The 257,235-nt window shown below is 41.6% G+C and overlaps 2 protein-coding genes across 11 annotated transcripts; both read left to right on the top strand.

The window, feature by feature from the left end:
- Positions 1 to 49,943: 49,943 nt before the first annotated feature.
- On the top strand, positions 49,944 to 112,632 carry RIMKLB (ribosomal modification protein rimK like family member B). 10 transcript variants are annotated; one of them, XM_087716574.1, is made up of 12 exons: positions 49,944 to 50,504; positions 51,127 to 51,556; positions 55,359 to 55,578; positions 75,105 to 75,335; positions 89,920 to 90,006; positions 97,077 to 97,280; positions 99,210 to 103,269; positions 103,654 to 104,245; positions 105,600 to 109,315; positions 110,259 to 110,410; positions 112,140 to 112,197; positions 112,451 to 112,632. In XM_087716574.1, exons 3-7 carry the CDS (start codon positions 55,404 to 55,406, stop codon positions 99,671 to 99,673), a joined length of 1,161 nt encoding a protein of 386 aa, XP_087572700.1. In that variant the 5' UTR covers positions 49,944 to 50,504; positions 51,127 to 51,556; positions 55,359 to 55,403; the 3' UTR covers positions 99,674 to 103,269; positions 103,654 to 104,245; positions 105,600 to 109,315; positions 110,259 to 110,410; positions 112,140 to 112,197; positions 112,451 to 112,632. The 10 variants fall into 10 exon arrangements, with proteins under 10 accessions (XP_087572700.1, XP_087572699.1, XP_087572703.1 ...); XM_087716573.1 differs by having other exon boundaries at positions 99,210 to 103,836; positions 104,180 to 104,245; XM_087716577.1 differs by having other exon boundaries at positions 99,210 to 104,245; positions 105,600 to 105,757; positions 109,219 to 109,315; positions 110,264 to 110,410.
- A 41,666-nt stretch (positions 112,633 to 154,298) lies between these two features.
- Positions 154,299 to 256,655, top strand: LOC106544568 (alpha-2-macroglobulin-like protein 1). Its single transcript, XM_087716570.1, has 37 exons — positions 154,299 to 154,453; positions 156,900 to 157,083; positions 159,188 to 159,232; positions 159,593 to 159,734; positions 161,008 to 161,060; positions 169,117 to 169,137; positions 171,354 to 171,519; positions 178,362 to 178,446; positions 180,162 to 180,285; positions 189,081 to 189,195; positions 192,085 to 192,194; positions 192,728 to 192,892; positions 193,209 to 193,433; positions 193,951 to 194,014; positions 201,651 to 201,796; positions 203,361 to 203,507; positions 204,109 to 204,279; positions 214,909 to 215,014; positions 215,666 to 215,798; positions 228,995 to 229,220; positions 229,573 to 229,699; positions 230,172 to 230,293; positions 231,145 to 231,196; positions 231,631 to 231,714; positions 232,136 to 232,312; positions 232,866 to 232,947; positions 233,272 to 233,428; positions 233,565 to 233,639; positions 233,979 to 234,141; positions 239,639 to 239,793; positions 242,326 to 242,541; positions 245,084 to 245,199; positions 246,308 to 246,398; positions 252,744 to 252,812; positions 253,015 to 253,117; positions 254,657 to 254,698; positions 256,580 to 256,655. The coding sequence occupies exons 1-37, from the start codon at positions 154,386 to 154,388 to the stop codon at positions 256,603 to 256,605; spliced, it is 4,353 nt and encodes a 1,450-aa protein (XP_087572696.1). The 5' UTR covers positions 154,299 to 154,385; the 3' UTR covers positions 256,606 to 256,655.
- Positions 256,656 to 257,235: the final 580 nt, after the last annotated feature.

Here is a 257,235-nt window from a genome sequence, read left to right as displayed (position 1 = left end):
AATATCTCACATAATTCTGAAACAGTTGATAATTTTAAGCAGGCACTTTGTTTGAAACTAGAAAAGAAGGCTTTGCTGGTCATATCAAGCCACTCTGTTTTTTTTTATTAGAGTCATCAGTTTGGTTGGTCATGGGAATGTGGATGACACAATATCTCTTGACTTTAATAAGGATCCCATAAGGTTATAGTAGAGAAGATAGAAAATGTGGGCTAGACAATGCAGCCATTGTGGTATTTCTTTTTAATAAATGTATCAAATCAATATGTATATTCTGCAATTCTATAGCTACTTTTATCAGCTAGATCTCCAGAATACAATTTGCAGCTTGCTTGGCCTCAGCTGCCATGGAAATGGGGAGGGATGTTTTGGCATTTGGGGTAGAGAAGTGTGTTGGTGTGAAGAGTTCCCATGAGAATTGGGAGAGAGGTTTGCTACCCATCAGCTGAGTGGTTTGGACTTTTCCAAGGCTAGCCATCCTGGGCCTTTGGAGGCATGTAACATCTATCGAAGAGTTTTTCCCACAGCATCATGTTAGATGTTAATTGGTCTTTATGGGCTGGACCCTGGGAGGAGGCATTTGAGGTGATTTTCAATGTGTAACTTTCATGATCTTGCCTTGCTTTTGCTACAATCAGTTCATTTTTAATAAATGTACCTCTTCTCTAAATCCTTGGAGTTGGGGGTTTTCTTTCTTAGGATTTGAAAGAGGGAGACCTAACATTAGGCAAGATCTGCTTTATCGGCCAACCCAGAGACCATAATCTACCATGTGGGCTGAGCACTTAGCGATAGGATGGGAGATCACCAGGAGAGCCCAGAAGAAGAGGGCATGGGGATAGTGAGAGGACAACAGGACTGCTGGTGGTCAAATGCTAAGGCAGGACTCCCCACAGACCCTCCCTCCTTCTCATTCCAATCTCCTCCTTTCCTTTCTTTCCTCTGTGCCTGGGAAGGAATGAGTGGAGGGAGAGAGGGTGGCAGTGCTGCTGGGGCTCTATGCGCTGATCTACAACAGCTTTGTTGCTTGCCTGGCTGCCCAAGAGCACTTCCCTTTCACCCTGCATGTTCACTTTGCCCTCTGGCCCCTCAGTACACAAGCACTTCCTTTAATTTTTTTATTCTTAATTTTTAACTTTTTTTATCTTGTCTCTGTAAGCCGTCCAGAGTCCTACGGGATTGGGCGGCATACAAATTTATTAAATTTCAATTCAATTTCAATTTCATTGGGGATGCCAGCCCCTGCGCACTCACCACCTTATGAGTGCATGCCCAGGGAGAGCACCCAGCCAGGTTTGGGTGGCCTGAGGGCAAGGTGATGGGGGCCAGCCCCTCACTGTCTCCAGGGTGGCCCTGTTGTTGGGGCTTCGTCTTGGACCTGGGCTTGCTGCCACTGTTAATTATGGAGGTGGGTTAGCCACTTGGGCTGCCATGGACTGGCTGGGGCTTTAATGAACTGGAGGTGGTTGAACATCCAGGTTACAGCCTCCACCAGTGGCTCATATCTGTGCATTGGCTCCACTCCCTGGATCTGCATATGGTCAAATCTCTCTCTCAGCTCTTCAACCACAGGCTGTGGGTGGCTGCCAGGTATCTACATTCCCTCTGCTTTTCCCACGCAGCTGTACTCTTTTCTTTCCATTGGGGCAGAAAGGGGCAGCCAGCACTCAAGAGGACATCAAGGGGAACTCTGCTTCAGTGGCTTTCAGAGTTCTCCTGCACCAGGCGTCCCCCTCCACTCAGTAGAGACCCTCAGCAGCCCGGGCTTCTTTCATACTTGTGGCCTTTCAGTCCTCAACATCGCTGTTAGCTGTGGCCAGCGGCGGTGCCTCTTGAGCAAGAGTTCCCCCTTCCATTTTGGGAGAAGGGGAGACCTTGAAAGCTTGAAGGACACATTTCTTCTTCTCTGTGGGTCTCTGTGACAGCTTTTTGTGCTTTGCCAGTGCAGGAATCCTTGGCTGGGAGATGGGAGCCAGTGCCAGGCATTCTGATACTCAATGGCCTTGTTAACCACAAAGAAAACATTTGATAGATGTCGTTGAGGTCCCCCTGGGCTGCTCTTCTGTTTGGCAGGGAACTGCTGCCTCAGGCTTCTTCTCTGGCATCTCTTTTGGGTGAAGCTTGATGCCCATGACCATCCGGTACCAGTCATGGATGTGGTCCAGGATGTCTTGGCAGATGCAGGCTTTGTGTAGCTCCTGGCCCATGTCCTCTTTGAAAAAGTGGACTAGGAGGCATTTAGGCCAGTACTGCAGTTTCCTGTCAAGCCTCTAAAACTCTCCAATGTGATGGTGGTAGACTGGTGCTGACTGGGGAGAGTCAGTTGCAGGCTGGATGGTGCCGACAGGAACTGTGGAGGAGTCACAGTCCAAGAAGATTGGTCTCCCAGGGGAGGAAACATCAAGGTTGATGGGCTCAGGACTGCTCTCCCATGCTCATGTTGGTGTGAGTACTCAACTCCACTCAGCTGGCTGAGTCTCTCCAGAAGAAATCTCATGGTTGGTCAGCTGGCCACGGTCTGATATCCCCAGTCTGCCGACTGGCTGAGGTCCAGGGGACCCATTGATCTCCACTCCAGAATGGTCATCCTTGACTCCCTTGTTAAGGTGATCAGGCAGTCTCCCCCTGGCTCCTGGAACATGGCCCAGTGTGTTGCTCCATCTGGTAGACTTCCTGGGTGGCCAGCCATTCAGTGCATACTTTGGGCTGTGTACCCACTTGGTGCATGATCTCTGCCACTTCCTCCACTCGTTGAACCTCCAAGGGATCAGCAGGCTTTCCAGGGCTCCTCTGCAAGCTCCGCAGGCTCCCACGGCCTTGCTAACTTTTTTATCCATCTTCCCTGAGTCTTCCTACTGCCCGGGTAGACTGGGTAAGCAGCCGGGGCTCAGGACCCCAGATATCAGCTACAATTGGAGCTTAGGATTTAGAAGAGTTGATTTAATGTCAGGGTTCCAAGTAATAATCCCATATCAAGCAAAACTCCAAGGCAGGTGAAATCCTCAAAGAATAGCTTTATTGGAAATATCACAATGGCACAGATCTGGTGAGAACTGACTCTGAAGGTTCCCATGGTTTTCACCTACACAGTTTTCATTAAAAGAGAAAGTTTACCCACCACCCAAGTCACATGATCCAATCAAGGCACTATCTGGTTGTCTGGTGATCTCATTTCTCCTTCCACAGTCCAGGTGTGAGAACATCCTTGGTTCCAAAGAGAAAGTATTTTATTTTGGCTACATAACCCCAACTATCTCTAATCCTCCCTCCCTACCCCTCAGCTCCAGTGTAGCAACACTGAAGCTCCAAAATGGCTTTGGTTAGGTGAGTTTCGGGGTTGACAGTCTTGTTTATTTCTAGGTGTTCATAAATGCATTGCTTGATTATCATTTTCAGGATCTTCCCAGGTATTGATGTCAGTGTGATTGATTTGCAGTTTTCTTTATTTTTTCATTTTTTTAAATTGAGGACCTAAGCAGTGGGGTGGAGGTGTACATGAAGAACACCCATTGTACATGAAGTACAGGGTGGAGCATAACCTTTTCCTAGGGGGTCACAGCAAGATCGACAGCAGTTTACAACTTCCGCGACACCTCATTTTAAAGCCCATAAAAAACTGAATTGAATGAGCTATTAAATGTTAAATTTGCTTTAAGAATGGCTGGAAAATTCGATTCGGAAATGCAAATGCGACTCAGCAATTGTTAAAGGAAAACAATGTCGAATTTTGGGGCAATGACATCTGGCCGGGAAATTCGCCAGATCTCAATCCGGCAGAGAACATTGGGGCCATAATTAAGGATTAAGGATGAAGTGGAAGCTCTGATGATTCAGGAGCAAGGTCAAAATCGATATTCGGTTGAAACTTTGAGAATGAATTTGGAAACTGTGTTGAAAAATCTGGAAAATCGAACGGAACTGTTTGAAGATTTGTTGTGTTCTTATCCACCTCGTTTGAATGATGTTCGAAGGGCTAATGGTGGTCATACTGACTATTAAATCGTGTCAATAAACTCAGTTTTTGATGGGCTTTCGAATGGTGTATGAATTATTTGTGTTGTTATTACAAGTGTTGCTGTGACCCCCTAGGAAAAGGTTATGCCCCGCCCTGTACAATGGGTGAAGGTGTACATGAAGCCCTTATAAACAGAAGAACATTGAAACGGACATCCCTTAAACTCCACTGAAGATGCTACATAGCCTGGTAACAAAATGTTCAGAAACTATTCAGAGAACAAATTTTCACCCTCACTTAATATCCAAGCTACAGATATTTGACACTATTGCAAGTATAAGCAATAGATCAAAAATATTCAAATATGCCATTTACTAAGTCAGCAGCTGAAAATCATTCAATATAGAAAATGTACAGTACAGAAACTGTCTGGATATGTCAACTTCTGGAATTGCATTAACTGCAGAGATTAAGCTGAGATGAATGCAACCATGAGATGGATTTGTAACTGACTAAAAAATTACACTCAATGTGTAATCCTACTGTCAAGATTGAACCACTTTGCTTCTTTCAAACCTTAATGCTTTTCAACTTGCCAGTGAACTGGGGGGAGGGGAAAGAAAAATGGAATGTCAAGAATGTATGCAGAGATCGTGAGAACATGGAAACCATCAAGGTCACCACTTCAGGTGCTTGAGAAAGAGATGGACTGTTCCCATTACAAAAAGACATCTCATAATTGGACAATGTGGTCACCAAGAGGTGGGGGAAGGGGAAGCTATTGTTTAACTGGGCAAGCATTTGTCCAGGAAACCCAGAGCTGGTTTTGTTTATTCAGTACCAATAAGGTGTATCCAATAAAGTTTTACTTTTGGGAAATCAGGTTCCTTGAGAGTATTTCCTTGTTTTGGGTTCCCTAGTTGGACAGTTGACATCTACAACTATATGGAGGAAAGTGAGCAGTGAGCAGAGATACCCTAAGATTCCATTTTAGACTCTGTACTCTTCAATATATTCATAAATTATTTAGATGAGGAAATAGAAGGGGAACTCATCAAATTTGAAGACTACACTAGACTGGCAAAATAGCCAATACCCCAGGAGATGGGCTCAAAATCCAGGTGGATCTTGACAGATTTTAACACTGGACCCTACCTAACAAAATGAAATTCAAGGTAGAGAAAAGTAAGGTTTTATATTTAAGGACTTCCAGCTGTATTTCTAGCATTATCGGATGCAAGGAGCACAAGCTCCACTGCCCCACTCTGAGCTCTTCCTGTCGGAAGGCTCTGGTAGGAACCATAGCCAACCTGTAGGGGTGGTGAAGTAAAGGGGGATGCCTTGCAGGTCGAGAAGAGCCGCATCTCTCCTCCCTAATTCGGGAAATCCCTCTCATCCAAAGACAAGGAGCAGCAAGACAAATTGTTGCCATGAAGCTGGGGACAGTCTGAATACCTAAGACAGTGCAGGAGCAGAGAAGGTGAATGGTGTGTGAACTGGGTGAGAGAATACTTTTTATTGAAATTTGATCCCAAGGAAATCTAAGGGGAAAATATATTTAGAACTATTTATCAAAGCAGCAAACAACCACTTTGAAAAAATATCAGAGAATTTAAGAAAAATAAATAAGTAAGTAAGTAAATAATTGACATTTGAACTCTCAAAGTTAAAATACATGGTATTGAGAAGGCATTTTAAAATGCTGGAATTATGGACCTAAAATCTTTTTTATTGATACTGTTCATTTATTGGATTTATAATTTAAAATAATTAAAATCAGACTTGCCAACAACATTGCAGAGAGATTGAAGCAGGTAGAAGCAGAGACCGCCATCTGCTGATGAGAGGAGAAATATGCAAGGGATTAACCATCTGAAAGACTGAAAAGACTTACTGGACTATATGTATCTACTCTAAGACCACTGGGGATTTGAATACTAAATAAGAACTTTAGTTAAAAGACTCCTAAATATTATTGAATGTATAAAAGTGACTTTAAGAGGCATGGAAGCATGAACAGATGTACTTTAAATGTTTAAATGATTATGATTGGTACTAAAAGTGTAGATTGAGACATTGAATAATGAAAGAATGAAGGATGAAATTTTAACATAGATGTGAATAAGGGAAATATGAATAATAAAACAGGTGAAAGATGGGAAATAGAAAATAAACGTCTTTGAATATTACAGTGATTGTGAAAAAAGTTAAAATATAGAAATGACAGAAATAATAGTGTATGTGTGTGTATGCATAGATAGATAGATAGATAGATAGATAGATAGATAGATGGATGGATGGATGGATGGATGGATGGATGGATGGATGGATGGATAGATGAAAGAACAAGAGGGAGGTTTAGAAACTGAAGGGCAGTAGTAAAAGGTATGTATAAACAATATGAAATAATGAAAATTAAATGTAATAACTATGAGTAATAATATTATGCCTATTTGTATTGAAATGTATGATAATCAGGTATCACACTATTCACTCATTGATATATATAAATAGTATAAAATAAAAAAATCTTGATGGGAAAAATACTTAGAAAGGAAAAATTAAATGTACAAGTACATATTAGGTGGACCTGGCTCAATAGCAATAATTGTGAGAGGGATCTTGCAGTCCTAGTAAACAATATGAGCCAGCAGTCTGTGGCAGTAGCCAGAAAAGCCAATGTAATCCTAGGTTGCATTAACAGAAAGATAGAATCAAGATCACGTGAAGTATTAGTACCGCTTTATAAAGCCTTGGCAAGACCACACTTAAAATGACTGCATCCTGTTTTGGTCACTATATTTTTAAAAAGATGTACAGACTCTGGAAAGAGTACAGAAAAGAGCAACAAAGATAATTAGGGAGCTAAAACGGGTAAGAATGGGTATGTCTAGTTTAGTGAAAAGAAGGACTAGGGATGACATGATAACAGTGTTGCAATGTTTGAGGAGTTACCATAAACAAGAGGAGGTCAATCATTTTCCAAAGTACCAGAGGATAAGACAAGGAATAATAGGTGGAAACTAATCAAGGAGAGAAGCTTAGAACTAAGGAGACATTTCTTGACAGTGAGAACAATAAATCAGTGATACAGCTCGCAGATGTTACAGATGTTGTGGGTGTTCCATCACAGGAGGCTTTTAAGATAAGACTGGACAGCCTCTTATCTGGAATGGTATATAGGGTCTCCTACTTGAGCATGGGGTTGGACTAGAAGAATGCCAATGTCTCTTCCAGCTGTGTTTATTCTGTTATAACTGTATCTTCAGTGTCTTGCAGACACAGAAACCAAGTGAGAACCCAACAGCTTCTTTTGTTGGTCTGGATTGCAATAGGCCATTTATCACTGCTGAGTTCTATTCAATAACACTGAGAAGACACAATGGTGGTGGTGGTGGTGGTGGTGAAGAAGTATTTTTTCACCAGCCCCCGTGTCACAGTGCCAAATGGAGCCAATGGACTGTGTTCAAACACATTGAAGAACTTGTATTCTAGCCTCACTGTACATCAGATCCGAAAAGTAGTTGCAACTTCATTTGGCCAAATTCTAATACTTTGCAAATTCAACAACTCTATGAAATAAATCCCCCCTTTAATTGTATTCAGCCGAGAAACAGTTGTTTCTCTTCAGCAACACACAATACAAGAATATTTTAGGAGGAAAGTGATGTTAGTTTAGTAACCAAAAATCAGGAGGAATCAGGTAGTACCATGGCATTACACTGCTCTGAGCTGCAACTCACTTCATCAGATGCAGTGTTCCTCTTCCATGGTTAGAACCAAAATATTCATCTTAACGCAGTCTCAAATTCCTAGAAATTCTCTGCTTACTCTTACAAAAATAAAGGTCATCTAACCCAGATTTGAAGAAGGGTGGGGTGAATCCCATCCTGCTTCTCAACAGCTATTAATGAAAGGTGCACACAGCCATTGATGTTACCACACTAACTTTGTGAGATTGTTTTTTTTTTAACCCCAGCAATTGAGGTAGATGGGTGTGTCCATTCTTTCATCGTTGTAGTTGCAAATTTCACAGGTTAAATGCATGTGACAAAAAGTACTTTCTTCTTATATGGCGGTAATCTCCCACCATTCCTCTGCAAGTGTCTTTTTCTGTACATCTTTTCTGAAATAAGATCCAAAACTATACGGAATTCTAGGTGGGATCACATCGTTATCTCAGTAACTCCAGTAATTAATGAACGAAAAGGGTATTTTTTTAAAAAGTAAAAAATAGATTTAGGTAGATGCGCTTTTTCCAACTCCACATCGGTTCTCCGCCTTTTAATTAGCCACAGCAGCACCTTCTGCTAGCAAGGCGGGGCTGATGAAGGCAGGAGAGACCTGCAGACGTTGAGTCATTTAGGAGCGGCAAGCGCTAATACGTCGTGCTGCTGCTGCTGCTGCTGCTATTACTACTGCAGCCGGTTCTAACCGGTTAATACCAGGAAAAAGGGAAGACTGCGCAAAACTGGAATGCCGTTGCTTGCGCTCTTCCAGTTGGCGCCGAATGGGGAAAAAATGAGCCCCACTACAACGTGCCCGCGCGTCGCGTCCCCTCGGGTTGAGCCGCTGCTCCGGTTCCTGCCGCCCATCAAGAGTCCCACGGAAAACGTTTATTAAAGCTGCTCCGCTGAGCGCCGAGGCTCTCGATATGGGATTTCTTTGCCGGAGAGCTGCGTTGCGTGCTTGGGTCAGCCTCCAGAACAGAAAGAATAGAGTGCGGGTGCGATTTTCACGCGCTTCGTCACCTTGGAAAGCAACAGCCTTGCTTTTCGAACCAATTGCAGCTTTCCCCAAAGGAGAGAGCGAAGAGGCGAATCTGCGTTCACTACAAGTATGAAGTAAATGAAGATAACTAGGCACTCCCTAATCTGGCAGCTCTTCAAGGTTTGCCTACGTTTGCCACGACTATTTTCTGCCTTTCCAGAATATCTGGAAAATAGAGGCTGCACCGTGATGAAACTTTTACACATTTCATTTTGTGTCTGTACATATCCAATCCAATCTGTTCACTACTGTCAGGCAAAATTGGCAGAAATACGTCTGTTATTGCCCAATGAGTCTCCATATCCTTTTATCTCTTCCTGAAGTGCTGTTTATATCAATGAAAGCAGACAAAAATAAACTAATGTGACACTTGGAATTCTGGGAGCTGTAGTCCAAATTGTACGTAAAATGCTACATTAGAGGGAAAGTTGTTTTAGAAACAGACTTGGGAATATCAAGCTCAGCTTCTGATCATCCAAATCAACATTCTGTTTATCATAGTATATTATTTTTCAATTAACTATTTCATAAATGTACATGGCCACTCAACTTTCATACAAATTATTCCCAGTGGCAGCACCAACACAATCAGACTAACAATTTGATCAGCTTCATCTCCATATGGGGTCCCCAGGCCCTCTGACAAAACCATGTCTTTAGGGTTTTTGGAAAAGCAAACAAGGTGAGGGGCAATCATAACTCGGGAAATGATGTTCCATAAGTAAAGGAAACTACCAAAGTCCTTTTTTGTGGTCCCACCAGATGTACATCCCTAAGAGGTATAATATTTTTTCGTTTAAAAAACAGATCTATTTTTGTAAATTGAAAATGTAATCTGATACATTCTTTAGACTGACTGCCCACAGCCAGGAGTTTGATCCTGACAAATTCAAGGTTGACTCAGTCTTCTATCCTTCCAAGGCCTATTGTGGAAAGCTCCACTTCTAGAAGAATAAAATATTTTGAGGGATATTAAAGCAGAATATTATATCTCCTTAAATGAGAAATGGAGAAACATGTTTTTAGACTCACTCTTAATAGCCCCCCCCCAGCAGATATTTTGTGCCCATTAAGAAAGTCTGGGCCAGCCTATCTACAAAACAAAAGACCTTCAGCTCCAGGGTGATGGGATTAAGAAGAACAGGACATGATCCTTCAGGACATAATAGGATTAACCACTACCATTTAGTAGAAGACATAGAACTCACTACATTGCACAATCTCCTAAAGGCATTTCAGATATTGTACAACCTCTCAGGAGCCTCTCTAAAAATTATAAAAATTCATGTACTCTTCAAACCAATTAGTCTGTTTTCAATCAGCCTCCATGTGCCCAGTGTCTTTCTCCCAGCTTGGATTGAACCAGATGGATTTTTCTTCCCACATAACAATTCTTATGTCACATCCCTCTCATGACTGTGTCACTTCAGAATTAATATGAGGAACTTCATATTTTAAAGTACTCCTAGTCCTAACCATACTGGTTAAATAGTGTAGGAAGTTAAAACCCACCCCTCTCCTAGAAAAATGAAATATCCTAGGAAATATTGAAATATTATATTTCCTTGGATCAGAAATGGAGAAACACGTTTTTAGGCAGGAAACAGATTTACTCTTAATAGTCCCCACTTTCCTTAATGGCCCATTAAAATGGCCAAGCCAATCTATTCTACATAATAAAGAGTTCTCCCCTTCATCTCCAGGGTGATGGGATTAAGGCATGATAGTATTAGCCTTCCACAGAAACTTACCACATGGCATCTGAAAACTCAAACTTGGCCCCATGGGAGTCTGACAATCAATTAGAATACATTTCTCACACAGGAACAGGAAACAGAGATGTGGGACCGAACAGAAAGTATAAAGCCAGGAATTGCCAGCCATTCTGTCTCTTTTCTTCTTCTTCACCCAACACTGAAGCATGAGTCAGAAGAGAGCTGACATTGTGATGGCATGATATGTGATCTTGGTGCTCCGAGATTGCAGTAAAATTTCTGCCACTGGATGGTCCATTTGGACCTAAACTGTCCTGCAGAGAAGGTGATTGAGAAGGGCACCTCCTGCTGATCTCAGGGACATCGCAAAGTCCCTGAAAGGTCCAGGAATAGCACTTTTTTCTGGTGACAGAAATGCAGCTAATGAAGCTGCTGAAATTGGGACAGCTCCGGAATGGGAAGAAAGCAGAAAGAGAAAGTGTGTCGAATTGGTGAGGAAATTTTATTATTAGAGGAAGAGACTACCCAAGAAAAAAAATTAAGTTAAGATTGAAGACAGAAGACTCTAGGCAGCGAGATTGATCTGCATTGAACTTAGTGTGTTATCCAGTTTCTAATCTTTTTTTCACGGATGGAACTTTTGCAGGGGCTCCCTTTTTTTTACCTGAATTAATTCTTTCTTCTTCTTTTTTCACTTTTGCTTATACCTATGGATTAAATTTCTCTTTATAATGATTGATTTAATTGATTTGATTGTTTTTTATCTCCATTTAAGGATTTTTTTCTTTCTTAAGCTTGGAATATAAAGAAGAGAATAAGAAGGATTATAAAGAACAGGAGGAAAAGCAGTTACACTGCCACTTAGAGGCTGGAGGCTGGATACATTGTTTTTTCTTCTTTCTCTTTGATCACTTGAGATTCAAGGTTCTTTCAGTTTGTTTACTGACAGTGATAGTAAGAAGAGCACAAGTTGTTTATACAGGTGCCTTTTGGAAGTTCTATCAATAGCTATTGGAGGGAAGACAACATTTTAACTTGAAATAATAAATGAACCTGTTTGAAGTTTACTAAAATAGCCTTCAACCCTATAGTGGCGGTATCTGCAAAATTGAAAGAATGGCCCAGCAGGAAAAAGAAGCTATAACATTGCAAAGGATTATGTTTGAAATTCAAAATTTATTAGTTGTGACAGAGAATTGAAAAGAGATTGGAGAATATGGAATACAAAACAGAAAAATCTGATGGAGGAACTGAGGATGTTTACCAAATGAAGAAAGTGGAGGACAGAGTTCAAAAGATGGAAGAAAAAAATAAGCAAAGAGATAAGAAACTGTGGATACTGACAGCAAAGTGAGCATGGTTGGTAATGGCAAGAGCTGAATATGGAAAGGGGAGATGGATGGATTGGAACTCTGCCCCAGACTTCAAAGCACAGAAGAAGAAAAGAGAGAAAAATTGATGGAGATAAGGAGAGAAATCTTGATAGAAGCACTAGTGATAACCAAAGATAAACTGATGGAAAGAGCAAATGTTGGATTTCAAGCTTTTGTGAGATACAAAAGAAACAGCATATTGCCAAGGGAGGTTTATACAAGATTTATTAAGATAATAACTAGAACATTAACACTACAAATGGCAAGAGGTATAAGACTGTACTATTGCTGAAGGGATATAGGTTGATGCAGTGAAAATGTATAATAAAAATTAAGCTAAATTTAGTTTACTAGTAGTATGTATAAAATGAAGCGACAATAGCTATAGTTAAATAATTATTAATAATGATAACAATACATATAGCTATATCAGTTTGATAATATGAAATTTTATATAAACAATATATGGAGATTATGAGAGAAGATTTAAAATTTTATCATATAATCCTATTCTAGATTTTGAATATTATATATAAAAGGATGTAAAAACAATTTTAATCAAATTAAGGTTGAGATATAATAATGAGTACATGAATATACATGAATTTAAAATATGCAATTTGATATGAAAAGCAGGTGGTGACTATGAAAGAGATGCATGGAAATACTGTAACCAACTGACACACTTTCTACAATTTGTAATGGAAGATGGATTCTTTATTTTTATTTTTATGTTTGTTTGTCCCTGTTCAAAAACAAAAAAAAATGTTTTTTAAAAAAGAAGAAGCATATGATCACCTTTTCTGTTCAGGACTCAAGCCATGTGGTCCTGTCCACCATTAAGCCATCTTTCCAAGCAGCCTCCATTTCTCCAGTGTCTTTTTTCCCACTTGGAACTGAACCCAGAAGAACATTTCTTCCAACAATAGTATAAAGCACCCTATACAACTGTAAAGACTTGCATATTTGTTATCACATAAACTTTTGTGATCAGTCCACTTTATCAAATTCCTAGAGTATTACTTTGAAAGACAAATACTGTGTATAACCACTTAGTTTCAACAATTTGCCCATATCAACAATTGAAAGAAAGGTTTAAACTAGATAAGAAATTATGGATTTGATTTTGTTAAAAATGAATTGGAAATCTGTGTGTGACAGCGATGAACATATTGCTAATATGAGATCCTTTAATAATAGAAAATAGAGCTCATTGGCTTATGTACAGCTCCCTGAAATAATTGTAATAATTGCTTTGCATGAAGAAAGAATGAAATGGGATTTTTGTATGTGAAATTAATTTACACAAGCAGTCTGATTGCAATGCAAATGTGAGTAAGTTGATGGTAAAAGTTGGTGTGAATGTACTCTGAAACAGAAAAAATAAGTTGCAAGGTTTTTAATGGTATGTGTGTGTATGTATGTATGTATGTATGTGTGTTACCATTTCCAAACCTGGAGTGTGAGATCCTCTTAATAATACAAAATGGAGCTCATTGGCTTGTGAAAAAGCTTCCTGAAATACCTATAATGATTGGTTGGCATGAGCAAGCATGAAGGTCTGATTGCACTATGAATGTGAATGTGTGTCCCTGATGCCCCAAGGGAGTGATAAGTAGAAGGGATCCAGAGACCTGTGATTGCCTTGTGTGTATCCCCCCTTCCTTCCCTTCTTCCTTCTGGGTGATTAAAGGAGGCTGAGTTTTTCTGCTCACTGTAACCACCTTTTTATCTCTTTTAAGAAATTTGGGGTAAATGGGTGCCCTGCTCCTGCACCTTTATCTTTCACTGTTGTGATCTTTTTCATCTGCATATAAAAGCTATGCAGTAACATTTCCTTTTCTGCTCTGTATACAATTTTGATTTTTTTTCTTCTGGAAATTTTTGAGGTTTAAAATGCTTAATTAAACCTATAAAAAGAAATGATTTTGAGATATTTTGCTTACATTTGTAAATGTTTTAACATACTTAATGAGAATTTGCTTCCATCGGAATGGAATCTGATATTTTGGAGTGTTGATTCAAAGTACCTCTTTTTTATTGCTAGTTTTATTTTTTTTGAAGCTGTTCTTCCTCCCTCCCTCTTTTATGCCTGAGTGCACATTGGATTTGGAGCTGAACCCAGAAGGACATTTCTTTCAACAGCAAAAAAATGGAAAGACACTTTGACTCCCACCATGAACGAATGGCTACAGAAGTTGATGGAGCTGTCGTTTAGTTATATGGACCTCTTGCATTGCAATTATATCTTAATGCAAATGTTTTAGTTTATTAAAGGTTGTTTTCCTTTTCTGGGGTAAGTTTAGACCACTTATTCAATGATAGAATCTTAATTTCTCCTGACATGATTCTATGTATATTTAGGTCGTGTGCTTCTTGTTGCCCTTATCTCTCTCACTTCTTTTGGTTCTTCCCCTTTTTTCTCTAAAACAACTTCTTTCTCCTTTCTTGTTTCCACTAGTTCCTTTTCTCTTCTTATCTGTGCCCTGAGTCCTTGCATCCTTGCTCCCAACTGTTCTCCTTCATCTTCCTCATCTTCCTGCCCAACAAGATTGTTGTAGAAATCTTCCGCTTGTTCCACCATGTCTATTCTGAATCTTCTATCTCTCCAAATTACCAGTTGCCATCTGAAGTTAATTTCGTATTTATTCAGCACAGATGTTAAAAATTGATAGGGCCTTCTTAGTTCTCTGATTCTTCTCGGTACCTGTTTTAGGACTGTTAGTTGTCGTTGATTGTGTATTATTGGATTGTCTCTTGTTCTATTCAGCACCTCGTTGTGTATTGATTTTTAAACGAACTTTACATGGACTTCCCTCAGGAGATTGTTCTTTTTTGCATAGTTTGTCTGGATTCTATATGTCTCATCGATCTCACTTGCCATCTCATCCTTTCCTATTCCCAAAGCCTTTGCCATAAGGTCTGCCCTCATGTCTGGTAAATCCTCACCTTTTTCTTCCTTTACATTCTGAAACCATAGAAAGTGGGCCGCTTTCTCCAATTCAGATGTTCTTCCCTAGCCTGCACATGACTGTTAGAGCCAAGAGATGTCATGGATTGAATAAACAACACTCTTGCTTAGCAACCAAAATGTTGGGCTCAATTGTGGTTGTAAGTCAAGGACTACATTTGTCTTCCTCTGCATGGTAGTCTTGTCCTAGTAAACTACTTCCCTTTTCTCCTCTCTGTTAGAGGCACCAAAATAATCCAGACAATGAGGACCGTTAACTCAAGTTCTTTGTCAGCCTAGAACTCAGCTCCTCCATTCCCCCCCTCATTCTCCAACCTTCCTTCTATTGCATTTATTCTTTTTTCGTGTTTATTGATCTGTTTCCGGAACTTCTCAAATTTATCATCCATCTTCTGCATCCTCTCCTTTAGTTCTCCAGTACCATTTCTTATTTCTCTAATATTCTTTTTTAGTTCTTTGTGATTTTTAACCATTGCCTCTTGCATAATCTGTAATATCATCTGAAGCTCTTTAGTTGAATTGGATCTTTCTCTCTGGAGCATATCCTCTAAAGATCTTTAGTTCGAAGGGCTGGCAGCCACTAGAGATGTCTGGGATGCTGGCTTGTCATTTTTTGGAAGAATTGGATCCCTAATTTAGTGTTTTTCCAGAAATCCCACTTTCTTCTCTCCCTCGTAATGTTCTCCAGTCTTTCTTTCTTTCTTTCTTTCTTTCTTTCTTTCTTTCTTTCTTTCTTTCTTTCTTTCTTTCTTTCTTTCTTCCTTCCTTCCTTCCTTCCTTCCTTCCTTCCTTCCTTCCTTCCTTCCTGTCTTCTTTCCTCTCCCTCTCCTCCCTTTCCCTCTCCTTTTCCTTCTTCCTCTACTCAATAATCAATTTTAAGGAGTATTAAGGGGTGGTATACTCTATATATCAATAGATTTGTATATTATATGAAAACAACTATCATAGAAAAGAAAGAGAATGAGAGAGACTTATCAATTTATCTATCATCTATCTATCTATCTATCTATCTATCTATCTATCTATCTATCTATCTATCTATCTATCCATCCATCCATCCATCCATCCATCCATCCATCCCGCCATTTCCACGAATCTACGCCAGAACCAGGCAGTGAATTGCACTCCCCTATCTGAAATTATACTTTTGGGGATGCCATGGAGCCTATAGACATGGGTAATAAATAGTTCGCCCAGCTTCCTAGCAGATGGAAGGCTGGTACATGCTACAAAATGAGCCTGCTTGGAGAACAGGTCTATTATCGTCCAAATGACCTTGTTCCCTTGGCTGTCCAGTAAATCCACGATGAAGTCCATGGCCAAATTGGATCTGCCACCTTCTGTAAAAGTCCAGGAGGTCATCCAGGCCGGGCCTTCATGGTAGTGCAAATAACACAACCCCTTATATATTCCTCTATGTCCCTCTTCATGTGGGACCACCTGAACTGGTGATTTACTAAATGCAGAGTCTTGAGGAACCCAAAATGTTCAGCCGAGCTAATGTCATGGCAGCGCTGCAGCACAGCCACCCGCACCATACTTGGTACATATAACTTTGACCCCTTCCAGGCAAAGCCATCTCACTGTGTTAATAAAGTTTGATTTTCTTAAAACCACTGGTCCATTGGGAGCGCTGCTTTGATTGCTCTGGAGAGGTCCTTCCCCTGGGCATACGGTTCCACCACAAAACCGCGAAGCCCTTATCCACGCCGACATAAGTGCGTAGGCAAATCCGCGGCGTCCGAAGCGCTAAGAAAAACACAACCCTACCGCTGCACCAACAGCGGAAGCCGACGCCGCCCGCCCTGCCTCCTCCTTCGGGGGAGGCGCCAGCAGTGGAGGAGGATGCGGCAGCGGCTGAGGCTCTCCCGAGGTCGGTGAAGCGGGCTTGCCTGGCGGAGGCAGGCCGCCCTCTTCTGTTCTCCCTTGTTGAGGAAGAAGAGGGCGGCCTGCCTCCGCCGGGCAAGCCCGCTTCGCCGGCCCCGGGAGAGCCTCAGCCGCCGCTGCTGCCGGTCCCCCTGGGGGGTTCCTGCTGCCCCCCGCAGCTGAGCTGGACCCTTCCTGCGGGCTGCTGCTGCTGGGCAGCCCACTTTGCCCCGTGCCTGCTGCCGCTGTCAGCTGGAGGAGGAGGGCTACCTTTGGAGGCAAAGAACGAAGCATGTAGAACGCCCTTCTGTCGCCGCGCTGTTGTCGCGGCAGTGATGACGCGTGGTGATGACGTCGCGGCTTTAGCAACGTGGTTTAATCACGGGGCCTGTTGAGTGGCTAACATCCTAGCCTGTGAGGTCAGGATGATAGTCTCCCTTTTATTATGATACGGTGATTTGTGGGAGAGGGCATCAGCTAAGAAGTTCTTGCTCCCTGGTATATATTTTAATTGGAAGTTGAATCGCTGAAAATACAAGGCCCATCTAACTTGTTTGGTAACAATCTTCACAGGGTCTGTAGGATCTCCAAATTCTTGTGGTCCATCCAGACCTCGAAGGGTATCCCTCCCCCTTCCAGTAAATGCTGCCACATTAACAGTGCCCACCGGACCACAAACTCCTCCTTCTCCCAAATGGGCCAGTTGCATTCAGGCCCTGTCAACTTCCTCGAGGTGTAGGCACACGGCTGTAGGACTCCTTCATTGTTCTTTTGTAAGAGGACTGCAGCCACTGCCACATCACTGGCATCTGCCTGAACCACAAATGGCTTAGTGGGCTCTGAATGTTTCAATACAGGCTCTTGTGCAAACAAGGACTTCGGAAGCTCAAATGCTTGCTGACACACTGTTGTCTACACAACTGGGCTTCCTGGTCAAGGGTTTGTCATGAGATGTTTGGTGTGTAAGAGGTCGGTAAGTGGAAGGGCCACTTGGGCAAAGGACGGGATGAAGTGGCGATAGAAATTGTCAAACCCTAAAAAACTCTGTAACTGCTTGTGGGTTTTAGGAGCCTGCCAGTCCAACACCACCTTTACCTTTGCGGGGTCCATCTCCACCCTTTAGGTGAAATACGGAACCCAAGGTAATCAAATTGCATCCTGTGGAATTCACATTTAGACAATTTAATGCATAAATGTGCATCCAGCAGCTTTTTAAGCACTTGACGTACAAGAGTTACATGATCCTCCATGGTTTTAGTGTATATAAGGATATCATCCAAATAGGCGAGTATCCCTTGATATAGATGCTCATGCAGCACCTCGTTAATTAGCTGCATGAACACTGCTGGGGCTCCTTGCAGTCCGAAGGGCATAACCCAGAACTGGTAACTGCCCAGAGGACAATTGAAGGCTGTTTTCCATTCGTCAGCAGCCCAAATGCATACCCTATAGTAGGCTTCCCTGAGATCTAATTTTGTGAATATACATCCCTCCGCTAACCTAGCCAGCGTGTCCTTCATTAAAGGAAGAGGGTATAGATGTTCCACACAGATGGCATAAAGGCCCTGGAAGTTGACACAGAAGCATAAGCTGCCATCCTTTTTCTCCCGGAATAGAACAGGAGCGGCTACCCTTGATCTAGCTGGCTGAATGAAGCCCCTTTTAAAGTTCTTTTCTATATATGCCCTCATCTCTGTTAGCTCCTGCGGGGTCATATAATACATCCAAGGCTTTGGCAGATTAGCTCCGGAGAGCAGTTCCACGGCACAGTCGAGGGGCGGGGGGGGGGGCGGGGGGCGGCGGCGCAAAGTATCACATTCCTGTTCACTGCATACATATTGTAAGTCTGCATATACCTGAGGGAATTGCTCCTCCCCAGCTGTATGTACCGATGGCACTGTAGCTCACAATCCCACTGGGCCCTGGGCCGTGGTTTGCACCTCAAGAGGATGGGGGTCAGGACTGAGGACTATTCTGAGATGCCTACTACCACCACCCCACCATATCATAGGTCCCCATTTGTCCAACCATGCCAGGCCTAGTACAATCTCCTCCGTAATGTTAGGAACCACTACAAACTGCAAGATCTCCTGATGGGACCCTATCTGCAATACCACCTGATCTGACCACATCTGACATGTGTGACTGGTTGGCCCCCCAATACCAACCTTGGCCCTCCAATACCAAACTGTCCATCTGTGTGAAATGGATCAGCCTAGCCAACTTCCTGAGGCCCACCCCCAGATTATCAGCAACTGTGGCATTCATTAAGCACCGAGTGCACCCTGAATCGATCAGGGCTGTACATTGTTGCTGCCTGGTTGCTTCCACCACTACTTGTATCACAAATGTTTGATAGGCTTGGTTATATTGGGTCGGAACCCTTCCCACAGTCACTTCCACCGGTATTGAGCATATCACCCGATTGGCTGGAGTTAACTGATATAGGAAATGGTTGACTTGCCCCGTGTGACTTCTCCTGGCTGCCCCTCATGCTCTTCCTGGCCACCCCCTTTTTTTCCTTGGTGTGCTCACGGATGCTGTAAGAACGGTCTCATGGCAGACTGCTGGTCTATGCCCTGGCCTTCTGCATCGAAAACATGTTATAGGTGGCCAGATGGGCATTGTCAGTCCAGCTGCCATCGGGAATGGGGTTGCCCCATGGGAACCGCTGTGGGTTGTGGGGTTTTGGGGGTAACTCTGATTTGATGCATCTGTTACTATCTTTGTCCTTGCCTACTCCTCTCCTGTCCTGGCTTATCCTCATGGAATTCTATAGCTAATTCCGTGGCAGCCTGGAACCATGCAGCCAATATAGGTGGCAACCCTCTGTAGACGCAGGCCCGGCGAAGTGTTCAGTCAAGACCGATCTTAAAGTAATGCACCACCAACCTCTTTGGCCACATCCTCACTTTGCTGACCAGACACCGGAACTCTCTGATGTATTCAGCTACTGGCTTCGCTTGTTGTCTTGTAGCCCACAATTCTGCTTCCGCCCACTGGATCCTGGTGGTATCTTCAAATCTCTCCCACAGTGCCATCAGAAACAGACCAATGCCCATGAGTTCCACAGCATGAGCCCAATACAGATCATCCACCCAGTCAGCAATCTCTCTGTCCATCACTGCCATCATGGCCATCACCATGACCCACTGCGACGTATACATATGGCCGTAACAATCCATGTGATTTAACACCTGGCCTAAGAAGAGGGCCAGTCATCCTGGGCTACCGTCAAATGTAGCCTGTATTGCCGGTGGGTCCCAGCATCCCATCATTCCGGGCCCATAACCAGCTGGAGACCCCCTCTGGGTAAGGAAAGGGTGAGGTGCATAGCTCTCTCACACCGCTCATCTCTCACAGGTGTCCTGGGCATCTTGGGGTAAACCTAGACCAGGCTGCTGATCTCCTACTCTTGTGGCCCCTTGGGCACCATACTGTTCTGGATTGGTTATACTGGACTGTCCAACGACTCCCCCTGCCTGTTGGGATCCATTTTCCAGGGACCCTCTCCAACCACTGCCATGTCCATTATCTCGGAAGCCCACTGCCCCAAACCTTTCCTGCAGCATCTGTAGAGTTGGGCTGTCCACCATGGTGGTGTAACTCCAATTGTCATCTGAGCTGCACCTTTCATGACATTGGACAAAATGGGTTCCAAAAGAGGAGAGCTGGGGAGCATGGGATGGTAAGCCTCTGTGGTCCTGAGCCGCTGGCAAGCCCAGACATCAATCTCCTGCATGGGCTTGGCCCACATCGGCCTCTAGAAGTTCTGCTATAGGCTTCCATGTCACCAAGTGGTCCTTAGACCTTACATCCAATGGTGCCTCTCCTGCTGGCCCTGACACAGCCTCCAGCACAGTTGTATCAGTTGCCATGGCAGACTCCTCCAAGCCCACAGCCCCCAACCCAAGGACTGTACCTTCAGTCTTGGTGTGAGCTCTGACAAACTGTCAGGTTTCGAAGGGTTAATGAAACCAGCCAAATACAGAAATGGTTTGTAAATGCAGTTTGTATTCTTCCTTCCGCACGAACTGACCAATAAAACACTAAGGCAATGAATAAATTGTCAGAGCTGCCACCCTTTGCTTCCCTCCACCTTTTATAGCTACATTGGTAATTAAGATAAGCCACACCCCGCACGTGCGCACACCCATCACCTTGTGACCCAGAGCAAAACCACCTGGCATTTAATCATGGATTATTAGCAGAAATTTCTTCAGTTTGTGTAGGTGGGACAGTGAGTCTTGGCAGCTGGCCCAGTCTTCTCCCCTGAATGGCAGCTCCAGGCCTCTGACGGGCCCTTCAGCTGAATGTGGCAGGACCGGAGTGCCTTACCTTCTCAGGCCAGGTAAGGAGTGGCTGGGAGGGGAAGGGCAATGGGCGGGGCCAGCCAATGGTGGGATCAACCAGTTCACCAACTGCCCAAAAGGTTAGCTACCAGATCAGCTGAACCAGTGTGAACCAGCTGAATTACACCACTGGGTTCACACAAATAGTTACATCATTAATACAATGAATCAAAACACAATGTCATGCTAAATTAAAAGTTTGGAAACAGATGATCTAAAGGAATATAACTTGAAGAACAATGGGGAATAGTCTTACCTCAAAATGGATATAATTATTTGGTGACAAAAGATAGAAGGTTTTTTTATGAGATAAGCCTGAGGCTTTATTAGGAAGATACAACACTAAACTTGGGATGGATTTTGCCACTGTTGGCCTGTGGAGGATGGCAAGATATTCCATTAAAATTAATATACTGTAGCAATTCCATATCTAGCTAATATGATTAATAGCACTGAAGACAAATTCCCTGTGTGTCTAATCATTCTTGGCGAATGAAGTATTATACTCTATCATTCTAGTGTATTATTGTTTACGTGTGTATTTTGAGGGAGAGAGGTATATATACACATGCAATGTTTAATAATTTATGAAATTGTACCTGAATATTTTTATATGTAGAACAACATTGAACTTGCCGGTTTTCCCCTCTCTCTTAAAAACTAATTTTTGTCTGTTGCCTTGGGCACATCATACGTTTATGTATTTATTGAAACAAATTTTTTTGCTTCTTAAATGTATTCTTCAACCATACATAGAACAGAAATAACAGTGGATCATTTTAACTGTGTGACTGAAACAATTAATTCTTAAGAAATTAAACCATATGTTATTAATACAAATTACTTATTCATAATTTTATTGTGTGATTAGAAAAGATTATCTGGAATCTAACATTATGAAATAGCAGATTTTATAATTTCAGCTAAAAAGCATCTTAGAGAGTCTCCTATTTTGTCAAATAAATCAAAGAATCATGGGGGTGGAGAGGGACCTTGAAAGTCTTCTAATCCAACCCACTGCTCAAGGAAGGAGACCTTATTCCATCATGGACAAATGGCTGTCTAATCTTTTCTTGAAGGCCTCAAGCAATGGAGCAGCCACAACCCAGGAGGTTGTTGTTATATTGATTAACTGTTCTTTTTGTCAGGAAAGTTTTCCTTAGTTCCAGGTTGGATCTGTCTTTAATCAGCTTCCACCCATTGCTTCTTGTCCTGACCTCAGGTGCTTTGGAGAATAAATTGAACCTCTTTCTTATGACTGCTCCTCAAGTACTGGAAGACAGCTATCATGTCACCCTTAATCTGTCTCTTTCTTAGGCTAGACATACCTAGTTCCCTTAACTGTATGATACACTGGTGTATAGTAATGAATGCACATTCCTTCTAAAAACCACACTTACAAAAAGGAGGGTGAGGATAAAATATGTATTATTATTTATGTATTGTATTCAAGCTTTGCCCCTTGTCTAAGTTACAATACCAGCAACATCAAAATATCCATTATCTTCTAGGAGCTTCTACCTACAGCAAGAGTGAACAACTCTTTTATGTGAAATTGTGGTAGTAGACAGGGAAAGATCACATTGATGATTTCCTGATAATTATCTGAAGGAAATTCTCAGAAAGTCAGGGAACTGACCAGGGATGGGTTTCAAAATTTGTTACTACTGGTTCTGTGGGCATGGCTTATTTGGTGGGCATGGCTTGTTGGCCATGTGATGATGGGAGTGGCTTGTTGGTCACGTGGCTGGGTGGGCATAGCTGGTTAGTCATGTGACTGGGAGGCATGGCCAACTTGACATCACTCATGATGTCTCCCTTCTTTCCCAAGGAGCGGGCTTTAACGGAGCGAAAACAAAAGCGACCAAATGCTCCCAGAGCAGCGACCAAATGCTCCCAGAGCAGCAGCTGCTTGGCTTGCCCTAACAAATCACCTTTTTTTTCTCCCCTCATTTTTTTAACTTTAGAGGTAGCATTTACAGGCAAAGTTGACATGCGCATGGAAAAGGCTTCTCTCCTGCAGTATGGCCTTGCCATATTATCCCTCCCCCACACCATGAGAGGAGAAGGAGGGGAGGAGGAGGGTCACTGGAGCCTTAGTACAGGAGCGAAGCAGCTCTGTACCTCTCTTCATGCCACATTTGCATGTAAGACAGCCTTAGCTTCCTGCCACCCAGCTTGCACCCTCCATGCTCGGTTGAGGAGCGGCAGGGGGGGGGGGACATGGCATGGCAATGGCTGGGGCCTTAATGTAGGAGAGAAGCCACACCCTTTTGAGTCCTGCTAAGACCCTCCTTAAGTGAGCATGGCTGGGCACTGCTGGCCTGTCCCCCTTTTCGATGTCCCCTCCTCCCGGATTCCATTCCCACCCTGCCAGCCCCTGTGTGTGAAGGCTGGCGTCAGTCCCAGCTGGGCCAGGCCAGTGTCTCTGGGCAGAGATCAGGCTGCAAGTTTCCCCAAGCGACTGAGGCATGCCCAGCACAATTAGGGCCAGAAGAAGTTCCACATAAGTGAGGTGCTGGAGAATCAGCCCTGGCTGCTTCTCCATCCCTGCTGTCACCCGTACCTTCTCAGGCCAGGTGAGGGAGGGGTGGGGTCAGTCTGTGATGGGACAGGGAGCTGCAGCAGCAGAAGCAGCATGAGGTGAGCATGGCTGGGGAGAAATGAGGGAGGGGAGGAGAAGGCCAAGCTTCTGCTAGGGAGACGGGAAAGTGAGCCAGGTCACCTCAGTGAGCACCACTTTTCCTCTCAGCTGCCTCTTGAGGTTGGCTGGGTTGGACCCGCAACTGCTCTCACCCACCCTGCTTCTCCTCCTACTCTTGGAGGAAAGAGGCAGTGATGCCAGCCTGGGGCTCACTTTCTTTACCGCTCGCCGTCACCATCCATGCCGGATGGAGCATTGGAAATCAGACCAGTCCCACCTGCCCACCCGCCCGCTCACTTGCCACTTTCCCTGCCAGCCGCCCAGTTGACCAGGCAGGGCCCGGGTTGCAGCTTGTGGGGAGGGGGGGGGGCTAGACTAGCATGAATGCTGCCTACCTGTGTATAGGAAGGAGGAAGTAGTTCTGTGGATCCACATGGGAGAAGGCGAGGCAGGGCAAGTGTAAGAGCGGGCCGGTTCAGGGGCATGGCCAGCCAGTGGAATAAACATGCACTGCCCCTTTGAATTAGCAAATTATAGAAACACATCAATTCATCTTAATTAATCTCACTGACCTTGAAATCATCTTTGTGATTTTTCCTTCCAATTATTTCTTTTTCTAAATTTCTTATTTTATTCATAATGTTAAAATACAAACTCCAAAAAAGCAAAAAAAATTCTAAAACACCAAAACTACACAAGACTTAAAAAAATAAAAAAAGATGTGCATAAAAAGAAAAAAAAGAACATACACATAAATTGTCCCTCAGTTGAATATTAATACATATATTTTAAGAATAATAGTTCTAGTGAAACAGGCCCACAGATTTTTTTTTACAATTTTTTATTTTATTTCAAAAGTTAAAATAAAAAATAAAAAGGAGAAACAAACCAACAATAATAAATGATGAATATAGGATTCACATTGACATTAAACATAAAAAGTTCACCCTGGGTGAATGCTGAAAAATATATAAAAATATCCTCTCTCTTTACATAATGGGTCTACAACTAATTATTAAATTTCCCCATCTAATATTTAATAGAAATGCTATATTACATAAAAAGATATCCCTAATATGGAAATCTATCAATTCAATTGACCCAACATCTGTTCACTAGCAAAACAGGACTTGTTGTTGTTGTTAGTTGCAAAGTCGTGTCTGACCCATCACAACCCCATGGACAACCTTCCTCCAGGCCTTCCTGTGCTCTACCATCCTCTGGAGTCCATTTCACCTTATGCCGACTGCTTCAGTGACTCCATCCAGCCACCTCATTCTCTGTCGTCCCCTTCTTCTTTTGTCCTCAATCTTTCCCAACATTAGACTCTTCTCCAGTGAGTCCATCCTTCTCATTAGGTGACCAAAGTATTTGAGTTTCCTCTTCAGGATCTGGCCTTCTAAAGAGCAGTCAGGGTTGATCTCCTCTAGGACTGACCAGTTTAATCACAGTCCAAGGGACTCGCGGGAGTCTTCTCCAGCACCATAGGTCAAAGGCCTCAGTTTTTTGGCGCTCAGCCTTACTTATGGTCCAACCTTCATAGCCATACATTGTAACTGGAAAAACCATAGCCTTGACTATACATACTTTTGTTGTTAGGGTGAGGTCTCTGCTTTTTAGTGTTCTGTCTAGATTTGCCATCGCTTTCCTCCCCAAGAGCAAGCATCTTTTAATTTCTTGGCGGCAGTCCCCATCTGCGGTGATCTTGGAGCCCAGGAAAATAAAAGCTGTCACTACCTCCATTTCTTCCCCGTCTATTTGCCAGGAATTGAGAGGGACAGATGCCACGATCTTAGTTTTCTTAATGCTGAATTTCAAGCCAACTTTTGCACTCTCCTTCTTCACTCACATCAAGAGTCTATTTAGTTCCTCTTAACTTTCTGACAATAGAGTGGTATCATCTGCATATCTGAGGTTGTTGATATTTCGCCCAGCAATCTTAATTCCAACTTTAGATTAATCTAGCCCCACCTTTCTCATGATGTGCTCTGCATATGTTAAATAGGCAGAATGACAGTATACAGTAGCCTTGCTGGACTCCTTTTCCAATTTTGAACCAATCAGTGGTTCTATGTCCAGTTCTCACTGTTACTGTCAGGTTCTGGACGGATAGTAAAGTCTTTGAACCCTGATGTTAGGCAGAACTTTGTTTATCCAAGCCGGCACAAACTGACCGCTGTGTTTCATATACAAACAGTAAATTGTTACAGCTACTGCTCTGTGCTCCCCACCACCTTATAAACCTTTATTTCAACTCCACCCTCATGACCCGTCATGCCAGTGTTCCCACCTCCCTAATCACGGCGTCCCATAACACGGAAGCCCATTGCACCCACCCCCTCAGCTACTTGATGCAAGCAGCACTTCCCGCATGAAGATGCTGGCGGGGAAGGCTGCCAAATCCAATCCTCCGCATTTCCTGGTGAGGCTTCTCGTAGCAGCCACATCAACAGTGTTTCCGGCATTCAGGCCACCTCCAAGCTGTCTGGTACCTGCCACGCCTCCCAACACATGCTGCCCGGGAAGAGGACTGTTCAGGCAGGCCACCAGCATCAGCGGGGACTCATCCTGGAAGGTAAAGGTAGTCCCACCGTGTTTTTCCATCGTAATAGCAGTCCCGAGCCACCGGAGCACACTGTGGTTGACAGTTGCTTCTTGACCCGCATATAGGTTTCTCAAGAAACCTATATGGTCTGATACTATATGGTCTGATACTCCCATCTCTTTAAGAACTTGCCACAATTTGTTGTGATCCACACAATCAAAGACTTTAGCATAGTCAATGAAGCAGAAGTAGATGTTTTTCTGGAACTCCCTAGCTTTCTCCATGATCCAGCATACGTTGGCAATTTGATCTCTAGTTCCTCTTCAAAATCTTGCCTGTATTTCTGGTAGTTCTTGATCGGCATACTGCTGGAGCCTAGCTTGCAGGATTTTTGAGCATAACTTTACTAGCATGTGAAATGAGTGCAATGGTGTGATAGTTTGAACATTCTTTGTTATTGCCTTTTTTTTGGGAATTGGAATATGAACTGACCTTTTCCAATCCTGTGGCCACTGCTGATTTTTCCAAATTTGCTGGCAAATTGGGTGCAGCACTTTTACGGCATCATCTTTTAACATTTTGAATAGCTCAGCTGGAGTACTGTTACCTCCACTAACTTTGGTATTGCTCAGATTCCCTGAGGCCCATTTGACTTCACATTCTAGGATGTCTGGCTCTAGGTCAGCCACTACCCCATCATGGTTGTCAGGGACATTAAGCTCATTCTTATATAGTTCTTCAGTGTAATTTTCCAACCTCTTCTTAATCTCTTTTGCCTTGGTTAGGTCCCTGCCATTTGGGCCCTTTATCATGACCATCTTTGCATGAAATGTTCCTTCCATATCTCCAATTTTCTTGGAAGAGATTTCTGGTCCTTCCTATTCTATTGTTTTCTTCTATTTCTTTGCACTGTTCATTTAAGAAGGCATTCTTATCTCTTCTAACTATTCTCTGGAATTCTGCATTCAACTGGGTGCATCTTTCTCTTTCTCCCTTGCCTTTCATTTCCCTTCCTTCCTCAGCTATTTGCAAAGTTTCCTCAGACAGCCATTTTGCTTTCTTGCATTTCTTTTTGTTTGGGATGGTTTTAGTTGCTACCTCTTGTACAATATTGCGAACCTCCGTCCATAGTTCTTCAGGCATTCTGTCTATCAGATCTAATTCCTTAAATCTATTTGTATATTCATCAGGGATATGATTTAGTTCATACCTGAGCAGCCTATTGCTTTTCCCTACTTTCTTCAATTTAAGCCTAAATTTTGCAACGAGAAGCTCATGATCTGAGCCACAGCCAGCTCCTGGTCTTGTTTTTACTGACTATAGAGCTTCTCCATCTTTGGCTGCAGAGCACATAGTCAATCTGATGTTGAATGGTTTGCCTTGGATTCGAAGTGAGATCATTCTGTCATTTTGGGGATTGTTTTTCCTACTCTTTTCTTGATTGTGAAAGCTACTCCGTTTCTTCTGAGGGATTCCTGCCAGCAGTAGTGTACCTGATGGTCATCTGAATTAAATTCACCCATTCCTGTCTATTTTAGTTCACCGATTCCTAAGACGTTGATGTTCAGTCTTGTCATCTCTTGTTTTACCACATCCAGCTTGGCTTGATTCATGGATCTTACATTCCAGGTTCCTATGGAGTATAGTTCTTTACAGCATCAGATTTTCCTTTTATCACCAGCTATGTCCACAGCTGAGCATCCTTTCGGCTTTACTCCCAGTCACTTCACTCTTTCTGGCGCTACTAGTACTAGCCCTCTGCTCTTCCCCTGTACCATATTGGATACCTTCCGACCTGAGGGGCTCATCTTCCAGCATCCTATCTTTTTGCCTTTTGGTACTGGCCATGGGGTTTTCATGGTAAAGATACTGGAGTGGGTTGCCATTTCCTTCTCCAGTGGATCACGTTTTGTCAGAGCTTTCTGCTATGACAAAAGAAGCCTACAGTTTATTACCTCCTACAACTTGGTTTACCCAACCAATTTAACCTGACATCTATCTACTATAAAAAAGGTATAGTTAGTAGGTAAAGCCAACAACAAAGTTAAACTTCAAAGCCCTCTGTTAACAATCTATTATAGTATTTCACTCGCAGAAAGTCTGCAACAGCTTCTAATCTACCATAAACCACCAGAATCATTGTCTCTTGTTTGTCCAGGATCAAATATCCTCAATTTATTCTTAATGATAAGGCTTTTCCTTAAAATTTTAACTGGGATCTTCCACAAGAATTGGATCTCATTCCCCAAAATCATAAATCTCTGGTAGATATCTCTACAGTATTTCTTGTTCAAAAGAAACAACAACAACCGCCTCTTACAGGTCAAAATGCAGTGTCTCTTCACAATTTATTTCCAGATAGATATAAGTCATTTCCCCAATCTCCATTCATTTTCTTAAGAAAGTCCAGGTTGTTTGTCATCAATTCTAATTCTATCATCTCTGTCTTTAAAATCCATGCCCCTTTCAAGCCTTCTTCAACAAGCCATTCCTGTTCAAATTTGGGGAACATACCACCAAAGATCAACTATTTATTGGCAAGAGAAAAAGATTGGTCCCCTATTTAGCATGCCATTTTCAGAGGACCTCATCCTAATTATTTCCAAAATAACCAGGAACCAGATAACAGAAAACAATGGCTTAATGGTACAGGCCAGATCACTGGAAATAATTGTTCCAATCTATTCTGTCTTTATCTGGCCTACCTGGCAAAATTCTGTAAAGGACATGAAAATATTACTGTAGAATGGGTTCAGACGACATTTGAAAAAGCAGGAAACTAAGGAGTAGTTAAAGAATAACTATAACCTACAGAAAAGACTAAGGAGAAGATATGGTATCAGCCTTCAGCTATATCATATAGCAAGTTGTCATATAAAGAAGGATGTAGATACATTCTCAGTTGTCCCAGATGACAAGTCAAGAATAGAGGCTTGTTCAGTCAAGGCAGATTCGAATTTGCTGCTTAAAGATGGCCACTCGATGCCGCATTGGTTCCAGCTGCATCGTTTTGCTTGATTGTCTTGTCAGCTCTTTTTGGTGCCTAGTTGCCTTCCAATCCCACCTTCGTCGCCAGTGTTAGATCGGGTGAATGGATGAGGCAGACTCCGGCATAGCAGCAAACAACAGCTCTTTATTAGAATGAACTATGTAAAATCCAGAGCCACTCTGTTTGACAGCAGCATCGCCATTCAGTATTTTCCTGCTGGATCACAGGATCTTGGTGGAAACTACCATACTGGCTGTTAATATGTAACAGAAAGAAAGAGAAAGGGAGAGGGGGGGGAGGGAGGGAGGGAGAGAAGAGGAAGGAAGGATCACAAACCCTGGCATTAGATGTGGCTTCAGAAGACACTTTAAAACAGCACAGCAAACTAGGGCTGGAAGGGATCTCGGAGGTATGGTTTGGTTTTATGGTTTTATTGACATTTGTAGGCCGCCCTTTTCCCTGAGGGGACTCAGGGCGGCTCACAGAAACCAAGGGAGGGGGAATACAGCATTAAGACGACAACATATAATAAAATCAACACCATACATTCAATATTCGGGCGGGGTAACGGTCCTTATCCCCAGGCCTGACGGGCGAGCCAGTTCTTCAAGGCTGTGCGGAAGGCTTGGACGGTGGAGAGGGTACGAATCTCCACGGGGAGCTCGTTCCAAAGGGTCGGGGCGACTGCTGAAAAGGCCCTCCTCCTTGTAGTTGCCAGCCGACACTGGCTGGCCGATGGAATGCGGAGGAGGCCCAGTCTATGCGATCTTATAGGTCGTAGGGAGGTAATCGGCAGAAGTAATCTAGTCCAAATCCCTGCTCCAGCAGGAAACCTTATATCATCCGGGATATTTTGGTGCCTCTAGCAGAGAGGAAAATTGCCAGAAAGCAGAAGGAGTTTACTAGGACAAGGCTTCCATGCAGAGAAAGGCAAAAATAATCCTTGACTTATGACCACAATTGAGCCCAAAATTTGGTTGCTAAGCAAGAACCTTGTTAAGTAAGTTTCACCACATTTTACTCAATCCCTGACATCTCCTGACTCTAACAGTCATGTAAAAACTAGAGGAAAACATCTGAAGGTGTGTGTAATGTTCTAATGTACAGAGGTTATAGTTAAAGGTGTGGTAGAAAGTGGACTCGGTGTGAATGATGAATGAATTATCTGATGGGTGTTGTCAGTCTTGGTTTCTTGACCAAGAAAACCAAAGTTTGTTGGCTTTTCATCCTTGCTGTTAAAAGGAAGTAAAAGAGTTCGTTAGCTGAGGACCAGTGATGGGAGCAATGCAAAAGCACACAAAACACAAAAGCACAAACACTAGTTTTAATACAAAAACAACACAAAAGCAACACAATGCAGAAGCAGCTGCACCTCACATAAAAGGGCCCCTGCCACAAGCAGGAAACTCACAGAGCCACAAAGAGCTCAAAAAACAACTTTCACATTTTACACAAAAACAGCACAACTAACTCACAATATTGTTGAACTCACAATGCAACATTGTTCAACTTACACACAATGCAAAAGCAGCTGTACAACACAGAAACTGCCCCCTGCAACAGACTTAACAGATTTAACAGATTAACAGAGTTGGAAGAGACCTTGCAGGTCATCTAGCCCAAGCAGAATTGCAAAAGCACACAAAACAGCCCCTACCACAAGCAGGAAACTCACAGAGTCACTAAGAGCTCAAAAACCAACTTTCACACTTAACAAAAACACAATGCCATTGTTCAACTCTCACACTGTTGCAGAAAATGACAGGGGTTAGACGTCTCAGGATTCAAGGAGAAGTTTATTGGCAGCCAGGTTCAGAAAACTAGTCAAAGGCTAGTATTGCAAGTTCTGAACAATCTTCATCATCAAAGCACGCATTCTTATACATTCTCAAAAGCATGCAACACAGAAACACTTACTGTATATACTCGAGTATAAGCCTAGTTTTTCAGCCCACTTTTTGGGCTGAAAAAAGCCGCCTCGGCTTATACTCGAGTCAGTGAAAAATTTGCCCGAAATGGAGGAGAAAAAGGGGCGGGGCCATGCCGCTGGGTGACACTCGTGAATGGCCCAGTGCCCCTGTGAGTTTCCCCTCCCTCTGTGTCAGTTTGCCGCACAGCGCGCACCGCACCATCCCCCCTCCTCACGTTCTAATGTAATGCAGGGCTGTCTTACGATTCCCCTTCCTCCCCCTCCTGCCACTCTGCAACGATGTCCCACCTCCTCCTTGTTATGGCAAGCAGCCACATAGCGATGTCCCACCTCCTCTGGTACAGTGATCCAATGATAGGAATCACTGTGCCGTGTGTCATAGGAGGCGGGACATCGCTCCCGCGGCTGCACGGGACATCATCATCACAGCGGGACATCAGCATCATGAGGTGAGTGAAGTATTTCATTGAATACACCGCTAGTTTACCGTTTTTCTTTGAAATAAATATTCAAAAACATTATTGGTATCTATTTTTATTTTTGAAATTTACCGGTAGCTGCTGCATTTCCCACCCTAGGCTTATACTCGAGTCAATAACTTTTCCAGTTTTTTGTGGTAAAATTAGGTGCCTCGGCTTATATTCGGGTCGGCCTATACTCGAGTATATACGGTAACTCATTTCTTATTGGTTATCTTAAGGAAAGAAGCCTTATAAGTAGATATTGTCTTACAATATTTGTAAGGGCCATAGGTACTGACTACATGTCTTTGTACAAACTTTGGCTGAACCCTGTGGTTATGGGCTTTTGACATAATGACTTTTACTGGAACCTTTACTGGACTTCTGTGGTTTAGGGCTTATGACATCTTCCTATTTTTGTACATGACTTACAAGCAGGCTTTTATCTCTTCCTTTTGCCACGTCTTACTCTTATATTTTAATTCACATTTTTATCCTGCTTTAACACAATGTAAAAGCACACAAAATGTCCCCTGCAACAACAAGCAGGAAAGTCACAATCACAGAGAACTCACAAAACTATCACAAGCACAAAATGTCACATACATACATTTGGTGTGATTTCGTGTGTTTGTGTAGTGAGTGTGAAACACTATAGAAACACACAAAACCTCAGAAAGCTGTACAAATCTAAAAATATAAAAGCAGCTAAAGCTTTATAAATTTTAAATGGCTATTATTTCCTTAAAAAATCCTAAAGGAAAACCCGCAAGTAATCTTTTTAAAAAGTAAAAAAAAACCACTTACTTACCCAATTGAAGGCATAAGGCAGGCAGGGAGGGAGATTCAGTTGCTAGCCGATGAGATGGATTGCAGGATGCAGCCGAGGGATTTCAGAAGCAGCAGGCGAACAGCAAGGCAGGCGTTCTGTGACCAGCAGTTCAGGATTTGGTCCAGAGCAAAGGTAAGCAAGCTGGAGGCTGGGGGGAAAGTTGGTGGTTAGCCAGAAAGCTTAGCCAGGCCAGGAAGGGACGAGAGCGAAGCCACAAGGGATTTTTTACCCCAGGTTCAGAAAACCATGGCTTATCGTCCCTACAATAGGTAAAGAAGGATTTCACCCCGATACACATGCTATACTATGTAATATGTGTATACACATATGACATACATATGCATAAGATTAAATAGTATATTTTGGATGTTCAGTAGTAGTAAATATAGTAGGGAAATTGTATCTTGTTGAGACCGTTGAAGCAAGGAGAGACCAGGCAATTTGACCTTAGGGACGTCAAGTTGGCCACGCCCACCCAGTCACACGACCACCAAGCCACACTCACCCAGTTACATGATTACCAAGCTACACCCACCAAGCAAGCCACGCTCCAGAGAACCGGTAGTAAAAAAAAGTTGAATCCCACCACTGCTGCTGTCCATTTAATTTCTTGCAATCCTTCATTCTAAATATGCACATCCCAAAAACTTTTATATTTAGATGTCTATTAATAATATGTTAATATTTAATTTAATATATTAATTTATATTCCCCATATGTGCTGCTTTCCAAACAGCTCTGCTGTGAAGGGAGGCAGAAAAGTTTGGCCAAGTCTTCTACTTCTCAGCCTCAAACATACACACAGCAAACACGCACACACCTGATGGTGCCAGGACCTTCTGCAAGATGATGATGTGTGGGCAAGTCCCTCCAGTGCAGCACACCATTCTCCTGGTCAGGTCTGGCCACGAGTAGTGCAAAGAACAGGACATGTAGTTTTTGGTGCAAAAAGCCTGCAGCCACCACCTCTTTTTTGGTGCGAGAAGCCTCCAGCTGCCACCTCTTGGCCAGCCGGAACTGAGCAGGCAGTGGCAACTGGAGGCTTCTCATGCTGAAATCTACCGGTGGTTGGAGGCTTCTCGAGAAAGGCAGCTGAGCCTCAGGGTGTCCCCTACCACCAAAGTGGTCCTTCAGAAGGTGAGCGAGGCAGAAGGTGAGTAGGCGGCATGCAGGAAGAAGTCCTGGGGAAGGCCAGAGCCAGGGACTGGCATGTGCCCTGACCTGAGGCAGAGGGTAAGTGGGCAGCATGCGAGCGGAGGCCCCAGGGAAGGCCAGAGTCAGGAACTGGCGCATCCCCTGACCTGAGGCAAAGGCCGAGTGAAAGGCATACGGGCAGAGGCCCCGGGGAAAGCCAGAGCCAGAGATTGGCATGTCCCCTGACCTGAGGCAAAGGTGAGCAGGCAGTGGAATGTGAGTGGAAGGATGGCGAGAGCCTGGTCAAAAAGGTGGCTTAGCTGCACTGTGTCCACCCTGAGGTGGTGGCCTAGGCTGGCCCAAGAGTTGGCACTCAACTGGGGCTTGTGGTGTCAGCAGGTAGGCTGGGCCAAGAGTTGACTCAACCATGGCTTGCAACAGCCTAGGCCAACACAGGAGTCGACTCAATCGGGGCTTGCTTACAGGCTCACTCACCCAGGGAGATCAGGGCCACAGTGGAAGGCAGGCAGCAATGGCAGGCGAGCGGGTGGAGATGAGGAGTGTTTGATCAAGGAGCGAAGGGGCAAGCAGGCAGGGAGGCAAGTTGGGTGGGGCAAGTGGGCAGGTGCGGGTGAATGGCAATCAGCAACTGGGCGGGCAGGGGCGGGGCCAGCTAGAGGTGGTATTTGCCAATTCTCTGAATTAGTTAACATTTCTGTTACCGGTTTGCCCGAACTGGTCTGAACTGGTTGAATACCACCTCTGACTATCTACCAACTATCTCCCAGGGGGAAAGTACTTGCCAGCAGATGCTCAATCCACACTGCTGCAATATAATAGTTCAAAGCTGGAGGTAATTGACAGTCATTTTCTCCAGGCAAATAGTGGCCACAGTCACCACTTGAGTGCAGCAAAAGTGAAAACCCAACTAACTGATGATCTGAAAAGCACCCTAAGAGCAGCCTTCTGGAGAGATAAATGCAGATGTAGATTTCTGCCGGTTCAGCCCAGAGGCTCGGCCCACCCACCCGGACACTTCTACACATGCACATGAACAAACCGGTAGTAAAATAAATGGAAACCCACCACTGGACAAATGGTACCAGATGAATAAGAATGAATGTGCACTGAAGAATGGTCTAGTTTGGGTGGGGGGCAAACTGTTTGTCCCAGAAAGTAATTGGTTGTTGGTTGAATTAAAAAATAGTTGGGCATTTTGGGTTTCTAAAAACCCTGCACCTAGTCAAGCGGCAATTCTAATAGCTGTCCCTCAAAAGGGACATAGAAAGCTATGTAGCCAGCTGTCCTACCTGTGCCTCTGCTAAATGGAGACAAGGGAAGACACCAGATCTCCTCCAATCCGTAGCAGAACCAAAAGGTCCATGAAAACAGATATCAATGGAACTGCGTGAAAGTTCAGGGAACACAGTAATTTGGGTAATAACTGACTTGTTTTCCAAACAGGTACATTTTGTTCACTGCCCAAAAAAATTCCCTCCGCTCACACTTTGGCTACATTATTTGTTCAGCATATTTATCCATTACATGGTGTTCCAGGGTGGATAATCTTAGATCGCAGAGTCCAATTCACTTCACTATTTTGACAAGAGTTCCTGAAACTTTTGAGGACCACTCATGGGTTCAGCTCTATCCCTCATCTGCTACTAATGGTGGCGATGAACATGACAATGGGATCTTGGAGCAGTACCTAAAACCAGTGGTGAAATTCGACTGGTTCAGACTGGTTCGGGGGAACTAGTCGGGATGATTTGAATTGGTTTACTGAACTGGTAAATGCCCTAGTTGGCCCATTTGCCACTCACCCCTTCTGGCCACTTGCTCGCCTGTTCCAGCTGTTTGCCCCACCCACTCACCCTACATATGTTGCCTTAGCAGCACCGGCAGGCAATAGGGTACGCCTGCACACAGGCCCCATCGCCTGCCAGTGCCATGAGTGGCTGGACCCGGGCAGGAGAACAGCAGCACCAGAGGGATGGCATCGCAGCAGAGCTGCTTCAAAAGCAACTGCTGGCCGCAGTCCTCAAGGTACGATCCTGGGAGGGAGGTGGAACCATAAAGGGACAGACTGCAGCTGGCAGCTGCCTTCTGAGCAGCTCCTCTGTGAAGGAAGGGAGAAAAATTCAGCTTCTCTCTGCCACAGAGTTCAATGTGGCTGCTTCTCTCCTCCTTCTCAGGGTCATACACACAGAGCAAACATGAGAAGGAGGCAAGAAGCAGCCAGGTTGAACGCTAGAAGACTTGGCCAGCCTAACTTTTCTGTCAGTTCTGTGGGCGTGGCTTGGTGGGTTGCTGTCAGTGACATAAAGTTGGCCACATCCACTCAGTCACATGACCCCCATCACCAAGCCACTCCCACCAAACCACCCCCCCAGAATGGGTATGGAAAAAATTGAATTTCACTATTGCCTCAGGTGCTATATTAATTACCAGCAGGACAGTTGGATGGATCTTCTCCCTTTCATGGAGATTGCTTATAATAATTCAGTACGCAGTAGTACCGAGTTCATTCCATTTAAAGTGGCCATGGGACAAGACTTTGTATCTATTCCTGAATTGCCTCAGGCCACCCAATTGATTGCATCACTCCAAGAATGGGTGACCCAATTACAAACCACCTGGGCAGTGGTGAGAAAGGATTTGGAGGAAACCAGAGAATTTTACAAATGGCAAGCTGATAAAAAGTTCAAGTTTAAACTGGGGGATAAGGTCTATCTGTCTACTAAATTCATCCAGTCAGACAACCATTCTAAAAATTGGGCCCAAAATATATTGGACCTTTCCCCATAAAAAAAATTATTAATCCAGTAACTTTGGAACTTGAACTATAAAAATACTCAAACATGTATACTCGATATTTCATTGTAGTCTATTAAATTGGAAACTACTTCTTCCCTGCAATCAAAGTTGCAACCACCTCCTGATCCTATCATGATTGACAGAGAACAACACTTGGAAGTCAGAGATATTTTGGACTGATGGCATAGAAATATTTTCCTCCCTCGGAGACTGAATAGGTTGATTCCAACATATTAAAGCTTCCAGACTGTACATTTGTGGAGAGCACCAAGAACCTCTCATATTTCTATCCGAATTGATGAGCTATCTTGGTTTGTATGATAATAGTGGCATGTTCACAAAAGGAGTTCTGGTCCTACTAATCCTACTAATTTTGGAAAAATAGTTCTTGATTTTTTAAAATATTTTAATATTTAAATTGGAATATTAGAAATATTCCAATTAAAAATACCTTGCACATGAGAGAAGAAAACAAAGTTCCTATCTAGTGAAACTCTGCTTCTGGCACTAAGATAACATTTTATTTGTCTCTGATATTTATTACATTCTATTTCTATTCCATTTCTATTCCCCTGATTTTGGTTCTTTTTAAAAATAATTGATTCACAGTCCAATTATCTGTTGGTTTTGTTTCTTGCTATTTTACTATGGATGTTATTTTTGTAACAATTAGTGTTTCCCCTTTTTCTTTGATTTATGCTATAGACTAGTTCCCTTTTTTCACAAACTGGATTTCCTAGTCCTTAAAGAATATTCCAATTCAATCAATAATGTCTTAACCCAGCCCACGAATGTCCTAGCCAAATAAATAGCATAAATACAATAGATAGTCCCCCCCACAAAAAACTTTCAATCCAACTGTATACAGGTGTGGTATCAATATGATTGATGGTGGTAGCTTCGTTGCCAGGTGTAGGGGAGAGTGGTTGCCAGTTTTAGTAAACTATAGTGGAATACTGGATGGATGCGCCTAAGAGTTTTTGGTAATTCAAGTTGAACTGTTACTGGGTTAATGATTTTTCTGACAGGGAAAAGGCCAGTGTATTTCAGACCTTAGAAGATTGTCTGTATTGCAGGTACTTGGTGAATAGATAGCCTTTATCACCAATTTTGAACTCTTTTGGTTTAAAGCATCTTTTGTCGTCTTGCTTTTTATATGATTTCTGCACTTTCTCAAGCACTATTGGCCAGGTGTTTTGAAGTTGCACAACCCATTCTATCAGGGTGGCATTTAATGGAGTGGTTTGGGACAATTCAGGAATAGATACAAAGTCCTGCCCTGTTACCAATTTAAAAGGAGTAAACCCTGTGCAGCTGTGCATGGCATTATTATACGCCATTTCGACAAAAGGAGGGAGATCTGTTCAATTGTTCTATTGGTACTTAATATAGCACCTTGGGTATTATTCTAGAACCTCAATTATATGTTCATACACAACCCCAATTGGTGTCCAGAGGAGTTAATTCCCTGGATGATCCCCAATAGTTTTAGAAACTCTTGCCAAAAACGTGAAGTGAACCGAACACTGCAATCTGATATGATTCTTTCCAGCGCCCCATAGAATCTGTATACTTGTTTCACAAACAGTCTAGCTAATGTAAAAGCCAAGGGAATTTTTTGACATGGCATGAAGTGTATTTGCTTAGAAAAAAGGTCGGTTATCACCCAAATTACTGTGTTTCCCCAAACTTTCTGATAACTACTATAAAATCCACTTAAATCTTGTTCTTTGGAGCTCTTTGGAGCTCTGGAACAAGATTGACTGGAGGAATCCTGGTGTTTTTTCCTGGTGCCCTTTTGCAGATACATAAAGGGGGCATCTGGCTACATAACATTTTATATCATTTTTGATCAATGGACAACAAAATTGGAGTTTTACAAGACATAGGGTTTTATGAAGCCAAAATGTCCCATTGTTTTTGAGTCATGGCTTTTTTGGAGGATCAGTTTGTTAACTTTCTGAGTTTAGCCTCTACCAATGCTAAGACATCATGTAATGTGCACTCGGTCTGGTAGGTTTGAAACCACTCATCTTTCTCTAATGCTGCCATGCTGAATAAGTCGTCCGCTACCTGGGACTTGATTTTCCTCTGAGCTCTAGTGATGACTGGGGCTGCCAGCTGCCAAGATGGGATAACTAGCCTGATGATTTCAGGATTGGAGCTATTATATTCTGGTAACCTTGAGAGAGTATCAGCTAAAAAATTATTTTCTCCTGGAATGTGGCACAACATAAAATTGAACCGATTAAAGTACTGAGCTCAGCAGACTTGCTTAGGAGGCAGCCTCCGGGGTTTTCAGGGCCTCCAAATTTTTGCGGTCTGTCCACACTTCAAATGGGGCTTTGTTCCCTTCTAGGAAGTGCTTCCAAGTCAGGAGCACCCAGCGCACTGCATACGCCTCTTTCACCCACACTGCCCACCTGTGCTCATTTTCAGTGAGCTTTTTTTAGAGGTGCAAACACATGATTGCAGGACCCCCTGTTCATTTTTTTCTGTAACAATATGGCTCCCATGGCTACATCACTAGCATCCACGTGAATAATAAAAAAGTTCATTTGGATTGGGGTGCTTTAACAAGCGCTTAATTTTTTTTAATGCTGCTTGGCACTCCATGGACCATTTTAGTTGTTGGCTAGGCTTGGGCTTCCCTTCCCCTTTGGTCTTTAAAAGATTAGTGTTGGGCAATGCTATCTGCACAAATGAGATGAATTGGTAGTAAAAGTTAGCAATCCCCAGGAAACTCTGAAGTTGCCTCCTCATGCGGGGAGGAGCTCATTCTAATACTACCCACACCTTTTCAGGGTCCATCTCTATTTCCTCATGGGAAATATAGTACTCCAAATAGTCAATTTTACTCTGGTGGAATCAGTGGTAGGTTTCAATTTTTTGGAACTTCTTCTGTAGGTGTGGCCTGCTTTGTGTGAGTGGCTTGCTGGCCATGTGACCGAGTGGGAGTGGCTTGCCGGCCATGTGACCAGGTGGGAGTAGCTTGGCAGTCATATGACTGGGTGGGAGTGGCCAAGATGATATTACTGAATTCTTTGCCCCAATGGATAATCTACAAAAAAGATATAAAAAAGGAAATTTTTTATTTTGTACACTTACTACTTAAATAAGATTAAAATAAGTACACAAAACAATAAAAGAGCTACTTACAGAAGGAAGATGACTGTCCTTGCCAGTCTTCAATATCACTGACTCCAATGAATGGCCTGCACAAAGAAGAGACACAGAAATGAACTCTTTCATTGCATGCACTGCATTAGAATGAAACCAGCACACAAAGCAATAAAACAGCTACTTGCATAGGAAAGATGACTGTCCTAGTGGTCATACTCTGTTGCCTCTCCATTCTGTTAAATAATACTAACTGCAGAAGGAATAAAACAATATTGGCCTAGATTGTGGTTGTAAGCTGAGGACTACACTACAGGTAACAGAAGGGACCTCTGTTTTCATCCAACAATGTACAATATTTTCAGGAAGGATGTCCCCCAAGAAACAGGAAAGACATAGTTTTTCATCTAAGAAGTTAGATCAAGAATGAATGTCATAGGTAAATTCACAGAGCAATACAGATTTCTTTTTCTGAAATTTATTCCTCAGTTAAAAAAACAGGAATATATGAATTAGGTTCAGTACTTAGGACAGACCAAGTAGCTATTCAAGAGTTAGTGGTGTCATGGTTAGAAGCAATGGTAAAGCAAGATATGGATTTAAAACCAGTAATATTTGGTTGGGCATTTCAAAAGGAATACAATACATATTTAATTTTACACATGTTAACAGCTGCTGGAATTGTGTTTGCACAACAGTGGAAAAACAAGGTGTTACATACTAGCTCCAACTATAGTGGCTTCCACCAAGGTCCTCTGTTCTGGCGGAACAGAGGTTTCATCTCATTGGTCGAAAGGTCTGACAGCTCCCTATAAAAGGGCTGCTGTCAGACTCAACCTTCGCTGGATTGTTCTCACTTGTTGCATTTAATAAAGAGATGTTGTTACCGTTAGCCTGTGTGTGCCTATCCATTACCTGATCTAACACTGGTGACGAGGATGGGATTGCAAGCCAATTGGCGAACCAAAAAGAGGATAGCAATCCAGCAAGTACAAGCAGCCATTTTTGAGCGGCAAACTCAAAATGCCCTCAGGACACAAAATGGCCATGCACACCCCACCGACTCCATATGACCCAGTCACCGAGCACTGGGATTCGTATATGCTACGGTTTGACTGTTTCCTCGAGGCCAACGACCTCATGGGCCTTTCTGAAGGCTGCAAGAAGAACATATTCCTCGAATACTGTGGACGGGAAGTGTTCGAAACTGCCAAAGACCTGTCAGAACCAACGCCACTACAATCAGTTGCTTGATCCGTGCTCCAGCAGATGCTGAGGACCCACTACGCTCCCATAAGATTTGTTTTATCAATTGCTAAATAACAGAAACAGACATTAAAAATGTAAAAGTATGAAAGAAAACACCAATTATGTAAGGAAAGGTCACTAAAATGTATAAGGAAATATTATTAGTACTTGATCATTATTAATGTGTAGATAACTCTGGGACATTACACACCCACACACCCAAACTATGACAGTGTCAGGAAAACACCAAAAAATAACAATTTCCACCCAAAAGACTGCAGACGTAACCAGTTTTTTCCTTAACCCTAAGGACAGGAAAGACAAAGCCACTGGAATAAAAACCATCAAGGCATTGTGGGAAATTATAAAGGATAGTGCCAGGAAGCTCATAGAACCAGCAACCACCTCACAATTACCTAAACAACCAGGTATCACACAGAAACACACAAAATCTGGCAAAGCTGCCTTGCACCAACCTGGCCTGCCCATAGAAAGGCAGCCACTTTGAGACACATAAACCATGCACCAACCTGCACACTTAAAATCAACATATTGCATCACAAATAAAACAATTGCAAAAAGGAGTTACATTTTTTGTAATAAACATATTCTATAAACAATAAATAAATAAAAATTCCCTAAACATAATTTTTTAAAAGATATTCTATAAATCATAAAAAAATCCTTAAAAACCATTTAAAAATATTCTATACACAATAAATTAAAATAAAACCATTAAAAATATTCTATACACAATAAATTAAAATAAACCATTTAAAAATATTCTATCCACAATACTTTTAAATGTATTGTGGAGAGAATATTTTTAAATCATTTTATTTAAAAGTATTGAGTATATAATATTTTTAAATGGTTTATTTTAATTTATTGTTGATATAATATTTTTTTAAATAGTCTAAGACAATTTTTAAAAAAAAATTCTACCAACAATAATTTAAAATAAAACCATTTTAAAGTATTCCACACACAATAATTTAAAATGACCTCCAGGAGGTCCCTGACTCTTGGTGTTTGTTTCACCAGTTTCTTAGCGGGCCCTGGAGTGGCCTTTTGGACTGGACATGTGGCTCAGAGAAAGAAAGACTAGATCAGAAGATTCCTACAAAAAATGTTACATTTCCCCCCTTTTCCTGGTCCTTCCCCCTTGACCAGTCCATCTCTGTCCAATGGCATGCCATTTAGATGTTTTGGGAACAGCTTGGATGTTTGACTCCACTTGGTGCAGTTTCACATTCTTTTCCTAAGCCAGGTGTCCTTGAAGACTGGCACATGCTGGTTCTCATGGTTCTGGTTTCTGTCAAGGCTGTCACCCCTCCTTCCCCCCATCTCTACTCTCTACATCCTATTGCCCTCTCCCCACCCCAGCATTTTATGACAGGGTGCCAGCAAAACATTGAAGCTGAAGATGGCCGATCTGACAGATAAATAGGTGACCATAATTTTTTTAGGAAACATCATTTCCTAAAATCATTTAAGCAAGTTTGTTAGTGCAAGCAAAAGGGAATTGTTCCATATTCTGCAATCTCAGAATAGTTATTTAGAAAAAAAATGTTTATACTTTTTTTTCCCAGTCTAACAATGGCTTTCAGCAAATAAAAAATGATGAGTTATAATGAGTGTATTAGGGTTATTTTAATTGTCAAATTTGAAATGGAATATTATGACTTCATAGGCACTGTTCCACAGATGTAAGTAAAATACAAACTGAATTCCTTAAAAAATAACCAAATCAAAGGAGTAGAAAATTATAATGGAATAAATATCAGCAATAATCTAAAGATCAGAGTTTATCCAGGTAAGAACTTTATTTTCTTCTCTTGCATGCAAGACGTTTTTTAAAATTGAGATTTATTTTCAGCACATTGGCTCCATGGGTCATGGGAAACAGAGTATCAGCAATCCCTCCTTTGGTTCTACTCCTTCCCTCTTTAAGCATCCCTTTCCTTCCCTTTGTCCTCTTCCCTAAAAAATAAAATACAAACCTTGACCAACAAGATAACCCTCAGCAGTCCTAGAAAAATAACGTCAAACAAATATATGTGGGGAGAGATTAATGGATATACCTATGGATTAATGGATATTTCTATGATTAATGGTAATCATAGAAAATGTATGAAGGTTTGAGATTCTGAAGCATCTAGGTTCTAGGTTCCTCCTTCTAATCCAGGGATCCTCATTTTTTTAAACAATCCCTCAGATTGTTTGGGGGCTGGACTATAGTTTGAAAGGCTGTTTCCAAGGATGCTTGTCTGCACATTGGTCTTGTGCCTGTTTCAGCCTTCTGGACACGGCTCCTTTAAGAGGCAAGATTTCCGAGGAACAAGGGGGGGGGGTTACCATAGAGACAATGAATTGATGCTCCTGAGAGCTTGTGCGAGAAAGTGAAGAATTGGGGGGAAGTGGAAGGATTCCCCTCCTCCCCGTGGAGCTGCATGCAGGGTATGTTGGTCAGTTTATGGGCAAAAGTGAGAGTGGCAAGGAATTAAGTTGGCAGCACAATCAAAGCTGGGCCCAATGTAGGGGAGACTGTGGGGTTAGTTTGGCCAGACAAATTTATTACACCCCCCCCCCTATCAAAGTGGATCCTGGGTGCTTCACTGCAATGGAGAAACGAGCAACGAAGCAGCCAGCACGAGGGAAGGAGGAGAAGCAGGGAGAAGAGGGAAAATGTCATCCTCCTTCCCTAGTGCCACCCGCTCTGTTGCCCGTTTCTCCATTGCAGCGCAGCACCGCAGAGCTTGCCCCACCCACCACCGCCCAGGTACCCTCACTTACTAAGCATTTCACTAAGCATTTCTTTGCCTACCTGATTTCCAGCTTCTATGTTGCATTTCTGGCCATCATGTGCAGGGAAACAAAAGTTTATGGGACTACAAAAAGTTCAATCAATCAGTTCCAACTTTGTGATATCTTTTTTTTCATGAGAAGTTGGAATTGATTGATTGAACTGTTGTTTTTAGTCCCACAAACTTTTGTTGCCCTGCACACGACAGCGAGAAATGTGATGGAGCTGTAAATCAGGGAGACAAAGAAATGCTTGGAGGAAGCAAGGGCATCTGGGTGGTGGTGGGTGGGACAAGCTCTTCTGCCCACAAAAATCTCTTCTTTGACAGCTGATGCCAAAAGGCAGAGAAAGAGCTGCCTGGAAGAAGCCAGTCGGCCTGGGAGTCAGGAATAGCCTTTCTCCCCCTCGCCACCCTTCCCCACTTGCCACCCCCAAATTGCATTGAGAAAGGGAGGCGGAGATAAGTGAGGGGCAGGAAGCCCTGCCATGCCCAGTGAGGGGGGGAGAAGAGATGGCAACAGGAGCCGTCTTGCTCCACGTGCCCCAATGAAAGGCAGTGGCAGTCCGGTCCTTCCCTGCCCTCTCTGGCACTGGAAGCCAAGTGTCAGTCATGTGCCCAATCACCCATTCATTTCTCTCTCTATGTGTCTCTGAGATCACCTGATATCACAGTCCATCACACAGGCCTGGTACCTGCAACGGGATGGTGGGCGGTGGCAGCAGCAGTGGCTGGGCGCGCTCAGTGAACTGCTCGATGAATTCGGGCCGGTGGACATAGTGTGTGTCCAGGCAGCAAACGCAGGCCAGGGAGGTGGCCTCAGTCAGCTGCAGGAACAGTGGTGGCTCTGGAGACACTTGCAGGGGAGGAGGATTTTGTATCTTGGAGCGAAGGGAAGGACGCGACAAGAGGTAGGAGGAAAGTGACTTTATTCAGCTCATAGTAAACTGCGATTCAACGTGGCGTGTTTCGCGCCCTACATTTATACCCCGGGTTTGAACGAGGAGCCAATGGGGCGTCGAGTAGCTCGACCAATCAGGGCGAGGATTGAACCGGTTCTTCCGCTACTTTTTCCGTGGGCCATCCCCTCAAAACCCATGAAGCAACCTGAGATAGGACGGGGTCAGCCTTTGTGCAGGCTGCGACGTCCGCGGCTGAGACAGGAAGGTTGGATTCGGCGATGGAGAGAACGGAGAGCGCGGGCACGTGGGCTGTGTCCGTCTCTGGCAGAGGGCAACGGCTCAGGGCGTCTGCGTGCCCTAGCTGCTTACCCGGACGGTATAACAGCGTATACGAATACGCTGTTAGGAACTCCGTCCAGCGCGTCATGCGGGGAGACAAAATGGGGGGGGTTGGCTTGTCGCCCGCCAGCAGCCCCAGGAGGGGCTTATGGTCCGTGACCAGGGTGAATTTCCTACCATAGAGATAGTCATGGAACCGCTTAATGCCGGATACTGCAGCCAGGGCCTCTTTATCGATTTGGCTGTAGTTCCGCTCCGTGGAGGAGAGTGTCCGGGAATAGAAGGCTATGGGGGCTTCTGAGCCGTTCGGAAGGACGTGGCTCAGGACCGCCCCTACGCCATAGGGGGAGGCGTCGCAAGTCAGAACTAGAGGCATCCTATCGCTGTACTGGATTAGGACTGCCGATGAAGTTAAAATATCCTTTATAGCCGCGAACGCGTGTGCTTCACGGCTGCCCCATTTCCAGGCCGCTGACCGGTCAAGTAGTCGGTGTAGCGGCTCAGCTAGTGACGCCTTGTGGGGGATAAAAGGGGCGTAGAAGTTTAAGAGCCCCAGGAATGCCTGTAATTCCGCCCTAGAGGTGGGTGCGGGCGCGTTTTTGATGGCGGCAACTTTGGACGGAGTGGGGTGGATGCCCTGGGCATCAATGAGGAACCCCAAGAATTCAACTCTGGGAACAGCAATTTCGCATTTGCTGCGCTTTAATTTCAGTCCTGCCTCCCTGAAACGTGTGAGGACCTCCCGCAGTGTTTTCAGGAGTTCCGAGTGACTGGGGGCTGCGACCAGGACGTCGTCGAAGTAGGGAACGACGCCTGGGAGCCCGTGGAGCAACCGCTCCATGAGGCTCTGGAAAATCCCAGGGGCAACCGAAACGCCGAATTGGAGACGGCGGCAACGGAAAGCCCCGCGGTGGGTGACGATGGTCTGGGCTGTAGCCGCATCGTCATCTACGGGAAGCTGCTGGTAGGCCTGTGCCATGTCTAGCTTAGCGAAAATGCGGCCCTGTCCTAATGAGTGGAGTAGGTGCTGCACTACGGGAACCGGATACGGGTTTGCCTGCAGGGCCAAATTGATGGTCGACTTGTAGTCGGCACATATTCTCACCGATCCGTCGGGTTTGACCGGGAGGACTATGGGGGTTTCCCAACGGGCGTGATCTACGGGCTCGAGTACCCCTTGCTCAATAAGCTTATCCAGTTCTGCGTCTACTTTTGCCCTTAATGCGAAAGGAACCCTGCGTGCCTTTAGTCTAACGGGAGTGACCTGGGGATCGAGGCAGAGGGAAATGGGGGTACCCTTGTAACAACCCAATTTCCCATCGAACACGTCTGAGAACTCGTCTAGGACGCTATCTACGGAGAGGGGAACTACCCTGTGTACCCCTTCTATGGTGAGGCCCAAGGCGGAGAACCATTCCAACCCCAGGAGAGCGGGCAGGTTGTTCCTAACGACTAAAACTGGGAGTTTCCCTTTAAAATTCCCGTATTCCACCCGGATGTGGTATATCCCAGCTGTGGGAATCCCATTCCCCTGGTAGTCTAGGAGGGAGACCCCGGCGGGGCGCAGCTTTCTCTGGGGAACCCCGGGGCAAAGGCGGGAGAACAAGGCCCAAGATAGGAGAGAACGGGATGAACCGGAGTCCACCTCCATTTGGCAAAGCTGACCTTCGAGCCGGACGGCGGTGCTTATTTTCCGGTGGCCCGCGGGAACGTGGGATGCCTGGTAGACCACGCAGTCAGCGCTGGAGGGCTGGTAGGTTGAGTAGCAGTCCTCAGTGCGCCTCGCGGAACGCGGTTGCTGGCGTCGTTGGGGCGCCGGGCGCTGGTTGCTGGGCTGCATGAACGACGGGGCTGGCAGGGGAGCCCGGCATACTCTGGCGAGGTGCCCTTCTCCTCGGCAGCGGCGGCAAACGGCAGAGCGGTACGGGCAGGCTGCGCGGCTGTGGCGGCCGCCACATCCGCGGCAAGGTGCGTTTGAGGCTGGCTGAACGGGCGCCGGCGGTTGCTGGGGTGGCCTCTGCTTCGGCTGCATCCTCATCTGGCCGACGATTTCCTCCTCCTCCTCCTCGTCTTCGGCAGGGGAGAGATCGTCGACGAGGTTCGTCTGGGTGGACGGCCCCGCGGCGGTTTGTGCGGGGGGGTTTAGCTGGAGGCGTTCCATGTCGGCCGTGGATTGTTCGGAGAGCTCGGCTGCTCGCGCTATCTCCACGGCTTGCATCAGGGTAATCTTGTGATTCCGGAGTAATCGGCCGCGTAAATGTGCGTCGCGGACCCCGCACACAAACTGTTCCGCCAGATTCTCCTCCAGGTCTGCGAAATCACACTGGGCGGCCACGGTGCGCAAAGCCTCCAGGAAATGGCTAATGGATTCGTTGGCCCTTTGCACTCGGCGGCGGAAAGCGAAACGGCGTGCAAACAGAGAGGGTGAGGGAGCGTAGTGGTTCCTCAGCCTGGACATCAGCTCGGCCCACCCAAGTTTGTAGGCTGGTCTCGGGGCGGCCAGGGCTCTCGCAGAGGCGAACATGGACGGCTCACAGCAGGACAGGAAGAAACTGCATTTCTCTTCGTCGGTCTGAGCCTGGTTTTTTGAGGCGATCAGGTAGCACTCGAATCGCTCCATGAACCCGTCCCATGATTCTCCGGTGGCTCCGCCAAATGGCGCGAAAGGAGGAAGCGATGACGCCATCGTGGTGTGGAGCCGGAGAAAGAGAGAGAAGGACGGAGAAAATTTCGCGTTCGCTGCCGGCGTTCTCAGTCTGAAGATAGCGTGCTAGCTGGTTCAGACGCGGTGGCAGCTGGCTGTTCTTCTCCGTGGTCGCGGGAATCGGTATCCCACCTTCGTCGCCAGTTTTGTATCTTGGAGCGAAGGGAAGGACGCGACAAGAGGTAGGAGGAAAGTGACTTTATTCAGCTCATAGTAAACTGCGATTCAACGTGGCGTGTTTCGCGCCCTACATTTATACCCCGGGTTTGAACGAGGAGCCAATGGGGCGTCGAGTAGCTCGACCAATCAGGGCGAGGATTGAACCGGCTCCGCCCGGGAACCAATCAGGAAGGAGTCCTTTGTTCGCGCGCTTGTATTTCCCGCGCTAGTATTCAACAGAGGAGGAAGAGGAGGAAGTGTGCTGGGCTGGGCCTGTGGAGGGAGGGCTGAGGCTGCACCCACTTCCTGGGTAGCTGTGCAGTGCCAACAGCAGATCATGGATCATGGCGACACCGCGTGGGGACCAGGCCTGAGCCCCTCTTTGCAGGAGCCTCAACTGGCCTCCTTCAGGCAGAGCCGGCTCCGACTGCTTGATAGGACCCCTGCGAAGCCCCCATCTGCCGAGGAGCCCGGCCAAGGCCTCATCCGCCATCTGCTGAGGCATATGGACTCCTGGTGACAGGATGGGGTCCTTCAGGCACTTAGCTTGGTGGTCTGTTTAGGAGCTTCAGCCACTCCCACTGAGCTGCCCTGGGGTTTTGCCTGCGCCAACATTGCTTGTTGGACAGGCCAGGGGGCAGTTAGAGGAGCGCGGGTCAGATAAATTGCTTCAGTGGGCCATATCTGGCCGGGGGCTGTAGTTTGAGGACCCCTATTCTAATCCATGGGAAAAGACTGAAAATAATACAGGTAGTCCTCAACTTACAACAGTTCGTTTAATGATTGTTCAAAGTTACAACAGAACTGAAAAAAATGACTTATCACACTTATGACCATTGCAGTGTCCTGGGGGGTCATGTGATCAAAATTCAGATGCTTGGCAACTAACTCATATTTATGATAGTTGCAGTGTCCTGGGGGGGTCATGTGATCATTTTTTGCGACCTTCTGACAAGCAAAGGCAAACCCATAACAAGTAATTTGGAAGTTCTGTCTCTATCCAGTATAGTGACATTACTGATGAAATATCAGCCACAAAGTAAGACAACTTTTCTAACTTTGAGGGCCATAACAAGATAAAGATTTCATCAAAATGATGAATGCATTAGGACATCATGAGGTAAAGTTTGTCCCCCCATATATGACATTACATTGTAAGCATAAAAAGTGTCTGTGTTGAGGGTCGCACAGACTATTAGATTAGATAGCCAGAGGCATCCCTGTTCACTCCTATTCCAATGATTCTGAGAAAGGTCATTAAGAGAAACAGTTTAATAAGATTTCTTCTTTCTTCCAGAGTCCTGCCTCCAACTGCTTGTTTTCTGCTAAAATTAGAAATGTTCAATAATAAGGTCCCTTTTCACAGCAAAGTTGCCCCTTCACACTCAAGGTGAAAACCATTCTGCTGGTTAAAAGTGGAACTAATCCAGCACTCATCCTACAAAATCAGTCAAGGCAGATACTATGACAGTATCAAAAGCTAGTGAGAGTTTACTAAGGTAATAATCAATCACCAGCTAAATTTAAGCAGCCTAACTGGCATCTTACGATGCCACTCTATGGTTGTCAGTAATGAGGGATTCCTCTTTAATTCTTTTAGTATTTAAATGACAGGATAAGGTGGGGAATTTATTAATTGGGATGTTATCTTAAGGGTGCATTAAGTGACTGTATGCAGCCTTCAGCTAGCTGTAAAAGGCTACAGGAAAAGAGGGACTTTCTATATTTTGGGTCACAAAACCCGACTCCCCTCTCCTACGCAGCCCATGCAGAGGATCCGTATCTGCAGTCAGGTTTCATCGAGCTTGCTGCTGAGCTGGCAAAGAGCGAACGCTCCCTTTCAACGAAGCTGGCTAACGAGATGGGTGCAATTCACACGGTCGGGCGTGGGCGAATACCATGATATTTCCACGTTAAGTCTGCAAAGTGGGTGGGGTCGACTGGGAAACGGCCACAAATTCTTAAGAGAATAAGCCCAGTGAAAACTGGCAGCAGAGAAGAAGAAAAGGACAACTTGACTGCCACACTAGCTCGACTCCCCTTGTGCCTCACGTACGCGCGCTCCCCTCCTCCCTTTAACGACTACAGCTGCTTCTGAGGAGACGGCACCCAACTGGGGCGGGGGAGGGGAAAGATCGCTGCGCTTTACCGCTCCCTGCGCAGGATTGGTTGGAGGAAGGGGAGGGGGCTTTCATCTAACGGGCGCGCGCGAAATGAGGCGTCCTCGAATACGCTGCGTGTGCCGACCGCGCCTCCTTCTTTTGCCGTGCGCGCGCTAGCGGCGTCTTCCGATCCCTCCCTCCGACCCTAGCAGGCTAGGCAAGCAGCTAGGCAAGCAGGGCGGGCAGCCGAGATCGGAGTTGGCGGTTTCTGGGGGGCTGCGAGCGCGATTCAGGCGACCGCGGGAGCCCTACGGGTGGGCAGAGGCGCTGCCTCTCTCCCCTTAGTCGTGGGGAGAAATTAATTTCGCTGGTTCATCTATAATACCAAGGTTGGGCACGTCAGCTCCCCCTTCCATCATCAGCCTCTTGCTGACGATCTTGGTGGGGGAGAGCGCGCGGGGCTGGAGAGGCCGATTTCGGCACCTCCCCTCTTTTTTCGTTTTTCCAATTTTGATCATTATCACATTGTCGGGAAATAATTCTGATACTACCGATCGAGATTTGAATAGTGCCACATTTGCCGGATTCATCGAGTCTTTAGTCTTTGCTGAAGCGTGTCCTCTTTCCCAGTCCTTTTATGTCTCCCCACATTTATTTTATTGACACCCTTTTATAATATTCGAGGGGAGGCGTTGGATTCCCCGCCTAATCTTCCTAAAATCCAGAGTCCTGTCCAGGAGGAGGAGGAGGAGACGACGGGAAGAGCAACCAGGTTAGTGATGACTTGTCGAAAGCCTTTCGACTAGAAATTGCCTCATCTTCTGTGTTCAGGAAGGGAAATGTGCATACGTATGTTATTTTAGAATTCTTTGTCTGAGTACTGATGCTTAAGTGTTAATGGTGACATGCAATCGTAGCTGTGTGAAAAATATTTCTTGCTAGTTTTATATTACAACAAAGCCTCTTCTGTTGTACTTATCTTTGGATAGAAGAAGATAGTCTGCTGCATAGAAAATAGTTTCTTGAACTGTACTGCTTTAAAATACGTTTGTAATGAAATAAGTATTCTGTAAAACCATGACTTTCCCCTTCAGACTTGCAGTTTTACTCATGTTTTACTCATGGTCAATTTGCCTTTTTTTTCTTTCAATTTTTTTTGTACTATAAGAGGGTTTTGAAGGTATGCTTTTGCTAAATGATTCAAAAGATTTTTATCTCATTAGAGTAATATCACATTTTCATGAGTAGTAAGTTTCATTTTGTTCAGTTTGAATGCTGCTTTAGGATCTTAATCAAACCTAATTTTAGATTATACATTTAAAATCACTCTTTTTTTCTTCAATAAGGCTTAAACGTTGAAAGCTAACCTGAATTCTCTTTTTCTTGTTTTCCAGATACTGGTGATGCCAGGTACAGTCTTTGTAAGGGCCCTGTTCTGAGGAAGATCCAAACAAGGCATTTATGTGCTTTGACTGCTTAGTCTTCTAAGCTTAATATTCTTTTCCCTTTGTTTATTCTCCTTTCCATGGATGTAATTTGAGGATTAAACCTCCCAACCAAATTACTTTAGTCATCAGAACAACGGTTAGGTGTGGACCATCAGAGTGTCAGGCAAAAACAATTCCCATGACACCTTTCTTTTTTTGGAGGTTCAATGACCAAATCATTCTTGAAGAGTCAAAAGGCATTGAAAGGACTTGATTATACTCCAAGGGGGTGGTAAAAGGGAGAGGAAAAAAAAGAAAGTTCCAGAAATACCTCTTCTCAGAAAGGAGAGCAGAAGAAACAATTCATAAGCATTGCTGTTTTCCCCACCTTTGTCTGGTAAGTTATACTCTGATTTTTCCCCCCACCCTACTCCTGTCTTAGGAAATAGTGCTAGATTAAGAGAGGGAAGGAAATGAAAAGGGGAGGAGTTTTGAGCATGGTCTTATACAATAATTTGGTATTCGGTTATGCAGTGTAGATGTTCAAATAGCTTGTATCCTGAATAGAACTCTCAACAAAAAGAAGAAACAAAGAATGCAGAGGAACTTCCTACAATCCTAAAGAAACTAAAAATGGAGTTGTTCTTTCTGATGTGTGGAATTATGGGAAATAATTTAAAGGGTAATTAGCTTCATAAGTAGCTGAAAGTAATTGGCTAGGTTTTCCCTTATGGACAAGTGAGAAAAAAAAGTTCAAAAAAAGATGTCACAGTTGGCTAAACAGTGCAGGAGAAATATTCCCCCTTCACCAGGATGTGGCGTCCTTTGCAAATAAAAGAAGTTAGAGGAGGCGTATAAGTAGATTGATGCAGTCAAAAAGCATGTTTGATCACCTGGTTTCTGTGGTTATTTCTCTAAAAGGAGTAGCAGTTGATGACTGGCTAATGTTTATGTTACCTTTTTTGTAATGATATTTAATTTAAAATTTACAACAGTGCATACATGTAAAAGGCAAATTAATGCAAAATCTGAATTAATATTTTTAGTTCAACTAGATTTTTATTTTGCAAATTCTAAATATTTCTTATATAAAACAGATAACATTTTCAATAAATATGTAAGTTTTATATAGTGTGCACCAAATCTGTATTGATTCTTTTCACCTATTGATTTTTAATGTTACATGTTTTAAATGTAGCTTTTTTAAATAAGTGTTTATAAACAACAGATTAGGATTTTCAACTACTATACCACAGATAATAGTTGGAATTCTCTAATATCTTTCTCCATACATGGTTCTCTCAGATTAAATAAAATATGTTCATCCTGTCATATGATAAAGGGATTATCTCACTTTTTCCCAGGACATAAATATTTCACTTGATTGAATTATTCCCAGAGAAACTAACTGCAAAGAAACATTACGTTTATATAGTGTTTGATTGTATCAATACCATGCTTGCTGTGGTGGGAAAAATAGGAAGAAGTATTAGATAGGTTGCTGCTTTGAGTTATTTATAAAAATAATAAGGGGAAAATAAAAATGAACAAATGCAATATAACTATATCTATCTTCCAGATAAAATAGCTTTAAAAATGTAACATTTAAACAGGTAGGTTTCTTTTAATGGATTAATCATATATTATATGATACTGTGCAAAAAGTACTGCTCATCTGAATTTTGAGGAACTTCATATTGGATCCATGTTCCAAATTATTATTGTACTATACACAGAATTTATACTATATATGCTTGATCACATCTTTATAATCTAAATTCTTGATTTAAGACCATCAGTCTGGATTTTAATTCCCACAACTAAATATAAGTAACACTGACAAATATAGGACAGAATTCTGTTCTGTCATGATGGATGATACATCAAGGACTATCTGTATAGGAATTAGCACAATATTAATATTTCAAAGTCATTGAGTAACAGGAGCCCATTCCTGCAGGCTGGGAAACATGGCAAAAGTAACATCAATTTTATTCTTATTTATATTTCATATTTTAAGATATTAAAATCTTTGTTTCGTGGATTGGCAATCTTTAAAGGGGCCCTATCATATAATTTAGTGCAATGTCAAGTGAACAATACTCACAAATGAAACATGTTTTGTTTTGCATTTTTAAAATTAAAAAATTGAAATCTTATTCTACACAAAACAGATTTTGTGAAATGTACGTGCCTAGATTGTGACTGTCATTAATTTTTAATTTGACAGGTAACACTTTTTCTGTATTTGTTTTTCATATAGTGCAGTAAGCATACTAGAGATGGTAACTCCAAACATACTTTGTATGTGTCCCTGAACCTCTTATTTATATTCTCCCACACTGAAAAATATCTCTGAAGTCATAATGCCAGATTTTAAAAATAAACAACTGAATGACTTTCCACCAACATTTGGTGAAAAATAAAAAAAAATGTATTCTTTTGGCAAGCTTAGCACATCTAGAAAAGTGAAACTGCTCAAAGCAACTAAGAAGACATTGCCAATCTAATTCTTAATGGCATTATTACCTTCCAAATGCACACTGCATCAGATTACTTAAAAATGATTTAAATAAAAATTGTAGTCCCTATTCACTCAAAGATTATCCACTTTTGTACAGTTCTCTTCCCCCCAAGAAGGTAGGGTAAATCTGAATCCCGGAATTTAGCCTGTTACCATAAACTTCAAAACAAATAAATTGATTTTAACAGTACAGATTCAAAGACGATATCACAAGGAAGTAAAAATAGCAGCCAGCAAAGTTGCGATATGAAGTATATAAGTAATTAGATCTAGCAACTGAGGTGGATTAGTTGCTAGATCAGAGATGTTTGTAAAAAAATTCAGGTGGCATAAATAGAATAGTTGCAGAACAAATGGGAGAGTGCTTTGTGTATGAGTAAACCAAGAAAAAAAATGAAAGCTTTGTCACTTGCCTTGATTTTTCTATCCTGCATGAGGAGTATGCAGATTCCATTACTTGTTTCCATAAATGCATAGTTGATGAAAATAAGAGCTGGATTGATAATTTTAGAATTATACCAAATATGTTTTGAATGTATGCAGTCACCCACCACTTTATACACACACATATTATTTTTAATAATATTTTATACATATTTAAAATATTGATAATAGTAGTAAAATCTAATGCAAATTTAAATTTAAAGAGGAAGGAAGAATAAAGTGAAGAAAAAGCAAAGTGGGAATATAATAAAGAAAAAAGAACATATATCCATACTATATATATGATTTCCAATATTCATTACAAGTATAAACAAATGTAGTGGCTTTCCACTTCTATCAAGGCTACAAAGAAATATATCTTCATCCCATATCCTATCCTTTATCCACAAAACATCAACTTTTCAGTCAAGTCATCACCAAAAGTCTAAAATCTGGGACGATTTTTAAAAGTGATTAGAAAATGAAGTTGTGAAGTTAGTTTCTTTAAAAACTCTGCCAGTGGTGCAATCAAGTATGCTGATCCCTTCATTTCCCAGCACTCAAGACACACAAAAAAACACTGGTCCTTGCATGAAGCAGCCATCTGGAACATATAGGTGCTGTCTCATCCTAATCCAGAGAAGTTCCAAGAAACCAGTCAACTCACCAGTGTTTTGGTCTTTTTTGTGGTCATTTCCACTTTTGCAGAGCTGTTTTCGGTTTGCCATTATCTCCCCTGGAAATCCTCTATCTCAAACATATGGCTTGGGGCACTAATAAGAAATAAATATATAAAAATATAGCAAAACACTAAATAATAAAGAAAGGAGCCAAGGTAAAACCACACAATCAGCATAATCAAGATATGTGCTGAACCATGTACCCTAGGCCCACAGATCTGTATTAATTCTACTCCAAAAGAAATTCTTTTGGATGGGCAGAGATGTCATTTTCAAATCTCAATGATTTTCCCGTAAGATTCAAGTACTTTTCTTGTTCCTTATTTTTTAAATTTTCTTAAACAGGTAATCCTGTTATCCTGATTTCTATAAAACTGTACCAAAAAATAAAAATACTAAAATATTAAATGGTTTCCATCATTTTAATTAAAATTATTTTTTCTTTGTTCCTTCTACTCAGCTCCAATTTGAGCAAGAAATTTAGCTTTTACCAAATTTTACAAGAAAATGAATTGTCATTTGGAATGGTTTATATGTACGTGTGTGCTAAGTTTCTTACTTATATTTTTTAGATATTCCTTTCAAAGGATACCTAAAGTCTGCAGACGTACTTCAAGATGTGTAGTTCTGTTATTCCCAGGCTCTGGTTTTTAACAGATCGACGTATCCGAGAAGATTATCCTCAGCAGGAAATTCTAAGGGCACTTAAAGCCAAATGTTGTGAAGAGGATCTAGACTTCCGAGCTTTGCTGATGGATGAAGTGGTCTTGACCATTGAGCAAGGAAATCTGGGTAAGAATGCTATATAGAAGATATGAATTGATGACTGTTAGTAGAGTATGGAGGAGAATATTTGTAGCTCAGGGTTGAAATGAAGGGTCCTTGGTGCTCTCTGAGCTTGCTTGTTTTCTTGCAGATGTTTCATTACCCAAACTAGGTAACATCATCAGTGCTATGGAAATGTCAGAAATGATTGTATTTGGTCAGCCTGGCATTGTCTCTTGTTCTTTTGGAAAATAAAGCAGATTAATAATTAAAATGGTAGCCACATCATAGCAGAATTCAAGGGGGATTATAATAGCCCCAAGGGGTGGGGTGTCAACCTACAGTGCTATGTAATGTAAATGTGTCACCAGCTCTGTCTTGGCATTGAACATTGTTCCGTATTACAAGGCATATTTCTCTTGTGCTGTACCATCAGTATATTTCAACTGCAGTGAAAAGCTTCCTACTACAGTCTTCCCTACTCTGAGCCCACCTGATTTTTGGACTAATTCCCAGTTTTGGAATGGCTGGGAGTAGCTCAATTAAATAAAATAATTATTTTTGAATTTCATTTTCCCCTCCCCATATGAAAGCTATGTCATCTTCAAAATGTTCATTCTGAAGAAAGTGAATTGATTTCTGAGTCAATGTCCCACAAGAAATTTGTAGAGAGGTAATATCTAAGTATACATATATTAATACCCATCAAAAAGTTATTAATGCTGATTTATTTCATTTATGTAATTTGTATCCATTATAATCAGCTGGTTGATAGATTTTACAAGAACATAATACAGCTAAAACACTCATGTTAAGAATAAAATAGTTTAAAATTATTATAAATATATAATGGATGCCCACAATAAAAGAAAATATTTTCAGAAAATATTCAAGCAGCAAAAATAATAGAACAATATTAATGGTGTACTTCAGTCTTCATTAGAAATAATACATGTAGTTTTCTAATGGTCATTAGCAAGTGTTTGAAATTAAAACGGTGCTGAATGAATTAATATCCTTGTTTGAAGTTACAGCTGTTGTTGCACTGTCATGGTCACATAATAAAAATTCAAGCACTTATGACTACAGGGGTGCTCCAATTCTCCACATGCCTGTCTTCCAGATCTAGGTAGTCCTGCACAGCAGCAGTAGGCAGCCCTCTATATCAGCCCTAGCCTGCTACTGCCACTCAAATGCCAGCACTGTATTCTCCAAGGTGTGTGTGCTTTGGTGAATGGCACAATTGCCCTCACTGCCCAATACTGAGGTTTTGCTTTGTTCTGCCCACCTTCATGTGTTTTTCTCCTGCTGTTAAGTGGCTTGCAATGACCTATCTGAGGCAGCTCTTGGAGCCTCTTCACTCATGACTTTGGAAACCCCCATAAGTCCTGCATGAACAGAGCCCATTCTTTGGAAACTTCTGGAAGCCCCATTTGACTTTGGAAGCCTCTGGAAACCCTGCATAACTTTAGAAGCCTCTGGAAGCCCCATATAAATAGGCTCTTTTCTTGACCTTTCGGAGGCTTCTGAACTCATGGATCTTCTGAAGTCATGTGCAAACAAGTTCTGTTCTTCAGGAGCTTCAGGAAATCCCACTTGACTTCAGAAGTCTCCAGAAGTCACACACAAATTTGGAAGCCTCTGGAAGTCCTGCACAGACAGGGGCTTCTGAAGAATTGGACAATAAGTCAACCCCCTATTCTGAAAAACAGGTATTGTGTCCAATCTTTTCTTGAAAATTTCCAGTGATGGAGCACCCACATCTTCAGGAAGCAAGCTGTTCCGTTGATTAATTTTCTCATTGTCAGGTAATTTTTCCTTAGTTCCAGGTTGGATCTCTCTTTAATGAGTTTTTTTCCATTGATTCTTCTGGGGCTTCTGGGGCTTTGGAGAAAAAAATTGATCCCCTCTTTTCTGACTGTTCCTCAAGCAAGGAGAGATCACTATCATGTTACCCCTAATCCTTCTCTTTGATTGGTTCCACATACATACTTTAGTCATTCATAGTATGGTTTAGCCTCCAGACCACTCATCATCTTTGTTGCTCTTCTTCATACTCTTTTTAGGATCCCAGGGTCTTTTTTTGTATTATGACAACCAGAGTTGAATGCAGTATTCCAAGTGTGGTCTTGCTAGTGCAGTATAAAGCGATACTATAACTTCTCCTGATTTTAATGCTGTTCCTCTATTAATGCAATCTAGGGCTGTATTGGCAGCTGCAGCACTCTGCTAACTCAGTACTTAAATGGTGGTCCACTAGAACACCTCGCAGTTAGTACTGTTGAGCCAGCTATTGCCTATTCTATACCTGTGCATTTGGTTTTTCTTGCCTAAGTGCAGGATCTTACTTTTCTCATCACTGAAATACATCTTGTTGAATAGGGCCCAATGCTGAAGTTTGTCAAGATCCTTCTGAACCACTGTTCCCTCTAAGGTGCGCGGCTGCGTGGCCGCGCACGTGGCAAGAAACCCCCGCGCAGCAGTTTCTAACTGCCGCGCAGAGATTTCTATCAAAGCAAACGTGGGGAAGTCCTTTGCAGGCGGCTAGAACTGGCCGCCTGCAAAGGACTTCCCCAGACTGGGAGAGATATTAAAAAAAAACAGCGGTCCTTCTAGCTCGCTTTGTTGCTTGGTTTGCTGCAGCCCTGGGGAGCCATGGAGAGGGTGAGTCAGAGGCAGCCCAGCACCTGGCGTCCCCCCCCCCTTGGCGGCACCGAGATGGCTCTCCTGGATGCCCGACCTGCTGGTATCTCCCCCCCCCCTCGCTTTCCGCCTTCCGGAAGCCCATCGCTTCGGGCGCTTCAGGCTCTTTTCTTTCCTCCCATCCCTTGCCCTGCTTTCTGCTCGAACAGAATATCTGCTGCTGCCTCCTCCTCCCCCAACAGCACTGCCGGATTTGCCGCCCAACGCTGCGGCTGAGGTGAAGCCGCCAAAGCTCCCGCCAGCACCCCTGCTTAGGTGAGGTGTTCCGAGTGGAGGGGGAGGCAGGTACCACTGCCGCTGCCATGGGCGGGGGCGCCAGCGGGAGCTTTGGCGGCTTCACCTCAGCTGCAGCGCCGGGCAGCAAATGTGGTGGTGCTGTTGGAGGAGGAGGAGGAGGCGGCAGCAGTTATTCTGGTGGGGGGGGGCTCGTCACAGCAGTGATAAGGCCATAGATCAGTCATTTTTAGATGCAGGACATTTTCATACAGTAATGTAGAAAAAGCAATGCTGTCTGCCAAAATGCTGTCACTTAATGAATATGTATAAACATATCAGTGAAAAGTGGGTGAATGAAAGGCAGTAAAAATAGGAAATGTTTGCTGAAAGCAATGCAAACAGAAATGCCTTCTTGTTAAATTCTTCGAATACAAATTTTAAAGATTGTCTTAAATTTCTTGCTGGTTTACAGGCATTATTTTTCTTCTTCCAAAAATTAAGTTAGCCTCAAGGAATTTCATTCCCAAGAAAATGAACACAGAAATGAATGTAAAAAGAAACTATTAAAAAAAACCCTGTTCATTAATTATATAAAGCACTATTTTACTTACACTATTTTCTCCAACTACCATTTCAAATTATTCACCCTTCGAAGTTCCTATGTTTCCCTCTCTCCGTGTGTGTGTGTGTGTGTGTGTGTGTATGTGTGTTTAAAATGCAGGAATAAAAATGCTCCTAACACACCACAACTTTAAAGGCTATTTTTTGTTTCAAATGCCAGACTTTCTGAGCCAACATTTTGGTTGCTAAGCAGGAGCGTTGTTAAGTGATACTGATATTATATAACACTTTTAATTAAACAGGTACCTTGAATAAACATAACTTTGAGTTTCAAATAATACTGATTTCGTTGTTGTCTTAGGTGACATCTGTGAAAAAATTCAGGTGCTCAGGCATGAAAATGTGCCGCTCAAACACTATACTTTTTTCACACTGAAAAAAATTAGAGGGAACATTGTTCTGAACCTTGAGTCTATCTTCCAAAGTATTAGCAATTCCCCTAACTTGGTGTCATCTGCAAATTTGATGACTCCCCCTTATATCTAGATCTTTTATGAAGAAGTTGAAGAGCACTAGACCAGGACAGAACTTTGAGGTATCCCATTGCATGCATCCCTCTATGTACATGCAGTTATGTTAATGGCTACACACTGCAATTAGTCAGCTAATTGTGAATTCATCTAGTAGTAGTACTGTCTGTCAAACATTGTTCCATCTTATGAAGAAGTAGGCCGTGGTCTATTTTATTAAATGCCTTAACTGTAGCCTAAGTATACTACAGGTAGTCGCCGATTTACAACAGTTCATTTAGTGACTGTTCAAAGTTACAAAAGCACTGAAAAAAGTGACTTATGACCAATTTTCACTCTTATGACCATTGCAGCCATATGATCATGTGATCAGACCCATGATCATGTAATTAAAAACTCAGGTGCTTGGGAACTGACTTGTATTTATGATGGTTGCAGTGCCTTGGGGTCATGCGATCACTTTGTGCAACCTTCTGACAAGCAAAGTCAATGGGGAAACCAGATTCAGTTAATAACCATGTTAACTATCTTAATAATGGCAGTGACTCACTTAACAACTGTGGCAAGAAATGTCATAAAATGGGACAAAACTCACTTAACAAATATCTCACTTTGCAGTAGAAATTTTGGGCTCAATTGTGGTTGTTGAAGACCATCTGTATAGCCACATCATTTTACTGATCCACTAATTTAGTCACTGAAAAAAGGCAACAAGGTTTGTCTGGCATGATCTATTTTTAAGAAACCCACATTGGTTCTGGAAATCTCTTTGTTTATTTCTAGATTCTTACAAAAGTGGCGTTTTATCATCTTTTCCAGGATTTTCCCAGGTATTAAAGTCAAACTGATTGGTCTGTAGTTTCCTGGTTCCACTTTTTTTCCTGTTTTGAAGATTAGAATCATATCAGCTCTTTCCCAATCTTCTAGTAATTGTGCCATGCTCTAGAATCCTTGAAAGATTTTGTTCAGTGGTTCCAGATTTAAAATAAAATTGGAAACAATTCTGAAAATGGATCTATTATGTTTTTTCCTCCACTTTACCAAAGTTATACTCCATTAATCCATTTTAGGCCCAGTATACTCTTTATCTTCATAAACGACTTAGATGAGGGAATAGAAGTGGAACTTACCAAATTTACAGATGATACTAAGCTGGCAGGAATAGCTAACACCCTAGAAGATAGGCTCAAGATCCAGATGGATCTTGACAGACTTGAACACTGGGCCATATCTAACAAAATGAAATTCAATGTAGAGAAGAGTAAAGTCTTACACTTGGGCAAGAAAAACCAAAAGTATACAGTAGACTTGGTGAAACCAGGCCTAATAGCTGTCACTGTGAGAGGGATCTTGGAGTCTTAGTGGACAACCAGCTAAATATGAGGCAGCAATGTGCAGCGGCTGTCAAAAAAGCCAATGCAATCCTAAACTGCATTAACAGAGGGATACAATCAAGATCAAGTGAGGTACTAATACCACTCTATAAAGCCTTAGTAAGACTACACCTAGAGTATTGCATCCAATTTTGGTCACCACACTAAAAAAGATGTTGAGACTCTAGAAAAAGCGCAGAGGAGAGCAACCAGGATGATTAGGGGACTGGAGATGAAAACATATGAAGAATGGTTACAGGAATTGGGCATGACTAGTGAAGAGAAGGACCAGGGGAGACATGATAACAGTGTTCCAATATTTGAGGGGCTGCCACAGAGAGGAAGGGGTCAAGCTATTTTCCAAGGCACCTGTAGGCCAGATAAGGAATAAGGGATGGAAACTGATCAAGGGGAGATTCAACCTAGACATAAGGATAGTTTTTCTGACAGTGAGAACAATCAATCAATGGAGCAGCTTGCTTTCGGAAGTTGTGGGAACTGAGGTTTTCAAGAAGATATTGGACTGCCATTTGTCAGAAATGGTGTACGGTCTCCTGCTTGGGCGTGGGGTTGGACTTGATGACTTACAACAGGGATCACCAACCTTTCGGACCTCAGAGACCACTAAATTCATAATTTTAAATCCTGCGGCCCACTAATCTGCCTAATGACTGGCTAGGTGGGCGTGGCTAGGTGGTCATGTGACTGGGTGGGCATGACCAACTTGATGTCACTCATGTTGAGGGGTGCCTTGACACCCTCTACTCGCACCTCCCCTCCCAGCCACTTCTCGCCTGGCCGCCCAGGCTCCTTAGAGCCCCAACAGGAAGCAGTTGTTGGAGCTAAGCAGCTACCATGAGAAAGAGTTGGCAAAACAACTGGCTCAGTTCAAATTCTGACCGAGAAAGAGGCTAAGCAGAAGCACCTCACTGAGGACTACGAGCATAGGCTTTCCAAGCAGAGGGAAGACCTGTGGGAGTGCAAGGCCAGATACCGGTGCCTGGAGGCTCAGCAGACTGAGATGGTCAGCCAATTCCAGGCCATGATGCAGTTCCACTGCAACAAGACCCTCCAGTTCTTTGTCACCAGCAGCACTTCCCTGCAGCCTTCGACCCTGCAGCCTTCGACCCACACCAGGAGGCTGAAGCAGACCCCAAATTGGAATTTCTGCCCCCCTCTGACCCACATAAAAAGTCCCCAAAGGGTGAGACACTCTGCAGCAACACAAATGTTCATTGCATCCGAACTCAGGGGCTATAGTTTGAGGACTTCTGATTTAGTGCAATGTAAAAAATGTAAATAATTTTTCTGTGGACCACCAACATTTTTTCGTGGGCTATGGGATTTCTTGGGCCACCAACATTTCTCATAGGTCCACGGACCACCAATTGGTGACCGCTGATTTACAAGGTCCCTTCCAGTTCTGCTAATCTAATCTAATCCCATTTCTGTTAATCTAATCTAATCCCATGAAAGAGATTCATTGTTTAAACAGTTTGACGGAACTGCGTGTCTCCGATTAATTATCAACTGTGTCAATTGCTTGTTTAAACTAAAGACAAAATGTGGGGGGGGGGGGCGTGCAGAATAGTATAAACAGACTTGTTCATATATCTGTACATGTTCTTTGTGTCTCAAATATGCTTATGACTCTAAAATCTTGCCAAAAGAAAAGTTTTTCATTCTATGTCAGCTAGTTGCACTCTGGATTGTTACTGAAAATAGGTAGATGTCAAAATAGTGAGACTTTTAAAAAATTCTGTCATATCTATTCAGGCACAAAGCTAAGAGATACTGCTAGAGATATGCTTGTTTCACAGGTATTTGGACTAGAAATGTGGCTTTCAGTTGCCATTTGTAAGCAAATGAATGGGGATAGTAAAATTATAGCTGTTGAAATAAATGTGTTTTTGTTCATTTCTTGTGGAATATCCCATGATAATGTATTTACATTAAGATGATTTTTCCATCAGTTAACAATTGTTTGTGTAACTTCATTTTTATGGCAAGTTTTTTATTTTATATTCCTTATACATATCAATGTGTGAACAGTGTGACACCTGGGTACCATACATTTAGCACAGATAAACATAATGTTGTTACTCATAGTTATTACAATTCTTTTTCCTTGTTTTATGTTGTTTAAACATATTTAATACACCACCATTCAATTTCTAAACCTCCCTCATTATTACATATATCTTGTTATATTAAAATATGTATATTGTGGTTCCGCTCTTATTTCTATATCTATTCTTTCTTATTTTTCCCATTGGTTCATTTAAACATAAGTAACGTTTCTTTTCACCATTATTTATTATCCCCTGTCTTATATTTAATATTTTAAAAATTACTCATTTTGCCACCGTGCTTTCAATATCCCAAATATCCAAAACTACTAATCAATCCAATTATTAACAGTATTCAATTGATCCTGGGATTATATCTCCAACTCCCCACAAATTCTAGTCCTTGAAGATTGAAATTCACAATATATTTTAACACAATATTAATAATACCTTTAAATTCCCTAATCCTGAACTTCTACCTTCGACCGTTAGCTTATTTTTAAATATAATAAATTCTGTTAGTATATATACTACTATTTCCCTATTTATATTTTCTACTTTCTATTTTACTATTGCATTTTATCGCTATCCATCATCTCTTACCTTGTTTCCCCGAAAATAAGGCAGGGTCTTATTTTCTTTTGACCCCCGAAATAAGTGCTTGGCCTTATTTTTGGGAAGGTCTTATTTTTGAGGTGCAGGAGGCGGTGAGCGTGGTCACCTCATGGCTGCTACTGTGTTGCAATATTTTTTTGGGGAGGACTTATTTTTGGGGGAGGGCTTATTTTAGCGCAAGTGCTCAAAAGTCCGATTGTGCTTATTATCCTGGGAGGTCTTATTTTCAGGGAAACAGGGTAGTCTTTTTGGAGTTCCATCATATGTTAACTTTTTAATCCCCTTTTTCTTTCTCTCTCTTGGAAATTTATAGTATTTTATAGTGTTTTTATATCCACTAAATTTTCTTTTCAAGTTGCCCTAACCCTTTAGCTCTTTCTGCATCTTTTGAACCCCCATCTCTAGTTCTTTTTTTGAAGAGATTTTCCTTTTTTTCTCTATTCTATTGTAAACTTTTAAAATATTATCAACTTGATTCCTATTTATCAGTCCTTTCTCTCCATTATCTTTATTTTCTTGCATCTTACTTTGATTTTTTCCTTCCACTGCTTCTTCTAATTTTCCATCTATTTCCTGAATATCTTGTTCATCTTCCTCCAATTGTTGCGGGCCTTCTACACTCATTTCTTTGGCCTTAGGCACTCCCCTTGTTTCCTTATTGTTCTTTATAGTTTCATGCATATTTTTAAGCATCAAAATTATTTCTTCATATCCCTCTATCATCCTCTGGTAATCCATTTTATTACAATTACTCAACATACCTCTATGATTCAAATGACTCAATATTTAAACACTTCTACAGAGCCAGTTATTACTAAAACGTAATCATTCTCATAGTTATGTCTCCCAGTCCCCATAGTTTATAATTTTTAAAATTCTTTGGTATTTTATAGCCTTTTAATTTTCCAATTATCTGTTTTCCCGATTGTCCAGATTTTAAAGTTTTGTTTAATTTTCCTTCTTTTCTCTTTTCTTCTATCCCTTTTCTTTTTTAACCTCGTGTGGTATTCTGTCAAATAATAATAGTACTCCAGATCAAATTAATCCACTCTGTTTTCTCCAATCTTTGGAGTCCTCAGTCCAATAATTGATTTTTAAGTGGGTAGCTCCAGAGTTTCAGAAGTGCTAGGTCGCTGCTATTAAAAATAGTTGTGAACCTATCTTTTCCTGGATATTCTTTTGGGTTTAAGATTGAAATAAAAAGAATTCTTGTCACCCAGTTTATGCCCCCATTTATAACAAAGTCTGCACCTGCATTGTGCTTAGATAGTCGTCCTCTCTCCCACCTTTATGGCAGCCATCTTAAACTGCCTCTTTTTCCCGATGTGGCATAAAGGGAAAAAGCTCTGGGGCTCAACAGGAGATTGCGATCTCTCCTGCGACCTCACAGAGCACCCCTCCTTAGCTTCACTGCCCCTACAAGGCAGCTTTGGCTCCTTCCGGAGCCCACAAACAGGGAGAAAACCTGCACAGGAACGGAGGTGGCCGTTCTCTGTGACTGGTCACTGGGAGGCTCCACTCATTTCCCTTATTTTGATGGCGTGCTAATGCACTTCTAGACAGGAAATTAGCATTTAATTCTATTCCCCTTCCTCTTTATGCACACATTTAGATGGTTTGAGACAATGCTTTTGTTTAGTTATTTTCTTCTAGGAAGATCTATCTTTAACCCTTTTTAATGTATTACCTTTTCTTCCTATTTTCATTTTACTATGATTATAAGGTGGAGACTATGATTCTATTGTGGACTTAAAATAAAGTTTCTTTCAAGGAGCTTGGTCATACATGTGCCAATTTTTCAGAGATTAGGAGATGCTTAAACAAACGTATGCTCACAAATCTGGTGCTTGATTATATTTTCCAGATTTTCCCAGATATTAATATCAAGCTGATTAGCCTGAAATTTCCTGGGCCCATTTTCCCTTTTTAATAGATTGGAACTATAAAAGCACTTTTCCAGTCTTCTGATAGTTTTCCTATGGTACAGGAGCTTTGAAATGTGTTCCATGGTTCCGAGATCACGTTTGCCAGCTCCCTTGGAACACTGGGATATAAACCATCTGATCCAGGTGATCTCTTACCAATTCCTTGCCTATTTTGACTTGCAATTCTGTCTCTCTCTGTGCTTGCTTTTAATATATTGGGCTATTTCTTCTTTTGCATAAAGACAAATGCAAAGAATGAATTAATTTAGGTTTTTTTTAGTTTATTGTCATTGCACCTTGTACAACGAAATTAAAGGCCATCTTCAGTATACATTATAACTATAAAAATAAAACACAAACACACATCCTTCACATTCTATACAACTGAATTGAAAACCTGATTAATATTACACTATACAGTAGAATTCAATATAGTTACTGCCCTGGGATAGAAACTGTTTTTTAGCCTGTTTGTCCTTGTTTTTATTATCCTGGACCATCTGCAAGATGGTTAAAAAAAAGGGTGCCCAGGATGAGTTGATCTTCAAGAATGCTTTGAACTTTCTTAAGGCAGCGGGATCTATAAAGCTCTTCCAAAGAGGGGAGAGGGCAACCAATGATCCACTGGGCAATTACGTTAACCCTCTGGAGTGCTGTCCTATCTGCCACTGTGCAATTGGCAAGCCATACACAGGTGCAGTGTTAAAATACTCTCTATGGTGCAGCAATAGAAAGTCACCAGCAGTTTTTCATTCAGTTGTTTCCTGAGAAGTCTCAGGTAGTATAATCTCTGCTGGGCCCTTTTGACCAGTGCTGCAATGTGTGTGCCCCTGGTCTGGTCCTCTTTTATGATAACACCCAGAAACTTAAAACTGGCCACTTGCTCCACTTGTTCTCCATTGATAAGCCAGGGCTGGGTGCCTGATCTGTTCCTTCTATAGTCCAGTATAAGCTCCTTTGTCTTATTGGTGTTAAGGTTCAAGTTATTGTCTCCACATCACGAAAGCAACCTATCTCCCTCACCTCGATAGGCATACTCAACCCCCCCACCCCTGGAGATGAGTCCCACCACTGCTGTATCATCTGCAAATTTAGTAATAGTATTACTAGTGTGTGTGGGAATGCAGTCATGCACATAAAGAGTGTAGAGTAAGGGACTCAATACGCAACTTTGTGGTGTACCAGTGTTAAGAATAAGGGCTGAAGAGATATGATTACCTAATCTGATCCTCTGAGAACGGCGAGACAAGAAATCCATAATCAAAGGTAAACTGATGTGCTATCTTCTTGCTGCCTATCACTTTCTTGCCATCTGCTTCTATTAGTGGACTTTCCTTGACTTTCTAATGTAAGGAACAACTTTACATATTGATTTATTTATTTTTTTTGTTATTTTTGGCATTTGTTGCAAGTCATAGTTCATTCTGGACCTTAGTTTTCTTGACTCCCTCTGCAGATTTGGGCTGGTATTCTGCTTTGGTTACCTGCTCCTCTTGGCATTGTTGCCAAATGAATTATTTTTTTGCCAAGGTGTATATTCCATATTTGGGATATTGCCATTGTCAGCTGATTTCAGGTATGCGAAAATCAATATTGGAAGAAACATTTGTTTTTATTTCAGTCTCATTCATGTTTTAAAAATATGTAACTTTTTAAATTAGAGCAAAAAGCAAATATCTTTCAAAATTGAACTTCTTTGAAGTGTCATTCTTCACTAGAAGAAAGATCAGAGCTTTCTTAAAAGATACATTAGTGCATTGTAATAACTAATAAATAGCTTGTCAGTGCATGAATCACTATGACCAGGATATATTTTTTCAAGAATTACCGTATCACAGCTGTACCATCCAGTATCATCATACAGAAGTCCAAAAGCAAGGGTGGTAGTATGGAGTCTTGAAAATCCTCATTGTGCAAGTATACATGTAATTTTTGTTTTTGTTTAACTATACTTCACTGAGTACATTAGAGATAACAGTCTTTGTAAGCGTAGTCCGTCATGTATAGCATAGCATCACAAATTCTAAAAACAGAATTGTAGAAAAAGAAAATAATGGTTTTACCTACCTATAATTTTTTCTTACACTTGGCTCCCAACCTCAGGGTGTTCCTGGGTGAAATGTACCAATTATTTTTAATAAGAATGGTGCTTTGGTGTAAAACAACAAAATTCCTCATCCACAATTTTAGACAAATATGTTTAGACAAATATAAAATTGGAGAAAACAAAAAGTGGAGATTGTAATAGTCTCCATAAAGCATCATGTAGAATCAATTAAAAATAACAATGCCAGCTATTTAAGATAATACAGTAATACAACTTACTTCTATGTTTATAACTATCCCAATTTCAAATTAAACTAACACTTTGAAGTCTAATTGAACTTTAACTATCCTAATAAATTTGTTGATATTTTAGAAAATCCCAAGGGAGAAGCATGGGAGACTTGTCCAAAAGTCAATAAGAATTGAAATACTAAACAGGGCAATAGATGATGGTTAGATATAGAATACTTATTAATATGGTAATTGCTTCATGAAGGATTAGAAAATAGAGTAGAAGGTAGAAATTGGGAAAATAGTATGATGGTATCCCTCTGTTAATGCAATTTAGGATTGCATTGGCTTTTTGGGGGGCTGCTGCAGCACACTATTAACTCATATTTAATACAATACAATAGCAGAGTTGGAAGGGATCTTGGAGGTCTTCTAGTCCAACCCCCTGCCTAGGCAGGAAACCCTATACCATTCTAGACAAATGGCTATCCAACATCTTCTTAAAGACTTCCAGTGTTGGGGCATCTACAACTTCTGGAGGCCAGCTGTTCCACTGATTAATTGTTCTAACTGTCAGGAAATTTCTCCTCAGTTCTAAGTTGCTTCTCTCCTTGATTAGTTTCCACCCATTGCTTCTTGTTCTACCTCAGGTGCCTTGGAAAATAGTTTGACTCCCTCTTCTTTGTGGCAACCCCTGAGATATTGGAACACTGCTATCATGTTTCCCCTAGTCCTTCTTTTCATTAAACTAGACATACCCAGTTCCTGCACCCGTTCTTCATATGTTTTAGTCTCCAGTCCCCTAATCATCTTTGTTGCTCTTCTCTGCACTCTTTCTAGAGTCTCCATATCTTTTCTACATCGTGGCAACCAAAACTGAATGCAGTATTCCAAGTGTGGCCTTACCAAGGCATTATAAAGTGGTATTAACACTTCACGTGATCTTGATTCTATCCCTCTGTTTATGTAGCCTAGAACTGTTGGCTTTTTTGGCAGCTGCTGCACACTGCTGGCTCATATTTAAATGGTTGTCCACTAGGACTCCCAAGATCCCTCTCACAGTTACTACTATTGAGCAAGGTACCACCTATACTGTACCTGTGCATTTCGTTTTTCTTGCCTAAATGTAGAACCTTACACTGAGACTCCACTGAGACTCCAAGATCCCTCTCACAGTTGCTGCTATGAAGCCTGGTTTCACCCAGTCTATATGTGCATTGTTGGTTTTTGGAAACCAATTGTTCATAGTAGTTCAGCTAACATAATATTAAAACATCTTAAAAAGCATTTCAGTCAAAATATAGGCTGTGGTCCAGAATCTTTCTTTCTACCCTCACAAGGTCCTTATATACATAACTGCCATACTTGCAATGCTGTGTTTGCATTTGTACATATGGTAGATAATTAGCCATATTGACAGTATGAAATTATCTGCATGCCATATGTACATATGTACATATCAGTATGTATAGGATAATAGCCTTCTAGTTGAGCTATAAAGATTCTTGTTTGATTTGGTGTGGCTTTATTAAGTTAAACTTTCCTTGAAATTAGTGCAACTCTATGCAATAAACATCTAAGCGCAACTCAGCAGCAATGCAGTAATGCTTGCTTTGCAGCTAATGAAGTATCTTGTAGCAAAATCTGCTCTTTACAGTTATGGTCTTTCTGTAACATTTTGAAAAAATCAGGATTAAAAGAAGGACGATGAATGAATTGGTTTGGTTTAAGCATCAATATGAAAAAAATGTCTAGATAGGCAGAGCAAAAAGAATTACAGTATAAGCTGTGTATAATTATAGCCTTTTATCTTTACTATAGAGTGAACTTTGAAATGTATGTTGGATATGTTGATAACTGGAGAAACTAGGAAGTATGCTTCTGGCTTAAGTGCTTGAAGAAATTTGTCAAATCTCATCACCCCCTTTGCTAAGACATGTTCAGTTGTTAGGATACCAAGGAAAGGGGCTTCCCAGAATTGCCCTGTTAGCAACAGGACTGCTGCAATATATTGACTATCATAAAATATCTTTTTAAAAAGACATTGTTAATCTTCTGCTTTTATTTTTCAAAGGAACATAAATCTTTACTTTTATAGAAAACAGGAGAAAAATGTGTAATTTAATTTTTTCAAATTTATAAAGCTCACCAAGGTGACACTAGACAGAAAACAGAATTTTTAAAACAGCAGTATAAATAATAAGTAACAAAATATTTAGGAAAAAATGTGGGATAAACAGCATCACCCCCAGATGGATTTGCATCTGGCTAACCATCTGCACTCAATGGGGCCAGATCAGAGGTAGGATTCTATCAGTTTGGCCCGGTTCGGGCAAACCGGTAGCTCCAAAAATCAGCTGAGAGCGAACCGGTTCGCTCCGACCTTCAGGTGGGTCCGCCCGCCCCTGGACTATACTCACCTATATTTCCTTGTTTTTTACCCCAGCTGATAAGGATAACAAAGTGGATTCCTTTGCCTCAGCTGTTTTCCTGTGAACTATGCATGCGCGCACAGCTCGCATCAGGCACTTTAGGTGTGCACAAAGCACACATTCAGCGAACTGGTTGCTAAACCGGTAAGATTGTACCCCTGGGCAGATCTACATGGACAGAAATATACCTCAAGGTTCTGGTTTGACCCAGTATTCTTCAAATCTTCATAAATGATCTAGATAAGGGGATAGAAGAGGAATTGTGATGGGCATCCACCACATGAATGTGTGCACATGTATACTTTCCGCCTGCGACCCTCCGCAACGCTCCAGCTGCTTGGCGGAGTATCGCGTATGCTCTGTACACTTTGTGCACGGAAGCCCTGAAAACCTCAAATACCGGTAAGGAGTGCCAGCAGGCGGGTGGGCCCTCCGGAACATCATACTGGAACAGTACCTGGTGCTCCCGGCAGGCACCGGTATACTTATACCGGGGTGTACTGGTCGTAACCCACCACTGGTGTGTATCTTTCCATGGCTCTTTGCATCACTCTTAGTTTTTGTATTAATTGTGAGATTAATATCCATGTTTTACTGGCATATGTTAACAGTTGGTAGCACACACTAATCGAAAACTTTTCAGGCATAGGGTGAGATTGTTCTGAAAAATTATGCTTAGCTTGCCAATTATATGTGATCCATTGTGCTGTAGCTACTCCTGATCCCTGCCTGTTCCTTTGCCTATACATCATTTAATGTTCTCAATATTCTTTTTGCTATTATCTTGGTGAAAGCCTTCTAGATGACTAAAAGTAGGCTTATTGGGTAATAGTTCTTTAGATCATCTTGGGCCCTTTCTTGTGTATAAAAATTGCTTTATCATGTTTCCATGCATTGGGTTTTTTTTTTCTCCGAGGCATCTCAAGTATAGTTTTGCTAGTATCTTGTGTAAACTGACCACCAGCTTTCAGCATTTCAACTGTAACAGTCATTTCCTGAAGCTTTGCCATTTTTTATTGGTTTTATTGCACTTGATACTTCCTTCACTAAGATATCTGGTATTTCCACTTTCAAGTCCAAAGGGAGCCTGATTTAACCTGGTAATTTTTAGCACCCTCTGCCTTTGGGCAGGTCTTCCCGCTGCCATGTGTAGTTGCCCTAGGGCAGGCTGTCAAACTTGCAGCCTGCAAGCTGGATGTGTCACGCACTGGTCACGCCCATGCCCGGTTTAGCGAAGGAGAAAAAGTCACGATATGTCACATGCCGCTGTGACAACACGAGTTTGACACCCCTGCCCTAAGGCTCCCGAGAATGTGGGTCATTTTTGAGGTTGTATTGGCATGTGGAAGGAATAGGCCATAATCTTCCACTCTGGTCCAATGCGGGTTGGCAGATGTGATTGGTGCTAGTCTGGGGAATCTATCATGGCCTGTTTGCCTTGGGAGGCCCTTCTGGACATGTCTGATAACATAACCCACAATTTCATTTACCCACACAAGCCCCTTTGCCTTATCAAGGACCCCATCATAGAAGGAGGTGTTCTCCTTTGTTACTTTGGGTGATGGATTACCCTTGTCTGCCACATTTCATTTTTATTTTATGCAAAAACAATATAGAATAACATGCTCTATATTATTTCAGCATAAAATAAAAACAAAAATTGGCAGCCAAGGGTAACCCATCACCAACAGTAACAAACTATGCAGGCTTCACTAACTTCTTGAATCCTCGTCTGGACGATAACCAAGACTTTGGCAAGGTCAGAGCCAATGTAAACTTGCGTGGTATGATGTTCCAAAAGGAGGATAGCATGTCAAAACATGTTTCTTGTGTCCCACTACACAATGTTCCCTCTAATTTTTTTTCAGTGTGTGCGGAAAAGTATAGTGTTCGAGCGGCACATTTTCATGCCTGAGCACCTGAATTTTTTTTAGCCATAATTGCCATCAGAGCAGATGTTGGGAGTGGGGCAGGGAGGAAAAGGGTCCCTCTCCCTCAGACCCCCAGGAAGGGAGTGAGGGAAGGGAGGGGGAGGGAAATGAAAGAAAATGGGAAACAAGGAAAGGAAAGGAAAAAGGAAAGGAAATAGAAAAGAAGGAAAGGAAAAAGGAAAGGAAATGGGAAAGAAGAAAGGAAAGGAAAAGAGAAAGGAAAGGAAAAAGAAAAGGAAATGGAAAAGAAGGAAAGGAAAAAGGAAAAGAAAGGAGAAAGGAAAGGAAAAGAGAAAGGAAATAGAAAAGAAGGAAAGGAAAAAGGAAAGGAAAAAGGAAAGGAAAAGGAAAAGAAGGAAAGGAAAGGAGAAATGAAAGGGGAAGAGAAAGGAAATGGAAAAGAAGGAAAAGGAAAGGAAAGGAGAAAGAAAAGAAATGGAAAAGAAGGAAAGGGAAAGGGAAAAGGAAAGGAGAAAGAAAAGGAAATTGAAAAGAAGGAAAGGCAAAGAGAAAGGAAAGGAAAAAGAAAGGAAGTTAGAAGGACAGAAAGGAAAAAGAAAGAGTGGAAAGGATTGGTACTGCTCAAAAATCAAGTCTCAAGATCCCGTGGACCCCTTTGGCTCAGGCAGTCCAATCCCACGCTGCTTCCCTCTCTCCCCAAAGCAAAGGGATCGCAGAAAAAAGGCTGAGCCCAGAACGGGGCTTCAGATGAGGCAATGCCTGAGAAACCCCGGATGTGCAGAGAAACGCAGGCTACAACCAGCGAATCCCATTTTCCCCAGGAACTAACAAAGCCCTAGAAGACCAATGGGAATTCTCCCTTCTTCTCATCTATCTCCGGGCAGAGTCTTCCTTGATTTCACCAATCACCAGATGGAGGAGAGATTTCGGTGCAGAGAGAGAAGGGAGGGAGGGGGGATATTTTTAGTCACATTTAAAGATATTAAAAAACACTGTGCTGTAGTTTGAAACTTGTTCGTGGTGTTTTTTGTTACCTGCGCGGCCGCGCATGCGCACAGCTTAGAGGTAACGCTGCCACTACATGATATTCTGTAATCAATGAAAATCTAGATCATGTCCTCCTATGAGATCTAATGGAGCAATGTTTTCTATTCTTCAGACTAGATCAGTGGCTCTCAATCTTTTCTTCACTGCCCCCCCCCCCCCAATAACTCAAATGTCAGGCCTCGAAACCATCTTTTGCGTTGGGCCTTCAGACCTGCCACATTTAATGCTGTGGGAATTTGGGAGGGGGGATCCAAATGGAGTGTGATAGATATAGTCAAAATGACATTCCTTTCTCAAAGTCAAGGACGTCTTGCCCTGCACCTGGAGTGGTGTGACTGGGAGGCATCTCCAGTTGGGACAGTGCCTGATTAGACCATGTCTAATCAGGCACTGTGAGTGCTGGGCAGGGAGTTGAACTTTCATTTGGGTGGGAAAAACCTGGAAACTTTCAGATTTGGGTTTTCCCAGTGTGCCAATATATCTCTAATAAAATGGAACTTTCAGGAAACTCAAGCCTCGGAGTCTTCTTTCATTTACTTGGAACCCTGACATCAAATTCTTCTCAAATTTGAAGATTTCCTATTCACCTTGTTGTTGTTTTTCCAAAAAAAGTTTTTGCACCACTACCATTAGTAGGATTTCCTACTTTATTTCACATACCCTCAGTTAGTCCATGGAAGTGCATGAAAGAAGAATGAAAGCTATAATACTCCCCTTTCTTCACCCTTTACTTTTTATAAGAAGGCTGGTGAATAAGAAGTTTTAAACTAAATTTTGTGCAAGACAAAAAAATGTTCTTTCTTGACCTTGCATAGAGCTTTGTAAAAACAAAAATAAGCAGTGGAATTGGAAAGACTATTGACACATAACCTTCACAGATTTAATTGTCTACATATTAAGGGGAATGTATAAAATATTACGCTAGTATTCAAACTTTAAAAAGGCAAAAAAAAAGGACTGGAGGGTATGACCACCTTAACCATAATACAGCAATTGAAGAATACAATAAAATTCAGTTGAGTGCTGAAGATGTTATATGGTTGAGTAATAAAAGCAAACTGTAAAGTTCAGAGAGCACCAAGGACTACACAACACAATTCAACAAAATACCATTTCTTAAAAAGGAAAAGAAGTAATAAAAAGTCAGGGGCTCATGTTCAGATACAATATTTACTACTGAATAACAGAAAATTCCCCAAATATCAGTATATAGATAGTTCAAAGTTCAAAATGTTCAAAATTGAAAATTGCCATTTCAAAGATACCAGACTCAGAAAAGAACACACTGTACTTGAAAATGTTGTTCTGAGCTTGGAAGAAAACAGAGCAGTTCTAAGTTATGTTTTTTTAAGAGTCCCAGTGTCGTATAACTGGCTTGTGTTTTAATTCATTCAAGACACAGAGAGAGAGGATATAGTGTGTGTGTGTGTATATATACTTTATATACTAAGTGCAGTAGATACTGTGGGGTCCCCAATCCCTGGTACCAGTATTAGTCCATGGCCTGTTAGGAACTGGGCTGCGCAAATGGCAGACGAGCAAGTGAAGCTTCAGCTGCATGCATGGGATCTAGGTTGTGTACAAAACCATACCACTCACCCCTGGTCTGTGAAAGACAATGTTTCTTCTGAAACTGGTGCCAGAAAGATTGGGACTGCTGATCTATACTGTAGTATACATAGTACATAATTTATAGTGTTTTTATTTATGCAGACCACCAGGACCTTTGGTGTTTGTGTGAAAATCATGTAAAACCTAATGCAATGGGGCATGATATAGTGTTACATCTATGTGTCATTTCCCAAAAGTTAAAGGGGCTGGATATACCATTCTAATATACTAAATATAGTGCTTTTTCTTTATTAACTATGATTTTAATCAAATTTGCATCTTTTTGTTACTCTTTTCTGCAGGTCTTCGGGTCAGTGGGGAACTCATCACTGCTTACCCGCAAGTAGTAGTGGTTCGTGTACCAACCCCATGGGTGCAGAGTGATAGTGATATTACAGTCCTTCGCCATCTGGAGAAGATGGGCTGCCGGCTAATGAACCGTCCACAAGCCATACTTAATTGTGTCAACAAGTTCTGGACATTCCAAGAATTGGCTGGTCACGGTGTGCCTCTTCCAGACACCTTTTCTTATGGTAAGCCAAGAAAAACTCTACAATTATTATCCACTTGTGAAATATTAACTGAAACTAATATTAAGTGCTTCATCAGATTTTGTGTTGACAGGAAATAATCCAACATACAGATCCCTAGTAATTTAGTTTTAGCACAAGCAGCTTCCTGCAACTGAGAGTTTGTCATGTGTTTGTGTGTATATGTACATCAGTGACGTGCGGTGAGGTTTATGGCTAGTGAGGCACTGACACAGGTGTTTCAATTTTTTTTAGACTTGTGGACTTCAACTCCCAGAATTTCATAGCCAGGCATGCTCAGTTCCGATTTAAAGCGACAGCATTTTTTCTCCTTTGTGAAATAAGTTTTACTTCATTCTTTTTCTTCTCCCTCTCCCTTCTTCCTCCCTCTCTCTCTCAATCCACTCTCTCTCAAACAGACACACGCACACAGAGAAGTTGGATCCCTCTCTCACTCACTCACTCACTCACTCACTCACTCTCAAACAAATACAAACACAGATGTTGGATTGGATATATTTTCCAATGGCTTGAAAGCAGCTCCTCTGCCATACACCCCCCCCCCCCAATTCCCCTGCTGCCTTCCGATCCGAGCCTTTGATTGCAGGTGGAGCCATGTTGCCTTTTCAAACTTGTAATCAGTGAAGCTGGGCTTATATACTTTTATCCAGCTGTGTGTGTGTGTGTGTGTGTTTGAAAAGGCAATGTGGCTCTGCATGCAATCAAACTTTTTGAATTCCTCTCCCCTCCCCACACACGCACCTTTTCCAGCTGTTTCAGAGAGGATTTCAACTCTGTTCTTGCCTGCCATCATGAAAAGAAAAAAAATGTAAAAGGAAAAAGGCATGAGCTTTGAGGTCAGACTGAGCTAGCTGCTTCCAGAGCCTCTAAAAAGCCTCTAAAAAACGCCCTCTACAGGAGGCAAGAGAATCACGTGCCTCATCTACATAAGGAATTTTTCGGCTTTTAACCCTTGCTTAGCTCTGCTCAAGTGATCATAAAGTCAGACTAAATGAGGCACCTCATTCTCCTGCCGCCCCCTGTAGAGGGCACTTTTTAGTGGCTTTTTTACACAGTTAAGCACTAAGCAGAGTCATCCACTGTGACTCTGGCAGCAACTACCTCAGCCTTTTTCCTTTTACATTTTTTTCTTTTCATGATGACAGTGGTGAGGCCCTGCCTCCCCTGACTGCACGTCCCTGGTGTACATATATTCCCTCTCCATTTAAATCCAAGGAATAGCATTAAATATGCATAGGGTTGGATTAGAAGACCTCCAAATTCCCTTCCAAATTTGTTATTCTATGCTCTGTTCATTTATATTGGCTAGCAATCTTTCATATACTGGTAAGATGTAGTTTTCTCTAGCCTCATGATAGCCATCACATGAGGAAGATATGCCTCTTTTTGTCCCCTCCCATTCCTACTTTGGCAATTTTCTGATTTCATCTGCTTCTATTTCTTGTCTTGACCCTAATTTCTTCTGGAACTAACAAAGCTTTAGCAGCCAGTGCTGCCTATAATCCATCTTGGTTCTCCAGTTACCACCTTCTTTTCTTCTTTTCTCCCTCCCCCCCCCAATTTTCTCCATCATCTAACATGTAGCCATGCCATCACAGTGTAACTAGAGCTTAGATTTTAAAGTTGAGTTTTAGACTTGTAAATTTATAACATGAAATTAATGGGTTATATGATGCTACTGAAGAATTTAAAAGGATTACCAATATTACAGGCTTTTGGCTCCCTCTTGTGGTAAAACAACACCACTGTATTATAAGCTGCAAAAAAAGAACTTAATCTCTGCCTCACACAACTAGTCCAATCAAAAGCAAATAAAATCGGAACTGTTTATTCCCCTCCTCATATCAATATCAAAACATGATTTAAACAGTCCTTTAAAAAAAATTCAGCAGAGTCAATTAAAGATATAAAGTCCTCTAAAATATTTAAATCCAAAAATTTCAAGAGTAGTTTCCACAGTGATTTCCAGCTTTTTTTATTTTGCCTCGGATACACCAACTCCTCCCCTCCTTGCCATCTTAAAGTTACAGAGCTTCAAAATGATGATAGTTCAACAAAAAGGAAAAAGCAGTCTGCAGTCAGAGGAAGCCTCTTTTGATAGGAAAAGTAAATATGCAAAAAGATAGTGTCTAAGAACTGGTGGCACACTTTATTGTCTGTTTTAAACAGCTGGTTCTTCCACAGTGAACTTGCTTCTTGGTTACACCGCCCCCAGCCAGAGAATCATTGGATTACTTCTTCTTGAAGAAGCACTCTGAGAGTGTCCAGCTATCCAGGGGTGCAGAAGGGTTGATTTCCAGAGCTTCCCCTTTCCCAGGGAAGTTTCTTCTGACTTAGAAAGCATTCCAAGTATAAAACTGAGATCTATAGCAGACCAAAAGATAAGCTACAAGGAAGGAGCCATGTTCTGCTGGAAATGCTTTTCCAGCCTTCTCATTCCTTCTCCTTTAGCCAGTCAGCTTAACCCATATCAACTTATTGTCTTCCTATTTTCCGTTGTTGCCCGTGAAAAAAGTGCTATCTCTTCTCCCATATAATTTCTCAGCCTTTTGACTAAGATCAAGTGTAATATCTCCAATTTTACGTTAACAGCTGAAAAAACTGTACATCTATAAACTCAAGTGACACAACAGTAGATAGCAATCTAGAAGTTTGTTCTTTAACACAGTAAGCATTTTTTCCCTAATGATGTGCTTGTGATACAGAATGATGGAATTGTTGAAGAGCAAATATTATATGTGTTATATATAACTGAGAGGGATTTAGTATGAGCCAGCAGTGGGTTGCAGCTGCAAAAAACGACCAAGGCTGCATCAACAGCGAGATAGCATCAAAATCATGAGAAATTTTATACTGCACTAGTGAGGCCACACTTGGAGTACTGCATCCAATTCTAGCCATAAGATACAAAAAAGATGTTAAAACCATAGAAAGAGTTCAGAAAAGAGCTAGAAAGCTAAATCATGAAATGAACGGTTAAGGGAACCGGATATGTCTAGCCCAGGGGTGTCAAACTCAAGGCCCAGGAGCCTGATCTGGCCCATGGGGTGCTTAGATGTGGCCTGCAGAGCTACCCTGGAAATAGTAAGACTTCCAATTTCACTGGAAGAGAGCTCAGGCCACAACAGGTGCCCCGACACGAGTGACATTGAGCTGGCCATGCCCACCCCATCCCGCCAAGTCCAAACACAACCCTGATGTGGCCCTCAGTGAAATTGATTTTGACACCTCTGGTCTAGCATAGCAAAGAGAAGGATTGGGGGGGGGGGAATACCTGTTTTCAAGTAATTGAATGATTGTCACAGAGGACTGTCAAAGTACCTGAGAGTAGGATCAGAAGCATGTGAAGCTCCTTAAAAAGAAATCCAATAAACTAAGCAGAAATTTCTTGGCAGTGAGAACATTTAAAGTTCTTGAGAGGTCCTCTGCTAGGACTCTGCCATTCTGTTGGGGGGGGGGAGGAGGCTATTGGGATTGCATTCTCTGCATGCTTTCGCTTTTACTGTAACCACATGGCATTTAGGGAGGTGGGGCTATCCTGAAGACAGATGGCCTTCCTTCCAGCAGGTTCTAGCCTGACACCATTACTGCATCCTGGGGATACACTGCCTTCAAGCTAACTCCTTGGAGTTCTCAAAACACTTAGACAGCATTGTATTGGCTGCCGGTGGACTTGAAAGAGGGGGAGGTTTGAATTGGGAAGAAACTGTTGGAACCTGAGGAGCATTGGGCTATATGGGAGAAGGAGGCTTATGCTGTAAGATGGACACTCCTTTCCTAGAAACACTTTTTAGAAGGGAGCAAACTCCCTTTCCAGGTATGGACTGATCATGAAAACCTGGAAGCGTTGAAAACTTCTCATAATCTTTCCCCTAAACAAGCATGTTGAGTGCAACACTTTCAGGATTTTCTAGCTGATGCCCCATCATGGATGCCATAATACAATTGCTCCAAAACACAAATATTCTAACCAGTGTTCCCATTGTGTCACTGGCATCCCAAGTAACCACCAGAGCACAGGAGAAAGAAAGGTACCAGCAGCGATGAGGCCTTTGCCCTAAAAAACAGCGCTAACAGATGATGAATGGTTCTGTAACCATGGTAATATCTGCTCCATTCAGGATGAACTGGCTTAAAGATAAAGGTATTAGTAAAGCTACCCCTCGTACACATGTGCTAGTCATTCCCAACTCTAGGGCGCAGTGTTCATCTCCGTTTCAAAGCTGAAGAGCCAGCACTGCCCGAAGACGTCTCTGTGGTCATGTGGTCGACATAACTAAACACCAAAGGCACACGGAATGCTGATATCTTCCCACCAAAGGTGGTCCCTATTTTTCTACTTGCATTTTTACACGCTTTTGAACTGCTAGGTTGACAGAAGCTGGGACAAGTAACGGGAACTCACTCCGTTACGTGGCACTAGGGATTCAAATCGCTGAGCTGCCGAACTTCTGATCGACAAACTCAGTGTTTTAGCCACTGAGCCCCTGCCACTGGCTTGGGTGGGAGCAAAACTGTATGTGCCAACTAGCCAAAGACTCCTGATTATGAAGACATGCCATGATTCGAAAGTGGCAGGACATTTTGAATTTGTAAAGACATTGCATCTGATAAAATGACAATTCTGGTGGCCCTCCTTTAAAAAAGATATTGAAAGCTCTGTGTCTGTCAGGGTTCCAAGTAACAGCCCATAGGAAATCAAAACTCCAAGGCAGGGTTCATCAATGTATAGATTTATTAGGCATGTCATACATACCTGGTGAAAACTCAAATCTGAAGTCCCCTGGGATTTCCCCACCCAGTTCAAAATCCAAAGATCTCTCTCCCCCGCACCCCTATCGCACTCAACCATCACATACCCCAATCAAGTCTCTCCATCCCAGATGCCTCCCATCTATGCCCTTCCAGGGGCTGGTGAGAGTGCCCTTGGTTCCCAGAAGAAAGAATGTTATTTTGGCTACATATTACCCCAGCTATCTCTACTCCCCCCTCCTTTTCCCACAGCTCCAGCCAGCCTTGCTGTGGCAACTCTGAAGATGTTCAAAGGTGGCTCCAGGGTTGATGGTGTCCAGTTGCCCTGTGTGTGCATCTGTTAAGCAGAGAAAGGGTAAAGCACAGGGACTGCTTCAGACTGTGGCGGAGCCGTCAGCACTCTGGAGAGAGATGACTATGGACTTTATCATATAACTCCCCAAAAGCATGGGGAATACAGTAATCTGGGTGGTGACAGACCTATTTTCAAAACAAGTGCACTTTGCCCCATGCCAAAGAATAGCCACGGTTCAGGGACTCACTAAGCTGTTTTTACATCACATCTACTGGCTACATGGAGCACCCCAATGTATCATATATTAGATAGAGGGGTTCAATTTACCTCTGAATTGAAAAAGGCTTTGGTGGGCCTTTTTGAATTGATTAGGCACTGATCAGGGACTTAGTTCTAGTCATCATCCGGAAATGAATAGGTGATGTGAACAAGTGAACAGTACCATAGGTCCTTCAACTATCAACAAGACAACTGGACAGACCTTTTACAGTTTGCAGAAGTGGCTTAAAACAAGTCTGTTTATAGTAGTACTAATTTAACCCTTTTCCGAATTGCATCCAGTGAGGACTTCAAGCCTATGCCCGAGTTACTTACCAAGGATCCAGTGATCTCCTCACTGAAAGACTGGATAGCCAGTTACAAACAGTTGTACGTAAAGCACTTACTGCTGCTAGAGAGGCTTATAAATGTCAAATGGACAAGAAAAGAATTGAGCCAAAGAAGTTTAACATGGGGGATCAAAGTTACCTGTCCACACACTATCTACAGTCATTGCAACCTTCTAAGAAGTTGGGATCCAGGTTTGTTGGATCTTTCCTGATTAAATGCATCACTAACCCTGTTACAATAGAGTTAGACCTGCCCAAGCCACTTCTTAAAGTCCACCCCATCTTTCATTGTAGTTTGTTAAAACCTGAAGTGTCGGGAGCAGAGCTAGCCAGAATGGATGACAAACATTGAATTTCTGCCTCTTCCGGGCCATCACAGAGAATGGATTTTTAAAATATAACACCCGGAGAGGAGGAGCCAAAATCACGATGGAATGGACGAGCGGTCTTGATGTTCTGAGACTGCCGCCTATACTTTTGCTGCTGGGTGGTCCAATCGGACCTAAACCGTCCCGAAGAGATGGTGAACAGGAAGACTACGTCTTGCTGATCTCAGGAACCCCGCAAAATCCCTGATTGATCCAAGAGAAGGTTTTCAAGCTGGCGACAAAAGGCAGTCTAGGCTGATGAAGTTGGGACAGCTCCGGAATGGAAGGAAAGCGGAAAGAGAAAGTGCGTCCATTTGGTGAGGAATCCTTTCTGTTTTGAAAAAGACTTCCCCCCAAAATTTCTCTTTTTAAGATAAATTAAATGCTTAAGCAGAAGAAGTAAGCGGCAAAATTAACCTGCATTGGATTGTTTTGGATAGTATATATTTTTTCTTTTTAGTAATTATACTTTGCGGATTGAAGTGCTTGCAACTTTTTTTCTCCTCTTTTTAAAGTGAACGGACCAATTTTTTTTCTTTTATTTTTTGTTGCTTTACTTTTCAATTTAAGGATTAAAATTTCCTTCTCTATTTTAACAAAAGTTTCTACTATTTGCTATTAAATTCCATTTAAGAACTTTGTTTCCCTTAAGCCTGAGACAACATTAGAGAGTGAAAGGAAGCAATACTGCCGCTCGGAGGCTGGAGGCTAGAGTTTCTGAAACTACGCATTTTCTCCTGTTTCTCCTTTGATCTTACTGTTTCTCTACTTCAGAGTTCCGTAAATAAAAGTGATAAGAGCCAAGGGCATGAAGTGTTTACACAGGTGTCCTTTTAGAGCTTTATCGGCACTGGGAGAGAGAAAAAAACAGAACCTCTTTCTTGTGAAGATTACAAATGATCTTGGGTTTAAGTTAAATATAAAAAAAGTCTGGAAAGCTAGAGTGGCAGCAATTTACAATTTGGAAATATGGATCAATTTTCAGAAGAGGAAACTTTAATTTTGCAAAGTATTTGGGATGAAATTCAAAATTTACTGGAGGTAACTGGGAGAATTGAGAAGAAGGTACTGTTTTTACTAGAAAAAAATAATGGAGATGGAGCACCAAAAATTGAAGAGAAAAATGAATACAAAAATAAGAAAACTGATTATTTGATTTGTGGAGTGAATGTGGTTGAAAGTGAAAATATGGGAGTATGGAAAAGGGAATTTGTTGGACTGGAGCTCCACCCCAAAGGCCCAGAAGAAGAAAAAAGGGAAAAAATGATGGTTTTAAGGAGAGAAACCTTACCAGAAGCACAATTGATTTCAAAGATAAATTAATTAAAGTAGCAAATGGAGGGCGCCAAGTTTACCCGAGAGATGCAACAAGTAACAAGGTGTGGAGAGATGTCCATAAAAACCTTACTAAGGAAATAAACAGAAGATTAATTCCACAAATGGCAAAGAAATAAGACTATATGCCTATTGGAAGGACACAGGTTGATATATGAAAGTTGATAATACAAAAGTAGCTAAGTCTGGTGATTACTAAGTAGTAATTTATTAATTTTTAGATTGCTATGTTAAATAAATAATTGATAATGGCAACAAGGTACATATTTGTGTTGGCTGGATGTGAGGAAGTTGGATATAAATAGTAAATGATTTTGTTAACAAATATTAATGATAATAATGAAATGATAAGAGATATAGTTAATGATATACATATGTACTGGTTTAACATAAGGAATTTGAATATAAATTGCAAATAGTGACTTGGAAAAAAAGGCTTAGAAACTTTGTTAACTAATCTTTATTTAGAATATGTTATAAAGGCTTAAAGTTATTGGATGATTTTTGTAATAATTAATGAAATGCCATCAGGTGGTTGTGTTTTTAACTATGGATTATTTTAGGCAAAAGGACATTAAAACAACTTCAGTCAAATGAGAATTATGCCATGTTGACAGTAAGATTCATAAAGAATTTTTGATATCTGATATGAATATAAGCAATGACTGTGGAAGAGATTCACGAAAGTTATTTGTAACCAATTGGCACACTTTCTACAAGATGTAATGTAAGATGATTCTTTTTTGTGTTGTTTGTTTAATGTAAATTAAAAAAATTGCAAAAAAAAATTACACCCATCTAAAGATTATGAAATTTAAGAGATAACGAAACATGAGTTCTTTCCCTTTCTTTTCTCCTGAAGATCAGACAGTATTTGACTCAACATTGGACATTTTTCAGAGGAGCTTTCAGCTTGGATGTTTGGTTAATAGACTTGTATCTTTACAGTAATAGTGCAGTCTTATTTCTCTTGCCATTTGTAGCGTTTGTATTTTGATTACTTTCTTGGTAAGTCTTGTATGGACGTCTCTTCGCAACTTGTAGTTCATTTCGTATCTTATGAAAACTTGAAACCCTCCATCTGCTCTTTCCATCAGCTTGCCTTTGGTAATCACTGGTGCTTCTATCAAGATTTCTCTCCTTACCTCCAATTTTTCTCTTTTCTTCTATACTTTGAAATCTGGGGTAGAGTTCCAGTCTATCTATCTCCCCTTTCCATATTCCACTCTTGCCATTTCCAACCACGCTCAGTTTTCTGTCAGTATCCACAATTTTCTTATCTCTTTGGTAATTTTTTTCTTAAACTTTTAGAACTTTGTCCTTAACTTTCTTCATTTGATAAATATCCTCAATTTTTCCATCAAACTTTTCTGTTTCGTGTTCTATATTCTCAATCTTCTCAATTTTCTCTGTTACTACTAATATTTTTTGAATTTCAAACATAATCATTTGCAATGTTAAAATTTCTTTTTCCTGTTGCGGCATTCTTCCAACTTGTAAACACTGCCACTATAACATTCAAGGCTTTTTATTAGTTCTCAGTAAGGGTGGAGATACATCCATGCATGGGATGACACTGTTCTTGCTCTGATCGGACTGAGTCCGATTACTAATTAATTAACCCCTATATGACCCGCCTCCATGAGTGGTACCACCCAGTTTCTGACTCAGTCCACTCTGGGACGGTCGTGTTATCCTTTCCATCTCATATATATTGCTACGAACCTGCTTAATTCAAAATTTCTGCTTTCATTGACTGTGAGTACTGCCAGATTCAGGGCTCTGAAGCCTGACTGCCTGCAAGGCTGCTAATTGCAGGCACGCACGAAGTTTTCCCTTGCTCTGGCTGGGAGCTAATTCTTCCCCACGCTGCTCAATTCGCCCCAATGACAAACAATCTGCTGCTGCGAACTGAGGAAATTATCTCCTGGGCCCTAGCAGCCTCCTGAGTTGGAGAAGAAGCCATTTGCTGCGCGGCAGCAGGGCAGCACCAATCGGACACGCCTCCGCTTCCTGCCTCAGCGAGGCTTTGGATAAGGCACGGAAGCACTGGGCAAGGCAGGCGGCCATGGAGCCACAAGGAGGCTCCTAAAATAACAGGCAGCCAGGCGCCGAAGTGCCGAGAGCGGCAGTGCGACCTGCAGCACTGACAGGCCCAATGGGTGGCTTCAAAAGAGCGCAAACACCATTTTAGAAGGTGGGTGGAGCCACACCGTGGCAGTCATTTTGTCTTGAGCCTCTCTGCTTACCATATGGCCAACAGCAGCGTGGTTGATCTGGGAAACCCAGAGGCTGGCAGGAGCGCAATGGAAGCTGACCAAGGGCTCCTTGCAGTGGCCCAGGCTGCCCTATCCCCCTCCAGGCTGGCTGTCTCCCAGGGGACCACTGGTTCCAGCAAGGGCTATTCCTCTGGCAGTAAGGGGTCAAAGACCAAAAAACCCCATAAGGCCTCATCCAAGAGCAAGCACTCTGAGACCGCAGGGCTTCCTGCCCACCACCCAGATAAGGAGCCACGGGCCCCTAGCCACCCAGTTTCACTTCCACTTCAACTGCAAACGTGTCAAGGTCCATTCGACCCTATATTGCCCATCAATATGTCAGGACTGTGTTCAGACACTCGTTGGCAAGGTCACAGTGCAGAAGCCACCTTCACCCCTACCGCAGCTGGCCTTCGTCCAGAGGGGACTGTGACACCCTTAGCAACCATGTACCCCCCTTCCGCTGTGCCAGTGATGACATCAGGGTTCCAAGACATTGTAGCGGAGGCTATAAAACAGCATCGTGGCAGGATTGAAGGAGAAGGCTGCAGGCCAACAGGTGGGAGCTCCTCGGGCACCTTCCCACACGAGGGGGGGTTATGGCCCAGCCTCCACCACCTGAGTCTGACCGCTGCGTCTCTCCAGCTTCAGAGGGGGAGATCAGGGAGGCCTACCTATCAGAAGAGGAGGGAACCGCTCCCGACAAGCCCACCTATACCAGCCTCTTTCCGTCCAATGTTTACCCCCCTATTGTGCAAGGCCAAGGCCTCTTCTTTGGTTGGGGATCAAGGGGCAAAGGAGCCCACTCAGCAGGCTCAGTCAACAAGTGTGTGGTTCACTGAGCACAAGATGGAAGCTGATGTCATCCCGGCTGCACAATTGTTTGTGGACACGATTCGCCGACAATGGTCTACTCCTACATCTGGACCAGCCAATGACAGGCAGTTTTACAATGTTGCCGAGCCTCTCGACAAGTCACTGTTGTGGCCCACAATCGATCCCCCTATTGCCGCTTTGTATACTAACACCACAATGCCAGGGGCGCAAGAGGACATCCTCAAGCCAGAGGATAGGCAGGCGGACCAGGTCCTCCAACAGGACCACCAGGCAGCTGCCTGGGCAGTACGGGCCTCGACGGCAGCGTCCTTTTTCTCCCGCTCGAGCCTTTGCTGGTTACAACAGCTGCAAGAGCAGATTCCGGCCGGTGATTCAAGAGCCCGTTTTGAATAAAGTAGTTGCTGTACAATTTACTTCAGACATCACTTTGAGCGCTACTCGGTTCGTCTCCAGAGCAATGGCATCATTGGTGGCCTCGCACAGACTGTTGTGGCTGCGACAGTGACAAACATGTCAAACATAAGTGGTGCCTGGCACCTGAACCATATGTGGGGGGCACCCTATTTGGGGATTCTCTCACTCCCCTATTGATTGAGGGTAAGGATAAACGCAAAATTCTTCCCTCCAACCCCAGGAGGGGGTTCTCACACCCAGCACCCTACCCTAGAAGGCAGCCCTTTCGTGCCCAGGAATATGGGGGCCCCTCCTGGCAATCGGAGTACTCTCCCTCGGGTTTTTGCCTACAGGGGGGATTCTTTCAGTTACCTAGGCAGCCACAGTATCGACAGCAGAGGGGGAACCAATCTAAACGTCCCTTTCGGGGGCTGGGGGTGGTAACTGATACTACCGCAGATCATAATCCCTCTCAGGATCAGTTCCCCATTGGAGGCAGGTTACGTTTTTTCGCTAACCAGTGGGATGCTACAATTACTGATGCCTGGGTTAGAACACGGTCAGGTTCGGTTTGACACTGGAGTTTGTTGAATTCAACACCTCGGCACCATCATAGACTCGATATCTTGCCAGATGTTCCTCTCGCCAGACCATCTACGCAATCTCAAGAACAGAATTCGTTTGTGCAGGCGGACCAGATCAGTACCGATTGTCAAACTATCACAGCTTCTCGGCATTATGATTTCTTGCCTGAAGATAGTTCCCTGAGTGCAGCTTCATGCCAGGGAACTACAGGGCATAGCGACCTTGGTGTCAGGCTAGGACCAGTGGGGAGGAAGCTCATCTGTTTTCAGGATAGCCCCCCTCCCTAAATCCTACACGGATACAAGCAAAAAGGAAAGCATGCAGAGAATGCAACCTCAATATCCTCCTGCTGCATTAGAATGGCAGCGTCCCAGCAGGGGACCTGGCATGCTGCCCTCCCAAAAGAAGGAAACTTTGTTATGTCTCATTTAAGTTTATTAGGATATTGGTTATAAAACCATTTGATTAATTTAGAGTTCTAATATGGTGGGGATTAACCCATTTGTTTTGGGTAGCTAGAAAAACTTTCCACATCACGGGAGTACGTGTACGGGAGTCCAAGATTTCCTTAAGTTCAAAATATTGTTCACCTTCCACCATAAATGGCTCAGGAACAGGGGAAGGAGTTGGCCTCAGGGGAGAGCACACCTCAGGTTTCTTTTTTCTTTTTTAATACAAATAATACAAACATATAAATTCAAATACAAAAAAAATACAAATATTACAGTGCATACACCCCCGGCAGACTATTTTTATTACTTATATTTCTTCTTCTATATCAACTAAAATATATACAATATATTCCAATTGTGCCCTTATCCCCTCCAAAACAACATATATTCTTGAGTAGGTTTATTCCCTTTGCCTTCCACTAACACTGTTTTTATAAAATCCCCCCATATTTCATTATAATTGTTTACTTTAATCATCTCTTTTTAAAATTTACTATGCACTATCACAATTCCACGACATGTTCATATGTTCCAACCTTTTTCTCACACCTCCAACATATATTTGTATATTTAACATCTATTTGATTTAATTTACGTAGTGTTAGATTTCCACCTCCATATCATTTTATATCCATTTTCCTTAACTCTACATACTCTTATATATTCTATTCCAAATATTTTTCCAATCAGTATCATTTATTTCTCCTAAATCTGACTCACAAATTAATTTTAGACCTTTTGCCTGATCTTTAAATTCAGTTAATATTCTATATATTTTCCCAATTCTTCCTTTACCTATATATTCTTCACTCACTTCACATTCTTTTATAATCATTTCAAATCAAAATTTGTTAGCTGTCTATCTTTCTTTTCAAATCTTTCTTCCATTTTTATCCATTTCTCTAATTGTATTAAATTCAACTAATTTAATTTAATATTCGATAAAACATTCTTTAGTTGTATTATATTCTTTCTCTTGTTCTTCCAGTCTTCCCATTTATGTCTCTGATTTTTTTTTAATTTGCTAATCAATTCTTTCAATTCAATCTTAGGGAATTTCTCTATTTCCACCACCAGTGTTAAAGGAGAAATTCCTGGCATTAACCAGTATCTCCGTTTATTCTATAGTTCTATCAAAAAGTTTAAAAAGGTATTTTGAATCCTCTTAGCAATTTTTTAGATATCATTTTTAAATCATTATGTTTCTATTCTTCTTAATTCTTTCAACTATATTCCTCCATATTAAATCTCTAGGTGATGCTATAATATCTAGGACCACCTTTAATTGATTAACTACCCAATAATTTCTAACATTTGGAAGACCCAGCTGACCCTTTTTTAATGGTTCATACGATAATGCTTTACATATTCTAGCTCTCTTACCTCCATTACAATGCACCTCCAGCAACCTCTGTATTTGCTTTAATTCTTGATCCGAAAATTTAATTGGGATCATCCAAAACAAAAAGTTAATTTTTAGTAAATTTACTAATTTTTATCATTGCAATTCTTCCAAACCATGATAATTTTACTTTCCTATATTTATGTATTTTATCTTTTATATCTTTCTTTAACTTTTCATAAATTATTTTCTTTAACTCTTGAATATTTTGGGGGATGTCAATACCTAAATATTTAATACTATCTACTAATTTTAATTTATATTTTCCTTTCAATACATCCACTTCTTCTTTACTATGGTTATATAACATCACTCCTGATTTTTCCCAATTTATTTGTAATCCACTACATTTCCCAAATTCATTCAGATGTAAATATATCTATAATAACAACGGGATTTTGAAATGTTAATAATGTATCATCTTCTAATGGTCCTACACTCATTTTAGCTCTGTTCTTAGGCAGAGCTAAATTGCAAGTGGAAAAGCTATATCTTGTACCAATATAATGTAAGCTAATTTTATATTTACAGGGACACGGCGGCTCAGTGGCTAAGATGCTGAGCTTGTTGATCAGAAAGGTTGGCAGTTTGGTGGTTTGAATTCCTAGCGCCGTGTAACGGAGTGAGCTCCCATTACTTGCCCCAGTTTCTGCCAACCTAGCATTTCGAAAACACAAAAATGCAAGTAGAAAAATAGGAACCAACTTTGGTAGGAAGGTAACAGCGTTCCATGTGCATTCAGCACTTATTCATGCCAGCCACATGACCATGGAGACGACTTTGGACAGCGCTGGCTCTTTGGCTTTGAAACGGAGATGAGCACTGCCCCCTAGAGTTGGGACTGACTAGAACATATGTGCGAGGGGGACCTTTACATTTACTAATTTTATATTTCTAGGAAATTATTATTATTTTTATCCAGGACACAATTAAAAGTATGCCATAATTCATGTGTAGATTTCACCCCTGTTTACCCCTTAATATAAACTTTTGAAAATATTAGAAAGTAACCTGAGAATATTCAAGAGTAATATGCTTTTTTCTGTCTAGAACACGGGCTTCAGCTGCGTCACGTTGCTGTCACATGACGTATCATGATGTTTTTTTCCCTTCATGGAACTTGGATGGATGTGACCTGTACTTGACTTATCCGGCCTGCAGGCCGCCAGTTTGACATCACTGGTCTAGAATCACAGCATTTTGCATTGTAACCACAAGAAAATATCCAAAACTCACATTTGTGTGTATCCCTTTTTACAGCTTTGGCTATTTTTTTTCTAGGGGGTCATGAAAACTTTGCCAAAATGATTGATGAAGCAGAAGTGTTGGAGTTCCCTATGGTCGTGAAGAACACACGAGGTCATAGAGGTGGGTGTGAGAGTCTGTATATGATTGTCATAGTGTTAAATGAGAGCTGTTTTTTCGAAAATGTTTAGCTGCAAAAGTGCTCTTAATCATAAATACAAAAATTGTTAAAATGACATATTAACAACCTGCTTTCAGAATACATTGAATATGCTGTATCTACATTTCCTAACTTATTTGTATTCATTTATCAACATTAGGTACATTTTTGTCTAATTATACAAGTCATATAGCTACACTACTATATTGCATCTTTAATGATATAATAATAAAATTTTACATTTTTTTTTCTTTCAACTACCACAAAACATAATTCATTGATAAACTTGGCCCAACAGTTCAATTAAAATATGTTTTTTTTTAATTGTCAAGTTTGAGAAACTTTTGGGGCTGTTTGATTCTGCATATAAATTAGTGAAGCATTCTTCTTGAAAATGCCCATGAGTTGAACATAACTTTTAGTAACCATGGATGTATTCATGTAGGGTTTTTCGTGGAAAACCACAGAAGTGGTTTATAATTGCCTTCTTCTCAGATATTTTTCAACTCCTCACTCTGCCCTACTGTATTAGTAATATACTGTATTTTTAAATGTCATTTTATAAAATGAGTAAAAGATGGCTCTCCTCCAAAATAAAACAGAACTTATTAACAGATAGGAATCAAACAAGTTATATTATGGTCAAAGAACATCATGAGGGTATAATATAAACTAAAAACTTAGAAAATACAAAAATAACAATTACATTAAAATCTAAAAAGCCTAAAAAGAAAAAGCAATAAATGAGCATTAAAAATATAAACTAAATCTATTACAAAACACTATAATTATCACCAAGATGTTTCATTAAAACTGATTTGTGGCACAGGTTATTCTAAGTGCTGCTGTGCAAAAATGTGCAAAAGCTTGCAACACTATGTTGTAGCAGAGATGGTATCTGAAAGCAGCAGGGAAGTATAAAATTGTCTTGTGCACCCTTGGGCATTCATACAGTAATGCTGAGTTGAGGATAGTACAAATGTGTCTGTAGTGTAGGAATTGGAGAAGTACATATTTCATTGTTTTTATATAGTAGAGGGGACATGCATAAGTGCACTAATGTGCCTATCGTCCCTGTCGTTGTATTTTTATTCTCTTATTCTTGTTCTCGTTTTTATTTGACAAATTCCAATAAATTAAATAAATAAATAAAAATATGTGTAGAGCGGGTGTCAGCAACCTCCCAAGCCACATGCAGCTCTTTCACCCCTTTCCTGTGGCTCCCTGCCAACTCATGACCTGCTCTCCGCTCCGAGACACTGGCCCAAACCAGCTGTGGCCAATGCCAACCTTGCTAACAGCGTGGGAAGAGGAGGAGGGTTGTCTTTGGTGAAGCCACCGTGGCGGCTCATGCTCACTCCTCAGCCAGCCTGGATTTCCGAAAAGTTGCCAAGAAGAAAGAAAAGGAGTAGTGAAGAGCCCCAAGGAGAGCTTGCCAGGTCGGCCCAGCTTTGGCTTTTGAGAGAGAGAGAGAAGAGACACACAGATGGGTGAAGAGAGAGAGAGAGAGAGAGAAGGGGACAAAAACAGAGAGAGAGAAATGAGAAAATGATGGAGGGAGAAAAAGAGAAACAAAAGAGAGAAAGAGAAGGGGGAGAAAGAGGGAGAGAGAAATGAGAAAGAAGAGGGAGAGGAAAAGAGAAAAACGAATGAGAGGGGGAGAGAGAAATGAGAAAATGATGGAGGGAGAGAATGAGAGAGGGAAAAGAGAGAAGGAGAGAGAAAGAAAGAACGAGGAAGAGGAAAAAAAGAGAAAAACAAATGGGAGGGGGAGAGAGAGAGAGAGACATTTCCCGCAGAAGACACCGGGAGCCACTAAACCTGGGTAGGCGTGGCTGAGGGAGTTGTCATGTGTCTGGGAATGAGTGACGTTGAGTTGGCCATCCCACCCAGGAATTTGAGTATTTGAGTATTTATTAATACTTATAGGCCGCCCTTTTCCCTGAGGGGACTCAGGGCGGTTTACATAAAATGAGGGGGGGGGTATACAGACAATAGACACAAACAATACATAGAAATAAAATAGTAAGCAACATTCATTCATCATTCGGGTGGGGACAGTTATCTTTGTCCCCAGGCCTGACGGGCTAGCCAGGTCTTAAGGGCTGTGCGGAAGGTCTGGACGGTGGTGAGGGTACGAATCTCCATGGGGAGATCGTTCCAAAGGGTCGGAGCTACTACTGAAAAGGCTCTCCTCCGTGTAGTTGCCAGTCGGCACTGACTGGCAGATGGAACTCGGAGGAGGCCTAATCTATGTGATCTAATTGGTCGCAGGAGGTAATTGGCAGGAGGCGGTCTCTCAACCCTGTAACTCCCGATGAGAACCTGGATAGATCAAGTTGGTGCTCTGTGTCTGTTACAGGGTTTTGTAACTCCCGATGTTTTCTGTGGGAAACGGGTCCAAATGGCTCTTAGAGTGTTTAAGGTTGCAGACCCCTAGTCTAGAGTCACAAGGTCTCTCTGGGTAAGGAGTCTTCCTGTATCAATCTTCAAGGATAGCTGAGGGGAGGGTGTGACATTGTGCCAAAGTAAAGGCCATTCGGATCAGTATATCAAGATTTGTTAATTATGCCCCAAGGCAGTGATGGCTAACCTTTTTGTCACCATGTACCGAAAGTGCGCACATGTGACATAACCCACGCCCACACCCATAATACAATGCATGCACAACACTACCCCTGCGTGCCCTGCACATGGGCATGTGACCCCCTGTGCTTCTCCCCCCGCGCATACAGGTGCAACCCCCCAGTGCACCCCCCTGTTTTGGGCCTAACAGGCCTCCCTGAAGCCTCCTGGAACCAAAAATGGGCCGCAGGGTGATGTACCCGCCACACTCCCCCACCCCCATGCATATGTGTGTGACCCACCTCCCGCCATGCATGCATATCTCTTGTGTGTGCAGTAGAGACCCGAAAGTCAGCTGGCCGGCAGGAAGCACACATGCACACATGTGCAGTGGAGCTGAGTTAGGTCGATGGCTTGCATGCCCGTTGAGAGGCTCTGTGTTATGTGCGATAGGTTTGCCATCACGGCCCTAAGGGAAGCAGAAAACCTGTTGGGTTCACTGGAGAAAGAAGATGAGAACCTGGATAGATCAAGTTGGTGCTCTGTGTCTGTTACAGGGTTGAATGAGAACTTCAGCCTGATCATATCCTATGCTGGAGAAGATCCTAAGGACCCCAAGGATGAGATTTTAGTTGTCATTATATTTTAGATTTTAATTCTTTGTAGACTGAAAATCATTCCTATAGTAAGTGGGGGGAAAGCCAAAAAGGAAAAAGAATAATCTAAGCCAGTAGTTGATTATGGTTGCCTACATTCTAGCCTCCACTTTCACGAGGCCTGTCTCTAGACTCAAGGTGATATTAGAGACTTGAAAGAACAATCTTAGGAATCTGTTCAGAACAAGTTCTAGTGGTGCAAATTTGGAAATGGGCATTGTCTGGCACCATAGAGAAGGTGTGCTATTGGGTTGGCTTCAGATATTTTGAATGCTGCAGGAATGTAGTGGAATCCCCTGTCATATTTCTGTTAGTAGAATTAAGTTTCTGCAGATAAAATCTGGGCACAATTCTACCTCAGTTCTGTATTATCATTGTCATCATGCCACCACCATCATTAGGTTAGGTGGATAAAAATGTCAAATCCAGTCTAAACATCTGGCTGACTATTCAACCAACCATAGTAAACAGTCACTTTGAATGTCTCCAGTATCATGGTAATATCATACAATAAAAATCTTTCTTTTTAAATTTTGATAGTCATGAGGATTTAAAAGTCCGACGTTAATTAAACTTTGTTGAGGATAATGATTTGCATCTGTTTAGATAAATGCAGCAACATATTATAATGCCTATATTTCTTGTAGGAAAATAATTATTTAATATACAGTACTTCCACTTTCTCTGAGAGTTTTTGAAAAAAAAATATGCTACTTGTTATTTGTTTCATTTTATTCACAAGTAACTCCTTACAACAGTGGTCCCCAACCGTTGCAGCTTGGCGGCCCAGCTCGGGAGAGCAGTGGGGGGGGGGAACTGGGCTGTGCAAGTGGCAGGCTGACGTGCACACACATGCACACACAACTCAACTTAGCAAGCCAGGGCCAGTGCATGTACACGTGTGCATGTTGACCCACTGTTTGTGTGAGTTGAGCTGTGCATATGTGCACACTGGCCTGCTGCTTTCATAAGTTAAGCTCTGCATGGAGGCATGCATGTTGGCCCATTGCTTGCGCAGCCCAGTTTTGAATAGGCTATGGCCCAGTAATGGGCTGTGGCCGAGGGGTATTTTTTGCCTTACAGTGGTATTTTTTTGTCTCCATACAGTTTGCTGATACAGTTTATTCTATCCAATCTTGTGACATTACAATTACTTTAAGTTAATTTGAACTTATATCTGATTTCCCAAACCCCAAGCAAATGATAAGATTCTATTTAAATCCACATAAAATACAATAGTTGAAGAGAATAGCATAACTAAGTGAGAACTCCTGGAAGAGCAATGTAAGATGATTATATTGCAGGTATTGCAGAAGTCTACAGAAGGAGGCTTCAATTTAACTCTGCTGTTCTTCAAGTGCCTGATGTTCTTCAGTACAGTTTCAGATATAATGTTGCTTTTGAGGATGACTTCAAAATGAAATTACTGCATTTGGGGAACCATTCTTTTTCATAAAAAATAGGTAATATGAACATTTTGAAATTTAAGTTATAAATAATGCAATAGTAGCTAAATAAAAAACTAACATACAATTCTAAAATAATTGTATCACTCATATGAACCTATTGTATGATTTTGTTCTCATATTATGTCACTGGGTTGTATAAATTAAGGTGGACTGCTGTTGTCTCACCAAAAATCGACCCTAGCAGAAGCAAGAACACCACTCATCCATGAAGCATCATGAATGAGTCAGCATTAATCTTTAACTCTTATATCTTAGAGATTCCCAGATAGGTACTTGAGTGTATTTCAGATTCATCCAAATCTGTTAATAGCACCTTTTGAAAAGGAAAATACAGGCACTGAAAGGAAAGAAAAGTATTATTGTATCACCCTCAAATCTTCCCAGCTCAGTAGAATGTAGAATTATAGAAAACCTACAGATTCCCTGCAGTACTTCTGCATGAGGAGACAAAATTTTGCAGAGTACAAGAAAAGAAAATTCCAAACCCAGCAGTAATGGAATAAATTGCTACATTAGCTACAGCAGTAGGTCCAACCTATAGCAGTAATTGATGATATCTCTGCAACATGGTCATCCATAGTGGAACATAAAAATGCAACCAGTGCTCTGCCAGACCGTATCCCATCTAATCAGTGATCTCATAATACCCAAGAAAGTACAAGAAAGCCTAATAGTCTCCCAGCAGCTATCCTTCAGAGGAGTAATAACCAGATTTGGCTCTAGGTTTTGCCTCAGTTTACATTCCCAGTAAGCAACCGAGGGGTTAGGTCATTTAAAAGCAATGTATTAGGGTATACCAATAAAGTGGGATCTCCCTATGAAAAGAACCTTGAGACCCATTTTGCATTCCTTTTTATACATATATAGGACAAACAAACAGGAGAATAAATGCACGCATCACAGAACACAAGAATGCAGTAAGAAAAAAAGAAAAAACTTCCTCCCTTTTCCAGCACCTCAAAGCTACAGGACATGAAATTAATTTTGAAGGAACCAGGTTAATCTCCAAAACTCAACACTTCAACAAGAGAATAATTATGGAAGCTATCGAAATAGAGAAACACCCCCACAACATGAATAAACATGATGATACTTTCCGTATACCAGACATCTGGAAACCAGCCCTAGTCAACAAACGAGTCCCACCAGGCCGTTAGAACACGAAACAACAATGGACACACAGCCAGCACCAATCAGCACCAATCTACCAATCATCATACAACCACATATACACACACACACACACACATACATACATATGCACACACATACATACACACACACACACACACATTATGAATCAGTATTAGTTAATTCATGTTACTCTGAATTACTTTTTAAAATTCCTTTATTAGAGAATGAAAGCAGAAGTGTATGCAGTTTACCTACTTTTGTAAATAATGTGTATTTGTTGCTATTTTGCTTAGAGCTTCATCGAAGCATTGGAACCTACGCTTATTTACAGATTTGAATCTCTGGATTTTGTTTTGTATTCTCTAATTGCTAGTATTTATTTAGTTTAGTTGTTTATCTTAGAATATGCTTTGTATTCTATGACAGGTTTACAACCCAAAACTTAAGTAGATTTGAATACACATGAGTAAATTCCTTAATGAAGAAATTTTAAATAGAATCAACATTTTTCATATTCGTTACTGAAAAAATGATTATTTATAAAATCCTCCTTAAGATAGCATGAAATATGTTTTATTTATTAATGATATTATCCTAAATATGGTTGTATTCAACTAAAGGATATTTATCAATAAATTTAACATTTTAATCAATATATTTAATGTGAATTTTGATTTGGCAAGAATTTTAACTAGGTTTTATATTCCATTGCTATACTAATCATTTTAATTGGCAACTGCAATTTAATTAGAACTGGTTTGCTTTGATTCATCAATTAATCATGAACAGCACCTTGGAATCTCTGCCATCTTTAGACTGTGATTGGTGCAGCCCTCTGTTTTATGTGTCTAGAGAATCCCAAACCTGTTGCAAAACACTCTTGCAACCTAGTTCTACTAGAATAGCACGGAATGGTACAGGCCAAGATTGAAGGATACTGAGAGAGCTATACTGAGGGAGTGAGAACTGGAATAAGCCCTGGAAATTGTGAGTGTACTTCAAGGTAATATTTTCCAAATTTTGCTGTTTTAGTAGCACCAAATTTATAAGTGCTTTGCCATTTTTATTTATATTCATTCACCAGTTATCCGGATAATGTTTCCAGTACAGAAGTTGAGAATGTATAGACACAATGCCTTTCCAGTTCTTTAAAATACAGGCAGGAAAATCACTGACTAGTTTTCATCTTCTGTGTTTTTTTTGATGCAGGAAAAGCTGTGTTTCTAGCCAGAGACAAGCACCATCTGGCAGACCTGAGCCATCTAATTCGTCATGAAGCCCCATATCTATTCCAGAAATATGTCCAGGAGTCTCATGGCAAAGATGTGCGTGTCATCGTGGTGGGAGGCCGTGTCGTGGGCACTATGCTGCGTTGCTCAACAGATGGTAGAATGCAGAGCAATTGCTCACTTGGTAAGAATGAAGATGTGTTTGAATTTACGATATGTGTTAAATTTTTAAATTCTAATTTTAAGGCATACATTTTTCATAGACAGTGCTATTCTAAATGTAGAGATTATTTTGAAAGAAACAAATACAATAAATTTTGATTTAATGGACTAAAAGGGAAATCACTATCTAACCCTAAGCTTGCATATACACTAAATAGCAAATTTTCTTCTACATAGAAAAACTAATAGCATCAAACACCTTTTGATGAGAACCATTGGTTATTATATGAACTGTCTCACCAAACAACACATTTGTATTTGTTATTTGGGGCAAAGTCCTGAAAGTTGTTCAAACCTCAGATCAAGCAGCCATTTATCCATAAAATTTTAAGTCCACTAAATTAAGTAACTGCTGTATAACATTTGTATTTGTATAGATTGCCTTTACATTTACATTACTTCTGCAGTTTCCTTTTAGATCATTCTCCCAATCATTTACTGCAGTTAAGAAGTAGCAGGAATAGATAGGCCATTTTATGTGCCGAGCCAACATCATGCAATTTCACATGGTATAATCACCAGAACCTTTTTTAATACCAACATCCCACAATATTAAATTAATCTCACCTTAAGGTCTTACAAAAAATTTTACTTTCTCTACCCCGATCATGAGATTTTGTATAAGAACCAGCCAAGTCATCCATGCCCTGAAACCTGCCTTGTGCCCATGTGCAGCAGGAGCCCACGTGGCCACTGGCCCATTTCTGCTTGCTCACAGGCGCAACAGAGCAGGAGGGCAAGTGGTGTGTTGGTGTTGCTGCCGCAAGGCAAGACAAGTGTTGGGGCATGGATGGCCTGGCTGCGGTGGCCCTGAGGTAGGCTAGTGCGGGGCACATGGAGCAGCAACACTCTCCTACCTCGCCTCATGACTGTGGCACTGGCAAATCACTCGACCTCTTGCTCTGTTGCGCCAGTGAGCAAGCAGAAGAAGTGGGCCGACAACCACACAGGGTCATGCTGGAGCTGCTGCCGTGAGCAGAAGCAAATGTAAGGGTGTGGGTGGCCTGGCTGTGGGGGCTCTGAGGTAAACCGGGGGAGTCGTGGGGCAGCTCCACCCCCCTGCTTTGCGGTGGTGGCACTGGCGCACCACACAGCCTCCTCTGTCATTGCGAACAATCAGAAGAAGTGGCCTCCCATACATTGGGTGGGGGAAATAAGATACCCCCTGAAAATTAGCCCTAGTGCTTATTTTTCACCCCAAAAGAAAATAAGACTTGGTCTTATTTTCAGGGAAACACATTATATTGAAACTTCATGAGAGTTCTACTATTAGTAATTTTAAAAACTGCTTTTTTTAATTGGTTTATGTGGGTAGTGCAAGTCCCTTAGTATCTGGGGATGCCACACTATCTTTGTACTAGTAACGGTTAGTCATTTCTTCTATCTGGAAATTAACACTCTGAAATGGCCCATATTCTGGATCAATTCTCCTCTTTGTGAACGTTGTTTCCAAGGTTAATACTATTTCATCGGCTTTCATAAGTGTTCTATATTCCTATTTTATTTCATTCAATCCTTTATATCATCTCTTTGAGATGAGAGAGGGGAACAAATGCATGGTCAAACATAGGTAAGCCTCACTGTAGTTGTGAATTAGTTAAATAAATGGTATGATTGAAAATAAAGATAAATAAAGAAGGTATATCAGCCTGTATTGGTTACTTTCTTATTTACCCATCAAAGTTTTTCTAGAACACATTTATTTTTAACACCAGCAACTAGATCCCCCCTTTTTTTTTAAATGGGAAATCCTCACAAAATTTCTTAAAAGCTAGCCTCAATACCATAATAAGCATTAAACTCTCATAGCACTCTCTGTGGCTCATATAGGTTTATTGAATCTGAGTTGGAATACTATTGTACCCTGATTTAGCTTTCTTCCTGTTACTAGGTGGTATAGGTATGATGTGCTCACTCAGTGAACAAGGGAAACAACTGGCAATCCAAGTTTCTAACATCTTGGGGATGGATATCTGTGGCATCGACCTCCTAATGAAGGATGATGGCTCGTTCTGCGTCTGTGAGGCCAATGCAAATGTAGGTTTCATTGCCTTTGACAAGGCTTGCAATCTAGATGTAGCTGGTATCATAGCGGACTATGCCGCTTCACTGCTTCCTCCCGGTCGCTTGACACGACGCATGTCCTTGCTCTCTGTAGTATCCACGGCTAGCGAAACTAGCGAGCCAGAGCTGGGACCTCCAGCTAGTGCCACTGTCGACAATATGAGTGCTAGCTCCAGCTCTGTCGACAGCGACCCTGAAACCACAGAGAGAGAGTTGCTCACCAAGCTCCCGGGGGGGATATTCAATATGAACCAGCTATTAGCCAATGAGATTAAGCTCCTAGTGGAGTGATGCCACATGTAAATAACTATGACCAATTTTCTTGTAAATTTTTTTTTAAATACAACCAACTTGTAGTGCTGTTTATTGGAAGCAGCTTATAGAGGTGAGGTGAGGGTTTTAACTTGGGGCTCAGAATCAAAACATGCATGTTCTGTGAATGCTGCTTTCCTATTAATCTTACAGAACATATGTCTAGTTGTTATTTTTAACAACTATTTTTCATTTGATAATACTTTGTTTAATACTCTGCATTGGGAAATGGAGGAAAAGAACTGGGTAAGAACTGTTTTTGATAGGGATGCCATTATATTTGAACTCATATTAAAATATTTCATCTTCATTTATGCTATTTGTAATTTTAAAAGTTAATGCTCCAGAAGCACCTGTGAACTAATAATTTGCCAACCCTCCCCTCACCTCATTGGAGCTCATTCCTATTAGTTATTATATACCTTTTGCTTTATGTCCTATAGGAGTGGAGAGAAATTAGAACAGCCATTTTTTTATTTCATTCAAAGGTTCTAAATATCAGCATTTCTATCTATTATCAATAAGATCTGTAAAATTGTATCCCTGACAACAGTCCACAATGAAATTCTAGCCTTTAAGCAGTTTTACAGGGTGCAACATTGATTACTTCAGCATGAGCTTTTGAAATAAACCTGCAACTTCTGCCATTTCTGTATTGACAGATGTCCACATGTTTAGATTTAAAATCAAATTCACTTTCCTTGGGAGAAAAAAAATTGCTATGTATCTGGATTTTAAAAAATAATTTTAAAACCTTGCTTTAGGTCAGGATGGGGAGAAGTTGTGTGTAAAATTCAGTTTGGGCCATTGGTGGCAGAAGCGGCATGTTTTCTTTTGCACAAGAACTGAGATAAACAGCACTGTTAACTTTTGGTGTACAAAATAATGTTTAATCCAATGTGAAAAAGAATAACACTAGTTTAAAACAAATGTGCATTGACTTGTATTTGTTAGTGTTTTAGTCCTTTTTGCAAGATATATGCTGTGTTAATGTTTCATTTTTAATACATGCTCGTCCAACACTTCCTTCTCCATGCCTACATCTTTAACAGGGCCCAATTTGAAAAATACCTGTACTACTCAACATCACCACTAATAGTAACAAACTTATAGAAAAAAGTCTGATGCGTAGAAAATATGGGAGGGGTGTGGAGGAGGGTTGAAATGGTTGCAAATTTCAAAATTACATTTTGTAAATTTAATGTGTCACTATTATTGATAGAAGGCATTAAAATCTAAAGTGGCCTGATTTACAAAGGATAAATCCTGAAAGAAACTAGCAGGTTTTGGTTTTGGGAAACACTTTGCCAGTAAGGCCCAGCCAGAATGGGAATATGATTTAAGGCCGCCAGTGTGTGGATCTCAGGCCCCTTTGTATGTGTCTGTATTTTGCTTTGTTTTTGTCATTAATTTTTGTCTGTCCAGTTCGTCAGTCTTTTTTCCAGAATGCCTGATGATCTCCTCTCCCAGTCCATCCCTGATACTTCTGGCTGTGCATTTTCTTATTAAATTTGATAAAATAACCAAAACATCAGCTTTGGGTCTGTTTTAATGGCCTCATCTTCCTCCTCCTCACCCATTTCTCACTCATTTATTTACTTTGGGTATATACCATATTGAAATTATAGAAAAATGTAAATAAAATACTGTTACTTTAAAAGCAGCCATCCACAACATGACACAGTAGTATATTTGTAACAGCAAGTTGGCTTATGAAAGGGCTTTGGAGGATGGGCAGCTTCTGTGTGTAGGGTTGTTTTGTCTCAGTGCTTCAGAACAACAATTTACCCTCCAAGGCTCTGAGCTTCATTCTGCTGGCCAACTTCATCACTCAGCTGTTTTAACTTCCACTTCGGTATCAAACACCACTTGTGAACACTTTACCGAGACACTAGGAATAAATAGAAAAGTATTAACTTGCTTTCATGAAGGTCGATCATGCCTACTTGTACAGATTTTTAAAATACAATAATGACAATTTTGTAGAATTAATTGTTATTGTTAAAAGCAAAATAGAAGGATGATTGTTGACATTAGCTGATGAAGCAGAAACAATATTTTACCATGTGTAGGTTGAAGAAAATACAAAGGTTTCTATTTTAAAAAACTCAGAAAAAGAAAAACACGAAGTAGCTTTCTTTCCTTCTGCTTTGTGGCCCTTCACCCCTTTGTTAACTAGACATGTGCCTTCTAAAATACAGGTTTCTTTAAAAGATTGCACATCTTTCGGAAACATGAGCAAAGAATTAACCTTTGTAAACTAGCAGAAAAATATTGCAACATTCACTGGAAACAAAGTTGATGCCAGAAGAAGTTTGACAACTCTTTAATACTTATATTTGGGCTATTTGAGTTTCTCCACTGTTTGAGAAAAAACAGTTTGTGACAAATGTTTTTCACATGAATTTTTTTTCAAAATGTATAGACTCAATTTACACCACTATAAATGCAATGGAACGACATACACTTTGTTCTGAATCATACACAATGAACACATTAAGGGATTTTATATTTCGGTTTATGTGTTTGCCATGTGATGGCCATGTGTGTGTTGTGGTTGTATTGGAAAGATGGAAAAGAGACTGAATAATGTTTGGGCAAAGGAAAGTCTCACACATTGTTGAAATAGAAACTGGCATTGCATGTTAAAATCATATAGGAAATTGTATGCTTGAAAAAAATTCCCTCACGTAATGTAATTTTTTAAAAAAATGTTGTAAAAGAAGCTTTAAAAACATTACTGTTGGTAAAGAAAATGAATTTAGTTTCTAATAACTAGAGTTTAAGTTCTGTAGAGAGTAGTGCTACACATCACACTTCGCTGGAAAAAAATACTGACAAGTATATTAAGAGTACCAACATTACTTATCATAATTTGAAATGAACAACTAGCAAAGCAGAATTGAACAATTGGGAAAATATAAGTTGTAGTGAATGTCAGTATTCAAATGGAACCAAGTTTGGGGGTTGGATGATAATGATGGAGTTTAATGAGTACTGTATATTTTGTTTGTGCTTTTATTTTACAGATGCTATGTTTATACTTTTTCTACTGTATAGAATTACAGGTTGTATTTGTAGCTTTGTATCTTCTCAGATTTTATATTGTTGATAAAACTTCTCATTCTGGAACACTTTGGTAGAGCATTAATAACAGATGTTGGGAAGACAGCATATGTGTGGACTATTTTTGTTGTTGTGTTCCACCAAACTTTCAACGTGTTGGATCTAACTACACTGACTTTGTTCAGCAATTTACCATAGAAGATATGCCAAGAAAAATGTTTTGAACCTGTGAAATTTGGGAGGGAGGAATAAAAGACAGTTTCAGAAGTGCTGCATTGGACATGTACCAGATTTGATGAATACTGTTTTAAATTTCAAATCCTCCCATTTAATAAAAGCAGAGCTCAAGTTGGTTAAATGTATAAGGGTTTAAACTATGTAAGATGTATCAACATGTACAATTCTTTCTCATGGCTCACTCTTTTTGAGAAGGTTTATGAGCTATTTGGCTGGTGTGAGACTCACGACCCACTCCTGTTCTCTCTATGGAATTGTAGGTGCTCAGACAGGTAACCTCTGCTGCTACTGTCTCTTTCATTTTTAATTTTTCACTGTTCTAGGAATTTATAAAGTATTATAGAATTTATGACAAAAGGTTATCTTTTTGCTTTCTTTTTCTTTTTCTTTTTAATATATATTTGAGTGTCTTGATATTGGAGGGTGAATTTTGGGATGTTCTGATGATGGCTTGGACCATCATTGGCAATTTCTGTATCCCTCATGTTACGGTTTTCAGTTGAATGACTTTTATTTGTTTAACGCATTGTCAATTACTTGATGTTTTGGGTGGGAATTTGTAACACTTAAGGAACCGCTGTGTAGTGCATACTACTTTTTTTTTTGAATGTTCTAACAATTCACATTTTCTTACTGTTCTTTGCAAAACTTTTCAGGAGCCAAAAAAAGTCAAACAATCCAGAGAAAAACTTCCCTTCTCCCCTTTCTGGTGACAAGAGAGAGCGAGAGAGAGAGCGCTTGTGAAAATCCTTGAGAATGTTCCTCCCTAAACTTCCCCCCCCTGTGGTAAAACAATAAACGCAGCAGCCCGGTGGCATCCAATACCAACCCCTTGGCAGGTAACTTTCAGCTCTTGATCATCCCATATTAGCTAACACTGCTTTCCTTTTTTCTCTTCCTGAGTCATAATATGATTATTGCTGTAAAAGAATGAGTTTAGGAAGCAAATGGTATTTCTTTTCTTGTTCTTCATTTTGTGTATATTTAGCAGAATTAGACTTTAAAGCTTATTGTGATCCATGTGTTCAAGTACGATCACAGCAAGAGAAAATTTAAGCAGTGTGCAGTGACAGAAAGAAGGGATGGTGTGGTATGTAACTTCACAGATTCTGCCATCTCGATCTTCCCATGTACCTACCCCTTCTTGCTGCCCCTTCCCCCAATATACGTTCTTGGCTTAAGTTTTACAGGGCTTTGATGCTTTCCAGGGGCACAGTCAGCACAAAACTAATCGGCATCAATTAACAGGTACGGAAAATAGGAGTAAAAAGTTTATATAATTTTCTATTTCTTATATCAGGGCTTGGGTGGAGGGCATTGCGTACTTGCGAAAATTCAGAGGGGGATTTTATTTCAGGAATTTTCTATATGGGTTGCGCAGTATACTGCTATTTATTGGTAATAATGAACAATCTGAATAACTTCTTAATATTTTATTTTTGATTTAATATTCAAATATCTGCATAAACATATGACAACAGTGACACAGCCAGTGGTAGAAATGATGGCTAATATGAAAGAACAAAATGTTCCAGATGAACATCCCCCAAATATTTTGCATGGGAGCATGTACATATCGTATTACAAGAAAAGTGTTTTCTTTTGTCAGGTTAACCTTAAATATATTGCTTTGAAATGTAAAAGTGCCAAGATATTTTGCTAAGATAGATTTAAAGCAGTATTTTTTATGTGGATGATTTACTGTTATACTACTATTTCTATAACTTCTATTTTTCATGAATACTTAATCTCTCCCAGACATAGCTTACTTTTTTGCAAATTTATTTGAAACAAAAAATGGCTGCTCTGCAAAAGTCTTATAAAATTGTCTTCCCTGTTATTTTTGACCCAGAGGCATTGCATAAAGAGTAAAACATTAGATTAAAATTGGCTGTTGAACAGACTTTTTTTTTCTTCTCTTGCCAATTTTTAGGCTTTTTGACACAATCTGATTCCTACTGCAACTCTTGTGACTTGAAAAAGCTAAACAAGAGAAAGGATCATACTGCAAATTGTTCCTTATAATTGTCAATGCTCATGCAAATTAGCAGTTGCTGGAATTGGAGAGAAGAAGTAAAGTGATATTAAAACAATAGGAGCCTGTGTACGCTATTCAACAAAATTAAATTTTCACTTTGCTTGCACTAAAAGGGCAATCCAATAAGACAGACATTTGGCACTGCCCAGAGTTCCAGCTTTCAGGAAATGCTGTTTTACTTTTTAATGTTCTATGTGAATTAAGTTTATGAATTGCAGAGTTTGATTAGAAATATACTTGGAAAAAGAAACAGGGTACTATGAAAGAGGACGGTAATAACTAGGTATGCTTAATGCAACAGAAAATCTTGTGTGTTGAAATGTGATGGTAACATAACGGAAGCATCTGATGGCATTTGTATTTTTAATCTGCCATGTAGTATCCATCTGTAAGGATACCTGCAAAGTTTATTATTTTGGTCTTCTATCCAAAATTGTTCTGAAGGAGATGGGAGGTATGGGAGGAAAGATTGTAGTGAGCTTCATGCCTTTAAAGGATCCCCATTGTGTGGTTTTTCTGTGAGCTGAACAAGAACTTCTTCTATATGCCCTTGTGCTGCAACAGAATAATAAAACTGGTAGGTGGCAGCAGAAGAAGGAGATTATACAGATGGCACCCGAGAACAGAGAATGCTGCCATGTGGGGAGAGATGGATTCCAAAATATTAGCTGATGTAACGTGCAAAGATGAGAGACAGCTTCCTTGACTTGTTACTCTGCATGGTGAGTCTGACCCTTGATCAGTTCTTATTCACCATAACGGATATGTTAAGTCCACATTTCTGTTTAATCTGGAATGCTGACTAAGGGAGCTGACAGATTTAGGTATTTCTCTTAATTTCATTATCACTTCCTTAAAAACAAGCTGAAGGTCATTATTCTCAACTTTTTTCTTTTAACAACTACATCCTTATGTTAAATATACAAAAGTGATGTTGTAGATTAATTATCACTTCTATCCTGCATTGATTCTATTCATGCACATAGAGATGAAGCTGTCACTAAGGATGGGAAATATGTTTACAGTGTGAATAGAATGGAAAATGAAGCAATTTCTTAGGGACACTTATCTCTACTTATTTGCCCAGAGGTAATATACTGTGTAAAACAGAAAACTAAGAATAGTTTTAATTAAGAAGAAAATTTCAGCATCTAAATAAATGTCAAACAAAAATGTGTTCTCTGAAAAGTTCAAAATTAATTTTCTTTGGCTCGAATACTTTCTTTCTGGCCTTTTTAAAATCATGCTTTGAACCTCTCAATTTTTTAGGCTTATTAGAAATTAGTTGTAGCACTGCAAAATTGTGAATATTTTACCTGTTGTTAATAGTGTAAGAGGAATATCATGCTTAATTTCAGAGTTGTGTATTAAGCACAATGTAAATCATTCAGTATCTTATAATTTAAAGAACTTTCTGTGACATTAACAATAATTTCCTCACAGGTGAATTACTTTGATAATTGTAGGAATCACTGGAATCTAAGCAGTACTTCCATTTGTAGGAAAGATGTTATAGGAGAAGCAATTTATTTCTGCTGCCATATATGTGAATGTGGTATACAGTTTGACAAAGTATCTCTGGAATTTTATTATATGCAAAAGAGGAATGTAAAGGAAAGAGGAAGTGAGGGATGGTAGGAAATAGAAAGACAGAAGGAAGGAAGAAAGGAAGGAAAGAAAGAAAGAAAGAGAAAGACTCACAAATGAATATAAAAGATCTGTATTGTATTAAATGTTACTAATGTAGAAGTTTCCTTTTTTAAATGTCTTAGGCCCAGTAGCAGAGGTTGTATTCAGACAGTTCACTGGTGGAAATCACAGGTGGGCCTGTCCACCCGCCCTGGCTCTATGCCGTCCTATTTGGGCACATTTTCGCTAATTGGGTGTTTGTTCCAGCAGTCTCATTTCCCGCCTTTTAAAGTATTGTGTGTGTGTGTGCATGTGTGTGTGTATCAGTGGTGGGTTGCAGGCGGTACGCCCCGGTACAGGCATACCGGAGCCTGCCTGGAGCACCGGGTACCGTTCGGGTACGGTGCTGCGGAGGACCCACCCACTTACAAGAGCTCCTTACCTGTCCTTTAATCCTTTGGAGCTTATGTGCATGCACATGGTGCATACGGCGCCTGTGTGATGCTCCGCTGAGCAGCTGAAGTGTCAAGGAGACTTGCGGAGGTGTCGCAGGCAGGTATGACGCATGCATATATATATATGCATTTTTAAATTAGTGTCAGTTCTCTATCCTGATCATGTTGATTGGGTGTTGGGAGAAATATTTCCTGCTATTTTAAGTGTTTAATTTTACTTCACCTAGTTAAGATTTGCAGAAAAACAACTTTCTTGATCTGGAAGACCTAAGTACTTCAGTAATATTGGAGGCATTTGCAGTTCCTTGAAGGAGGCAGCAGATACACCCTTGTCTATAGATCAACCATTTCTTTTTGGGGTAAAAATAGCTGAGCAGACTGTGACAGTGGAAATGTATGGATGGGATTTTTTTTTCCAGTTTAGATTAAACCGTGAATTATGTAGAGTCTAATAATGTCATGGGTGGGGACAAAAGCTCAATTAAAATGACGTGCTTTGGGGCAAATTTAAGCTAACCAGAAAGATAGCATTCAGCCTGTGCAAATTTGGGTAGTATTCTGAAATGAATTAGATTAGCAGGACATTTTTTTATTATGTCGAAAAGCAAAAAGATATGTGATTCTGATTCACAGTTTCTGAAATTCAGCTTATACTTCCTATAATTACAAGCATCTGCATCTTTTGTAGTAGCGGAAATGCACTTTCCAGCTTCAAACACAAGGAAAGCTTAAATCACAGAAGACATGGAAAATAACAATGTTGGATTGAGGCTGAGAACCTGACCCAGGATTGTAGTAGTAGTTAATTGTCCTGGAGTAGTTTCAGTTTATTTTCTAATTCTATTGTGTATCAAAAAATTAACTTATCTCTTTAGTGGGAATATTCTTTTTGTGGCATTAAAAATGCCTACATGAGGGAATAGTTGGAATCTGTAAACAGGTAGTCCTCGATTTACAACAATTCATTTAATGAATGTTCAAAGTTACAACAGCACTAAAAAAGGTGACATGACCATTTTTCACACTTACAATCTTTGTAGCATCCCCATGCTTGGAAACTGGTTCATACTTATGACTGTTGCTGTGTCCCAATGTTATATGATCACCTTTTGCAACCTTTTGACGAGCAAAATCAGTGGGGAAGCCAGATTTACTTAACAAGTGTGGCAAGAAGGGTCGTAAAATGCGGCAAAACTCTCTTAACAAATGTTTTACTTAACAACAGAAATTTTAACCTTAATTGTGGTCATAAGGTGAAAAGTTACCTATATATAGTAGAAAGAATGACAGCATATCTTAGCCCCTTTGAAAAAGAAATAAAAAGACCCTCCCTCTCTTTAAGGCTTCTGAACACAGCTCCTTCTTAGACATTCTCAACAGAGGGCAGGACTGTCTGTATTTTTCATGTCAAACCACACAAGCTTATATCCTTAGCTCTCTAGAGGTTGGGAGTAGTCTGATCTGCCCATTCAAGATCCAGTAGTAGAACAACAGACATCTATTCTGAATTGGTGTATTATTATGATCTGAGTTTGAGGATGGGTTTGTCCAAACTGAATCCAATCTTGCTCTTTTGGCTCTGTAGTATGGCATTTGATTTAAACACTTGAAAGATTTATTTAAATTTGGTTGCCATAGTGCATGATTTGCAGCATAGTAAATAGAAGAATGATTAGGAAGCAAAAAGTGAGTGAATACAAAGCACGACATATTTGTACCACCAGTTCTGCACTATGCAAGAGGAATCTATCTTGAGTTACCAAATTCATTTTGGAATGAACCTCATCTGGATCGAAGAATTATGTTGTTTTTCATAAGCAGTTTAAAGGAAGATTTGTGGTAATTTATAATGCAATTTGTTTATTTTTATATAGCCCTTTGGCCATAAAGGAACCAATGTATAATTACTTAAAACGTAGTTGCCTTTGCAGCATTTTAAAAAGTAAATTCTGAAATCCAGGTGTATCCTTTTTTCTGTCTAAAAGCAAAGAAGAACAAGAAGACGCTTCATAATAAGGGTCCCAGGTGGAGTAAGTGGCAGGTGATATGTAAAATGATCAGTTACCTTGATGTTTCCCAATACAGATTTTCCCCTGCAGGTCTGTAGAAAAGGAAGTAGAAGAAGATAAGCATCAGATCTCCACCGCAAAAAACAACTTCCCGACCTTGCTATGGAGCTTTTCGAGAAGGACACAGGTCTATCAAATTTATAGTTCTGTTGTAAAGTAATATATTCACTTCTGGATGACTTTGCAAGCAAAAATAATGTGTGTCATTCCATATTTTTATTTTAAAGGGAAGAATGAATAAAGATACCCAAGGACATTCCACCTTTTGACTCATCTTTATATTTGAAATTATATCTAAAACAGCAATAGGAAATGGAATGGAATACTTTATTTGGCCAAGTGTGATTAGACACACAGGGAATTTATCTCTGGTGCAGAAACTCTCAGTATACACATAAAGCAACAGAGTAATAATAGTCATAATAATGATATCAATAAGAAGGAGTACTAGAAAAGATTAGGATGATAATAATATTACAGCCATACAACATGGATAAATATACTTAGACATTATACTACTATGAGGATTAGATATTCAGAACAATAATGGCAAAATGTCCCTGTGTCTATGGTTTTGGCATGTAATGATAGTGGTGTCCCAAGGGAAGGTGTTGATACAGTTTATGTCCAGGATGTGAGAGGTCTGTAGTTATTTTCTCAGCCCTTCTGACCCTCACAGTATACAAATTATGGACGGCAGGCTGGTTGAAATTGTTTTTTCTGAAGTCCTGACTATCCATTGGACTCTGTACCTGTCCTTATTTATTTGCTGTACCATACGAGACAGTTATAGAAGTGCAAATGACAGACTCAATATTCCTGTGTAGAATTGTATCAACATCTCCTGGGGCAATCTGAACTTCCTAAGTTGACACAGGAAGAACATGCTTTGTTGTGTCTTTTTAATGATGATTCTAATGTTAGATGTCCATTTCAAAGCTTGGAACATTATAGAAAACAGAAACTTGAAGCATTCTACTGATGATACTGTGCTGTCAAATATAGTAAGAGGTGATAGAATAGGAGGGCTCTTCCTAAAATCCACTTGCATCTTTAAATTTTTAATCAAGTTCAGCTCCAGGTTGTTCCTGCTGCACCACAGGGCCAGTTGTTCAACCTTCTGTCTATATGCAGACTCATCACTGTCTCAAATGAGACCAATGACTGTTACGTATATCTTCGAAGTACTTTGACAGAAGGATCCTTAGAGATGCAGTCATTGGTATGTGGGTGTGTGTGTGAGAGAGAATGTGTCTGTCTGTGTACGTGTGTGTGTATACACACACACACCTCTATCTGTATATAAATATGTAAAGTGAGTGTCAGATATGTAGTTGAATGATGAACTTGATGGTGTTGTCGACATATATAATATAGGTAGATCTTTCTCATTGCTCTTACATTTTTCTATCATGTTTGCTCTCTCTTTCCTTTGGTTTTAGATCCATGTTTTCTGTCCATCAAGTTTCCTTTATTAGTTTTTTTAAAACCATCTACATGTAAAAAAAAAAAAAGTCATTCAAAGAGAATGTCAGTGGCTGATCGGTATTTGGCTAGCCGCTAGAGGATCACCCAGATATATTATTTATATTATATTCAGATCCATTGTTGAAGAAAAATGGTTTATCAGTATAATTAAATAAATGATCAGATGTTTCTTTTTTCAATTATCCTTCTCTTTATTTTCATGCCTTTATTTCTTGAGCTTTTTTCTAAGTTCCTATCTAATGTTTTACTGTTCCTTTCTCTTGAAGTGAATAGACATATATATTTGTCTAACTTCACATATTAAACAGAAGGGTGAAAACTGCTGGATTTTTTAATATGTTCCAGTGGAATGGAATGTTTTTTTTAATCTGCATTCTATTACTTCAAACAGGTTTTTTAATTCAGCTATGGTTACAGAAATGATCTCAATTCAGGAAATAATGCATAAGTGGTTAGGTTTGCTGACATGCTTCATTTACATCTTAAATTCAAAGCATTTCAATCATATTTTCCTTAATCTACATAGCAAGATAATTTCATGTATAATAAATGTATTCATTCACATGTAATAAATTCTTCAAATGTTAGATTCCTGATCATATCATCAATTTGGAAGTCATTATTTAAAGAAATGAGAATTTTTTCTAAGGTGAATTCATTGTTATCCTTTTCATGTCAAGGAAAACCTTCAAGAAAAGATTTCACATAGAAGCATTTATCCCACACATGGGCAGCAGAGGTTAGGACTGTGCTGAGTGCATTTTGATATTACCATGTTTTCCCCAAAATAAGACTGGGACTTATTTTTTTTTTTGGCCCTCAAAATAAGCACTTTGACTTTTTTTCTGGGGTGTATTATTTTATGGCTGCCTGCCCGCTTCCTCCCACCATCTGCTTGCCCGTGGCCACAACACAAGTGCTGGCCACGCCAAGGGTGGGTTCTTCCCGGCTTTACTCCTGGTTTGCGCTCACTGCGCGCACATGCACAGTTCAATTAAAATTGTTCTACGCATGTGCAGAACTAACAAATAAGATGGTGGTGACTGGAGAACCGGTTTGGGGACGTGGCAGGCCTTGGTCATTGTCGGTTCCAGTGACCTAGGCTGATAGACCACTACCAGTTCAGCCAAACCAGTCGGAATCAGTAGAAACCTATCACTGGGTCTTGCCCATCCCCGGGCTTATTTTGGGGTTAGGGCTCATATTAGGTCCACCCCAAAAATCAAGCTAGTTCTTATTTTGGGGGTGGGTCTTATTTTCAGGGAAACATGGTACTAAAGAGATGAGCATATTTGCCATGTGCTTCCAAAGATCTTGCAAGCAAACTACTTCTCTCGGAATTCTATTTTGTTTCAGTTCTCAATTTCTGAGAAGAACTATGGGAATGTCAGGGAAACACATAATATTAATTTGTTCTGAAATCACTTATCCACATTTTTCTTTTCTATTAAATATTTTCACAGGACTCTTTGATGCTATAGTCAGCAGGCCAGAGACTGCAGTTTTTGTACTGTGGCCCAGGTAATGCAGGACTAGGAGGCAGTGGCGGCAGCATGCTCTTATATCAGTTTTTGCTCATAATCTCGTCCCTTTCCCCCCAATATTAAAGAATAATCTTCAAGGCTAATTGATGAGACTCTATTGGCCACCAATGAAGAAGCCAACTTGTTGGGTGGTTTTAGTGATGTTTATATTTTCATTTCCCTTTTAATTTTCCCTTAGTTATCTTAGTTATATTGTCCTGACCATTTCTCTTTCTGACTTATTTCTATAGGCTTTATGAAGAATCAAGAATCATTCCTTCCTCCCCTTTTAAGAATTGTGTTCCTTGCCATTTTGTTTCTTCAGTTCTAAAAGGAATGAATCACGATGGCACAATGTCCGGAACTGGAAAGATGACAGCAGTGTTAATGTATAGATAAAATGGAAGTTATTCAATAAAAAATTAATTTTTAATTTGAGTGTGCAGTGTGCCTCTCCTGTGAGCTTTACAATGCAACAGATAAAAAGAACTGATAACATCATCTAATGAAACAACAGAATGTGTATTAACCTTGATTTTCTGTTTGCCTGATATTATTTAGAATAATATCGTGTTTCCCCGAAAATAAGACAGGGTCTTATTTTCTTTGCCCCACGAAATATGTCCTTGGGCTTATTATAGGGGGGGGCTTATTTTCTGGGGCAGGTGAGAAGCTAGGCGCACCTTTTACCTTTCCAGGTCCATCGCGTTCCTCGCCATTGTGTTCAGGGAAGCTACTGGTAAAAAAAAAACACCTCCTCGCGAGTTCAATCAAACTTCTTGAAGCCGCAAGAAGGTTTTTTTTTTTTACCAGGGGCTTCCCTGGACACAATGGCAAGGAACGTGACGGACCTGGAAAGGTAAGAGGCGCGCCTCGCAGCCCAACACCGCCCACCTCACCCCAATGGTAAAGGCAGCCTGCCTGGTTCCCTTCCCTGCCGTCCCTTTAGCGAGGGGTGGCAGGTGGGGGGGGGAAGCAAGGCACGCCTCTTACCTTTCCAGGTCCATTGCGTTCCTCGCCCTTTTGTCCAGTGAATTCCCTTGTTAAAAAAACCCTCATGAGTTCAACTAGCGACATTGATCTTTTTTCCCTCCATCTCTATGAAAATTAATTAAATAAGTTACATAGGACCCACTGTCTGATGAACTCTGGATTTAAAGGGCACAGCCATTTCTGTATATCAGGTTCAAAAATTTGTTATCTCAGCCATGCTAAATAAAAAATTATCACAGGCATGCTGAATTTCCATAGTTTATTAAATCTATATGCTGCCCAACTCAGCAAAGCAACTCTGGATGGCTTACAATTAAAATTAAAACCTAAACTGATGGGAACATGATCCAAAGTGAACCGGGGGAGAGGCTTGGTGGTATAGAATGTTATGAGAGTAAATAGGTATCTTAATGGATCTATGTTTGCAAATTAAAAATAACAAAACTTGGGAAGCAATCTCACTGGAAACTACAAACAGGGTTATGTGAGATCAGGCTTCACTTTTTGTACTCCTGTTATACAGTTTGCCCAGAGTTGTCATGAGGAAAATGTGTTTCTATAGTTATCATTCACTTATACTTTTGAGTCTTGAAAAAAACTAAAACATTATAGTGGCTTGCTTTAAGGAAAGTTGATTTTCCAATTATTAGACCAGAGATGAGAATGCAGTGATACACTGATTCTGGAAGATAAGCAGAGGTTTTACTTCACTCTCACTTCCAGTAGCTTATCTTCTGATCTTTCCTGGGTCCTTACTAACCAAAACACTTTATAAATATTCAACATTTGGTTCCTTATTTATTTTTCACATTTTTGAATCATTCATCTCCCTCAGAGGTGACTCCTGGTGGTATACAATAAAATATGAAAATAGCATATAAAAATAAAAAACTAAAATTAAAAAAATAGAATGTAAAATGAAGCAAGAATGATTGAACCCTGTTAAAAATTAGTGTCAGACAAGCCCCAGCTCAGGAGCTTAGGAAAGAAAAACTTTTAACTCTATTTGATTGAAAAAAATGGTTCTTTTACTAAGGTTAAGTGATTGCAGTGAAAGAAAGGCTAGATCTGAAGATTCCCACCCAAAATGTTACATTTTTTTCCATTTTCCTGGTCCTCTCCCCTTGACCAGTCCACACCATTAAATGGCAAAATGGTGTTGTGCCATTTAAGTGTTTTGGGAATGACCTGGGTGCTTGTGCCTTTCTGTTCTCAGGCCAGGTGTCCTCAAAGACTAGTATATGCCCATTCTCACACCTCTAGTTTCTGTCAAGGCTGTCACACACACTCCTTCCCTCTCATCTCTATTCTCTACATTCCAATGCCCCTTCCTTGCATTTTATGACAGGATACTAGTAAAGAGTAGAAACTGAAGATGGCAGGTATGACATGCTTCCTTTTCCCTTCTTAGGGACTTTAATCATGTATAGGAAAGAGAAATGGGAGGAAAGAATAATAATATATAACTATTATGGTCATAGACCAGCAATAGGCAGCATTGTGTCAGCCCTGGAAGCCATCTTTTTTGTTGGAGCTTCAGGGCTGCCACATTTAGTGCCTGGAAAACAGGATTGGATGTCAGATCCGTGTATCTGCCATTCTTCGGTGGACGAAGATGGGGCAGTTGGATTTGATGCATTTTGTTCTTTCTCCTTTATGTCTTGCCTTGCATGTTTATATAACCTTTCGCCTGATTTATAACCATTGCCTGGCACCTCAGAAGTCCAGAAAATCCTCACCCCCTGGAGGATGCAAAGTGGGGGGGAGCCATGTGATTTGGAACTCAAGAACATGATCCTTGATAATTCCTGCTTATCTCTGTCTCAGAGAGGCCCGTACAAAAACATCTTTATGTCTGTGGATTGATGGGAATCAACATTGGGAGGGCTTCCCAAGTCCCTTTATGATAGATTATATAGCCTGAGGGCCCCAGAGCCTACTTATGATGTTGATTTGCTTTCATTCCTTTTCAATAAAAGATTCCATTTGAAATACCAGGTTTTCAAGAGTGTACTTTTTTGAAGGGGAGGGAGGTGAGGCAGGTCCTTGCATAAAGCAGGCTCTGCAATAATGGTCAAACTGGAGAGGAATTTTTTTCTCTCTTCCATATGTACTCTACTGAGGGGACCCTGCAACAATGTCCAAACAGCAGTGAACAAGGGGAAGCCGAGTGGTGGGGAGAAACCTCAACAACTACCCAACCCGACACTGGCTCCATATGTCCCATAGAACACATCAAAGCTGTCTTTGAAAGTTCCACGAACCCCTGATGGTCTGTCGGCATAGGAAAAAGGGACAGCTGGGATGGAAGAACCAGTGAGATGACCCTCACCTCCGGCAGCTGCAAACCCAGATGAAAAAACTGGAAGCCCTTTCCAATCAGGAGAAACTGACTGGGGAACCACTAATGGATGATTGTTTGAAGCAGCACATCAACCGCCTTGTGATGGAAGCCCGGCAAAACCTCGACATCCGAGGTGAACTAGAATGCCAACGGAGGAGAGCAGGTGATCCAGCAGCTGAAGGACCCCAAGTAGTCACCTCTGATCCAGCTGTGACTGACCAAACAGCTGACAAGGCCGGGGCAGCAGCAGCTGTGCCCGGGATCCAGCCTCCTGCCAGTCCAGCCCAGATGATGTTTCCCAGCCAACCTAGGGGGCCACGGCTGGAGAGGAAAGCTCCCCCTATGGGGATAAAATTTGACAGATCCCCAGAAATGGGGGTTTTCCCTGCTCAGATCCTCACCTATATGCAAGAATAAGGACACAATTTTCCAACCCAAGGAGCATGAATACAAGTCGTCACCCTAGCCCTAGAAGGGGCAGCTGGAAGAGCCCAAACTGCTTCGGGTTTCTGCTTAACTTCATCTAAGAGCTGGTGATTGGTTTCTCTTAGACCGGGTATTGGCAACATGTGGCTCCAGACCTGCATGTGGGTTTTTGACACCCCCCCCTCCTGTGGCTCCCTGCCGACCTGGTCTCATGACCTGCTCTCAGCACAAAGACACTGGCCCGACCCAGTTGGGTGACCTGCTCTCTGCCCCAAGAAGGCGCAGAGCTGCACGGCTGGAGCACCCCTAGGTTTTCTCCACACTGCCCACAACCAGCTGATTTCTGTTATTCCATGTCCTTCATGAGTAGCTCAGCATTAGCCATGGTTCTCTTCATGTCGGCTCAGGAAGGAGGGGAAGGGGAGGAGCAGCCACCACTGCCATATGCAGGAAGGGAAGAGCTCCATCTTTCCTGCGCAACACGGCTAGCTACTTACCTGAGTGCGCAGGAGGAGGAGTTGCCACTGCTGTCATGATCCCAGACCACGAGTGTATCCTGCTTGTGTGCGTGAGAGAGAGAGGGATGAGAGACAGAAAAGGGGAGAAAAAGAGAGAAATGAGAAAATGATGGAGGGAGAGAATGAGAGAGAGGGAAAGAGAGAAACAAATGAGAGAGGAGGAGAGAAAGGAAGAGGGAGAGAGAAATGAGAGGTCTGGAGGGAGAGAATGAGAGAGGGAAACAAATGAGAGAAGTGGAGAGAAAGAATGAAAGAGGGAGAGGAAAAAACAAATGAGAGGGAGAGAAAGAAAGAAATGAGAGAAAAGGAGAAAAAGAAATGAGAAAATAATGGAGGGAAAGAATGAGAGAGGGAAACAAATGAGAGATAGAAGGGAGAAGAGAGGAAAAAGAAAGAAAAACAAATGGGATAGGAGAGAGAGAGAGCCATTTCCCACAGAAACACTGGGAATCACAAAACCTGGGTAGGCATGGGGTCATGTGACTAGGTGGGAGTGATGAGTTGACCATGACCACCCAGGTTTTATAGCTCCAGGTGTTTTCTGTGGGAAACAGGTCCAAATGGTTCTTTGAGTGTTTAAGGTTGCAGATCCCTGTCCTAGGCGGTGCAGCCAAAGCCAGTGTTGTTGCTTGGGTTGCTGGGGTGGATACTGGCTATGGTGCTAGAGCTGGTGCTGTCACAAAAGCAAGCATAGCCCTGCCATTGCCTGTTAGGTCTTATTACCAGTTGGGTGGCTGGCAGTACCATCCAGGCTAGAGTCTCGCAGGATCCACTATCTGCTTCAAGCGATAATTTGGATACTTTTCTAAAGATTTTATGGGATGTGGTGGCTCAGATGCTGAGCTTGTCAATCAGAAAGGTCGGGAGTTCGGTGGTTCAAATCTCTAGAATTGCGTAATGGAATGAGCTCCCATTACTTGTCCCAGCTTCCGCCAACCTAGCAGTTCAAAAGCATGTAAAAATGCAAGTAGAAAAATAGGAACCACCTTTGATGGGAAGGTAACAATTTTCCATGCGCTTAGTCATGCCAGCCACATGACCATGGAGACGTCTTCGGACAGCGCTGGCTCTTGAAACTGAGATGAGCACTGCCCCTACATATGTACGAGGGAAACCATTACCTTTACCTAGAAATTTTGTGGTCTTTATTATTTAATAAGAAGCACACAATTGCCTGTGAGATTGGTCTGGATAGTTTGTGATTATAGAAGTTATTAACAGATGCAGGCAATTTACAAGTTTAGTAAATAAATAAAATTCATCTTCCAAAGATGATAAATGTAGGTAGTCCTCAATTTACAACCACAATTGAGAATAGAATTTTATGACCTCATTTGCCATGTTTGTTAAATGAATCACAGCAGTTGTTAACATGAATCATCATCATTAAGTGAATCTGACTTCCCTCATTGACTTTGCTTGTCAGAAGCCAACTGGAATGGTTACAAATGGTGATCATATGTCCAGATGCTACAACTGTTATAGATATATGTTAGTTGCCAAGTGTCTGCATTTTAATCATATGACTGATGCTGAAGGGCCAGAAATGTGAGGACTGGTTACAAATCACTTTTTTCAATGTCATTCTAACTTTGAATGGTCACTAAACAAATGGTTTCGATTAGAATATTTCACAAGTATTAGTGCAATTATCTCATTTTCAACTTCTGAGCAGATACATAAACTTTATAGGAGTTATTATAAAACCTTATCATTATCACTAAGTGCAGCCTATCTAAGCATACCAGTGTGAGTGCCCTCTTATGTGATGACACAAGTATATAATAAATACATTTGGAGTGGTGAAAGACAAGTATGTGAGCTTATTGTAGCCGAACTACAAGATATGTCTATCTCTTTATACATCAAAAATCCTTACTTAGTGATGAATGGGTTTATTATGTTGCTATTGATATTAGCCACTACATAAATACATTGTATTCATGACAATCTGTCCCTAACCTGATCTTTCAGGTCTTCCAACACAGCGCTCATCACTACTATAACTGGGGCCATCCACTTTGCTGTTGGTCAGCACTTTCCCCAGCATTATACATGTTTCCAGAGAGTTAGGTCTTTGCATAAACTGTCCAAAATAAGACAATTTGTGTCTGGTCATTTGTACATTGAGAATTCTGGGTTGAATGATCCATTTGGTTGCCCATAGGATTTCTTTTCTTTTTTTTCCGGACTTTTCTCCATCACCAAATTTCAAAAAAACATCAATATTCTTTCTGCCTTGCTCCTTTAAAGCCATACTCTCATTTCCATCAAGTGTCACAAGAAATATCATGGTTTGTAGGTACAGATATGTTCCAACATCTCATTATCTTTTCCAAGACCTTCATAGCTGCTCTAGTACTAAGTGCTAATCCATAGCCTGTTTTCCTTCTCTGCTGATCCTAAAAAGCAGAAACCTCAATATCTTCACAGTCAATTCTAAAGTTGGTTGTTATCCCTGTTATCATTAGTTTTGTTGTCCTTATACAGGTAGTCCTTGCTTAACAGCAGTAACTCCATGGACATTTGCATTGGCAACTCCATTGCTAAGAAATGCAGTTTTTAAGTCCAATGTTACTTGATTGCCATTTGCCTCCTGTTGGCTCCTGCATTGACTTTGTCAGAAGCCAGCAAATTAGGTGTCCTAATGGACAATTACATAACTAAGAGCCAGCAGCCTTTCTTATGGGCCAACTTTCACAGCCATACATTGCAGCTGGGAAAACCATAGCCTTGACTAGCACTTTTGCTAGCAGGATGATGTCTCTGCTTTTTAGTATGCTATCTAGATTTGCCATAGCTTTCCTCCCCAAGAGCAAGCATTCTTTTAATTTCTTGACTGCAGTCCCCATCTGCGGTGATCTTGGAGCCCAGGGAAATAAAATATGTCACTACCTCCATTTCTTCCCCATCCATTTGCCAGGAATTGAGAGGGACAGATGCCATGATCTTAGTTTTCTTGATGCTGAGTTTCAAACCAGCTTTTGCACTCTCCTTCTTCACGCACATGAAGAGGTTCTTTAGTTCCTCTTCACTTTCTGCCATTAGAGTGATACCATCAGCACATCTGAGGTTGCTGATATTTATCCTGGAAATCTTAATTCCAATTTTTGATTCATCTAGCCCCACCTTTCTCATTATGTGCTCCTCATATAAGTGAAATAGGCAGGGTGACAGTATACAATCTTGCTGGACTCCTTTCCCAATTTTGAACCAATCAGTGGTTCCGTGTCCAGTTCTCACTGTTGCTTCTTGACTTGCATATAGGTTACTCAAGAGACAAATAAGATGGTTTGATACTCCCATCTCTTTAAGAACTTGCAACAATTTGTTGTGATCCACACAATCAAAGGCTTTAGCATAGTCAATGAAGCAGAAGTAGATGTTTTTCTGGAATTTCCTAGCTTTCTCCATGATCCAGCGTATGTTGACAATATGATCACAACTTTCTCTCCCTCTTCAAAATCCTGCCTGTACTTCTGGTAGTTCTTGGTCCACATACTGCTGGAGCCTAGCTTGTAGGATTTTGAGCATAACATTACTAGCATGTGAAATGAGTGCAATGGTGTGATAGTTTGAACATTCTTTGTTATTGCCTTTCTTTGGAATTGGAATATAAAATGTCCTTTTCCAATCCTGTGACCACTGTTGAGTTTTCCAAATTTGCTGGCAAATTGAGTGTAGTAGCACTTTTACTGCATCATCTTTTAAGATTTTGAATAACTCAGCTGGAATACTGCCCCCCCCCTAGCTTTGTTGTTGTTCAGATTTCCTAAGGCCCATTTGACTTCACATTCTAGGATATGTGGCTCAAGGTCAGTGACCACCCCATTGTGGTTATCAAGACATTAAGCTCGTTCTTGTATTTTTCTTCTGTGTAATTTTGCCACTTCTTTTTAACCTCTTCTGCCTCTGTTAGGTCCCTGCCATTTGAGTCTATCATGCTCATCTTTGCATGAAATGTTCCCTTCATATCTCCAATTTTCTTGGAAGAGATTTCTGGTCCTCCCTATTCTATTGTTTTCTTCTATTTCTTTGCACTGTTCATTTAAGAAGGCATTCTTATCTCTTCTAACTATTCTCTGGAATTCTGCATTCAACTGGGTGCATCTTTCTCTTTCTCCCTTGCCTTTCACTTCCTTCTTTCCTCAGCTATTTGCAAAGCTTCCTCAGACAGCCATTTTGCTTTCTTGCATTTCTTTTTGTTTGGGATGGTTTTAGTTGCTACCTCTTGTACAATATTGCGAACCTCCGTCCATAGTTCTTCAGGCACTCTGTCTATCAGATCTAATTCCTTAAATCTATTTGTCACCTCTACTGTATATTCATCAGGGATATGATTTAGTTCATACCTGAGCAGGCTGGTGCTTTTCCCTACTTGCCTCAAAGCCTAAATTTTGCAACGAGAAGCTCGTGGTTTGTTTTTACTGAATGTATAGAGCTTCTCCATCTTTGGTTGCAGAGCACATTTGATTTCTGTGAGATCCATGTGTAGAGTTGTCTCTTGGGTTGTTGAAAAAGAGTGTTTGCTATGACCATCTCTTGACAAAATTCTATCAGCCTGTGCCCTGCTTCATTTTGTTCTCCAAGGCCAAACTTGCCTGTTATTCTGGTTATCTTTTGGCTTCCTACTTTAGCATTCCAATCCCCCATGATGTTAAGGACATCATTTTTGGTGTTAATTCTATAAGGTGCTGTAGGGCTTCATAGAAACAGTCAATTTCATCCTCTTCAGCTCCAGTGGTTGGATTACTTGGATTACTGTGATGTTGAATGGTTTGCCTTGGATTCAAAGTGAGATCATTCTGTCATTTTGGGGATTGCATCCCAGTATTGCTTTTCCTACTCTTTTATTGATTATGAAGGCTACTCCATTTGTTCTGAGGGATTCTTGCCCGCAGTAGTATATTTGATGGTCATCTGAATTAAATTCACCCATTCCTGTCCATTTTAGTTTGCTGACTCCTAAGATGTCGATGTTCAGTCTTGACATCTCTTTTTTGTCCACGTCCAGCTGGCCTTGATTCATGGATGTTACATTCCAGGTTCCTATGGAGTATAGATCTTACATTCCAGGTTCCTATGGAGTATAGATCTTTACAACACGGGACTTTCCTTTCACCACCAGATACATCCGCTGATCGTCCTTTCGGCTTTGGCCCAGTCACTTCACTCTTTCTGGCGCTACTAGTACTAGCCCTCTGCTCTTACCCAGTACCATATTGGACACCTTCCAACCTGAGGAGCTCATCTTCCAGCGTCATATCTTTTTGCCTTTTGGTACTGTCCATGGGGTTTTCATGGCAAAGATCCTGGAGTGGGTTGCCATTTCCTTCTCCAGTGGATCACGCTTTGTCAGAGCTCTCTGCTATGAGAGCTATGACAAATCTCTTGGGTCTATCTTGGGTGGCCCTGCACAGCATAGCTCATAGCTTCATTGAACTACGCAGCCCCTTCACCATGACAAGGCAGTAATTCACGATTACTTATATAACTTTCTACAATAGTGCAATCTCCATAGGGAAAAGCTGCTGTAAATCCATTGAAAATATTACCCTGATCATACTTGTAACAGAAGAAAAGAAAATGTATGAAGCAAATAAGTCTGTTGTGATCATTATGATTTAATATACACTCATATATATGAGAATTTCAAAAGGAGCTGTTGTTCTACAAACCAACCTCTGTAGAAACAATGAGTTTTGTGAGAATTCTAGAAAATTGTCTATTAGCCAATGTTTAAGAGTGGCTAAAGACCCTTTGATGTCAAGCTGCTTCCAAATCATTTGTTCTCCATTGTTTTGTTCTTGACTGTTAAAGTGTATGTGATTGACCACTGCAACCCAGAGAAAGTCACTTTGATCTTTTCCACTTGGTCAATATACTTCTGTTCTAAATGACAGATGTGATATATTTGATATGTGATACATCATCACCTTCATGTAGATAACTTTGGCTAAGTTTCGGGTTGATAAATAAGCAAGTTGCAGGGAGGAGGAGCCAATGTCGTGACAATATGGTTGTGCAGTCTCAAAGCTCTGAGACCACAGTGAACACTTTTGCCACTGGGTGGTCCAAACGGACCTAAAGTGTTCCGAAGAGATGGTGAACAGGAAGAATACGTCTTGCTGATCTTGGGGATACCGCAAAATCCCTGAAAAAAGCAAAAGTCAGTGACAAAAAATCCAGCCAAGGCTGACAAAGTCGGGGCGGCTCTAAAACGGAAGGATACGGAAAGAGAAAGTGTTTCCAGCTAGTGAGGAATTTTTATTGTTTTAAAAAAGAGACTGCCTATAAAAACTCAAAAATCAATTTAAATTGAAGAATAGAAGAATCAAGTGGCGGAATTAAATTTGGAATAGTTTTGGACAGTGGTTATCTTACTTTTTAAATGTTATTTTCACTGATCGAATCTATGCAAACCTTTTGAAACGGATGGATTAAGTTTTCTTCTTCTACCATCCCCTTGTGACTCTCTGTAATTTACAGACTAAAGTTTTACTCATTTATTGCTGTGGGTATTTTTCTAACTCATTTAAAGATTGGACCTCTTTTTCTAATTTGAAATTAAAAAAAGATACAAAAAGAAACTCTTTAACAGTGTCTCGCTCCGGAGGCTGGGAGGTTTTGTTGATCGGAGTTTTGTGTATTCAAAACGGAATGTTTTTTCTTTCTTTCACGGATTGCTTTGACTTGGCACCACAAGGTTTTAATGTTTGGCTACAGACTGATAAGAGCACACAGATGTCCCTTTGAAGTATATTTTCAACCAGAGAAAGTGAAAATAACATTCTTTGTGAATCTATGCTTTAATTTTATTAATCTTCCAAGCTAGAGCAACTGTGTTTGTTAAAATGACACAACATCAAGAAAAAATAGAGGTCTTAACTTTGCAAAATATATTTTCAGAAATACAGAAATTATCAAATATAGTAGAGAAAAAACTGGAATACCTAGAACACATAACAAGAAAATATGATGAAAAAATTGAAAATGTTCATCAAGTGCAAAACGGGATGATTGAAACTCAAAAAACCGAAGTGGAAAATGAATATAAAGAGACTAAACCTCCTGATATCTATGGTAATTGGTTTGTTCCTGAAAATGGAAAGAATGGAATACAGAAAGAGGAATTAAATGGAGAGGAACTCTTATCCAAAGGTCAAGATATAGAAGAAGATAAAATTAAAGAATCTAAGGACTTAAAGAAAGAAATTCCATTAGCAAAAGTATTGATAACACAACTGACAATCAAAGACAATCTGAATAAGGAAACAGAAAGAGGGCATCAAGATTATATGAGAGATCTTATAAGCAAGGAGTTGCTAAGAGAAGTCCATACAAAATTGATCAAGAAGATGATTAGAGGATTGGTACCACAAATGGCAGAAGATATGAGATTGTTTTGTTATTGGAAAGATACAAGTTGATAGATGGAAGAATATAACTTAAAACTAGTTAAACTTAGTGAAATTTAGTGATAATAGATATAGTTAAATAAATAATTGATAATGATAATAATGTATACAATGTGTAGTGTTATGATAAGTAATACTTGGATGTGAATATTGAATGGTATCAATGAAAGGAAGATTAGAAATCCTTTTGGATTATATACAAAGGTTAATAAAAAAAGAACTAAGTTAGATACAGTTAAGTTTTGATTATTAGGGGAAAATGTTATGATGCAGGATATAGTTAAATTAAGGAGCGATAATGATGACAACCTATATATATGTATGGGTACAATATAAGGAAACTGGATGAAAATTACAAACAGTGATTTGGAAAGGAGGATTAGAAAAGTTTGTTATTAAATATTATGGATGTTTAGCTAGAATAGGACATAAGGATTCAGTGTTATTGGAGGATTTTAGAAATATTAAATGAAATGCCAGTATGTGGTTATGTATTAAATCTTGGTATATTTTATGATGAAGGACGTTTAAACAATTATAGTCAAATAAAAATAGAGGTATAAGGATAACATGTATAAATATCTGAGTTAAAATACTTGAGCTAATATGAATTATGCTTGTTGACTGTGGAAGAGATGCACAAAAGCCTTTTGTTTATTTTATTTTTTCGTTTATTTTATTGTCACTTATAGGCCGCCCTTTTCCCTGAGGGGACTCAGGGCGGCTTACAACTCATGGGAAGGGGGTGCAAAACAAAACGTAAAATAATATGTGAATACAAATAATAATAGCAATAAAACACAACATTCATTCAACATTCGGGTGGGGTGTATGCAAATCTTATCCCCAGGCCCTTTTGTAACCAACTGATACACTTTCTACAGTATGTAAAGAAGGAAGATTTTATGTGTTATGTTTGTTTTGAAAATAAATTTTTTTTTTTTTTTAAAAAGAATCAAGTTGCACATTGATTAGTAGGGAAGCTCTGAAAGCCAGCAAAATGAAACATGGCAAAATAAAGTAGAATAGCTTGGTAAGATGTCCAGCCAGTGACATTGCTGGAATTTGAAAGGTACTGGAAAGTTGGCACCAGAATGACATTGTGTGAAAAGTATAGTTCCTTGGGTACACATTGCACTGAAAAATGCACATAACTCTCAAGGTCTAGTCATGTATTACAGAAGTCTGAAGTTTCAGAAGTTTCAGTTCAGCTATTAGGCAAATATTTTTTTCTTATCCACACTTGTAAAAAATAAGTATATAAACTTTACGTGACCTACACATTTTAACAATGCATGGAGCAGCAAACAGAAATGTAAGAGTGATGTTCCATTAAATTTGAATGCCAGCTTTTGTGATCTTGGTTCACTGTGTCAATTACAAGAACTGAAGCCAGTTGTAAATGGGGAAAAAAAACAAATCAGGGAAAGCTTCTATGAATTGCTGTGAAATACAATACAACGCACACCAATCCTTTTTTTGAATTCATCATTTGGACCCAACAATACTTTTCAGTATACTTAGATTTTCTCCAAAATCTAATATGCAGCAAAACAGTGTTGTTTTCCTAATTCTTGTACACATATGTGAGAAGATTTACAATATGTACAGGGCGGGGCATAACCTTTTCCTAGGGGGTCACAGCAACACTTGTAATAACAACACAAATAATTCATACACCATTCGAAAGCCCATCAAAAACTGAGTTTATTGACACGATTTAATAGTCAGTATGACCACCATTAGCCCTTCAAACAGCATTCAAACGAGGTGGATAAGAACACAACAAATCTTCAAACAGTTCCGTTCGATTTTCCAGATTTTCCAGAGGGCGGGGCATAACCTTTTCCTAGGGGGTCACAGCAAGATCGACAGCAGTTTACAACTTCCGCGACACCTCATTTTAAAGCCCATAAAAAACTGAATTGAATGAGCTATTAAATGTTAAATTTGTTTCGGTTGAAACTTTGAGAATGAATTTGGAAACTGTGTTGAAAAATCTGGAAAATCGAACGGAACTGTTTGAAGATTTGTTGTGTTCTTATCCACCTCGTTTGAATGCTGTTCGAAGGGCTAATGGTGGTCATACTGACTATTAAATCGTGTCAATAAACTCAGTTTTTGATGGGCTTTCGAATGGTGTATGAATTATTTGTGTTGTTATTACAAGTGTTGCTGTGACCCCCTAGGAAAAGGTTATGCCCCGCCCTGTACTGTATATGAAGAGACACATGAGGCTGAGAGACTGTGGCAATAAGCAATACAACATATTTCTTCCCAACAGGGATAATGCAAATTCCATTGTGCTCCTCCTTTCTCATACCAACCTCCCAATAGTATAATCTAGAATAACAATTAAATGGTTGCCTAGGTAACATGCTTCCTTCCCCTGAATTCTGAATTCCAAGTCCAGGATACTTTCTGTTCGCCTCTGGCAAGCTTATTGGGCAGGAATTGGATGTCTGCAGTGGTGCCTCATCTCTGGAATTTACTTCTCGATGAAATACTTATGCTGCTGACCTTAAGATAACATTTATTTGTTTTCATAACATTTTAAGTATTTTCAAAAGAATTTTATAGCACTGTAAAACTAGCACATCTTATATATTGTGGATCCAGTCCACTTAGTCAGCTCGGATAGAGCTTGATGTGGTGGGTGAGTTCCCCCCACCTCTTTGGAAGCAGGTTCTGCTGTCCCAGTGATTAGCCACCAGGACCAGATGCTTCTAGTCATACTGTCTGAAGAGAACCAAATGACAACAAACACAAACAAAACAGTGAAGGAGAGAGAACACCATTTGGACTGTGCTTATCTGCTACACTTGTGAGCATCACTTCTATTTATGTTCAATGGTTGCCATGTCCCAAAAGGTTGTGCCATGGCACAGAAATATGTTTATGTTTATTAAATCAATCTCCTGGACGAACATGCTAATTATAAGACAAGTTTTCTCATACTTCTACACCAAGTTGGAAAAGCAATAGAAAAGTGGGTAAACAATTCAAGCTTTAACATAATAGCTCATCTTAGGGCACTTCTTTAATGTTACCATTTCTATCCTTCGAGGACAGTTTGCAATTGTTTTCAATTCCAGACGTCTGGAGAAGAGACATTGTCAAGTATGCCAGTGACAGGAAGAAAAAGGACTTCCTCAAGAAAAAAGCTGTGTTTTGGTGATAGGAGACTCACTATTCAGAGGAATAAAATCAGCAATTTGTAGACTGGACAATATATCTAGAGAGGTTATGCTGTCTCTCAGGAACAAAAATTAAAGATAGAGAGGGTTAGTAAAATAATTAAACCAAAGATTATTATTCCCTTTTCCTCTGTAATGTGGGGATAAATGATACAATCATCCTCATCCTCACCTCTTATAAAGAAGTCATTTATATGCTGTGAGAACCTGCCGATTGGTAAATTACAGCTTTAACACTCTTTTCTCTCAATTCTCTCTCACTGAGTGGGATTTGCAAAGAAGCAAACATTACCACTTTCTATTTGAATGTTCTCTTCAAGGACAATTTCAAAACCCTTTACTGAAAAATACATAAAAAATAAGAACTGAGAATAACCATAGTAAAAATAACAAAGAATCAACAATTCAACTAGAGAGCTGATGTATATGCGCATTGAAGGGTTTTCAAAAACCTGCTGCCTCCCTCAGCCACATGACGTCAGTCAGAGGAGAAGAAGAACAGGAACACCAGGCAAAAGGAGAGGCCCTGCGAAGGGAAAAAGAGCAAATACGTGGATTTTTCAGCTGATGAGCTTTGGAATTTCTCACATGGGTGTGTGCAGCTGAGTATGCTTATATGAGAGCTCATGATCCTGTCTCCTTCTGTGGCCGTATATAAGCCTGTCTGTTAAGTGGAAAAGGGCAAGACCTTTTCTGTCATACAGAATTCAAAGATGAGAGTTGATAAAGACAATAAATACTGTATATGGTAGAAGCCACCAGGGAACCAAGCTAAAATCCACAATCATGTTATTACTGCAGTTGTCCAAAATCGTGCCCTCTTCATTCAGAAAGTAGTTTGGTGTTTTCCGCACATTGCTGATATTTTCAAGCCTAATATTGGAATGCTTCTCTCAGCAAACCCAAAGTCTTCCCCTGAATTCCATTGACCCTGGGCAGATTGCAAATATATTTTATATTTTTATATTTTGCAAATATATATTTAACCTTTCTCTAAAGTTTCATCAGTTACTCTTCTTCCTCTATAAACTAGCCTGTCTAATCATCAAAATCATAAATCACAATTTTATTTTTTTATTTTTATGCAAAATGTCCGTAAGAGGCTTCCAATGACCAATAAATGTAGATAATATATTTTTCTAATCAAAGAAGTCAATGTCCACTTTAGCAAAATAGCATTTAACATGCTAAGCCAAACATCCCCCTTACATTCATACTCTCTTATATGCATTTTAAATATATGTAGAAATGTTTATAAGAAAGTGCATTTTTTTTCAAACCTCTGTCATCTTACAATCTACAGTGTAAAATGATATTAAAACATTCCATTGAAGGTTCCTTTCTTGTGAGATCGAATTTCAGTCAGTCACCGGGACCAGAGATTTACTCTTCCCAGCTTTTGGACTCATGCTGGAACCCATCTTCAGGGAACTTCTCTCTACTGGAATACGTGCTTTGCCTTTTCTGTGAGTCGTATTTATATGGTGCCTTCCTTTTGGATGATTGGTGTGTTGATGGCTGGTGAGTGGCTGTCATTTTCTTGTGCTGCCAAGCCTTTGGCTCCTAAGTATTTGATAAGCTGGTGGTAAATCAGCACTCCAGATAACTGACAAGGGGCCCATTTCCCAGTCTTCAATCATTTCCCAGGCTATCTTTGTACCTGCATGGCCAATGATCTTAGTAGTAGGGAAATTACATGTGTCTCCTTGTTTATTGCAGTGTGAGGCTACCAATGAGTTCAGGTCATCTAATCTGAACACTTGTTTGTGTGCTTGCAATCTGGTGTTTAGCTTTCTCCCCATTTGTCCTACATAGTCACAGGTACAATTCATGCAGGGGGTCTGATAGATTACATTAGAAGTATCTCCCACCTCCAAATGATCTTTACAATGCATAATTTGTCCTCATATGGTAGCCTCTGGGCAGTGTGCGATGCCCACTTACAGATCTCGGAAACTGTGTTCTACTGCTTTTGAAATGTTTTTGATATATGGCAGAGTGTGCCATATAGTTGGTTTTGTTCCTTCTTTCTTCCTTTCTCTCCTTTGCATGTAGTGCAGGCATTTTGAAATAAATGCTTGTGGATACCCATTATGCTTGAATTGTTCATGTAGGTACCTTCTCTCCAGTTATTTAGCTTGCTAGGTACTACAGTGGGTTCTCACTCTGCCATATAGTGTTCTGATGCAGCCCATTTTGTGTGACAGTGGATGGTTACTGTTGAAACTAAGAATGCATGGAGTGTTGGTGGCCTTATGACAAGCTGTGGTTTCTAGGCTTTCATTTTCTGCCTGTTGATGAACACATCTAAAATGGTAATCGTCTATCTGGTTCATCCTCAATTGTGAATTGTATGCATGGAAAGATGGAGTTCAGTAACATATGAAAGTATTTCAGTGTATTTTTTTTCTGAAGATGACAAACATGTTGTCCACTTAGCAGCACCAAAAGTTAAGTGTGTAGTTTTGAAATGCATGGTGTTCTAGTTCATGCAGGACAGTTTCTGCAATGGCTCTTGACACTGGGGATCTCATGGGTTTCCCTTTTATTTGCTCATACATTTTCCTTTGGATGTGAAGAAGGTATGTTGGCAGTATTGGAGTACCTTCATGATTTGGGTCCCGGTTAGGTTGTTCTGATCTGAATTATAGTCTTCTCCAAGTTTTTTATCTATTTCTTCATATGCCAATTAGGGGGCGGGGGGGGAATGGATGTAAATAGGAATACTACATCAAAGGAGACCATGATCTCATCAGAAGCCACATTTAAGTCTTGTAGATTTTGTCAAAAATTGTGTTGATGATGTGATTGTACTGTTCAAGGGTTGGGTCAGAAAGTTTAAGCATTGAGAGGGGTGGAGTTGACATCGCGGCAAGAATGGTGAACTTTCATGGAGCTCCATGTTAAGCCGCCATATTCCACTTGACAGGAGGTCCAATTGGATTCAATTGGACCCAAGCCTCCTTGGAGTGGTGGCATAGCCAGAGGGGCAGTTTTGGCGATCACAGGGCGCCTGCAAACTCACAGTTTGATCCCAGAAAAATTCAAATCCTGACCCGGGGGAAAGATGGCCATTAAACAGCTCCAAGGAAAGAGCAATAAAGGAGATGAGCGGTAAACAGTGTGTGTGATCTGGGTGAACTATTCTTAATTTCTAACTCCTGTTGAGGAATTTACCCCATAAATTAACTTATTTCTGAAAACAAGATTTATGGTCTTTATTCACGCCTCTAGAACAGTGGCAACTAAATACATGAACTGCTGACAGACTCAAGCAAAGGAGAAGAAAGTGCTTGGTAAAAATAGACCTTTAATGAGTTGGCTTGGTTGCAGGTGGCTTGCTTGTGGATATTTTGCCAGCTTCATGGATACTTAAGATACTCTTTGATATATAGTATACATTGTAATCCTGGAAAATGAACTTTGCAGAAGTGAAAGTTTGAAGTGGATTTAGGTGAAAGTGGAGAAATAGAGTAAGGATGCCACCTGCTGGTGGAACCTGTCAAGTAAAGGGGGAAAAAAACCTTGAACAATTGAACAGTCTGATGCAATACAAAAGGCTTGGGTTCCTTGGAACTGAACTGAGCTGATAAACTTAATTGAGTGCTGTCCTGTGAAATTAACACTTGCAAACTGCTTACACTGGATACTTAGAAACAGATGGGGAAGACATAGAGGCTTGTCCTTGAGAGCATTTGACTCTTTGTGGATTACAAATACGTTGGACAGCATGAAATTTGAATTTAACTTGAAGCTACCGGTAAGTGGTAATTTTTTGAACTGCTGAATAGGAATAGGAATAGGAATAGGAATAGGAATAAGTTTATTTATAGGTCGCCCTCAGGGCGGCTAACAACTTATAGGGAGGGGATACAAACAGTAACATATAACATAACACATAATTAAAAAATAAACAACATTCATTCAGCATTCGGGTGGGGGCGAATCAAATCTTTACCCCCAGGCCTGGCGGGATAGCCAGCTCTTGAGGGCTGCGCGGAAGGTCTGAAGGGTGGTGAGGGTACGAATCTCCACGGGGAGATCGTTCCAGAGGGTCGGAGCTGCTACTGAAAAGGCTCTCCTCCGCGTAGTGGCCAGCTGGCACTGGCTGGCAGATGGCACTCGGAGGAGGCCTAATCTATGAGATCTAATCGGTCTCGAGGAGGTAATTGGCAGGAGGCGGTCTCTCAAGTACCCAGATCCACTACCATGAAGGGCTTTATAGGTGGTAAGAAGCACCTTGAAGCGCACACGGAGATCAACAGGTAGCCAGCGCAGCTCGCGGAGAATAGGTGTTATGTGGGTGAACCGAGGTGCACCCACAATCACTCGCGCGGCCGCATTCTGGACTAGCTGAAGTCGCCGGATGCTCTTCAAGGGCAGCCCCATGTAGAGCACGTTGCAGTATTCCAGCCTAGAGGTCACAATAGAGGTGATGTGCAACTATTCGTTTTTTTGTGGGCCTTGCAGATTAGAAATATCATTTCCTATAAGAAGAATAACTGAATTAAGAGGGATATTGAAGAGACTACTTAGACATTTTAGATACAATTGTGTGGAATTTAGAGTTAAAGTTAAAAGATAGTGAAATTAATTGAGGATTGAAAGGGAGGGGAAAATTGTGGGAGAAAGATCATTACTGGTTAATCAAATACCAAGTAAACTTTAGATGGCTGGTACCAGAGGGAATTTTGGTTACCTGGAATGAAAGAAGACATCGACTGGACTCTCTAGATAGTGCATGTGAAATCTACTACTATTACTTTAAGCCACAGGAGCAACAAACAAGAAGTGAGGAAGGTTGAAAATAGAAGACAAAAGGAATTAATGACAGATGAAACTACAACTAAACAACAAGAAGAAAGTGAAGTTGAACAAAAGAAATGAGCAGAATGGGAAGGAGTAAGAACAAAGGAGCAGAGAGAAGCAAGAGCATCTAGGACAGCAAAGCCCACTTAAAAGTGACATTGTCAGATCCCTAAAAGTGATACTGCCATTCAAATGGGAGGAGGGGGGCCTCAGAGTTAAATCACTAGCTGTACCTGTAACAACTGAGTTTTACAACTTTACAACTGGTTTCCTGTCACCGGAAGACTGAAGGTCCCAGCACCTGTGGAGGGATGTTTATGATGGCCATGTGGGATATCTTAGTTTAATGTCTAACTAGAGATAGCCATGGGAACGTCTGTTTTATTTGACTCTCAGGGCAGAAGAGTTAAGGAAACATCTTCACACTTGTGTATTGGTCAGAATCTGCATTCAGACAAAGGGAAGGGGTCATTATCAATTTAATCCCACTTGAATTGCCTAAAGGGTTTCAGATGTTGCTTTGCCTCTAATGGTTTCCATCCTGCTTGATTAAAGGTTCCTTTTGAAATAATCCGTTTCAAGAGTCTTTACTTTCTTAAATTAGGAGAGGAACCATTACAGACATAACGAAAGAAGAAACAAACTTACTATCAATTAACATAAATGGATTAAACTCTCCTATGAAGAGAAGATTCTTTATGAAACTACAAAAAATGGACTTAGACATAATTTGCTTACAAGAAGTACACATCAAAAGACGGTATAATAAACTCTTAGAGTACCCCAAAATTGGAAAACTATGTTTTTCGCTGCCACAACAAAAGAAAAGGGGTGATGGTCTTATACATCAAAGAAAAAATAAAAGTTAAACATATATACAAATGAAGAAGGGAGAATATTAATGATGGAAGTAACAATAAACCACAAACAGGTACTCTCAACAGTTATATATGCACCAAACAATAAGCAAGTAGACTTTTATGGGAAACTCCAGGAGAAAATTGCAGAATTGGACTATGAAAACATTTGTCTAATGGGAGACTTTAATGCAATCACAGATGTAAAGCTAGACTACAGAAGCAGTAAAACAAACAAACAGGCAAGGAAAACCTTACCAAAGTCATTTTTTAAACTGGTGGAGAAATGAACATTCAAGATATATGGCGAGAAAGAATTCCGGAGAAAAACCAATATACATATTACTCAAATAGCCATCAATCCTGGTCAAGGATAGACATGGCATTGATGACACAAGAACTAAGTACTAATATACAAGAAATAGGAATAGAACCAAATATACGGGCAGACCACAACTCAGTCAACATTAAATGGAAAGGATATAAGAAAAAAGTGAGATGGATGTTGAATCAATCCATATTAAAAGACAAGGAATTCATACAAACAATAGAAAAAGAAATGACATTCTTCAAAGAAAATAGAAAGGAAGAGACCTTATTACAAAACGTATGGGACATAGCAAAGGCATATCTCTGAGAATTAGCTATTTCCTATATAGGAAGGAAAAATAAAGAAAAGAAGCAACACCCCAAAACACTGGACAGATTAGAATTGGAATTGCAGAAAAAGCCACAAGAAAAGAAGCTCAAAAAAAAAATGGAAATAATAAAACACAAACTAATCCTAATCAAAAAAAGAAGAACTAGCATGTAAAATGAAGAGTATAAAACAAAATTTCTTTGAAAATGCTAAGAAACCAGGAAGATAGTTGGCATACAAACTAAAAAAAAAGATACAAAGCTTGATAGACAAGAAAGGTACATAAAAATGACAGAAAAAATAATAATAATTCCGAACTATTATGAAAATCTGTACAACCAAGAGGAACTATTGGAGGATAAAATAAAATGATACCTGGAAGAGGCCAGATTGCCTAAAGTCCCTGAAGAAATAAAAGCTACATTAAATGAAAGGATAACAATGTTTGAATTAAGAGACAGAAGAATAATAAAACATCAGGACCAGATGGCCTACTGGCAGAATTCTATAAACAACTACAAGATTCCTTGAGACTGTTATTGCTGGAAGTTTATAATGAAGTCTTTTCAACAGCTAAAATACCAAAATCCTGGATGGAAGCAAATATCACTCTCATACCAAAAGAAGATGCAGATTTATTGCAGATTAGAAATTATAGACCTATCTCACTTTTAAATGTGGACTACAAAATTTACGCATCTATAATAGCTGAAAAATTGAAGAGATTCCTGAATGAATTTATACATTTAAACCAAAATGATTTCCTGCTGAATAGACAAATTAAAAACAACATGAGAATAATTCTGAACACACTGGAATATTATGAAGCACATCTGGAAAAACAAATGGTGCTGATGTTTCTAGATGCCCAGAAAGTATTTGACAATGTAAACTGGCAATTCATGATACTATAGCTAAAATATATGGAATTTGGGGGGGAATTTATCAATATGATCAAAGCAATATACACCAAACAGACTGCAAAAGTATTTGTGAATGGAGACATAACAGAGAATATTAATATTAAAAGAGGCACAAGACAAGGATACCCATTGTCCCCCTTATTATTTATTTTGACTTGGAAGTGTTAAATAGAAACATCCATCAAGTTATAGATATTAAAAGGCATGGAGATAAAAAAAGAAAAATACAAATTACATGCCTTTGCAGATGATTTGGTTTTTATCATAGAGGAGCCACAAGAAATGGGACCCAAATTAATAAAAAAAATAGAAGACTACGGTGATGTTGCAGGATTGAAAATAAACAAAGAGAAAACTAAAATCGTAGTTAAGAATCTTACAAAAGAAAAAAAAGATTTAATGGAAAAGATAGACATTCAGATAATAAAAAAATAAAATACTAGGGAATCCACTTATCAGCGAGATGCGTAATCATAAAAGAAGACAATTACTTAAAATTAACACAGCAAATCAAACTGGATCTGGAAAAATGGAAAAACATGCAATTATCATTGTTAGAAAGAATAGTCACTATCAAAATGAATATCTTACCAAGATTGTTATACCTGTTCCAAACAATAACAATAAAACTAGAAAGGAAATATTTTGAGGCACTAAATAGAATGGTAACCAAATTTATATGGCAAGATAGAAAGGCAAGAATTAGGCTGAAATTAAGGCAAGACTACCAATAGAGGAGATTTTGGGTTGCCAAATTGGGAACTATATTATCAAGCAGCTGCCCTTACCTGGCTAAAGGAATGGATAACTCTGAGACGTAGACAATTATTTGTACTGGAGGAATACAATTTACAACTTGGGTGGCATGCCTTTCTATGGTATGAGAAACACAAAACATGTTGGTCTCAGAAATTCATCACAGCAGATGTCCAAAATGTCTGTCTCCTTACGCAGAGTTTATTTGGCTTGTATACAGTTTCAACAAGAAAAGCAAGGGCATAGGTAGCAACAGCATCTTATTGGCTTATTCTTCTTGTCAATCTCTAAGACCATGCCAAGGTAGAGGCTTCACATAACACAATAGTTCCTGGTACTGACTGGTTCTACTAATTAGGTGAGGTCATAGATGTTGAGGTAACCGGTTACTAAGATATGGCAGTTTGCTGCACATGTCTGTACATAACTTTTGTATAACTTCTATACCTCACTCTTTTTTATTTTGTTAGACAAGGCATCGTAAGAGGGGTTAGTAAAAAAAACATAATCAAACGAAGAACATCTTTACAATTACTTATACAGGACATATACGTGACCCTGAGGCAGTATGGAAGAGGGTTTTAGGGCAAAAAGCTGTGATACATATATTGCAAAGGGAGGAAAAACACTGAACAAAACAGCACCCACCAGTCAAAATAGCAACAAATAATGACTAAATAACGTAGGACATTTCCCAATAAACCTGTGGGCAACCAAGCCTAAAAGCTTTCCCACTAAGACCCTAAAGTATCAATTTTCAAATCAGAAGCCAAATTGTGTAAAATGTTGAGCTGGTGCTGGATGGTTCATAATTCATCTGAAAGATTGAAACAACACATTAATTACTAAAATAGCCAAAGAAGTAGCATTAATTGTTTTTGCCAAATTACACGCAACATCATTAATATTAAGACGAGCACAAGCAGCAAGCACTGGCAAACCCACTATAGATATAGCCAATGCTACATATTCTACTTTATTAAGCAAAGCTGTCTCAGAGTCACAAGTGCTGTCTAGAGTGACTCCATGTCGAGAATGGCTTGAGTGAAGTTGTTGTTTGGAGAGCAAAACAGGAATTAACTGGCTGAGACAACACTGTGCTTCACTAATATTAGCAGGAATATAAGTAAAAGTTTCTTGACCACATGTAAAAAACCATCCTTGCAGGAGCCAAACATAAGCAAAGTGAAAAGAAATCATCTCAAAAGCTGTACAGTTTAAAGCAGGTGAACTAATACAAAGACAGTGAGGTTTTTTACTTGAAGATATACAATTAACTATTTTTACACATGTTGTATTCTCAGGAACTGCTACTATCAGGATATACAATTACATCAGGGGGCGGATCATAGGCAATCAACGCCCAACTAGATATAGTCTTATAGTTAAAGTTTTCATTCAATAGTAATCTACTCAAACCAGTGAAGTTTTGAATTACTACAGTAGTAGTAGTAGTAGTTTATTGGTCTTGTATGCCACCCACTCCCAAAGGACTCCAGGAGGCTTACAATAAACAGGGGAAGGGGATAAATAGACAAAACAACAATTTAAAATACACAACATTCATAGTTACCGTGGGGCTGGATATTTCAACAGCCCCCCGGCCTGCCGGAGCAGCCATAACTTAGTGGCTTTGCGGAAGGCCGGGAGAGTAGTAAGGGTCCAGATCTCTATGGGGAGCTCGTTGCAGAGGGCTGGAGCTGCAACACAGAAGGCTCTCCCCCGGGGAGTCGCCAGGGATCCGGAGAAGGCCTAGTCTGTGCGATCTGATCGGTCTATGGGCGGTAATTGGCAGGAGGCGGTCTCTCAGGTACCCAGGTCCGATGCCATGTAGGGCTTTATAAGTAACGACTAGCACCTTGAAGCGAGTCCGGAGACTAATGGGTAGCCAGTGCAGCTCATGGAGGATAGGTGTAACGTGGATGTACCTGGGTGCACCCACAATCGCTCACGCGGCTGTGTTCTGGACTAGCTGAAGTCTTCAAACACTCTTCAAGGGCAGCCCCATGTAGAGTGCGTTACAGTAATCCAGTCTTGAGGTCACAAGGGCGTGAGAGTGTCAGGTATTTCTCCAAGCGCCGTTTGAAATCTCATAGGGTCCATCAGGCACCTGGGGCAGAACCACCTAATCGGTTCCACCTCCCTACAGTGGGGGATTGGTTTCCGAAAGTCAAGCCTCAGTAGGAAGTGATCAGACCATGACAAGGACTTAATGCCTTTCAACTCTAGATCACGTCTCCACTGCTCCGAGAGGAACATGAGGTCAAGTGTGTGACCCGCTGAATGAGTCGAACCCCAAATTACTTGGGTCAAGTCCATGGCTGTCATGGAAGCCATGAACTCCTGCACCCCGTCAGAGCGTTCACCAAGTGTAGGCAGGTTGAAATCCCCCAGCACCATAAGCCTGGGGAACTCTACCACCAACTCGGCTACTGACTCGAGGAGCGAGGGGAGGGCTGTTGCAATGCTGTTGGGAGGTAGGTACGTTAGCAACAAACCCACTTGACCTCCAAGGTCCAACTTCATCAACAGGGACTCACACTCGACAAGCTCTGGAGCAGGGATCCTACGAGGAACTACAGACCTTCGGACAATGACAGCCATTCCCCCACCCCTTCACTGGGGTCGCGGCTGATGAAGCACCTGAAATCCTTCTGGGCACATTTCAGTGAGGGGGACTCCTCCCTCTGGGCCCAGCCAGGTTTCAGTAATACATGTCAGGTCTGCCCCCTCGTCTAAAATTAGGTCCCGGATGAGGGGAGCTTTGTGAACCACAGACCTGGCATTTAGCAACAGCAGCCTGAGACCAGGGCCTTGACAATTCTCGCCATCTGGCCCTGGAGTGGAACTAGCAGGGCCAGAAGGAGGGATCTCTCCCTCCTTCCCCGGTAATGGCTAGTCCTGAAGTTCCCGTCGTACCTGCCTCTCCCCATAGTGACTGTAATGCGCCGGCCCACTCCTGCACCCGTAGACCCCATTTCCCCTCCCACAGCCTCCACGGGATACAGGCGGGATACAGTCGGGATACAAACATGTAGAAAGCAAATTTTCCATGTCATATGATTCAGATAAGCAAAAGACATCAGTATGTGATATTAGCTAACTGCACCATAGGTTTTACTTTAGTCTCTGTTCACACGAGTGTTCGGGTGAGATGGCAGCAGCTGTTGCTAAAGGGCAGCAATTAACAATCAAACACAAACAAATGATGACTAAGGAAGTGGCAGTTAAAACTGCAAAGATGGCAGTGCATAAGTTCTCGGGGATTTGTTCCATGTGTTGTGCTTTGGTGGTCAGGTTTTTTCACATCTCCCCATGTCACAACAAGATCGTATTGGCCGCTGTGCTGTCTATAGAGTCAACTTGGTCACCTCTGGAATTGGATTCAGGGACTGGTACCACAACATCCTTAGCTGGACGAACACAACATGCTAGAATCCACAAAGACCCTGTAAAAACAAGCACAACATATCCTCGTCCTCCTAGAGGGTGAGGCAAAACTTTTTTAACCTGTTATGTTACCCATGCCAAATTGGGGTATGCCAAATTGGGTAACCAAGAGCCCTCCTTTTTTATTGTTTTGTGAAGACATTCCTTAAAGGACCAATTAGCACATTCCACAATGGCTTGATCTGTGGAATTATAGGATAGCCCATGAATTATAAAATTACAGAAAGGCCAATGTAGAATAGGCCATTATCAGTTTTCAAAGGGAAAGGTTTGCCCAAAGCAGTAATGGCTGAAAAAAGATAAGAAATAACATGATTAACTGAATATACTTCCAGGGAACCAAAGAGGGAACATATGTGACATCCATTTGCCATAGTTGATTAGAGGCCAAACCACAGGGATTAATTCTGCTTGGCCTGGTTGAGTGGAATATGGCAAGCTTGTGCCAGCCCCCTGGCATTCTGATGGGAAAAAAAAGAGTGATTAAAGAATAGATCTGAAAAGAGAGTAGGTAAAACATGCACAGAGCATCTGCTTAAATTATACCTTCAGAGAGAGGTCCAGGAAAAGATGAATGACTACGTATATGAGAAACAAAATATAAATGCTTTCGCTCTTATAATAGTTGCTGCAAAGTTAAAAATAAAGCCATGAAATTAAGTCAATCCTGGGTGTGATATAAGCACCTGAAGATTAAAAATAAGTTGACACACATAATGAGAGTCAGAAATTAAATTAAAAAGCTGTTGAGAAAAGATTTAGAAAGCTAAAACAGCAACAAACAATTCTAAGCATTGCAGGGACGACTGTATTGCAAGGTAGGAAACTTTTCAGGTATCATAATGAGAGTCCTTGTAAGCAATTGCTCCACTCATTCACCCTCCATCTGAAAAAGCAGTAGAAGCTTGCAAAAGCAGAGAAAATGAAAGCAATAGATGAACAGGAAAAGAAGAAGTCATTAAACACGCAAGCCGAAGAGCTTTAGGCAAATGATATGCAATACAACCCATATAGTCAGTTAAAGCACACTGAAGGGATAAATTATTCTGAAAATAAAATTGAAAACCAGATTTTGGAATGGGAAGAACAATATTAGCCAAATCGGCTCCATTTCTTTGACAAGTCCTGGTACGTCCCAAAGTTATTAAATCAGCATAGGCCTGGATAAATGGTAAAACATTTTGAGAGGGGATATGAAGTAAATATAGCCATTCAATGCAATATACCTTTTTTCCTTCCATTACAGCTAACACTCCTGTAGGCAGCTTAGAAAACATCAAATGTTAGCTGACAGTCTCTAAAAAAAATACAACCTACAAACTAAATGCTCAAAACATCATTAATCTTTTCAACTGTAGCCAGCGCTACAGAAGGAATCAAATCTTTGGGGTGTTTCCCTTTGGTCAATAAATCAAATAAAGGACTAAGTATATATGTCGGCAAAGAAGAATACGGATGACCCCAAGTAAGGGTCCCCAACAACTGCTGTAAATTAATTAGCAAAATACTTTCGTGTACAGTTAAACAACAACAACAACAAAAATCAGGAGCAAGAAAAGATTGCAACATTTCATGCAGTTGTATTTTTTCTCTGAGCAATTTGCAATCCATAGACACTTAAACCATTTTTGAAAGCCAATTAGGTTGTACCTTTGGGGCTCCAATTAAAATATCATCTATATAATGATTTAACAAAGCCGATGGATAATGATTATGAAAAAAAAATTCAATTCTGCAACATAAATCTGAAACAAAGAAGGTCTAAGTAAATGTGTAAATCAACTAACAAAATAACTTTGGACATTTTGCTTTTGATTTTGACCCTTGATGGAAAGGGCTGTGGGAGGCTGCAAACATACACCCCCCCCCCCCCGGATTTCGATATTCCCTTTTAAAATGACCAGATTTACCACAGTTGTAAAACTTTCCTTGAGGCTTGCTGCCTTGCGATAAAGGAGTCACCAATAAATTAGTTTGACAAGAGGCTGTTCCTATATCTTGACACACTTTAATCGTATCTGCCAAATCAAGACTGTTTCCAAGACCAATAATTGCCCTTTGGCATTCGGAGTAGCATTTTCCTTTGCTAATTTCATCAACAACTCCATCTGAGCCTCAGAATTGTCTATCTGTCATCTTAAAGCATCCTGCAATCTGTTAATAAAATCAGAATATGGCTCAGTAGCCTTCTGCCTGATATTAGAGAAGGCTTGCTGAGGCTTGCCAGAAACAGGCATAGTAAAAACAAACTCTTCCTGATCAGGGGGCCGAGGGGGATAGGAAAAACGACAGGCAAAGTGAAGACAAACTTTTCCTGATCAGAGGAGCTGATGGGAATACAGAGATAACAATCTTTTAAGCCAATTACTTCATGATCTTGCGGAATCAACTTAGGTGAACAGAACAGAAAATGTATCTTCTATATCCCCCCCTCCTTTGCTAATGGTTCCTCTGACTGTGGAGAAGCAGAAGAATTAAACACTCAATGAGGAGCTGAAAGTCCAATTAAAGATGATTTTGGGGAATAATTTTTACTTGATCATAATCAGGCAGAGGTTTTGTGGTCAATTGTTGTCCTGTCAGAATTTTAGAGCCAAATTTTTACTGCATGACAGCACTGAAACCATAGCTGTAATATGTAAATTTGCCCTATTTTTCCCCAGTAATGTAAACAAAGCGTCCCTCATTCGGGATACCAAAGACTATGTTTCCCTATCTCACCAACCAGCTTCCTTATCTCTGTCTCAGGTGTTGCAACACCTGACTTCTGTAACAAGAAGCTAAGTTCTTGTACATGTAGTTGCTGAAGATAAGATAGACTGCAACTCATATTTACCTCTGAGGGGTCCCGTAGGACGATTGATGCACCTTGGGGTCTGTTCCAGATGGGAGGTAAGTATGTTGGTGGTTGCTCCCCCATAGGGTGTCTTTGTCCCTGCTTCGGGCGCCAGATGTTGGTTTCAGAACTCCATCACAGCAGGTGTCCAAAATGGCTTCACACAGAGTTTATTTGGCATTTATATAGTTTCAACAAGCAGAGCAAGAGCATAGGTAGCAACAGCATCTTATTGGCTTATTCTCCTTGTCAATCTCTAAAACCATCCCAGCCAAGGTAGAGGCTTTACATAACACAATAGTTCCTGGTATTGACTGGTTCTACTAATTAGGTGAGGTCATAGATGTTGAGGTAACCGGTTACTAAGATATGGCAGTTTGCTGCACATGTCTGTACATAACCTTTGTGTAACCTCTACAAAAACACATAAATACCTTCAGAGACACTATATTAGAAATGCTCTGCTCTCAAAATGAGTAAAAATCAAGGAAAAACACTATTTGAAAATACAAGTCTGGCTCTCCATGATGGAGGCACTAATATACCCAAATGTGATGGATATAGGGGAAAATTGTAAGATACAAAGATATTTTAAATGAGAAAGGGAAATTGAAAAACAAATAGGAATTGAATAGCCAAGGATAAAGTTAGCATGGTGGCCGCATGTACAGATACAATCTAAATATTATAAAGATGTTAAAACATATGTTTTTTATAAAAAACCAACAGAATTAGATCAAATCTTAATAGGACCGGAGGACCTACATGCAAGAGTACAGATGGAGTTTCCCAACCCAGGGGGCACGAGTGTGAGTTGTCACCCTAGCCCTAGAAGGGGCAGTTGCCAGGTTGATGGTTAGCTCCCAGGGCCAATTTGGGGTTTGCCAGGGCGTCTGCTTCCCCCTCCACCTGCTCGGCTCTTCCAACTTTCCTCTTGGTGTGACTTTCTCGCATTCTTCGATTACCCCAAGCCTCTTGTAGAAGTTGTAAAGCATGGGACATCATAAGATCCTCTTTTTCAGCTTCCTGCCAGGCAGCCTCTGGTTGCCAGCTGGTTGTAACTCCTGCCAGCATCTCCTCAGGATCATTCATCTGTCCCTCTCCCAGCGACCATCTGGGTCGGACCAACTTTTCCTTAAGATTCAGTTCAGCCATCCACTCCATTTGCAAGGGAGGAGAGGATCCAGCAGCCCCCATGTCCTCCTGGTTGCTGCAAAGGTTAGACATGTTGCTGCAACCTCCATGGAAGCTTTTAACTCTGGGATGGTTGCAAAGTGAGATCTTGCTTAATGTCAGTGTGCCTCATTCAAAATCCAAGAAAGAATAACCCCAACTCCATTTGATTAGAGAAAGGTATTTTTACTGGGCATGAAATGAAAACAGCGAAATTGAAGCAAGATCTGAAGCAAAAAAGCGCAAACTTTGCCCAAAACCCTACCCCCTGTTATCCCAACCCAATGTCCAATCTCCAGCTCCCAAAGGTGTCTGTCATGTGTGGTGCATCTTCGGAGGGCCTCATTCATTCCCCTTTCCTTGGTCAGTTTCCATTTATTATTCCTTGTCTGGCCTTCAGGTGCCTTAGAAAATAGGTTGACTCCCTCTTCTTTGTGTCAGATCTTCAAATTTTTGAACACTGCTCTCATGTCTCATCTATTCTTTATTCACTAGATTAGTTGTACCCAACTAAACACTCTGTTCATCATATGTTTTAGTCTGAAGCAATATAATCATCTTTGTTGTTCTTCTCTGCACTTTTTCAAAAGTTTCAACATCTTATTTATAATGTGGTGATCAAAACTGGATGCAGTATTCCAAGTATGGTCTTACTAAGGCTTTGTAAAGCAGTTCTAGTACTTCATGGAGAGAAGCAACCTAGAACTAAGGAGATATTTCCTAACACTGAGAACAATTAACCAGTGGAGTGGCTTGCCTACAGAAGTTGTGATGCTCCATTTCTGAAAGCTTTTAATCAATCAGAATAGAGATGAATGGGACCTTGGAGGTCTTCTAGCCAAACCCCCTTCTCAAGCAGGCAATCTTATACCATTTCAGACAGGTGGCTGACCAGTTTCTTCATAATAACATCCAGAGATGAAACACCAACATCCTTTGAAGGGAAGATGTTTCCCTGGTTAATTGTTCTCACTGTTAGGAAGTTTCCACTTAATTTTACGTTGCTTCTCTCCTTGATTAGTTTCCATCTATTGTTTCTTGTCTTACCTTCAGGTGCTTTGGAAAATAAATTGATCCCCTCTTCTTTGTGGCAGCCCCTCAAATACTGGAATATTGCTATCATGTCACCACTAAGAAGAAACTGGACAGCCACTTGTCTGGAATGATATGGGATCTCCTGCTTGAACAGGGGGTTTGACTGGAAGCCCTCCAAAGTTTCTACCTACACAGACTCATATACAATCTTGTATAGAATAGAATAGAGTAGAATGGAATAGACTAGACTAGACTAGACTAGACTAGACTAGACCAGACTAGACTAGACTAGACTAGACTAGAATAGAATTCTTTATTTGCCAAGTGTGATTGGACACACAAGGAATTTGTCTTTGGTGCATATTTTCTCAGTGTACATAAAAGGAAAAATACATTAATCACAAATTATAAGGTACAACACTTAATGATAGTCATAGGGTACAAATAAGCAATCAAATCATACTAGGAAACAATATAAACTGTAAGGATACAAACAACAAAGTTACAGCCTAACAGACATAACTGGGAGGAGATGGGTGATAGGAACAATGAGAAAATTAATAGTAATGCAAACTTAGTAAATAGTTTGACAGTGTTGAGGGAATTAGTTGTTTAGCAGAGTGATGGCATTCAGAAAAAAACTGTTCTTGTGTCTCATTGTTCTGGTGTGCGGTGCTCTATAGCGTTGTTTTGAGGGTAGGAGTTGAAACAATTTATGTCCAGGATGTGAAGGGTCTGTAAAGATTTTCACAGCCCTTTTTTGACTTGAACCAAGGTGGCGCAGTGGTTAAATGCAGCACTGCAGGCTACTTCAGCTGACTGCAGTTCTGCAGTTCGGCTGTTCAAATCTCACCGGCTCAGGGTTGACTCAGCCTTCCATCCTTCCGAGGTGGGTAAAATGAGGACCCGGATTGTTGTTGGGGGCAATATGCTGACTCTGTAAACCGCTTAGAGAGGGCTGAAAGCCCTATGAAGCGGTATATAAGTCTAACTGCTATTGCTATTGCTATTGATTGTGTGAAGGGCTAGCTACTGTATGACCAGATTGAGAACTCCTGCATCCAATTTCTAGAACTAAAAAGATTTTATCCTAAAAAAGAAAGCATTAATGTTGTTGAAATAATATCTCAAAATGGTATTCTCTTGACAACCATGTACTGAATACTCTAATTTCTAATTCCATTCTTCTTTATTTTCTTGATTTTTTTCTTGAATTTTGTATCTTCTGATTATTGTAATAGTTAATGTAACCATTGAATAGCATATTATTTTTCAAAGAACAACTTAAACAATGTAATGGTAATAAAAAAACTAGAGGGTTTTTTGAAAATCAACCTTAAGATAGTCCTATTTTAGCTTTCAAAATATGTTTTAGCTTTTAACATTTTGGGACAAATTATGAGTAATACAAATCCTTAAAAAATTAAATCTAATCTAAATCTAAGATAAGCACACTGCTGGTCTTTCAATAAAAAGGTTGTCTTGCAATTTTCAAGTTCAAAACTCAGCTCTTATTATCCAGAAACGATAACTACTTTGAATCATGCAATAAACCAAGTGGGTATCTGTTTTCAGCTCTGCAGGGGGAATTCAAATTGGGAAAATGTTTAGCTGCTCTGAGATTTGAAGCTGATTTTTGGACCACATGTCCAACTTTTCCCCAATTAGGCAGCCACCACATTTCTTGTTACTGTTCTAGGGTCAATTACTACCAATTTTCTTAGCTGTTGAAGCAAATCTAAAAGTACTATACCTTATTCTGATGATAACCTTGATCTAGAAAGGCATAACTAGTCACTGATCTACAGAGCATTGTCCTTCCATGTTTATTTAGCCTTCTCATCAAATATAAAGTTCATTTTAGGTCTGTTCTATGTGTCTGGGAATGCACATACCCTTTATATAACAATATAACTAATATAACAAGAAGCCTAATTTAAAGATCAGGAAGGGAGACATGAAGGTAATGAAATTGTAACAAAAAGTAAAGTTTGTGGAGCAATTACTCCGTATCTTTGAGTTCACTCAGTATTGGAACTTCATCCAGATGGATGGAAAAATGTTTATGAATTAGGTGGCCTAGGAGAAGAAGCATATTATGCACTCTATTGCTAACCGTGATACTGTAATAAGTTGTAGACAGACATCTTTAGTGTGTGAATCAAGGAATGAATGGAAATGTTTGGAATGACTGAATCAAAGTCAAAAACATTTTTGCAGATGATGCTGAATAGCAGCTCTGGCTAATGTTTCATTTCATGTTTTCAAAGCAAAGTTTTCTCTTACTTTAACTTTAAGCTCTAGTATTCATAGACCAGCAAAGGAAAATGATCAGCAGCAGTGGTGGGTTCCCAATCCCATTGCAACCGGTACTCTGTGACCGGGCCGGGTGTCCACCATGTGCACGTGCATTGCACACGCATGAGCACCCACCACTCTGCGACATTCCAGCTGCTCGGCGGAGTGTCACGCAGGCATAGTACACTGCATGTGCGTGCACAAATGGCTCAGCTGGCTCAAATACAGGTAAGGAATACGGGCGGGCAAGTGGGCCCTCCACAGCACCATTCTGGTACAGTGCCTGCTGCTCCCAGCAGGCACCGGTATGCCCATAACGGGGCGTACCTGCCAGAACCCATAACTGATCAGCAGTCCAGGACCCAGGACAATAGCAGTAACAGCCTCCATATTTGTGACCTATCCAGCCCAAGAGAGAAAAAGATTCTATCTACACTCATCAAACACCAAGCATAGCAACTTCTTTTCTCAAACCTGTCATCGTCATTTAGATTAACTATCCAACCTGTTGCTGATGTAGGGTACACAATAGAATAATGACTAAATGACTAAACAATTGAATGAGTAAAGCCTGTTTGCCATGTAAGACTAGACTTCATTCATACTCCTTATTTTGTACTGAATTAGTAACAATAATATAAATATGGTATCAAGGGTGTGTTCTGATATGTTATTGATAATAATGTAATCATGTCTCATTCTCAGCAATTCTATAGACCAGCTCTCTTTACATTTTCTAGTCTTGTACTGTTTCCTTCAGTTGTTTTATAATCTGGCTTTGGATGTCAGCTTGGAATATGTCTAGTTTATTCATGTTTTTGGCAGCATTGTTTCTTTTTACCGCTAAACATTCTAAGCATAACTGCTTTTTCCAGTGATTTAGATCACATGATGGCTGAAATATATAAAGCAAAATTTTGTGATTTTTCCCTTCAGTGATCTGTCTAGTTTTATACATTCCAATACTTGCATATTTGCCACCTCTGCTATCCAAGGAACACACATGAGCGTTTTTCAGCATCACAGCTTGAACAAGCTAGGCATGAAAGCCAAAGAGATGGGAACCTAAGGGATGTTTTCATCTGTACTCCCAGTGAAAGGTAAGCATCTGGTGAGAGAAGGGAGAACTTTTGAATGGTTAACTCACTTAAAGGAGGTGATGGGTAGCAAGGAAAAAGTGGAACTGCTTCATTCATTCTTTGCACCTGTCTTTATGTAAAAGGAAAAAATAGTTGTATCTACCAAAAGCAGTATGCAGAACAGAGAATAGGAATAGAATTCAAAATAGGCAAGAAAATGGTAAGACAACATCTATACACTCTAGACAAGTTCAAAACATCAGAATCAGATGGATTACATCCTAGAGTTCTGAAGGAACTGGCAGACATCTCAGACCAACTGTAGCACATCTTTCAAAGGTACTGGAGCACTGGGGAACTACCAGAACACTAGAAAAAAGCTGATGTCATTCCAATCTTCAAAAAGGAAAAAAATGGATCCAGGAAACTACAGATCAATCAGCTTGATGTGGAAGATCCTAGAAAAGATGAGCAAACAACATTAGAAAGAAGCAAAACTGTTATTAGAAACCCACAGGGGCTTTTCAAAAATAGGTAATTCCAAAGAAATCTTATTGCCTTCTTTAACAAAATGACTAAAATAGTGGATAGAGAAATACTATGAGCATAGCTTACTTAGACTTCAAAAAAACCCCACAGCATATTTTGTAAGATTGAAATGTGCGATAGACAGCAATTCCACCAGATAGATTATGACATCTAAGGTCCCTTCCAACCGAGGTGATGCAGTGGTTAGGGTGCAGTACTGCAGGCCACTTCAGCTGACTGTTATCTGCAGTTCAGTGGTTCGAATCTCACCGGCTCAAGGTTGACTCAGCCTTCCATCCTTCCGAGGTGGGTGAAATGAGGATCCCAGACTGTGGGGGGCGATATGCTGACTCTGTAAACTGCTTAGAGAGGGCTGAAAGCCATATGAAGCGGTATATAAGTCTAACTGCTATTGCTATTGCTATTGCTCTGTTATTCTGTCATCATGCAGGAAATACACTTCAAAAATCTAACTCAGCAGACTTACCGTATTTTCACCCATATAACCCGCCCACGCAAATAACCCGCCCACGCGAATAACCCGCAGGTTTTCAGGATCGTGTAAAATATTTTCCGTATACCCCGCCCACGCATATAACCCGCGACGAGTACGGGAGAAGGAAACAGCTGAGATGGGGGGGGGAAAGAAACGGCAGGAAGGGAAGGGGAGGAGGCGGGGGCGCGGCTGTGGCTCCGTTTTCACACACACACACACCCCTCCCTTCTTCTGCTTTGCTCTGTGAAAGGGCTTCACTGCCGAAGCATTTTGGTTTAAAAAAAAAACACAGCTGAGATCGGGGGGGGGGCGGCGCGCTAAAGAAACGGAGGAGGAAGCCTGCTCACGCGGGGGGGGGGGAGTTGGAGGAACGCAGAAGGGAAACAGCTGAGATCAGTGGGGGCTAAAGAAACGGAGGAGGAAGCCTGCTTTTCTCCCTTTTCCTGCTTGGGTTTCGGGACGCCTTCGTGAAAACCCCACCCCTGGCTCTGGGCGAAGCGACCAGGAAGAAGCAGGAGGTGGGAGGAAGCCCGGATTCTGCAGCCCCTCGCCTTCTCTGGGCTTGGAAGTCCGGCAGGAAGGGAAGGGGAGCAGGCGGCGGTGCGGCTTCTTCTTCTGCTTTGCTCTGTGAAAGGGCTTCACTGCCGAAGCATTTTGGTTTAAAAAAAAAACACAGCTGAGATGGGGGGGGGCGCGCTAAAGAAACGGAGGAGGAAGCCTGCTCACGCGGGGGGGGGGAGTTGGAGGAACGCAGAAGGGAAACAGCTGAGATCGGTGGGGGCTAAAGAAACGGAGGAGGAAGCCTGCTTTTCTCCCTTTTCCTGCTTGGGTTTCGGGACGCCTTCGTGAAAACCTTCCCGATTCCCCCATCTCCTTGCCCGTAGAACTGAAACGAGAGCTGCCCAAATATCTCCCGGCCCTTCAGGGCTGCCGTAGCGTGGAAGAATATACCGCACTCCTTCACTTCAGAGCGGGGCTAGGAGAGCTTTTCCTCCCACGGAATTCAATAAAATAAAATAAGGTAGATGGAAGGGAGGGAGGAAGGGTCCCTCCCTCTTACTTTCTGCCCATTGAGATGAACCAGAGTCCTTCTCCCCGTAAAATCCCCCATTTCTCCCACGATCCTTGCAGGCAAAGCGTTGAATTCCCTGGCAAAGAACAAATGGCAGGAAGGGAGAATCCGGCTCCTTTATCGTAGGGAGAAGAAAAACCAACCAACCCCCCAACTTCTCCCTTCGTTTTCATTCCTTGCCCTTTCCAATTGTCAAGCTTTTTGCCTCATTCTTCCTACTTCCCACGGAGAAGTAGGAAGAATGACTTGACTTCCACAGGACTTCTTCTCGTTCAAACACACAAGCACGCGCGCACACACACACACAAAACACAGAGGCGGGGACGCGGGTCGAGTGCCTCAAGATATCCCCACCTAGCAGCCTTTTCAGGGGAGGGAGTGGGGGGGATCGGGACTTCTACGTATCTCTAATTAGGCTGGTTTTGAAGACCTATTCAGCCCGTCTGAAAGGCTCTGAAGATAACCGGGGTAGGCTTTTAAGGCACCTCCACCCTCTTCAACTCCTCCCCCCTCCCTCATACACACATAAAGTGTCCCGCTTTGCCTTCCTTCCCCCCCCCCGCCCCCAAACGTGTCTGCTGCTTCAGCTTCACATGCCTCAACTCTGTTCCAGCTGCATAATTTTGGTTTAGGACCCAGGGCTTTTTCTTCTTCTTCTTTTTTTTTTTTAAGGAGAGGTGATATGTGTGTGTGTGTGTGTGTCTCCTTTATCGTAGGAAACGTTTCTGAGGTTTATGGAGCTTAAAGGTTCAAGTGCTTTTTGCCTCATTCTTCCTACTTCCCACGGAGAAGTAAAACTCCTTAACCGGGGTAGGCTTTTAAGGCACCTCCACCCTCTTCAACTCCTCCCCCCCTCCCTCATACACACATAAAGTGTCCCGCTTTGCCTTCCTTCCCCCCCCCGCCCCCAAACGTGTCTGCTGCTTCAGCTTCACATGCCTCAACTCTGTTCCAGCTGCATAATTTTGGTTTAGGACCCAGGGCTTTTTCTTCTTCTTCTTCTTTTTTTTTTTAAGGAGAGGTGATATGTGTGTGTGTGTGTGTCTCCTTTATCGTAGGAAACGAAAAACGTTTCCTACGATAAAGGAGACACACACACACACACATATCACCTCTCCTTAAAAAAAAAAAGAAGAAGAAGCAGCCCTGGGTCCTAAACCAAAATTATGCAGCTGGAACAGAGTTGAGGCATGTGAAGCTGAAGCAGCAGACACGTTTGGGGGGGGGGGAGAAGGAAGGCAAAGCGGGACACTTTATGTGTGTATGAGGGAGGGGGGAGGAGTTGAAGAGGGTGGAGGTGCCTTAAAAGCCTACCCCGGTTATCTTCAGAGCCTTTCAGACGGGCTGAATAGGTCTTCAAAGCCAGCCTAATTAGAGATACGTAGAAGTCCCGATCCCCCCCACTCCCTCCCCTGAAAAGGCTGCTAGGTGGGGATATCTTGAGGCACTCGACCCGCGTCCCCGCCTCTGTGTTTTGTGTGTGTGTGTGCGCGCGTGCTTGTGTGTTTGTGTGTGTTTGAACGAGAAGAAGTCCTGTGGAAGTCAAGTCATTCTTCCTACTTCTCCGTGGGAAGTAGGAAGAATGAGGCAAAAAGCTTGACAATTGGAAAGGGCAAGGAATGAAAACGAAGCCGCTGGCTGCCTGAAGCCGAAGAGCCTTTGCGAAGGGGAGGCTTCTTCTTCAGACGCTGAGAGAGCATCTACCGTTCCTCACGGGAGGCACCGCCGTATCTGAGAGGCTCTTCGCCAGAAGGGAGCAAAAAAATAACAACGGATTTCTCCCTCTCGTGAAGGGGGGAGGAATCTGGTGCTTTCTCTGCTCCTTTGTTATTTTTTTGCTCCCTTCTGGCAGGCGAGAGGCTCTTAGTCGCCGAGCGGAGAAAGCACCAGATTCCTTCCCCCTTCACGAGAGGGAGAAATCCGTTGTTATTTTTTTGCTCCCTTCTGGCAGGCGAGAGAGCATCTACCGTTCCTCACGGGAGGCACCGCCGTATCTGAGAGGCTCTTCGCCAGAAGGGAGCAAAAAAATAACAACGGATTTCTCCCTCTCGTGAAGGGGGAAGGAATCTGGTGCTTTCTCCGCTCGGCGACTAAGAGCCTCTCGCCTGCCAGAAGGGAGCAAAAAAATAACAAAGGAGCAGAGAAAGCACCAGATTCCTCCCCCCTTCACGAGAGGGAGAAATCCGTTGTTATTTTTTTGCTCCCTTCTGGCAGGCGAGAGAGCATCTACCGTTCCTCATGGGAGGCACCGCCGTATCTGAGAGGCTCTTCGCCAGAAGGGAGCAAAAAAATAACAACGGATTTCTCCCTCTCGTGAAGCCGCTGGCTGCCTGAAGCCGAAGAGCCTTTGCGAAGGGGAGGCTTCTTCTTCAGACGCTACTGCTACCCTCGCCGGGGTCGTTCGCCTCGCTCAGCTTTCGAACTGCACGGATTTCTGGGGTTGGCGGATGACGACGAAATAAACCGGCAAAAAAAAGGGGGGGCACCGGCTGGTCTTATCTAACCGAGAAGCCAAGCCAGCCCAAGCGGCGCACCTGCTTATTTAGTATTATTATTTGGGTGGGGGGGGGCAAAAGGCGACTTGCGGTGGCGAGGGAGGCGCACCGGGGTACGAAAGGAAGACGCCACCAAGCCGCTTCTCCCGGACGAGGCTGGGGAGACTGAAAGGTGGCAGCGGGGAGACGGAGGGGGGCAGGAAGAAGAAGGAAACTCCCGCATCCTTTCCCAGCTTCGCAGAACGGCGAGAAACTGCCCTGCTTTGCCCCCCCCAAAAGGAGATTCCCTGGTTGCGTGGCGTTTGTGGCAGCCGAGAGCGCGGAGGACGCCGCTCCTCCTGCCGCACGTGTCGTGTGTGTGTGTGTCGTCTCCCAGATAAAATGCACCACTTGGGTTGGCCCTGTTAACTGGAGAGAGAAAGGGACAATGTTTTTTTTTGTAAACCAAAATGCTTCAGCAGTGAAGCCCTTTCACAGAGCAAAGCAGAAGAAGGGAGGGGTGTGTGTGTGTGTGTGAAAATGGAGCCACGGCCGCGCCGCCGCCTGCTCCCCTTCCCTTCCTGCCAGACTTCCAAGCCCAGAGAAGGCGAGGGGCTGCAGAATCCGGGCTTCCTCCCACCTCCTGCTTCTTCCTGGTCGCTTCGCCCATAGCCAGGGGTGGGGTTTTCACGAAGGCGTCCCGAAACCCAAGCAGGAAAAGGGAGAAAAGGAGCCCGAGCCGGAAAGCACCAGATCCTCCCCCCTTCACGAGAGGGAGAAAATATCCGTTTCTCGCTTCTTTTTTCGCTCCCTCCCTCCCTTCCGTGCCTGCCACAGTTGTTCGCAAGTTCACGCATTGTTTTAATGTCGGCGGAAGGCTGTCCCAAGAGAGGACGAGCTGTGGCTTAGGTGAAACGGTTAAACTTCTGGTACCTCTACGCGAGCCCATCTCCTGCCCGGAGTTTGTTCACGCTTCCCTTCTCTTTATAGGAAGAGTACGGTACATTGAAGGGAGGGAAGGAAGGAAGGACGCGGGAGAATCGGGATCGTTTGTAGGTGAAGCGTCGGATGCGGCTTTAACGAGGCGGGGGTCCCTTTTGCTCCGAGCGTTCCCCTCCGAGGAAGGGAAGGGGAGGCGGCAAAATAAATAAAGGCAAAACATGCCCTCAATTTACAGCAAGCCCGTGCAGCCCAGCAGCTTTAAGTTTGCCCACAAAGGATTCTTTTTATGTTTCAAAAACATTTTAACCTTTCTCTCCTCTCCCACACGACGACTAAGAGCCTCTCAGATACGGTGGGGCTCGAAGTGCCTCCCGTGAGGAACGGTAGACGCTCTCTCCTCCCCAGCCCCCCAGCTGCACACTTTCCCAGAGTCCCGGGCCCTTGAGGGCGGGGGTGGGGTGAACCAAAGAGGAAAAAGTGTGGGGGGGTTGAGGAAGCACCGGGGGCTCCGAGGGCAGAAAAAGGGGTTTCCCCGGAGCTTTCAACGGCCTTTAGAGAACTAACCTCGCCAGCCAGTACGGTAGGTCGTTTGGAGCTCTCAAGGCCGCCTCACATGGCCACTGCTTGCCCTTTTTCTGTCAGCGTCTCACCCCCCCCCCCAAAAGGAGATTCCCTCGTTGCGTGGCGTCTCCCAGATAAAATGCACCACTTGGGTTGGCCCTGTTAACTGGAGAGAGAAAGGGACGGTGTTTTTTTTTTTTAAACCAAAATGCTTCGGCAGTGAAGCCCTTTCACAGAGCAAAGCAGAAGAAGGGAGGGGTGTGTGTGTGTGTGTGTGAAAACGGAGCCACAGCCGCGCCGCCGCCTCCTCCCCTTCCCTTCCTGCTTCCAAGCCCAGAGAAGGCGAGGGGCTGCAGAATCTGGGCTTCCTCTCACCTCCTGCTTCTTCCTGGTCACTTCGCCCATAGCCAGGGGTGGGGTTTTCACGAAGGCGTCCCGAAACCCAAGCAGGAAAAAAGAGAAAAGGAGCCCGAGCCGCCGAGCCAGCCCACTGCCGCGAGGAAAGTGGTGGTCCCAAGCTCTCCCTTTACCGGTAGTTAATCTGTGTAAAATATTTTGCGTATACCCCGCCCACTTTTATACCCCGCAGGGGGGCACTGTGCATGTAAAAAACGCATATAACCCGCGGGTTATATGGGTGAAAATACGGTATTTGAAGAAAATAAAATCAGTCAAATACAAAAATAGAATACTTTTGGATCTGAATCTAAATTATTGTGTTTTGACATTAGTATTTTTTCTTATCTTTAACTGGTCTACATGGTTAATAGAGGGGAGTAGGGCTTAGATGGAGGGTGCTGCCTGCATTTCTAAGAGTATTCGTTAAGAGTATTCCTGCAACCTAATTTTGTCCCAGATCTTTCCCAAAGGGAAGCATGGGCAATTCTCTGGAAGCGTGATAGAAACATCACAAAAATACCCCAACCATATCTCTTCAACACAATCTTCCCAGATTTTCTGCAGTTATTCAATAGCACTCTGATCACTATAAGCAAAGTGTACCAATGGGTACATGTGGCTTTTTCCCCCTTCATGTGCTTTTGTCACAGAAAAGCCTTCAGCCTATTGAGACAGTGTCTCTTTAGCTGTATTGCAGATGGATTCTTGCCCAGTTTCTTCCAAAGATCCATAGTGTGAGTTTTATTTTCCTGAATACTGTTTTTCAGGAGAAGGACATCAGGGACACCTGATGTTGACTCAGAGATGAAGGAAAGTAAATATGAATGTCATTGATCCAAGCATGACTAAGTCCATGTTTATCATAGCTGAACTGTTCTGAGGTCGATAGAGAACATTTAAAGCTGTGAGCAGTCTTGGATTTTGGAGTGTGGATCTAACCTCTGCCATTTATCATTCAAGCTATGGGAGCAGCCACCTTTCTCAGGGCTCTGACTCTGCTAATACTCACAGCTTCGGCCTTTTCGGATCAGTAAGACTTTATTTATTTCTTTGTTTGGAAGTTTCAAATGGGATATCAATGCAAGGAGGGACATCTGGTAAAATATTCAAATATTTCCTCACTAGAGCTTTACTGTATTTTGCCTCCTCATTGTTTATGCAATAACGATATGGGAGTTTTATTAATTGGTATTCTAAGTTTTCCCATACTTTTTGGAACTCATGAACTGTCAGATTTGGGAAAGGACAATTTCTATAGCTGTATACTGCTTTAGTAACATTTTAATGAGGTGGGGTTTTGACAGATGTAGTGACATTTGAAGCAACTGAATATCAAAAAATTCTTGACATACTTATACAGTTCAGTGTTTGTTGTTTACCATAATAAGAAAAGAAAACTACAATTACTTTCCATATTTATCTTACTTATAAGAAGTTTTAGCAAATGTTTTTTGCTGAAAGATTAACTTCAAATGAGCTAATAAGAGTCAGATCTGGCTTCAGTGGTGTAGGCACCCAGACTATAGCATGCAGATTAGATTTCAAGAATGATGTTTGGTGAGAGAGAGTGATCAAGTTGAGAGAGAGTTTTTTTGAGAGTGAAGAGAGGGAAGGGGGTAGGAGTCAGAGAGGCAGGGAGGGCAGCCTGCCAGCTTTCTTTCTCTGTGTCCGTGGCAGCCTGCCAGCAGAAGTGGGTCTTTTGCCTGCCTCTGCTGGTGGGCTGGCACTTTCTTTTGCCCAGAGGTGGGCAGTTCAGGCGAGCTGGTGGGCTGGCACTTTCTTTCTTTTGCCCAGAGGCAGCAGCCTGCCTGAGCTGCCCACCTCTGGGCAAAAGAAAGAAAGCGCCAGCCCATGAGCTCGCTTTCTTTTGCCCTCCTCTATGTCCGCTGCAAACATAGAGGCGGGCAAAAGAAAGCGAGCTGGCGGGCTGGCGCTTTCTTTCTTTTGCCCAGAGGCGGCAGCCCACCTGAGCTGCCTGCCTCTGGGCAAAAGAAAGAAGGCGGCAGCCCACCAGCTCACTTTCTTATGCCCACCTCTATGTCCGCTGCGGAGATAGAGGCGGGCAAAAGAAAGCGAGCTGGCAGGCTGGCGCTTTCTTTTGCCTGCCTGTCAGAGCTCAGGTGGGCGAAAGAAAGAAAGTGCTTTAGACAGTGGGGTGTCAGGGGAGAGGAGAGAATGCCTGCATTCTCTTCTCTCCCCCGACACCCCACTGTCTAAAGCGCTTTCTTTCACCCGCCTGTCAGAGCTCAGGTGGGTGAAAGAAAGAAAGCGCTTTAGATAGTGGGATGTCGGGGGAGACGACTGCCTCACCAGCCATAAACCTCACCACATGTCACTGGTACATAGGTAGATATAGTGGGGGGAGAGAGAAATACAGTAGATAGGTAGGGAGAGAGAGAGAGTAGGTAGGTAGGTAGGTGTATTTATCCATGTGCTGGAGAGGGAAGTCGCTGACAATTGCAACACCTAAGACTTTGTTTCTGCTGGCACAGCATTTTATCAATGTAATTCTCATTAATCAGTTAAAGAGCTTTCCAAAAGGGGAAAAAAAAGTTTTTGCACTCTGTAAACCTCCCCAAAACGGCCCATTTTTCATGAAAACTAGCCCATTTTCCCCCCCAAAAAAGGCATAAATAGCCTTGGTGGGGCTTGCAGAGTGCTCCTGGGGATTGGGGGTGGGATGGTGAAAAACGAGCAAAAAATGGTCCATTTTTGACAAAAATGGGCCCATGTTTGTCATAAAAATTATATGCATAGCCTTATGGAGGCTTTTAGAGTACTGCTGGGGGCTGCGGGGGGGGAAAATGGCCCATTTTTTGCTCATTTCTGCCCTCCCTAGCCCCCAGGAGCACTTCAAAAACCTCCATAAGGGTATTTAGGGCCATTTTGATGAAGGGGGCGGGGCTTTGGGAGGCGAAAAATGCTGTATTCGGTGTATAAGACACACTCAGATTTTCAGCCTTTGTTTTGAGGGGAAAAGTTGCATCTTGTACTCTGAAAAATACTGTAATCATTGGAATGGCTTACCTCCTGTAGTTGTAGGTCTCCATCACTAGAGGTTTTCAAGAAGAGATTGGATAACCATTTTTCCAGAATGGTATAGGTCTCCTGCTCAAGCAGGGCACTAGACTAGTAGACCTCCAAGGTCCCTTCCAATCCTATAATTCTATGATTCTATGAGATTAGTCCCTATTTTAAAAGTTGGTGTTGGTTTTTATATAGCTATTCCACCTTGCAGAATCCTATGAGAGATTTCATTTCTGATTAGGAAGCAGATAACAAACATCTTGTGTAACAGACAGTTGCTGCTCTGGATGTCAGTGATGGAAACCAAGCCACCAAGTTGGGGAATACCCTTCTATATCAAATATTGGATGTAAACCTTGTAAGGTCATAGAAAGCAGTTTTTTTTTGTCTTTGTAGCTTATCCACTATGGAACAGGATTGACTACTTTACACTTCTCTTTCTATTCCAGGCACTTCTTGGTCATCTTCCCAGCATTCATTCACCATCCCAGTACAGAAAAGTTATGTATATTTCTAGATTCCTTCTCAAAGTCTATCCATGTCTCAGTAACATTAGAGATGAAGCTACAGAACCATACTCTATTGGAAAAAGATGTGAACGCACCAGGGACCTTTGAGTGCACCAGTTTCCAGGTAGGTTTTTGAGTTGTATACAACCCAGTAAGAAGAACTAACTTTATTCATTTTTAAAAAAATATTGGAGAACTAATAAAGTCAATTCCAGTATAAAAAAGAGGAAAGGACACAGGAAACTAGAAACTAGTTAGCTTAATAACCATAAAAGATTATCAAATAGTATCTCTGAAAATATTATTGCACAAGCATAAGGTTGTCAAGGCCAACTTATGTTATAATGATATATGTTTTTAAGACAGAGATTAAAGACAAGGGAATGTTGTAGATATAGTACATTCTGATATCAGAAAACCATCCTATAGAGTTTGTCATGAATAAGTTAGAGAGTTCTTTTCAAGTTTCTATTGATGACCCTGTGCTATTCAATTAATTTATACATGGTTTATAACAGTGACGTGCGGTGAAGCTTCTGGCTGGTGAGGCAAAAAGAAAGCGGCTCTCCCCCCCCCCCGCAGCAGGCTGGAGCGAGAGCTGCGGAGGCGAAAGGCAAAGAGGGGGGGGGGTGTTTGCAGCCCTGGTTCCATCTCCCAGCAGCCCCAGGAGGAAATGGCAAAGAGGGGTGGGGGGTGTTCCAAGAGGCCCCCTCCCCTTTTGGCACTCCGCAAGGCCTGCCGGAGCTCTGGGAAAAAGCAGCGGGAGCGGAATGCTGTCTTCTATTGTCGGAAAGTCCGGGGAGGGAAGCGGGGCTCATGGAGACTCGCTCGCAGCCGGCTTCTCTGGAGCGGGGGCGATAGAAGCGGAGCGGATCCTCTTGCCACTGCGGGCCTGGCTTGCGGAGTGCCAAAAGCGGCAAGAGGATCCGCTCCGCTTCTATCGCCCCCCCCCCTCCGCTCCAGAGAAGCCGGCTGCGAGCAAGTCTCCACGAGCCCCGCTTCCCTCCCTGGACTTTCCGGCAATAGAGGACAGCATTCCGCTCCCACCGCTTTCTCCCATAGCTCCGTCCATTTGCAAACCACTTAACTGCAAAAGAACTTGCTGGAGAACTTCTTAAAATGATTATAAGAAGCAGAAGAGAAAATGTAATCTCCCATTATATTCCAAAAACTATTGTCAGTGTAATTCTCAGAATCACTATTGCCCCTCTCTTCTCAAAACAAACAAGGCTCCCCTCCATGCGTCTGCTCCTTCCCTCTCTTCTCAAGCAAACTCTCTCTCAAATTGAGAGAGAATTTGTTTGAGTGAAGTTAAGAAACACACACACGCGTGCACATACACACACAGACAATAAAAACAAATGACAATTACTTAAATTACAAATAAATTGAATTCCTCCCCCCTGCCCCCTCCCTCTGACCAACATACCTTCCAGCTATGCCAAAATTCCAGATTCGGTCTAGCCAGGCTCCAGGGCCAGGCAGGCTAGGATAGTGGCTCCTAGAGCCACCACGTGTCCTCTGCAGGAGGAGGCCCGAGAACTATGGGCCTCATTTGCATACTAATTTTTTGCTTTTTAACCCTTGGTTAACCCTTAAAAGGCAAAAAAATCCTTATGCAAAGGAGGCCCCAAGTTCTCTGGCCTCGTCCTATACTTAAATACTATGTACACTCCAAATCACTGTGAGTTGAAGTCTGGTAGCAACTAGCTTGACCTTAATTATTTTAGAAAAAATCTTTAAAATTCCTTCCTTTTCCTGAGGAGACTGGTGAGGCCCCGCCTCCCCTGCCTCTAATGAGTGCATGTCCCTGGTTTATAATAATACAAGGTAAAATAAAAATGATGCTTATTTGCAGATAATATTAAGCTAATTAAAGGATAAAACTACAACCTCAAAAGCTTGAACACAAGTCAAATCCAACAAAAGTGACAAGTGTAATGGTTTTTGAGGGAAAAAGATTGAACACACAGGGACAATTTGGGGGAGATTTGTGGGAAGGATCCTGCCTTTCTATTCATTTGAAGATAAAACTTTAAAGAAATGATGGCTAAGGGATGCACATTATAGTACATATGTCAATTCCAAATGCTAAGCAATAGTTCAATCCCCCAATTTATAAAGTTCCGTACAATGGAAGTAATCATTTTAAGAGACTTTGTACCAATTTAGCATTTCTCCCCATCTCACCTCTGTTTATTCCTTTGTACATATCATTCTTTCTCTAGGTCCCAAAGTTTGTTCCCAGGAACAAGGATTTTGGCTTTCAATATGTAAGTCTGTCTTCTAATAACCATTCTGTGACTGAGGGACCTGAACACTGGGAAAACTAACTTATACCTCATAAGGAGTGGAAAAGGGTGGATTTTTAAAAAGTCTTTGGAATAAGAAAGAAGGCAATATCAAGAAAGAAAGTATATTAAACAAAAAAGATAAATGGAGGTACCAGTAAAGATTTTAGAAGTTGATGGTATGTAGATATGTATGTAAAAAGAGATAATTAGTAGAGAGTGTTGTCAGAATGACCCAATTCCTGGAGAAGAGACAATAGTTTCGCAGAATAATGCCGATCTACAAATACTGCTTTGTTCTCAGATCTTTACTAAAACTTGTTTAATTTTTATTCTATAAAGGAAGAAGAAGTGGCCCATGTTCATGTCCTTATCCAGCATGACAAAAGCACATTTGAAAACCGAAAGAAAGTTCTAGTCAAGAATGCTTATAAAAGGACCCTCATAGAACTAGACAAACCCTTTTACAAACCTGGAGAAGAAGGTAAGCATATACGGGGAGGGTGGACTTCACTTACTATTTCATATTTGGAATTTGTTACTATGTATACAATATTTAGAAGTGGTATGTGAAGAGGCTTTGACTTTGAAGTCCAAAGTCCTTTTTGGCTTAAAAAAAAGAGGCTCATTTAATGTAGCAGGACTGACCTGGTTTAGAAATGGATTAACACACACTTAACTAGCTAAAGAGAACATATCTGCTCCTATCAATTACATACATACACAATTAAGTAGGTGAATGATTCACAGAATTACTGGAAAAACAAACCAAGTATTTCAAGAGGTAAACTGTTGAAGAAAAGCAAAATTAGATCAGGTTTCTTGGCTTTCTATCCTAGTTTAGAGTCATAGTGGGAATGGCTAGTGATGATGTAACATCACCGGAGTGAGTGGCATGAAAATGTCTGCAACCAGTTTTTGTGAAATAAAATTGGATGTGGGACAAAATGTTAAAGGCCAAAAACTGATGCCCGTTGTACCACTTACTATTTAGCGCTCCCCTCAAGAAACAAAAACAGTTCAATTTTTTCAGTAAGAACTTTGAAAATTTTGTAATACTAGAACTTGGGAATGTAAGAAGGGGAAACATGAGTATCCAAAAGATACAAGGATTTCATACAAAAGTGTCAGTAACCAGAAATAATATCTTTTTTGCTTTACAAAATATAGTAAGTAATATATCTACAATATAAACTTCCGCACTTTCTTTAACACTCTTAAACAATTTCCCAAACTCAGTGCCCTAAAACATCTCCTTCATTAACATATTAAAACAAATGTTGCTTTAAATGCTAATATTTCCACTACACCTCAATCTCACATATTCATTCTGCATGTAAAGTGACTTGATTTCTTAATATTTTAATATATTGTATATAATTTTAACCTAAGCATCTAGCATCCAACAATTCAATGATACATTTTTATTTATTAAATGAACACATTTACATAATTATATAATTTCTACAAATTTGCACTCTCTTGTTTTCAGTTTCACACTTTTACTTTGCATAATGTATTCTTTTTCAGTGTCTTTAACTAATTTATTTACTTCAAAGTCTTACTCCGAATGCATAGTGGATGCTTTTGTATTTTTAATTCAGATCTCTATTTGTATTTATTTACATATCCAAATATTTTTTGGATATTTATTTATTTTGAAATATTTTCAGTTCCTCTTCACTGAACTTTGAGGGAAACTAGTTCTTAAGCAATCTTCCTAAGCAACAATAAGGTCCAACATTTATGTTTTTCAGTAAAGTTTCGCATTGTGACGCTTGATGAAAAATTTCAAACCATTGAAGAAGCTGTGAGTATTACTCTCTTTTTAAAGAAAAATATAAATTCCTCCCCACCAAATATCAAAAGTCAGATTTTGACTTACTATTGTTGGAAGAAAAATCCAGTCTGGTTACAAGCTGGGAGAGAGATGCTGGAAATAAAATGGAGGCTGATTGGAAAGAAGGATTTCATTTATTAATAAGCAGAACCACAGCACACAATTCTGGGCCACCTGACAAATTGGTTTGATGAGTGCAAGGACTTTTATACAGTTTCTGAAATGCTGCAGAGGGTTGTGCAATTTAGTGAGCCTGATGTCTTTTAGTATTCTAATGGTGGTGGGTTAATCCTATTATGTCCTAAAGGTTATTTCCTGTTCTTAGAATTTGTGTGAAGATGTAAATTCTTAATCCCATCATCTGGACCTGAAGGTGTTTGTTTGGGAATAGACTGGCCTGGATTTCTTAATGGGTACAAAATATCCATCTCTAAAGACTTCAGGCATCTGCTGGAAACTGTTAAGAAAGACTAGGGTTGCTTTCTATCTCTAAGAACATGTTTCTCAATTTCTTCTTTGGGGAAATACTGTATAATATTCTACTTCTTTTAATATTCCCCAACATATTTCATTCTCTAGAAGGAGGGGCTTCCCACACTATGCACATTGTTTCTTTTTTTAAAAAAAATAGATTTAAAAAAATTGGTCACATAGAAATACTTTGAACAAAAACATAGTTTTTTCATGCTTTCATTTTAAATTGAGTATACAATTTCTAAAACATTATTTTATTTTGTTTATTTATTTTGTCAAGCATATATGTAAGATAACAGATAAAAGTATAAACATGATTTCGAATACATGAAAATGATATGAAAGGGACATTAGGACAGGGACAGTAGGCACATTGGTGCACTAATGCATGCCCCTTACAGACCTCTTAGGAATGGGGTGAGGTGAATAGTAGCCAGTCTAAGGTTAAAGTTTTGGGGGTTAAGGGAAGAAACCACAGAGTCAGGTAGTACATTTCAGGCATTGACCACTCTGTTGCTGAAGTCATATTTTCTCCAATTGAGTTTGGAGTGGTTTACCTTAAGTTTGTATCTGTTGTTTGCTTGTGTATTGTGGCTGAAGCTGAAGTAGTCATTGATAGATAGGATATTGTAGCAGATAATTTTATGTACTAGTTTAGGTCAGACAAAAGGCAGCCTAGTTCTAAATTGTCTAAGCCCAAAATTTCAAGTGTGGTAGCATAAGGTATTTTATTGTGGGTAGAGGACTCTTCTCGTGAAATATCTCTGGATTCTCAATTGTATTAATGTCTGATATGCAGTGCAGGTTCCAGACGGATGAGCTTTATTTGAGAATTGGTCTGTTGGAAGAAATGTCCTTCTGGATTCGGTTCTAAGTGGGGAAAAAGGCACTGGAAATATGGAGGTTGCTTGGAAAGATGATTTTCATGGTGGACAGGACCACATGATTTGAGATCCTGGGGAAAAAGGTGATCACTTGCTTCAAGTTATTGAGTGAAGAAGAAAAAGAAGGGTCTTGCTGAGAGTTCCTGAGTTTTTTATACTCTCTGCTCTACCTCTAAGTTTCCTGTTCCTGTGTAAGAAATGTAGTGTGATGTCTCCAAAAGATGACCTAGTTAATTTACGAGCCTTGAGACAAAGTTCAAAAGAAATCCAGTCATTTATTAGGATCAACATTTTGGCATGTTCCTGTCGGAGCCGAAATGATTTTAGGTTAATAATTTTTTAACTTTACTCCTGTCTCCCCCCCCTCCTCTCAGTCTGTGTCATAAATCATATCCACCAACGAGGTGCTGTGGCAGGCTGTGAACTTTGCACCCCACATGCCAGCTGCAGAAATATGAGATCTGACTCTGGCCGAAGGTATGCATGGAATTTTCCTCCCTTTTCTATGTCAGCTTGATAATAGTCATGGAAACGCTTTACAAGTTGACATCCGGCTCCCGTCACTTCCCGAAAGCGACCTGTGTGAAACAAAAACAATTTGAGTACAGGCATATATTTTAGGGATGCGTCCCTTCCCCAGGCTTGCCTGGATTTTCTGCATGGAATTTTCCTATAAGGTGATCAGCCTGGATATTTCTATTTTTTACCCAAGATGCCTCTGATAAGGGGTAGCCCTTCCACTTGATCAAGTATTGGAGTTGTCTCCTGTGCCACCTCGAATCAAGGACTCATTATAGCAATAGCAATAGCAGTTAGACTTATATACCGCTTCATAGGGCTTTCAGCCCTCTCTAAGCGGTTTACAGAGTCAGCATATTGCCCCCAACAACAATCCGGGTCCACATTTTACCCACCTCGGAAGGATGGAAGGCTGAGTCAACCCTGAGCCGATGAGATTTGAACAGCCGAACTGCAGAACTGCAGTCAGCTGAAGTAGCCTGCAGTGCTGCATTTAACCACTGCGCCACCTCGGCTCATTGAACCTCATAATGGATTTGCCCCCCTATGACCACAGGGCCCGGGGTAGTGGTCTCAGGATGGATCCAATCACGGGTTTTAAGAAGCTATTATGGAACGCTGGGTGTATCTTCCCCAGCAATTGAGGCAGTTTCCATTGCACTGTGACTGAGTTGATGATCTTTACTATGGGGAATGGTCCCATAAACTTTGGCCCCAGTTTCTTGCTAGGGAGTTTTAATCTCTAATATTTTAGCCAGTGCTTTTCTGACATTTTTTCAGGTTGCTTTCAGCATCCACATCCAATGAGTCAAGCTGACTGAGGAGGGGGGATCCCTTGGATACTCAGGCATTGGGACAAAGTCCATGCTTCTCACTACTTTGAATGGTGTGAATCCTGTGCTATTGTGGACAGCATTGTTGTATGCGACTTCAGCAAAAAATAAGAGGTCTGCCCAGTTGGACTGCAGATAGTTCACGTAGTACCTCAGGTACTGCTCTATCATGGTATTCAGTCTGTCTGCCGCCCCATTGGTACTCGGATGAAAAGCTGAGCTAAGACCATGGGATGTCCCAATGGATAGAACGTAGCCGTGAACTGGACCCCTTTGTCTCAGATAATTCTTCAAGGTGCTCCATGCAGGCAGTAGATGTGCTTCATGAAGAGTTTGGCCAGCTTGTGAGCCGAGGGTAGTCCGCTGCAGGATATGAAGTGTGCCTGTTTGGAGAATAGGTCTATTACAGTTCAAATCATCATGTTTCCCACACTTTTTGGCAACACTACTATAAAGTCCATTGCAATCTCCTCCCATGGCCTCATTGGCTCTGCTACTGTTTGCAGCAGTCCGGGAGGTTTCCCGGTCTTCATTGTGGTGCAGATGGTGCAACCTTTCACATAACTATCCACATCTTTCTTTATGCCCAGGCCATCAGAACTGCCTGCAGACTAAGTGTAAAGTCTTTAGGAACCCAAAGTGGCCAGCTGAGTTGGCGTCGTGGCTCTTCAGGAGAATTAGGGTATGTAAGGATTTTAGGATGTAGAGTTTCATCCCCTTATATGCAAGTCATCTCTTTTTGTCATCTCTTTTTGTCAAGATGTGTTGGTTGTTTTGGAATCAGGGGTCTGATAGCAGTTTGGTTTTGAGCCTCATGGTTAGGTCGCTTGCGGATTGATTTTGCTGATCACAGCATTGCCAACTGGTGATCACTTGGCAGCTGTTTGAGTAGAGGGAACCATGGTGTCCACTACCTGCTCCCATTTGCATTTGTACTGGGGCATGCAGGAGAGGGCTTCAGCTAGAAAGTTCCTCCCTCCTCCCCCTGGGATGTGCTTCAAAACAAAATCAAAATGGTTGAAGTATTGAGGCCATTGGACTTGTTTGGGCAATAGTTTCCATGGGGTCCTGAGCACCTCCAGATTTTTGTGGTCAGTCCAGACTTCAAACGGTTTCTGCCCCCCTTCTAACAGGTGTTTCCAGGTTAGCAGTGCCCATCTCACTGTGAAAGCCTCCTTTTCCCATGTGGCCCATCGTCTCTCTGTGTCTGTGACACTTGAGGGAGATGTAGGTGCAGGGTTGTAAGTTTCCTTGGTTGTTTCTTTGGAGTAGCACTGCTCCCACTGCCATGTCACTGGCATCTGCTTGGAACAGTCCAGGGGCAATACTAACACTGAATTGTAGCCAGGTGCATTTATATCAGAGGTGGGTTCCTACCAGTTTGCACCTATTCGGTAGAACCGGTTCGTCAAATCTACCAAACCAGTTAGAAGAGGTTCCACCAGTGGACCTGGAAAGCAGGCCACACCTACAGAAGAGGTTCCAAAAATTTTTGAAACCCACCACTGATTTAAATGCACCCCTATGCATCACAATGGTCTGGGCCTCCACTGTGGTGCCATCTACTGGCAATTGCTGGTATGCCTGCATGAGATCCACTTTTGCAAATACTTTTCCTGGGCCAAGGGAGTGAAGTAAATACTGGACAATGGGTACCAGATAAGTGCTCTGTTGTACAGCCTCATTGATGGTGCACTTGTAGTCCATGCAGATGCAGACAGACCTGTCAGGCTTGATCAGAGTCACTATAGGGATCTCCCAGCGTGCGTGATCAACCAGCTCCAAAATCCACTGGCCAATTAGTTTGTCTAATTCAAGGTCAGTTTTTGGACGAAGGGCAAAAGGGACTTTAATTTAATGGGGGCAACATTGGGGTCCAAATTGAAGGTGATTGGGGTCCACACATACTACCCTAGATCGGTGCCAAAGACGTTAGCTCCGCCGACCACAGTTACAGGAAGCAAGCTGTCAAAGTTTTTAAATTGCACCTGGAAGGTGCCTTGTCCCAAAACGGGGATTCGGTTCCCCTGGTAGTCTCTGAGGCGCAGGTTTGGAACCCTCAGCTTGTGCTTCCTGGCATTAGGGACGGCCTTCTTCAGCGTGGCCCAGGACATGATGATCAATGATGAGCTGGTGTCAATCTTCATGCTGCATGGAGATCCTTCAAGTAGGATGGAGAGCCGCAGCTTTTTGTACTAGGGGTGCTCGCTTGCCTGATGGTTGTCTGGAACATGTCGTTGGCATCTGTTTTTTCTGCTCTCTGCTGCGGCTTCCATTGCTCTCGCCAGGGTAGGCGTGGTCTTGCAGTCTGCAAAGCCTGAGGTTTCAATGGTGTTGTGGCTGGAAACTCGGTCCTGCAGACTCTTGCGATGTGCCCCTTGCAATCGCAGCGTTGGCAGATTGCGTTTCGGAAATGGCAGGCAGATCACTGATGGTTGCCTCCACAGCCGGTACAAGGTGGGAAATTGGGTTCAAATTCTCATGCTGTTTTCCGCTTCTCCATGCACATGCGGCAAACCTCGTCCTCACTGTCAGAGAGATCTCGCTCCGCAGTCTCCCGATGCATCTGTTCTGTGTGGGGCTGTTCTGCCACTGCAATGTTTTTGTCAACTTGGTCGAAGACTCTGTCCTATTTGTAGTGTGAGATTGGTCTTTGCCAGCAACCTTCGTCGAACAACAGTTGATCTAAATTGTGAAACTCGCAATATGCTGCGGCCTTACACAGTACAGCAACATATTGGTTGATAGTTTCACCTTCCTTTTGGTTACAGAGGTTGAATTTGTGCCTCCACACATATTTTGACGGTTTGGGAGCGTAGTGTGTCCTCAAAGTCCGTTGAAGCACCGACCAAGCGACTGATTGTACTGGCGTTAGCTCGGATAGGTCCTTGGCGGTATCGAATACCTTTAGCTCACAGTAGCTCAGGAACATAGCTCTTTTGTGGCCTTCAGACAGGCCAAGAAGGTCATTAGCTTCCAGGAAATATTCAAACCTCATCATATACCCAGTGTTCAGTGGCTGGGTCATACGGAGCTGGTGAGGCATGCATTGTCATCTTTGTTCAATCAAGGCAGATTTGAATTTGCCACTTAAAGATGGTCATTCAATGCCGCGCTTAGCTCCAGGCTGGATTGTTTTGCTGGATTGTCAGTTAGTTCTTTTTGTGCCTAGTTGACTTTCAATCCCACCTTCGTCGCCAGTGTTAGATTGGGTGAATGGAAGAAGCAGACTCAGGATAACAATAATAACAGCTCTTTATTAGTGCAAACTATGTACAATCCAGCAATCTTCTGTTTGACAGCATTCCCTTTTATAGGGTGCTGTCAAATCTCTTAGCCAATCACCACTGAGTATTTTCCTGTCGGATTGGAGGACCTTGGTGGAACCTACCATACTGGTTGTCAGTATGTAACAAAAACCATTTTGTCCTATACCCGTGATGGTGAACCTATGGCTTGCGTACCAGAGGTGGCACACAGAGCCCTCTCTGTTGGCATGCACGCCAACGCCCTAGGTCAGATCTCTGTGGCGTTTCTTTCATGAGCTTCTGTTTTCCTGCAAACCATAAAACGGAAGCTCACAAAAGAAAAAGATCTTATCTCTTGCTGCACTGCCGGTGTTGGAATGCCCCACTTGCCACCAGCCAGCTAGTCTTCAGGTCTCTGGTGCTTGCACACATGTCTGTGCATGTGCATATTTGTGCATGTTGGTGCATGGACACACACATGTCCATGAATGCGCATTTGTGTGCACATGCACACGTTTCAGTTTGGGCCTGTATGCATGCACAGTTTGGGCACTCGTTGTCTAAAAGGTTTGCCATCATTGTCCTATACCATTCTGGAAAAAATGGTTTTCTAATCTATTCTTGAAAATCTCCAGTGATGGAGCACCCACAACTTCTGGAGGCAAACTGTTCCAATGATTAATTGTTCTCACTGTCAGGAAATCTCCCCTTCGCTCCAGTTTGGACCTCTCTTTAATAATCTTCTATACCTTGTCCTATACTCAGGTTCTTCAGAGAATAGGTCAATCCCCTCTTCTCTGTGACAACCCCTCAAGTATTGGAAGACTGCTATCATGTCGCTCCTAGTGTTCCTCTTTGTAAGACTATTTTTTTCCTTTTGTGTAAAGACAGATGGAAAGAATGAATTAAGCAGTTCTGCTTTCTCCCTGCTACCCATCATCTCCTTGTCATCTCCTATTAGCTGATCAACCTTTCCTTGATTTTTTTTCTTGTTTTTTACAGGTTGAAAGAAACATTTTAAAGTTATTTTTGGCATTTGTTGCAAGTTTTATTCATTTTCTGACTTTGCAAACCTTGCAGATTGGGCTAATTGGTGATATTATGTTTTAAATATATAAATGCCTTTTCATTTTTAAATGTTTTCCTTTTAAGTTCTTTAGACAACCATGCTGGTTTCATCTAGCTGTCTCTTATTTTTTCTTTCTCAGTGATATTGTGCTAGACTGGGCTTTCATAATTTCATTTTTCAGAGTTTCCCAAGCTTCTTGAGTTAGTTTCCCCGTTAGGATTTCCATCTTAGATTCCTTCTTAAGCTCTAAGTTTGTTGAAGTTAGCTCTCTTAAGTCTAAGACAGTAGTTTGACTTTGTTCAATTACTTGTGCCTGCACTGGGTTGAATTCCAATATGACATGGTCAGTCTCTCCCAAAGTTCCTGCAACTTCAACCCCTTATATTATTTCAACTCTGTTAGAAGATTGGTGTCTCTCCCCTATCAGATTTAGTGTAAAGTATTTTGGATAAGCCAAACCGGTTGTTTTCCAAACATATTTTTTCTATTTGCCCTTCACATAGGTAATTTAGACAATGGACTAGGAATCCAAAGTTCTTTCACTGACACCATTCTTTAAGCTTTTATTTCTAAAATTCTTCATTGCCACATTGGATGTTGACCTTCTATTGGAAAAACATCACCTATGTTCTTATCTCTTTCTGTTATAATTATTCTTTTTTTGTTATCACTTATTATTCTTTAGCCAAGAATCATAGGTTCTTTATTGAGTTGTCCCAGGTACGAACCAAAGTGTGAAAGAGAATCAGTGGGTAATAGTCAACTGGTATCAGGAAACTCTTCTTCATGTCCTTATCCCCCTAGCAGCAGTAATATAATTCTCCCACCCCATTATTATTCTTCGATTATCTGCCCCTGCATCTGCTCAATTAAAAGATAGTGGGTGGCAATAGCTTCAGGCTAGAGCAGTGTATTGCACATTATTTGGGGTAGGGAGGAATGGAGGGAGCCCTGTTTGTTATGAATCTTGATTTGTGTTTTTTTTTTAATCATTTGCAGATCCCAATGATAAAGTTAGAGGTGAGTATCTGATCATGTTGATATTTACTTCCATTATTCAAGATCTTTAATTTATTGTTTGCTAGATTGCTTGTTTCAAACATTTGTGAGCCATTTACTAATGCATGTCTAGTTAACTGCTTCCTTTCCAATATGCAAGGGACATCCTTCACCAGTTCTTAAAGACAAAGGGGTAATGGCAATTTAGTCTGGGAAATAAGCTTTTCCAGACAGAAGAGTTGTCATTTGGAATAATCATCTTCTGGGTCCCGATTCAGTGTACTGTATTCTCAGAGTGGAGTTATCTAGAATATCATCTCTCTGTTGGGTTACATAGAAGTAGATTCTACTTGGAAAAGGCAGCCTTGAGCTGCCTAGGGCTTTAGAGATTTCCCACATCTTGAACTGAGTCTTGAGGCATACTGCAACCGGTATAATTCCCGTACAAAATACATTATTCTACAACACTATCTAACACCAGTATGCAGTTGCATTCTATGCCCTCTGTAGCTTCTAAGTTATGCTCAAGTATAGACTCACATAAAATTATAGTAGTCTAAGTTAATTCAGGGCTGATTTCCACAGCTTCTGGCAAAGCTGCCCAAATCTTGGCAAGTCCTCCACTGCTGTTTCAGCAACAGTTTTGAGTCCAGATCAACCTTCAGATTATGTAGCATTACCCACCTACAATAACAAATGCCTCCGAGATATCACTCTATATAAGAGCTGAGGTGGGGCAGTGGTTAGAATGCAGTATTGCAGGCTAATTCTGCTGACTGCCAGAGGTTCAATCCTCAGCGGCTGAAGGTTGACTCTGCTTTCCATTCTTCTGAGGTCAGTAAAATGAGGAGCCAGATTGTTGGGGGCAATATGCTGATTCTGATTCTTAGAGTGGGCTACAAAGCACATGTGAAGAAGTATATAAGCCTAAGTGCTATTGTTATTGTGATATATATATATATATATATATATATATATATATATATATATATATATATATATATATATATATATATATATATATATATATATATATATATATATATATATATATATCACAATAATAATAGCACTAGCATACATATATATATATGTATGTATGTATGTATGTATGTATGTATGTATGTATATATGTATATATGTATATATGTATATATGTATATATGTATATATGTATATATGTATATATGTATATATGTATATATGTATATATGTATATATGTATATATGTATATATGTATATATGTATATATGTATATATGATAGATAGATAGACAGACAGACAGACAGACTAGTATAGTTCTATTTCAAGCTATTTAGCTTTCATCAGCTAGCCATATCCTTACTGGGAATTGAACCTGGGCTGTATTACATATTAGGCAGTTATATTAGCCACTAAGCCACAGGCTCTCCTCCTTTATCAGCTAAGTCAGGGAAATAATGGGAGAGAGATACTGCTTCCCTTTTCTATCTATTGGCTCACTCTGGGAGCCATCCAGGCAGAAAGCCATTTTTTTAATGTTGCCTTGTTACATTTGTGTTGCAATTGTGCTGATAAATAAATAAAGGGGGACTAATATAGATCTATTTCAAGCTATTCAGCTCTCATCAGCTAGCCATACCCTTACTGGGAATTGAACCTGGGCTGTATTATATATTAGCCAGTTATATTAGCCACTAAGCCACAGGCTCTCCTCCTTTATCAGCTAAGCCAGGGAAATAGGTATGTCCAATTATGGGAGAGAACATACTGCTTCCCTTTTCTATCTATCGGCTCACTCTGGGAGCCATCCAAGCAGAAAGCCATTTTTTTAATGTTGCCTTGTTACATTTGTGTTGCAATTGTGCTGATAAATAAATAAAGGGAGACTAATATAGATCTATTTCAAGCTATTTAGCTCTCATCAGCTAGCCATACCCTTACTGGGAATATGTAATACAGCCCAGGTTCGATGTATGTGTGGATGGGTTTTTTATTTCATGTTTATTCTTTAATCTGTAACCAAATGTAGGCCTGTATTGTGAAATCAAAGTTAGCATTATAAAATGGAAATGGAAATGGAAAGTTAGGAAATAACCTATGGTTATTTCCTAACTTTCCTGATATTCTCATCCAAGCTGTGTTCATCACATTGTCTCATATATCACCCTACAAACTTCATATATGTGATGCTGTGCTGGTGGCTGCAGTCAAGCAATGGCAAGTGACCATTCTCCCCTCTAACTTCTGTGTGCAGGATCCTGACAAGAACCGAATTGCCCAGTGGGTGAATGTGAAGCCATTTCATGGCATTCTGGATCTGCATTTCCCTCTGGCCTCTGAAGCACCCATGGGCATATACATCATTAAAATCGGACAGGAGGAGCTTGGACTAAAAAAAGAATTCATGGTGTACGAACATGGTAAGATAAAGAGAGAGGGGGAAATGTAAGAAAATTGCAATTAAGTGAACCTAGCCTATCCATAAAATAACTCTCAGTGTTGAATGTACAGTGGGAGTGTCTGTTATCCAGGTTAAATGTATTCTCTGGAATATCTGCCACATATACGCAGTATGTCAAGGAATGGAACTTCTCTCGAAAAGTAGTTTCCAAACCAGTTTCTTTTATTGTATTCCCAAAGTTTCATAGAATCAAAGAATCAGAGTGTTGAAAGGGACTTTTGAAGTTTTCTAATCCAATACCCTTCCCTGTACAGTAAGGTGACCAGACGTCCCGCTTTTGGCGGGACACCCCCGCTTTTTAATGCATTTTCCCGCGTCCCGCACACTTTTTAAAAAAGCACACTTTTTTTGGCGCTCGCAGCTCCCGCCCATCAGCTGCTAGCTTGCTGGGCTGGCTCATCGTTCTGTTCTATCTGCTACCTACAAATTTAAGCCAGCTCAGCCTGCCGCTCACTGATTTAATTGGCCAGGACTCCAGCCAATCAGTGAGCTGGCTGGGATGGAAAATTTTCCATCCCAACCAGCTCACTGATTGGCTGGACTCCTTAGCCTGAGGACGCCTGCGCGAGTCTCCATTTTCCTTTCGTCTTTTGGGGTTGCAGCTGCGCTTTTTGGTGAGTAATCTAATCTAATTCTAATCAGAGAATTTTCCGCTCGCCGCGGCAGGAGGAGATGGGGGGGGCAGCGGCAGCCGCCCGCACAGAACTTCCTCTCACTTCCGGGGCTCCCGCCGCCCGGCAGAAGCCCCTGAAGCGCGTGGAAGTTCTGTGCGGGCGGCTGCCGCTGCCCCCACACTCTCGTTCGTGCAGAGAATTAGCCTCGGCTGCTGAAGGGATTGGGCCGCCACTTTAACTTTCTCCTCCTTCTCCTCCCCTTCCGCCCTCAGCAAGAGAAATGTCAGCCCACCCGGGGAACGGACACTTTGGCAGGGCTTGCACAGCGCTGTGGAAGCCCTGTCAAAACGCACATTTCCCGCCTCGGCTGCTGAAGGGATCGGGCCGCCACTTTAACTTTCTCCTCCTTCTCCTCCCCTTCTGCCCTCAGCAAGAGAAACGGCAGCCGGGCTTCCGCCACGCCCCCGCGCCGCCACTTTTTCTTCTTTCCCGGCCTTCCCAGTTAGCTTGCTTGAAGCTTCGAGGAGGCGGGAGGAGGGTCGCAGGAGTGGAAGTGGGGGGAGAACAGCTGAGAGGCTGCCGGCCCCTTTCGCAGGAAAGTTAACTTTTCTTGGCGAAATCCTGCCCCCCCCCCGCGTGGTTGAGTGGTCGGCTGTCCTCTTCCCGTAAGCCGCCCAGAGTTACCTGTGTGTGAGGTGGGCTGCCCTATGCATTTGCGTGTGTGCGCTGGAGAGAGAGTGAAAAAGAGAGGGAGAAATAATTATATTAATTAGATAGATCAGTCTTTCTCCACCTTGGAGACTTGAAAGTGTGTGGACTTCAACTCCCAGAAAGGGAGTTGGGAGAAAGGGAGAAAGGAGGAGAGAATGAAAGGAAGATGGAAAGAAGAAAGAGGTAAGGAGAGGAGGATGGAAAGGAGAGAAAGAGGGGGAGAGAGGGTAGAAAGGGGAAGAGGAAGAGCAGGAGTAGGAGAAAGGTAAGGGAAGAAGGAAGGGAAAGGAGAGCAGGAAGGAAGAAAGTAGAGAAGGGAGGAAGGAAGAAAAGAAAGGGAAAATAAGGTGGTGTTATAACAGGAGGAAGGGATGGTAAACAAAGCAACCCAAACTGTATATTATAACCTATTAAATGAAAAAATAAATGTATAAGAATGATAAATGTTAAAACACTTGTAACCAAATGACATGCTATATGTGATGATGGGTTTTTTTCTTTTTGTTTTGTTTTTATTGTTGTGGGTATGTGTCATCTATGTAACAAAAAAAAATAAAAAAAGTTGATAGGCAAGAGGAAGGAGGAAGGAAGGAAAAAAGAAAAAGAGGGAGAGAGGAAAGAAGAAAAGATGGAACTAGAAAGGAAAGAAGGGAGGGAGGGAGGAAAGGGGAAGACAGGGAAAGAGCAGAAAGACAGAGAAGGTGAAGGTAGATAGGCAGAAGGAAGGAAGAAGGAAGAAATAGGGAAGGAGGGAAGGAGGAAGGAACAGAAGCGAAGAAATGGAAAGAGCAGAAAGACAGAGAAGGTAGATAGGCAAAAGAAATGAAGCTGAAAGAATGGAAGGAGGAAGGAAGAGAAAAAAGGAGGAAGGGAGTGAGGAAAGAAGAGAGGATGGAAGGAGAAAGGAAGGAAGAGAGGGAAAGAGCAGAAGACAGATAAGGTGAAGGTAGATAAGCAAGAGGAATGAAGGAAGAAGTGAGGAGTCTCGAGGAGGGGGAAAACATTTAGTGACCAAAGTTACAATGGCATTGAAAAAAGTAACTGATGACCATTTTTCACACTTAGTGACCGTTGCAGCATCCTCATGGTCACGTGATCAAAATTTTGTTTGGCAACAGATTCGTATTTATGCTGGTTTCAGTGTCCTGGGGTGACCTTTTGACAAAAAATTTTTTTTTTAATCAAGCCCCCCCCCCCCCCCCCCGGTCAAGGGCGTCCCTCTTTTCCAATCTGAAAATCTGGTCACCTTACTGTACAGGAATCCTCATAAAACCTTTATACAACCTTTGTTTGAAAACAAAACAAAAAACAGTGCCCCCGGAGCTTGAGAGCCAGACTGGGCACTTGTCCTCTGCTGCCCAGGGCTCCAGACAGCTTGTGCTGCTGTCCTGCTGGCCTGAGAGGGATGGCAAGGCTTCCCTGGTGGATGCGGCCTTGGCACTCACCCTGGTTTTGACTTCCTTCACTGGAGACTTCTGGATCCCCCTCCCAGCCTTGCCCCCCCCCCCCCCCCAGGAGGTGAAGGTTGACATTGTTGCATGTGGAAGCACGGAGGAAAAAGTTTGCAGAAAGAAGTTTCCTCCAAGTCCAACTTCTGTCTTGACAGATTTCTGGAGAGGAGGAGCGGGTGGCAGGGCAGCTGCATGAGGGACGGCTGCCCCAACAAGCCAGCATCTTTTAGCACACACAATTGGAAACAGGCCAGCCTCCCTTGTGCAGGACTGAGGAGCATTGCTCCCCTGCCTCCTTCTCTTGCTCTCTAGAGCAGTGTTTTTCAACCTTGGCAACTTGAAGATGTCCGGACTTCAACTCCCAGAATTCCCCAGCCAGCGAATGCTGGCTGGGGAATCCTGGGAGTTGAAGTCTGGACATCTTCAAGTTGCCAAGGTTGAAAAACACTGCTCTAGAGATCTGTCAAGCAGAAGTTGGACTTTTTCCTGCAAACTTTCTCCTCCATGCTTCCATATGCAGCAGCAGCATCCTCTACCTCCTGCTTTGCTGGGAGTGGGCACTAGACAGGGAAACTCCAATGATGTTTGGGATTTGGAGAAGACCATCTCCTTTGGCATGCTGTGCACACATATGCACACACACACACACACCATTCCCAACTTAGAGACTTTTGTTCGCATCTGAGATTGCAAACTGCCAATCATGCCTAGGCTTGAGGTGAAGGCATTCTTCCTTTATGGATAAAAGTCCCAAAAATATAGAATATGGTGTGTGTATGTATACATGCGCACTTGCCCTGGCTGCCAGAAGTTTGAGGAAGTGAGGAGATTGTGGAAATCCCCACTGTGCCATGTCGAGTTAACCAGTGCGACTTCTTCCATCCCTACTCAGCTGTCCCAAGTCAGCCCCATCCAGTGAGTAACATGAAGCTGCCCATGCCCACCAAGCCACACCTAATAAGTCACACCCACCTAATTGCGGTGACCCAGATGTGACCATGCAGCCATGCCTACCCAGCCACACACCCCTGGCCTTGTGAGTTGTCATAGTCTTACATGCAACTGGCCTTTGAGGGCAACCATAATGCTGATGCCGCCCTCAGTCAAATTGAGGTTGACACCAGGAGTGAAATTCTACCAGTTCAGATCGATTCACTGAACTAGTAGTAAAAATACTACCCCTTTGCCCAAACCGGTAGTAAAAAAAATGCTACCGGTTTGGGTGAACCGGTTTTTCCAACAATCAGCTGTGATGCACAATTTATATTAGCTAGGAGGATTTCCCAGAAAGCAGGATTAGCTAAAAAGCAGATTCCCCCCTCTCTGTTCATTTATCTTTGCAGATGTGCTCTGTGCATGTATGAATGATCCTGTGCATGCGCAGACCTTCTGCACATATGTTCACGACTCTAGGGTCCAGTGCTCATCTCCGTTTCAAAGGCAAAGAGCCAGTGCTGTCTCTGTGGTCATGTGGCTAAATGCCGAAGGTGCATGGAACTCTGTTACCTTTCCACCAAAGTGGTCCCTATTTTTCTACTTGCATTTTTTACATGCTTTCAAACTGCTAGGTTGGCAGAAGCTGGGACAAGTAACGGGAGCTTACTCCATTATGCAGCACTAGGGATTCGAACCACCAAACTGCTGACCTTTCTTATTGACATCTTAGCCACTAAGCCACCACGTCCCTTAGAGGGATAGCTACATTCGATTTAATTCTTACTGATAGGGATGAAATGTATTAGGGTAGGGTTAGTAGATAATTTAGGAACTTTGGTGGAGAACATGTCATAGTAGAATTAATCATAATGCAAGCATAGGTAACTGAACTAAGTCAGACTAATGTTTTAGACTTTAAGAGAGTTGACTTCAACAAACTAAGAGAGAGAGAATAGGAAGGATTTCATGTTAATCTTAAGTATATACCACCTGAATACCACCTCTGACACATACACACACACACACACACACACACACACACACACAAACGCACACACATACCATTCCAAACGTGGAGACTTTTATCCACATCTGAGCTTGCAAACAGCCAATCATGCCTGGACTTGGGGAGAAGGCCCTCTCCTTCCTCTGTGGATAAAAATCCCCAAACTTAGAATGTGATGTGATGTGGTGTGTGTGTGTGTGTGTGTGTGTGTGTGTGTGTGTGTGCATCAGTGATGGGTTTCAAATTGCTTTAGAACTTCTTCTGTAGGTGTGGCCTGCTTTGTGGGAGTGGCTTCCTGGCCATTGTGACCAGGTGGGAATGGCTTGCCAGCAATGTGACTGGGTGGGCATGGCCAACTTGCAAAATGTGGTGAAACTCACTTAACAATGCTCTTGCTTAGCAACCAAAATGTTGGCTCAGAAACTCTGGCATTTGAAGCACGCAAGTCTTAAAGCTGTCAAGTTACAAGACCCTTGCACCCCTAGCCCTTTAGAAAAAAAAACCCAAGTGTGTTCAAACTTGACAGCTTTAAGACTTGTGGACTTCAACTCCCAGAATTCCTCCTCTCACTCTTCATCTTGTTGATGTGCGGATGGCCAGGGGGAGGGAGCTGGAACCGGTTCTAAACAGCACTATAGATTTGTGGAACCTCTTCTATAGAACTGGCAGGAACCCACCCCTGGTGTGCATGCACACCTGCTCTTGGCTGCCAGCAATTTGGGTAGGCAAGGAGCTTGTGAGGCACCAAATTTTCTCTATGTCAAGTTAACCGGTGCAACTTGTTCCATCCCAACCCAGCTGTACTGATTCAGCCGCACCCATCCCTTAGTGAAATTGAATTTGACACCCTTGTATGCACGGCCATGCTTGGGGAGCACTATAGCACCCCATCCTCCATCTGCCACACTTGCATGGCACCACAGCATTCTCTCCTCTGATCATCTGGCAGGCAGATGTACTGTAGTATACAAAATCCTTGGAATCTTGCACTTCATAGTGGGCAATCTGGAAGAAAAAACAAAAGGACCAACAGGAACTTGTGTCTTTTCCTGCTAGTTTCCCCACTGCCACTGCTTACAGCAAGGCAGCAGGAAATCTGCAAATGGCAATCACATGACCGCGGGACACTGCAACCATCATATAAATGTGAGCCAGTTTCAAAGTGTTCAAATTGTCATCATGTGATCATGAAGGTACTATGATAGCTGGAACTTCAAGATTTGGTCATATCAGTTGTTCCATAACATTACAATTTGAGAATAGTTGAAAATTAGTGAGAATACTTGTCTCAGGAAGCAAAGAGGCAGTACAGCTTGAAGGAGATGCAGTGCAATGAATTTTGGACTGGGAAACAGATGAATTTTCACCACCATTTATAAAGTCACTACCCAAAATGGGAATGGAGAAATAGCTGCATTTAGTGTAACAATAAGGCAACTATTGTGGCCCAACAGCGGCCGGCTGAGCTGTTGATTGAATCTGACAGCAATGAACACTATGGGATTGCCCTGGTGGTTGAGGAAGACTCTGGGGGATGTTTGGAGTCAGAGCAGGGACTAGAGAGACCTGTTGGCCACCAGGTGGCACCTGAGTCAGGGAGCAATGAGGAAGAACAGAGGGAGGCTGTCCCTGACGTACGTAAGCGTAGGGCTGTGAGGAGGAGGGAGCAGCTTTGGAAAAAGGGTCACAGAAGGAAATAGGAACAGGTGGCTACTGATTGGCCCCTCCCAGAGAGCTTATAGGTGGAGTGATGAGAGGGGAATTTTGCAGGAAACAACAATTTACTGATCCAGGAGTAGAGAAAGATTGGGAGAATTTCATGAGTTCAAGCTTTGTTTCATAGAGATAGCTTTCTGGGCTCCCAGCCAAGGGGTTGCTTATCTCCCTCCTTAGTTGTTGCAGACAGCCAAGCCTGCGTCCATATATATTGTAGAGGCTTGGGACAGAACAGCAAGTGATTTAATATGGTTTACTAATAATACTTCTATGTAGTCCACTGTTTTTAAGCCATTTCAATTTCTCAGATAGTGTGATTCAAATTTGCTCTATCTCACATTATTTTTATTGTTTTTTTAAATGATAGTGCTACCTAAATTTGAAGTGTTATTTGAACATACACAACTTGTCACTACTTCAGATGAAGAAATTCATATCAAGGTGTTTGGCAGGTTAGTAAATTTTTGTAGTATCTTCAAGACCTTTCTCCTAACTGATCACTTCTTTAGGAGATACACATGCCCTCTGCCCTCTGGACACTTTACAATAACATGCTTAAAGAAATTAAAAGCATAACACATCAAACAAACAGTATAGCATTAGAAGCTGACTCCATAAATATGGTCTGAGTCCTCTTATAAAATAAGGGGGAATTCAACTACAATAGCAGTTTGTTGTGTAATAAGTGTCCCACTCTAGAAATAGCGGCTTATGAATTATTCCTATTATTGCAAAATTCTTACCGTATTATTATAGGAATTCCCACCAAGAATGTCAGATCTGTGTATCTGCTATTCTTTGATGCACGAAGAAGGGGTGGATTTGATGCATTTTGTTCTTTCTCCTTTCTATGTTTTGCCTTGCATATTTATATAACCTTTCGCCCAATTGATAACCATTGTCTGGCACCTCAGAGGTCCGGAAAATCCTCACTCTTGGAGGATTCAAAGGGTGGTGGGAGCCATAAGGTTTGAAACTCAGGAACATGATCCTTGATAATTCCTGCTTATCTGTGTCTCAGAGAGGCTGGTAAAAAAACATCTTCACATCTGCGGATTGGTAGGAATCCACATTGGGAGGGGTTCCTAAGTCCTTTATCATGGATTGTATAGCCTGAGGGTCCCAGAGCCTGCTTTTGATGTTGATTTGCTCTCACTCCTTTTCAATAAAAGATTCCTTTTGAAATACCAGGTTTCCAAGAGTCCACACTTTTTTGAAAAGGGGGGGGGGGGGTGAGGCAGGTCCTTACAAAGAACCTATTTTTTTTTGTGCTCAGCAATGTGGTTGGAAGACATGAGTGACCATAAATAAGCTCTATCATACCAGGAATGGATACAACTAGTACATAAGCACTGTGAGAGGAGCGGCATATAAAATTGATAAATAAATAAAAATAAATAAATATACTGGATTTATACCACCACCAATTGCCTCCAATAGACCGATCAGATCCCACAGATTAGGCCTCCTCCGAATTCCATCCGCCGGCCAATGCCGATTGGCGACTACTCGGAGGAGAGCCTTCTCTGTGGCTGCTCCGACCCTCTGGAACAAGCTCCCCATGGAGATTCGAACCCTCACCAACCTCCAGGCCTTCCGCAAAGCCCTTAAAACCTGGCTGTTCCGACAGGCCTGGGGCTAAAGAGCTTTGCCCCCCTCCTCAAATGGTATGGTTATTGTGTGATTTTAAATTATGTATTGTTATGTTTCGTCTTTTTATCCCCTGTCTGTACCCCCTTCCCTGACCGAATTGTGAGCCGCCCTGAGTCCCCTTTGGGGAAAAGGGCGGCATATAAATGAAATAAATCCTAAATCCTAAATCCCTCCCTAGCAGATAACTGCCACCTGCTCTTTTGGCAGAATCGTGAACCCAGAAAGACCCCAAAATTGTACACCAGTTCTGTTTGGAGGAGTGTCACATCATCAAGAATCAAACATGACAATTCTGCAGATCCAGGACGGAAAAAAGAATCAGTGTCACTCCATCTTGCTAGGAATGGTTAACAACCCCTGTACTCTGCCCTTAGCAACACATTGAACTGTTGTTGCTAAGCAGCATAGTCACATGATGCCACACTTTATGTCCGCATAACTTAGCAACATAAATTTCTTGCCTTTTTATTTATTTTTGTTAAAATTAATATTGATCTTCTCAATTATTTCACAGATACACATATGGGAAACCTGTACATGGGACTGTCTACCTTAATTTGATGCGAACTCCATCATATTTTTTTTACAGTGACATTATGAAAAATTTGTCTGACGTTAGACTTAGTTACACAGGCCAGGTAAGAATGACATTTCCTTCCCTCTAGGATAAAACTGAAAGTGAAGGTGCCATAGGGACATTGTTTGAGAAAGAGTGCCTCAGCCAGCTGAACTATATTCTGTTGTGTGGATTGAGATTTTCTTATAACTCATCTGCAAAAACTGAAAGTAACTGCAGAATCAATGATTTAGGCAAAATGTTTAAATATCTCATATATTCATTGATTTATGTAAAGAAGTCAACTGGAGTAGGAAGGACAGCAGGGACCAAAAATGGTGTCTGTGAACATATTGGTGCCTCCCTCCAATTAGGATTTCAAATTTAAGAGGTAAGGAAAGAAGGAAGTGCAAGTGCCCTGGCAGTGAGGATTTTTTTTGGCAGGGGATAAAATGGACTTGGAAAACAGATCTGTTATGACCCAAAGAGAGGTGGTATTCAGCCGGTTTGCGCCGGTTCGCTCAAACTGGCAGCGGAAATTGAGCCTGGGTCACCGAACTGGTAGCAATCACTGGCTGGCCACATCCCTGAACCAGTCACCCAGTTGCTGCTCACTCACCCCGCCCACCTGTTCACCACTCACTAGCTCCACCTGCCCACTCACTGCTCACTCACCCTGCCCGCCTGCTTGACACTCGCTCAATGCTCGTTCGCCTTGCCTGTCCGATGCTTGCCCCGCCCATCCCAGCCCTATACATGTTGCCTTTGCTTTACCATATGGCCCAGCTACGCATCTTGCCAGTCACCTCCGTGCCTTGCCTGCTCTGCTCAGCTCATTAAAGGTAAGTCAGCATGCTGCCCTTCACCTTGGGTTGGGCCCCAGGGACATGCTATTCCTTGAGGCCCCAGAGCCACTGCCCCAGAGCCACCACCCACCTCGGCCAGGTCGGGGAATGTTCCATTCCCTGGCTCCGGCCTTGCCTCAGAGCCTCTGCTTGCTTGTCGCCTGCCAAACCAAAAATTGGTTGCAGTATTCCAGGTGTAGTCTTAGGAAGGTTTTGTAAAATGGTACTAATACATCATGTGATCTTGATTCTATGCTTGTGTTTATACAACTCAGAGTTGTATTAGCTTTTTGGGCTGCTGCTGCACACTGCTGGCTCATAGTTAAATGATCATCCACTAGAATTCCAATGTCCATCTGACAGTTGCTGTTTTTGAGCCAGGTCTTGCCCAATCTCTACTTATACCTTTGATTTTTTTCTGCCTAAATGTAAAACTTTGCTTTTCTCCACATTAAAATTCATTTTGTTAGATGTGTTCAGTGTTCAGGTTTGTCAAGATTTTTTGGATCCTGAGTTCATTTTCTGGGGTGTTGGCTGTTCCTGCCAGCTTAGTATCATCTGCAAATTTGATGAGTTCCTCTTCTATTCCCTCATCTTAGTCATTTATAAAGGTATTGAAGAATATGGGTCTAAGATGGAGCCTTAATAAGAAGTATTACTGAAACCTGGCTGGGCCCGGAGGGAGGAGTCCCCCTTACTGAAATGTGCCCAGAGGGTTTTCAGGTGCTTCATCAACCGCGACCCCAGGAAAGGGGTGGGGGAGTGGCCATTGTTATCCGGAAGTCTTTAGTTCCTCGTAGGATCCCTGCTCCGGAGCTTGTCGGGTGTGAGTCCTTGCTGGTGAAGTTGGACCTTGCGGGTCAAGTGGGCTTGTTGTTAATGTACCTGCCTCCCAACAGCGTGACAACAGCCCTCCCCTCGCTTCTCGAGTCAGTAGCTGAGCTGGCAGTTGAGTTCCCCAGGCTTATGGTCCTGGGGGACTTCAATCTGCCTTTGCTCGGCGAGCACTCTGATGGAGCGTAGGAGTTCATGGCTTCCATGATAGCCATGAGCTTGACTCAAGTAATTTGGGGCCCGACTCACTCAGCGGGTCACACGTTCGACCTTGTATTTCTCTCGGAGCAGTGGAGTTGTGATCTTGGTTTGAGGGGTAGTGAGATCTTGCCCCTGTCATGGTTGAACCACTTCCTACTGAGGCTTGACTTTCGGAGACCAATCCCCCACTGTAGGGAGGAGGAACCGATTAGGTGGTTACACCCGAGGCGCCTTATGGATCCTCAGGGTTTCCAGACGGCACTTGGTGTTGTGCCTGATACTCTCGCCCACAGTCCGGCGGAGACCTTAGTTGCTGCTTGGAACTCAGCAGCGTCTGAGGCTCTCCACCGGATTGCGCCTTTACGGCCGATCCGAGGCAGTGGATCCAGGAGGGCTCCTTGAGTTACCAAGGACCTCCGGGAGATGAAGCGCCAAAAGAGACGCCTAGAGCACCGCTGGAGGTCCAGTAAATCCGAGTCAGACTGAGCACTATTAAAAGCCTGCATTGGAGCTTACCTTCTGGCAATCTGGACAGCCAAGAACACCTATATTGCCGCTCTGATTGCGTCTGCCGCCTTGTTTAGGGTAACCCACTCCCTCCTGAATGGGAGGGTTGTGGACAATCCCTTATGAGGTAGAGCTGAGGAGTTTGTCCAATTCCTCGCGGACAAAGTTGCTCGGCTTTGGACAGACCTGGACTCCAATTGCGCAGAGCCAGCCGAGGTACCAGGGGAGGGTCTTGAGCGACATCTTTGGATTGATTTTCAACTTGTTACTCCTGAGGAAGTGGACAAGGCCATGGGAGCAGTGAGTGCCTCCACATGTGCACTGGACCCGTGCACCTCCTGGCTGGTCGCGAACAGCAAGGAGGTGACGCAGGGCTGGATCCAGGCGATAGTGAACGCTTCCCTTCGGGAGGGCTTCTTTCCCCCTCTATTAAAGGCAGCGGTGGTGAGACCCCTCCTGAAGAAGCCATCTCTAGATCCAGCTATTTTAAATAACTACCGTCCAGTCTTCAACCTTCCCTTCATTGGGTTGTCGAGAAAGTGGTGGCCTTTCAGCTCCGATGGTCCTTGGATGAAACCGATTATGTGGATCCCTTTCAGTCCGGATTCAGGCCTGGCTACAGCACGGAAACTGCTTTGGTCGCACTGACCAATGATCTCTGGAGAGCTAGGGACGGAGGTCATGCCTCCGTCCTAGTGCTTCTTGACCTCTCAGCGGCCTTTGATACCATCGACCATGGTATCCTTCTGCGGTGGTTACGGGAGGTGGGGGTGGGAGGCACCGTTCTTTGGTGGTTCTCCTCCTACCTCTCAGACAGGTCGCAGTCCGTGTTGGTTGGGGGACAGAGGTCGACCCCTAGGTCCCTGAAATACGGCGTGCTGCAGGGTTCGGTCCTGTCCCCCCTCCTGTTTAACATCTACATGAAGCCGTTGGAAGAGATCATTCGGCGGCACGGGATAAAATACCACCAGTATGCGGACGATACTCAGTTGTATCTGTCCACCCCGTGCCAACTCAGTGAAGCGGTTGATGTGATGTGTCAGTGCCTGGAAGCTGTTAGGGTCTGGATGGGGGTAAACAAGCTTGCGCTCAATCCAGACAAGACTGAGCGGCTGGTGTGTTTCCCTCCCAAAAATTGGCTAAGTATTCCATCGCTCAGGCTGGGGGGTGAAATTCTATGCCCCTCAGACAGGGTTCGCAATTTGGGAGTCCTCCTGGATCCACAGCTGACCTTAGAACATCATTTGTCGGCTGTGACCAGGGGGGCATTTGCCCAGGTTTGCCTGGTGCACCAATTGCGTCCCTACCTGAACCGGGAGGCACTCGCAACAGTCACTCATGCCCTTGTGACCTCAAGACTGGACTACTGCAATGTGCTCTACATGGGGCAGCCCTTGAAGAGCATTCGGAGACTTCAGCTCGTCCAGAATGCAGCCACGCACGCGATTGTGGGTGCACCTCGGTACACCCACGTTACACCTATCCTCTGTGAGGTGCATTGGCTACTGATTGGTCTCCGGATACACTTCAAGGTGCTAGTCGTCACTTATAAAGCCCTTCATGGTATTGGACCTGCGTACTTGAGAGACCGCTTGCTGCTAATTACCTCCCAAAGGCCCATTAGATCCCACAGATTAGGCCTCCTCCGGGTTCCATCTACTGGCCAATGTCATCTGGCTACTACCCGGGGGAGGGCCTTCTCTGTGGCTGCTCCGGCCCTTTGGAACGAACTCCCCACAGAGAGAGCCTCACCTCTCTCCAGGCTTTCCGCAAAGCCGTTAAAACCTGGCTGTGCCGGCAGGCCTGGGGTTGACGAGTTCCCTTCCCCCCTCGAATTGTGTGACTGTTGACTGTCTTTTTAAATTCTCTTTGTACCTTGTTTGTTGTATTCCCTTCTTGTTTACCCCCCCACCCTTGGGTTTGTTAGCCGCCCTGAGTCCCTCTGGGAATAGGGCGGCATATAAATGCAATAAACCTTATAACCTTATAACCTTATAATCTTATAACCTTATAACCTTGTGGTATCCCATTGCTTACTTCTCTCCATGTGGATGTAGTAAAGATTAAGAACTACTCATTGAGTACAGTTTGTCAGCCAGCTACAAATCCATCTGATGGTGATGCTATTTATCCCACTTTTTTCTAGCTTAGCAAGAAGTAGGTATGTGGTGTACTTTGTCAGTGCTTTGTTGAATCACTGGTCTACTAATTTAGTCACAATGTTGAATAAAATAAGATTGGTTTGGAATGATCTGTTTTTAACAAATCCATGCTGACTTCTAGTTATTACTTTACTCATTTCTAGATGTTGACAGATCTGGTTGTTTATTATTATTATTACCTCTTTTATTCATTAAACATGAAACTCAGTCAAGTGAACATTTAAAGATGTGTTACAAATACCATTAACTGATGCTAATGGTTGATACGGGTTGATGCCAGCGTCCTGGATATCAACCAAGTATCTTCTTAAAATATATGATGTTCCTAGTAGCGCAGTTTTTGTAGATCCGCTTGTGTTATTGCAGGAAGCTGCAATTTCTTTATGTGTTTTGTAAAATTCCTGGACATGGTACCAGGAAAGTGCCCCAATGACACTGGACATCACTGTTACATATTTCATCCATAGCTACGTAGTTTCGATGGCCAGGTCATGATATTTCATGTTTTTTTCTAGTATTTTTCTTCGACCCTGGCATCTCCTGGTACACTGATATCAATAAACTGTATGCTTTGGCATTCTACAATCATGATATCTTGAGTGTTTTGTTCCAAATGATTATTTGTCTGTATTCAAAAGTCCCACAAAATCTTCACCTTCTCATTTTCAGTAACTTTTTCCATTTTGCTCCCATGACTTTTTGGATACAGCTAAGTTGTATTTTTAACATAATGACCAGTGGATTAATTTAGCAATTCAGTCGTATCTAGCTTTGTACTCAGTTTGTGCAATTTTGCTGCATTCACATATTAAATGTGAAACAGTTTCGACTTTGTTGTTGCAAAGTAGGCAGTTTGGATTGTCAGTGGATTTTTGTATCTTTGCTTTTATGGCATTAGTTTGTAGTGCTTGTTCTGGAGCAGCCAGTATTAAACCTTCCATTTCTTTCTTGATGGTTCCCATCTTAAGCCATGTCCATGTCAAGTTGTCATCACATTTTCCTTCAATGTTTTTCAAATGCTGTCCATGCAAAGCTTTGGTTTTCCATCTATTTAATCTGTCATCCATTTCCTTATATTCTGTCTTTGTTTCTGTTGTTTTTATGTTGTTCTCTATTTTCACAGCCTGCAGCAATTTTTCTGTACTTCGGTTCACATAATCATTCAAACTTTCTTCTTCTTCTTCTACAATTTGATGGATTTGCAATAGCCCTCTGCCCCCTATTTTTTTTGGCAGGTACAACTTGTAACTTCATGAAAGTGAAGCATGGTACATATTCAAACGTTTGTGCATTTTCTGGTCCATTTTCCAGTTCAGCCAAACTCCAGTTGATGATTCCAGATGAGTAGCATATCACTGGAACAGCCCATGTATTAATGGCTTTGATTATGTTTCCAGCATTCACCTTTGATTTTAATATTTTGTGGATCCTCCTGGTGTATTTCTTTTGTGTTGACTCTTTGACTTTTCCATTCAAGATGTTATCTGTTTCCAATATGCCTAGGTATTTGTAATCATCATCCTTTGCTAATGCTTTCACTGTGCTTCCATTTCCCAGTTCTATTCCTTCTATTTCTTCCATTTTTCCTTATTGCATGGATAATATATTATATTTTTCAAGTCCAAAATTCATTTTGATGTCTCTGCTGAACAGTTGGACTGTCTTAAGTATTTATTTAAGTTCAGTGGGGCTTTTCACATACATTTTAAATCATCCATGTATAGTAGATGTGTCAGGCATGTCTCCTTCAATATCCAACAAAGAAAAACCTCAACTCCATGTTAATAGAGATAAAGTATTTTTACTAGATATGAAGTGAAAGCAGCAAAAAGGAAAGCAAGATCTGAGCCAGAAAGGCGGGAACATGTACATATCAAACGTTCACCCAGCACCCTCCCCACAATTCCCCAACCCAGTGTCCAATCTGCAACTTCCTAAGGTGTCATGTAGGGTGCATCTTCAAACAGCCTCATTAAGTTGGTATGCGAGATGGTTGTTGCTCTTGATTTTTTATAATTTCCTTTCGGTTCTATTGTATACAAACTGTTTTCCATCAGATGGTTGAATACTGAATTTGCCAGTATTCTTGTAAAAAGTTTGAACGTTGTTGTCAGACAAGTAATTGAGCAGTAGTTGCTTGTTTCTGTGCTCTTTTCTGAATCTTTCATTATCATGTTCGACCAGCTGTTAACCATTCTTCACTTGTTGCATTTTGAAGCATTTCATCAAATTGAGTGGCCATGTGGTGATGGATGCTGGTCAAGTGTTTTAGCCAGTATCCAGGCAGTTGGTCCAGGCCAGTGCACTTCAGTTCTTAACCTTCTGTGCTTGTTTTGCAACCATATCAGTTGTTATTACAATATTCTCCATTTTGTTTTGTGTTGCTTGTTTTTGAATATCTTTGATTCAGGAGGCAGTTTTATTGTGTTCCATTGGGTTTTCCCACAGTTCTTTCCAAATCTTCAAAGTTTTTTCTTTACATGGGTGAACATTAATTTGGACTCAATTTTCATCAAGTGACCGGTAGAAGAGGTGTTGGTTTCTTCTGAACTGGACATTTTCACGATATTGTTTTCTTCATTCTTTGTATCTTTGATTTTCTTTGCTGTTGCTATTACATGCTGTTTTAATTCTTCCATGATTTCCATTATAGTTTTTTTTCCAGGTTGGTTTTTTTTTTTTGTAAAACTATTTTTCAGCTTTTCATTCTTTAGTTTTCCTTCTTTCAAGTATTTCAAATTGCTGACATCTCCGCATAGTTTTTTTAATTTTATTTTCAAGTCAAATTTTCCACTTTGGTGTTCCAGTGGCATTATCATTATTATTATTATTTTAATCATCACACAGTCAGCCAAATGTTCAGACTGGGTTTGGCATTTTTGTCTACTTACCAAGAACCTGGGATAGGCAAATCTGGATGTTTGATGGTGCTACAGATATCATCATAGGATGGAAGCAATTCCAAGTAAAGCCCCCTTCTGTTATTGTCAATGTCTATAGTGTTCAAGTGGTGCTTCAGTTGTTTTGGGACTGCACCCCAGGCACCTATTACTATTGGTACTACCCTTCCTTTCCTTTGCCATAGTTGTTCTATTTCTATTTGTAGGTCTTTGTATTTTGTCATCTTCCATTGTTGTTGTTGTTGCTATCTTTCCCGGTATTTGGTAAGATTGGTTTGACATGGTCTGTTTTTACAAACCAGTGCTGTTTAAATCTAGGCATGCTGTAAAACATTGCTTAAAGGAGCTGCTTAGAAGTTTTAAAAATAGTGTGATATGGCATTGAATTATCCCTAAAATAATAGACCAAATCTAGGTAGTTGTCCATCTTTAAAATTCTGCTCCTAGAAGTCCTTTCCATGGTCCTTGAGTGCCATCCAGATTATGGAATCTGTTTTATACAGGGCGGGGCATAACCTTTTCCTAGGGGGTCACAGCAACACTTGTAATAACAACACAAATAATTCATACACCATTCGAAAGCCCATCAAAAACTGAGTTTATTGACACGATTTAATAGTCAGTATGACCACCATTAGCCCTTCGAACAGCATTCAAACGAGGTGGATAAGAACACAACAAATCTTCAAACAGTTCTGTTCGATTTTCCAGATTTTTCAACACAGTTTCCAAATTCATTCTCAAAGTTTCAACCGAAACAAATTTAACATTTAATAGCTCATTCAATTCAGTTTTTTATGGGCTTTAAAATGAGGTTTCGCGGAAGTTGTAAACTGCTGTCGATCTTGCTGTGACCCCCTAGGAAAAGGTTATGCCCCGCCCTGGAAAATCTGGAAAATCGAACGGAACTGTTTGAAGATTTGTTGTGTTCTTATCCACCTCGTTTGAATGCTGTTCGAAGGGCTAATGGTGGTCATACTGACTATTAAATCGTGTCAATAAACTCAGTTTTTGATGGGCTTTCGAATGGTGTATGAATTATTTGTGTTGTTATTACAAGTGTTGCTGTGACCCCCTAGGAAAAGGTTATGCCCCGCCCTGTATGTACATTATCTCCCTGGATTTGAGTAGAAGTATCATCACTGTATTTGACATATATCCATTTTGACATATATAAGAAATAAATGAGAAAAGGGGAGGCACTGAATCTTGAAAAAAACAGCAATATAAGTTTTCAAGCAGAGAAGGAGATTCCAAAATCACTGATCAAAGTATAGATCAAATAACCTCAATAGTTATCCCATTCATTCATTAGCATCATCCACAACACACCACAATGATACCATGTGACACAAAGCTCTCTTGTTTTGATGTAATAGCTAAAGACTTCTTTTTAACACATATAATTTTTTTTCTTTTTATCCCCAGATAGACAAAGCTGGATATGCTTCCTTTATTGTTAAAACAACAGATATTAAACTATCTCAAAAAGAATACATCAATACTATTGTGCTTTATGCAGAAATTGAAGAAGAAGGAACAGGTACAAGGAAATGGGAAATTCAGTGTTATATCTGGTCATGTAAATTTAACTCAATATTCTCATTTGATTTTGTCTTCTATTCTACAGTACTATTTGAAAGAAAAAAGGTATTTAACAAATATTTTCCACCATTGGGTTCTGTTTCTTTAAGCCATGTTGTAGTCTTCCAAATAACATGTAGAACTTAAACATACTCACTAGAAGCCCATGATTTATATAAAGAAACTGTCACAATTTTAGGCACCTGCCAGGAGATATACTTGCCTCCACCTGTCTACATTTTGGCATCTAGGAAAAGTCATTCAGTTCTGATGCCTGAATGACTTTTCAGGCATCAGAATAGAGGGCTGTCTCCCGACTTTAGTTTAGTTTAGTTTAGTTTTAGTTTTATTATTATTTATAGGCCGCCCTTTTCCCTGAGGGGACTCAGGGCGGCTTACAAAATATAGGGAGGGGGGTACAAAACAGTAAACATAAAACAATACATAAGTAAAAATAGTACACAACATTCATTCATCATTCAGGTGGGGACAGATTACGATCTTTATCCCCAGGCCTGACGGGATAGCCAGGACTTGAGGGCTGTGCGAAAGGTCTGGACGGTGGTGAGGGTACGAATCTCCATGGGGAGATCGTTCCAAAGGGTCGGAGCTACTACTGAAAAGGCGTGTGGTTGCCAGTCGACACTGACTGGCAGATGGAACTCGGAGGAGGCCTAATCTATGCGATCTAATAGGTCGCAAGGAGGTAATTGGCAGGAGGCGGTCTCTCAAGTACTCAGATCCACTACCATGAAGGGCTTTATGGGTGGTAAGTAGCACCTTGAAGCGCATCCGGAGATCAACAGGTAGCCAGCGCAGCTCGCGGAGGATAGGTGTTATGTGGGCAAACCGAGGTGCACCCACAATCACTCGCGCGGCCGCATTCTTTACTAGACATGCTTAAAAAGGTGCTTCTCTTTCTTGCTTTTCTCCACCAACAAACTAGAATCTCTTTCGTTTAAACAAGAAAACACCTCTGGGAGCAGAAGTATAAAGCAAATATATAATCTTTCTTCTCATTTTGAAAGAAAAGCAGGTCCCTGAGCCAATAGTTCTAAAAGGAATTGTCATCCACCCTAACTGCTCTAATCACACAGTGACTGGATCCCTGTCTTTTGGGCAGGATGCCTTCTTCTGTTCAACAAGTAGCATGCCTAAGCCATTGCTGCTTAGTTTATGTTGCAATCTGGCAAAATAAGTTGATTGGGGGAACAGACTTTTCATTGCTAAATCCTGTGTTCCCAGGAGAGGAACAAAGGAGGCCTTATGGCAAATGTTATGATGCCATAAAGATTGGTTTGTACTTTGTAGCTCAAAGCTCTTCTGCTTTTCTTGATTGGAGTCTCAGGCTGATAGTCATTTAGAATGTATGAGATCAACAAACAAGAAAAGTAAATGGATGTAAGGTTGAACCAGATTAATTTGGGATAAAAAATCCTCATACTTTTTAACTGGTTTTGTTACTCTGAAGGAGATTTACAATTTTGCCTGCTCTATGGAGTATTTCCACAATCTACTGGCTAAGATCACTCATTGGTCCTATCTTCATTTCTTTGCAACACTCTTCTAAATGGGGTGCTGGACTCTAGTTAAAAACAGCCCAATTACAACAGCCCCAAAACAGTCCTAGACATAGAGTAGTGGTTGCACCAAACTGGAGGTTGCATCCACAACTTTTCTTTCACCTCTGCAACCCATCAGTCAGGCTGTTCTTTTAGAAATGTGGAACTGGTGGGACAATTGGAGCTATAGACTCAGGACTGGAGGAGGACCCTAAACATGTATGTGACTGGGCTGCTTCGCACATCTTCCAAATTTAAACTTATGACCATTGCAGTATGCCCATGGTCACATGATCAAAATACAGATGTTTGGCAACTAGTTCATATTCATGACGGTTGCAGTATCCCACGGTCATATGATCCCCTTTTGTAACCTGACCAGCAAAGTCAATGGGGAAGTCAGATTCACTTAACAACAGTGTTACTAACTTAACAACTTCAGTGATTCAGTTAAAACTGTGGCAAGAAATGTCATAAAATGGGGCAAAAGCCACATAATACCTGTCTCAGGAGCCCTAGCCAGCCTCTTCCACTGTCTGCAACTGATTAGAAGGCATGCAGCATGCACAGAGCTTCATCGTCTCTGCAAAAGTGGTGATGAAATTACGTTGCAGTTGTATGTGACTCTGCAGACCTGTTTTCAACTGACCCAAGAAAAGGGGGGCGTCTTTTTCCCATTTATCTAAGGCAGCATTACAAACAGGGTTAATATGAGCAACATGTGGCAATTTGAAGGAAAGGCATGTCTTTGATTTTCTATTCCGCCCAAACCAACTTTCACACAGCAGATAACACTGTACAGCAAATGCCCAGAAAAAAAAGAGGTGAGGTAACTAAGCTGCCACTCCCTACAATACCACTATAATTGGTGCCTCATTTTCCACCAACTAATCATGAAGATATCAGAAACTGAAGCAATCCTCCAATCGATGTATTTGGCATGCCTTGCCTAGATGACTAACCCAAAGAGGAATCAAGTCAAGGACCAGGGTTGATTGATTTAATCCAATTATTGTTATTATTAGGCCTAGTTGGCTTGTGGTTGATAATGCATTTTTTAAAAAATATCTGGGTGGGTGGTCTCCCAATGGAGAAAGAAAGAGAGGCAGAAACTTTCCTCCAATTTAAGGGAGAGTGAACATGTAAATTCAGCCATGAGAAAGACTCTGACTAAAACTAGAGAAATAAATAATCAGTGACACAAGATCAATGGGAAATTAAATATTGAAGGTGCACTTAGAAATCTGCTTGGTTTTTCTTTTCTTTTATGTATTCTGTCTCTGCAGGAGTGACCATCTCAGGAAACAGCCTTATCTCAGTGGTCAACAGAGTAGCTCAAATACAATTCTTAAACTATGACACATTATTTAAACATGGAATTCCATATACCGGAAAGGTTAGTCAATGCAGTTTTCTTTGGGTGACGCTCCTTATAAACTTGTTCCATGTGCAACAGAAAAACAGTAAGTTCAGCACTTTCCTCACTTACAGGCTGCAATTTCAATTGCTAGGCTGGGGAAGAAAAGGTGTTTCCAGTAATGTTTCAGGGTTAACCTTTAGGTATATTCAGGATTGGGACACAACAAATTTCGGTTTTATAAGTATTTGTTTATATTTATTATTTTTAATAATTTTAGCCACTTTAAGCAGAATTTATTAAACTACTTTTTTCCAAATGAAAGGGATTGGTGCTTTTGGCACCTACCTAGGATGCAGGTTGGTTTAATAGTATGGACTTTATGTAGAAAAAATATTATTTTAGCTAGAAATTTATTGTAAATTATTAAAAACAGTTTTAAATCTGATTTATAACCTGAATTTGACATTTTTAACAATCTAGTATTATGTTTGCAACCTGTAAACATCATAGAACAATGCTCCGTGTATTAACTAGCATTACAACAATAATGGGCCATTGTATTCCTGTAGATGAAATGTACTGTCAACGATATACCTTTAAAGAACCAGACTGTGTACCTTACTCTTGATATTGATGATGTGGAAACTCATATTTCATACATCACTGATGAGAATGGGGAAGTTCATTTCATCTTGGACACAACAACATGGAAAAACACTTCAGTTGCTCTACGGGTAAGCAGTAGTTCTCTCCCTAGGTCTTTCTTTCTTTCCTCCCTTTTTACACAAACACAAACACACACACACACACACACACAAACACAAAAGCACACATAAAACTACAGCCTTTGGAACCATTCTTAGATTCCAGGAGAACCAGTGGAGGAAGAAGAGCTATACGTGGTGGGAGAAATAAAGAAATTCTCACTTTACATATAGAAAATCTCTAGTTTGCATCCAGGATACCTGTTTATGCTAGGTACTATCCAAAGTTATAGATTAATTTTAACTCTTCAGCTGTTGCTGACTTATTCTATGCCTTTTTTTACAGGGTAGGTATTCCATCTCAAATGCAACTTATGGAGATGTCAACCCAGTATATAATGATGCTTTTGTTTGGCTGAAGCCTTTCTACTCAGAGAGTAATAGTTTCCTTGAGATTCAACATATGGAGGAAGAGCTGCCCTGTGGAAAAGATCAGGAAATATTGGTGGATTACATCCTTGACCGGAAAGAGCTGAGGCCCACAGCTGACTACATAGATTTCTATTACTTGGTGAGCATAAACATTTATGGAAAGGGAAACAGGGTGTGATAGTAAAAAGTATAAATTGTCAACTAAAGGCAAAGAATCCTTTTGACTCCAGTTGACCACGGGTTTACGAGAAGAACTTTTGCTTTATTTATAATCTTCCAGTCCAAATTCCCCTAAGGTTTACATCCCTCTTAAGCTGTAGAACTACAATAATACAGAATTCTGTTCTTCTGGTAACAAGCCTGTCAGCAGTATCTACAGGGGAAGGACAAGTAAGGGGCAGAATAATGAACACAGAATTATATTGTTTCTGTACAAAAGATAGAGCTTGCAGCATCATTTTAACAAAGTAGCAAGGATGCTAGAGAAGTCTGACATATTGTCAGACATATGGCTCACATTAAAAACTTGTTTAAGACACAGCAAGTTGTAATTAATATTTTCTTTATGACTTAATATGTGCTAAAAAAACCCTGTGCTATTTATAAGAAATGTATAGAATTGTGATCCATGAACTTGGGCCACTTTTTCCCTGCAGGTTGTATCAAAAGGAAATATTGTCTCCAGTGGACAGCAACAAGTTCCAATTGACCAGGAAGAGAGTAAGTAATAGTAAACCTATGGGGCAACATGGAGTCACATAATTACACAAGACTCTCACATTCTCTTCTTTCAGAAATGCACTAGTCTTATGTTCATAAATAGCCATGACAGATAACAGGTATGGAAGATGGTTGGTGAGAAGCATTAAGAGACTTCCATTCCATTTTATGGAACGGCAAATACACCCTCCTAGCATTTTCCATTTAGTATTCAGGAAGCTGGACAGGCACCTAAACTCAGCATTCAAAGCCCCAGTCTCCATTTACTCAATCCTGCCCTCCCACTAAGTAAGGTGGTTACTTGGTTTTTTTCCATTAGCAGGTGATACTTGGTGGGAAGGGAGAAGAGGCTGTGGAAATCCATCCATCATTTATTCACTCTCAGTAAAAGAAGAGAACATGACAAAGACAAAATAGGCAGGCACATTTTATGGCATTATATATTTTTGCCAGTTCAAGAATTTGTAGATAGTACTTTAATTTGGCGATTTGGAAGAGCCTCGACTTCTTCACTTCATTTTTCTGTATATATAATAGGGAACAGGAGGAACCTAGACCAAACGAACCATGAAGAAGAGTATAGGTAGAAGAAACTGGTTATTTCATTATGGTGTAAGAAAGGAAGAATGTTTCCACCTTACTTTTGAGACATGGAAGTAGAGTAGTAACTTCCAGAGTGATGTCACGTTGGAGCAGTTACATGGGAATCAGTCTCCTTTCTCCCTGTCTGATTTTTCATGTCTGGAGGCTGTCAGCAGCAAATCTGGGCCTTGGAGAGGACAGCGATAGAGAGGGGAGAATCCAGTGGTGACAGGATGAAGAGCAATCTCCCATTGCAAAGGGTGGAATCCCTGAAATCTGACACCGAAGAGACCAGCTGTCATGGCTTGGTCATGGCCTGGCCCAGAGATGTGACAGCCTGATCAATGGTGGAGGAAGCAAAAAGTGAGAAGCAGCAGAAGTATCAGCAGACAGTGTTAAACAAAGTGGAACTCCGAGACACTTTTCCAAGTTGATGGAATTTATGACAGAGCAATTAAGTGAATCTCCAAAGAGAGAACAAGTGGCACCTGAGTGGTGGGGAGCAGAAAGAGGAAGAAAACTAATTACAGAATCTGTAGCGAATGAAAGTGATTGTGGTTACTGAGTGGAGAATCTGTACTGATTTCTGAGACGGGATCTGCGGTGATATAAATTGAGAGTTTTGTATGGGTAGTGAACAAATTGAGAAAGAAGGAAAGAACAGATTCCTTTTGCAATAGAAGAGAGAGAGGTGGAAGAAAACAAAGAGAAAGGACAGTGACTGTGCAATTTGAGGGCAGCAGTCATTTTGAAGCACAGAGAACAGGGAACAGAGAGGTTGCAAGGGAGTAGAGAGTTCGAGGAATAAGAACTGTGGTATTCCCATCGTAGGACTTTGGTTTGGACTCATTTACAACCAGCTTTATACACTTCAGATATCTTTACATTATTTATGGTATTTAATTATTGTTATATCTACCACGGTGATCTTTAGAGCAAAGAATTTAATATTTTATAACCTATATATTTTATATATGTATACATATTTTTAATATAGATTCAGGTATGTTTAAAAGGATAAAATTTATAGCCACTGCCTTTATTACTGCATATTAGAAAATCTATCTGGCTTCAAAACAGGAACTGTTGATTAATAGTAACCTTTAATTAATTAATTGTGCATACCGATTTATGTATTTATGAATTTTAATAGATTTATTATATAGTAAAAAACACATCCACAGCTACCAAAACTGTAAAGAAAACACTGCCAATGATAGTCTCTCCAGCAGGTCAGAAGTTAAAAACAGACATGCCAAGCAGTGAAAAACCAGGATCTGCACCAACCTTACAAGGCATACAAGCCTCATTAAACATGATTCAGGAATTTATGATAAAAATACAAGAATCAATAACCAAAAATCACAAAGAAATGAAAGGTGATTTAGGGGAAGTGAAAGTTGATATAAAGAAGTTGGATGATAGAATGGGGAAGATACAGGAAACAATAGCCCAAAATGGGTAGAAAATAAAGCTGGTAGAAGGAAGGACAGAACACACTGAAAAGAAATTGGAGCAACAGAAGAAAGACTGACAGCAGCCAACAGAGAACTCAGGGAGGCAATAGTCCATTTAGAATTGGAAAGTTCTCCTTTCTATTTAAGATTTTAGATCATAGAAGAGACAAAAGATGAGGACTTACCAAAACTCACAAGGGATCTTCTAGCTGACCCATTGCAAATGGACAAAAGTGAACTGAGGAATAATATCGATGAAATCTACAGAGTGCATACTAATTATGCACAAAGACATAGGTTGCCCCGTGAAATACATATAAGATTTGCAAAAAAAGCTGTCAGAGATGAAATCAACAAAAGAACAAGGGATGAACAGCTGGTCCATAAAGGAAAAGAAGTCATAATCCTCAAACAGATACCAAAGAGAATCAGAGAGCAAAGAAGGAATTACCAATTTCTCTCCACACAACTGATAAAATATAAAATGATGTTCTGCTGGTTGATACCGGAAGGCATGTTAATATCCTGGCAAGATAAGAAAATAAGGATTGACATCATAGATAAAGCCCAGGAATTCTATGAACATTACATAGAGGAAGAATCAGACAGCAGAGCTGAGTTGGAAACCAAAAACCAAGATGAGCAGCAGATGAGGGGAGGAGGATTAGACCAAGAAGTGAGAGAGAAGACTGATACAGAAGTTCAGGAAAGAGAAGGAGTGAGGACAAGAAACCAAAGAGAAACAAAACCAAGTAGAGGAACAAAGACGGCAAGCAAGTAACAGGATGGAGGAAGAAGTGAAATTAATATCGGTCAATATAAATGGATTAAATTCACCTATAAAAAGAAGACACTCCAAAAATAAAAACATGGACATCAGATGCCTACAGGAAGTTCATATTAAAAAAAGAAATGGTAGTATCCTGGAATCTCCGAAGTTAGGGAAATTACATCTGGCCTTGGCCAAAACAAAGAAAAGGGGAATTGCAGTATACATAAAGGACTGGCTAAAACCTAAATAGGTATATGCGGATGAAGAGGGAAGAACATTATTAATTGAAGTATCAATAAAATAAAAAAGAGTACTAATTGCAGTCATATACGCACCAAACACGAACCAGAAAGAATACTACAGTAAATTACATAAGTGGATTGCAGAACTGGAACTGGACAACATACGATTATTCGGGGATTTTAATGTGATGGTAGACCCAAAGAAAGACTATAAAACAGATAATAAAAAAAATTATGAAAGGAGAACACTACCAAATGCATTCTTTGAAATGGCCCAAGAATTAAATGTAAAAGATGTCTAGAGAGAAATCAAACCACAGAAGAATCAATACACATTCTTTTCAAACCCCCATAATTCATGGTCCAGGATTGACATGGTGTGGATGGACCCAAAAATGGAGAAGGATGTAGAGGAAGTAGAAATAACACCGAACATGTGACCAGACCATAACCCATTAACAATAAAATGGAAAGGAGAGTCAAGAAGGAAAAAGAGATGGAGCATGAGTCAAAGGTTTGTGAAAGAAAAGAACTATGTTCAATATGTGTAAAAAGAATTAGCATTTTTCCTAAAGGAAAACTGGAATGAACAGACAACCATTCAAAACCTATGGGATACAACCAAAGCCTATGTGCGTGGCATTACAATAGCATATACAATAAGAAGAAACAAAGATAAAAAGAAACGATATACAGAGCTCCAGGAAAAACTGGGAAAATTAGAATATAAAATCCAGAAAGAACCTCAAAACCAGGAAGTTAAAGAAGAAAAAGAAACAATTAAACATAGATTAAATTTAATTACACCAGAAGAAGTGGCCCAGAAAATTAGATCAAGTAGACAAAATTATTTCAAAAGTGCCAACAAATCGGGGAGATAATACAAGAAAAAGAAAAGAAATTAATTCAGCAATTAGAGGATGAAGAAGGGGTGATACACCACCAAAAGGAAGGGAAAAAAGCATAGCAGTAAGATACTTTCAAATCCTGTATAGCCGAGACAAAATAGAAGAGGAGGATATTAAAAGATATCTACAGAAGAGGAATCCTCCAACCTTACCGGAAACAACAAAGGAAACACTAAATGAGAGAATAATGAGACTAGAATTAAAAAGGGTAACCCAAAAACAAAAAAATAACAAAACCCTGGGTCCGGACAGAATTCCAGCAGAATTCTATAAAGAATTGCAAAAATCATTAGAGAACATATTATTAGAAATGTACAATGAAGTACTAGAATGAGCTAAGACGCCAAAATCTTGGATGGAGGCACTACAGGGGTGGGTTTCAGCTGGTACGCACCAATATGACTGTACCCCTTTGTGAAATTTAGCGTGCCTTCCCGTACCCGTTCTTCCAGAAGCCCTGTACAGGAACGCTCCCTCCCGTGGCCTGCCCCCCTCGCTCCCCTCACCCACCCAGTTGCCGCTCGCTCGGCCCGCCTGTCTGCACCATGCTTGTCCCACAAATCCACTCCCTTTGCCGTAGCGGAGGATTGGGAGAAGCCCACATGGTGCGCACTCCCTTCTCTTTGACAGCCACCTAGTTTCCAATGGGGGTGGGGGGAATCCATGCATTTTTCCTCCCTCTACATGGATTTCCCCCCAATTGGAAATGAGGCAGCTGTAGAAGAGAAGGGAGTGTGTGCCACGTGGGCTTTTCCAACACCTGAATCCTTGCCTCCTGTTCCTTCTTTGGCTGTTGGAAAAGTTCACGTGATGCGTGCTCTCTTCTCTTTGACAGCAGCCTCGTTTCCAATTTGGGGGGAATCCATGCGTTTTTCCTCCCTCTGCATGGATCGCAACCGCGATTCTTGCCGTCTCTTCTCCCCTTCTTGCCAGGCATGGCAGGGCCCCTCACCCCCTTTATGGATGCAACTTGGGGATGGCAGATGGGGTGGGGTGGGGTATGGGAGAAGCAAGATGCGCATCTTGCCTGACTTCAAGCTCTATCATGTTTCTTGCCATTGACTGAGCTGGAAGTCTGGCACTAATAACATTAATTCCCAAAGACAACACTGAAAAACAAAAGATCCAAAATTATAGCCCAATCTCGCTGCTAAATGCTGATTATCAAATATTTATGACAGTAATGATGTAAAGAATTAAAAATATACTAAACAGAATCATACACCCAAACCAAAATGGATTTCCACCCAACAGACATATAAAGAACAATATACGAATGATAGTGGACGTATTAGAATACTACGAGATACACTCAGGAAAACAAGCAGCATTGATATTTATTGATGCACAAAAAGTATTTGATAACCTGAATTGGGATTTTCTTATAAATCAATTAGCAGTAATGAACTTTGGAGAGAAATTTATCAGAATGATCAGAGCAATATATTCTACTCAGAGTGCAAAAATAATACTGAAGGGGGAAGCAACAGAAGGTTTCAGCATAACCAAAGGAGTAAGACAGGGATGCCCTCTATCCCCCCTGTTATTTATCCTCTCAATAGAGACATTGATTACAAATTAGACAGAACCGGGACATAAAGGAATTGAAAATTAGAACACAGGAATACAAAGTGAAGGCCTTTGCAGACGATCTAACATTTATCATAGAGGAACCTCTAGAAACCGGACTAATATTATTACAAGACATAAACCAATTTGGTAAAGTGGCAGGGCTTAAAATAAATAAAGAGAAAACTAAAATATTAAGAATCTAACCAAAAGACAAAATGAAGAACTGGAGGAGAAACTGGGAATTTCGAGGGACAAGAAAATTAAATATTTGGGAATATGGTTATCAGCAAAATGCATTACAATAAAAGAAGACAACTACAATAAATTGCTATGACAAATACAAAAAGATTTGGATAATTGGACTAAACTACAGACATCACTAATTGGCAGAATTTCAACAATTAAAATGAATGTATTACCCAAACTACTTTATCTTTTTCAAACAATACCGATTAAATTAGAGAAATTTTTTTTGAACAACTAAATAAAATGGTATCCAAATTTATTTGGTCAAGGGAAAAACGCATATTTAATACAAACTTCTACAAGGTAGTAGAAACAAAGGTCGCTTTGGCCTCCCAGACTGGGACCTTTACTTCAGGTGGCAGCCATGACATGGCTTAAGAACTGGATTCAACTAAAAAAAAAGGATTCTTATGTTAGAAGGCCATGATCTCCAACTAGGCTGGCATGGCTTCCTTTGAAAGGGAAAGAATAAATCTCATTCATACTTCCAGAGACACATAGCAAGGGATGCCCTGTTTAAGGTCTGGGGGAAAAAAACATTACATGAAAATCCGAATCTGGTTATTAACGATGGAGGCAATGACATATCCAAATACTATAGATCTCAGCAAAAGGGTAAGCTATGCAGAATTCTTAGATGAAAAAGGAGAACTAAAATCAGTACAAGATCTGAAAATATAAGGAATAAATATGGAATAGTGGCCCTATTTACAAATTAAAACAAGATTTAAAAAAGATCAGGAACGATACGGAATAAACAAGAAACAAATGGAATTAGATAAAATATTATTAGGAATGAGAGGAAAAATGATTACCAAATTATATAATTTTCTTTTAAGATATAAAATGGAGGAAGAGATGGTAAAGGAGACAATGATTAGCTGGGGAAGAAATTTTGGCCATAATATAGAGTTAGAAAAATGGGATAAATTATGGGAAAGAAATTAAATTTATGATGGCAATAGCTTACAAAGAAACCTCTATAAAATGTTTTATAGATGGTGTTTGCTCTCAGTGAGATTGGCCAAAATGTACCCAAATTTATCCCCCAAATGTTGGAGATGTAGCCACAAGCCTGGAACATTGTATCATATGTGGTGGACGTGCCCCATCACAAGGAAATACTGGTGCGAAATTCGGAAATGGTTGGAAGAAATTACGGAGCAAAAAATAGAACTGAAACCAGAAGCATTCTTCTTAGGACTATTAGACCAAAAGAAATGGACAAACAATTTCAATACACAATAATACACATACTCACTGCAGCTAGGATTGCTTTTGCACAAAACTGGAAAAAAATCAATACACCTGCAGACAAAACAATAATTAGAAAAGTACTCAAATGTGCAGAGATGGACAAAATGTCAATAAAACTAAAAGAAAGAGAAGAATCGGATTTCTATAAAATATGGAATAGAATTTATAAGTAGCTAGAAAACAAAAGCCAAAAGAGAAAATAGAGAATGTAAATATAATGGTGATATAAATAATTAATATTATTCTAAGTGTTAGTGGTAGTACTGTTATTATATTATTGGACAAGGTAAAATCAATAGGAAGGCAATACAGAATGGAGAATTATAAAGGTTAAACATGAAAACCGATACAGAAGGCTGTATAATCACTTTATATTGTTATGTATGTTTTATTTTTTTGTTTTTTCTTGTTGTATTTTTCTTTCTGTTTTTAAAGATTAAAATGTTTAATAAAAACTATTTTTAAAAAAGAGTAGTCTTGGGCAGGAAGTTCTCTATCCTTGCTATTCTATATCAGCTTTATTTCTATTAGGCAGAAATTATTTACCAATTATATGAACTTAAATCCTGTCTCTCTCATCCTTTCTTCCTCCTGACGTAGCACTCAAAGGCACCTTCTCCCTCAATCTAACCCCGAGCTCTGATCTGGCACCCCGTGCTAGTCTTTTGCTCTTTGCGGTCTTTGCTGATGGTGAAGTAGCAGCTGACACTGCTGTGTTCTCAATAAACAAGTGCTTCAAGCATAAGGTTAGTGTGCAGGTTTCTTGGGACAGCAAACAGTACATGGGGGAGAGAAACCAATCATATTCTTTGCAAATCAGCAACTGGAAATAGATAAATTGAAATAGTTTAGATATGGGCATTACTAATTTGTACATATGGCCACGTTTCAGATTAATTTTTGTCTCTGGTTGAATTGATTTTCAATTTTTTAAAAACCCAAGAGACCTGTATAATAATAGAGATCCATAAAAGGAATGATGCCTCATCCTAGCAAGAAGAGAAGGTGTAGAATATCAAAGTGCCTAACAATATATAATCCTAGCAAGTATGTAAATCATCCCAGCTACACCTCTTCCCCACTAAAGCAAGCAGGAATTTCCTTGAGCAGCAGACATACAGGAAGATGCTGGAGGAAGGTGGTCACTTCAGTGACAATTGGAAACATGTCATTTCATACAGTGGGGAAGAAAGAAATGGTAAATCTCTCCTATACATTAGCAAAAAGCAATTTGGATGACAGTATAACATGCAAGATGATGGACCGTTCAAGTTTGAAAGCCCTCAGTGTAATACTGAGGAAGAGCTGAGGATCTTTTGGAATACTAGTGTTAGATATAATGCAGTGAGATTAACATCTTTGTCTAGTTAGTGATGTTGCTATGTTGGAAGAAGAAGATTTGAAACTGCAAAGATAGAATTACAGTGTGTGTATGGAATGTAAGAAGCCTGAAGAATGGGAAAGCTCAGCACAGTGAAAGATTAAATGAATTGCTACAGATTGACAGGCATCATTAAATTGGAATGGATATTTTCAGTCAGAAGATTGTTGTCTACTATTCTAAATAGGGATAAAAACAAAAGGATATATTGAGCTTTGGAACGAGCTCCCCGTGGAGATCCGGACCCTTGCTACCCTCCCGGCCTTCCGTAAAGCTACTAAGTCCTGGCTGTTCCGGCAGGCTGTGGGCTGTTGAAGTTTCCAGCCCCGTTTCAATTGTGACTGTTGTGTATTTTTAATATTGTTTGTATTGTCTTATTTATCCCCTCCCCTGTTTATTGGGAGCCGCCCGGAGTCCTTCGGGAGTGGGCGGCATACAAAACCAATAAATGAAACAAAACGAAACGAGCTTTCAACTCAGTACTAAGTGCTGTCAATGACACTAGTACTAGTTATGTGTTGTTGGGCATAGCTGTTCTACATTTTGGGTTTGATTTCTAGGTATAGCATCACTGTTTCTGATATGCATCTTAAGATGGGGATCCCACAGGAATTCCTATGACTTGTTGGTATAGACTGAAAGTAGGTAGAGAAGCTAAAGTTTAACAGTTCCATGAGGTTGGGAATCAAAATATTGGTGTATTTTGTAATGTTTTGTTCTTGTGTTGCATAGATATTATTGCATAGATATTATAATGGATAGCCAAGAAAACAAATTAATTTAGAATAAATCAATCCAGATTTGTTCTGAACCAAATATGTAGTCCCAAAGAAAAAATAATACTAATTCTCTTTTTTCTAGTATCCTAAATTATCCATCATTCTTGGAGGTTTCCTTGCATTATTTATCTCTTGTATCCCCATCAATAGGTGACATTGGACTTCTCTAAGCAGGAAGAACTTCCAGGGGCAAAGGTCAATCTGCACATAGAAGCTGCTCCTGGTGCTCTGTGCTCCATCCATGCTGTGGACAAGAGTGTTCTTTTGCAGACAAACGAAACTCTGACACCAGAATTAGTAAGGAAACACAGCCCTTTCCTCTGATCAATGAATTCTTCCTTTCCTCATGAAGCAGTAAAAAAAAGCAAGCCGTGTGTGTGCGTGTAAATTAAAGTAAATGAAATTATAAGCATCTTGAGATAAGTATCTCATTTTAATATTAATTAGAAGTTTTCACAGAGACATTTCACTCAATGTCTCTGACACTAAAAAAAATAACTAGAGAAAGCTCTCCCGATCGAGGAAAGTGATGTTACAGTTGCACTTTTCAAAACATTATTGCAAATATTTTTCATATATTTTTAATGTCCTTACTGATGTAAAGGTTAGGATCTTAATTTCTAAGATAAAAACATACATTCCAAATTGGCTAAATTGTATGACTGGAACAGTGTACTGCATTTTTAAAAATTTGCTCAGATATCTAGGGATGTTTCAATGTGGAAACAAATGTATGGGTGGGTGGTCCTGCTTTGAAATTTTGATGAGATGGTTACTTATTTCTGAATCATGTGCAAATGCTACCAGGAATCAGACTTCTATAGATATTATGGTTATCATTCTAAACATTGCTTTGTTCTGGTTTGCTTTTGTTTATGCCAATTCTCTCTGCTTTCAGGTGTATAAGTCACCTTACCATTCCCTTGAAGCCATGAATGCAAGAGGATTTCACTTTTATTTGGAAGATTTTGAGCCCTATCCTTGTCTTCCTTCAAATAGTGAAAGGCAAAAAAGGAGTTTGATAGCTCCCTGGTTTCAAAGTCAGGCTGATGTTTACAGTCTGTTCAAGGTAAGTGACATTTGCAATGAAAACAGCTTCCTCCAAAACCTACACTGTTTTGGTATTGATTGGAGTTCCATGAGTAGGACACATTAACGATTCTAAATAGTGAAATAAATCACAAGACATGTTTAAAAAGAAGTTCTGGGAAAATTAGGTTGTAGGGTTATGGAAAGCAATTCAGTATTTAGGGAGGGAAATGCTGGGTTTTGGCAAATAGTCTTTTGAGCATTTACCAAGCAATCAACCTTCCCCCTCCCAGGTGTCACCGATCATGTACAATGAAAATGGAAGGCAGGCTCTTCTCTTCTTTTAAAAGCCACCTGTTTCAATGACCTTGGTACTCACAAGAAAGCTTTTTGTTTTGACTGAATCCTAGCTATCTACTTCCCCCTCCCTTCCCCCTTTCAGGATCCCAACTAACATATCCCTGAATGAAAGAACTCCGATGCCTGAGGTTTCCCCAAAGAAAATTTTATTAGGGTATGCCATATTGGCACAATGCTGGGGAAAACTGGCTCTAAAGTTTCTGCTGGTTTTCTCCTTAATTAAAACTAAACATTTGTCACTACCCACCCAAGGAATCAGTCACATGGTCCAATCAGCGTACAGTCCAGATGATGGATGAGCCCAGTCTCCACCTCCCAACCACCTGCACACATGACCTTGGTTCCCAGGGGAAAGAATGTTGAGTAATTGCTATCTCTGCCTTCCTCTGCATGGAAGCCTTGTCTTAGTAAACTTCTTCTCCTTCTGGCAATTTTCCTTTCTGTTAGAGGCACCAAAATAATCCAGATGATATAAGGTTTCCTGCTGGGGCTGGGGGTTGGACTAGACGACCTCCGAGATCCTTTCCAGCACTAGATTGCTGTGCTGTTTCAAAGCATCTTCTAAAGCCATGTCTATTGCCAGGGTTAGCAGTCCATCCTTCCTCTGCTTTCTCTTTCTCTCCCTTCCTTCCTCTTTCTTCCTTTCTCTCTCTCTCTCTTTCTTTCTTTCCTCTCTCTCTCACACACATTTTAGAAATCACATCTAAAGGACCTCTAGAAGTCTTGTTCAAAACTGATTGTACTCCGTGACAAAAGCTTTAGCTCAGATTCATTAACTTGACTATAAATGATCCCATTTAGATAATTTAGGGATTTTTTTAAGAATGTAGAAATGAGCAAAACAATATAGTAGAGAAAGGAAAGAAGGAAGAAAAAAGGAAGGAAGAAGGAAGGAAGGAAGGAAGGAAAGAAAAGAAAGGTTTTCAGTTCTTAATATTTGAATGTATCTTCTTAATAAACATACTAGTAATAATGCATTAGAATATTTCCTTTCTCCTTCCCCCCTCCCCCCCTTCCTAAAAATTATTTGGGGCCAGATGCAATTCTTCCTTCCTTCCATCTCCCTCCACTTTCCTTTCTTCCATCTCATTTCCAGCTCCTTCATTTCCTTCCTTTTTAATGGGGGGAGGGGGTGGCTGGACTTTGAGTTCCCACACTCAGTTCCCCTAAAAATCCACCACTGACACAAACCCACTTCCTTCCTTGTCAAAGCCCCAGCGATTCTCCTGTTGATTTTATCAAAGCAGTGGGGAAAGGGGGAGGGGGATGGAGGTGAGTGGAAGTAATGGATGGACCGAGGCACTTGTGCGCACACCTTTGGAGACAAATAATTGGAAAGGGATTCACTCCAGAAGCTTATAAAATTTCCCCACCACCTCTCAAATAGGCATGTGTGCATGCACACATTCTCCTCCCTCTGTAATTCCCCCACTCTACACACACACAGACAGACATACCTCCATCTCATTCCAGCTCCCTCCTTCCTTCCTTCTCTCCCCTCTCATTTCCTATTAGTGTATTATGTGCCATTCAGCAAAAGTCTTAATACTTTGGCTTTGAATAATCATATTGCAGGGATGTGCAGTCACTAGAGGCAGGGGAGGTGGGGTCTCACCAGTCTCCTGAGGAAAAGGAAAGAATTTTAAAGAATTTTTAAAAAATAATTAAAGCCAAGGTAGTTGCTACCAGATTCCAAGTCACAGTGACTTTGAGTCTGCTTAGTGTTAACTATAGGAGGAGGCAAGAGAACTATGGGCCTCCTTTGCATAAGGATTTTTTCGCCTGTTAAAAGTTAAGCAAGGGTTAAAAAGCGAAAAATTTCATATGCAAAGGAGGCACTGATTCTCCCGCCTCCTGATCTGGGAGCAGCGAATCATGCCTTGTTGCAGTTGAGCATGCTTATGTTGGGTGGGTTATTTCGGAGGGTGCGCTTCAGAGGAGGGAGGAGTCGGGAAGAAGGAGGAGGCTTGCTCTTGTCAGAAGAGACTGCACGAGAGCCTTGCCGTCTCTTGCATCCCAAAGATGGGTGGGTGTGGGAGCTTTGGTGGCTCCAATTCTTCTCTGGGGGGGGGTGTCTCCTGGGGCTGCTGGCTAGATAGACTCCCAAGGAGCGATCCCTTCCCTCCTAGTCCCCCTCCCATCTCCACTTTACGCAGAGAAAAACATGCCAAGAATGGCACCGGGGGCTGCTCTCCGGCGGCAGCTGGGCAGCCGTTAGCCCTGTGGGTGGCTGGAAATGTCCGCGCATTTCAGCCAGCCATAAAACGCTTAGCCAGGGGTTTTCTTGCAAGAGCCAGGCGGGAGAGGCCCTCGCTTCTTTCTTCTTTTTTTTTTAATAAATGTTTTTTAATTTTAGTTTAAAACAGGTACACATCTTTCTTTACATCTGTAGAAAATGTATCAATCAATTACAGATAAGTTTTGGTACATCTCCTCCACAGTCAATCAACATAACTCATATTAACTAAAGCATTATTATATATCCATTTTCATTTAACTGTAATTATTATTTAGGAATATTGATGAAAGTAATAATCTTGAACAATCTCTGCCCACTCCAGTGGGGGAGAAAGGAATAAAAAAAAAAAAAAGAAAGAAAGGAAAAGAAAGAGGACCGATAAAAAATAAAAAATAAAATAAAAAATAAAAATAATACAAAAAAAGACAAAAACGACAAAAGACAAGGCAGGAAAACAAAACAGAACACAGGTGTCTATCATAAGAAAAAAAAAGAGAAGTATATCAACTGGTTACAACATGCTTTGGTGCTTCTCTTCCATTAACTCATATTAATTCAAATATCTCAACTCGAATATTTACCATATCAAAATCATTATATCTCCAGTTTTAATTACCGTATTTTCACGACCAAAAGCCGCACCGGATTATAAGCCGCAGTATCAGTTAACGTTAATTTTTCAAACTTTTTCCATATATAAAGCGCACCGGGTTATAAGCCGCACGTTTCCCGACGCTTCTGGACATCTGTTGCAGTCGCGAGGAGCGGAGAAGAGCGCGAAGGTTCTTAGCGCTCCAGGAAGCCGCGAAAGCAGCTGGGAGAGGCGCACGGCTTGGTTTATCCTCCCTGGACGTCGCAGCAGCAGCCCCAAGCACACTGATCTCTGTGTTTTTCACATCGGGGCATGCTGCAAGAGAGAGTGAGTGAAGACCTTTCCGGATTGCTGGTGGTGGAGGTGCGGGCCCGTCGCCCTGTGCTCAGCAAAAAAAGTCCGGGGGAGTCCTTTGCGCTGGCTGGAAAAGGTCTTCACTCTTCACTCATTCCTTCTTGCAGCACACCCCGATGCGAAAAACACTGAGATCGGTGAGTTTGGGGCTGCTACTGCGACATCCAGGGAGGATAAACCAAACCGCGTGCCTCTCCCGCTTCCCGGAGCGCCAAGAACCTTCGCGCTCTTCTCCACACTCTCCTCGGCTCCTCACAACTGCAATAGACGTCCAGAAGCGGCAGGGGCTATCGAGCTGGAAATCCAATCCCCATTAGCCCCAAAAGCTGCTTCTGGACATCTATTGCAGTCCCGAGGAGAACGCGGAGAAGAGCGCGAAGGTTAGGGTTACTGGGCAACGTGGGGGTGGGGGAGGCTGGAGCAGTTTCGTTCTGAATGGAGGGAGAGGAAAAAAGTTGGGATTCTCCCTGCTGCAGCCTTTAAATGGCAGAGAGAAGCCGAACTCTTTCCCCTCCATTCACAGAGAAGCTGCGGCTCCCTTTATGCCCCTCTGGCTGGCCCCCTGCCTCCCGGGGGGGGGGTCAAAGTACCTGAAAGGGGCATGCAGGCTGCTATAGCTCCACTGAGAAGACATTTCTGAGAAGAGAAAGGGCTCCGGTCAGGCTGCACCCAAGCTGATGGAGTGCTCGCAACCACCCGCCTATCGCCAGGGAGACAGCCAGTGCAGGTGAGCCGCGCGATTGCTCCGATCGCAAGGGCGCTTCACCAGCTCGGGTGCAGCCAGACCAGAGAACTTTCGGTGGTGCACCGATTCCAGCAGCTGCGTTTTTCCTTGAAATTTGCTGTCCCGGCAACCCGAAGTGGACATTCTCCCAGCGGCGTCTCAGACACTCCCACCCTTAACCAGGACGAAGTGAGGATGGCTGGGCGCAGTTTGGTGCCTCCCGGCTAAGGAGGGAGGGAGAGACCCAAGGGATGTGTGCGTGCCTGCTCGCGGTCATTCGCTTGCGAGTTTCAAGTTTGAGCGTAAAATCGGGAGGGAGAGATTTTCGATCTTTTTCCATATATAAAGCGCACCGGGTTATAAGCCGCACTGCCGGTTTTTGATCAAATTTTAGGATTTTCAGTGCGGCTTATAGTCGTGAAAATACGGTACCTATGGTTATTTAAACATCCCTCATCCTTAGCTATGCATTACATAATTAATCCATAACACATGCTGACATTTCATTTACTTATTTGTAAAATCCTCTATTATCATCAAATCCTCATATCCTATTTTAGCTGGATATCCATAATATTTAATTATATCATATATCATAACATTTTCCCAGTATTGATTAACATTTGATTGTATGTATTTTATTTAATTTTTTAATAGTGATAATTATTATAGTTAATACTCTTTATGTATAATCTTCCAATTGTTAGTTATCATATCAGCTCCACATTTTATACATTACTATCAATATCAATTATTATTCAACTATATCTGTTACAAGAAAAAGCAATTAGATTTAACAAGTTTTCAATTGTATTCTTCAATCTATCAGCCAGTTCCAAATTATATATATTACTATCCATATCAGTCATTATTCAGCTATATCTATTACACATTAAGGTAATCAGATTTAGCTAGATTTTAAATTACGTTTTCCATCTATCAGCCAGTGTCTCTCCAATAGCAAGATCTTCTCCAGCCAATTGCCACGCGTTGGATAAGTTTACCAAATGTTTTCATAATCAAATCCAGACAGAGATATTTTGGCACCTTTGAACTCTGGATGCCATTGATGAAATAATAATGTTGTCCTGGGCTTGTAAAATTTTCCAAATTAACTTTAATTCTCAAGGGTGGATTTTCCATTCCTCCTGCACTCTGTCTTTTTAAATGAATCTTCTTTATAGCTTCCCCACTCCTTTCTTCCTCTGAGATAGACCAGACACCATTTCTCACATTTTCCGTTTGTATTTCAGGAGCATTTAAACATTCAACAATCTCAGTTTTTGCTTCATATTTTAAAATCAAATGATCCAATTTCCTTCCAGTGTTTGGTAAGAATCAAAGAGTCCTTTACATGCGGAAAAAAGTCTCTGAAATGAAATCTTAGAGGTATTTTGGGACGCCATGATGTGTGTCGCAGTTAAAAATTGCAAACTCTTTTTTTTTTCCACAGACTTCTTAGTCTCTCACAGGCTGTGATTGTAAACAAAGCCGAGTAGTAAAGTAATAAAAGTGTCGAATCGTAACAGGCTAATTAGTAGAAAATAAATTTTACGATCCACTTAAGGAGATTCAGAGGGGGGAGGGTGTCGAGGAGTTTCTTGAAGCATTTAAAAAGTAAAGTAACCACCAGCCATAAATCTATTAGAAAAAGCCAAGTCGCCGCTAAATTTCCTTGTTCTTTGGTTTCAGTTATCTTAAATTTTTAACGCGAACAGTCTCTCTTGGATAATAAAATCAGCTTACCAGATGACATCACTTCTAGCATTCTTAGGGGCAACCTGCAGTTTCAGTTAGCACGCAGCTAATCCAGAAAGGAATAGGCACGAGGAGTTAATACCCCCCCCCAGAGATTTGCGGGTATCTCTGAGGTCATGGGTCTCTCCTCACCTTCACTGTCGTCTCCGGGACAGCTGGGGTTCAAAGAACCCGTCCAAAAATCCTTCGGTATAGAGGAATTTCAGGAGTAGCCTGAAACTCCATCTTCTCACTGCTAAGCCCCGCCTTCTTCCTCCGCCCTCGCTTCTTTCTTGTGGAGACGGGCACTTTGCATCGCGGGAGCCACCAAGTGCCTTTGCTGCAGACCCGGGTGGGTTTCAAAAATTGTTCGAACCTACTCTGTGGGTGTGGCCTCCTTTGTGGGAGTGGCTTGCCACCCATGTGACCAGATGGGAGTGGCTTGCCACCCATGTGACCAGATATGAAGATGCCAATGACACTTGTCAGAACCACCTTAAATTACCTCACACACAGCACTGGCATGCATAAGAATATGATGTAAACTTGTTTTTTAAAAGGCATCTTTGGTTTGCGTTAAAACAACTTAAACACACGCAATGTTCTGATTGCACCACAAACGCAGTAGTCATCCATACCTTTCACAGAGGCACTGAGTTTTATAAATATGAGCATGATAGGGTAGAATAATCATATCCAAGGACCAGTGGTGGGTTTCAAAAAAAATTGGAACCTCTTCTGTAGGTGTGGCCTGCTTTCCAGATCCACTGGTGGAATCTCTTCTAACCAGTTCAGTAGATTTGATGAACCGGTTCTACCGAATAGGTGCAAACTGGTAGGAACCCACCTCTGGAACCCACCGCTCCATCCCCTGTACTGGCTTCTGCTTGTTCATGGGCTTTTTTTAAAAAAGCCAAAAACTCCTTGTAGGGGTGGTGGTGAAGCTAAGGAAGAGCATCCTGTGAGGTTCCAGGGGAGATTGTAACTCTCCTGCAAAGCCCCAGGGCATTTTTCTTCTATTCCACCTCGAGAGAAGAGACAGCCTAAGATGGCTGTCATAAAGCCAGACACAGCTTAACAGCCAAGAAGAGTGCTGGGGTAGATTTGGTGAACAGTGTTTGGAACTGGGTGAGAAGGATCCTTTTTAATTCTAAGTATAACCCCCAAAAGATTATTCAGGAAAGAGAGACTCATAATTACTTTTAAAGTGGCAGCTATTTTTGAGTAAAATCTTATAACTGTGAAATGGAAGAAAAAAAATTAAAGGAAGAAAATAAAAAACTTCTAAAATACAGAAGATTGGATTTTTAAATTGGACACGAGTTGGGCATTGGAAAGACATTTTAAAATGCTGGAACTATTTATATAAAAAGCTAATAACACATTTAAATCTTGGAGTATTATAGTAAATTTGTATAAAGGAAAATAAGCTTGAAAGCTTATTTAAGAGTGCCAACTGTTTTTTTTTAATTTTTAAACAAACATAGACAAACAAAACATATAACATAAAAGACATCTTCCATTGCGTACAGTGTGTTGATTGGTTACAAGGTTTTTGTGCATCCTTTCCATAGTCATCACTTAAACTTTATATAAAGTCACGTATTGTCAATCAAATATATTTGTATATTATTATAGTACTTCATTTGTTTGACTATCACTATTATTTCTTCATTTTAAATGAGATAGTCTAAATATGGGTTCATTTATATTATAATAATTCATTACATCATTTTCAATATATCCAATAATAAAGTATTTTTATATCCTATTCTAAATCATTTGATTATTTTGGTATTGGTAATATTCTCTAATAATTTCCAATTCCATGGTTTTGGTTTTTTTTTATCTGACCACTGATAAAATAAATCCCATATCCTATAAAATTGTTTATCTTCTTGTTCTCTAATTTCATTTATCAACTTACTCATTTCAGCACATTCCATTATTCATATCATCAATCTAATATATATATATATATGTATACAATTATTATGATTATTAAGGATTCATTGAGTATAGCTATTATTATATCCTTTTTATGTGAAGTATACTAAATTTAAAGTAAATTTATATTATGGCATTTCATTATATCATCCTGAAATCATCCAATGATAATACATCTTTATATTCTATACTATATAGAATGGTTTATCTTTTGTAATAAAGCTTTTCAACATCATCTCCATAGTCCTCACTTACAGTTTATATAGAATTTCATATTATCAATCTAGTATATATAAATGCATTATTATCATTGTTAATTTTTATTTGTAATATTTCATTTCAATATCCTGTATCCTTCCAGTAGTAGTGCAGTCCAATATCTCTTGCCATTTGTAAAATCTGAATTCTAATTGTTTTCTTAATAAGTATTATGTGTACTTCTCTTGGCAACTTGTTGCTCATTGCATATCTTGTAAAGACTCAAAACCCTCCATCTGTTCCTTCCATCAGCTTGTCTTTAGTTATCACTGGTGCTTCAGCCAAAATTACTCTCATTATTTCTGCCAGATTTTCTCCGTTTTCTTCTTCCATGTTTTGAAGTCTGAAATAGAGTTCCAGTTTGTTGACCTCTCCTTTCAATATTCCATACGTATCATTTCCCTCTGCTCTCAGTTTGCTGTCAATGTCAACAATTTTCTTATCACTTTGTTCATTTTTTTCTGCAATTTTTTGAGTATCCTCAAATTTCATCATCGTTTTGTAAATATTCTCAACTCTTCCTGCCATTCTTTCTGTTCTTTATTCTATAACCTCAAGTCTCTTTTCAATGTTCTCTGTACTTTTTGAATTTCTAGCATAATTATTTGCAATATTAATTCCTTTTCTTCTTCATGTTGCATTATTTTTCCAGGTTGTAAGTACTGGCACTAAAACATTCAAGGCTTATTGCTAGGTTTCAAACAAATTCACTGTAATCTTTCAAGTCAAGGCTTTCTCTTTACTCCAGTCCAACTACTGATACACTCATATAAACAAATTGTGCTCTTCCCACCATCACTTTCAATAAACAAAATCAAGGACTTTGAGATATTAAATGTTCAAAGAAGTAGTGTTTCCAAGCCTCCAGCCTCTAGGTGACAGTGTTACTTCTTTTTCCTCTGCTTTTATCCCTTGCTTTGTTCCGACTTGAGAGAAAAAATGTTAAAAGGTAAAATCCAACCGAGCATTGAAAAGAAAGTGATTCTTTATCCATAGATACAAAAAATGAGGAAAAATGGAAGAAGGAAAAATACTTCTACTTTTTGGGAAACAAAGTTGTCTGCTAGGTTTGTTAGGAACCTGTTGGATTTTCCACTTGGTGCAGAGTTTGTTTCCCAGTTGATGTCAGGGTAGTTAAAATCCCTCATTGCTACTGTGGTGTGCTTCCTACATAAAGTACCTTAGTTAGCTGACTAGCAAAAAGTTCATCTACTTCCTCTGTTTGGTTGGGTGGCCTATAGTATAGACCTATGGCAATGACATTTTCCCCCCAACCTTTAATATTGACCCAAATGCATTCAAGATAGATCTCAACACTGTTGTGCTCTATTTCTGTAGAGATGTAGTTATTTCTTATATATAATGCAACTCCACTGCCTCTTTTATTTGGTCTATTTCTTTTAAATAATTTAAATCCTTCTAGTTGTATTTGTGGGTTTCATCCCACCATGTTTCTGTAATGGCAACAATATTATATCTGCCCTCATTTACTTGAATTTCTAATTCACCCTGTTTATTCCACATACTCTGTGCATTGGTGTAGACATTTGAGTCCATTTTCATTGACCCTGTGTTTACTGTCTAGATAATCTGTGTTATGCCTGACTGCCCCTATTTTCTTGCCACTTGTATGATTCATGCACATGGTATGGCGCTCACTATTAAATGCTTGGTTTTGCTTGACAGCAGGTGTGATAATCTTATCCACACAAATATCTATGTTACATGCACTGATAACCCTATGAATTTTTGATTTTGGTGTATAAGATGCACCAAGATTTCAAAGAGGCAAGTAAGAAAAAAAATTGTCCCCGGCCCCCAGGAGCACTCTGCAGGCTTCAGCAGGGCTGGGATAAGGCAAAAACACCCCCATTTTTTGCCCATTTTTCACAAAAATGGGATGCGGGGCGGGGCTTCAGCAGACCAAAAATGACTGTATTTGATATATAAGACACACCAACATTTTCACAATCTTTTAGGGGGGGAAACGTGCACCTTATACTCCAAAAATACGGTATGTGTATTATTAGTAACCATACATTACTGTTAAATTAGTAGCATAGTTGTTAAGTAAATCTAGCTTCCCCATTGACTTTGTTTGTTAGAAGGTTGCAAAAAGGTGATCAATCACTAAGGTCATAAATGTGAGTCAGTTGTCAAGTGTCTGAATTTTGATCACATGACTATGGGGATGCTGCAACAGTCATATGGGTGAAATATGGTCATAAGTCACTTTTTTCAGTGATATAAATTTGAGTGGTCACTAGATGAACTGTTCTAAGTTGAGGATTACCTGTATGCAATATTATTGAGAACACTTTGTGATGATTCCCTGCCAGATATGCAGGAAATATTTTTGCTTCCCAAAATTGTCCTTCTATTGTATCTCATTTTCAAACTGACCTTCATTTTGTTTTGTTTTGTTTTTGTTTGTTTGTTTGTTTCATAATGTTTATAGGACCTGGGTTTGAAAGTTATCACCAACACCAGAGTTAAGAAACCAGTATCCTGTGAGCTGCCAGATTTTCAGAGAAGGATTTACCATGCAGATTCCACTCCATACCGTAAGATTCATAGCCATTATTTGGCAAGTTTCTTTCTAAAATGCACTGTAGAAAGAGAGACAATGGATCCCAGCTACAGCTGCATCAATAGCTAAAATAAACAATGTTGTTAAAGAACTTTAGGTGATCTGACTGAAATTTCAGTTCCCTAGATTGACAGTAAGTAGTATTGGGAGAATGGGGCAAGAACCTGGATTTTGGGCTGAACACTGACAAAATGGCTGCCATGGATGGTTAAGGACGCATTGCCTATTCCAGAAGTGGTTGCCACAATGACCTTTCTTATTATGAAGCCTCCATTTATCTTAAAGCAAACAAGTGAGGTTCCTCCAGGCCACTTTCAAAGTTATCCTTTCTTCTCATTTTGAAAGAAAAGCAAAGACTTGTGCCCTGAGGGGAAAAAAAGAGAGTCCTGGTTTAAATAGCTGGGCAGGTACATGAAGTGGCCTTCTTGCCCTGTGATGTGGACACCCTAAAAATTTTGGAATAGTTTCAGACCATTATGCAAAAAAAGAAACAACTTCAGGAAGTTAAATGCTCACCTATTTTACCTCTGGGAAAGCATAAAATTTGTGTTTGACAGATTGTCAGTAACCACCCTCTTGTCATGGCCTCCACTCTCTCATCCCCAGGGATCTATTTTACTTACAGGAGGCGACCCAGTGGCTTTTTCAGTAGCCAATACAATTCCAGAAGCTCATGATTCAGTCTCCAAGAAGGAAGAGAAAGCCAAACCTAGAACAAACTTTCCAGACACCTGGATTTGGAATCTGATCCCTGTCAAGTAAGTGAATGTTCAATGGGTGAGGAACTAAAATATCATTTCAGAGAATGAAATCTGCTTTCACTGGCTGCAGTGAAAGAAATCAGCCATTCCTTTGCATCCCACAGAAAAACAAATGCTTTCAAACATATTGCTGTCTGGACATTTGTATCTGGATCCTTAGATTTATTCAGTGTATACTTTGGATGCACAAATATTTCAGAACAAATCTCTAATTTCTCTTTAGACACTGTTAATTTTTACATACTTAGCATTTTTAGATAATGGACAACTAGATCAGTGTTTTTCAACCTTTTTTGTGCAAAGGCACACTTTTTTCATGAAAAAAATCACGAGGCACACCACCATTAGAAAATGTTTAAAAAATTTAACTCTGTGCCTATATTGACTATATATAAAGTAATTTTCCCACGGCACACCTTACACTATGTCACGGCACACTAGTGTGCCGCGGAACAGTGGTTGAAAAACACTGAACTAGATTGTCCAATAAATAATCAATCCATTGAAGACCATATCCACTGTTCAAACAATCATCCAGTGTCTTTCTTAAAAGTGGATGCAAATTATTGACAACTTCCATTAGTGCATAGTGTCATGACTGAAGCTTGGCTTGCTTTGCAAATCCCACTCACAGATGGACAAGAACAATGGGGGGAGGGAATAGATTGGAATTCAGGGGAGGTATAAAGAGTGGGGGAATGCAAAGAGACCCAAGGTCAGTTGCTGAGAAAGTCTGCTAGGCAGAGAGTGAATTACCCAAACAAGCTGAACTGATTGGATGGAGTAAAGTGACAATGGGAAAACCAGGGGAAATGGGAACTATCATATTTGTATGTGAAACTATTAGAATTGGCTTTGCTACTTCCTTATCCATGTTGATAAATGATACTCTTGGTATAATTTGCCTGTCCCGGGAGTCTTTATTTGCTGTATGAACCATGTGGGATAGTTGACATTTAGCCAATTTTCACTTCAATAACCTGGCTGGACCCTACCAGAAGGTTTGAGCAACGATGTCAATAGAGAGAGACCCATAGGAAAAGAAGAGGCTGGGAGAAAGTCTGGCTTGAGAAGCACTGGCAATCTCCAAGGTTGGAGCAGGTGCCCAAGCTGTTGGGGCATGCCCAAAAATGAAAATGAAGAAGCTGAATCAGCAACCCACAGTGGTAGAAGAACACCTGAAGGAAGTCAAAGCAGAGAAAGGAATAAAGAAAAACCCCATGCAAAAGCATCCCCAAGCCTCCCCCCTCCAACAGAATGACAGTGTCCCAATAGAGATCTATGGAACCTGACTTGCTTCCCTCCCCCCCCCTAAGAAAAGGAGAATTCCACCTGGAGACAAAGAAACTAACAAAGAGGAAAGAAAATAATAGGATCAATTAGTTAGAATTGTCAGGATAAAGTTAGTGGAAATGTTTAATTAATTTTGGGGCTCTAATGTGCTTTTTATGAACCCATTCATACTGGGTGGCCCCATGGTGTTTCCTTGAATCTAGAATTTCTTTGATTTCAAAATTTTGCTCACCCTCTACCATGATAGGTTGTGGCAGGAAAGGAGCTATAGGCCTTAAAGGCAAGGTCACCTCTGGTTTCAGTAGTTTGTAGTGGAAGATTGGACAGACTTGTCGTAATGATTTAGGTAATTGCAGTTCTACTGTGTCCGGGTTTATGATATGAGTGATGGGGAAAGGCCCTACAAACTTTGGTCCTAGTTTCTTAGATGGTTATAGGGACTATAGGAATGAGTGGATAGGTAAACCCAATGTCTGGTTTTAAATGGTTTGGGTTCCACTCTCTTTTTATCTGCCTGCAATTTGTAGACTGCTTTGTCTAAGACTTCCAGGTGGTTCTTAATTGATTGATCCACTCCTTCAAGGAGGGGATAGTGGGCTCAGTAATGGGCAGCTCAGGCATTGCATTGAATTCTTGACCTGTAGCTACTTTGAATGGAGAAACCCCATGCTGGTGTGCATGGTATTGTTGTAACCAACCTCTATGAATAGTAATAGGTCTGTTCAATTGTCTTGCTGGTAATTAATAAAGCATTGGAGGTACTGCTATAGAACTGAGTTAATTCATCCTATCACTCCATTTGTTTGAGGATGGTGACTAGAACTAAGGCCCTGGTCAGTTCCTAAAAGGTCTAAAAATGCTTTCCAGAATTTGGAAGTGAAATGATCCCCTTGATCTGATATGATACGACACGGCGCACCATGGAAACAATATATGTGGAATAGGTACAGTTTTGCTAGGGTCTTTGCCATTGGGATCTTTTGGCATGGGATAAAGTGGACCTGCTTTGAAAATAGGTTGGAAATGACTGTGTTTCTGGCACTCTTGGAGAATTCCACAATTAAATCCCTGGAAATCTCTCTCCAGGGTGCTGAAGGATCAGCTATCAGTTCCAAAAGGCCAGGCATTTTTTCTTGCCTGCATTTTGCTGCAACGCAAGTGGGGCAACAAGCAATATAGCTTTCAATGTCTTTTTTTTAGAGATGACTACCAAAATTGTTGTTTCAAAAGGTGCAGTGTCTTCACAAACCTGAAGTATCCTACCAGTTTTGAGTAATAGCAGGCTTGCATGGTTTTTAGTCTCTCATTGGCTGGGACATATACTTTTCCTTCCACCCATAGTAGTCCATTTTGCCTAGAACAAGCGGTTTGTGGTTAAGAAACCACTCATCCATTTCTAGGACTTGTTTGAAAGTTGAGGTGGTGGTGTTATCCTTTCACTTGTGGTCTCCTGGTGACACAAGCTGCTAATTGCAATGTGGGAGGCATGGATTTAACTATTTCTGTCTTTGCACTATTGTACTGAGGTAGTCTGGACAAGGCATCTACCAAGACGTTTTCCCCTCTCATTAAATAGCGGAGGGTGAAGTTAAATCACTGGAAGTACTGGACCCAATGTACTTGTTTGTGGGGCATCTTCCTTGGAGTCTTTAGGGCTTCCAGATGCTTGTGGTCTGTCCACACCTGGAATGGGATTTATTCCCTTCTAAGAAATGCTGCGAGGTGAGGAGAGCTCACCTAACTGCAAAAGCTTCCTTCTCCCATACTGCCCAATGCTGCTTGGTTTTGGTTAGTTTTTTCTATGTGTATGTACAGGGCTATAATTGACCACCCTCTCATTTTCCTGGAGTAGGACAACCCCAACTGCCACATTGCTGGCATTGGCCTGAATTATGAATGTTTTTTCTGGGTCTGGATGCTTTAGCACCTGCTCACCTTTGAAAAGCTGTTTTAACTTTTGAAATGCTGCTTGGCATTCCATAGCCCTTTTTAGTGTTGGCTAGGTTTAGGCTTATCTATCTCCTTGGACCTCAACAAGCTAGTGATAGGAAAGGCAATTTGAGCAAATGATAGGATGAATTGCCTATAGAAGTTTGAAAATCCCAGGAAGCTTTGTAGCTGTTTTTGGGTGCATGGAGTCTCCCATTGTAACACAGCTTGCACTTTCTCTGGGTCCATCTCTAGCCCTTGGTGCAAGATCCAGTATCCCAGATAATCTATTTTGTTTGTGAAATTTGCCCTTGGAAAATTTAATATATGGTTTGGCAGATTAGAATTTTTCAGGACTGCTCGGACCAGCTTTATGTGCTCAGAGTTTGTTTCAGTATATATTAGAATGTCATTCAGATGCACCAAAACACTCTTATATAGGTATTCATGCAACACCTCATTTATCAACATGAATATCACAGGGGGCCCTTGGAGCCCAAATGGGAGCACATTAAACTGGAAACACCCTAATGGACAGTTAAAAGCCATTTTCCATTAATCTCCCTCCCAAATTCTGACCGAGTAATAGGCTTCATGCAAGTCCAACTTGGAAAAAATCTTGCCCTTTGAAGGTGTGTCAGCATGTCCTTCATGAGGGGCAGGGGTACACATTTTCCATGCACACTAGTGGTGGGTTTCTACCAGTCAGCATCAGTATGCCCAGACCTGTAGCAGAAATTGGGCATACGTTTGCTTACCGTTATAGCTGGAGGCCCCATACTGGTACGGTCTCTCCCCTGGCCTGCCCCCACTTGCTCCTCCTGCCCACCCAGTCATCACTCTCTCTGTTACCACACCTGTTTGCACCATGCTTGCCCTGCTTACCCACTTTCTTTGTCAGAGCGGAGGACTTGACAGTTGGAAGAAGCCCTGTGCTTCCTTCTCTTTGACAGCCGCCTTATTTGCAATGGGGTGGGGGGGGAGAAATCCATGTGATAGGGGGAAGAAAGGCCATCCCTAGCAGAAGATCAGCCTTCTCCCCGCTCTAACCCATGGAATTCTCCCCACCCCATTGCAAATGATACGGCTGGCAAAGAGGGCTTCTTCCAACAGCCGAAACCTCTGTCTGCTCCTCTTTCTTCCTTGGCTGTTGGAAGAAGCCCCCTCACTTCCTTCTTTCCCCCTGATTTTTCCTCACCCCACTGCAAGCGAAGCAGTTGTCAAAGAGAAGAAAGCACGGGGACGTCTTCCAACAGCCCTAAGCCTCTGTTTGCTTCTCTTCCTTCCTCGTCTTTTGGAAGAAGCCCCCGTGCTTCCTTCTCTTTGACCACTGTCAGTGGCAGGCATGAGAGAAATGATGTGTGTGTGTGTGTGTGTGAGAGGGAGAGAGAGAGAGAGAGTGAAAGAGAGAGAGAGAGAGAGAGAGAGAGAGAGAGAGAGAATGCACTTACCATACTTGCACAAGGAAATCAAGACCCAGTACTCCCTGCTGGCAAGCAGGAGTCCCCCATTTCTCACCCCACCCTTCTGGCAGAGCTGCAGTGTTGGAGCTCAGAGGTGAGGTGGGTTTTTTCCTCCTGCCATTCTGGAAGAAAAGAAATCTAGTGCAGGAGGAGGAGGAGGAGGGGCAGCATAAAGCAGCACCATCTTAAACCAAAGCCTCTGGGTAATTGGGAAAGAAAGCTATGCTTTTCGGGTGTTGGTTGTTTTTTTAAAATATATTTTTATTTTCAAAACAAACATACAAATCCTCCTTCTTTACATACTGTAGAAATTATATCAGTTGATTACAAAAGGCTTTTGTGCATCTCTTCCACCATCATCAAATATAATTCATATTAACTCTAATATCTTAACTTGGATATTTATTATATTACCATCATCATACCTCCACTTTTATTTGACTATGATTATTTAAACATCCTTCATCATAAAATATACCAAGATTTAATACATAACCACATACTGGCATTTCATTTATTTATTTAAAAAAACCTCCATTAACATTAAATCCTCATATTCTATTCTAGCTAAACATCTATAATATTTAATACCAAAATTTTCTAATCCTCCTTTCCAAATCCCTGTTTACCATTTACATCCAACTCCCTTATATTATATCCATACATGTATATAATTTATTATCATTATCCTTTCTTTATTTAACTATATCCTATATCATAACATTTCCCCCCTAATAATTAAAACTTAGCTGTGTCTAATTTTGTTCTTTTTATTGTTATTATTATTAATAACCTTTATATATAGTCCAAAAGGATTTCTAGCCTTCCCTTCACGGGTATCATTCAATATCCATATCCAATTATTACTTATCATAACACTACACATTGTATACAATGTGTACAATTATCAATTGTTATTTAACTATACCTATTGTCACTAAATTTAACTAGCTTTAGCTAGTTTTAAATTATACTCTTCCATCTATCAACCTGTATCTTTCCAATAGCAAAACAATCTAATGTCTTCTGCCATTTGTGGATCCAGTCCTCCAAACATCCTCTTGATCAAATCTGTATGGACTCCTCTTAGCAACTCCTTGCTTGTAATATCTCCCATGTAGTCTGGATGCCCTCTTTCTGTTTCCTTATTCAGCTTGTCTTTAATTATCAGCAGTGTTATCAAATATTTTGCAAATAGTATTTCATAGTCCATAGATTCTTTAATGTTTTCTTCTTCTTCTATGTCCTGTCCTTTGAAATAAATTTTCTTTCCATTTAATTCCTCTTTCAATATTCCATTCTTTCTTTTTTCAGAAATAAACCAATTGCCATGAATATCAACAAGTTTAATCTCTTTATATTCATCTTTCATTTCAGTTTTTTTGAATTTCAATCCCCTTATTTTGTATTTGAAAAACATCCTCAGTTTTTTCATCATATTTTATTGTTAGATGCTCCAAATATTCCAATTTTCTCTCATTTTTCTCCTCTATATTTAATAATGTTTGCAGTTCTGAAAGTATTCCTTGCAAATTCAAAGACTCTGCGTACACCATATTAATACACAGTTATTTTTTTCTTAGAAGATCAGCAAGATTAAAACATACATTCACAAGCTCTCTGTAAGCGAAAACAAACTTCAAAGGGACAGCTGTGGAATCTTATCAGACCTTAAGCCAAACAGCCAGGCTGTAAAACCTTGCAATGCCGAAGTCAAAACAATCAATCTGTATCTTGCAGAAAGTCACAAAGAAATGTTAGAAGAAGAAAGCTTAATCCATCCATTTGAAAATGGTTTGCTTAGATTCAATCCATGTAAATAACATTTAAAAAGTAAGATAACCTCTGTCCAGAACCATTACAAAGATCAAATTCGCCACAAAGTTCTTCTATTCTTTGATTTAAGTTGGGTTTTAGGTTTTATGGGCAATCCGTTTTTTAAAACAATAAAAGTTTCTCACCAGCTGAAAACACTCTCTTTTTCCACATCGTTCCATTCTGAGGTCACCTTGACTTCGTCAGTCTTGACTGGAATTTTTATTACCGGCTTGAAGATCTTTTCTTGCTTTTTTCAGAGATTTTGTCATATCCCCAAGATCAGCAAGAAGTAATCTTCCTATTCACATCTCTTCGGGATATTTAGGTCCGTTGGGACCCACCAGTAATAAAAGTGTTGACTGTGATCTCAGAGCTTTGAGATTGCACGTTGTCTCATCATGGCTTCGGCCCCGTCCGGTAGCGGTTTATGACAGGTTCCAAGTGCGACTTTCTTTCCCAGTTACTCAGAGGCTTTGGTTAAGGTGGTGCTGCTTTACACTGCCCCTCCTCCTCCTGCAAAGCTCTGAGATCACAGTCAACACTCCTGCAAATGACAGATGCCTCAGAGACTTGGTGGGCAGCTCAGGGGAGACAATGGCCACTATGACTTCACTCCCCAGGAGCTGCCGCCACTGCCACCACCTAAGCCCTCCCAGGAGCTGAGTGGAGGAGGAGCCCCAACAGCCAAATTTCTCTCCCTTCCAATCATTGCTGCCTGTTGACCCGATTCCCCAACCAAGAGCATTGTTAAGTGAGTTTTACCACATTTTACAAGTTGGCCATCATCACCTGGTCACACAACCACCAAGCCACTCCCAGCCAGTCACATGACCACCAAGCCATGCCCTGAAAATAGGCCGCACCTACAGAATAGGTAGTAAAAATTTTTTTGAAAACCACCACTGATGGACACTGCATTGAGACCCCTATAATCCACGCATAAGCAAAGTGAGTAATCTTTCTTTTCCACAGAATAGTTCTGGGACAGTGAATTTGGGACTGATGGGTTTGATGAAGCCATGTTCCAAATTTATGTCTACAAAGTTGCACAGTTCATGTAGCTCCCAGGGCATCATGGGGTATAACTTTGGTTTAGCAACTTAGCTCCAGGGACAATTTTGATGGCGCAGTCCTTGGGTCATTGGGGAGGGAGTTCATCCAACCCAATCTCGCTAAACATCTTGGCCAGGTCATGATACTTATTAAGCACCAGATGCACCCCAAGTCTAGTAAGTGCCACTTGTCTCCCCGACCTTGGGATTAGCAGTTCTAAGAGCAGGAATGAAATTCATCTGGTTTGGACCGGTTCAGGTGAACTTGTAGGGACAATTTGAATCAGTTCACCGAACCAGTAAAAACCACCCCTGGTTGGCCCCACCCACGCCCACCCAGTCACCCGGTCGCCACTCACCCCTTCTGGCCACTCGCCACCCACCCCTTCTGGCTGCTTCCCACTCGCCTATTCTGGCCATTTGCCCTGCGCACCCACCCCCACTCTATATATGTTACCTTCATCACACAACCCTGCTTATTGCCTTGCCAACTGCCTCACCCACTCAGCTCATCACAGGTAAGCAATGCATGGTGCCAGCTCGCCCTTTGTCTTGGGTCAGGGGCTGGGGCCCAGGAATGTGCCATTCCTGAGGCCCTGAAGTTGCCACCCACCTCAATCAGGTTGAGGAATGTGCCATTCCCCAGCTCTGGCTTTGCTCCAGAGCTGCTGCCCACTCGCAACCCATTCACCTCCTGCCTTGACTGGATCAGGGAATATGCCATTCTACGGCTCTAGTCGCTCACCACCTGCTCACTGCCCACCTTGACCTGGTCCTGGTCCTTGGCTCTGGCCTTGCCCCACAGCTGCTGCCCACCCTCCCTTTACCACATGACACATCCTTACCTTCCTCCCATGGCTGGCTGCCAAGGAAGGCAAGCCAGAAATGAGCCATTACCACTGGGCTTCCCATCAGTCCACATCTCCCCCCCTTGTTGTGAGATGCTTGCAGCTGCCTCCTCTTTTTTCGGTGCACCCAGAGGCGCTTTGCACGCCAATAGCTGTGGTGGCTGCAGGCTTCTTGCAGCAAAAATAACCAGAGCCACTCCTCTTCTTGAATGTACAACCACCCTGTTCCATGTGGTAGCCGTGCATGTGCACACTGTTGCCTGCTGCTGTTGGGCTTGAGCGACTTGCCTGGGAAAGTCTGAACAGAGTGGCACAACAGGCAATGGAGTATGTGTGAGTGGCTGGGGCATGAAACAGGGCAGCAGTGGCAGCACATTCAAGAAGTGGAGTGGCTTCGGTAATTTTCGCTGCAAGAAGCCTGCAGCCGCAGTATCTTTTGGCACAAGAAGTGCCTCCAGTGCCCCCCCCAAAAGAATCTGTGGCTGCAGCAGCCACAACAGTATTTCTTCCACTCAGTCCACATGTCTGGCCAGATCTCAAAACTATGTATTTAACTACCAGGCAGTGAGCTTGCTTGAAAGTTTTGATGTGATCCCTGGATTTTTTTATTGGCAAGGGGGTTTTCAAATCTCCACCTCAGTGCCATCATGAATCGGTTGAGGTTGCAAAGCTCTTGGGCATCTGTGTTGTGGAGGGTCACCATCCAGTGGGCAGCAGTCCCCTCAAGGCTATGGTGATGACTTTAACCCTTGCCCTTTTAATTGGAAGGTCTCTCACATACTCTTTCATGTAGGTAAGCACCTGTGTGAGGAAAAACCGCAGCTGTTGCTGGTCCCCGTTGAACATGATGCCCAAGGGGGTGCCTTTCATTCCAGGTGGGGAACCCCCTTCCACCAGCACACAGAGCATTCACCGTCCCTGGGTCTGTCCGAGGAGGGTTCAGGGCTGGCTATGGGCTCAACTGTGGCTTCAGTGGTGCCTGTAGACAATCCTGGGGCTGGGGACTCTGTCACAAGTATCTGCCTCTTGCCCTCTCTTATCTCCTGTGGCACAGGCCCGGGCATCTCAGGTTTTCATGGTTTGGAGGGCTTACATCATGAGGTGCATTGCTTGCTTCATGTATTGGTTGGTTTGGTCTGGTGTCTCCTCCATCTCGTAGTCATTGTACAGGGTTTCCAGCTCATGTTCTAGCCTTGCTACCAGCTGCTTTGGGTGAAGGTGACTCCCTTGGTCCTTCCATCCCAGTCCTGTGTCTTCCTAACACTGTTCAACCATCTCGACCAACTTTGCAAAGCTTCCCAGGGTGATCCCGTCCTCCATGCACACGCTGGGGCTCTTGTTGGGTTAAGCCTTGGTGGAAGTCTCCCCACCCCCACCCCAGCATTCAACTTTTCAGGCTTGCTGCTCTGGTTGGACATTGTGTGCATGGTCTCCACAGTAGGGCTGAAGCAGCTCTGGGTTGACCACTTTGCAGTTTCCACCTAATCTAGGGTCCTGCCTCACCAATCTTTTCAAAGAAAGCAGAACTCTTGAAACAAAAGACATTTCAAAAGGAACTTTTATTGGAAGAAAGAGATAGCAGAAAGAGTGTAGGCAGAATCTAAATTTCCTGTACTAGAATGGGTCAGAATTTCCTCAGAAGACCCCTTCAAATGCATCACTGGCTGAATGGATCAGCACTCTACGAAATACCTGGTTAGTAGTTTGTAAGGTGCTAGATGCTGCAAGGGAAACACAGAAAAGTCAGACTGACATTAGAGAATGCCCCAGGAGGAGTTTAGAATAGGGAATAAAATGTATCTGTCTACCAAATTCCTGCAGTTAAGACAACCATGCAAGAAGCTAGGTCCCAAGTGCATGGGACCCGTCTCCAGCATCCAGATCAAAGATCGGATAACAGTAGAATTAAGGCTGCCAAAGATCCTGTGCATCCACCCAGTGTTTCACTGTAGCCTATTGAAACCCTTTCATAACTCCCCACTGTGATTGCCATGGTGGTCACAGCATGGCCCAGAGGCATGGCCAGCTCAACGTCACTCAAATGGGCTGCGCGGTGTTGGGGAGAGAATCTAGGGGTCTCTAGTGGATGGGGCAGTGGGAAGGAGGATTGTCTCACAGAATGAGGTGTGGTCAAACAACACAGGGGGTGAGGTGTGGGTGCAGTCACTGCAAGGCAACACAGGGAGTGGGGTGGCTAGTGCAGGAAACCATCAGCCATCACGCACTCACTGCCTTTGTGCATGGGAGCCAATGTTTTCCAGCAGCACCAGCAGCCTTCCAGCCCCTCAGCTGATGCACTCTTTGGCTACAGAGCCCGCTCCACCTAACTGGCCATCCCAGCAGCATGCACGGCAGCGACAGCAGGCAGAGATAGGGGGAGTCATGTCATGTGGACACTTGAAGCATTTACTCCATCCCACTGTCTGTTTTTGCTTGTGGCTGGAGAACAGGTCAGCACTGGTCATCTTCTCAGGCCCCATGTAGGTCTTGCCCTTGGCCTGTGCATGGAACATGTTCTACTCATGTACCTGATGTACCTCTGCCCCACTACAGGGTGCTGCTGCCACATTTGACAAATCCACCCAGCCCAAAGAAGCAGCCAGCTAAAAAAGCTGGCTACAGGTGGTAGGCCCAGCAGGCAAAAGACAGCCACTGCGAGCTGGGAAAGCTGATTCCCACTGGTGCTGGCGCCCAGGTCCAGCAGAGATGAGGGGAGAATTTCCCCACTCACAGTGGTTGCCTTTTTTCTGCTGGGTCTGGGCATGCTCTACCACCTCTACTCGGCCTCTCTAATTGGCTGCTTTGCCTCCTTCAGGCTGGGTGGGCCTAGTGCTCCGGGTGGCGACGGCAGCAGCCTAATGGACATGTGTAAGCTGTTGGCAGCCTTAGTGGAGGCAGCGACCCACAGCAGTGCCAAGATGCATCAGGTGCATGGGGGGGGGGAATAAGCTCCATGTGCAGGCCAAGGTTAAGACCTGCGAGGGGGCCGAGGAGTTTGTGTCCACACTCCCCTCCATTACCTCCAGACCTGATGAGGAGAGGGCAGTTCTGCTTCTCTCCCCCACAATGCCGGAAGCCTCATGCCACTGCCACTTGCCTGCCGCATCCCCCCTGCAGCCCCTGCAATCACCTATCACCCATCGCACCTGGCTGGCAAAATCCCTATGGTCCTAAAGGTCCCATTACATCTCCTTGCCATCTTCTTCCTTCCTATGTGCTCAGGAAGGGATGAGGGCAGGGGGAGAGATTGGCACACAGGAACAGGCGCTGATCTGCAACCTGATGGCTGCCATCCAGGCTAGCCTTAGCTTTGTACCGCTGCCTTGGCCTCACCCTCTGAGCATACGCATAGGAGATGGTGAGCATACAAGGGCTGGCATCCTAGTGAAAGGGAAGCACTCAGAATGCAATCCCCAAGGATGCCAGGCCCCATGTGCTCATCACCTTCTGTGTGCATGCCCAGTGGGCAGGGTCAAGGCAACACTGCAGATCTAAGGCTAGCTGCGATCCAACCCAGATGGTCATCATCAGGTTGCAGATAAGTGCTTGGTCAGCCTGGTGCCATGGGCCAGTCCTTCACTGTTTCCAGGACAGCCCTACGTGTCATATCTAAGCACCTCGCGGGCCAGATCCAGACCACAAGCCTTGAGTTTGACAGCCCTGAATGGATGGGGCCATCACAGGTCTATGTGCCTAAGCTCACACACAAATTCCATACCAAATACCCAACTGAGTCAGGAAGACATTAGTCAATGCTTAGGAAAATGTACCACCAATTATGTGCATGTGTTTGTTCTATTTTAGGAATAATCTTCCTATTGGAGGGGCGGTATGTCATGGCCGAGGCTTGGCTCACTTTGCAAACCCTGCTCACAGCCAGACAGGGAGGGAATGGATTGGAATGCAGGGGAGGTACGGGGAAGGGGAGAAATTTGCTAGGCAGAGAGTCCATCACCCAAACAATCTGAACTGAACTGACCATACTGATTGGACAGAATAAAATGACAATGTGAGGGCCAGGAAAAAGGGAAACATTTAAGTATGCTATTTGTGTATGAAACCATTAGAATTGGCTTTGCTACTTTCGTATTGGTGTTGACTCAGTAAATTATACTCTTGGTAATAAAAATGTCCCAGTAGTCTTTATTTGCTGCATGAACCATGTGGCATAGTTGACATATAGACTGATTTGTTTTCCTTTTAGTCACTCCTCGTAACTGGATAGATTAGTCCATGCAGTTTTCTAGGCAAAACCTTTCTGCCTCTTACCTGTGGCTAAGAGTGTGAGTGGCCCAAGGTCGCCCAGTTGACTTCATGCCTCAGGTAGAACTCATGATCTCCCAGTTTCTCTTTAATTACTGGTAGTCCACAATTTATGATTGTAATGGGATTTTTGGAATTTAAAAATGGAATTTATCCTTATATTGAATTATGTATTTATTAATATCAAGACAATAATTATTTAATTTTTAAAAGAGCACTATTTCAATGCAGCAAAACCACAGTGTGTCTATTTAAAAATTAGGAAGAATGATACACTCTGAATGGAATGTAATAACTGGTTACTTTCTTTTCTGTGTTTGTGCCTATTAACAATAACAGTAACCATTTTACATTTTTAAAATTTTTATTTTTTAAAAAAATTAGCGACAGTATAAATCATGCTTCTTGCATGGTCCCTCTGACCAACTGCTGTTATATTCTGATTCAATTGGACAGCAGCTGACTTTGCTGACACAGCCTCCTGCTCTGGTGTGACCTGTCATTAAAATTCTCTTCCTCTTTTGCAGTGAGGAAGGGAAAGCAGTTCACTCCTTCACTGTTCCAGACACAATCACGGAGTGGAACGCAAATGCATTCTGTCTGGCAGACATAGGGTTTGGCCTCTCCCAATTCACCACAATCAGGGTTTTCCAGCCCTTCTTCGTTGATCTGACTCTGCCATATTCTGTGATTCGTGGAGAGACTTTCCTGATAAAGGTCACGGTCTTTAATTTCCTCAAGGACTGTATCCAGGTGAGACCCCATTTAGAACAAGTCAGAAATCTTATAAAGTTTAGGAGAAGGAAATTCACAATGAGTTTTAGACATGGAGACAAAGACTGCAAACAGAAGGATTGCATTCCTTTCTGTGCTTGACAGACGATACATTCCTAATGGCCCCAATTTCTTCTCCACAAACCATTGTGGGGTGGGGTGGGAATAAAGTTGATGAAGTACATTCAGAGGTTTGCAAAACAAAATTCTCCAGGGGGTTCCAGCCAATCTGAGCTGGCAAAAAGTAGGTTTTTTTTGGTCTGGGTCATAACTCCATATTAGCCCATGGTGCATAGCTCCTATTGTGTCTCTTCCTTCATATCTCATTCAGGTGAGAACAACCCTGCTAGAGTCTGAGGAAGTGGAGGTGAAACCCTGTCCTGACTGCCTATTCCCCACCTGCCTGTGCGCTGAGGAAGCCAAGGTCTTCTCATGGAATCTGACAGCTACACAGCTGGGTAAGACTGAGGTTAAGGTGTAGGGGGAGTCAGTGTGCTGAATTGGCATCCTCTTAGTTATTCAGATGCCTGTCAATCAAGAGCACTCAGCAGACGTTATACTGAAACGGTGTAGGTGAGGCAAGTGGGTGGGGTCGGTTTTCTAACTTTCTAACTAACATATTGTCACTTTGAAACATCTGTTAATGTTGAAGTGGAACCAGAACTGCAGACAGATTCATGAAATAGCCCATATCTCTTCTGTCTGTTCAAGAGTCATTCAGTCCCTCTGCACTCAGATCTGCATCCAACTCCATTGGTGGAGAGATGCAGAGGTGGCCTTGGCATTGCATTTGAAGCATCTATTAATGGTGGTGGTGAGTTGTAGAATGGAGTTTGGGTCAAAAGGAAAGAGCAGCCATTTTTGTTCACACTAAACTGATGACTGAAAGTCTGGGAATGGCTGTTCTCTATCACTTTTGCCTTCTTGTAGGGCATGTGAACATCTCAGTGAGAAGTGAGGCTGAGGAGACCCAAGCATTGTGTGGCAACAAGATATCTGTCACTCCCACGCGTGGCCGGTCAGACACAGTTATCAAATCTTTACTTGTCAAGGTCAGTGAAGACATCAGGCAAACTCTAGTTCAAGCACAAACCAATATCTGAAAAGAGGGGGGGAATGAAAGATGAGGACCATAAGTGAAGTTCCAATTAAACTGATTTGTTACTAAACATGCCTATGCACAGGAATCAACTTAATGAATGCTTAGCATTATCTGTGTACTACATAAGAGTCAGCGGAATTCAAGAAATGTTGGACTTAAATCGGTTTGTGGCTATGTAAAGACTCTTGGCTAGGAGGGGCAATAAATTGGGATTGTTGTGGAGGGCCAAAGCAATAGCTCCAGGCTATGCTCTACCCATTCACCCACAAGGTTCCACTTCAACTGAGGTGATGGTGGGTGGCCGAGCCCAGGTCCCCTCATATGTTGATCACCACCACCTCCTCAGACTGCTCCAGGCGTGGGTGAGCACTGTGCAGATGCAGAAAAGTATTTTCTCTTCTCATCCTCCCATGGCCACCAGCTGACTGATGGAGCACACAGAGATTCCACAGAACTGAACCAAATTGGACTTTTTCTCCCACTCCCTGAGATACATTTATTTACAGATGTGGCCTGAGTCTGTAAATTGCCCAGGCTTGCTCTAGGCTGATTCCTCTTGACGTCATCCCCAGATTCTTCTTCTCTTTCTCCTAGAGAACCCAGAAGTGGTTTTCTAGAAGGGGTTGATACTGGGATTATTTTTTTCAGTGTCAATAATTTCTGGATCTTGCAGTGCCTTGTGTTTTCAAGGCTACATCCAGGTGGATGGCTGCTCTTCTTTGCCCAGACAAAGGCTTGGCATTAAGAAAGTCCTCCAAAACATACCATCAAATAACCCATAACTCATTTTTCTTTCCACAGCCAGAAGGTGTCCTTGAAGAAAAAGCCCAGAACACTTTCCTATGCTCTTCAGGTATGGCTGAGCTGCATCTCTTGTTTAGCATTGCTGTATTCGTGGTGAGTCTACAGAGAAGATCAGCCTGTTCCTCTGGTTGCTTCTTCTCTGAGAAATAGCTCTGCTATAAAACGGCAATGCAGGGATGTGTCTGCCTGCTATAGGACCGGTGGAAGGAACTACAGGTAATAAGGCAGTGTGTTCTTTAGCTGGGAGAACTTCAGAAATGTGTGTTCTTCCTGCTCCAGTCTTTATGCAAGGCAGCCATAGGTGCCACCTCTCATGCTCAGGTCCCCATTGGAAAATGAGATGATCCTGTCCTGCACAACCATTTGTTTGATAGAAAAGGAATGTTCTGGTGCTTGCAAAAATGTTGTATGCAATGAAAGTTATCACAACTTTTTGTAGCTATTCTAATTCTACATTTATATTCACACATGCATTCCCTCCAGGAGAACCAGCATCTGAAGAAGTTTCCCTAACAATGCCGGAAGAAGTTGTGCAGGATTCTGAGCGGGCCATGGTATCTGTCATTGGTGAGAAAGATGTCTTCTTTAGCAAAGAGAAAACAGATATGGCAGGCTTAGTGCTTGAGCATCGCATGTTTTGTAAAATATTTGAAAGGAGGGGCATTGAAAACGGAATACTGCATGGTGCACTGTAGTCTCCTATGCAGGGGAAAGCTGGGCAGCCTTGGCTGCCAGACAAAGACAAGTTTTCAAAGCATCCTAGTCATGCATCTGCCATGGGCTGGTCTACTGAGGAACATCATCTCAGCAGCTGCTCCATGATGTCATGTATTGGGCCCATGCTTGTCTGGCCAATTGTTTTTCAATTCAGTTTGCAAGAACTTTCCTGAATGTAATGTTCCAGTTTTTAGGAAGCAGGAAAAGGTTTTCTGGACTTGAAGGAAGGCATATTTTTTATATTTGCTCCCTCTATTTGATTAACATTCAGGAGATATTATGGGAGCTGCACTAGAAAATATAGACCATCTGCTTCAGATGCCCTTTGGCTGTGGTGAGCAGAACATGGTCAAGTTTGTTCCCAACGTCGTTGTACTCCAGTACTTGGAAGAAACCAATCAGGTGACTCCGGAGTTAAGGAATCGGGCAATAGAGCACATGAAGAGTGGTGAGTTGGGCCTTTTTCTACCTGTCTCTTATTTGGAAGGTCTTCTGGTGGAGGTCAGGCTTTGCAAGTACCAGGGACCAGATTAAGTTGGGACCTAGCCTGTCATCCCATGACCATCCTTCCTTATACCAATCATTTTTAGTCAATGTTAAATGCTTTCTGCATTTTTATATCTGGGAAGTTATTTTTATGTCTGAAGATGACGCTTGTGGGGTGAAATTGAAGTGTGCCAGCAGAGTCAAATAGGATCAAGACAATTTCCAATTTTCCAATTTATTGGCATTTGTATGCAGCCCACTCCCAGTGGGACTCTGGGAGGCTTACAGGCAAAAATAACATATATTAAAAAATTAAGATAATACAAATATTAAAAATCAACAACATGCATACAGTTGGAGTGGTGCTGGATACTAATCAACAGCCCCAGGCCTGCCGGAACAGCCAGGTCTTCGTGGCTTTACGGAAGGCTGGAAGAGTGGTGAGGGTCCGGATCTCTACGGGGAGATCGTTCCATAGACAGACCTGAGAGCATTATTTTCTCCTTATGCTGCAGGATATCAGCGGCAGTTGCTTTATAAACACAATGATGGTTCCTATAGTGCCTTTGGAAAACGTGACGAAGAGGGAAATACTTGGTAAGGGCCTTGAGCAGAACAGCTGTTTTTCTCAGAATGTTCCCTCTCATGAATTCACCAACTAACAGGAGGAAATGCTTTTGGAGTTGTCAGCAGGGCTATTATGCCTCCCTCCAACAGAAGCAGCAGGATCTCCCCCCCACACCCATCCCAATATTATTAGGAGGACACTTTTTGGACCTGCCCTTTCATCTACTTTTCTCTGGCTATTTCTCATAACTCTCAGCTCACCAGATGGCAGCTGCAAGATCATGAGCAGGTGACTATGGAGTAGCTGAAGGTGTTGCTACTTCTTCAGTATTTTCTTTCTTTTCTGCTGCTCAGGCTGACTGCATTTGTGGCCAAGGCTTTTGGCCAGGCAAAGCGCTACATCTATGTGGATGAAAAGCATATTCAGAATGCCGTGGACTGGTTAAGGAAACACCAACTTCCCAGCGGCTGCTTTGAAAGTGTGGGGAGGCTCTTTAACAATGCCCTGAAGGTAGGAACCATGTGACCTGAGGCAGTAGCGTAGGAGATACCCACGTAATAAAGGAAACTGGAGAGTCATGTGAATCAAGGTATCAGGAAAAGGGGCCTTGTGACTTCACTTGCTGGTTTCTTCTCTATGTCCGCAGGGTGGTGTGGATGATGACTTCTCTCTGACAGCCTATGTCACTGCTTCTTTGCTGGAGCTGCACCTAAAGAATAATGTAAGTCTTTGGAGACTTTAATTTTCATGCAGATCTGTGGAACATCCCTGGGGCCTTCCTGAGACTTTTTGGGTGGTCCCAATGCACCACCTGCCTCCAGAAATTAGTAATCCAGGTTTTTCATGCAGGGAAAGAGGGATTGCAAGAAATTATTTATGAACTTTTGGAGGTGGGAAAACAGAAAGCAGCCAACCTCAGGACTGGGGTAAGAAGAACCCAAGTCCTGAATGGACAGGTTTACTGTCCAATCATAGTAGCTCTATGTAGATCTCAGAGAATAGGATATTCTTATAGGCTATCCTCCTGCTTGAAAACTTACTGGAAATTTTGGTATTACAGGGGAGTCTGGTAGATGATGCCTTACTCTGCTTGAAGAGGAACATGAACTTTATGAACAACACCTACTCCAAGGCTTTGCTGGCTTATGTCTTCACATTGGCTGGGGACACAGAGATCCGGCAACAGCTCCTCGGAGACTTAGAGGAGGAGGTTCTCAAAACAGGTAGGAGGTACTGTTCTGCTTAAAAGTGCTCTGTTTGATCACCTACTCTTCTATGAAGAGGGTGAATTCTAAGACTCGCCTTACTAAATTATTTTAGGTGAGCTCATTTCATTTTTATGAGCTATGCATCATGTTTTTTAAAGAATGGCTTCAGATTTTTCTATTGCAATTATGACGAACCTATGGCACACACGCCAGATGTGGCATGCAGAACCCTCCCTGTAGGCACGCATGCCATGGCCCCAGCATAGCTCCAATCGCATTTCTCCATCGCATTTCACTCAATCAATTCCCCCCCCAAAAAAGATCTCGCGAAGTTGCAATTGATTGAGTGAACTTTTTCACTCATGCGCTTCACAATGGGGGAGACAAGGTCCTGTCCTCCTCCTGAAGCTCATTACAATGCAAAGCCACAATGCAACCCATGTGACTCTTTCACCCCTTCTCAGCAAGCCGGGCCTGGAGGAGCATGGAGAGTTGCGGCCCAAGCTCTGAGAGGTCAGAAGACATGCTCCCATATTGCCCCAACATGTTTTTCCAGCGCATGCTCCTTTGTCCTAAAGTGGGATTGAGTGAGAGGTAGGGGGAAGGGTGGGGGTTCTCTAGGAGGAGAAGCCAGGCTGGCTGTCAGGCATGCCTCCTTCAATAACCAAGAAAGAAAACTCCCAACTCCATTTTTGTAGAGATAAAGATACTTTTACTGGTTATGAAAAGAAGGCAGCGAAAAGGAAAGCAAGATCTGAGCCAAAAAGATGTGAACATGTACCTAGCAAACGTTTTGCCAAACAGATGCGCAACCACCCTTTCCTCCAGTTCACGTGCGGGTTCCATTTCCACAGCAAAGATATTCCCAATATGAGGAGCCGATCCATCCCTGGGGCAACAACAAAACTTAAAGTTTCTTGGTGATCTCCCATCCACATCTCTACTGATTCGGTTACAAAATGGACAACCCCCCAGCCACTGACCCATCCAACTGGCAAAAGGCAATGGGTACTTTTATAGTTTTTCAGTCTTAAACCCAGTTTTTCCACCACTTCTGGGATAATTACACACCAGGTACAGCCAAAATGTTCCCACAATCCTGGTATACATCATCATTCAGGCCATCCATGTAGCTTTCCATCAAAGCCTCCTTGGACCACCCCCGCATATGCACAGACAGCTCACGAAACTCCTGAATGTACTCAGCCATACACCTCCTCCCTTGGATTAAAGTTTTCATCCTGGTTCTTGCCTTCTGATTTGCGAAGGGGTCATCAAAGCACTTCCTCGGGGCTGTCATAAACACATTGTAATCTCTCAGCAGAGGGGAATCATCATTATGTAAAGCAACCATCCAGGCAGCCACTTTGTTCTGCAATGCCACAGTAACAGCTCTCACTTTGGCATCCTCCGATGGGAAATCCTCCCCATATTCCTGCATGTAATTCCAAACCAGAACTAAAAAAAACCCAGTTCTTTGGAATCTCCTCTGTATTTCACTCCAAGAGGAAGAATCTTTGGAGTTTTATGACGTTGCTGCCCCCCCCCCCGAGCAGCTCAAATGGCTGCTGTTGCAGCTGGGGCACCTCCATCTTGACCAGCTCTGATGGCTGCCCCCCAGGGCTGCCTCAGGGTTAGACAGGTCATCTCCTTGCCCCTCCGCCTGCTCGGCTAATCCAATCTCCCTTTCAGTGAGGCTTTCGCAGGAATGGCGTTTTTCACAAGCTTCCTGAAGAAGGTGTAGAGCATGGGTCATCATGAGATCCTCTTTTTAGGCTTCCTGCCAGGTAGCCTCAGGATATCGATGTCAGCTAGTGGTAACTCCTGCTAGAGTCTCCTCACAATCACACTTCTGTCCCACTCCCAGCGACCATCTGGGCCAGAAAGATCTTTCCTCCAAATTCAGTTCATCCATCCGTTCCATCTCCAAAGGAAAGGAGGATCCAGTCACTCCCATATCCTCCTGGTCACTGCAGGAGTTAGGCATTTTTATATGCCCCCCCCCCACGGACGTTTTGAGCTCCAGGATGGGTATGAAGGAGAGATCTTGCTTAATTTCAGGCGTGCCTCCTTCAATAACCAAGAAAGAAAACTCCCAACTCCATTTTTGTAGCGATAAAGATACTTTTACTGGTTATAAAAAGAAAGCAGTGGAAAGGAAAGCAAGATCTGAACCAAAAAGGTGCGAACATGTACATATCAAATGTTTGCCCAGCACCCATCCTCCAATTACCCCAACCCAATGACCAATCTGCAACTCCCTAAGGTGTCATGTGGGGTGCATCTTCAAAAAGCCTCATCCAGTTGGTATGCAGAGATGGTTGACCTTGACCAAATCCAAACACAAGCCATCAGCATGCACAGAAGATGGTGAAACTAAACTGCCTCTTGATAATTCCTCCAGCACCAGAAATTCCCCAACCCAAATACCTCAAGCCCCCTCCCTCCATATTTCTATGGCAGCCGATAGCAAGCAAGCAAAGTAGAGGCTGATATTGGCTGTCCTTTTGGCATGGGGTGGGGGAAAGACCCAATAAAAATCCAATTTTCCCAGGGACTTTCAGTTAGCACTGCAACGAGACAGATTGGAAAAGCGGGCTCCCGAGGGGCCTGTGAAATCCAGGCCTGACAAACCATTGCTGGGGGGGTCTTTTAGACCAGAGCCTTCTTGAAGAGAAGGTGAAAAAAGAGTGGTATCTTGAACGGCCAAGAGGAAAGAAACTGGTTCCTCGAAAGCCAAAAATTAGCTTTCCCACCTGGCGATGGGGGAGACAGGCATTGTAAAATGTCTGCCAACTGGGCTAAGCACGAATGCAGGAGCGATGGCTGGATGAAGTGACAAGACCGGGTGAGAAGATTTAAAACCCACTGATAGAATAAGAGTGGAGTTGTTATTGGGAGAGAATTGAAACGTAAAATAGCATAAATGGAGAAATTGGAACTGCGTGGTAAAACAAAGAGAAAAGGAAAAAAGATGGTAGTTTAAAAACATTAAAGCCCAAAGAAAATGAACTGTTTATCTAGCTTAGGAGGAGAAATTAAAAGAAGGACTGGATATTTCAGTAATATAGGGGGGAAATCTTTTCTCTAGTTGAATTTGAAACCTGGACTTTGCTTTAATAGTGGGTAATTGATAAACTCCAAACTCCACGGAAACCTTATAAAGGAGCTAAAGGGTGGGGGGAGGAAAAAACTACAACTTAAAATTAAAGAAGAATACCCGGTGGTCCAGAGTCCAAAAAGTGGGGTGGGGTCTGTTCATCGGAGAATTGAAGAGGAAATCAGTTGAAATCAGGGCAGGAGGCTATTCCGAGGGGGATCTGCCTGCGTCTCTTCTTCCCTTCCCCTTAGATTCCCCCATCCTGGATTTCTTCCCTAGCCTCCATTTAAGGGGAGGGAGAAGCAAGGTAGGAAAATAGTAGCTATTGGCTGCAAGGTGGGGGTTAGGGTTTATTAAAGATGGAGATGGGAAAAAATGTCATTCCTTTCCCTCTTCAATCTTATTGTTGTTGTTAGAACTTGTTCTCCCTCCAGAATGAATGGGGCCAAAGATGTTGGGTTTTTTATTTTGGTAGGTTGGGGAAGTTGGGAAGCAAAATGAATGAGTTAAGCATCACAAATATTTACAACATATATTTCCTCCCTTAAATTTTATGAATCCTCCCTGTCAGAAGTTTTTTTTTTTTAAAAAAAACCTCATATGCTATAGCTTCCTATTAATGCCCCATTTTGTCCATACTTCTGCAAGTTATGCTCCTAAACTACAACATAGGTTATAACATTGACAGGAAAAGGTAAACATTTCAAGTGTAAAAGGGTGCTTCTGCAGTTGCCTTCAGAATAAAGAGTGATAAGGCACGTTTCGGGATCTACCCAAACCCTCAGGGGCTAGATAAGATCTTGTTTGGTGGAGACAAAAAAATGTTATCGAAGATCTACCAATTTTTGACCTGCCAAGATACCAACGAAGAGATGGACAAAAGCCTTCTAATAGTATGGGAGAGAAACCTAGGTTACGAAATTGAAATGGGCAAATGGTGGGATCTATGGAGTAAGACCATTAAACTTACAACATCTACTGCATTCAAAGAAAACATATACAAGATGGTTTATAGGTGGCACTTCCCCCCAACGAGGTTAGCCAAGATGTTTCCTGGGTTATCTCCAGTGTGTTGGAAATGTGGAAGAAAGGATGGCACATTCTACCATATTTGGTGGTCCTGTACTGAGGCCACGAAATATTGGAAAAGGATTAAAAAATGGTTAAAAGAGATTACCGGGGCAAACATTGAATGGAGACCCGAGAACCTTTTACTAAGCATTAAACCAGAAAACATAAGCAGTTCAATATGGCATTTGAGCCTGCATATAATTGTGGCCGCAAGAATAACCTATGCACAAGTTTGGAAATCCACTACTATACCGTCGGAAGATGCTATAATTAAAAAGATCTACGAATGTGCAGAAATGGACAGAATGACGGGTTGGCTGAGGGACAAAGGAGAAACAGAACATTATCTTAGCTGGAACCTATGGTATATGTGGGCGACAAGGAGAACAGCAGGGACTTAAAATGGGGAAAGTTAACATAGGTACCGTAATAGATCCCTGAACCTTGCAATGAGAAGATGTGGCTTAGAGACCTAACAATGAGGAAGGAAAGAAAAAACTGGGCTGTGAATGACTGTCACCGCGGGGGGGGAGGGGAGGGGGGGTTGTATGTTTAAAACGGCATTTGTATATGTATGTTTTACTTTATATTGTTATGTATGATTTGTCTTGCTTATGTCGTTGTATTTATATCGCTGTATTTTTCTTCCTGTTTTTTAAAGGTAATAATGTTTAATAAAAATTATATTAAAAAAAAAAAGAATAAGAATGTGTCCATTAGGGTGAACTGGTTTGACAGTGTAAGCTTATTAATGTTTGCTAATAACAGTGGGATTACTTTCTCTTTGGCTTCTCGTATTTCAATGCAAGAAATATACGTTTGCTGAGGCAAAGGACTGGTTTAAAAAGCAACAGACATTGGGAACAAATATTGGGAAAAAAGACGTAGAGATTAGGAACTTGGATTACTCAAGGTTGACTACTTGATGGGCCTTTTGCTGTCCTATCATTAAGATGTTATTATTCAATATGGAGTTTATTGGTAATCTCCCCCTTGTTGTTTTCCTAACAGCCTTATAGAGGGCATCATTACAAATCCCATTTTGGCAGTAACATGAAAATTGCTCACAAGTATCCAGAAAGTAAATGATTGAGTAGGAATTTGAATCCAAATTTTATATTCTAATCAGTGACTTTCTATGAATGTGTCAAAGGTGTCAGGGAAAAGAAGGCTTCTGAACCACAAGCTGCTTAGTCCTACCATGATTTTAAAATTTAAAAAAATGCAAATTTACGAGATAAAATAAGAAGCTTATTACAGAAGTTAAAGTTCTCAGTGGGGCTTGTTATTCAATGCATATGGAAGTTTAGCTTCCAAGATTTCTTCCCCTTTGTTTTTTAGAGACATCATTCTCACAGACTGAGATCATTGCCTATTTTCTTTTGGCTTGCTTGGCTAAACCGGAGATATCCACAGATGATATTAAGTATTCTTCCAAGATAGTGCAAATCCTTGTTAAACTACAAAACCCATATGGAGGCTTTTACTCCACACAGGTAACAAGTCAAGTTTTGGGATGGGAACTATTGGAGTAGAGCATATATTGGTGTTAGGATGGCTGATCAATCAAATATGACATTTCTGCCAGTGAATCATTGATATTAAGAACTTTCCCGATGTGTATTTAACCTTTTCCTGCTGTATCTGCATAACTAGCCCTCACCTCATCTCTAGCCACCACAGACAGCCTTAAATTATTCTTAGCCATACCAGGGTATTGTAAAGTATTCCGCCATTATTCCAAGGGCAACCTCAATCTCTGCAAAATCTGTTAAGTTTTTATTACCCACTTTGGAAAGCAGTTGGGTAGGTGCTGTCACCAAGAATAGAGGCAATAGATACAAATGGGGATTAGCAATTAACAATGTATATCATGGTAATATAGCTTTCTGCTAATTCACGAGTGACTAGCACTTTAGTTCAGCAATGTGTGTGGATGGGTGAGGGGTGGGGAGCAATAGCTGTGGTTAAGAGAGGCAGCATTTGTAGCAAAACTCTTCAGGCAACTTTTACAATAGGAAGTTACCTAAGAGAAAGAGATTTAAAAAGAGAATTGTAAATTTATTCAATTTATTTTTTAAAGTAGAAATAATGTTGTGTATTTCTGTAAGTCATACAGCAAGATGATTCTTTTGAAACTGAGCCAAGAGTTCACAGAACATGTCATCGAGGGTTTAGGTGCTCCTGAGGTTATGACGGCAATTGGGACTAGAATGTCCATTGTTAAGTGATGTGGTTGTAAAGTATAATGTCATGTGCCCACATTATTTAGTGATGGCAGTCCTGGTTGCCGTTGTAACCCTAGGACTATGGGTCATTAAGTGAGGACCTCATGTGATCATGACATGGGAAAAGGCAAGGGTCCCAGGCAAACAGATCAGTTAGTGAGAATTATTGGCAGGCAGGGAGTGCAGGTGGGCACTAGGGAGTGCAGACAAATGGGCACTGCAAATGGGCAAAAAAGCAGCAGAAGCAGGAACAACTTGCAATCTGCTCTCTTCCCCATTGACTTTGCTTGTGTGAAACTGGCAAGGAAGGTTGCAAATGACAATTATATGATCATAGGATGCTGCAACCATCATAATTGTGAGCCAGTAGCCAGGTACCCAAATTGAAATCACATGACCACCAACTCCAAGGACCATTGGTAAGTCCAGGCCATCATAACTTTGAATGGTCACTGAGTGAGTAATCATAACTCAAGAACTACCTGTATATCATGTTATAGAAAAAAATGTAGACAGTATTCTGCAGAAAACAAGGTTTGTCACTGAGAAGACAGAGCATAGTCCAGCATCAGATTGCTTCAGGTCAGATATGCTTATGAGAAGTTATGCAAATGTTACATTCATTGGTATATCTGAGCAAGTATTTATTTGATGGGTAAGAAGAATGGAGTGTGTACATTTCCATCAGGTATTAAATCCTTTGGTAAGGCAAGATTATGATAAGTAAAAACATAGAAAAGCAATGAAACACACACAGAGGAAGATTGGATTATAAAATCAACCAAACTTCAAGATGTGGCAAAGCTGACCAGTCTGGTCAGAGAAAAAATAACAAAGATTTTTAAATGTTGAAGGAATGGAGAGGGAATTTGAGAAACTGGATGAAAATTGTCCAAGCAAGAGGGTTCTAGGAATATTTTTTAAGGAGGGAGAGAACCAAGGCCTCCTTAAAAGGTTGTGGTAATGTCCCCTCCTGCAGTGATGAATTTGTCACTGCCTGAACCCGCTTAGCTGTCACCATCCTCAAGACTTTCACAAGCCAGGAGTGAAAAGGTTTTAATTGACAGCTTTAAGGACTCTGTCTATCAGGATCAAACTGTTCCCAGATAAATGGGTAAGACTATTCCCCAGCCATCTCTAAAACACTGCTCTATACTTGGATTCCAACTGGGAATGGACTTGAGTGACTTTGTCCATCAAGTGTTCCACAAATTCCTAAGAAACTCCCATTCCATAAAATGGATTTGCACTTAGGACAATGTTGTTCACTTAGCAATCACATGGTTCACTTAATGACCATGGGGACATGCTTAACAACCATTGTAAAATTGCGTCTGATCCAGTGGTGGGTTTCAAATCCCATTCCAACCGGTACGGTAGGAATGGGCTCCGGCGTCCTCATGGACGCACACAGTGCATGCATCTTAGTGCCTCCGCGATGCTTCAGCTGCTCCGTGGAGCATCGTGCAGGTGCTGTATGCGCCATGCATGTGCACAGAAGTGCAGAAGCCTTAAAACACAGGTAAGGAGCTCAGCCGGGTGGGTGGGCCCTGCGGAGCACCGTACTGGAACAGTATCCGGTGCTCTGGGCTGGCTCCTGTACACCCGTACTGGGGCGTACAGCCTGCAACCCACCATTGGTCTGATCATAGATTTACAACTACAAGAACAACGAACAAAATTCAAATCCCAATCTGCTGAAATCCAAAAACTAAACAATAATATTACAGAGGCATGAAGCCTAATGGTTTCAAATTAGAATGCACTTAAAAATTATAGCAGAGTGTTACTTTCTTCCAGGATACTGTGGTTTCCCTGCAAGGTTTAGCCAGATATGCAGCATTGACATTTGTTGAGATAGAAAATCTAAAGGTGCTGATAAAATCCATCAAAGGCTTCCAGCATGAATTCCATGTGAACAAGCAAAATCGGCTGGTGCTGCAGCAGGCCTCCCTTCCAGAGATCCCTGGTCAGTACAAGGTGGAGCTCTCAGGTCATGGCTGTGTTTATGTGCAGGTAAGCAAATAATAAAAGCTTGTGTGATTTGGTATTTGATCCTCTGGGAGCAGCATGTTAATATGCAGATATCTCAATATCTTAAACTTGAGGAGTAAATGAAAATCACATATGTGATCTTTCTCTATAACCACAAATTTCTGGAGCTAATATCTATTGTAATGCATTGACTGTGCTTATGCTAAATCTCAACATTGGGAGATACAGATCAAGTTAAATTATTAGCAAGAGCAAAAGACAAAAAACAAAAAGACATAATTAATTAGTTACCATATAAATGATTTTAGATTACATATACTTCTCATCCCATGAACATATTTCACCTTTAGAAAATGTCCAGAGTGAAATCTTGATACCTTAAAAGACAATAGGAATACAAGTCAAAATAGGCAAGAAAATGGTAAGATAACACCTAGCTACTCTATACAAGTTCAAATCACCAGGATCAGATGGATTGTATCCCACGTTTTTGAAGAAGCTGGAAGATGTGATCTCAGAACCACTGAACAAACTCTTTCAAAGTTCCTAGAGCACCAGGGAACTGCCAGGCAATTGGCAAAGGGCTATTGAGTTACAATCTTCAAAAAAAGAGAAAAAGTGAATCCATGAAAATATAGGTCAATCAGCCTGACATCAATACTTGGGAAAATCCTGGAAAATAAAATCAAGTAACTGATCTTCGAATATCTACAAACAAGCAATGCTATTATTAGAAGCCAGCATCGGTATATCAAAAACAAATCTTGCCAGACAAACCTTATTGCATTCTTTGACAAAGTGACAAAATTAGTGGATCAGGAAATACTGTGGATATAGCTTACTGAGAGGTCATTGGGGCATTTGATAAAGTGGACCACAGCCTACTTCTTGGTAAGATAAAAAAATGTGGAATAGACAGCATCACCACCAGATGGATTCATAAGTTGGCAGCCCAACTTCACTCAATGTATAGTCCGTAATGGAACTACTTTTACATGGAGGGAAGCATGCAGTGGGATACCCATTGTGCAGTTAGGCTCAGTACTCTTCAACATCTTCATCACTTATTTAGATGAGGAGACAGAAGGGGAACTCATCAAATTTGCACATGGCAAGCAACTGCTGTAAATAGACAACTTTTTAGAAGATAGGCTCAAGATCTAGAAGGATCTTGACAGACTTGAAAATTGGGCCCTAGCCTACAAAATGCAATTCAGCAATGAGAAAAATAGTCTTACATTTAGGTATACACAGGTATAGAATAGGTGATAGGTGGCTCAACAGTAGTAACAGTGAGGTGGATCTAGTTGTCCTAGTGGTCAGAGTAAGGTCCTACACATAGGCAAGAAAACACAAATGCACATAGAATAGATTGTACCATGCTCAACAGCAGGATCTAAGTGTCCTAATAGGCCACCACTTAAATATGAGCCAAGAGTGTGTGGTACCTGTTAAAAAGCCCTAATTCAGTCCTATGTTGCATCAACATAGGGGGAGTAAGAGCCGAGGTGGCGCAGTGGGTAGGGTGCAGTACTGCAGGCCACTTCAGCTGACTGTTATCTGCAGTTCAGCAGTTCTAATCTCACCGGCTCAAGTTTGACTCAGCCTTCCATCCTTCCGAGGTGGGTGAAATGAGGACCCAGACTATGGGGGCGATATGCTGACTCTGTAAACCACTTAGAGAGGGCTGAAAGCCCTATGAAGCGGTATATGAGTCTAACTGCTATTGCTAACTGCTATTGCTATTGCTAGTTTCAAGCTTACAAGAAGTGATAATACCATTTTATACTGCACCAATGAGACCACACTTAGACTATTACATCATTGTTGGTCATGATACAATGTTGAGACCCTAGAAAGAGTGCAGAGAAGAGCAACAAAGATGATATAAGAAGTCTGGATGCTAAATCATATGATGAATGATTGTGGGAACAAGGTATGTCTAATCTAACAATGAGAATGACTAGAGGTGATATGATAGCAGTCTTCCAGTACTTGAGGGGCTGTCACAGGGAAAAGTGAATCAACCTATTCTCCAAAGTACCTGAGGGCAGGACAAGAAGTAATCGGCAGAAGATTATCAAATAAAGATCCAAACTAGAACTAAGGGGAAATTTCCTGTCAATCCGAATTTACCTGCAGAAGTTGTGGGTGCTCCATCATTAGAGGTTTTCAAGAACAGATTGGATAGTCATTTGTCCAAAATAGGAAAGGGTCTCCTGCTTGAGTAGGGGGTTGAACTGGAAGATCTCCAAGGTCCATTCCAATTCCACTATTCTATATGTATACAATCCCCATAAAATATATGTGAATTGTGTAAAACCTGTATATCTTTTTCTATAAACTACATAAATTATGTAAATTATTTCCAATTTATGTATATTATTGTAAATTTTGATTTGACTCCTTCCTCTCAATTGGCTTTTAATATTGAGGTTTTATGTAATTTTCTTTGAGAACAGCAAGATTAGTAAATGCTACTTTATTCATACATTGATTGTATTCAGCATTGTCCCACATTACAACACAAATTTGAATATAGCAACTATTTTTTTCCAATTAGACTGTCCTTCGATATAACCAACCACCGCAGAAGACAAATAGTTTTACTTTGAATGTGGAAATATTCCCAAATGTGTGCAATTCCTGGAAGCATTTTGTCATCCTGCTAAATTTGAGGTATGGTGGATTCCTAGTTTAGAACACTCTCATTAGCAAGTCCATCCCCTATCTAATGAGAATTGTTTGCTTTTCCTGCAAAAATGTTTATTTATTATTGCAAACCACTGGGAATCCTTGATAGATTCAGTGGTGAATGAATGAACAAATTTCTGCCTCCAGTCAATAATTATTTTCTCCAGAAGAAAATTTCCTTTTATTTACCATCATATAATTCATCCATTCAGATAAACAACCAATTAAGTGGCCACCACTTTGAATTATGGCACAGAGCTGAATATCGTATTCATTCTCATTCAGAAGCCCCCCCTCTTCATGTTTGTCAGGCCAACAAGACATATAGCTAGGTGCCACAATAACCATTCTGCCTTAGTTGCTCATTTTCCTTCAGGTACTCCAAAAGACTATGTAATGCTCAGGGAGAACTTTGTATTTGGGCTAATCTAAGATAGTGAATAGACGAAGCAAAGCAGAGGGGCTAACTCCTTAAAAACAGAATGTCAGCATTCCAAATATCATCCAGAATTAAATCAGAGTTCAAGACATAACTTTAATCAAAGTTCCAATTTAATAAGACAGACATATTGGCACATCTGTGGAAAACCGAATCTCAAGGCTTCCAGGGTTTCCACACAGTTGAAAGTTCATGAACTTGTCCCCACACCCACAAGTCCATCACATGGTCCAATCTTCCTCTGCCACATTGGCATTTCCATCCATCTAGTTCCGGTCAGATGCAGAGGTGCAGAGACCTTGATCTTGATTTCTAGAAAGGAATTTTTTATTTTGAAAACAAACACATTCTACTCCTACCACCTTCCAATTTCCCACTAATGAAACAGCATAGTAAAGAAAGAGACAGAGTATGTGGCAGGCCAAAGATCCTAAAAGGAATATGATTGCAGGCGTGACACAGAAATTGCTTCAAACTTCATAAGCTGAGGCTACTAATCATGTTTACTCTTGTCATTGACTTTGGCTCAGAGAATTATCATTGGGAAAAAAGTGAGTGTTTCTTGAACCTGGAGAAAATCATCTTCTTTTCTCATCTGGATTAATCTTTCCCAGAATTTTCATTTCTGTTTTGATTGAGAATTCCTTTGTTTAGCTACATAGGTCAAAGAGAGACAAGTAATATGGCTCTAATAGAAGTGAACATGGTATCAGGATTCATTCCTCTGAAGAAATCTGTGATGAAGGTAAGAAAATCTTAACTCCCATCTTCTGCTGTTCCTCAGATATATTAAGAAATATTTCTAACATTTGCAGTAAAAATTATCCTTATGAATTATATATGCTTGTTATTATGGAATTCAGTAAACTGCTGTTATTGCCAGTTTTCAAAATCTTGTTGGCTTGCCCTGATGATATGAGAACAATTACAAGACATTATCACCACTTCTAAGGAGGAACTAATGGTACTATGGATAGTCTTAATTTAACAACATTAATTGAGATCACAAACTCTATTGTTAAGCATTGTGATCATAAGTCAGAAAACAACATAACCACACTGCTAACCAGCAATTCCAGCAATCATAGTTACCATCATTAAAAAAGGGTCATGCAGGACATTGAGTGAGAATCTCGTGTGATTGTGACTAGTGATGGGATTCAAATAATTTAACAAAAGCTTCTCTGATCTTTTCCTCTTTCTTCTCCCTGCTCCTCCTCCTTCCCTCTTGCCAGCCGCTTCATTTCCATTTCTCCATTGCAGTACAACTGTCATGCCATGGAGCTTGCCCCACCCACCACTGCCCAGATGCCCTCACTTCCCCCAAGCATTTCCTTGCTAACCTGATTTTCAGCTCCATCATGTTTCTCCATCATGTTTCTCGCCTTCATGTGCAGGGGAACAAAAGTTTGTGGGACTAAAAAAAAAATCAATTCCAACCTTTGTTAGATTTTTTTTCACAAGAAGTTGGAATTGATTGATTGAACTTTTTTTTAGTCCCACAAACTTTTGTTTCTCTGTACTCGCAAGCGAGAAACGCAATGGAGAAATGTGATGGAGCTGGAAATCAGGTAGGCAAAAGAAATGCTTGGGGAAAGCAAATTGCCCAGGCCCAACGGAGGGAAGACCAGCATCACCTGGCACTTAAACACAGCAGCATTCCAGCTCTGGCCAGAAGGGGCAGCTAGCATAGGTGCTGCAGGCAGGATGCCCACTGGCTTCAGCTCCCTGATCCTCTGGCATTCTGCTGGCACTTTGACCCTGGGCTGCCGCCTTATACACAGCCCCCTCCCACCTGCTGTAAAGTAAGATAGCCCTTGAAAATAAGACCTAATGGGTCTTTTCAAAGGACCGGGTCTTATTTTTGGGGAAACACAGCAGTTTTCACCTGAGTGATGTGATCTCATCTCCATTTCATATGTTTGTCTAAAACATAGGAAGAACAGTTATAGCAATTGGGTATGTCTACTTTAATGAACAGAAGGACCGGGGGTGACACAATAGCAGTCTCCCAGTATTTGAAGAGCTGTCACAGAAAAGAGGAGGCCAACCTATTCTCCAAAGCACCAGAGGTCAGGACAAGAAACAATGGACAAAAACTACACAAGGAGAGAAGCAACCTGGAATTACAGAGAAACTTCCTAACAGTGAGGACAATTGACCATTGGAACCAGCTTGCCTCCAGAAGTTGTGGGTGCTCCATCACTGGAGGCTTTCAAGAAAAGACTGGACAGCCACTTGTCTTGAATGGTAGAGGGCCTCCTGGTGGTCCCTTCTAGCTCTATTCTGATTCTATTCCTCTTTTCTAACAGGCAATGATACTCCTGTGTCTTTTCCTTGCTTTCCTTCAACCAAGACTGTGATGGAGTTTGTTATATGGATTTATTTTGCCGACTGTTTATTTCTTGAGCTGAGCCCATGGTAGCACTGTTTATGGGATTGAAAAACAAACTATGTCCCCCTCCCCAAGCAGAAAACATGGCATCTTCTCTACAGCATTTAGAATCATAGGATCCTAGGGGTAGAAGGGACCTCAGAGGTCTTCTAGTCCAACCATCTGCTCAAGTATGAGACACTACACCATTCCAGACAAGTAGCTGTCCAATCTTTTCTTAAAAACCTCGAGTAATGAAGCATCACAACTTCAAGAGGCAAGCCGTTCCACTGGCTAATTGTCCTCACTGTTGGAAGTTTCTCTTCAGTTCTAGGTTGCCTCTCTTCTAGATTAGTTTCCAGCATCTATCTATCTATCTATCTATCTATCTATCTATCTATCTATCTATCTATCTATCTATCTATCTATCTATCTATCTTTCTTTCTTTCTTTCTTTCTTTCTTTCTTTCTTTCTTTCCTTCCTTCCTTCCTTCCTTCCTTCCTATATCTATAGTCTGTCTGTCTATCTGTCTGTCTGTCTGTCTGTCTGTCTGTCTATCTATCTATCTATCTATCTATCTATCTATCTATCTATCTATCTATCTATCATCTTCCCTTCCCTCCTTTCTTCTTTTTCTTCCTTTTTCTTCCTTTTTTTCTTGCCTCTAACTTTTCTTTCTTTTTCTTTGTCCCTTCCTTCCTTCCTTCCTTCCTTCCTTCCTTCCTTCCTTCCTTCTTTATTTCTTTCTTTCCTTTCTTTCTTCCTTCCTCCCATCCCACCCTCCCTCTGTATATCTCTATCCATCTATATCTATATGCATCTATATGAGGTATCAGGGGGAGCCCAGCAGAGTCGATGGATGCTGCCCTAGCTTTTCCCACTTTCTTCTCCCTGCTCCTCCTCCTTCCCTCATGCTGGCTGCTCCATTTCCATTTCTCCATTGCAGCGTAGCAGCCATGATGTGGAGCTTGCACACCCACCACTGCCCAGATGCCTTTGCTTCAGTGGTGGGTTTCAAAATTTTTTAGAACCTCTTCTGTAGGTGTGGCCTGCTTTGTGGGAGTGGCTTGATGGCCATGTGACTGGGTGGGAGTGGCTTTCCAGCCATGTGACTGGATGGGTGGGCGAACTTGTAAAATGTGGTGAAACTCACTTAACAATGCTCTTGCTTAGCAATCAAAATGTTGGCTCAGAAACTCTGGCATTTGAAGCATGCAAGTCTTAAAGCTGTCAAATTACAAGACCTTCCACTCCTAACACTTTAGAAAAAAAACCCAGGGGTGTTTAAACTTGACAGCTTTAAGACTTGTGGACTTCAACTCCCAGAATTACTCCTCTGGCCCTTCATCTTGATGATGTGCGGACAGGCAGGGGGAGGAAGCTGGAACCGGTTCTAAACGGCATTGTAGATTTGTGGAACCTCTTCTATAGAAGAGGTTAGAACTGGCAGGAACCCACCCCTGCTTCGCTTCTTCCAAGCATTTTCTTGCTAACCTGATTTCCAGCTCCATCGCATTTCTCTCCATTGTGTGCAGGGGAACAAAGGTTTGTGGGACTAAAAAAAATCAATCAGTTATAACTTCATGAGATTTTTTTTGTAAAAAGTTGGAATTGATTTATTAAACTTTTGTTTTAGTCCCACAAACATTTCTTTCCTTGCGCACAATGGTGAGAAACAGGACAGAGAAACACAACAGATCTGGAAATCACATTAGCAAGCAAATGCTTGTGGGGAGCAAAGACAGCTGGGGATGGTGGGTGAGGCAAGCTCCATCGCATGGCCGCTGCAGTGCAATGGAGAAATGGAAATGGAGCAGCCAGCATGAGGGAAGGGGTAGGAGCAGGGAGAAGAAAGAGGGAAAGATCAGAGAACCGGTTGTTAAATTATTTGAATTGCACCACTGCTCCATTTCCCTCCACTTCCCTTCCAACCAAAGCTGGCCAGCCTCACTGCAGCAGCGGAGAAAAGGCCGAGGCACATGTGGCAGCCAGGAAGATAGAAATGGAACTGCATAACTTGTGTAAGGCTGAGAATTTTTGTGGTGGACTAAAAACTTATTAAGCTGCCTTAAAGCAGTTCAGTCCATTTTTCCCCATTTCCCTGCTGCTCTCCCACTTTCTCCACTTCTCTCTCTGCGCCGAACTATCTCCTCCAGAACTATCTCCTCCGGTGGGTGAAGTCAAGGGAGACTCTGCCCAGAGAGACCGATGATGTGGCAAAAGGGAAAATTATCATTGGTTGTTCCACATTCCTGGCTACTCCCAATTCTGAATTTTAAGGAAAACACTTCCTCTCCCTAATCTAGAATCCCCAATTCCACCTCTGAAGCTGGGAGCATCTGCCTCTTTCTCTTCTCTCTTTGAGGACACTTATGGGGCAGCATCCATGGGCTCTGCTCAGCTCTCCCTAATGCCTCAGGTTTGACGTGATCGCCCACTCTGTCTCTTTCGGGGTACCCCTTCAGTGGTGGATTCCTATCAGTTCAGCCCGGTTTGGCCAAACCAGTAGTGGTTTAGCAGCCTGCCATGCCCCCGAACCAATTCCCTGGTGAGGGCCATTGGCACTGCCATCTTGTTTTTCAGTTCTGCACATGCACAGAACAATTTTAATTGTTCACACGCAAAGCATGCACACAAGTGAACCAACAGTAGTACCATCCAAAATCCATCCCTGCACCCCTTCTATGCCTGGACTCTCTTGCTGGGAATGTGTGTGTGCGAGGGGGGGAGGGTGAAAGACCAAGGCTGAGGTAAGGGAGTGATTTGCTCCTTTGACGAATTGGTGTCTTCACTCCCCCAGAATGGAAGGAGAAGAGGGGGGGGCATGGGGTCGTTGGCACATTTACTCCATGTCTCTCAAACTTGTGGAGGATGGCATGGTAGTTCCCAGCCTGTGTGGTGGACTGTGGCATCAACTGAGCCTAGAGATGGACACAGAGAAAGGGGGGGATGGATGGGCAACTGGGCTGACACTTGGCTTTCAGTGCTGGAGAGGACAGAGAAGGGAAGGGCTGAACTGCCGCTGCCTTTCATTGCAGCACGTGGAGCAAGATAGGGCTCTTCTCCCCCTCTTGTTGGGCATGGCAGGGCTTCCTGCCCCTCACTTAGCCATTTCCCCCCTTTATTGAATGCAATTTGGGTGTGGCAGATGGGGAGAGTTGGGGAAGGGGAGGAAGGCTATTCAGCCAGTTCACTGAAGTGCAGAAAAATTAGGCTACCAGTTCTCCTGAACTGGTGTGAACTGGCTGAATCCCACCACTGATTGTGACTTCTGAATTCCTGCTGGCTTCCCCATTGATTTTGCTTGTGGGAAGTCAGCAGGAAATATTGCAACACATGATCACATGATGCTGTGACTACTGTAAATATCAGTTCCAGTTATAACTGCCTCTTTTTAGTGCCATCATAAATTTGAACAGTTGCTGAACAAGTGGTCATTACAAGGACCACCTATATTAGGATTTGTAACTGTTTAAAATGCTGTGGGATGCAGAGATGCTCATCAGATCAGAAGTTCATTTATTTTATTTATAAATCAAATTTATATGACCGCTCACCCAATTTTCAAAGTTGCAAATTTCATGTATTGTGGCTATAGTGTTTAAACCAAAAACAGTATCAAATACTCTAAAAAGCTTCCAATGGCAATTACCGTGTTTCTTGGTCTATAAGATGCATTTCCTCTCCCCCAAAGAAAGTAGGTGGAAATGTCTGTGTGTCTTATAGAATGAATGTTGCCAAAGCTCCACCCACCCACCAACTTCCACCCTTCAGCCTCTGCATCCCAACAATTTGCCTCCTTGCAGCAAACAGAAAACAGCCTGGTCAACTTCAGCACAGCCTGATATAGCACAAGCAGTTGGATAGGCCTCTCAGAATACTGCCAATCAGCTGTTCCAGGCTGTGGGTATCACTGCTACCCATCACCGCCATGACCGATCGCTACCTCCACATGCCCCATTTTTTGGCTTCCACTCAACTAATTTTTGGCCCGTTCCAGGTGGTGAAGATCGCCGCTACTGCCTATCACTGCCACTGCCTATCACCACCAAAAAGTCCCTGGAATGGGCCAAAAATAAGATGCACGGAGGCTGAAAATGGGGGGTGTGAAGGCTGAAATTGGAGTGTGCAAATGCGGCAATAGGCAGTGGCAGTGGCGTTGGGTGGCAGCGATCCCCTAGCCTGGAACAGCTGATCAGTTGTATTCCGGGAGGCCAATGCAATCACCAATCAGCTACTTGTGCTAAATCAAGGCTGTGCTGAATCTGACTAGGCTGTTTGCTGCATGGAGGCAAGTTGCTGGGAGGCAGAGGCAGATTTTTTCTCGTTTTCCTCCCCAAAAGCTAGGTGCATCTTTTAATCTGGAGCATTTTACAGTGCAAAAAAATATGGTACTACTCATAACATCTCACAGGCCCTTGAATACCTATTCTTGACATTCCAGCATTTTTAAAAAGGCAGCCCAATTGGTGACAAAGAAGATTCAAATCTAGCTAACTAGAAAGAGAAGCAAGACCTATGAGGAATTGGAGTGTAATGCAATCCACAGGCTGTGGACTGGCCATCCTCATTAATATAAAGATCATGTAACCTACATGTCACATATAATTTCACTTCATGTTTTGCATAGGTTTACATGTAGTGCATTAGTTCATGGCTCATATGATCAGTCATACTATTGCCTGATTATGCTTTACTGTTCTATATTCTAATAGCTGGAAGGCGAAGGCCATGTAAAGAAAGTTGAACTTGATCTAGACAAAATCACTATTTACCTCGATCAGGTAAGATCTCTTAATATCCTTGTCAATTTGATATGAAGCTAGGTTTAAAGGGGGTAAAGGTGATGTGGAAATTCAGTCCAGATGACAATTCATCTTCAGGGAAGATGAAAATGTGGAATTAATATTAATATTAAGACCACTTTCTGGGGACAAAAGACTGGACTGCAGAACAAAACTTTTCTCTACCTTTGTCTTTCTTCAGCTTGATAATACAGTTCAAAACTACAGTTTTGAAGTGATACAAGAACATGAAATAACAGATCTTAAGCCTGCAATAATTAAAGTTTATGATTATTACCATCCAGGTAAGCATGTCCCTAGTTGCTCCCCATTCTCCTCTTTTTTTTAGTCCAAAGAACCATGCCAGGGTTCTTCACCATCCTTTCTATGCATTTCAATCTTGTTTCCATCCAATACTGAGCTGAGGGCCAAAATTAGCAGCTGGCATCCTTAATTCTGGGCTGAATTAGTGCTATTCACCAGTCATTCAATTGGTTAAAAACTATGTTGGCAGAAAAATTGCTGTTCATACTGGTGATTTCTATCCTGCCATAGGTATTGTTCTTATTTATAACGTACCTGATATACAAAAGACAGGGATTCTTTCACTAAAAATCACTAGTTGGTAGAAGAACATCCTTCAGTTACTCTACTTAACATGAAATAAAGCTGGAAAATGGGCAAGGTAGCACGATTAGAGCCGAGGTGGCGCAGTGGTTAAATGCATGCTACTTCAGCTGACTGCAGTTCTGCAGTTCGGCTGTTCAAATCTCACCGGCTCAAGGTTGACTCAGCCTTCCATCCTTCCGAGGTGGGTAAAATGAGGACCCAGATTGTTGTTGGGGGCAATTTGCTGACTCTGTAAACCGCTTAGAGAGGGCTGAAAGCCCTATGAAGCGGTATATAAGTCTAACTGCTATTGCTATTGCTGTTCAGTTGAAAATAAAAGTCAACCACTAATATTGAAAAATGTGTGTGCCTCGCATGGGTAAGCAGATCCCATTCAAGCCCATATTTTTCATTATACCTATGATGGTTTTTCTACCAATGCATGATACTCACATATTCTATGGATATTAAGATACAAAGATGATGATAATACTGCATGATATATTCATTCTAATATTCCTAAATTCCCTATTAGATCATGTCATGTTACTATGTTTGTATACAGAAATCTGCTTAATCATTACTTTTGAAAAGGAAAAAATAACATTTTTTTCCACAATGATCATCTGAGTCAGGGGTGTCAAACACAAGGGCCACAGCCCAGATGTGGTCAGATATGGCCCATGGGGCTGTCCTGGAAAATGTAAGGAGTAGGCCCACATCTCTTTGGCTCAATCTATCCGTGTCAGTTTGGCCTGGTCTACCCAATGCAAAGTGGAAACATCGGGCCAGCGTGGCTTCGGCCTGGTCTACCCAGTGCGAAGATGAAACATGCCAGCAGTTTGGGGAATGGAGTCAAGCTGGCCATACTTACCCAGACGCCCACATCTGCCAGCCCCTGGCAGACGCCCACATCACAGCCCTGATGTGGCCCTCAATGAAATTGGGTTTGACACCCCTGATCTGAGTGAAGGTTCCTGTTACTCTCCACTATACTATAACAGGTACTGGTCTTGGGGACTGGCTGATTAAAACAGCAGTTTCCTCTCAAGTTGAATTAACTTTTGCACCATGTAATATGAGAGGGAGTGTTTTTTGCTTTTAGAAAAAAAAGATGTTCTTGTAAACGATATGGTTTATTTAAAATTTACTTCTCGTGTGCTTTTTTGGGGGGTGCTTTTTTCGTTTGAGAAATGATATAAACACCTTACTCTCTATCCTTTTTTATTATTCAGATGACAATACTGTTGTTGAATATAATGCTCCTTGCAGTGAAGGTAAAGATGATGTTGTAATGCTTTTACACATTTTTGTCTATTATTAATTTCCTAATTGACTTCTTTCCCAGATTATGGTCCAGTTCACAGTCTGTTGTGGAAAAAAATATTTTATGGTGAAAAAATGTAATTGTGTAATTCTTGCTGTGACTGCACTCCTTTGACAAAAGGTTTAGAGAGATCAAACTGAAAAATAGCCATTTTGTAATTCCAGCCATATACTTTGGATAATAACATTATCCATAATATTGTTTTATACATAATATTGTATAAGTATACAAATATTGTTTTAAATATTACATAATTAATTTCCTGCAGTTCTCTAGTTGTTATTGTTATTCCTTTTTAAAGCTTGTATTTATAATTACAGGTAGTCCACAACTTACAACAATTCATTTAGTGACCATTCAAATTTACAATAGCATTGAAAAAAGGGACTTAAGACCACTTTTCACACTTACGGCCATTACAGCATTCCCATGGTCATGTCATCAAAATTCAGACACTTGGTAACCAACTCATATTTATGATGGTTGCAATGTCCCAGGTCATATGATCCCCTTTTGCGATCTTCTGACAATCAAAGTCAAAGGGGAAGCCAGATTCATTAACAACTGTGTTACTAACTTAACAACAACAGTGATTCACTTAACAACATGGTACATACTTCTGATTCAGGGCAGGGAAGGATAGCTCCGGGCTGCAGATTGTCAAGTTGTTTGTCTCAAGGGCAGAAACCTGGTGAAAATAAATAAATTCCTTGCCGAGTTTATACCTATACTTAAACTCTGGCCATTGTGATAGCCTAGAGGTTTTTTTTAAGACTGTGCAAAGATTGAAAGATTCCCCTGATTCTTTACTCATGTCATCCATGCCATGAAAGCAAACAGCAAAAAGAAAAGAAAAGAAAAGAAAAGAAAAGAAAAGAAAAGAAAATGCCATAGTTTTACTATTATTCCTTTCACTGGCAAATCAGAAATCTGGCATTTCTGTCTACTCTATGTGGTTTACTAAATAAAAATGCACTGGTAAAAAAAAAACATAGCCTTTCACTGGTCCATCAGTGAATCTATTAAAATAAGGAAGTCCAGCAGATCCCCAGACCAGCACCCCTGGATGAAAAGTTCATGAGGGCAGGAACGAGTGACCAAAGGGATGGGGGCACTCCTGCTGCAGTACACCAAACATTTAGAATGGAGGCCTTTGCCTAAAATGAAATGAAGTACAGCAAGACAACTTTGCAGCACTGTCTGAACAGTGAACCAAACCCATATAAATCAGAAAGACTATTGTCTTCCCAGTGCAGATAGATACATATGCTAGCACACACTGGTTGTGTGGATCAGCCTTAAGAGAAAAAGTAAGCGAGTGAAAGAAAATTGTAGTTAGTACAATTAATGCTGGAATATTTAAAAAGACAGCAAAGAAAATATCTCAACAATGGTAATTTTAAGAGACCATAAAAGAAAGGTAGTTATTTTTATTCCATTAATTGGTTGCTTTGTTATTTTAGCCAATTACTATTTAATCCATGTAACATTCTTCATACTGTGATTATTTTATTGTTGAGATGGTAATCCCGAGAATCTCTTGATTTGGGTGAGTTAAAATATTGAAACATACAGAATAGAAAAAAATGGAGGAAAGCAATTTGCTTTTTAACAAAACGGCAGGTTCACTCTGATCATAAATGAAAGAAGGAATAAAATTGAGGATAAACACACTAAAAAGGAGTAAAACTCTCAATTCCTGACTTACAATAGGAAAGTGTTGATTTTGTAAGTGCTAGGAACCATCTTTCTGAAAATAGTCCTTGTCTCCCTCCCCCCAAAGAAAATTATGGAATATTATGTAATCTTAAATTTCTGTTTCTTTTTACAGAAAAATACAAAAAAGACATCCACTGAATCCTTTATTTTCATATTTGAAGTATAAACATTAAAATTTCTGAAACTGATTGTTCTTGTCTTGTTTCATTTTGATGGGGATGTAAATGAAGATTAAATCATCCAGGCCAAAAGTATCTAGCAAGATTAAATAAATGGTCCCCAACTGCACAGATGCTACCATTGCCGCAAGCCCCACATGGGTGCTATTGTCACCATCCCTTTACATCATGTATACTTGCTCGCAGCCCTGTTTGCACATGCACATGCACGTGTAAAGGCCCCAGCCACTCCCTTCCCCCAGGCCACCAACCATGGAAGGTTGGGAAATTCTGGTTAAATCATGGCAACTGGACTAAAGTTTATTAAAACTGAGCATTTTATTACTCATCCAAGTAACTTCTTCATTCACATGTTGTTTTTCAGTTTGGGGAGAAAACCCGTGCAGTCTGTATGGCAAGAATTAGTTCATTCCAATGACTCTCTGCCTACCCACAATTTTCATTTTGACATTACTTGGATGAGTAACAAAACATCTCCGTTTAATAAACTTTGGTCCAGTTGCCATTATGTAACCTTTTTAGATACATTCTAATGGGGATTGTGATTTCATCATAAGACTGCAGGGCTGGAAAGCAGAAGGTCTATTTT

Source organism: Thamnophis sirtalis, unplaced genomic scaffold (assembly GCF_051295495.1).
Source record: "Thamnophis sirtalis isolate CommonGarterSnake01/CBP01778 unplaced genomic scaffold, rThaSir2_p1.2 scaffold_5, whole genome shotgun sequence".
NCBI classification, from domain to species: domain Eukaryota; kingdom Metazoa; phylum Chordata; class Lepidosauria; order Squamata; family Natricidae; genus Thamnophis; species Thamnophis sirtalis.
This window is presented reverse-complemented; position numbering and strand designations above follow the sequence as displayed.

Coding starts and splice junctions, on each gene's coding strand:
- RIMKLB (XM_087716574.1), top strand. CDS start 55,404: ATGTGTAGTTCTGTTATTCCCAGGCTCTGGTTTTTAACAGATCGACGT. Junction 90,007..97,076: donor GAACACACGAGGTCATAGAG/GTGGGTGTGAGA, acceptor TTTTTGATGCAG/GAAAAGCTGTGTTTCTAGCC. Junction 97,281..99,209: donor GCAGAGCAATTGCTCACTTG/GTAAGAATGAAG, acceptor TCCTGTTACTAG/GTGGTATAGGTATGATGTGC.
- LOC106544568 (XM_087716570.1), top strand. CDS start 154,386: ATGGGAGCAGCCACCTTTCTCAGGGCTCTGACTCTGCTAATACTCACA. Junction 253,118..254,656: donor TTATGATTATTACCATCCAG/GTAAGCATGTCC, acceptor TTTATTATTCAG/ATGACAATACTGTTGTTGAA. Junction 254,699..256,579: donor TAATGCTCCTTGCAGTGAAG/GTAAAGATGATG, acceptor TTCTTTTTACAG/AAAAATACAAAAAAGACATC.